The sequence below is a fragment of the Bufo gargarizans genome, chromosome 2, assembly GCF_014858855.1.
Source record: "Bufo gargarizans isolate SCDJY-AF-19 chromosome 2, ASM1485885v1, whole genome shotgun sequence".
NCBI classification, from domain to species: Eukaryota; Metazoa; Chordata; class Amphibia; order Anura; family Bufonidae; genus Bufo; species Bufo gargarizans.
This window is the reverse complement of record NC_058081.1, coordinates 463790386-464078743: the sequence shown is the minus strand read 5'-3', so window position 1 is coordinate 464078743 and position 288358 is coordinate 463790386. Positions and strand designations below refer to the sequence as shown.

The following is a 288358-nucleotide window of genomic DNA, read 5'->3' as shown; positions in this document are numbered from 1 at the left end:
AGAGACATCTCCATTTAAAAATCCTCCAGTGTATTATCCTAATTAGACTTAATATTGGGACGCGCATATTGCGTTCTGTACTGTGAGATGCCAGTGCGAGCATCTGCGGTTACAAGGCAGCACTGACGACACATTGACATTTTAGTCATGCCTCCTGCTCACGTGATGCGTTCCGGCTGCTCCCAAAAACACCTTGGGGGACTACCCGGAAGTAATAGGGATGGCACCACACATTTAAAGCAGCAGCGGCGGGTGGTTCAACGCTGCCATTGAACAAAATTATACCTACCTACCACACTGCCACATTGGAAAGCACTTGGAGACACTGGACTGTAACTATGGTGCTCACCATATTCTTTTTCATTTTTGCCCCTCGTCCCCTGATGATTCTAGGGGCACTTTTTTTTTAAGATGAAACACATTGAGACTTTTTTGTTTACTTTTTGTGACAATTTTTTGTTGATGTTTTCAACTTAGACCTGGAATAGGCAGAATAGCGACAGGGTTCCTTGCTATAACTTCTCTAATAGGGCTCTTCCAGGGATTGGTAATAGGGCAAGGTTCTTCATGGGGCCGCTCTTATCAGGGCGATGACTCTGTATTCGGAGTTTTTAGGGCAAAATAAATCTGACAGGGCAAAATAGGGCTAGGATATGCGCCTTGTATCATCCAAGCCTTACCTCCTACCATCACTCTCCAGTCAGTGGCATGTACCCCACCAGATCAATATCTACTGTCCATATGAATTATCAGCATACCGGTAAGACTGTTCCATTTATTCTATTTATGGTGCATTTTTGTCTCTTTTTATAGATGATATTTATTAAAGTTTTACTCTACTCAAAAATCCCCCTTTTTTCTTTGTTTTACCAACTATAATAATAACTGGAATAGATGGACTACAGTACCCATAAAGTTTAGGATTATTCACTTTAGAAAAAAGAGGAGATCTAATAACTCTGTATAAGTATATCAGGAATTAGTACAGAGATTTTTCCAATCATCTATCTATCCCCAGGACTGTGACTATGATGAGGGGACATCCTCTGCATCTGGAGCAAAGAAGGTTTGTACACAAACATACAGTTGCAAGAAAAATTATGTGAACCCTTTGGAATAATATGGATTTCTGCACAAATCGGGCATAAAATTTGATCTGATCTTCATCTAAGTCACAACAATAGACAATCACAGTCTGCTTAACCTAATAACACACAAAGAATTAAATGTTCACATGTTTTTTATTGAACACACAATGTAAACATTCACAGAGCAGGGGGAAAAAGTATGTGAACCCTTGAATTTAATAACTGGCTGAACCTCCTTTGGCAGCAATAACTTCAACCAAACATTTCCTGTAGTTGCAGATCAGACATGCACAACAGTCAGGAGTAATTCTTGACCATTCCTCTTTACAGAACTGTTTCAGTTCAGCAATAATCTTGGGATGTCTGATGTGAATCACTTTCTTGAGGTCATGCCACAGCATCTCAATAGGGTTGAGGTCAGGACTCTGATTGGGCCACTCCAGAAGGCATAGTTTCTTCTGTTTAAGCCATTCTGTTGTTCATTTACTTCTATGCTTTGGGTCGTTGTCCTGTTGCAACACCTATCTTCTGTTGAGCTTCAGCTGGTGGACAGATGGCCTTAAGTTCTCCTGCAAAATGTCTTGATAAACCTGGGAATTTATTTTTCCTTTGAGGATAGCAATCTGTCCAAGCCATGACACAGCAAAGCAGCCCCACACCATAAAGCCCCCTCCACCATACATCACGGTTGGGATGATGTTTTGATGTTGGTGTGCTGTGCCTCTTTTTCTCCACACATAGTGTTGTGTGTTTCTTCCAAACAACTCAACATTGGTTTCATCTGTCCACAGAATATTTTGCCAGTACTGCTGTTGAACATCCAGGTGCTCTTGTACAAACTGTAAACATGCAGCAATGGTTTTTTTGGACAGCAGTGGCTTCCTCTGTGGTATCCCCCATGAAATACATTCTTGTTTAGTGTTTTATGTATCGTAGATTCGCTAACAGGGATGTTAGCATATGCCATAGGATTCTTCTTCACCTCATTGAGCAGTGTGGCGAAACCAACCTCGCCACTGGGTTTTGGAGGGGCCTGTTTACCAGCCTCTTGCCCCAGGATTATGGGCCCTCTCATCAGCCAGGCCTCATTTGTTCACAAAGGACTTGGACTAACTTGAACCCCTGGTCTAATTCGTGCCATTGTGGGATGTTAAATGTCTATGTGTATTGAAAAGGGTGGGACATTGTATACGTTGAGTAGGGAGATCTGTTCCATTGTCTCTCTGTGTGTATTGGCGATGTCCTTTGTCTTGAGAGATAATTGAATTACTTTTTGGTTGTCTCCAGGACAGAGGATATTGTGTATTTGCCTGTCTGTGATGATTGCATCAACCCAGTGTGAGGTAATTCTATCACGGGCAGAGGGGAGGATTTTGTGTGGGAGTGTCTGAGTGTATTGTACGTGGTTATTGGCTGTTTTTACAAAACCCTGTGGGTGTTAACCTTGTTGGAAGATGTGTATGAAATGCTTGTGTGTTAAAATAGAGAGGCTGCTTTTATACATTCATGAAGTTTTGGCTCATGTTTGGGGAATGCAATAACTACACTCTTGGGGATTGCTATATCACAATACTCCCCTGAGTATAAGCTCTTGTAAGAGCTTGTTCCTGGTTCGTGTCTCTGCATTTAGGAGAGGTTCACCCACTGGAGCCTGGAGCCTGGTCGTAGGTCCAGGGTGGGTAGGAGACGGCGAGACCTCCACCAAGCTTCGGCGGTTTGTGGGGTCTGCAGTGCTGACTGTGTCAAAAGGAGTGCTTGGAGTCCTCTGGAAGCACTAGGAGCATCTATCGATGGAGGTACCCGGTCGGGGTGCCAGGCGTCCTGTTACAAGCAGTTTGCACTGTGTTCTTGCAGTCATCTTTACAGGACGCCACTCCTAGGGAAAGTAGCAGCAGTGCTGAACTTTATCCATTTATAGACAATTCTTCTTACCGTGGACTGATGAACAGCAAGGCTTTTGGAGAAACTTTTATAACCCTTTCAAGCTTTATGCTAGTCAACAATTCTTAATCGTAGGTCTTCTGAGAGCTCTTTTGTGTGGAGGCATCATTCACATCAGGCAATGCTTCTTGTGAAAAGCAAACCCAGAACTGGTGTGTGTTTTTTATAGGGCAGGGCAGCTGTAACCAACACCTCCAATCTCATCTCATTGATTGGACTCCAGTAGGCTGACACCTCACTCCAATTAGCTCTTGGAGATGTCATTAGTCTAGGGCAGGGATGGCCAACCTGAGGCTCTCCAGCTGTTACAAAACTACAATTTCCATCATGCCCGGACAGTCTACAGCTATCAGCCTACAGCAGGGCATGGTGGGAGTTGTAATTTTACAACAGCTGGAGAGCCTCAGGTTGGCCATGCCTGGTCTAGGGGTTCACATACTTTTTCCACCTGCACTGTGAATGTTTACATGGTGTGTTCAATAAAAACATGGTAATATTCAATTCTTTGTGTGTTATTAGTTTAAGCAGATTGTGATTGTCTATTGTTGTGACTTAGATGAAGATCAGATCACATTTTATGATCAATTTGTGCAGAAATGTATATAATTCTAAAGGGTTCAAATACTTTTTCTTGCAACTGTAGAAAAGGATTCTTTACGGTAAGAGCAGTGAAACGATGGAACTCTCTGCCTGAGGAGGTTGTGATGGTGAGTTCACTAAAAGAGTTCAAGAGGGGCCTGGATGTATTTCTGGAGTGTAATATTATAGGCTATAGCTACTAGAGATGGGTCGTTGATCCAAGGAGTTAGTCTGACTGCCTGATTGGAGTCGAGAAGCAATTTTTTTCCCCTTAAGTGAGGAAAATTTTCTTCCAGTTCATGTTTTCTTTTTTTTCCTTCCTCTGGATCATCTTGCAGGATAACAGGGTGAACTGGATGGACTGATTTCATTTTCAGACTTATCAAATATGCAAGTTGTAGATTTCATTGGAATCATTTTTGGGTATACAAAATTTTTCAATCACTTTTTCCTTATCTTTTAAGGATGTAGATTCAGGATGGCACTATTTTAGTTTATTCTTTTATGCTGTTCACCATACAGGATAAATATTGTAATAGTGGTATAGTTTGAATTGGTAGGCAATTATACCTATTATGTGCTTTTTTGTATTTTTTTAATTAAAAAGTATTTTGTATTTTGATTACACAGGCCATTCAAATTGAATGCAGGAGAAATGATCGCTACCGCAGTTGTCCCTCCCTCATTTTGTTTTATTCATTATTGGCGGCACATACCTGATTACACAGGGACATGTGCTGATGATAATTGGACATCTTTCATCCTGATGATAGATACCCTTTAGCCGATGAATGAGCGTTTGCTCATTCATTGGCTGATTGGCTGCTCAAACCAATTATATTGTTCCGGATATTTTACCGATAATTATGCGGTCTAATAGGCCCAATTCCAGCAAATGGAATTTATCATGTATACAAAGTTTAAATATTTACTTATGTATTGTGATTGTTAATTTTGCCTCCTTTGCTGGCTTGATTCATTTTGTGTAATCAATAAGAATGAAAGATGCCCAATCATCAACAAGACATTTTCCTGTGACACAACCCCTTTAAGTTACCTTAACATTGCTTAGAAAACCAATTTTATTTTAAATTCCTTAATAGTGGGAAGGAGGTATGTGGGTTTGCACACAAAGAAGTTGGGCATCTGCATATAATGCAGATATATAATAATAATTTAATTGTTTATAATCTCGCCGTGTCAAACTCTGAATATCCAGATTATTCCAAAGATCAGCTGCCAGATGTTTTACAATGAAAACAGAGCAGAGGGAAAATGAAAACCTGATGGGTTCCATTTTTGATCTGATGGGAGTGGACATCACCCAATTCATCCAAACTTTAGCCAATGGATCACTATATAAGGAGATCTTGGAATGTGATTACAGACATTGCATAGGTCCTCATAAAAGGACTTCAAAAACTCAGACAAAAAAAGGAATATTTAGCAAGTGACTGAGCAAATAGGGTTATCACCAAGGATTTCCCACATTTATCTGAATGTTTATAGAAATATGGAAATATATTTTCGGTTAATTATCATTTAATATGTGATGTTCGAAAATGTATTAAAACAACCACTTGTGATGGTGTTATCAGGATGCATAGACGTTTCAGCCAGAATAATTAGTATTTGCCCTCTTTAAAATTCTTCATGCTTGAAATTATAAGCTTGAAAATTTTATATAGTCATATCAACCTACATGTCTGTCTTCAGTCAGCATTGTCTTTTTCATTCACGTCCAAAAAGGCACATACAGAAGACTCTAAATCAGGTTTTGCTGTCATCTGAAATCTATATTATGTGGCCAGGCAAAGATACTGCTAATACTGAAAATGCCTAAAACAGGTTGAAATGGCTGATGTATAATTTATTAACCTATGACTGCAAAACTTGTTAAGTAAAATTACATTAAATGCTGCATAGTGGAATCTGATGCTAATATCATAGAAAGCTACCATTATTTTGTCTTAGCGAATTAACATAAGAAAAGCACATGGCAATAATACAAGAAATTGTACTTAAAGGGTTGTCTCACTGCACCAAATGGCATTTATCATGTACAGAAAGTTAATAAAAGCCACTTAATAATGTATTGTGATTGTCCATTTAGCCTCTTTTGTTGGCTTGATTCATTTTTCCCATCAGGTAATACACTTCTGGTATCCAGGGGTTATGACCACCCTGCAATCCAGCTGTGGTGGTCATGTAAAGACATTATAGGAAAAGGCACTGGCTTTTCTGGTGGCTGGGATCATGAAAGTGTGCATAGGCCAACATTTTTCCTATAGTGTGCAAGCATGGCCACTGATGCTGGATTTCAGGGTGCTATAACCCCTGGATATGAGAAGTGTATAGTGTAATGGAAAATTGAATCTAGCCAGTAAAGGAAGCAATATAGACAATCATAATACATTAGTGAGTGCCTTGTATTAACTTTGTCTACATGATTGCTGAAGTAAAACAACCCCTTTAAGTGACCATCCTGGTGTAGCAGATGTTAAAATATTGCTGGCAACATTTGTAGTTGTCAGTCTGGGATATAGCTACATTTTAAAGTAAGGAAAAACACAGGATAGTTAAAGCAGCATTTTTATTATATCCTCATACACGTCACCTGATCACTTTGGGTTCAAATCTTTATAAGAATACATTAACATAAACGTAGGTGAACATTTGGCAATTGAACTGCTTATGATGATATTACACACAGTGCACAGCACTGGGGACATTTGTCATACAGAGAAGAGAAGAACAAATGTCTTGAAATACGTTTCCGGGATGATTAGGTTGAATCAGTCACCAGATATGATTCCATATTAATAAATGCTATCTGAATAAAAAGTGCTCCACTTGCCCTGAAATGTCATGTATTATACTTTGACGTTCCAAGAAGTGTATCCAGCTCCTTTCAAGCTCTTTGACATGAAGACAGCATTAGTACCACTGGCAGCAACATATATGGTCCAAAGTTATCCCTTTTTGGTGCAGTTTCCAAAGAAGGTCTTCTAACCTATAAAATTGTGCCTGTCATTTTGAGCAAATTGAACAAATCACTAAATCTTGAATTTGGTAGAAACATCTTTTTTTGGAACTTGATAAAAAATATGTATTGCTTTTGAATTATTTCACTCATGTTTAATACAGAATTGTCTCTAATCTTTAATAATTGTAATAGGGAACCTTAGTAAACATGATTGATTGCTGCATTATCTTTTAGACAAACTGTAGATAAAATGTCTTCTTTAATTTGCAGACAATAAAAATGTGGATACATATAATACAAAAAAAACACACTTTACATATTTGAAATATTCATAACCGTAACAATGTAAACTATGATACTATAATCTATAACAATATTTTAAGTCAGAGAAAAAAGCGCACATGAAAGCAAAACTATGTTGAATTTTTTTGTTACATTGTTTCTCCAAAATAGAAGTAACACAGCTAGTGTTTACAGTGCAGGCATCTACATAGAATATGTAATATACAATCTTGGCCTTTTTGTGTATATAGCAATATAACAATTTTTATTTTATTTTTTTAGTATGCATCAATATATAAAATTTGTAATAATAAACATGATGTAAACTGTAGGGTATATTCACACTGGATTTCCTGGCAAATATAGTACCCCTGAGCAAAATCTGCAACTTTCTATAGCCATATACAGTTGCAAGAAAAAGTATGTGAACCCTTTGGAATGATATGGACTTCTGCACAAATTGGTCTGATCTTCTTCTCAGTCCCAACAATAGACAAACACAGTCTGCTTAAACTAATAACACACAAAGAATTAAATGTTACCATGTTTTTATTGAACACACCATGTAAACATTCACAGTGCTGGTGGAAAAAGTATGTGAACCCCTAGACTAATGACATCTCCAAAAGCTAATTGGAGTGAGGTGTCAGCAAACTGAAGTCCAATCAATGAGATGAGATTGGAGGTGTTGGTTACAGCTGCCCTGCCCTATAAAAAACACACACCAGTTCTGAGTTTGTTTTTCACAAGAAGCATTGCCTGATGTGAATGATGCCTCACACAAAAGAGCTCTCAGAAGACCTACGATTAATAATTGTTGACTTGCATAAAGCTGGAAAGGGTTATAAAAGTATCTCGAAAAGCCTTGCTGTTCATCAGTCCATGGTAAGACAATTTTTTTTATAAAGAGAGTTCAGCACTGCTGCTACTGTCCCTAGGAGTGGCCGTCCTGTAAAGATGGCTGCAAGAGCACAGCGCAGACTGCTCAATGAGGTGAAGAAGAATCCTAGAGTGTCAGCTAAAGACTTACAAAAGTCTCTGGCATATGCTAACATCCCTGTTAGCTAATCTACGATACGTAAAACACTAAACAAGAATGGATTTCATGGGAGGATACCACAAAGGATGCAACTCCTGTCCAAAAAATACATTGCTGCACGTTTACAGTTTGCACAAGTGCACCTGGATGTTCCACAGCAGTACTGGCAAAATATTCTGTGGACAGATGAAACCAAAGTTGAGTTGTTTGGAATAAAAACCTCATCTCAACTGTGAAGTATGGTTGTGGGGGCATAATGGCTTGGGGCTGCTTTGCTGCTTCATGACCTGGACGGATTGTTATCATTGAAGGAAAAATGAATTTCCAAGTTTATCAAGACATTTTGCAGGAGAACTTAAGGCCATCTGTCCACCAGCTGAAGCTCAACAGAAGATGGGTGTTGCAACAGGACAACGACCCAAAGCATAGAAGTAAATGAACAACAGAATGGCTTAAACAGAAGAAAATATGCCTTCTGGAGTAGTCCAGTCAGAGTCCTGACCTCAACCTGATTGAAATGCTGTGGCATGACCTCAAGAAAGCGATTCACACCAGATATCTCAAGAATATTGCTGAACTGAAACAGTTGTGTAAAGAGCAATGGTCAAGAATTACTCCTGACCGTTGTGCACGTCTGATCTGCAACTACAGGAAACGTTTGGTTGAAGTTATTGCTGCCAAAGGAGGTTCAACCAGTTATTAAATTCAAGGGTTCACATACTTTTTCCACCTGCACTGTGAATTTTTACATTGGGTTTTTATTAAAACATGTGAACATTTAATTATTTGTGTGTAATTAGTTTAAGCAGACTGTGATTGTCTATTGATGTGACTTAGATGAAGATCAGATCACATTTTATGACCAAATGGTGCAGAAATACATAGCATTCCAAAGGGTTCACATACTTTTTATTGCAACTGTAATTCTATATGTTGCCCATAGGCTCCCATGTAAAATAAAAGAAATGTGCTACTAATGTCTCATTTAAAATGTTGCCTATGCTACTCAAGACAGTTGAAACAAAAGTATACTGACCTGAAGCTATAAGGAAGAGAAGAGAAAGGTGGAAGGATGAGGATTTAATTATAGTCTGGGAGAGTGGAGGGAGAGCAACATTATGCAGACAACTGATGCACACAGCTCCACAGCTCTACGCCAAAAAGAGCACATCCATTCAACACAGTTATAGTGAGAAAATATGTATTTGCATAAATGGGGAGAACAAATATGTAGGTAAGTTGATTATGTATAATACAAATCTACAGCTGTCTAAACAGTTATTGAGATGAGACTCAATTTGGATTTTTGCCCTGTGTTTTAACTTAATTACACTTCAGTTTAAAAGACATTTCCCACAATAAACATTTTTCGCCTGTCCACAAAATAGATGCTAAACCTAGGATGAGTGGAGTTCACACTGCTCTGAGATCTACTGATCATTAGAATGGGCATTATAAGCTCCCCTTTTCTTCGCACAGCACCACTGCATACAAAAAAAAAAAATGCAAAGTACACAAATACAAAAAATCTGTCCTAGACACAATACACACTTAAAATATGTTACATCAATATGTTACTGTTTGATGCAGCATGAAGACTAATACAATTTTAGCCCAATCCCAAGGGCCTGATTAGGGGACCAAACTGGATACATGTCTTTGAGCTTTTTCACGTATATACAGTGCCTTGCAAAAGTATTCACCCCCTTGACTTTCCTCATATTTTGGTGCCTTACAACCTGGAATTAACATGTATTGTTTGAAGATTTGCATAATTTAATTTACAGAACATGCCCACAACTTTAAATTATTATTATTATTTTTTATTGTGATGCAAACAACAAATAGGACAAAATAACAAAACGTCAGTGTGCATAACTATTCACCCCCTTAAAGTCAATACTTTGTAGAGCCACCTTTTGCAGTAATCACAGCTTTAAGTCACTTTGGATAAGTCTCTATGAGCTTGCCACATCTTACCACTTGAATTTTGCCCAGTCCTCCATGCAAAACTGCTCCAGCTCCTACAAGTTGGATGGTTTGCGCTTGTGAACAGCAATCTTTAAGTCTGACCACAGATTTTCTATTGGATTGAGATCTGGGCATTGACTAGTCCATTCCAACACATTTATATGATTCCCCTTAAACCACTCAAGTGTTGCTTTAGCAGTGTGTTTGGGGTCATTGTCCTGCTGGAAGGTGAACCTCCTTCCTAGCCTCAAATCACGCACAGAGTGGTACAGGTTTTGCTCAAGAATATCCCTGTATTTAGCACCATCCATTTTTTCCCTGAACTCTGACCAGTTTCCCAGTCCCGGCTGCTAAAAAACATCCCCACAGCATGATGCTGCCACCACCATGTTTCACTGTGGGGATGGTGTTCTATGGGTGATGTTATATGTTGGGTTTACACCAGACATAGCGTTTTCTTTTATGGCCGAAGAGTTTAATTTTAGTCTCATCAGACCAGAACACCTTCCTCCATATATTTTTGGAGTCTCCCACATGCATTTTCGCAAATTCACAATGTGCCTTTTTGTTTTTGCCTGAAAGTAATGGCTTTATTCTGGCCACTCTGTCATAAAGCCCAACTCTATGGAGCATACAGCTTATTGTTGTTCTATGTACAGATACTCCAGTCTCTGCTCCACCAGGGTTACCTTAGGTCTCTGTGCTGCCTCTCTGATTAATGCCCTTCTTGCCCGGTCTGTGAGTTTTGGTGGGTGGTTTGCTATTGTGCCATGTTCTTTCCATTTGGTTATGATAGATTTGATGATGCCACTGTAGATTTGGATTTTTTTTTTAAACTTAATCCTTTCTCATACTCCTCAACAGCATTGTTCCTTACTTGTTTGGAGAGTTCCTTGGCCTTCATGGCAGTGTTTGGCTAGTGATGCCTCTTGCTTAGGTGTTGCAGCCTCTGGGGCCTTTCAAAAAAGGTGTGCATATGTAATGAGAGATCATGAGACACTTAGATTGCACAGAGGTGGACATCATTTCACTAATTATGTGACTTCTGAAGGTAATTGGTTACACCAGAGCTTTTTATGGGCTTCCTAACAAAGGGGTGAATACATATGCACATATCAATTTTCTGTTTTATATTTCTAAACAATAGTTTTATTTATATATTTTTCTCATTTCACCAACTTAGACTATTTTCTTCTGATACATCACAGATTAACAAAACATTGAACTTAAGGTTGTAATGTAACAAACAACGAAAAGCGCCAAGGGGGTGAATACTTTTGCAAGGCACTGTATATATCTACACAGAGTGTGCAAAGTGAATAAATAAATACAAAATAGAGATGAACAAATTTCATGAAAGTAATTTTGTGTCGTCCCCCCCCTCCCCCCATTTAAGTTCTTAATAAAGTCAGAATTACACTGACATATATCTATGGGTAAATGCAGCATCTTTAAAAACACACTGCATTATTGAATTTGCTATTCTTTTCCATATTAGAAACCTCTTTATTTGGTACAGATGGTTGTTAAAACACACACACACAGTGATATGAGAAAAAAAGTGTGGGTTGTTGGGACCAAGTGTCCAAATATATATCTCTGCCCCTGTTTATACAAACATATGTTAATATTATAAGAAACAGTGGCTTATTCTGCACAAACATCCAGAAATTATGCCTCAACGGGCCACAGATCCCTGCCCCTGTTTATACACACACATGTTAATGTCAAAATAAACAGTGGCTTGTTCTACACAAGCATCCAAATCTACGCATTAACGGGGGGCAGGGTGCCTTTCTGTATTTTTACACATGCAAGTATTAATTGTCAGAAGAAAGACTAGCTTGTTCTCAACAAGCCTGGGAAAATTATTCTGTTTATTTGGGAACAGCAGCTAAACTGTCTGGATATGGAAAGGGTAAGGTGTGTAGGGGGTAATAGTGAAATTCAACAACAGAAGTAGCATCACAACATGGAACAAGGCAGTAGAGGTGTGCGACTCTGTAGTAGTAGTAGTAGTAGTAGTAGTAGTATCAGCAGTACTGATTGTGACTGTGTAGTTGTAATGATAGTAGCAGTATTAGCATTAGCAGGGAGCATCAGCTGAAGTGGTGGTGACAGCAGATGCAGCCATACAATATGGAACATGATAGTAAGCAGGCAGACAGCAGCAATAGCATGATGTGGCCAGTCATCAATAGTCACTGTCAGCAATGACATATCTATTCATCAGCCTCAGCCAGTGGTGTGTGAAAATCTTTACAAAACCATGCCTGATTCAGTTTGACAAAAGTAATGTTTTATACACTGGCAGAAGACAATTTTGTCCGTTTGGGTGTGACAACACCACCTGCCATGCTTAAAACTTTCTCTGACATTATACTGGAGGCTGGACAAAATGATATAGTGAGGCCAAACTGAGCCATTTCTGGCCACTCTTCCAATCTGCCTACCCAGATGTCTATGAGGTCAGGAAACACAGTATCTGCTAGAGAAAGGGCAAAGTCCGGGTAGGACTGAAAGTGGTTGTTCAAACAGTATTGTAGGTCTCCATCCACTTGTGTTAGCCTAGCGTGGTACATGAATAAATTGTTCCATCATGTTCAGGAGACTGAACTGGCTGGTGTGGCTTCTGTCCCACTGAAACAATTGGTTATCATGGCCAGTATAATTATCATTATCATTAGCCTCGTCCTCCTGCACAAGTGACTCCTTTATCTCCTCCAGTGGAAGCTCCCCATCCTCCTCTTCCACTTCTTGCCTATAAAACACGTATGAAATTTAGAATCTTCAGATTTTCAAAAATAAAAAAAAGGTTTACTGGCTGTTGAAAAAAAATGAAGTTTCTGAAGGCACTGCAGGATTTTGGTTATTGCAGTGTGAAGCTTTCCACTTGCAGTTCCTGCCCTTTGTATAAAACTTAGACTTTTCTACCTATTGAGTCAATTTACCCATGTCCCTATACTGTCCCTATATCCCTATAACACTCTAATATTTCTGTCTGTAATTTTTGTCAGACACATTCAACACACACCCTCTCACATTGCAAGCTGCACTCAGAATGGCATCTCTGGCTTTAACATAGCACAGAGCTGAATGACCTGCCAAAAACCTGCCCCCTAATTGTCTCACGAGCTGTCTGCCGGCCTCTGAGCCAATCAAGAAAATTCCCAGGGTCATATGATCCTCCAACTGCATCCTCCCTGTTCTGTTTCCTTCTAATCGTCACAGTAAAATGCCACTGGCTACGTTTTGCACGATTTGTCTGAAACGGATAGCCAAAACCTCTGATTTGTTTGGCAATCACATTTTTTTTATTCATAATGAATCTGATTAGTTCAGAATCAATTCATTCATCTATAGTGCACATGCAATATAACTACAAAAATAAGCCTTTGCTCTGCAAAATCATGCTCCTGCTAATATAATGTTACTTCTTTAGATTCTAAGCATTTTTCATTAGTGCATTCTCTGCGAAAGCTAATAAAGATCACCATCTCTTTTTTGTAATATTGCAGTAGCTCAGAGCAATATTACACAGAAATTCATTATCCCTATTTTGACCTTAATTAAGAAAAAGCATTAGGATGAATTTAAAGTACATTAAAAAAGGAGCCATTCTGACAAATACCTGAGAAATAGAGATATTTACACTTCAGACAACTATTTCTTTCCTGAACGTTCATGAAAAGCATTTTTGCATCTAAAGAGTTTTATTTTCCTATTTAAAGAGGACCTGTCACCACAAAATGCAATGCAATCTAAAAGCACCATGTTATAGAGCAGGAGGAGCTGAGCAGACTGAGATATAGTTTTGTGGCAGAAGATTCAGTAAATCCTGTAATGTATACATTAATATCTTTGCTTTTTGTGAAAATCTATAGGAAGGAAGGAGGAGTTATCAGTGATTGATAGCATTATGTGTGTAAGAGTAAGCTATCAATCACTGATAACTTCTCTTTTCCCAGAAATCTATACATCTATCTGCTCAGCTTCTCTTGGTCTATAGCATGGTGCTTTCAGATTGCACTGCATTTTGCGGTGACAGGTCCTCTTTAAAGGGTTTCTACCACTTGCATATCACATATTTGGTGATCAGACACTAGCGATCCGCTAGTGTCTGATGTAGCTTACAAGCTAATTATTACCTTAATCCGTTCGGCCCATACCTCAAAAAAAGCACTTATATCTTTATGCAAATGAGCCTCTAGGTGCTATGCAGGCGTTTTTCCAGCACCTAGAGGCTCCGTCTACCTTGCAGTTTGCCGCCCATCGCCTCGCTCCAGCACGCCCATCTTCAACTCTATTCGATCCTCCCCCTGCTTCTGCCTTCCGAAATCTCGCGCCTGTGCCGTTCGTAGCGGCATTCGGCGCAGGCGCAGTCAATGTCTGACCGCTCCGTGCTCAGACATTTCCACTGCGCCTGCGCCGATGACATCGGCGCAGGCGCAGTGGAAATGTCTGAGCACGGAGCGGTCAGACATTGACTGCGCCTGCGCCGAATGCCTCCGAATGCCGCGACGAACGGCGCAGGCGCGGGATTTCTGAAGGCTGAAGCAGGGGGAGGATCGAATACGGTAAGAGATGGGCGTGCTGGAGCGAGGCGATGGGCGGCAAACTGCAAGGTAGACGGAGCCTCTAGGTGCTGGAAAAACGCCTGCATAGCACCTAGAGGCTCATTTGCATAAAGATATAAGTGCTTTTTTTGAGGTATGGGCCGAACGGATTAAGGTAATAATTAGCTTGTAAGCTACATCAGACACTAGCGGATCGCTAGTGTCTGATCACCAAATATGTGATATGCAAGTGGTAGAAACCCTTTAAAGGGATTCTGTCACCTCCCCTAACCCAAAATCAGATTTTAAAGCAGTCATGCAGCACAGCTTACCTTGAATAGGCTGTACTCTTCTATCTTGTAATCCGTCCAGTAGTTTGAGAAAATCGACTTTTATGGTTATGCAAATTAGCCCTGAAGGTGCCCAGAGGGGCGTTTTGTTCCCCTTAGTGAGCCCAGTAACGCCCCTCCTACAGTGCCCAGCCTGCCTCCCTCACGGCCGAACGAACTCTCGCACAGGCGCAGTACCCACTGAGGGCTGCGCCAGTGCGATCTACAGGAGACTGAGGGCAGGAGCTTCATCCTCGTCACTGGGCATGCGCCGAGCCCAGTGACGTCCGATGCTCGCTCTTCCCTGCTGACTGAGGGAAGAGTGAGCATTGGACGTCACTGGGCTCGGCGCATGCCCAGTGACGAGGATGAATCTCCTGCCCTCAGTCTCCTGCTGATCGCACAGGCGCAGCCCTCAGTGGGTACTGCGCCTGTGCGAGAGTTTGTTCGGCCGTGAGGGAGGGGGAGGAGAGGGATGAGAGGCTGTGGGAGGCTGGGGGCGGTTAGACAGTCGCAAGGAAGGTGGGCTGGGCACTGTAAGAGGGGCGGTACTGGGCTCACTAAGGGGAACAAAACGCCCCTCTGGGCACCTTCAGGGCTAATTTGCATAACCATAAAAGTCGATTTTCTCATAAACTACTGGACGGATTACAATATAGAAGAGCACAGCCTATTCAAGGTAAGCTGTGCTGCATGACTGCTTTAAAATCCGATTTTGGGTTAGGGGAGGTGACAGAATCCCTTTAATAAAATTAGATTAATACAAGCCGATAGTGTATTCAGATAACTATTTTTAATTCTCATACTGCCCAGCAGTCTCCTTCCGTGGTCCATCAAAAATGTATGAATTACACTTTCTGGAATGCTGAGATTATGAACTGAATGGAAAGGACCTTCTGAGCATGATTTTAGAAGAGTGAACTATGTAGCGGCTTTGAGAGCGCACAGTGGGAAAATGGAGGGCACTATAAAAATATAAATTGCAATCAAGACACCATGTCTGTAGTACTATTAGTAAACACATGGTTTTCGTTGGTATCAAACAGCCTGTGTAATAACACACTGCACTGTCACAATTGTTATGCTTGTCAAAATACAATGTGTATCCAAAGAATAGGCAGCACTCCAAATGTGATAAAAGGTGATGACTAGTGTTGATAACGAATATTCAAATTTCGCATTTTTATCGTGAATATAGGCACTTCGAAAATTTGGGAATATTTTGAATATAGTGATATATATTCGTAATTTCGAATATTCCATTTTTTTTTAAAATCAGTACACATGATCCCTCCCTGCTTCTAGCTTGTGGGCCAACGAGAAGGCTGCAGTATATTTGACTTTAGGAGTAGTGTTGTTTGCAAATTTTCGTAATTCAAATTTTTATTGCAAATTTTACATCTATTAGACAAAGAAGATTATAGCACTATATTAGCTAAATTGCTCTATATTCGTATACTTTTTTGAATATTCGCTATATTGCTACAACTTCGTTTTTTTTGAATATTCGTAATATTCTAAAACAAGAATATATAGCGAATATTCTAAAAAAAACAAATATAGAGCAATTTTGCTAATATAGTGCTATAATCTTTGCTATCATCTGGAGTTCAGATTGGGAAAAAATTACAACTATAAAAAAAAACATTATAGCACTATATTTGCTAAATTGCTCTATATTAGTTTTTTTTCCCGAATATTTGCTATATTGCTATATAGTCTTGTTTTAGAATATTACGAATATTCGAAAATAGGAGTTATAGCAATATAGCAAATATTTGAAAAAAACAAATATAGAGCAATTTAGCTAATATAGTGCTATAATGTTTTTTTTTATAGTTGTAATTTTTTTCCAATCTGTACTTCAGATGAGAAAAAAATTGCAACTATTAGACAAAGAAGATTAAATTGCTCTATTTGTTTTTTTTTTCGAATATTCGCTATATTGCAATATATTCTTGTTTTAGAATATTACGATTATTTGAAAAAACTAATATATAGCGATATAGCGAATATTCGAAAAAAACTAAAACAAATATAGAGCAATTTAGCTAATATAGGGCTATAATCTTCTTTGTCTAATAGTTGTAAGTTGAAAAATTTGCAATAAAAATTTGCATTACAAAAATTCGCATTACGAAAATTTGCATAATACACGATCATTACCTTGCCGATTTTTTTTGTAAAAAAATCGTAGGCTATAACGAATATTCGTGAAATATTGCAAATTCGAATATGACCCCTGTCGCTCATTACTAGTGATGACCCGTTTATTCCCAGGCAACGTTTCAGCCCACACACTGGGGCCTTTGTCAAGCTGGCCCAAAAAGGCTTGACAAAGGCCCCAGTGTGTGGGCTGAAACGTTGACTGGGAATAAACGGGTCATCACCTTTTATCACATTTGGAATGCTGCCTATTCTTTTGATACACTATACTGGAGGAAAGGTTGACCACCTTTTCAGAGGATTTCGCACCCTAACTACTTTTTGTACACAGTTTTTTGTCAAAATAAAATTCTCCTTTTTGGGGGAAGATGTCTGATGGTGTTTATACACACATGGCATTATAGGAAGAAGCAATAACATTTTGGGAACAAACGGTCCATAAACTCTCAGTTTTTGGAAGTAGCAGCAATACACTATAGGACCTGACAAACAAGGCAGTAGATGTGCCGCTGTGTAGAGGTAGTATTAGCAGTAGTAGCAGAGTGGATCCTGAAGGACAAGGCGGGAGATGCGCGTTTGTGTAAGGGCAGTAGCAATGGCAGTAGTTGCCACATCTGAAAAACAAGGCAGTAGATGTGCGGCTGTGTACAGGTGGTTAGCGTTGGCAGTAAGGGGAGTGGCAGCACAGCAATACAGGTTAGAACACGATGGATAGGCAGACAACAGCTGTAGTCAGCAATAAATAGCCACTCTTAGCCATGCTAGATTTATTTATTGGCATCAGCAGGAGGTGTGTGTAATTCTTAGGGATTCATGCCTGATTCTTTTTCACAAATGTATTCCTTTCTATACATACCATCTATGACAGTATACTGCAACTTGGTCAAGACAGTACACTTACAGAAAATCGGGCCAGTTCTAGCTACTGTTCCAATCAGCCTCCCAATAAGTTCCATGGAGTTAGGGTATTGGGTATGTGCAGAGAAACCTTTGTTGGCTCAGTTGGTGCATATCCATTTAATCATGTGTGTAAAAGGGACATGGCACTTGAAAGAAAAGCTGTCCTTCATGTTAATGAAGCTGCATTGGCTAGTGGTGCTGAGGATTCTGCTACTTGTTGTAGTGTTAGACTTGGCAGAGATGGCAGGAGTAGAGTGGCTCAGTAAAGGGTGGAGAGGGGTATCCTGGTTAGACATTCAGGCGGCAGGTATCTGGCCAGTAAAAGCAGTGGTAAGCTGGGTGCAGAGTGTATCCCAGTAATATGAATATTTTGCCTCCCTTTTGGTATAAGGAAAGCATTCCCTATTTTGCATTGAAAACAAGGGTTGTCACTTGAACATACTGACACGTGATAAAAGAGAGACAGGCTACTTTCACACTCACGTTTGGTGCGGATCCGTCATGGATCTGCACAGACGGATCTGTTCAGATAATGCAACCATCTGCATCCGTTCAGAACGGATCCACTTGTATTATCTTTAACATAGCCATGACGGATCCACCATGAACACCATTGAAAGTCAATGGAGGACAGATTTGTTTTCTATTGTGCCAGATTGTGTCATAGAAAACTGATCCATTACCATTGATTTACATTGTGTGTCAGAACGGCTCAGTTTGGCTCAGTTTTGTCAGACGGACACCAAAACGCTGCAAGCAGGCGGAACAGAGCGAAATTGAGGCAAACTGATGCATTCTGAGCGGATCCTTTTCCATTCAGAATGCATTAGGGCAAAACTGATCCATTTGAACGCCAGTGTGAAAGTAGCCTTAGTCTTGCAATATTTGCTAAGATTTCAAGAAGACCTCTGTGGAGGACATATATTTTATAGTAGGGTGTTGTCCATATTGTTACCAAAGTTTTTAAATGAATCGGGTTTGGATACAGCAACTGGAGTGAGGTGTCAGCCAATTGGAGTCCAATCAATGAGATGAGATTGGAGGTGTTGGTTACAGCTGCCCTGCCCTATAAAATAAACACACACCAGTTCTGGGTTTGCTTTTCACAAGAATTATTGCCTGATGTGAATAATGCCTCACACAAAAGAGCTCTCAGAAGACATGCGATTAAGAATTGTTGACTTGCATAAAGCTGGAAAGGGTTGTAAATGTATCTCCAAAAGCCTTGCTGTTCATCAGTCCATGGTAAGACAAATTGTCTATTCTGTGGACAGACAAAACCAAAGTTGAGTTGTTTGGAAGAAACACACAAAACTATGTGTGGAGAAAAAGAGGCACAACACACCAACATCAAAACCTCATCCCAACTGTAAAGTATGGTGGTGGGGGCATCATGATTTGGGCTGCTTTGCTGCGTTAGGGCCTTGACGGATTGCTATCAAGACATTTTGCAGGAGAACTTAAGGCCACCTGTCCACCAGCTGAAGCTCAACAGAAGATGGGTGTTGCAACAGGACAACGACCCAAAGCATAGAAGTAAATCAACAACAGAATGGCTTATGCAGAAGAAAATCCTGACCTCAACCCGATTGAGATGCTGTGGCATGACCTGAAGAAAGTGATTCACACCAAACATCCCAAGAATATTGCTGAACTGAGACAGTTCTGTAAAGAGGAATGCTCAAGGATTACTCCTGACCGTTGTGCACGTCTAATCTGCAACTATAGGAAATGTTTGGTTGAAGTTATTGCTGCCATCGTGTGTTTAATAAAAACATTTAATTCTTTGTGTGTTATTAGTTTAAGCAGACTGTGATTGTCTATTGTTGTGACTTAGATGAAGATCAGATCACATTTTATGACCAATTTGTGCAGAAATCCATATAATTCCAAAGGGTTCATATACTTTTTCTTGCAACTGTATACACCACTATCCAGTGGCCTGATACAAGTTTGGTGCAAAAACTTTTTTGCACGGATCTTGTATCAGGTTGCAGAATGGTGGTGTGTATGTTTGTTATCTTTGCTATACCTGGAGCGAGTATAGAAATATATTCCACCCTGATGTGTACTCCTGATCCCACTTACAGTCTATTGGCCTGTCATATACTAATACATTTATGATAGGGTGATCTAATGAGAATTCAAAGATAGTGGAAACGCAGGTGTTACTCTTTAGTTACTCTAAATCCAGCAATTAAATATAGGTTTTTAATAAATGGGTCAATGAAGAAGTACAAAATCCAGCTACAGAGTCAACCCTTCAAGAGAACAATCGCTTCAGTTATTACATATTCTTTATTATCTCAACACATATCGAGTGTCCACGGTTGGTCCACCACCTATCCGACTAAATGGGTTTAGCTGTGGGCAAGGATAATGTCCCTATTATGGACCCTGTGCTAAACCCTTTGCCCAGGGACGGCCCCTGATGGTGGGGACTCCCTGTCCTCCAGCCTAAGGCTAACAGATCCTAGGTAGCCCTCACTGTTGAGATGAGCCTATTTTGTGGGGGACCTCTATGGACAGCAAGACAAAAACAAACATAAATTTAGTGCGCCATGTATACATCCCTAGTGATATGAAAATATCAAAAGGTACGCGGCGCACCAGACTTACTCATTAAAAGACACTCCGTTATAGGGGTGTAAGCGGTCACACAGATATATGGACCGAATCAAAGCAATACACTAATACCCCAACGCATTTCCCCCACGGTGTGGGATCATCAGGGGGTGAATGAATCTTTCCGTTAAATTAAATAATGAGGTGTAGGAAATGCTGCGTCAGGTCAGCAGCATATAGCCTAAATATCACACTGATAGGATAAAGGCCCAGATAATGGGACCACTCTATTGGTGAATCTCTCTCACCATCCCTAGTGTGATAATGTCTGTTACTGCACAAATGGCAGTTCGGACTGGACCTATTGGTTTCGCACGATATTATTAGTATTAAAGAGAATTTAAGGGAGCATCCGACATAATCAACCATCGATGCATGGCTATCAAGTACCTAGATGCAGGACTTCAGAGTAGGATTCTGTGAAAGGAAACAGAAAAGAAGAAGAGACGTATATGTATAATTACAGGTCGTCATCAGCACTAAATCATCACCTGGTAATTGTGTGCCCACCACCATGCTAGTCACATAGTGTTAATGGGTAACTCACTCTGTCTAAGTATTTTGATGTCACTCCTTGTATAGTATGCCAGCAGGGCACAGGTCGTCATGTTATAGGACGAGCGTCCCTATATGATATAGATATATGGCTGAAAAAGAGAGGAATATATACATATACATACTTATTGTGTCTCCAGTCAATCCAGGAAACCACCACCAAATGACTCTTATATTAATAAATGATGCTACCTTGGATAAGTCCTAGATCACGCAAGTCTGGCCCCACAGATATATCAGGTGGATGAATGGAGCCTGGGCATTCAAGACATTAAATAATGAGAAAAGATGTATCCATATATCTTGAGCCGATTTATAGCAGTCTTAGGAGGTTACTCACATTTAAGTTGTCCTGCGGTCCAGTCCTCCCTTGCAATCCCTATGGCGGTCCAGAGCCATTGTCTGACTGTCCCTGCCCACTTTATAGCCCTCTTGATTACTCAGATGTGTCGGCTACAGGTGTAACTACGCTGCAGGCATGTGGTGTGAGCGTGCGTTCCACTGTGGAACGCACCCCGCCACCGCAGCCTCCGATATCCAGCGTATTGTGGGTGGAGTGCCGAGTCTGGGCGTGCGTTCCACAGTGGAACGCACGCGCACTTCCGCCCATTCGCATGACCATTTCCGGATTCTTGTCACTGTTGTTGCCTGTGGAGCGCACGGTACATCCGGTAATTGAACCGCATCGTGCACATTATCCCACTTCAGATATAAATAGTGAAGGGAACAAGTATTCTCAATAATATTGATGTTTGATATACCAGGGTCAGTTTATTAGTGATACAGCGGCCCTTACATTACAGATGGAGTGGATCTCAGTTTATTATTATTTGTGTCTATATACATAATTATCTAAGAACACCTGCTGCCCTCTATGTCATGTATACAGTGACTTTTTACGTGTATATATTGGTCATGGTCATACGGTCATCGGTCTTTTCAGAGGGACTATATGGTGGGGTTAGGACTTGCACTAATGTGTGAGATAGTGTCATTATAACTATTTTTCCCCGTAAAGGTGCATCAGGGGAAATCGAGTACACAATAAATCCATTGTCATTCATGTGTTTTTAATAATCATATTTCGGCGCTTTGCGCACCTGGTCCACTTTAAGATCACTAGAGCCTATATAGCTATAGGGGATATACACACACACACACATAGAGGAAAAAGGCAGGAAGGAGGGGGGGGGAGAAATGCGGAAGGGAAAAAAAGGGGGGGGGGGGAACACAGAAAGGGATGTCCCAGGAATACGCGGAACGGACAGTAATTAAGGTTCAGATGGACATTTTAATGGGGGTATATACATCCAAGCATCTCCTGTCAATACATTATTGACGCACCAAGAAACTGAGGGTCAGAGGAAACACGAAAAGGTCAGCCTTTCATTAAGGCCACGTGGGGACTGGGAACGGAATCTGTGGATCCATTGACTCTCCTTTTGCAGGATCATTCTGTCCCAGTCACCCCCACGTGGAGGTGGAGGGATCACCTCAAGTACCGAAAAACGTAGAGACCTCAAGTCACCCCCATGTATGGTGTTTACATGGGTGGCGACCGGTGTCGCCTCGTTATTTTTAATGTCGTTGACGTGTTCCAGGATCCCTTTTCTCAGTTCCCTGATTGTCTTGCCCACATAATCCATGGGGCAGGAACACTGACATATATAGACCACACCTTTTGATCTACAGTTAATAAAGTCCCGAATTTGAAATAGACGACCTGTCGTTGAACAGGTAATTGTTTTCGCCGTGGATAGGAACTCACAAGCTTTGCAACTCCCGCATTTGAAGATACCCACTGGTTTTCTGTCCAGCCAGGTACCGGTTTTAGTAGGAGGTACAAAGTGACTGGTAACCAGGCGGTCTCTCAAACTTCTGCCTCGTCTATATGAGACAGCGGGATGTTCAGTGGTTATCTCCAAAAGATCAGGATCCATTCTAAGGATCGGCCAATATTTTCTGAGTATTTGTTTTACGTCATCATTTGCTACATCATAGTTGGATATGATCCTTAACGGTTGTGAGTCAGTTGTTTTAACTTGGGGACTAGTAAATCACTTCGGTCTTTGGTGGCCGCATGTCGAAATGCGTCTCTCAGTACTGTTTGAGGATACCCTCTATCTTTAAATCTAGATTGTAAGGCTCTTGCCTCATTGTAGAACGCCTCATCATTTGAACAGTTTCTTCTTACCCTAAGATATTGTCCTCTAGGGATCCCTCGTTTGAGGGGGGTTGGATGATAGCTCCTCCAGTGTAATAGGGAGTTGGTCGCTGTGGTTTTTCTATATATATTGGTTGATAATCTATCCCCCACTTTGCTAACTTTAACATCCAAGAATGTAATGGTGGATGAGTCATATTCAGAGGTGAAGCGAAGGCCTATTTCGTTTTTGTTCAGATCCACTATAAATCTTTTAAAATCTGTTGGCTCACCCTTCCACACAATAAATATGTCATCAATAAATCGGGTCCAGAACTGTATGTTGCTGGACCACCAAACAGCGACATCCGGAAATACATGTGTATCCTCCCACCAGCCCAGGAAGAGGTTCGCGTAGGTTGGGGCACAGGGACTGCCCATCGCCGTCCCCATGAGCTGGTGGTAGAATCTTGAGTTGTACAAGAAGTAGTTATGCGTCAGAGTAAATTCCAACAACTTTAGTATAAACTCATTGTGTCTGTTATATTGTATCCCTCTTGTGCGGAGAAAGTATCCTATGGCCAGAAGGCCATGTTCGTGGGGAATCGAGCTATATAGCGATTCTACGTCTATGCTTCCCAGAATACAGTCTGGATCAAGGTTTAAGGCATCAATCTTATTGAGGAAGTCCATTGTGTCCCTCGTATATGCCGGGAGGGACACAACGAACTCCCTCAACACCTGGTCCAGATAAACTCCACAATTCTGAGTCAGGGAGTTTATTCCTGACACGATCGGGCGACCCTTTAGGGGAGTGGTCCCCTTGTGGATCTTGGGAAGCCCGTAGAAGGTGGCTGTAGTGGGTTTTGCTGGTAGTAGGAACTCAAATTCTGAGGTACTGATTACTTTATCTTGGAGACCATCAACCAGTATCTGTTTTAGGTCAAGCAAGAAAGGCTGGGTCGGATTAGTAGATAGAATCCTGTATCCATCCTTATCCTTCAGGAGATCCAGGCACATACGAACATAGGCATCGCAGTCTAGGATGACAAGATTGCCCCCTTTATCAGATGGTTTGATTGTAATATTGCGATCCTTTTCTAGGGACGTAAGTGCCTGCATCTCCGTCAGGGAGAGATTGAAGGACCTCGGTCCCCTCTGTTCCAGTTGTTCCATATCGCTGATAACCATCTGTAAAAAGATGTCAACATGTTCATAGTTAGCCAACGGTGGCATTCTCCTGCTCTTAGGTCTCAATGTTGTAAACGGTCCAGAGCCTGTGATCCGATTATGCTCGCTGTTAAGATCAGTAAGGGTTTGTAAATCATCAAAATCCCCTTCATTACTCTTTAGTTCGGGGCATCTAGAAATAGGGTTGGGCTTTGCATCATTGCAGTACTCAGCAAAGGATAGTTTTTATTTATGCTTATCATTAAAGGTTAAGTTTTAAGGGACATTTCTGTGATTTTTTTTATTTTATTTTTTATCATCAGCCAGTAGATTTCTTTTTTATAATTGAGCTGCTAGCTGGTTCTGCACGTAAAAATTGCTACTACAGCTTTAAAAATTGATGTGCAGTGCAGAAGAGTTTGTATGTACACTATGTGAACAGCTCCAGCCCTATAACACTCACAGTAATGCTAATCGTGTCATGTCCCTAATACTAAAATCTGTATATCAATTAATTAAATCTAGCTACAAAATATTTTCTCAATCCCCAACACTGACCCTGTAAGACCCTAAACCCTGTATTGTGTGTCTAAACTGCTATGTGTGTGTGACAGATGTCCTGTCACAGTCATGGAAAAGATGATAATGCACATGGTGTATCTGCTTGGGATTATATAGGGCTTATAATACATGCCCCCATATATCACCCCTCCAGATTAGCTGTGAGGCTGACTGCATGCCATTTTGGGCCAGCCTGCCAGCCAGGAACCCATCCGGGGTCACCTGATCCTCCATCTTGATTTTTCCTGTCCTGCTGTGATATCTAAAATGGTGGATAGTATATTGTTTAAATTGTCCAAATCGAATCTCAAAAACATTGGCTTTGTGTGGATTTTTTTTTTAAATTTGTTTAGAATCAATTTGCTTGCCTCTAGTTGTTACTTTGTCACTCAATATATAATTTGTGGAGGAGCCTGACAGCATCCCCTGCTCATATACTGTAATTCACGTCTGATATGTGCCATATCTCCAGAGCAAGGGTTTATTTTTGCTACAACTTTACTTATTAGATGACAATCCCTTTACATCTGGGGTGCACAACCTTTTTTGGTATTAGGGCCACATTGTCACATCGCTCTATTTCAAGGGGCCACAAATTAAAAAAATGTTGATCGGCGCTCATTTGCTTCGGCCTATTACACAGGCCAATGTAAAGTGATTAGGGAGGAGTGATCGCTATCACAGTCATTCCTCCTTCATTTAGTTATATTAATTATTGGTGACACATCCCTGATTACACAGAGAGATGTGTGACACATTATACCGGCCAGTTATCATGAATGAGCGCTCCGATGAACACTTGTTCCCAGTAATTGACCTGAAGATCTCACAGTGTATTAGGTGCTTAAAGGGATTTCCCAATAAAAATTAATTTCTAACACGTTCCTGCAGCATGGCCCCTGAAACCGAAGAGTTAAACTTACATGCTCCCTGCCGATTTGGTCCTCTGCACTGCCCCTGCTGCCTCCATCTTCTGGTCCCCATGCTGTTTTCACCTGGCAGTGCATGGGCATGGTCACATGCACCTCTCAAGCCAATGAACGGCTTCAGCGGTAATGTGGCCACAAGCAGCGTGTCACCACTGAAGCCAGTCATTGACTGGAGAGGTCTATGTGACCATGGTCATGCACTGCCAGGTGAAAACAGCGGGGGAACCGGAAGATGGAGGCAGAGGGGGCAGTGCAAAGGACCAGTGCGGCATGGAGCAGGTAAGTATACATTTTCTGATTCAGGGCAATGCTGCAGGAAAAATACAGAAAAGTGGTGACATTTCATTCCAGCCTGCCTCCTATTCATAATTCAGAGCTTTCTTTCACTGCAGAGGCTGGCGCTCATTGGTTACTACCACCTCCTGCCCCCCAGTTACAGGCACCATGTAATAACCAGTAAGCATTTTTTCTTACTAGTGGTGAAAGTGCTTATTGGTTAACACTTTAATAACCAGGCCTGAACAGAAACTTTTTTGACCGTGGTAGTTCAAACGTTTGGAACTTTTTTTATTTTATGTGTTGGAAATACCAAAATAAGTTTTGCAACAATTTTTTACTTGACACATAGGGCCTTATATTTTATTTTTTTGTTTTATTTGGGGGGAAAACAAACCATTTTTAAAAAGTATATTCTTTTCAAACTATAGCTCCTTATTCTTTCAATTTGCAAACTGACACCAAAATAAATTATAATTAGTTTCCTATTTTGTGTCAGTTGTTTTGTTATATAATATGTATGGTTTAACGTGAATGGGGATAAAGGTGACGGTTTTGGTTGGTGTGGGTATTTATTTTATGTATTTTATAAAAAAAAAAATTTAACTTAATTTTTAATATATTTTGTGCTACAAAATATATCCCCCAAGAGGTAATAAAAAGACCTTTGTGAGACAGATACTTTCTGTTAATTTTTCAGTTTTTCCTTTTTCTTTGAACTTATTTAATATTTTATTGTATTCTTTTTTTATAATTGGTTTATTACTTATTTTTTTAATATATTTTTGCCACATATTTCCCCCAAGAGGTCATAAAAATATGGTTTGGGGGGACAATGAACACTTATTTTGCACTTTTTTATTTGTATTTGTATTTTATTTGCATTTTCTATAATCTTTTTTTTTTTTATATATTTTTCCAACACAAAATGACCCCCAAGGGATCATAAAAAGTCTGTTGTGGGACAGTGAAACTGCTTGTATGTTGCAATTTATTTATTTTTTTATAATTTTCTATATTATTCTATATTTCTTTTCTTTTTCTTTTTTAAATAATTTTTAAACTTTTTTTTTATTTTATATATATTTGTTCCACATAATTTGTCCCCAAAAGCTGACCTTTGGGAAACAATAGGACATTTTTTTCTCACTATTTCCACTTTAACTGGGGCATACAAAGGAGCCCAAGTTACAGGGGAAATCAGCCTACTGTAAGGGCTGTGCGGGGTTTCCTGACCCTGCAGCTCTGCGCTCCTCTGGCCCCAAGCCGGGTCCACCCTGCATAGTACGCCACTCACCTATCTGAGATGACGGCAGAAGCGTTGATACACTGTTTTTGCCTTCTCCTCAGCTCCCCCCGTTGTCACTGACAGCCGGGAACGCACCTGCTCCTGCTACAGTGCGGGAGCAGGAGCTGCAATGCTATGTCGTGCGGCGCTAACACCAGAAACAGAGCTGGTCACACGATCATCTGTGTTTCTGTTCAGGAGGACGGGGGCCGCAAACCATTGCTCTAGGGGCCGCCTGGGGGCCACAAGTTCTGCACCCCTGCTTTACATTGTGACACAATGGTAGGTTTCACTACAAGAAATACTTTTCTAAGGTCCTGTCACAGAATCTATTTTGCATTCAAGTAAAAAATTTGACTTAGTTAATCCGGTATGTGCAAAATTGATAGTTTAACATTAAAACCATCACACTGACATGACATTTAATACGTGTTCTTAATGTGGAAGGTTGCATTTGCATTACACCAGACATCATGGGAGTTCTATATTTTTCACACAACGCTGGCCCCATAGAAGTGAATGGGGCTGCGTAAAAATCGCATTGCATCCGCAAAAAAGTGCAAATGCAATGCGATTTTCACGGATGGTTGCTAACATTCAGTTTCTTATCATGCGCGTGCAAAACGCAGTAAATCGCATTGCACCCGCGCGATAAAAACTGAACACGATCGCAAACAAAACTGAATGGCTTGGTTTGCGAAAACAAGCAGTTTTCACTGAACGCATTTGCAACGCATCCAGACATAATCCGGACACGCTCGTCTGCAAGGGGCCTAACACTTTCCACTCATTTGTCTAAAGAACATTCTCCAGAATCATGTGTGTGTAAGGTGAAGATTGATGATATGATTCAATGTCATTGGTCTCCAGTCTGCTACAAACAAAACAATAGCATTTTCCAGCCATTATTATTGGCAAGTCACATACCTTAGCTTTATATAGCGTTTAAAATATGCTATAATTCTTTAGATGTTCTAGGATATTTTTGTTGGTGTGTATAAATTTCAACTGCACCCTAACAAAAATTTTGAAGGACACAAATCTTGGTGGTGCACAAGTCACTGCTACAGCAGTCAGGTGACCAATGTTAAACCGAATGTTGAACCAAGGAGACCTCAGAACTGGTGCAGAGAAAGAGCCTAGCGGTTAGGATCGGGTAACTAAGATTCCCTACACACATTCAGCCACGTGGTAGGTCTGCCCAAAAGGCCCCCAGGCGTGTGCCCCCATAGTCACATGACACTGAGGAGGGAAAATGCCTAATTGGGCACAATTTGGCAATTTTCTATTAGGGGTGTATTCACTTTTGTAACCAGTGGTTTAGACATTAATGGCTGTGTGTTGAGTTATTTTGAGGGCACAACAAATTTACACTGTTATACAAGCTGTACTACTTCACATTGTATCAAAGTGTCATATCTTCAGTGTTGTCTCATGAAAATATATAATCAAATATTTACAAAAATGTGAGGGGTGTACTCACTTGTGTTTTCAAGTTCAGCGTACAAGGTTCGGAATCAGGTTATCTAAGAATTGCGTTATGGATTCCGCTACCACGGACCATAAGTTAAGAGAATATATTAGATAGAAAATAGTCTGCATAATCAGGTTTATGGATGAATTTTGAAAGTCAAAATCAGGAGTGAACTCTTAGAAGAGGAGAAGAAGCATATAATACTCCTTTTATGGTCCACACCTTGTTTTGACTTCCGAAACTGAATCTACAAATTTACATGTGGCTGTACTAGAGATGAGTGAACATTTTGAGATTTGGTTTGTTTCAGGTTCACACCCTCTATTCTTCTAGGATTCAGAATTTTTGGAAGAAGATTTTATCTGTTATTTTTTAATGAAATGTTGCTTTTTTTCTTCTTCTATTAAACGCTTATAGAAGTAGAGCCCCCAACAGAGTGGATAAGGTGTCAGCAGTAAGTTTGTGTTGACGTCACTTATTATTTTGCCCATTCTCTGATCCGTCAGAACAATAACCTGCAAAAACGGATTGTGTCTGGGGAGCATACGCCTTCACTCTGTCAGCATTTGGTCAGTAATCCATCAGTAATAAGCCCTTTTTTTCCCACTAATACACGACAAAAAGGGCTGCAATTTTCTCACTTCACCACACAACAGCATATACTTTTTTTGTGCAACTAATACATGCCAAAAAGAGCTTTAGAACACATAACTGCACCGCTGACCGGCAAATATATATATATATTTTTCCACTAATGCACGCCACAAAAGGCTTTAGAACATATAATTGCACAGCTGACCATCAAATATATTTTTTGTTTTTCCACTAATACACGCCACAAAAGGCTTTAGAACATATAACTGCACCACTGACCGGCAAATATATATATATTTTTTTTCCACTAATACACGCTACAAAAGGCTTTAAAACATATAACTGCACCGCTGACCGGCAAATATATATATTTTTTTCCACCAATACAGTCCACAAAAGGCTTTATAGCATATAACTGCACCGCTGACCGGCAAATATATATATATATATATATATATATATATATATATTGAACCCTGTTTAACATAAATTCTATGGAATCATTCCTCCCTATCCTTTCCCTACAACTTGAATATTTTTTCCATGCACTTGTAAATTGACTTTTTAGCACAATTAAGTTTTTTCTAACACTGTTCCTAGTGCCTACTGACGTTTGTCCCTGCACTGAGTACACAGGTGAATGGTACTCCAGCAGCACCGCGGCCTTCTCACTGTTTTCTGCTGGCCGAGTGACGTCACAGCTTGTATCAATTGGCCTGGGTGGGGCTAAGCTCCATTCAAGGGAACGGAGCTTATCCGCGCCCAGGCCAGTGATACTAGTTGTGACATCACTGGGCCTGCGGTAAACTGTGAGAAGGCCGTGGCGCTGCTAGTGCGCCGCTGCCTTCTCAGACAGCTGATCGGAGGGGGTCCCGGGTGTGGGACACCCACCGATCTGATGCTGATGAACTATCCAGAGGATAGATAATCAGTTTAAACAAAGTGCAGAACCCCTTTAAGATGTCTGACACCATTTATAGGGCTGTGACATCACAGGGCTAGCTGGCTGTTGATTGGCGGCATGCATGGCATAATCAATGATCCTGCCTTCCCAGAGTTCCTGCTCCATGTTCTCACACGTGTAGCAGCCATTTAAGAAATAATTATGATCTGTTACCATGAAGTGTGAGGAAATTCGGCTTTGGTGCGAATCAAATTTTTCCTGAAATTCGGATTGAATTCCACTTTGTCAGCTTTGATTCGCTCATCTCTATTTGAGAGCAGCATGAGTACAGTGTGGAAAGGGTAAGGTAATAATGGCATATGGCTGCAACAGTAGTGGTAGTAATAGCAGCATAGCATGGAATATACAAGGCAGTAGATCATCTATGTATGGCTAGTAGTAGTAGAAGTGGTGGATGTGTAACATTAAAAGTGGTGGCAGTAAGGGACTAACCGTGTGGAGTAGCAGCTTCAAAGGATGTGGCAGCATCATTCATATGGTACATATTGGCAGGCAGGTAAACAATAGCAGTGGCATGATGGTGGCAATGGCATGATAGCAGCAGCTGCTGTACAGAACATGATGGTAGGCAGTGTAGGAAGGAACAAGGGCTTGTCATTAATGGGCGGTATGTGTCACCGAGGTTCCTGGCCTCAGTGAGGTAAGAGCCGCTTTTTCCCCCTGAAATGTCATTATTGCAGTCTAACACTTTACATGGTTAGTATGGCTGTAAAGCTGATCTGGGATGGCTCTTTCTGGGAGTAGCCAAAGTGCTGTGTGGGTGACTACTCCCCACATTCCAGGCCAGGTTTTGGGAGGCTTATAAAAAGCAGTCAGAACTGTCAGGTGGTGTGGATTATCCTCCATCTCACAGTGAAGCTGTGGAGTCTCTTTGTTTGGGATCTGAAGATGTGTGCCGTGCTAAAGGGCTGAGAACTGCAGCTGGAAAACAGGCCCCTAAAGCCTGCTGGGGACCGCTGATGAAAAACTGCTAGCAAGGTGAATGTTTTGTTCTGTGGACTTTCCATGGTGTGAACGAACACAAGACTGCAAACTGTCATTTTGTTTTGCCTTCTGTGTGAATAAACAACGAACTGTTTAAGTTAAAGACTTTGTGATTGCCCCTATACTGCATCCGCTAACCTGCCTACCAGAGTGAATACCCACAGCAGGCAGATATCAACAGTGGCAAGATGCGGCACCATCAGAATAGGTAGATCAATTTATGGAGTGCAAAAAATATACCGGATCCATGTCTGCTTTATTTTGACAAAATGTATGTTTTGGACAAACTTGGTGGATGACAACTTGGTCTGTTTGGGTGTCATCATGCCCCCTGCTGTGCTGAAACCCATCTATGAGATGACACTGGAGGCTGGGCAAGAAAAAAGACAGAAAGCATACTGGGACAGTTCAGGCCACTGTTCTAGTCTGCCTGCCTAGAAGTCCATGGGGTCAGGGAACAGAGTATGTGCTGGAGTCCTGGCAGAGTCTAGGTAGGACTGAAGCAGAGTGGGAGTGACACTTTGCCCTGCTGCTGCTAGGAATAAAGGATGTCCATGATGGAGAAGTTGGAGAAGTTTGAAAACTGCCTGGTGTGGGAGTCAGGCTGAAACAATTGCGGAGGCATCAAAAGGACCGGGCCCTGTTGCTGGGGTACTGCCTGCCGTTGCCACAAAAAAAACATTAACCCAGTGTGCCGTGAAAGACATGTACTGTGCCTGCCTGCAGCAGCTGCTCCAGGTGTCCAACATGCAATGCAGCTTGTCATACAGTACAGACCAAAAGTTTGGACACACCTTCTTATTCAAAGAGTTTTCTTTATTTTCAGGACTATGAAAATTGTAGATTCACACTGAAGGCATCAAAACTATGAATTAGCACATGTGGAATTATATACATAACAAAAAATTGTGAAACAACTGAAAATATGTCATATTCTAGGTTCTTCAAAGTAGCCACCTTTTGCTTTGATTACTACTTTGCACACTCTTGGCATTCTCTTGATGAGCTTCAAGAGGTAGTCACCTGAAATGGTCTTCCAACAGTCTTGAAGGAGTTCCCAGAGATGCTTAGCACTTGTTGGCCCTTTTGCCTTCACTCTGCAGTCCAGCTCACCCCAAACCATCTTTATTGGGTTCAGGTCCGGTGACTGTGGAGGCCAGGTCATCTGGCGCAGCACTCCATCACTCTCCTTCATGGTCAAATAGCCTTTACACAGCCTGGAGGTGTGTTTGGGGTCATTGTCCTGTTGAAAAATAAATGATGGTCCAACTAAACGCAAACCGGATGGAATAGCATGCCGCTGCAAGATCCTGTGGTATCCATGCTGGTTCAGTATGCCTTCAATTTTGAATAAATCCCCAACAGTGTCACCAGCAAAGCACCCCCACACCATCACACCTCCTCCTCCATGCTTCACGGTGGGAACCAGGCATGTAGAGTCCATCCGTTCATCTTTTCTGCGTCGCAAAAAGACACGGTGGTTGGAACCAAAGATCTCAAATTAGGACTCATCAGACCAAAGCACAGATTTCCACTGGTCTAATGTCTATTCCTTGTGTTCTTTAGCCCAAACAAGTCTCTTCTGCTTGTTGCCTGTCCTTAGCAGTGGTTTCCTAGCAGATATTCTACCATGAAGGCCTGATTCACAGAGTCTCCTCTTAACAGTTGTTCTAGAGATGTGTCTGCTGCTAGAACTCTGTGTGGCATTGACCTGGTCTCTAATCTGAGCTGCTGTTAACCTGCGATTTCTGAGGCTGGTGACTCGGATCAACTTATCCTCCGCAGCAGAGGTGACTCTTGGTCTTCCTTTCCTGGGGCGGTCCGCATGTGAGCCAGTTTCTTTGTAGCGCTTGATGGTTTTTGTGACTGCACTTGGGGACACTTTCAACGTTTTCCCAATTTTTCAGACTGACTGACCTTCATTTCTTAAAGTAAGGATGGCTACTCGTTTTTCTTTACTTGGCTGCTTTTTTCTTGCCATAATACAAATTCTAACAGTCTATTCAGTAGGACTATCAGCTGTGTATCCACCTGACTTCTCCACAACGCAACTGATGGTCCCAGCCCCATTTATAAGGCAACAAATCCCACTTATTAAAGCTGACAGGGCACACCTGTGAAGTTAAAACCATTTCAGGTGACTACCTCTTGAAGCTCATCAAGAGAATGCCAAGAGTGTGCAAAGTAGTAATCAAAGCAAAAGGTGGCTACTTTAAAGAACCTGGAATATGACATATTTTCAGTTGTTTCACACTTTTTTGTTATGTATATAATTCCACATGTGTTAATTCATAGTTTTGATGCCTTCAGTGTGAATCTACAATTTTCATAGTCATGAAAATAAAGCAAACTCTTTGAATTAGAAGGTGTGTCCAAACTTTTGGTCTGTACTGTACGTGAGAATATAAGGCAAGGATGGCTTTTTGGGATAGAGTAAAAAAAATGCAGTGCATGTTGTTAGCTCCTTGAAGACAGCATACTCCACTAAATGATGCAGTAGTGACTGCATCAGCAGCTTAGCCAGGTGGAAATTAAGCTTGTGTGGGTCATGTCAAGTTAAATTAAGATTGCTGAGCATGTAAAGTTGTTTTCTAGCCACCCATTCCATTATTGAAGGCTGATTACAGAGTGGAGGAGTGATAAGGACACTATACGTCATGTGGCTGCGGCCTGGCTGCCGCAAAGGAAATCAGGGGAAGGAGGAAACTCATGTTGTGCTAGCTGGCGGACACCTGTTTTCCCACTGCTTTATGTGGTTCAATAGAGTTTTGGTGCCCATGTTTGAGTTTGCCTGCCCACTGCATATTTTGGCAGATCTTGCACAGGACAATGCTGTTAGCTTCTGGCAACGTGGAGAAAAACTGCTAGACGGGAGATACTTGCGCAGAGCTAGCAGCAGCCATGCTTGGCATAGCTCTGGCATGTTTTGGTCCTAATGCACCCACAGTATCAGCGGCATCACCAGTTCAAGAAGCAGTTCTGGTCCTGGGCAGTTCTTTGGGAGGTTGGCCGTACATTGCTGCTGCTGCCACCCTCCTTATCATCAGATGTTAGCTCCTCCTTAGCACCATAATCTGGCTCCTAGGTCCTGTCCAACACACAATCATCATTAGAGGCCTCACCAGTTTATCAGACTGTCATATATTTTGCCCCCCTCCCCATTCTCTGCTCTGTATTTTCCCTGACTGCCACTGTTGCTGCGTGCCCCGCCAGTACCGTGGCTACGGGTGCCAATATCACCACCACCAACACAGCAATGCCTGGGTTCCCTGTCTCCCCTGAACCTCCCCCTCAGGGCAGTCCAAATGCTACCTGCTCTCACACAAGTCATCAACAGGGAGATTCTCCTATCTTCCATAGGTTATGGTGGATTTATGTTGCTTCTTCGTAGTAAGCCTTCTTTTTTCTTAAGGAAGGGCAATGAAGACAGAGAAAACTCCAGTAAAAGGCTTATTTGGGGCAGCAAGGAGGTGCTGCAGAAGGAATGCTGTGATTCCTGGCTCCATGGATGATGTCTGGCTCAGAAGTGACCTCCATGGCATCCTGCCGTGATTAAAGAGGAGTGAGGCAACCAATCAGCAATCTCACTCTCTTTCTCCTCAATTAAAATGCTGTGCCTTTTCAAAGACAGGAATATCCGTGTCTTATTACTATTATCACTAGTACTACTATTACTGCTGTTGCTACTTCTTGCAAGATAGTTGGTGCTGCTATTACCCACATTCTGGCTCTGAGAGCATAAGGTCTCATGTTTTCATTTTATCTTTGAACCCTTTCATATTCCAGACATTTTAGTATGAGGCCTAATGAAAACTCATGATTTTACCAAATGAAAACTCATGGGTTTGGTACACAGTTACACAAGGTATGAAACGGTTATAGCAAAAATAACAAAAAAAAAAATCTGAAAATTAGAGACAAAATTAAATGTCCTTCCCCTTCTACAAACACAGTGAACAATGCTATTGACAATTTTATTTGGGAAAAATGCAGTATTGTCGCTAGTAAAATTTCTCCCTACTGTCATGCACATTATGTTTTTAAATTCCACTTTGTAGTGTGAAAAACATTGTAAACCTAGTATGAGATTATTCCCACCCACATCAGTAATATAAGGGTGATGGAAAGGCTGGTAAAATATTTCTGCCTTGTGTCTTATGTGTGATTTGTTTGCAGAAATAAAAAAGACCTTTCTAGTGTGAAAAATAAGTTGTAAACCTGGTTTGAGATTATTTCCACCCAAAACAGCAATATAAGGAAGAAGAAAAGGCTGATAAATGATGTCTGCCTAATGTCTTAAGTGTGTTTTGTAAGCAAGAAACAAAAAAGATCTTTCTAGTGTGAAAAACATGTAAAACTGGTATGAAATTATTCCCACTCTCACAAGCTATATAAGAATGAAGGAAAGATTTCTGCCTGCAAAAAAAAACTTTTCCGTGTAAAAAAAAAGAAAAAAACTGGTTGTAAACATCTAGTATTTAATTACTCCCACCCACAAAAGCTATATAATTAAGAAAAAAAGGGCAGGTAAAATATTTCTGCCTACTGTCAGATGTGCGTTTAAATGCGCAGAAACAAATAACACTTTTATAGTGTGAAAAACACATTATAAACCTTATATGAGGTTATTCCCTCCCACAACAGCAATATAAGAATAATGGAAAGGCAGGTGAAAGATTTCAGACAACTGTTTTCTGTGCGTTTGATTTCATTGGTCTAAATGTGGCATTATTACCATAAATAGTTTCTGCTATAATTCAACATGTTTAATAACACTCGACAGATATAATGCACTGAAAAAATGCACAATTACTCAATGTTTGCAACAAAATGCTATTGGGATGCTATGCTAACAACAAGCCTATATAGAAACTTGACGTCTAACCCCTTCCCGACACATGACGTACTATTACATCATGGAAGCCACTGTCTTCCAGCAATTGGACGAAATAGTATGTCATGGTGATTGGGCATGCACCGGAGTGGTGCACGTGCGATCACTGCAGGGGCCCGGCAGTCCCTGGTAGCTAGTCCCCTGCTGTGTCCGCGCTGACCGCAACATAGAAGGGGTTTGTGTTGAATGAGGGAGCACATCGAGTCCCCGCACTGCTGTGGCGGGGACTCGGTGTCAGAAGGCAGCCCAATGCAGTACAGAGGCTACCCAATGCCTTGCACGGCATCGGGACCTGCCTTCTACGGGTGCCGAGGAGATTCAGCCTCAGGATGTGTCTCCTAGGCAACCTTTTAGTGTACTACTCACTGTAGTACATGAACAGGCAATGCATTACAATACAGATGTATTGTAATGCATTGCAGAGGGGATCAGACTCCCAAAAGTGAACACCAGAAATAAAGTAAAGATAAAAAAAAGTAAAACTATGTTTTTAATAGGAAAAACTGAAGAAAAAAAGCAACACATATTAGGTATTGCCACGTCCGCAATTACTGGCGTTGTAAATATATTACATGATGCACCCTGTCCGATACACACCATAAAAAATAAATAAAAAAACTGTATAAAAAAAGGCATTTTTGTCACCTTACATCACAAACAGTGCAACACCAAGTGATCAAAAAGGTGTAAGTCCCATCAATTGGTATCATTAAAACTGTCACCTCATCCCGCAAAAAATGAGTCCCTACTTAAGACAATAGCCCAAAAAATAAAACTATAGCTTTCAGAACTTGTAGACACTAAAACATCATTCTTTTGCTTCAAAACTGCTATTATTGTGCTAAAGTGAAGTAAAAAAAAGTATACATATTAGGTATCGCCAGGTCCGTAACAACCAGCTCTATAAAAATATCACATGATCTAACCCCTCAGGTGAACACCATAAAAAAATGTGTAAAAAAAGCAATTTTTGTCACCTTACATCACAAAAATTGCAACACCAAGCAATCAAAAAGGCATATACCCCCCAAAATAGTACCAATCAAACCATTACCTCATCCCATAAAAAATTAGACCTTAACCATGGCAATCGGTAAAAAAATAAAAAAAAGCTATGGCTCTTACCCTAAGTTCACACCTGAGCGTTTTACAGCGCGTTCAAACACGCAGTAAAACGCTCAACACATGAAAACCAATGCTTCCCTATGGCCCTGGTTCACACTTGAGCGTTTTACAGCGCATTTAAACGCGCTGTAAAACGCCAGACGCATAAACAAGTTCTTGAGCTTTTTGGGGGGCGTTTGTCGCGCGTTTTGGCCCATAGACTCATTGGACAACACTGCAGTCAATCACACAACCGCGCGTCAAATGCGCGTTTACTATTGCAAAAAACGCGCATAAATACGCGCGACAAATATGCGCGTAAAACGCATGTCTCAGAAACGCTCAGGTGTGAACCCAGGGTTAGGCTATGGATACACTAAAATATCATTATTTTGGTTTCAAACATGCTATTATTATGTAAAACTTAAATAAATAAGACAAAGTAGACATATTAGGTATTGCCACATCCATAACAATCTGCTCTATAAAAAAGTCACACGACCTAAGCCCTCAGATAATTAAATTAAAATAAAAATTGTGCCAAAATAACCAATTTTTGGGTCACTTTGCCTCATAAAGTGTAATAATGAATGATCAAAAAATCATATATACCCAAAAATGATACCAATAAAAATGTCAACTCTTCCTGCAAAAAACGAGCCCATGCACAGGACAATCGGCAAAAAAAATAGGGCGTTCATAAAATGCAGATACAGAAACCCAATTTTTGTTTTCAAAAATGCTTTATTATGTAAAACTGAAACAAACATTATATAAATTAGACATATTTGATATCATTGCTTCAGTAACAGCCTGCTCTATAAAAATAGTGCAAAAAATTTAAATGGTTCCAAAACATCAATTTTTGGGTTAAATTGCCTCAGAAAAACGTAATATAGAACAATAAAAAATCATATGTACCCCAAAATAGTAACAATAAAACTGGCACCTTATCCCATAGTTTCCAAAATGTGGTCACTTTTTTTAAGTTTCTACTGTAGGGGTGCATCAGGGGGGCTTCAAATGGGACATAGCATCTAAACCATATGGCGTTCCTTTCTTACTGCACCCTGCCATGAGGATATACAGCAGTTTATGACCACATGCGGGGTGCTTCTGTAAACTGCAGAATCAGTGTAATAAATATTGAGTTTTGTTTGGCTGTTAACCCTTACCTTTGCTACTGGAAAAAATGGATTAAAATGTAAAATCTGCCAAAAAGGTGAAATTCTGAAATTTCATCTCCATTTTTCACTAATTTTTGTGGAACACCTAAAGGGTTAACAATGTTTATAAACTCAGTTTTAAATACCTTGAGGGTGTAGTTTCTAAAATGGGGTCATTTTTGGGTGGTTTCTATTATTTAAAGCCTTTTTTGCACACCCATTTTTTCTCTGCAATGTATTTTTCCTACAAGAATTTTAGGAAATCTTCAGGATTTTACTATAGACTTTAAAATTACATCTATCAACACCATAAAACATATAAAATGTTGTATGTGAATAAAGTCAAAGAAAATCTAATTTTATAAGATGACACTATAGCACACTATGCAAATTATATTAACATTGAGCAATTTATTTCACTTAAATGATTGTTGATAAGTACAGTATTTTTCAACCACCCCCCACTTTATTTTCAAGGTGAAAACTGTGTAATCAATCATTTTGTGATTATGCAAATTACAAGTAATCTAATTGCATATTTATGTGAACATGGAGAATCATGTATATTCAATGTACATGATAGCTTACATTTATTATTCATGCTGTTTTTTTTTTTCGTTTTTCGTTTTTAGTTTTTTTAAAGTCTTTGAACAAGTGATGAATTTATACCTGTGGTTTCAAACTCTTGTTTTATTGTTTGACAAAAAATTATATACAGTACTCAGCATAAATAGTTGTTAAAACAATAACTTTCAGGTTTTTTTTAATTTTTTTATGTATTTTATTTATGTTATATTTTTCTTACTTAGCTAGTCTCATTGATAATTACGTTGTCATTATAAGCAAACAAGGGATGTAGTTTAAATTACATTGCTTATACATCATACTAATGTACATATATTGTATTTATTTTTAGATTTTTGTAGTTATTCTAATTATCATTTTCATATTTTATGCTATTTTACGCTATTTTTACAAAATATTTATTATGCTAGAGGTTGCAGTTTGGTCCAATATGATGCAGATTATATTAATTAGCTTTACAATTTATTTTATTATTTTTTTAATGGGTTTCATTACCAAGTTATCATTGCAAGTTTCTGAGGGGTTTCTTGGTTTTGTGATAATTAGAAAATTATATTGCTTTGTTATAATAAGTATACTATGCTAGATACATTTATTTCATTTTATATTTTATTTCATTCATTTACTCTTTCCTATGTTTTAACTGATCTTAATGATTACCAAATACATGTATGCTATTAAGAAGTTGCAATGTTGTCTAATATGGTGCAAATATTGTAGGCTTGCTCTCCCTCTTCTCTTAACATAGACTCTGGTTAAGACTAGATTCAGCATGTATTCTTAAATAGCGCTACCAATCCGAGTTCACAATCCAGTGGGGAGAACAATCAAACTACATATGCTGGCAGTCAGCAACCCAAAGCTACTACCTATATTCAGTATAAGGCCTCATGCACACGACCGTTGTGTGCATCCGCTGCCATTGTTCAGTTTTCCGTTTTTTTCCGCGGACCCATTGACTTTCAATGGGTCCGTGGAAAAATCGGAAAATGCACCGTTTTGCATCCGCCTCTGTGATCCGTGTTTCCAGTCCGTAAAAAAAAAAATGACCTGTCCTATTTTTTTCACGGACAACGGTTCACGGACCCATTCAAGTCAATGGGTCCGTGAAAAATCACGGATGCACACAAGATTGTCATCTGCGTCCGTGATCCGTGTCCGTTTTTTCCTATAATTTTAAAGGCAAACTTGACTTAGAATTTTTTTTCATTTTTCATGTCCGTGGATCCTCCAAAAATCAAGGAAGACCCACAGAAGAAAAAACAGACACGGATCACGGAACAACGGAAACCGTTTTGCGGACCGCAAAAAAAATGTCCGTGTGCATGAGGCCTTAAAGTCTACCATTGGTGTTCAAATCTCATTGTATCTTTGAATTCCTCTTCACTGCTATCAATCTCATGCTGTATGCAGTTTCTAATACTTCATGTGCTGCTGCAAGTATGGTTCAAGTCTGTTGGAGCTACCCCGGCTGGCAGCAAGCTCTGAAACAAAAGTGAAACTAACCAGCTGACTGATGACATCACCACTATTTATGTAAGGCCATCCCCTCTTTTTGTACTCCACCAAATCAGTACAATTCCTCCCGAGTTTCAAAAACTTATGGAAACCCCAATATATCATTGGCACTCTAGAAATAACAACGGAAACATTTGTTATTAAATGCCAATAGGTTAACCATAGAACAAATAGAATTTATCAAGGAATGTATCCTTTACCTACTAACATAACTATTTTATATAGCTAAAACATTTTTTTGTCCTTATGTGGAGTACTGCCATGGGGACCAAGTTTGCATTGAGTTTTACCAATCTATGAATGGGAAAGTAAGAGGTGTCAACCATCTTCCCTGCTGGTGAGCTCCATACGAACCTGATCTGATGGAAGTGATTTATAGACAACATTCTGTTTATTTGGGAAGGTGATGTAGGTTCATTATTATTATTTTTAAGGAAATTAATACAAAAAATTTTTTATTTAAATTTTATACCCACATAAAAGAAGTAACATATTTCTTTTAGATTTAACTATGTCAATAAAGCAGAACAAGAGTTTAACTACTATCTAAACTAAACCCACTGATTATAGTAATCATATCCTCGTGTGTAGTTTCCATATTCCTATTTGGCTAGAGAATTTTCCCAAAAGCCAGTGTTTAAGATGAAGGAGAAAATTTACTGAATTGCAGGAGCACATAAAGGAGACAGTAGCCTTGCAGAAAAAAAAATCCTAGAAAAGGGTTATGAGCTTGAAAAATTTGAAACAGTCAGTAAGGAGGTAGGAGGAGAAACCATTGGAAAACAATAAGGAAGAGGAAAATATAACAATAAGAAAGGATGGGGATACAACTATTAGGGTACCAATCATTACCCAGTTTACCAATTATGGAGGTATTCTTAAAACATTGTCAGAAAATACTTGAATATTTTACACCAGAATGAGATTATTGAGAACAAATACCCCAGCAAGAAACAGGAGGGCTAGAAATCTAGCAACCATAATATCCCCAATGGTACAGAATAACTTATCTGTAACAAAACATGGGAATTTCCTCCAACTGCCCCTTTTAATCCTTGTGGGAATTGTAATAGCACATCCCCTGAAGACAGTACAGCAATGCCTGGGTAATTTTTAATATAATATTAGAGGCTACATCAATTGCAAGAGAAAGGGGGTAATTTATCATATCAAATCCCCATTTGATAAGATACGTGGGAGTTAGTGTTAATCGAGCACCAAAGTGCTCAGGTGCTCTGGCCGAACACATTGAGATGCTCGGGTGCTCTACCGAGCACCCGAGTATAATGGAAGTCAATGGGAGAACCCGAGCATTTAACCAGACACCCCCTGCTCTGAAGAGTGGAGGGTGCCTGGTTCATAGGAAAAGTTCAGAAATTTATGGAAACACCACCAAAATGGTTCGGGAACAGCATGAGAAGAATGTCTGGATGCATCTTGGACTCCCAGGTCGCTGCTGGGAACTATGTTGTCTGAGTAGTACGCCACTTTTACAGACTGACAATAATACGCACAAAACCAAAGATAAAATCAATTTTAGAGGAAAAATTGTTAGGAAACATTCTTTCCTGTATATTTACTTGTATATAAAGTGCACAAGCTGCCAAAAAGTACAAGGAAGAGTCACTCCGATACAACCTGTATATCACATAAAGGAGGGCCACATTCACATTGTGGTACAATTGTTCATGTAGTGGGACTCCTACACTCATAAAGCCTTTGCACTAAGGAAAGGGGCTGCCAAAAATTACAAGGAATCGGCACTCCAATGCACCCTTTGTTACAAATAAAGGAGTGCATCATACACAGTCTTGAAAAATTATGATTGATGGACTGCTGGTGACCCCCAAAAAACATTTGGAGCAAGGTCCTGCTGATCCTACCATATAAAACATTATGGGCGAGGGCCTGCTGCCCCATTGGTGACTCTAGATAACCTGGGGAGGATCGCATGTCCCTGTGACGGCAAAAATCTATTCGGATGTCTGCCCTATCAACTTTCGATGTTATTTTCAGCGCAAACCATGGTGACCATGGGTAACGGGGAATCAGTGTTCTATTTCGGGCCTTCAGGTGAGCTGACCCTGTAAAGATCGTAGGTGAAGGCCTGCTGGTGAGCTGACCCTGTAAGAAATTATATGCGAGAGCCTGCTGGTGAGCTGACCAAGTAAAACATTATATGCGAGGGCCTGCTGGTGAGCTGACCCTGTAAAACATATGTGAAGGCCTGCTGGTGAGCTGACCCTGTAAAAAAATGATATGCAAGGGTCTTCAGGTGAGCTGACCCTCTAAAAAATTATATACGAAGGCCTGCAGCTGAGCTGACCCTGTAAAACATTATATGCGAAGGGCATATATGCAAGGGCATTATATGCGACGGATAAGCATGTTTATATGATGGAAGAGGAAAAGGAGCATGAGAAAAGGAAGATTCAACCAAATACCTTTGTTTGTGGTGGAAGTGGTACATGGGAATAGAGTGTATTCAGTACATTATAAACAACATATTTAAAGTGCCTTTATGTTCATCAGCTTTCCTCTGGTGGAGTCGAAAAGTCATGGTCAATCCAGGCCTTGTTCATTATTATAAAAGTCAACCTGTCAGCATTTTACGTTGACAGGCGGATATGCTTATCTGTTATAATGCCACCAGCAGCAGTAAATACCCACTCAGACAAAACGCTGGCGGCAGGGCAGACCAGAGCCTTTAAGGCGTAGAGCGTGTTCAGCTTGGACACCTAGTAGTTGTAAGGCATTGACGGATCATTGAGGATGCTGACACGGTCTGCTATGTACTCCTTCACCATCTTCCAAAATGTTTCCCTCCTTGTGACACTAGGCCACGCATCTGGGTGAGGGTGCTGGCAGGGTGTCATGAAACTGTCCCAGGCTTTGGAGAGTGTTGCCCTGTCTCTGTTGGAACTGCTGTGTGTTCCCCTTGTCTCCCCTCCTCCGTTGGCCAAGGAACTACGGACTCTGCCGCCAGTGTTGTCAGATGGAAATTTTTTGAGTAATTTTTCAACAAGGATCTTCTGGTATTGCACCATTTTGCTTGTCTTCTCCACCAGAGGATTGAGAGATGAGAAGTTCTCTGTGTAGAGGGGGTCGAGAAGGGAGAATAACCAGTAATCTGTGTTGTCTAAAATGAGTATAACGCAAGGGTTGCGGGAAAGGCAGCCTAACATGAAGTCAGCCATGTGTGACAGAGTACCAACTGGCAAGACTTTGCTGTCATCAGGAGAATCACTCTCAATTTCCTCATCCACTTCTTCCTCTTCTGCCCACCCACGCTGAACAGATGGAATTAAACTTCCATGGGTACTACCCTCTGAAGCGGAGGCAACCATCTCCTGCTACTCCTCTTCTTCATCATCCAATTTTCGCTGAGATGACAAACTGAGGGTGGTCTGGCTACCACCCTGTGTAATGTCTTCCCCCATTTCCACCAATTCCACATCCAAAACGTAGTCCTTAAATGTGAACTGCGAGAGTTTGAGTAGACACAGAAGTGGGATGGTTATGCTGATAATAGCATTATCTCCACCCACCATCTTTGTTGATTCCTCAAAGTTTCTTTGGTGTGCCTCGTGTCTGCACATTTCCGCAAGTCATCGACAGCTTCAGCCGGTCTGTCAATGCTTCAGCAGCCCTTGAAATTGCCAGCTCACCGGCTGAAGCTGTCGATGACTTGCGGAAATGTGCACACATGAGGCGCACCTTCACCAGTAGCTCAGGAAAATTGGGGTAGGCTTTGAGAAACCGCTGAACCACTAAGTTTAAGACGTGGGCTAGGCATGGGATGTGTCTGAGCTTGCCGAGCTCCAAAGCTGCCAGCACGTTACGGCCATTATCAGACACAACCATACCTGGTTCACAGCTCTGGGGCGGTGTACTGTTTGTCCCCAAAGCATATCAGCTTCAGCATGGCCTATTGCAGCTTCCCCAGTGCTACACTGCTTCCAGCTGCCGACTGATGACTAACTGGTGCTGCGTGCGGATAATTCAGAGGTGGAAGTGGAGGCAGAGGAGGAGAAGTGGAGGTTAGAGCCAGTAATATAGCTGCTGGCAGAGACCCTTATGGACGTAGGGCCCTCAATCTTGGGAGTGGGTAGCACCTGTGCCATCCCAGTGTATGAATCGCTTTCGGCCTATACAACATTCACCCAGTGTGCCATCACGGGAAATGTAGTCACTGGCCGAATGCATTTGTCCGTGGTTAAGTGGACCTTCCCAGTAACTGCATTGGTCAAGGCACGTGTGATGTTATGGGACACATGTTGGTGTAAGGCGGGCATGGTACACCTTGAAAAATATTGGCGGCCAACATCAGGCTGTGGAAGGCCTCATTGTCCACAAACCTTAATTGCAACATTTCCAGGGCCAGTAATTTGAAAGCTGTGCATTTAGCGCTATGGCCTGTGGGTGGGTGGCTGGGTATTTGCGTTTGTGTTCAAATGCCTGGGATAAGGATATTTGTACGCTGCGCTGGGACATGAAAATGGATGTGGTCGCTGATGGTGCTTGCAAAGGTCCAGGTGCAGGGAGGGAGGCATCCGGGCCTGTGTCTTCTACAGGGGATTGGCAAGCACGTAACTCAGGGGAGGAGGAGGCAGTGGTGTGATCAGCAGACACAGATTGTGGACCCAGATGTTCGGCCCAATATTATAGTGCTTTAAATGCTATGTGGCAGATCATGCTGGTGGTGGTGAGGTTGCTAGTGTTCACGCCCCTGCTCATTTTTGTATGGCAAAGGTTGCTAATTACAATTCTTTTGCCTGCACTTTCCTCAAAAAAAGTGCCAGAGGGCGGGACACCTACCCCTTGGCAAGGGAGATTTCCACAAGGGTGTGATCCATGGAAAAGTTTCGGACCTGTTTGTTGTGGCCCGCCTTCTCCCTATTGCCAACCCACTGCCTCTTCCAGCTTGTTGCAGTGCTGCAGATCCCTCCTCCTGTGTACTGATTTCCTCGCTCGGTTTTCCACCTTCCCAGGTTGGGTCAGCGACTTCTTCGTCTACCACCTCCTCTTCCACTTCCTCACTCTGCTCATCATCCTGACTTCTTGACCTAACCACAACTTCAGTGATTGACAACTGTGTCTCATCCTCTTCCTCAACCTCTTGAGACAGTAATTGCTGTTTAGTTATTGGCAACTGTGTCTCATCATCATCCACTTCATTAAACAGTAATTGCCGTTCCCCACCGTCATCTTCTTGTGACTGTGGATGCTCAAGAGTTTGGGAATCAGGGAACAAAATCTGTCCCTCTTCAAGCATGCTTGTAGAGAGGGCCAAATCACGGAATGGCGAGGAAAAGTGGTCCTCGGTATATCAGAGTGTGGGATCACTTGTTTGGCCAGACTCTCTATGGTGGTAGAAAGGAATATCAAAACTGGACTTGGTGGAAGACTTAACCGACTGGAAGCATTATCTGCTGCAATTCAACCTACCACCTAGTCGCACTTGTCTGACTTCAAGAGTGGTGTCCTGCGCCACCCTGCAAACTGGGGCATGAAGCTAGGTATCATGGATGACTGTTTTTCATGTGCTCTGGCAGCAGGCACAGTTTCAACGTACCCATGGCTACGGCCTCTGCGTGCACCATCAGCATCACGGCCACTTCACCGTCCCTTACTGCTCGCCTTCTTCATTTTAAATGTGATTTATGCTTGAAAGTATGTTACACATACAGTAGTGTAGGATTTGGAAGTGTATGCGCAAAAAAATGTAAAACGTTATTTGGGATGTGGAAACGTCACACAGTAGATATCCCGCAGATAATGTCAATGCTGTCACCAGCGGCTAATAAAAAATTACAGGGAATGTCACGGGTATTTGGGATGAGGAAACATGTTACAGGAGAGGTACCACCGGTAATGTCACTGTCCAAAGCGTCTATGTAAAAAGTACACTGCATGTCACAGATATTTTTGGGATGCGCACACTTTACATAGGAGATGTGGCTCGGATAATTTTACTGTCTGCAGAGGACACCGTCTAAGAAAAAAGTACACTGGATGTCACTGATATTTTAGGGATGTGCACACTTTACACAGGAGATGTGGCGGGGATAATTTAACTATCTGCAGCAGACGCCGTCTACGGAAAAAGTACACTGGATATCACTGATGTTTTAGGGATGTGTCACGGATAATTTAACTGTTTGCAGCAGCCTAAACGTTCCGCAGGATGCAATAAAAATATATATTTCTGCTGTCACACACAATACTCCTTAAAAGGACTTTGGGTCTCTGATAAGTTTTTTTTAATAAAAATCTTCCTATTACACTCCCTACACTCTGTCCCTTCCTATGCACAGCTCTCCCTAAGACTGAGCAATTTGGCACAGGTTGCGCTACAAACATATATTGCTAATAAACACCAGTAGAAAATGACTCACAAAAAATGCGAGTGCACGTGCTAAGCCTGCACGTAGGGTGAGCCACCAAAAAATAAAACGAGGCTAGCACAAATGGTAATGAATGTAAACTTTATTACAGTCTCAACACGAGACAGAATGTATTAAAATACAAATAAAAAAAAATACAATGGTGGATAGAGAGCACTCAGAATAATGTGGTGCACCACCAAATGACTAGACGTATCAAGACTAAAGAGATTATATAAATTTAATAAAATGTATATATGGCCCAAACAAGATATCAAATATATAAAGCTAACCAAGGCTATCAGGACAGAATCAGGATCAAATACAATACACAACAAGGTATAAAGTGCATAGTGCAAATATAACAAAGTGCATGAGTATATTATGCTGAAATGCCCATTAAGGAACCATAAGGTAAATACCTGAGTGGTGAACCAACAGAGCCCCAATGCACGTTTTGCATAAGCTTCTTCAGGGGGAGAGTGTGTATCTAAAAATATGCACAAAAAATATTTATTGCTGTTGTCACACACAATACTCCTTAAAAGGACTTTGGGTCTCTGATAAGTTTTTTTTTTAAAATAAAAATCTTCCTATTACACTCCCTACACTCTGTCCCTTCCTATGCACAGCGCTCCCTAAGACTGAGCAATTTGGCACAGGTTGCGCTACAAACATATATTGCTGCTGTCACACACAATAGTGTCTCTGAAAAGTTTTTGTAATAATCTTCCAATAACACTCCCTACACTGTCTTTCCATCCTATGCTCATCTCTCCCTGACTAAGACTGAGCCGAACACATGTCATCGGGTGCTTTATAGCACCCAATGAAGCATTCCGGCCAGCCAATCACTGTAATGCCAGTAGCCAACATGGCTACGGCATTACAGTGCATGCCAGTACCTCTCTGCATGTTTATTGGCTGCATAGCAGCCAAGAAACGTGCGGGGAGGAGTCTCGAGCATTGCGCACGAGCACATGCGTTTCTCGTCAGAGTACCACCATGTGCCAAGCATCGAGATGCTCGAGCCAAACTAGTGTTCGGCCGAGCATGCTCGATCAACACTAGTGGGCATACTAAATAATGGATGAGCAGAAGGATTAATGAACATATTTACAATATTAGAGACAACTTTGAGTATGTGGAATGGAGAGAATAAAACCAGACTGGCGAGGGGGTGACTATATTGGCGAAAATATCCATAGAAGAGGCTCACTGGATAATTAACCCCTATTTTCATTTTTGCATTTTGGATTTTTCCTCCAAATGTTTCAATAACCTCTGCCTAGGTTTCTGGGGGTTTGGCATCACAGCAGTCACTGTGTGGCAAAAATAACCTGACATGCTTATTCTGTGGCTCGATATGAAAGTGGCAATGCAAAACTTGTATAGTTTTTTTTTTGTTGTTGTTGTTTTTGTTTTACTACTTTTAAAAGAAAGTGAATTTGCCTTTTAACTAGTAAATAGTGGATTTGCACTTGTTAATATATATAGTTTATGTGATGCCTCGTCTGGCTATGCCATTTTTATGTAAATATTCACTTGCGTTCCAATGCTGTGCTCTGAAAAAATCAGCAGGAGTCCTCTCAATGCATTTAACTGCTGGTTTGTAAGAGTACAGTGTCGGGATGCGAGTGAATATGAAGATAACAAATACATTTTGCCATCAGTTACACCATAGATTGTTGTTATCACTATTCACAGGATTCATGAGAATAGCCTTATGAGCATTGTGCTTCAGGAGGATAACCACCAGTGATAAGCGAAGTTATGAAAAATTAGATTCACCTGCTTCAAATTTCACAAAGAAATTTGATTCATGACAAATTACTTTGTCAAGAACTGCATTTCTTTGTATGTAGCAGGCACAATGACGGAGAACAGCGATCACGCCACCTTGGGTCATTGAACCCCTCAGATGCCTTTGTCATCACTAATCTATTTGGTTGCGAAAAGACGTCAGTACAATTTTGATTGAAGACACTGCACTGGCCGGATGCGGTGACATAATGAATGACATTTGGCATGGCATCTTCAATCAAGATGGTTGCAATGGCTTCTCCATGAGAAAATGGATGAGGTGCGTATTTGACGCCATGTCAGGAAGGAAAAATAGATTTGTTACCAAGAAGCAGGAGGAAATTAGTCTTCACCACAAATCATTTTTTTCTGAAATTCGTGTTGAAGACAATTCATTTGGCTTAAATTCGCTCAGTACTAATAATCACTCATTTTTTGCGGGATGAGGTGACGGTTAGATTAGTACTATTTTGGTGGGCATACACTTTTTTGATCGCTTGCTGTTGTACTTTTTGTGATGTAAAGTGACAAAAAAATGGTTTATTCAGCAGTTTTAATTGTTATTTTTTTTATGGTGTTCATCTGAGGGGTTAGGTCATGTGATATGATGTCGTTTTTATAGAGCCGGTCGGTACGGATGTGGCAATACCTAATATGTCAATATTTCTTTTTCCCTATTTTTTCCCTATTTTTTTTACTTTATTTGGGGGAAATGACTTTTTTTACTTTAAACTTTTTTGGAGGAAAACTTTATTTTTCAACTTTTTTTGTTCACTTTTTTTTTTGTCCCACTTTGGGACTTCAACTTTTGGGGTCTGATCCCCTTTAAAATGCATTCCAATACTTCTTTATTGGAATGCATTGGCTGTATAAGTAATACTGTGTGTATTACTCATACAGCTTCCTGCCTATGAGATCCAGGGGGCTGGATCTCACAGGCTCGTCACTGGAAGGCAGCGCCGATGCCTAAGGAAGGCATTGTGCTGCCTTCCATGCCATCGGATCCCCCTTACAGCTGCACGGGGAACCGATGGCATCTCCAATCACCGCCGTGACATCCCGTAAAAGCCAGCTGAATTGACCTGCGGTTTGCGGCGATCGCCGAAACTCATTGACCTAAGGTGCCTGTGCGGTGGTGATCGGAAATACACAGGATGTACCTATACGCCCTGTGTCCTTAAGAGGTTAAAGGGTATTTCCTGAGAAGTTTCAGAAAAATGAATAATAAACCTACATTCTTAAATCTATACATGTTATATTCTTTTTATCTTTAAAGACTTACATTTTACAGAGGGTTTATTAAATTAGAAAAGGGTTCCTTGTATGAGAAATAGGGTCTTTTCCTTCCAGAAATGTCAAAAAATTCTGTAAAATCTACTGAGCCAGATATTGCAGCTCAACCACATTCAACTGAATGAGGCTAAAATATATCAGACACAGTCTATATGCACAAGAGGCACTTTCTACACAAAAAAACCTCATACAATTTTTGTATAGCAAAGACAATACATACTTTATGACAGGTCTTTACTGTCTGATTCAGCTGATTATGCTAATGCTACAGATAAGATCATGCTCCAATGTATTGTTAAATGATATATGCCCCTTTCATACAAGCTAGGTTTCTGCGCAGGTGCCAATGCGTGACGTGAACGCATAGCACCCGCACTGAATCCTGACCCATTCATTTCAATGGTCTGAGTACATGGGAGTTTTTTTTTCACGCATCACTTCTGCATTGCGCGAAAAATGCAGCATGTTCTATAGGCCAAATGCACACGGCCGTGTTCCGCAGCCGAGAGCGGTCGGTGGTATGCCGGGCTGGATTCCTGTTCAGAGCAGGAGCGCACGGCGTCATTGGTTGCTATGACGCCGTGCGCTTCATGCCGCTGCTGCACTACAGTCATACACTCGTATAGTGTATTACTGTAGTGCGGCGGCAGCAGGAAGCGCACTCCGTCATAGCAACCAATGACGCCGTGTGCTCCTGCTCTGAACAGGAATCCAGCCCGGCATACCACCGACCGCTCTCGGCCGCGGAACACAGCCGTGTGCATTCGGCCATAATCTGCGTTTTTCATGCATCCCTGTCCCCACAGAAGTGAATGGGGCTTCAGTGAAAAACACATTGCATCCGGAAGCAAGTGCAGATGCAATGCGTTTTTCACTGTTGGTTGCTAGGAGATGTTGTTTGTAAACCTTCCGTTTTTTTATCACTTGCCTGAAAAACACATCAAAACACATTGCACCCGCGCAGAAAAAACACAATTGCAGACAAAACTGACTGAACTTGCTTGCAAAATGGTGTGAGTTTCCCTGAATGCATCCGGAGCCATTACGTAACGCTCGTGTGAAGGAGGCCATAGTTTTTGCTATGGGTTGGCTCTAGGGCTATTTCCTTATAGACTGAATACAATGTATATAATAAAGTGAAAATGTTACAGTATTTTACACCTGAGGATGTCCATCTATGTAACAAATATTCTCTCCAACTTGTACTTATTGAGATAATTAAGCTAAAGCCGTTCTAAGAACATGTAACCTGACCTTCTGCATGTATTACATAGAACTGTCCAGAAAGCATGAACATATGAGCCCACCATGCTCCTTATTTGGATCGGCAGTCGTTTCCTTTCCGTGTGATTCACAGTATTAGACCTCCTGCAGACGAACGTGTGCGCCCCGTGGCTCTGCTGCAGGCCGCAATGCACGAACACCGCAGTGGATCGCGGACCCATTCACTTTAATGGGTCTGCAATCTTCCATTCCGCAAAAAGATAGGACATGTTCTATCTTTTTGCGGAACGGAAGTACAGCACAAAACCCCACGGAAGCACACTATAGTGGTTCTGTCCCGTATTGCGGATCTGCATATGCGGTCCACAGCACTGGCACGTTCGTGTGCAATAGGCCTTAAGGATTGAGTGATACATTGATTAAAAAGCTGAGTAAGTCAGAGGTCCATCTTTAGCCATAATTGCTTTGGAATGACAATCTGGCTGAATAGAAGAGATTTTGTGGCTCTGAATCAGCATGAGTAAGGATAAGTAGATTACTGATGGCAGTATTGTATTCAGCTCAATGCTTAATAATATATATTTTTCAATGTCCTGTAATTTCAGCTGTGGACAAAGCTTAGAGGATGAGATTAAAGACAATACCACAGTGTTCACAAGGATCCTTGATCGTCTGCTAGATGGCTATGATAACCGCTTAAGACCAGGACTGGGAGGTGGGTAATTCGGATTCTTGTATTGAGTAAACAGATGCAATTTCAGGCATTTACCTGTTACTTATACTCAATTTATATTGAGATTTTATTTTCATCCTGACAAACTATTTATTTTCAGCTGCCTGCAAAAATCCTCTGTGCCTGCATGCCATTACAGTAGGTAACCTTCCACTGTAGTTCTGGCCTGCTCAGACATGTTAGGAAAAAATGAAGAATAATAAAGCAACACATATCATACTGTGTTTCAGTTTTTGCTACAATTTTTGTAAAATCACCACATACATTGCTATACGAACACCGGAGGTCAGTTACAAACAGCTATATGCTATGTTTTTGGGATATATCGGTTGTAGATTGCGGCACAAAGGATATTTGCTCCCCAATCTGCAACGTCTTCCAACTTAAACCAGATCTAAAAAAGGGGGTGGTTGGGGAAGGGGGTGGGCCGGCAGGGGCATCTCATTTATCATTTTCTACACCTGGTTTAGGCTACTTTCACACTTGCGTTTTTGCCTGATCCGGCAGGGTTCAGCAAAAACACTTTAGATACTGATAATACAACCGCCTGCATCTGTTATGAACGGATCCGGTTGTATTATCTTTAACATACCCAAGACGGATCCGTCATGAACTCCATTGAAAGTCAATGGGGGGCAGATCGGTTTTCTATTGTGTCTGAGAAAACGGATCCGTCCCCATTGATTTGCATTGTGGGTCATGCCAGTATAGGAACGCAAACAAACGGAACAGAATCCATTTTGGAGCATTTTCTTCTGTTCTGTTCAGTTTTGTCCCCATTGACAATGAATGAGGACAAAACGGAAGTGTTTTTTCTCTGGTATTGAAAGCCTCTGCTGTATATCTATACCGGAAAATGTAAACGCTAGTGTGAAAGTAGCCTTAGGCATAGAAAATGGTCTAAATCATACTGAGAAATGTGTTCCAGTTTTCCTGACATAGCTTGGTAACTGTGTTGTCAAAAACAAAATTTAGTCTCATTGTTCATAAATTATTGTGGCATATTATTCTCTCTTAAAGGGAACCTGTCACCGGGATTTTGGGTATAGAGCTGAGGACATGGGTTACTAGATGGCCACTAGCACATCCGCAATCCCCAGTCCCCATAGCTCTGTGTGCTTTTATTGTGTAAAAAACCTGATGTGATACATATGCAAATGAACATAAAAGAGTCATATCTTACTTGTGTGACCAGAGAAGAGTCATATTTTCAAGCTCTGACTCGTCTCAGGTTAATTTGCATATGTATCAAATCGTTTTTTATACACAATAAAAGCACACAGAGCTATGGGGACTGGGTATTGCGGATGTGCTAGCAGCCATCTAGCAGACCAAGTCCTCAGCTCTATACACAAAATCCAGATGACAGGTTCCCTTTAAAGGGGTTGTCCCGATTTTTTTGTATTGATAGAACTGTGTAGATCTGGACCCTGCTACCAGCACCAGAGTTACAGTAATACTGCTGATCATGTTGGACCCTCACCTATTAGATACTGATAGTCTATCCCAGGGGTAGGCAACCTCTGGCTCCCAGCTGTTGTGAAACTACAATTTCCAGCATGCCCCATTAATTTCTATGAGAGTTCTTAGAAGAGCAGAACAAGTATGCATACTGAGAGTTGTAGTTTCACAACAGCTGGGAGCCGGAGGTTGCCTACCCCTGGTCTATCCTAATGATAGGCCATCAATAATAAAATCCTGTACGACCCTTTTAAAGGAGTTTTACATCATAAAGAAAACTTGGATAAAGGAAAGGAATGTGATAGAATAACTAAAGAACCATTACTTACCTGGTAAATCCCCTTCTGCTCCATCAGATATCACCATGTACTACCTGAAAGCCTGGTGGACATAACCTCTGTCAGAAATTCAGGTAGAATTAAGAGAGTAAATTCACACAACTTATTATGCCAAATTTATTTGCAGACATTTCTAGGACTGCCCGTTTATCTGAATAGGATTTGCTGAAATCCATGAGTTTATCACCAAAACAGCATATTGAATATGAATTAATTATTTCACAGAAATTTATGTAACAAATCTGGCACAAATAAATATCCCATATTTTTTTAAGAATCCTTAGCACATACTTTTTTCTTCTATGATTTTAAAAATCACATTTTCAGTATTTAAAAAAAATAAAATAAAATTATATAAAAAATGCCACAAACAAATCTTAAAAAAGCAACTAATGAAAATGTGTGATAATTTTTTTTTTACCCCTTCTATCCCAGCCCAGTTTTTGCCCTCTTGCCCAGGCCATTTTTTGCAAATCTGACATGTGTCACTTTATGTGGTAATAACTAGAGATGAGCAAATCGAATCAGATAAAGTGTAATTCAATCCGAATTTTGAGAAAATTTTGATTTGCTACAAATGCAAATATCCTCGCGCTTCGTGGTAACGAATCACAAGTTTTCATAAAATGGTGGCTACACGTGGGAGGACATGGGGCAAGGAACTCTGGGAAGGCGGGCTGACCCATAGTCACGGTCACTCCCAGGCTAGGTATCAGAAGGTCGGAGAGGCTGTCTGCACGTGATGTCATCTGACAGCCTCTTTTACCGTATTTTTCGCCCATAAGACGCACTTTTCCCCCCCAAAAGTGGGGGGGGGGGGGGGGATGTCCCTGCGTCTTATGGGGCGAATGCTTCTATTTTACATCGCAGTGTGCGATGCTGCAGCATCGCAGACTGCGATGTATGAGCCAGGAGAGAGGAGGGGCTGGAGTTCGGAACTAGAGGCGGGGCCCGATGCAGTCACTGTACTCTTACACCGGGCCCAGCCGCTCACCGCAGTATTTATAAAAATGAATCCTTATCCTGTTATTCAGTTTAACTAACGCTGCGCTCTCCCATGTTCCCCTGTATCCCCAAAGCACTTACAAACAAGCTTCAATAGCAGGCAGAGCGGACGGCAGCAGTAACGTCACTCACTGACGTTGAGCGCCTGCTCTGTCCACTTTATGAATGAAGCAGGCGGAGCAGACGCACAACATCAGTGAGTGACGTTACGGCTGCCGTCCGCTCTGCCTGCTATTGAAGCTTGTTTGTAAGTGCTGTGGGGATACAGGGGAACATGGGAGAGCGCAGCGTTAGTTAAACTGAATAACAGGATAAGGATTCATGTTTATAAATACTTTGGTGAGCAGAGGGCCGGTGTATTGGGGGACACTGTTATGAGGGGGATCTGAGGATGACATATAGCAGTGTCATCCACAGATCCCTCCATAACAGATCCCCCACCCCATAACAATGCCATCCACAGATCTCCCACCCCATAGCAGTACCATCCACAGATCCCCCATAACAGTGCCATCCACAGATCCCCAATAACAGTGCCATCTACAGATCCCCAATAACAGTGCCATCCACAGATCCCCCATAACAGCGCCATCCACAGATCCCACATAACAGCGCCATCCACAGATCCCCCATAACAGCGCCATCCCCAGATCCCCCATAACAGCGCCATCCCCAGATCCCCCATAACAGCGCCATCCACGGATCCCCCATAACAGCGCCATCCACAGATCCCCCATAACAGCGCCATCCACAGATCCCCCATAACAGCGCCATCCACAGATACCCCACATGACAGTGCATCATCCACAGATCCCCCATAATAGTGTCATGCACAGACCACCATTAATTCAAAACCCACCAAAAGCACACTTTTTGGTAAAAAAAAATGTTTTTTTCTTATTTTCCTCCTCAAAAACCTAGGTGCGTCTTATAGGCCGGTGCGTCTTATAGGGCGAAAAATACGGTCATTTTACTTTGTTGTTGATGGTAATGACCACACCTCTAGTCAGGTGCAGCATAAAGGTCATTAATATATAAGTCTGGCTACTCCCTTCACTCCTTGCGGTATATAGTTTAATTTGCAAGTGGAAGAGCTGGTGTGTGTTGTCTCCTCTGGTGTTCCTGCTCTTTCTTCTACTTCAGGAGTTAAGTGTCTCGTTTCTTTGTATTTTTTTTGTGTTGTTTCCCCTGCCTTCTGGTATCTGGTCTGTGTCAAGACCCCTGTTCCTTTAGCTTAAGGAACGGGTCGTCTTTGGGTCCTATCACTAACTCAGGGCATTACAGAGTAGTCAAGCTTTAGGATCCAGTGAATGAGCGGTCCTACCATTGAGGTCAGTTCATTCAGTTAGAAGTCAGGGCTAGGGTTAGGATTCATTAGATGGTGACCCTTTTCCTCTCCCTAGCTTCTAGGCTAGATACCTCCCCCCCCTCTCTTGTGTTTTGTGTGGTGTTCCCTCCCACACCTCGTCAATCAGTAGCCAGCCAGCCCTGTGATGTCACAGCCCTATAAATACAGCGGCCATCTTAGAGTCAAGCATTTTGTGTGCAGAGACAGACGTGAGAAGGCACTAGGGACAGCAATTGGAAAAACCTGATTGTGAAAAAATAAATAAATGTATAAGTGCAGGGAAAGTATAGGGAGGTATCATATCACAGCATCTTAGTTCAGGGAGAGACGTCATAAAGCGCTAGGAACAGTGGTATCAAACCGAACTTAAGGATTTTTGGACCCAAACATTTCCGTAAAAGTTTGGGTTCAGGTTCGGTGTTTTCTTGCCGCTTTTTGAAAGGCTGCAGAGCATCCAATCAACAAGGGTTAACTGTCTGACCTTAGAAGCCATCACAGCCATGACTACCAATGGCATGGCTGTGATTGGCCAGAGCAGCATGTGACCCAGGCTCTATATAAGTGTAGGGAGAGGATGCTGCTGATTTCAGAGAGAGAATAGGAGAGAATTTAACTCAGCGATCTACAGAGAAATAGTTGTGTGGGTGCAGGGCACAATCATTTTGCCCTGCCCTGAGGCCATTGACCAAAAAAAACAAAAAAAAAAACACTTATAATTCTGTTAGTTAGGTGGGCGATCATTTTATGCAAGCTCAGTGCACCAGAACTGCATCTGAGCTTTTGGGACATTGCAAATCACCATTTGTTTTGGGCAAACTACAACATCTTGATTAGTCAGTGTGCAATTTAAGCTTGAAATACACCCATCATTTTCTGTGGTTTGAAAAACACACTTTTTTGTCAAAAAACAGTATTTTCCAGATCTGCAAGTGTTAAATTCAAGTTTAATATATACAGCTTTGATATTCTGTTACCAAAAAAAACACTTTTTTGGCAATCTACAACATCTTCATTAGTCAGTGTGCAATTTATGCTAGAAATACACCCATCATTTTCTGGGGTTTGAAAAACACACTTTTTTGCAAAAACCCCACACAGTTTTCAGGCCTTGCAGCATCAGAACGTGTGAAATTACAGGCTTATTTCCTGCTGTCAAATTCAGTTGTTAAACAAACACTCATTTGGGCACAAAAAATTTAGTTGGCAGCCTATGATGCAGATGTCATTGTGAGATACACCCTTAATACATTTGAGTTACATTCAGAGATTTTAAATACTGCCATTAGGTGCACCAATATTAAATTCAGGCCTACACTGGTTCAGGCCCTAAGAGATACCCCCTCTACATACAGGGGTTTGATTCAGGAATTTGAAATACATCCATTTGAAATACAGCCATTTTGGGCAAATAAATATTTAATTCAGGCCTACATTGGTTCAGACCGTGTGAGATACACCCTTTACATACTGTTGTTCGAAATTCGAAAAATATGAGGAGAGCGTCAAATAAGGGACGTGGCCCTGGTCGTGGTGCTGCTGGTGGAGCTCCTGTTGCAGGGAGAGGATGTGGTCGATCTGTGCCAGCTATTCTCACAAGTGAAACCCCTTCCTCAGGTGTGAGTAGGTGACAAAACCTGCAGCGGTATTTGGTCGGGCCTAATGCTGTTCTACGAATGGTGAGTCCTGAACAAGTACAGGCAATAGTAGAGTGGGTTGCTGACAGTGGATCCAGTACCTTCACATTGTCTCCCACCCAGTCTCCTGCTTAAAGACTACAGCTGGCACCTGCAGCCGATGTCCATCAGTCTTTCACCTCACCCCCTTGCAAATCAGCCAAGCAGTCTGAGGTCCAAGTCATGCAGCAGTCCCTTCTGCTTTTTGATGACTCAGGGTTTCCCAGGGCCATCCACCTATCCCTGCCCCAGAAGTGGAAGAGAATGAGTGTACCGATGCCCAACCACTTATCTTTCAAGATGAGTACATGGGAGGACCATCGCAGCATGTCTTGGGTGATGAAAACATAGGTGCCAACTGCTGGGGCTTTCAAAAGTGTGCAGACCGACAAGGAAGGCAGGGGTGAAGACTGGGTGGAAAATGATGTGAAGGACGATGAGGTCCTCGACCCCACATGGAATCAAGGTCATGCGAGTGACCTATCTAGTTCAGAGGAAGAGGTGGTGGTCGCACAGAGCCACCAGCACAGCAGAAGAGGGAGCAGGGTGCAAAAGCGGAGCGGCCGTCTTCTAGACAGTACGCCTCCTGCTGCCCACCGCAGCAAGTGACCGGGCACACCAAAGCCAGCTCCAAGGAGTTCCCTGGTGTGGCAGTTCTTCAGATAATGTGCTGACGACAAGACACGAGTCGTTTGCACGCTGTGCAATCAGAGCCTGAAGCGAGGCATAAACGTTCTCAACCTGAGCATAACCTGCATGACAATGCATTTAAGTGCAAATCACGAGGTGCAGTGGAGTAGACACCTCAAAAACCAAGAAATGTCTCTGGCATCTCCTGCTTCCTCTTCTGCTGTAGTCGCAGCCTCTTCATCCACCTCTGGAGTGACTGTGCCACCTGCCACCCCGCAAACAGAGGATCTGCCAGCAACACCAACACCTGGGTCACCAAGCAACTCCACAATGTCCCACGGAAGAGTTCAACTCTCCATATCCCAAAACGCTGGAGAGGAAGTACCCCCCTACCCACCTGCGATCCCTAGCCCTAAATGCCAGCATCTCTAAATTACTGGCCTTTGAAATGCTGTCATTCCGTCTGGTGGAGACAGATAGTTTTAAAGGCCTTATGCTGGTGGCTGTCCCACAGTACGTTGTGCCCCGCTGCTACTACTTTTCAAGGCGAGCCATCCCTTCCCTTCACAACAAGTAGGGGACAAAATCAAGTGTGCACTGCGCAACGCCATCTGTGGCAAGGTGCACCTGACTACGGATACGTGAACCAGTAAGCACGGTCAGTAAAACCAGTGGCGGCTGGGCCTGAGGCGGATAGCAGTTTGGCGCATGTCCTTCCACCACCGAGGATTGCAGGTCGCTTCAGTTTGCCTCCTATTGCTTCCTCCTCCTACTCTGCTTCCTCATCCTCTACCAGCTCCTCATCCGGTCAGCGTAACACCTTCACCACCAACTTCAGCACAGCCAGGGGTAAACAGCAGGCAATTTTAAAACTTATCTGTTTGGGGGACAAACCCCACACCGCGCAGGAGCTGTGGACGGGCCTTGAACAACAGACAGATGAGTGGTTTGTGCCAGTCAGCCTCAAGCCCGGCCCGGTGGTGTGCGATAATGGGCAAAATCTCATAGCAGCTCTGGGACTAGCCGGTTTGACGCACATCCCTTGCCTGGCGCATGGTCTTGCATGGAGGCCCAGTCATTGGTGGTGAAGTGGTGCTGTTCTGGGTGGCCACACTGCTGGATCCCCGTTTCAAGGACAATGTACAGTCCTTAATTCCGTCACTGGAGCGTGATCATAAGATGCGCGAGTACAAGCACACGCTGGTAGATGCGCTGCTGGTGGCATTCCCACCTGACATCGGAGGCACAGTGGAAGCATAAGGCGAAGGCAGAGGATGAGGAAAAGGTTGCTAACACAGCTGGGGCACCGCCAGCACCTCAGAAGGCAGGGATATGGAACTTCTTAGCAGGAGGCCGCATTTCACCAACATGGTGGAGCAGTATATGTGGACATCCCTACACATACTGAATGATGTGTCTGCCCCCTTCAACATCTGGGTCTCCAAATTGGGCACATGGCCTGAGGTTGCACTTTATGCCTTGGAGGTGCTGGCCTACCCTGCAGCCAGTGTATTATCTGAACGTGTGTTTAGCACGGCAGTGGGCGTCATCACTGACAAGCACAGCCGCCTGTCCACAGCCAATGTGGACAAGCTCATGTTCATTAACATGAACCAGGCATGGATCCCTCAGGACTTGTCTGTACCTTGTGCAGAATAGACATGTATACCGGCACTAACCAGCCATTGTTATACTGCATTGCAATTTCTCATGTTTGTATTTTGGATATTTCACACTCTTTCGAAGTATACCTTAATTTTACAAAATTAAATTAAAACCAAAAACCTGTGTTGGCTATCTCATCCTCCTCCACCGCCGCTTCCACCTACTCCACTACGTCCACCTCCTCCTCAAACTCCTACTCCATATGGAACTCCACCTCATAAATCAAATTTTTTTTTTGTACGTGTTTTATTTTATATCATTTCAATACTTTGTCATTTATATTTTCAGGTGAAATTCAGCAATTTTTGGGTGTATAGTACCACTGCTATACCTAGTAGGCCGGTTAAAAAATGCACCCCTGGAGTAGAAACTCCCTAAGGCCTCTTTCACACAAACGTTTTTTTTTTCGTTTTGCGGTCCATTTCTAGCGTTCCATATACGGTCCGTATACGGAACCATTCATTTCAATGGTTCCGCCAAAAAAACGGAATTTACTCCGCATGCATTCCGTTTCCGTTTTTAAATTTTTCCGTTCCGTTGAAAGATATAACATGTCCTATATTTAGTCGTAAATCACGTTCCACGGCTCCATTAAAGTCAATGGGTCCGTATAATACGGAATGCATACGGAAGACCATCCGTATGTGTTCCGTATTTTGCGGATCCGTATGCTATGCCCTGCCCACCTAGCCATGTGTTTTGTGTTTATCAACTTTATCAGAGCACATGTGCAGGTACTGAAACCTGCTCAAACCAGTTTTTCTTGTCAGGAAAGGCTGCCAAACATGGATGTGGCCAAGCTGCAGAGTTTAATTAAGGAGAGGCCCCAGCTATGGGACACCCGGACAGACAGCTACCACGACAAATTCCTAAAGGATCGTGGCTGGGAGGAGGTAACCCAGGAAATGTTTGCCAGACATTGGGAGAGGGCCAATCCCGCCAAACGGAAAAAATTAGGTAAGCCTACCCATGTGTATGTGTATTTCCTTGTGTATTTAATAAAAGTGTGTTATTCTCTATAATAACTTATTATTTAGATGCAGTGTATTTATCTGAATGTCTAGAAAGGAAGTATGAATTCTGTTGGTAATGAAAGTCCGCTATGATGACGTAGGAATATGAACGAGTTGCAATCTGTATTAAGAACGCCACCTTTTCAAATGCATTGTATATATTTTTTAACCCCATAGTGACTGTGCATAATGTTATTAATAATAACACATATACGTCTGTAGCACTACGTTTGGGCCCTGTGACGTTTCCCTAGTTTCGAACAACCCTGCTAGGCAGCAGTAGTGGCCATGTGTTGCGAGTATTTATAAAATAAACATGGCTGCCTATATTGTGTCTGGGAACACTTGAAGTATATTTTAATTGTGTGTGATTTATTATCGAGTACAATGCTAAAGTGTGGTCACAGCCGATGGATGTAGTGTTTGTATTGAACCATATAGTTTGATGTGTGTTTTTAAAAATTCCTTTTTTATATTAATTTTTTTGTATTTAATTTTGTTTTTATGCAGTACAACGTGTCAAAACCAGATGGCAGTCCTGCAGGGACCAGTTTTGCCGTGAAATGGTGCAGGCCACTTTACATAGTGGTGAGGGTGCGCTGCAGAAAAAGCCATATGTATACACCCTCAACTGAGCTTTCTGAAGCCTGTGCTGGATCTTCGGCCGTGAGTAAAATATAAATACTTTTATTTCCTGTATATGTTTTCATAAAATGTAATTATATGTCTGGTGTTTGAATACTCTAACAATTTTGATATTTGGTACTACAGGACCGTGGACAGCCTGGACCAACAGAGGGATCCTGGTTTCACCAGCAGTGATTCAGAGCCGCCAGTGGCTGGGCAGGATCCCCTCATCCAGAGGATCCCCAGTGTGGGATTGAGCAGCAGCAGCAGCAAAAGATGGAGGAATCGTCGCCTCAGGAGGGACCTTCTGCACCACAGGTCTCCAGCCCCGAGGGCAGAAGAAGACCGGTGAGGAGGAGAAGGCAGGCAACTACGAACTCCCGATGCGGCTGCAAATACCCAAACATTGGTTCAGACCCAGGTGTTGGAATATCTTACAAAAAAAAACATCAGGAAGGACACGAAGAAAGAATCTTGAGTGGCTTTGCTCATCTAATAAAACATTTGCCATTATATAAGCAAATTCTATTTGCTGATATAATGACCTCTGTGGCTACCATTTTACAAACCAATGTGGATCCACATGAGTTGGTCTGCTGCATAGATAATTTTAAAAATCGAGTCTTTACTTTCCAGCCCCAAACCCAAACTGGCCCCAGCATGCCACAGCCTCATCCTCGCCCCAGCTCTGCTTCGCAGCCACTATTTTCTCAGGAGCCACCAATAATTCCCTGGCAAAATGTTCATGGAAGCCCAACAACTTACCCACACCAAAGTAGAGGGTCTGACCCTCATACACAGGGACTGACTGGGTCCTTATACACGTGACCTATTCAACATATAATCTGTATTTTATGCTAACTTTTTGTTTTGGTTATGTTGGCTGAATATTAAGCCATTGTTTGTGTTTAACATTTTGTGATGTTGCATAAAAATTATTAGAAACAAGTTAAAAGTCTCACATGTCTTAATATATTTCACATATTTTCCATTATTGCATACATGTTTTGGGTTTATTGGCAGGCAAACATAGCAGATAGAAACTATGTGTTTTCGACATTCATACACATACCGACAAATAGGCCAGGGTGCATACGTTTCTACAGGGATGGCCAAGCTGTGCCTCTACAGCTGTCGGAAAAATCTCAACTACCACCATGGCCTGTTGTACGCTGATAGCTGGAGTTTGTGGGGCCACGGTGGTATTGCCATTTTGTCAACAGCTGGCGATCCACTGTAGCCCGATCCATGCTTTTATAGTCCAACTATGCTCAACTAACTGGCCACAAGATGTATGTAGTTTTAAAAAAAAAATGATCCATGCAAAATTTAATGGAAAACATTTTTGACAAAACAAGGATAAACATTTAGAGAAAAAAGCTTTGGTGCCGCCAGTTGATCCTGAAAAATACGTTTATAGTCCCCAAAAGGAACAATCCCGCGGCCATTCATAGGCAAGTGTTGTAAGTGCTGGTATCCACAGAAAATGCAGGACCTTGGACAGCGTCAAATAAGTTATCTGCAAGCGCCAAGAAAGAAAAAGAACTTAACAATGGTAACACACAATTATAGGCTACATATACTACATATTATAATAGGTAAGAAAAAAAGTATACACATGAGAGGTATTAGAGGGTTATTGTAGTGACCACAAAAAAAACATAATCATGAACATGGTTAAACATGGGACATCCTTCAGTACATGATTTGTGATTGTTTGTTGAGCCAACAATTTCACCCCAGCCCACAAGCCCACGTCAAGGGTCCTCTTTGTCTTGTGAGTCCCTACACTATCTACGTAGAACCACACCCCACACCAACTTAATATAACTAAACTAAAAAAATAAAATAAAATAAGATGAACATACGGATATGTTTCCTAGCACATACGAAACGGACACGGAAACAAAAAAACGGAACAACTGATCTGTGAAAAACGGACAGCAAATCACTAAAATGGCATACGTTTGTGTGAAAGAGGCCTAAAAGTGACCCCATCTAAGAAACTACACCCCTCAAGGTATTCAAAACTGATGTTACAAGCTATGTTAACCCTTTAGGTGCTCCACAAGAGTTATTGGCAAATGGAGATTACATTTCAGAATTTTATTTTTTTGCCAAATTTTCAATTTTAACCAATTTTTTCCACTAACAAAGCAAGGGTTAACCGCCAAACAAGACTATCTTTATTGCCCTGACTCTGCCGTGTACAGAAACACCCCATATTTGGTCGTACACTACTGTACGGCCACACAGCTTGGCGTAGAGGGAAAGGAGCGCTGTGTGGTTTTTGGAAGGCAGATTTTTATGGACCTGTTTATTTACACCGTGTCCTGTTTCAAGCCCCCCCTGATGCACCCCATGAATAGAAACTCTCTAAAAGTTACCCCATATTGGAAACTACAGGATAAGGTGGCGGTTTTGTTGGGACTATTTTTAGGGTACATATGATTTTTGGTTGCACTATATTACATTTTTGTGAGGTAAGGTTACCAAAAATTCTGAAATTTCATCTTCATTTGCCATTAACTGTTGAGGTACACCTAAAGGGTTAATAAAGTTTGTAAAATCTGTTTTGAGGGGTGTAGTTTCTTAGATGGTGTCACTTTTAGGCAGTTTCTACTCTAGGGGTGCATCAGTGGGGCTTCAAAAGGGACATGGTGTCAATAAAAAAGGCCATCAAAATCGGCCTTCCAGAAACCATGCCGGTCCTTTCCTTTTGCGCCCTGCCTTATAGTGATACAGCAGTTTGCAACCACAATTGTGGCGTTTCTGTAAATTGCAGTATATGGGTAATAAATATTAAGTTTTGTTTGGTTGTTAACCCTTGCTTTGTTACTGGAAAAAACATATTGATATGGAAAAGTGCCAAAAATACCTGCTTTGGCACTGTTTTTATATATTTTTTGGGACCGTGTTAATCCGGGCGGGGGGGGGGGGGGTTTGGGTCATGGGGTATTTTTTATAGAGGAGATTATTACCGACGTGGAGATACCTCATAAGTCAACTTTTTTTACATTATTTAGGTTTTAGACTATATTATCCTTCATGGTACAAAAAAATAATAATTTGGTATCTCTAAGGGTACTTTCACACTTGCGGCACGACGGATCCGGCAGGCTGTTCACCCTGTCGGATACGTCCTTCCGCTGTTTCGCCGTGCCGCCGCTCCGTCCCCATTGACTATAATGGGGATGGGGGCGGCGCTTCGGCGCAGTACGGCAGTTCGCGGTCAGAGGCTGCCGGACTTAAACGTCGGACATGCAGGACTTTTAGTCCGGCGGGCTTTCGCCGTGCACTGCCGTACTGCACCGGAGCGCCGCCCCGTCCCCATTATAGTCAATAGGGACGGAGCGGTGGTCCAGCGGCACGCCAAAACAGCTGAAGGACGGATCTAAATAATTTATTTTTGTAGTTTTTTAGCCGATTGTATTAGGTAGGGCTAATTTTTTGCGGGATGAGGGGACGGTATTAATGGCACTATTTTGGGGGCTATAAGACTTTTTGATCGCTTGCTAGTAAACTTAATTTTGTAAGGTGATAAAAAAAATTTTTGCACTTTTATTTTTTTTGACCATGTTAATCTGGGGGTGAGGTCATGGGGTATTTTTATAGAGGAGATTATTACCGATGTGGCGATACCTAATTTTTATACTTTTGTTTTAATTATTTTAGTTTTAAAAACTTTTTGAACAAATTTTTTTTTTTGGTGTCTCAAGTCTGAGAACCATAGTTTTTATTGATTGTCAGTGGCTAAATGGAAAAGGGGATTATAAATTTAGTACTCCATGGAAGTGTGGTACTCCCTGAAGCAACCTTCAATGCATGGATGATCGGGTCACGGGTCACACTGTGTGGTGGTGTCCTTCCGTATCCCCATCCTGTGACACACTCTGCACTTTTTTGGGGTCCATACCTTCTTTCCAGTATGGGGGAACCACACCTGGAAAGTGTTGGCCAGGGACGATCCGGGCGCCTCCAGTTCCCGAGGTACTCCAGCCTGCTCTTTCCCGGTCAGAAAAGATCAGGGCCTTGAGGACTGCCTCATAGAACTGCAGGAATTTTCCTGTGTTGCCAGCGCACTGGAACAGTACAAAAGAGTTGTACATGGCAACCTGCACCAAGTAGACCGCAACTTTTTTGCACCATGTCCGCGTTTTTTGGTGTTATATGGCTTGAGGACCTGATCAGAGAGATCATCTCCTCCCATATACCGATTGTAGTTGACGATGCAATCGGGCTTGAGGACCATTGCCGCGGTACCTCGCACAGGGACAGGGGTGATGCCGTTACCACGAATTGTGGACAGTGCAAGGACATCCCTCTTGTCCTTATATCTGACCAGCAGCAGGTTTCAACTGGTAAGGGCATAGGTCTCACCCCGGGAATGGGTACCTGGAGGGGGTGGGTAGGGAGGCCGCGTTGATTTTTCCATATGGTTCCACAAGCGGACGTGGATCTGGCGGTGAGGGACCTGACCAAGGGGATACTAGTATAAAAGTTATCCACGTAAAGGTGGTAACCCTTATCTAGCAGTGGGTGCATAAGGTCCCACACAAGTTTCCCGCTAACACCCAGAGTGGGGGGACATTCTGGGGGTTGAATACGGGAATCTCGCCCCTCGTACACACGAAACTTGTTGGTGTACCCTAAGGTACTCTCACAAAGTTTGTACAGCTTCACGCCATACCTCACCCGCTTTGAGGGAACATACTGGCGGAAAATGAGTCTCCCCTTGAAAGCAATGAAAGACTCATCAACCGCGACCTCCCTTCCAGGTACGTAGGACTCCAAAAATTTGGCCCCGAAGTGATCGATGACCGGCCTGATTTTGTACAGGCGGTCATAGGCAGGATCACCTCGGGGAGGACATGCTGCATTATCTGCATAATGCAGGCACTTCCAGGTGGCCTCACACCGGGAGCGTGTCATGGCCGTACTGTAGAGTGGGGTCTGGTAGAGGATGTCCCCACTCCAGTACAGCCTGGTACTAGGTTTTCTGACTAGGCCCATGTGCAGCACAAGGCCCCAAAATGTCCTCATCTCAGCTGCACTGACCGGAGTCCTGCCACCAGCCCTAACCAAAAAGGAGCCCTGGTTTTGATCGACAAACTGTTGGGCGTACAGTTTTCGTCTGCTCCACCATTAGATTTACCAGTTGGTCACTGAAAAAATGACTAAAAAAGTTGTATTCAGTAAAGCCCACTGTGTAAATCTGGATTACTGGTTGTCCAACAAAATCAGGAATCGCGGGCTGCAGGGGGCTCAGGTGAACTGACCTGGTGAGCTGGAAAACTAGTATGTGCCCCAGAGCTGCTCGTACTAGGGTGGGCCACAGGGTCCCTAGCATGGGGGTCCCCTCGATCCGGCTGGTGGCATCTCCGCTGGATGATGAGAGGGACGCGGATGACAAAAGGAACGTGGGGTCATCCTCGTCCTTACTAGGGCTCTCGGACTTGGAGGCAAGGAGGGCATATACCTCCTCAGCCGAGAACGTCCGGCGGGCCATAGGGGAGTGTGCGTCTGCGTGTGTGTGTCCATGCGTGTAAATCTTTATTAGATGTGCGTGTGTGTGGGGCGAACTTTTCCGAAAACCTAAAAAAAAAAAAAAAAGCCCTAAAAAATGTAAATAAATAAATATTCTAACTCGCTGAACAGCCATCCGAAGCTGATCAGCGGTGGGCTGGGTGATGCAATAACAGTGGCCGGATGCTAAAGAGTGCTGGCCACTGTCAGCGTACACAAAAAATTAAAATAAAGCTTGCGCCCCCAAAAAAGGGTGAGGGGTCAAGGGGGCAAGCTGCAGCACCCCTGGGTGGTCTAGGGTCACACAGCTGTGCTGTGGACCCCAGACACCCTAAGAGGATGATGCAACACAAAGAAACTCAACTTTGCATAAAGTCTCCCTGCCTGAACTAAACCTTTCCCTACCCTGTCCCTAACCTACCTTTTAGTGCCAGATGGAACTGTGGAGGATCAAAAACAGGGAGTGCAGGATCTGGAGATCGGGCAGCAGGCTGCTTTCTCTGCTCTCTCCAACGGCCGAATGGAGGAGGAGGAGAGGAGAGCATGGGGGAGTTACCCCCCGCCCACCTGTGCAGCCAATCAGAAGAGATCCTGTGAGGTGATCGGAACTACACAGGACGTACAGGTACGCCCTGTGTCCTTAAGTACCGGGACATCAGGGTGTACCTGTACGCCCTGTGTCCGTAAGAGGTTAAAGTATTTCGGTTGAAAAACAACATTTATTCAGCAGTCAGCGCTGCTGTTATATGCAGTAAAATCTCCATGATGTCTACATGATAAATCTGCAGCGTGGAGGCCCTGTGTGGCTTCTACACACTTTCAAAATAATTCTTCAGCTGGGCGAATAGATACCAGATGACCAGGATGCTCCGTGACCTTCCCAGGAGCTGCTGTCGGGAGCAACGGTTCATTTCTGAGATGTCCGTATAGTGCGGGGGGAATACGAAGACCCTCTCCATCTCTGTGCACCATATGTGCTAAAATCTTTATTGACATTTTTGGTCAAAGTTATATGTGGTAAAACCTTTTGGGATGTATTTTGGTCGAAAAACTTATTTTATTCAGTGTTCAGTACTGCATTTATATGCGGTAAAATCTTTATTGACGTATTTTGATCGAAAAACAAAATTTTTTCTGCGGTCAGCGCTGCCGTTATAGGCAGTAAACTTTAGTGACGTATCTTGATGAACTTTGTGACACTTCCGGGCTTAAATCTATCTTGACACTTTGTCTTCTCATTGCGTGTAGCTACTAGAGGCCTGTTCATGCCAGGCAGGTTCCCCCGAACCTGAGCAGCCGATACCGCAATTGCATCAATCTTGACAGCATTTGTCTCCAGTTGGAGAGAAATTGTTGTTTGGAATGCTTTTTCCCAACGTAACCAGGTTGTTGATAGTGTTGATCCCGAATATTCAAATTGCAAATTTCAATCGTGAATATAGGCACTGTGAGAATTTGCTAATATTTTGAATATAGTGATTATATTCGTGATTTAGAATATTCAAGATTTTTTTTTTTTTTATCAGTACACATGATCTCTCCCTGCTTCTAGCTTGTGGGCCAATGAGAAGGCTGCAGTATTTTTGACTTTAGGAGTAGTGTTGATCGCAAATTTTCGTAATGCAAATTTTTATTGCAAATTTTTCAATTGCCAAATTAAAACATGATTCCTCCCTGCTTCTTGATTGTGGGCCAGTTAGATTGCTCTACATTCGTTATTTTTTTTCCGAATATTCACTATATATTCTTGTTTTAGAATATTATGAATACATTTGTTTTGGAATATTACGAATATTCGAAAAAAACGTATATATTCAAAATATAGTGCTATATATTTGTTTTTAGAATATTCGTCATTTTTCCCATCTAAAGTCATGATTCCTCCCTACTTAAGTTGCTTGTGGGCCAATGACTCAAGGGCCTCTCACCCTGACACCCTCTCCACTCTATCGGTGGGGCTGTACTTGTATAAGCGTTTAATAGAACAGGTTCTGATAACATCTTTGTGGAATCAGCTGGCGACGGTGTAAAAGGAGTGCTCTTCTTGGCTCTGACATCGACCTGTAATGCTGAGTTCATACCTGAGTTATTTGGTGAGTTTTGGCCCTGTGACTGCCCAAATAAGTGAAGTGTGCAGTGATTCTAATGCCCCATTCACACAGGCATCGCTGGTGAAGGCCAAATGCGTTCAGGGTGCATTGCGGGATGCAACTGCAGTCAGTTTTGCGATTGTGGTGACATCAGCGCAGGTCCTGCTGAATGAAGATAGAAGGATCTTCCATCTTCATTAAGAAGGATCTGAGCTGAAGTCACCGCGCTCACCACGTGGTGAGAGTGATTATGTCATCAAAGGTACTTTTGCAGGTCCTGAAAGAAGAAGAACGAAGACAATGCTGCCTGCGCGATCAAGTGGATGAGGTGATTTTTTAAAATTTATTTTTTTAACCCCTCAAGGCACATTTTACTAAGCATTCTGTATTAAGAATGCTATTATTTTCCCTTATAACAATGCTATAAGGGAAGATAATACAGTGAATAGACTTAAATGGGCTCTAGGATTGCTCATCCCTATCATCTCCTAGCAACCTTGCCTGAAAAATCGCACTGCATCCACACTTGTATGCGGATGCTTGCGATTTTCACACAGCCATTTCTATAGGGCCTGCGTTGTGTGAAAAACACAGAACACAGAATATAGAACATGCTGCAATTTTCAAGCAACGCACAAGTGATCCGTGAAAATCACTGCTTAATTTTATTTTTTTTATGTTATCCATAATAAGTCCTTAATGATTTTCTTTCTAATGTGTTCTGTTTTCATACAATTTTCTCTCAGAATTCCTGGTTTCTACTGGAGTTTTTCAATGTAAATGCTGCGGACCTGCTTGTGGTTTAGCTCCACTGAATGAAGCTAAACCCTGCAGTTTCCAGTTGTGTCCGTTTTGACACCATATCAAGAAATGACATGTTGGGGCTAAAACTGTGGCTGCATAAACTGCAACACCACCTCTAATTTAAAACAATAGAGGCAGATTCCATGTGGTCACCAGTGACTAAATACTCTGAATGATCAAGGACTTACCTATATTATAAAAATCTTTGTCTTTTGGTCTGTCCTCAATAGGCATTCAAACGTTCGAACCGATGGACACCAAATTTGGCACATAGGTACATCGGGTGTCTGGGAAGGTTTTCATAACGGTCTCTAGGACGTACCATACCATTCTTAAAGGGATTGTCCAGGTTCAGAGCTGAACCCAGAATTTTACCCAGGCATTTCATGCTTCGATGCTCTCCTTTGCCCTGCGCTGAATCGCGCAGGGCAAAGGCATTTTGTTGAGTTACGGTGACGAAACGGACTCTCCTTAGGGCTGCCAGGCGGAGGCTTCTGCCCAGCAGTGAGCCCAGTGATGTCACTGGCACCAAAGGGTGGCTTTAGTGTTGCCTTAGCCTGTAAAATGGCTAGGGCAGAGCTAAAGCCGGCCCATCAGAGCCGGTGATGTCACCAAATACACTGCTAGGTGGAAGCTTCTGCCCAGCAGTGTATTATTGTAAATAAAAAAGTCCCTGCCCTGAACGATCCAGCGCAGGGCAAGGGAGCACATAATGAGCATAAAATGGGTGAAAATATGGGCATGGTTCACATCTGAACCAGGACAACCCCTTTAAAGAGGACCTTTCACCAATTATGACACTGTGAACTAAGAATACAGGCATGGAGAGCGGCGCCCGGCCACTAAGTTATAGTAGGCAGAGATTTCAGTCACTAAGTTATGGTAGGCGGAGTCTTCCCTTGTTCTGCTCTAGCGCTGGCCAATCGCAGCGCAGAGCCCACAGCCTGAGAGGTTATTTTCTCCTAGGCTGTGAGCTCTGCAATGCGATTGGCCAGCGCTACAGAAGAACAAGGAACAAGGGTACACTCCGCCTACCATAACTTTGTGACCAGAGATACCGGAGGGCATAGCAGGAGAACGGAGCGGCACTCAGGGATACTAGTAAGTGCAGTGAGATCCCCGGGCGCCGCTCTCCATGTCTGTATTCTTAGTTCACAGTGTCAATCGGTGAAAGGTCCTCTTTAAGATATTACCAAATAATGCAAATATGGCACCATCATATAACACATATTAGCCAATAGCAGCTCACAGCTCCTTCACTTATATCCTAACTGGGAGTTGTGGAGGTGGTGGGGCACTGTAGAGGTCACAGTTAAGAGGCAGAGTACTGTGGAGGTCAATGTTAAGTTGGTGGGGTGCTCTGGAGGTCACAGTTAAAACTAAAATAAACAGTGTGTAACTGCTAGGGTATATAGGGCTACTGGGGTATAGGGATTTTTAATAGGGATTTCCCCATTAAAAAACATAAAAATAGAAAATGAGTGCATGGAACAAATCCAATAAACACAGAAACAGACAGCCCAACACTTCATATTTAGCAGTGGATACTTTGCATATTACTATTCATAAAAACTGTTGCAAACAGATAACTCTAAGAGGTTTTATTGACTGTATTAATCAAACTACTAATACTGTCAAGCTGAAATACAAACACACAAAAAAGTATTCAGGGCCTTTTAAATTCTGGATTAATTCTCTGGAATGAAATATGAATATGAATGATGATTATACTAATGTTTCCCAACAGCTCCCTGGAACCTCAGGGTTTCTCAGAACCTGGTCAGGTATTTTCCAGAAGCCAGTGCCTAGAAAACCTTCCACTTTTTAGAGTGGTGTCACACAAGAGTTTTGAGTTTTTAGTGGAGTTCTTTGGCATTTGTGTGGCCAAAAAATGCCAGTTCCAGGTATTGCATGGAAGTCTATAGATATTCAACACAGATATTTTTGTAAAGGCATTTTTTTCACTCTTCATGTGTGATTTTTGGGTCAGTTGCAGCATGTTTTCAGTATGGTGTTTTTTCCCCTTCATTGCCTGATTGCCAGGCTTTTTTCCCCCATAGTGCAAAACCAAATACCACAGTGCAGTACAATATACTGCCCAAGCAAAACCAAATATCACAGTGCAGTACAATATACTGCCCAAGCAAAACCAAATATCACAGTGTAACACAATATACTGCCTCAGTAGAACAAAATAACTCCCTATAAGCTGTCCTTCTGATGGTCAGTGCCCATCAGGATTTTTTCCAGTAGGGTATATTTCAAATTCTCCACTGGGTAAAGGCTGATCTCATGGGATAGAACATCCAATTAGCCAGATAGAATGCACCCCCCCAACCCATGGTGAGATTTCTTCCAAATTTATGATTTTTAGATACTTAAATACACAGATTTTTCCCCATATTTTAGCATTTTCTATTCTGTGAAATATAATCAATTTGGGCTGGAACTGATATAAGTGGGATGGTGGCGTACATCTGCTGATTATGAGCTACATGCAATAGCTCAATGGGAAATTGAAAACTGATTTACATTGTGGGATGACAGTGGTAGAGACACTAGGTCTGCCCAGTACATTGATTAGCATATTGATGACTGTGCAATTAGCACGGCAGATGCTCTATTAGTTTCATGTTCTTCTCGGTTACTATCTAATTAGTGTATTCAAAAAAGCCATATTACCACTGTACCATAGAGGAAAAAAAAATCATAATATCATAGTAAGTCTGGTAAGTATGTATCAGTATTACATGATAATAGATTATCCCTGGAATAACACAAATAATACAATAAAAAGGTTTATTTTAGTGATAAAACCCATTTGTAAATAGTAGGAGATTCTATAAACATTTTCTGTATACCCTGGAAAAATCTCCAGACCTATATGTCAAATGTGCTTCGAGACCTGGTAAGTACTATAAAGAGGTCTTTTTTGTATAGGATTGCCTGGTTTATACCGTATATAAAATAAAAGTGGAAAAATAAAACATCAGCAAGGTTATGCAATTGTTTAGGTACCATATGGTACATACTGTATTCAACTGTGTTCATCAATCCCGTTATCTAACTGCTCCATTCAAACAACCGCTCATCATGTCCAAGCAGTAAGGGCTGTTTCACATGAGCGAATCTATTGCGGGAATCACGCTCTGTGTGTGAGTGTGATCCTCTGCTCTGGACTTGCCGGAGCGCACGGCATTATCAGGATTTATAATGCTATGTGTCTCTGCGTGGCCTTTTTCCACAGAATCAGTGTGACATAAAGCTGTCAGTATGATTCTGTAGAAATAGGGTCAAGCAGAGGCACATAGCATTATAAATCATGATAATGCCGTGCGCTCCTGCAAGTCCAGAGCAGAGGATCACACTCACACGCGGAGCGCGATTCCCGCAATGGACTCGCTCGTGTGAAACAGCCCTTAGGAGGAACAGGGAACTCACCACTTCCATTCTAGTGAGCGTTGGAGGTTCCAGCGATCACAGTTATATCATATCTTGTGGATTTGTGGATACAGTACATGATAATTGCTTTTCTGGCAAAACTTCTTCAAGAGTGGTTTCACATACAGGATTTATTTTTCAAAAACACCCATTTGCTATTTAATATCTAATTATTATTTTTTTACATTTTTTGCAAATCCGTCATAGCCATAAGTTACATGTTGGCCAATAGGAATTTTTTTTTTGTGTTAGCTGTTTAAAGGGGTTGTGCAGGGTAGAGATGAGCAAAGTTATGAAAAATTTGATTCAGTGCTTCACCAAATTTCACAAAGAAATTAGATTTGTGACTAAATACTTTGTCACAAAGCACATTCCTTTATGTGTAGTTGGCACAATGATGGGCAACGGCGATTCTCCCCATCAGTCATTGAACCCCTCAGATGCCATGTCCATCACTGATTGCGGTACCTAATGCTACAATTTTGGTTTTTCAGGGGTTAAATACTCATCTTATCCATTTGCTTGCGTAGATGCCGTTGTGGCCACCTTGATGAAAAATCTCGAGCGGTGAAGTGATGATGTCATCACGTCTGCAGGGCATGTTGACTTCATCACTGATGAGGTCACTGCTAGAGTTGAGCGAACACCTGGATGTTCGGGTTCGAGAAGTTCGGCCGAACATCCCGGAAATGTTCGGGTTCGGGATCCGAACCCGATCCGAACTTCGTCCCGAACCCGAACCCCATTGAAGTCAATGGGGACCCGAACTTTTCGGCACTAAAAAGGCTGTAAAACAGCCCAGGAAAGAGCTAGAGGGCTGCAAAAGGCAGCAACATGTAGGTAAATCCCCTGCAAACAAATGTGGATAGGGAAATGAATTAAAATAAAAATTAAATAAATAAAAATTAACCAAAATCAATTGGAGAGAGGTTCCATAGCAGAGAATCTGGCTTCCCGTCACCCACCACTGGAACAGTCCATTCTCAGATATTTAGGCCCCGGCACCCAGGCAGAGGAGAGAGGTCCCGTAACAGAGAATCTGGCTTCATGTCAGCAGAGAATTAGTCTGCATGTCATAGCAGAGAATGAGGCTTCACGTCAGCCACCACTGCAACAGTCCATTGGCATATATTTAGGCCCAGCACACACACAGGCAGAGGAGAGAGGTCCCGTAACAGACAATCTGGCTTCATGTCAGCAGAGAATCAGTCTGCATGTCATAGCAGAGAATGAGGCTTCACGTCAGCCACCACTGCAACAGTCCATTGGCATATATTTAGGCCTAGCACACAGGCAGAGCAGAGAGGTCCCGTAACAGACAATCTGGCTTCATGTCAGCAGAGAATCAGTCTGCATGTCATAGCAGAGAATCAGGCTTCACGTCAGCCACCACTGCAACAGTCCATTGTCATAAATTTAGGCCCAGCACCCAGGCAGAGGAGAGAGGTCCCGTAACAGACAATCTGGCTTCATGTCAGCAGAGAATTAGTCTGCATGTCATAGCAGAGAATCAGGCTTCATGTCAGCCACCACTGCAACAGTCCATTGGCATATATTTAGGCCCAGCACCCAGGCAGAGGAGGGAGGTCCCGTAACAGAGAATCTGTCTTCATGTCAGCAGAGAATCAGTCTGCATGTCATAGCAGAGAATGAGGCTTCACGTCACCCACCACTGCAACAGTCCATTGGCATATATTTAGGCCTAGCACACAGGCAGAGCAGAGAGGTCCCGTAACAGACAATCTGGCTTCATGTCAGCAGAGAATCAGTCTGCATGTCATAGCAGAGAATGAGGCTTCACGTCAGCCACCACTGCAACAGTCCATTGGCATATATTTAGGCCTAGCACACAGGCAGAGCAGAGAGGTCCCGTAACAGACAATCTGGCTTCATGTCAGCAGAGAATCAGTCTGCATGTCATAGCAGAGAATCAGGCTTCACGTCAGCCACCACTGCAACAGTCCATTGTCATAAATTTAGGCCCAGCACCCAGGCAGAGGAGAGAGGTCCCGTAACAGAGAATCTGTCTTCATGTCAGCAGAGAATCAGTCTGCATGTCATAGCAGAGAATGAGGCTTCACGTCAGCCACCACTGCAACAGTCCATTGGCATATATTTAGGCCTAGCACACAGGCAGAGGAGAGGTTCATTCAACTTTGGGTAGCCTCGCAATATAATGGTAAAATGAAAATAAAAATAGGATTGAATGAGGAAGTGCCCTGGAGTCCAATAATATATGGTTATGGGGAGGTAGTTAATGTCTAATCTGGACAAGGGACGGACAGGTCCTGTGGGATCCATGCCTGGTTCATTTTTATGAATGTCAGCTTGTCCACATTGGCTGTAGACAGGCGGCTGCGTTTGTCTGTAATGACGCCCCCTGCCGTGCTGAATACACGTTCAGACAAAACGCTGGCTGCCGGGCAGGCCAGCACCTCCAAGGCATAAAAGGCTAGCTCTGGCCACGTGGACAATTTAGAGACCCAGAAGTTGAATGGGGCCGAACCATCAGTCAGTACGTGGAGGGGTGTGCACACGTACTGTTCCACCATGTTAGTGAAATGTTGCCTCCTGCTAACACGTTGCGTATCAGGTGGTGGTGCAGTTAGCTGTGGCGTGTTGACAAAAGTTTTCCACATCTCTGCCATGCTAACCCTGCCCTCAGAGGAGCTGGCCGTGACACAGCTGCCTTGGCGACCTCTTGCTCCTCCTCTGCCTTGGCCTTGGGCTTCCACTTGTTCCCCTGTGACATTTGGGAATGCTCTCAGTAGCGCGTCTACCAACGTGCGCTTGTACTCGCGCATCTTCCTATCACGCTCCAGTGCAGGAAGTAAGGTGGGCACATTGTCTTTGTAGCGTGGATCCAGCAGGGTGGCAACCCAGTAGTCCGCACAGGTTAAAATGTGGGCAACTCTGCTGTCGTTGCGCAGGCACTGCAGCATGTAGTCGCTCATGTGTGCCAGGCTGCCCAGGGGTAAGGACAAGCTGTCCTCTGTGGGAGGCGTATCGTCATCGTCCTGCCTTTCCCCCCAGCCACGCACCAGTGATGGACCCGAGCTGCGTTGGGTGCCACCCCGCTGTGACCATGCTTCATCCTCATCCTCCTCCACCTCCTCCTCATCCTCGTCCTCCTCGTCCTCCAGTAGTGGGCCCTGGCTGGCCACATTTGTACCTGGCCTCTGCTGTTGCCAAAAACCTCCCTCTGAGTCACTTCGAAGAGACTGGCCTGAAAGTGCTAAAAATGACCCCTCTTCCTCCTCCTCCTCCTCCTCCTCCTGGGCCACCTCCTCTTCCATCATCGCCCTAAGTGTTTTCTCAAGGAGACATAGAAGTGGTATTGTAACGCTGATAACGGTGTCATCGCCACTGGCCATGTTGGTGGAGTACTCGAAACAGCGCAACAGGGCACACAGGTCTCGCATGGAGGCCCAGTCATTGGTGGTGAAGTGGTGCTGTTCTGTAGTGCGACTGACCCGTGCGTGCTGCAGCTGAAACTCCACTATGGCCTGCTGCTGCTCGCACAGTCTGTCCAGCATGTGCAAGGTGGAGTTCCACCTGGTGGGCACGTCGCATATGAGGCGGTGAGCGGGAAGGCCGAAGTTACGCTGTAGCGCAGACAGGCGAGCAGCAGCAGGATGTGAACGCCAGAAGCGCGAACAGACGGCCCGCACTTTATGCAGCAGCTCTGACATGTCGGGGTAGTTGTGAATGAACTTCTGCACCACCAAATTCAGCACATGCGCCAAGCAAGGGATGTGCGTCAAATTGGCTAGTCCCAGAGCTGCAACGAGATTTCGCCCATTATCACACACCACCAGGCCGGGCTTGAGGCTCACCGGCAGCAACCACTCGTCGGTCTGTTGTTCTATACCCCGCCACAACTCCTGTGCGGTGTGGGGCCTGTCCCCCAAACATATGAGTTTCAGAATGGCCTGCTGACGTTTACCCCGGGCTGTGCTGAAGTTGGTGGTGAAGGTGTGTGGCTGACTGGATGAGCAGGTGGAAGAAGAGGAGGAGGAAGCCGAGAAGGAGGAGGTGGCAACAGGAGGCAAAGAATGTTGCCCTGCGATCCTTGGCGGCGGAAGGACGTGCGCCAAACAGCTCTCCGCCTGGGGCCCAGCTGCCACTACATTTACCCAGTGTGCAGTTAGGGAGATATAGCGTCCCTGGCCGTGCTTACTGGTCCACGTATCTGTGGTTAGGTGGACCTTGCCACAGATGGCGTTGCGCAGTGCACACTTGATTTTATCGGATACTTGGTTGTGCAGGGAAGGCACGGCTCTCTTGGAGAAGTAGTGCCGGCTGGGAACAACATACTGTGGGACAGCAAGCGACATGAGCTGTTTGAAGCTGTCTGTGTCCACCAGCCTAAATGACAGCATTTCATAGGCCAGTAGTTTAGAAATGCTGGCATTCAGGGCCAGGGATCGAGGGTGGCTAGGTGGGAATTTACGCTTTCTATCAAATGTTTGTGAGATGGAGAGCTGAACGCTGGCGTGTGACATGGTTGAGACGCTTGGTGACGGAGGTGGTGGTGGTGGTGTTGGTGGTACATCCCCTGTTTGCTGGGCGGCAGGTGCCAACGTTCCTCCAGAGGCGGAGGAAGAGGCCGAGGCGGCAGCAGCAGAATAGGCCGAGGCGGCAGCAGCAGAAGAGGTAGCAGGGGGAGCCTGAGTGACTTCCTTGGTTTTAAGGTGTTTACTCCACTGCAGTTCATGCTTTGCATGCAGGTGCCTGGTCATGCAGGTTGTGCTCAGGTTCAGAACGTTAATGCCTCGCTTCAGGCTCTGATGGCACAGCGTGCAAACCACTCGGGTCTTGTCGTCAGCACATTGTTTGAAGAAGTGCCATGCCAGGGAACTCCTTGAAGCTGCCTTTGGGGTGCTCGGTCCCAGATGGCGGCGGTCAGTAGCAGGCGGAGTCTCTTGGCGGCGGGTGTTCTGCTTTTGCCCACTGCTCCCTCTTTTGCTACGCTGTTGGCTCGGTCTCACCACTGCCTCTTCCTCCGAACTGTGAAAGTCAGTGGCACGACCTTCATTCCATGTGGGGTCTAGGACCTCATCGTCCCCTGCATCGTCTTCCACCCAGTCTTGATCCCTGACCTCCTGTTCAGTCTGCACACTGCAGAAAGACGCAGCAGTTGGCACCTGTGTTTCGTCATCATCAGAGACATGCTGAGGTGGTATTCCCATGTCCTCATCATCAGGAAACATAAGTGGTTGTGCGTCAGTGCATTCTATGTCTTTCACCGCTGGGGAAGGGCTAGGTGGATGCCCTTGGGAAACCCTGCCAGCGGAGTCTTCAAACAGCATAAGAGACTGCTGCATAACTTGAGGCTGAGACAGTTTCCCTGGTATGCATGGGGGTGATGTGACAGACTGATGGGGTTGGTTTTCAGGCGCCATCTGTGCGCTTTCTGCAGAAGACTGGGTGGGAGATAATGTGAACGTGCTGGATCCACTGTCGGCCACCCAATTGACTAATGCCTGTACCTGCTCAGGCCTTACCATCCTTAGAACGGCATTGGGCCCCACCATATATCGCTGTAAATTCTGGCGGCTACTGGGACCTGAGGTAGTTGGTACACTAGGACGTGTGGATGTGGCAGAACGGCCACGTCCTCTCCCAGCACCAGAGGGTCCACTAACACCACCACGACCATGTCCACGTCCGCGTCCCTTACTAGATGTTTTTCTCATTGTTATGGTTCACCACAACAACAAATATATTATTTGGCCCAATGTATTGTATTCAAATTCAGCGGGATATAAATTTGAGGCCTAGTATTTAGGCGCTGGGTGACCGGTATGGATTTAGTGACAGAATTAGACTTGGAAATGCACAGAAGCGTGTGTGTGAAGTTATTCTGAATGACCCTATGTGCACCTTGAATATTATATACCCTTTTAGGGATAGATTTCAAATAGCTCTGATATAGCAGAAACCACTAAATTATGAAATTGCTAAATTGGGAATTGTATTTCAACCCAGAACAAGAAATGTGCTTGAACGGACACTAAATAACTCGCCCAGCTACAGCACTAGGGACAGATTTAGCGGGATATAAATTTGAGGCCTAGTATTTAGGCGCTGGGTGACCGGTATGGATTTAGTGACAGAATTAGACTGGGATATGGCCAAAAAATAAACAGACTATTGCTGGTTAAATGCACTTGGTGTGACAGCTTCACCCTGATGTAGGCTTTAGCCAAAAAACAACCACACCATTGAGGGTTAAATGCACTTGGTGACAGGCGCAGCTTGCCCCTGATTTAGTATATGGCCAAAAAATGAACAGACTATTGCTGGTTAAATGCACTTGGTGTGACAGCTTCACCCTGATGTAGGCTTTAGCCAAAAAACAACCACACCATTGAGGGTTAAATGCACTTGGTGACAGGCGCAGCTTGCCCCTGATTTTGTATATGGCCAAAAAATGAACAGACTATTGCTGGTTAAATGCACTTGGTGTGACAGCTTCACCCTGATGTAGGCTTTAGCCAAAAAACAACCACACCATTGAGGGTTAAATGCACTTGGTCGCAGCTTGTGCTGGCGCACCACAAGACACAAAATGGCCGCCGATCACCCCAGAAAAATGTGACTGACAAACGGTCTGGGCAGCCTAAAAACAGTGAGCAATTGAGGATCAGCAGCTCAATGATCCACAGCTGCAGATCGATCAGTTAATCAAGTCCTTTGGAGGAGTTAATCTGCCTAATCTCGCCCTACTGTCGCAGCCGCAACCTCTCCCTACGCTAATCAGAGCAGAGTGACGGGCGGCGCTATGTGACTCCAGCTTAAATAGAGGCTGGGTCACATGGTGCTCTGGCCAATCACAGCCATGCCAATAGTAGGCATGGCTGTGATGGCCTCTTGGGGCAAGTAGTATGACGCTTGTTGATTGGCTGCTTTGCAGCCTTTCAAAAAGCGCCAAGAAAGCGTCACAAAAGCGCCAAGAAAGCGACGAACACCGAACCCGAACCCGGACTTTTACGAAAATGTCCGGGTTCGGGTCCGTGTCACGGACACCCCAAAATTCGGTACGAACCCGAACTATACAGTTCGAGTTCGCTCATCCCTAGTCACTGCGCCTGGCCAGCACGCCAGCATGGTGACGTCATGTCGCTGTTTTTTTGCAATCAGGATGGCTACAATGGCCTCTTCACGTGCAAATGGATGAGATGAGTATGTATTTTTTAACAGTTTTTTATTTATTTTTATCGCCATGTCAGGAAAAATAGATTCTTTACCACAAAGCCTCAGTAAATTTGGCTTCGCTGCTTCCTCTTCATTGCTCTACACATTGTTTCCTTTGCTATCGGTACTCGCTCCATTCACTTATAATTACTTCTAATTACACTGCACTTCTGAGCCAGTGTAATGAAAAGGAAGTAGCGCTCGTGTGGAGCGCTGTCTCCTATTCAGACAGCTGATCAGCGAGGGTGACAGGAGTTGAACTCCACTGATCAAATACTGTTCATCTATCCTGAGGATAGGTCATCAATATAAAACCCCTGCACAACCCCTTTAAGTTTCTTCTTGACATTTGTTTTTTTGTTCCCTGGTGTTTTTACAAATCATAGCATGTTCTTGGTGTGCCTTTTTATCATTTTCCCGCAGAAGGAAATAACACAAGTAAAACATTGTAAAAAAAAAAGTTGCATATAAGCTTGTTAAAAGTGCATAAACTTCATAAAGAAGAAATGTAGTGGCACCAATACTAGAGCCACTGGACTGCTAGTGATCAGTAGCACCAAGAGTAGAGGTAAACACTAGTTGCAAAGTAGTGTAACTCTGTAAGATTGGCTAGTTTGGTACTTAAAGGGGTTGTACTATAAACTACTTTTCATTCTAAAGTGTTTTTTTTTTTTTCTGGGCATGATCACCATAGATGTAGATGAGTTCATTGGGCTCCACAGTCTTTCGAACATAAATCTGAGTAGTTGGGGCTAATATGGTTTAACTTCACAACTGTTAGATGCCATCTCAAAAGTATTTCTCGTGAGGGCAGTGATGCATTCCTTTAGAAATTTGATTAGTCCAATTAATCGCAGATTGTCAATCTTCAAAAGAGTAGGTTGTTCCTAGGTCTTATTCCCATTTTTGTATATATTTATTCTTTAGGTTATTTTCGTTGTTATTAATGTCAGCATAGAAACTATAAATACCTTAAATTTTTCAAACATAGATGTAGATTTAAAAAATATTGGATCATTAACAGAGATTGGGGAAAATGAATGTCTAATTCTCAGATATTTATAGAAGTCTGTTTTAGGTAAATGGTATTGGGAAACTAAATGTGTAAATGAGTGTAGTTTGTGTTAGGCTACATTCACACTGGCGTTTTGGCTTTCCGTTTGTCAGATCCGTCATGGGCTCTCAGAAGCGGTCCAAAACAGATAAGTTTTGCCCTAATGCATTCTGAATGGAAAATGATCCTCTCATAATGCATCAGTTTGTCTCCATTCAGTCTCAATTCCTCTCTGGAGGCAAACACCAAAACGCTGCCTACAGCCTTTTGCTGTCCGCTTGACGAAACTGAGCCAAATGGATCCATCCTGGCACACAATGTAAGTCAATGGGACGGATCAGTTTTCTGGCTCAATCTGGCACAGTTGAAAACGGATCCGTCTCCCTTTGACTTTCAATGGAGTTCATGACGGATCCGTCTTGGCTATGTTACAGATAATTGTTATTATTGTAACGGATCCGTTTTTGCAGATCCATGATGGATTTGCCCAAAACACTCGTGTGAAAGTAGCCTTAGGCCTCTTTCACACTTGCGTTGTTAGCCCCGACGACGGAACTCTATGCCAGAAAAGAAATACGCAAGTGTGAAAGTTATTTGGGTCGATTAGATGTTTGTTTTTTTTGTTTTCCAGTAGGATAAATTAATATCTGGACAAATAGTTTTAATATATGTAATTGGTAATTAGTGTAGATTGATTTTGTTGGATATACCATACGATATTTATTGATATAGTTTTCCCACATGGGTAGTGTGGCTTTAATACTTGATATGGATTTGTGATGTTCCTTTTATTGTGGTATAATTGGTTTGAATATAGTAATGGAGTCTGATTTCAGATTATTTTCTTCTATTTGGACCCTTTGCCTTTTGTTTGTATTGTTGACATCCGAGGTCGATTCACATAAAACTTTGTTCTAATACTGTATGGAGCAGTAGCTCTGTACAGTATTAGAATGTATTGGCTTCGATGAGCCGAAGTTATTGCTTTGCGAAGTCTTGCAAGACTTCGCGCAATAACTTCATAAATTAATTTGCATTGTAAAAAACCATTTCCTGAACTCAGGTCCGGTTCCAAGGTACAACTTGGAACCAAACCTGAGTTCGGGAAATGTTTTTTTTTATAGTACAAATTAATTTATGAAGTTATTGCACGAAGTCTCGCGAGACTTCAAAACATTAACTTCGGCTCATCAAAGCCAATACATAATACTGTATGGAGCTCCTGCTCTGTATAGTATTAGAACAAAGTTTTATGCGAATCATCTTCGGATGTTTCATCCGAAGTAGATTCGCTCATCCCTACTAGTAATGTTGCATTGTAGTTGTTTTTTTTATGTTTGGTAGTCCCATGCTTCCCAATTTCCAATGTTGTGTCATGATATTTGAGTGTATTCTGTTTTTTTTTGTTTGTTCATATAAATTTGAAGATTTCATTTTGAAGTTGTGAGAAAAAAAAAATGGAATGGCAATTGTGCGAAATATATATAATATAGAACGAAGGATGAACATTTTGATTAAGGCTATTTTGCCCGCCCAGGATAATTGTATTTTTGTATATGAAAGTAATTTTTGGGGTATTGAAGTCTGTAAGGGTTTATAATTTTCTTTTAAAAAAAAAGTCTTGACTGTTGGATGTGATATGTATTCCTAAATACTTTTTTTTGTTGATGTTCCACTCGAATGCAAATGACGTTGTTAATTCAGTTATTTGTGTTTTACTAGGAAGTCCTAAGTTTAGAATTTGCGATTTATTTTCATTTATTTTGTAATATGAAATCATACTGAATTTACGTAAGGTAATTTGTAGAGCATTTAGTGATGTTTTGGGGTTTGTCAATGTTAGTATTATATTGTCAGCATATAATGTGATTTTATGTTCTACTGAACCTACTTTAACACCTAGAATTTGTGAATTTGTACGAATTGTTCCTGCTAGGGGTTCCAATGCGAGAATTAAAGGGGAAAGGGGGCATCTTAACACAATTAGGCTACCCTGGAAGAAATACAGAATTTTCCTTCCAACTTAGGCCTGCTTTATGAAGAAGATTATATGACCATTATTTTCTTATACTATATGTTAGTTACACTCACCTCCTTTTTGTCACAAAAACTAACACCCCCAAACACACACCAACCTCCCCCCATTCCCCCTTCCCTGTTATATTTTTTTGTATAATTCCCCCCCTCAAAAAAATTGGTGTGAAGTCCAGGTGTAGAGTTAATAAATTGTTACATGCAATTAATATACCACAACTTTATGATATAAATACAGTATTACTCACTCTGGGATATGATGTGACATTCAGGAAACCTGTATACTTGTACCACTCATGATATATGTACTGATCAAAGTCTCTCCTTTCTGAAAGTACCAATGTTCTCCTTCATAATTTCAATGTTTAATCAAAAGAGATTGAAAACTAAAGAAAAACCCTTATCATATATATACATCAATCTATGAAAATTCACTTTTTACATTTTCTATTTAAATGTTTTCCATTTGGAAAACCCCTATCCTATGCACTATGAGTACAAAGGGGTGTCTTCTCCTTAGGACTCCTCTGTATGAGCCACTGCAAATGACTCTTGCAAACAGCAGCTTTCCTGTATGTGAACTTTAATGAAATATTGTGTGTGGTTTCATGTTTTTTTTAAACCTGAAAATGATATATACAGTATTTATGCATGCATGAGTGTGTCCTTGAGAGGTTAAGATTAGAATAACACCCGGAAAGCACTTTTTTCTATATAAATATCACATTCATTTCTTGCTCCCGGTTAGGAGGTAAAGATAGAATAACTATTTTAGATGTAATGAAGATTGTTAGTAGACATTGAACATCCTCATTTCCTACTTCAACAGAGCGTGTAACTGAAGTGAACACCGACATCTTCGTTACTAGCTTTGGACCAGTTTCTGATCATGATATGGTAAGATGCATGCATATTCTTATGCTACATTCTATATTCATGGAGTTTGACTTTAAAGTCTGTGAACAAAGGGAATAAAAATATGAATTTTTATTAATATATGGTAATGAATATATAAAGACCAATTTTCCTACCAGGGCTTATTTTATTTTAATTTTGAATATTATAATGGGCCATGGATAACCTATATTGGGTCATTGCTATACATTTTATATTATTTCCACTACTAAAAATATATGTTATATAAACATGATCAAATAATTAGATTTACATTGCATAATAGATTGATGTGTCTCATTCAAGTTTCACCATTCAATGATTCGGCTGATGATTCTGCCCACCAGGATGCACTAGATAAATCAGTCTGCCCAATTTAAGTTAAGCTTGAGTTAAATGTAAGAGAATAATAGGCAAGTCCATAAAATTCTATGGCCTGGCGAATCCGGTAAGACAACACATTAATCTTTATTCCCTTTTTGCATTCAGTGTGTATGTGGATAAAAAAATAAAAATCAAACCTATTGAATTGTTTTACATTATGCAAGGAACAGATGTTTGATAGTTTTGTGTAAGCCATAAATTCAGGCGGGAGCATGAATACTGTATACTTACAGACTGAAGTCATGCAGCATGGTTCAAGAACAATGACATCAGTGTCATTTGGCCACATGTGTTTGTTGGTCATTCATCTTAATATTGATATTACATTTTCCTCTGGGCCATTTTTATTTTTTGCATACATTATAGAGACATGATTTTCTCATTTATTGAATGGTAAGTTACATAGAGAATGAGCTACCGTACATTGTAAATAGCAATAAAAGCATTGCAAGGCATTGGACTGAGAAGGATTCATTGTATATGTAATATCTGTTCTCTCTTTGCCCATTTATAGGAATATACAATAGATGTATTTTTCCGACAAGGTTGGAGGGATGAAAGACTAAAATTCAAAGGACCTATGACTGTTCTCCGTCTAAATAATTTAATGGCTAGTAAAATATGGACTCCAGATACATTTTTCCACAATGGAAAGAAATCAGTGGCTCACAACATGACCATGCCAAACAAACTGTTGCGAATAACAGAAGATGGGACACTACTTTATACAATGAGGTATTTTTATATTAAGCTATGTGTATTCTATTTTGTCAGCTTTTCCTTCTCTGGTGAGAGAAGGAAAAAACCTGAGACTTCTTCAAGTAATGAAGAGATCAGAAGGACCAGGCAGCTATGTGTTATGATGGCAGCCCATGCGCGATGCTGTCCCGCTCCTCAGGGAGGGCATGGGCACCACATGACTCACCATGCCAGTCCCTCTGTTACCTATCTGTCTGGACCCACTTGTTCCCGCCTGGATGCCGACATTCCATGTGCTCTCCTGCTGTAGGCAATCCCTCTGGGTTTGACTCTGGGCACTACTCCAAGAGGTAGCAACCTGGTGGCTCCCTTGCAGTTTAGTTCAAATTCCTGTATATGGGTTAAAGGGTAAAAACCAGGGGAATAGCTGGTTGATGCAGTGGTTCTAAACCTATTGCCCATAACACTATATACTGTATTCATCATAATATCCTTTATACATACATAACTGTTGTTTATACCAGATCATACTGTTCAACAAATTCTTGGTGAACATCAAGACTCTTACTATGGCACCAAATATGCACTTTGAAACTTTAAGAGATTTAGTATCTGTTAATATACAAATAACAGGACAAAATACAACTGTTCTTAGTTAATAAAATACTCAGCAAGACTTATCAAACTCTACAAAGAAGATGAACCTGGACAGCCTACCCCTGAAAACATTTTGGAAGTTTATCTGAAGATCCTTTCTAGCATTTAAATGTACAAATTTGGTGGGTGATATGATATGCAAATAATGTGACACTGAACATTCTCAGGAAGCATTATATGAAGAGCTACAGGAGTATTACCAACAAAAGGTGCAATATTGTCAGCATGCAAAGAAAGTTTACTGTCCCCAACACTATATCTCAATCGCTTAATAGGACTGTAATTCCTAATCACCATTGCCAGGGTAAATAGCAGAGGGGACACTCTGGCATATTCTACTTAACAATTTAAACAGACTTGAAATCTCCCCATTAACCACAATCCTAGCCAGAGGATTAGAGTAAAACAACTTTACCGATGCCAAAATATTATCCTCACAACCAAATATCTTCAGGATCTCCCACAAAAACTCCCACACAATGGAGTCAAAAGGTTTTGAGGCATCTAAAGAAATAACCAAGTGCTGTCTAGTATTGGAGATATCTAGTTGGAGATTCAAAACAAAAACTCTTAAAAAAAAATACTGATACAGTATGCGAACAGTTTAAAAGATTAAAATCAGTGAGTACATGTGGTGTCTGAATAAAAAGAGGACAGCAAGCATCAGTGAAAAACGGAAATGTGAATAAGGCCTAAGGCTATAAAAAAAGATAAAAAAATAATATTTTTTTTAAATTAAAGAACACAAAAAAGCATTCCTCCCCTTTATAAAATGTCTAATTATGTAAAAAGGTATTTAAAAAAGAATGAAAGATAATTAATATAAATTATTACTAGGCGTTTCTTGTTATGCAAGTTCAGCGGCTGAGCCAGCAATATTACAAAGGATCCAACAATCCAATGACAATAATATATTTTAAAAAATGCAGTTTCAGCAGCAATATTTTACAACCTCAAACCATTACCGTATTTTTCGCCCTATAGGACGCACCGGCCCATAAGACGCACCTAGGTTTTTATGGAGGAAAATAAGAAAAAAAATATTTTTAACCAAAAGGTGTGCTTTTGGTGGGTTTGGAACTAATGGTGGTCTGTGGGTGGCACTATTACTGGGGATCTGTGAAGGACACTGTTATGGGGGGATCTGTGGATGACGGACACTGTTATGGGGGGGATCTGTGGATGACGGACACTGTTATGGGGGGATCTGTGGATGACGGACACTGTTATGGGGGGATCTGTGGATGACGGACACTGTTATGGGGGGATCTGTGGATGACGGACACTGTTATGGGGGGATCTGTGGATGACGGACACTGTTATGGGGGGGATCTGTGGATGACTGACACACTGTTACAGGGGGGGATCTGTGGATGGCACTGTTACAGGGGGGGGGATCTGTGGATAGCACTGTTACAGGGGGGATCTGTGGATGGCACTGTTACAGGGGGGATCTGTGGGTGGCACTGTTACATATGTGCCATCCACAGACCCCCCACCCCATAACAGTGCCATCCACAGCCCCCCAGCCCATAACAGTGCCATCCACAGCCCCCCAGCCCATAACAGTGGCATCCACAGACCCCCCCCCCCTTAACTGTGCCATCCACGGATCAGCTCGATCATCCAATAGCCCCCCACCGCCGCCTGTATACTAATATTAAATGTCTTATTCAATTAAATTGTATTAGATATGCCCCCTCACTCCTATATTGCTAATCGAACCTTAAATCCTTTTCCTAGGTGCTGTAATGCAGGCCGGGCGGCCGGCGCGTCACTCGCTGACGTCACTTGCCTGCGCCGCCTGCTTCATTCATAAAGTAGGCGGCGCAGGCACGTGACATCAAGGAGTTACGCTGCCGCCCACCCAGCCTGCATTACAGCACCTAGGAATAGGATTTAAGGTACGATTAGCAATATAGGAGTGAGGGGGCATATATAATACATTTTAATCGAATAAGACATTTAATATTAGTATACCGGAGCGGCGGGGCTATAGTACATTGATTGCACCGCCCCGCCGCTATTCCCGGCCCCCAGCTCCTCCTCCCAGTCCCTCCCCCGGCCCCAGCTCACGCTACATCGCATCCAGCGATGTTAAATTGTCAGCATTCGCCCCATAAGACGCAGGGGCATTTCCCCCTGATTTTTTTGGGGGGAAAAGTGCGTCTTATGGGGCGAAAAATACGGTAAGTGGTTTTAGTAGTAATGTTATACAGGTTCAACCTGTTCTTTACCAATTGCAGCAATGTTTCACAAGCTCAAACCTCTCAATGGCAGTAGCAGTCTTATTATCCAGGTTTAAACAGTTCAATGGCAGATACAGCAATATGTAAAAAATATGTAAAAAGCGAGTGTCCGCCTCTCAGTGCGCCTGTGCCGACTGAAAACCGTTACGGCGCAGGGGCGAGATCTTGATAGCAGACAGGGCTAGCCAGAGGACGATCCCGTTTGCTGGCCCTGTCAATCAACATGCTGGGGGGAGTCTTTAGGATAGGAGGATGCGGCTGCTACCAGCAAGTAGCCGCCCTACTTACTGGTAGCAAGGTAATTTGCATATTTTAAAAGTACGTTTTGAACAGAATCTACTGAACCGAAATGAGTAATTAGATTATGTATGCATAAATCGCAGTATAGGGAAAGTAAGTAAACAAAACAAAAAAAAACTGTGGGGTGACAGAAGCCCTTTAAAGAAAAATAACAGCAATGATCCACGGGTCCAAAGGTTAAGGGCTCATTCACACGACTGTGGCTTGGTTCCGCATCCGAGCCCCATTTTTTGTGGCTCGGGTGCAAACCTATTCACTTCAATGGGTCTGTAAAAGATGCGGATAGCGCTCCGTGTGCTGTCCGCATCTGTTGCTGTGTTCCGTGGCCTCGCAAAAAGTATGAGTCATGTCCTATTCTTGTCCGTTTTGCAGACAAGAATAGGCATTTCTATAAAGGGCCGTCCATTCCGCAAATTATGGAAGGCACACGGGCGGCATCTGTGTTTTGTGGATCCGCAATTTGCAGACCACAAAACACGGCACGGTCGTGTGAACAAGCCCTAACTAGTTCAGTGGCCAAGAGCAAGGCTTAGGTAATAGAACTGTAGAATTCCTTCACTGCATACCAGTTCACCTCACTACCATTAGAGTAAGACTCACGGATATAGGAGAAATATGTGATCTGCTTCTCATAGCTCCGGAAGCATATTCTTCTGCATTTTCTATGTTCTCCAACTCAGCAGAAGCACATAGGACACAGCTATGAGCCTTTCCTTCTGCCTCACATGCTTTTGCCTCCCTCACATTGCTCCCATTCACTTTAACTGGAGCAGCGGTATAGATACCAACACCATCCACTTGCTAAAGCTACTCAGCTAATGGGGGGGGGGGGGTAATTGAATCCCTGTCAATCAGGTATTGGTGGTCTATTTAAGCACTTATTTTAAACCTTGAACTTTTTTTTTTATTACTGAAGTCAGTGAGTGATATCTATTTTTTATACATACTGTAGCCATACCAAGGCTTGTTTTTTTTCTGGGCCGAGAAGTAATTTAATTTTTAATGACACACAACAAGGGGTCTATATAATGTGTTAAAAAAAGTTGATTAGTTCTCTTTTTCTATTTTATTATTATTAAATTGTTACGTTTTTAGTGGTCACCATGCTGTATAAATGACATGCTTAGGGTACGACGTTTTAGTCCGGCGGCCTCTGACCACGAACTGCCGTACTGCGCCAGAGCACCACCCCGTCCCCATTATAGACAATGGGGACGGAGCGGCGGCACGGAGAAACAGCGGAAGGACGTATCCGACAGGGTGAACAGCCTGTCGGATCCATCCTGCCGCAAGTGTGAAAGTAGCCTTACTTTATACTTCAGATTGAAATAATACCAATTAGTAACCCCTTAGGGACGCATGACGTACCTGTACGGCATGTTTTCCGAGTCCTTAAGGACCCATGACGTACCGGTACGTCATGGCTTTAATTTGCGATTCCGGCGCCGCGGGGGTTAATCGCATCCCGTAACAACGTCGGGGGGGGGGGGTCATTTGACCCACCCGTATCGGCGATCGCAGAAAACCGCGGTTTTCTGCATTTCCGGTCCATTCGGGTCTCCGGTGACCCGATGAACCGGAAAAAGACTGATCGGTGGCGTGATTACACACCACCAATCACAGTCTGTGCATTTGGAGAGGCGGTGCTGGCCCTGGTGCTGAACGCCGCTGTCCAGGGTGCTGATTGGTGCAGGGGAGAGAGGTGCGAGATTCAAACTTCCTGCGCTCCTCTATCCCCTCTTCTTCCTGTTCTGCATGAGCACCCGGTAGCACCGTCCAGCACCAGCTCCTGAGTCCCCCCTAATTGCCATCCATCACCCTCCTGCACCCATCGCCATCCAGGTAGGTTAGGGTCAGTGAGGGAGAGGCACCATTAGGCAGGGAAAGAAGGGAAAAGTTAGTTGAAAAAAAAAAAAAAAACTTTTACCCTAAACTTTCTTTGTTCCATCTTTCAGACCCCAGACCCGCCCCTCCTGCCGCTTGCACCCCACCACCACCAGCCCCCCCACGTCCTATACCAGACCCCACTGTACAGTATGGTCATGATACATCCCTGGTTTGAAGCTATCCGGAAATGTCTGCATTATTCCGATAATGCAGCATGTCCTCCCCCCCCCACGAGGTGATCCTGCCTATGACCGTCTGTATAAGATACGGCTGGTCATCGATCACTTTGGGGCCAAATTCATGGAGGCCTACGTACCTGGAAGGGAGGTCGCGGTTGATGAGTCTCTCGTTGCGTTCAGGGGGAGACTCAGTTTCCACCAATATATTCCCACAAAGCGGGCGAGATATGGCGTGAAGCTATACAAAATTTGTGAGAGTACCTCACAAATTTTGTGTGCACGAGGGGCGAGATTCCCGTATTCAACCCCCAGAATGTCCCCCCACTCTGGGTGTTAGCGGGAAACTCGTGTGGGACCTTATGTACCCACTGCTGGATAACGGTTACCACTTGTACGTGGATAACTTTTTTACCAGCATTCCCATGTTCAGGTCCCTTGTCGCCAGATCCACGTTCGCTTATGGGACCGTGCTGAAAAATCAATGTGGCCTCCCTGCCCACCCCCTCCAGGTGCCTATCCCCAGGGGATGTCCTTATGCTGTCCACAATCCACGGTAACAGCACCACCCCCGTCTCTGTGCGAGGTACCGCGGCAACGGTCCTCCAGCCCGATTGTATCGTCGACTACAATCGGTATATGGGAGGGGTTGATCTCTCTGATCAAGTCCTCAAGCCATATAATGCCATGCACAAAACCCGGGCATGGTACAAAAAAGTTGCGGTCTACTTGGTACAGGTTGCCATGTACAACTCTTTTGTACTATCCCGAAGCGCTGGCAGCACAGGGACATTCCTCCAGTTCTATGAGACAGTCCTCAAGGCCCTGATCTTTTCGGACCGTGAAAGAGCAGGCCAGAGTACCTCAAGAACTGGAGGCGCCCGGATCGTCCCTGGCCAACGCTTTCCCGGTGTGGTCCCCCATACTGGAAAGAAGGGACAAACCCAAAAAAGATGCAGAGTGTGTCACAAGAGGGGTATACGGAAGGACACCACCACTCAGTGTGACACTTGCCCCTATCATCCGGGCCTCTGCGTTATTGATTGCTTCTGGGAGTATCACACTTCCATGGAGTACAACATTTTTATAATCCTCAACAGTCCACTAGAGAACATAAAAAGCTATGGCTCTCAGACTTGAGACACTGAAACATTTTTTTCCCCCCAAAAAATATTAGTTTTAGAGCAGGCATCCTCAAACTGCGGCCCTCCAGATGTTGTAAAACTATAACTCCCAGCATGCCCAGACAACTTACAGCCATCAGCAGGGCATGGTGGGAAGTGTAGTTTTACAACATCTGGAGGGCCTCAGTTTTTAGGATGCCTGCTTAGTGTCTCCAAAGTCTGAGAACCATACATATAGGGCATCGTCGCATGCGTAAAAGTCGTCGCTATAAGAATAACAATTGACCAAACCCCTCGGATGAACAGCGTTAAAAATATAAAATAAAAACGGTGCCAAAACACCCATTTTTGGGCACAATTTCCATTTGAATCCATTTTTCTGGAAATAAAGCAAGGGTTAACAGCTAAACAAAACTAAATATTTATTGCCCTGATTCTGTAGTTTGCAGAAACACCCCATATGTGGTCGTAAATGGCTATATAGCCACACGGCAGGGCATAGAACAAAGGGAACTCCATATGGTTTCTGAAAGGCAGATCTTGATGGACTTTTTTTTTTTGACACCATGTCCCATTAGAATCCCCCCCTGATGTAGCCTAGACTAGAAACTCCAAAAAGTGACCCCATCTAAGAAACTACACCCCTCAAGGTATTCAAAAGTTACTTTAAAAACTATGTTAACCCTTTAGGTGTTCCACAAAACTAAATTGTGAATGTAGAAACAATTTTTGAATTTACATTTTTTGTTACCTTGCCTCAAAAAGTGTAATATAGAGCAACCAAAAATCATATTTAGCCCTAAAATAGTCCCAAAACAACAACCACCTTATCCTGTAGTTTCCTAGATGGGGTCACTTTTATGGAGTTTCTACTCTAGGGGTGCATCAGGGGGCTTGAAAGGGTACATGGTGTAAATAAACCAGTCCAGCAAAGTCTGCCTTCCAAAAACCATATGGCGTTCCCCTTCTTCTATGTCCTTCGGTTTAGCCAAATAGTAGTTTATGACCACATATGGGGTGTTTCTGCAAACTACAGAATCAGGGCAACCCATTTTGAGTTATGTTTGGCTGTTTACCCATTTTTTTCCAGTAATAAAGTAAGGGTTAAAATGGAATATTTTCCAAAAAATATAAATTTTGAAATTGTTTCTCCATCTGCCATTAACTCTTGTGGTACACCAAAAGAGTTAACAAAGTTTGTAAACCCAGTTTTGAATACCTTGAGGGGTGTACTTTCTTAGATGGAGTCACTTTTTTGAAATTTGTATTCTAGGGGTGCAACAGGGGGCTTCAAATGGGACATGGTATAAACAAAACCAGTTCTGCAAAATCTGCCTTGCAAAACCCATATGGTGTTCCCCTCCTTCTATGTCCTGCCGTTCGGCCAAAGAGTAGTTTACAACCACATATGGGGTGTTTCTGCAAACTACAGAATCAGGGCAACCCATATTGAGTTTTGTTTGGCAGTTAACCCTTGTTTTATTCCTGTAAAAAATGGATTATATTGGAAAATTTTCAACAAAATAGAAATTTCGAAATTGTTTCTCCATCTGCCATTAACTCTTGTGGAATACCTAAAGGGTTAATAAAGTTTGAAAAAACTGTTTTGAATACCTTGAGGGGTGTAGTTTCTAGAATGGGGTAATTTTTGGGAGGTTTCTATTAACTAAGCCTCACAATATGACTTCAAACCTGAACTGGTCCATAAAAAGTGGGATTTTGAAGATTTCTGAAAATTTCAAAATTTGCATCTAAACTTGTAAGCCTTGTAACATCCCCCAAAAATTAAATATAATTCCCAAAATGCTACAAACATGAAGTAGACATATGGGGAATGTAAAGTCATCACAATTTTGGGGGGTATTACAGAAGTAGAGAAACTGAAACTTAAAAATTTGCAAATTTTTCTAAATTTTTGGTAAATATGGTATTTTTTATGAAAACAAAAATTACTTTTTTGACCCAATTTTAGCAGTGACATGAAGTACAATATGTGACAAAAGAAAAACTATCTCAGAAAGGCCTGGGTAAGTCAAAGCGTTTTAAAGTTATCAGCACTTAAAGTGACACTGGTCAGATTTGCAAAAAATGGCCAAGTCCTTAAGGTGAAATAGGGCTGAGTCCTTAAGGGGTTAAAATACGTGTACATTTTTGTGTAATAAAGCCTTTTATAAAGGGATGCAATGTTTGTGCTTCTTTAATTTTTAAAATATTTTGAATAGTTTTTTAATCTTTTTTACAGCCTTAGACCTCAATCACATTTCAGTTTTTCACTGATGTCTGCTCCGCATTTTCTTCGGATACCACACGTACTCAATGATTTGAATCTGTCTGTTCACATATCAGTAGTTGTTTACTGATCCTGGGTCAGTGAAAAAATCATGGTGATATGCACCTATTTGGCCTGTAATATGGCCCAAACACGCCCATTAAAGTCTGTGAAAAATCACTTACACAACACAGGTGGCATCTGTATTTGGTCCATTTTTAACTGATCACTGATAGGAGGTGCTTTGGAAAATCATTTTCAGCTGAGCAGTGTCTGTGGAATGGGGCAAAAAACAGAAACAGATTTTTTTTTTTTTTTTTTTTTTTTTTCATGGACGCCAGACAGGAAAATGTGAATTAGGGCTGAGGCCCCAGATGCCATAGAAATATATTAACTGTGAAGATGGGGTGACATAGGAAATACCCCACCTTGTTTAATTGCTTAGATGTCATGGCTGTTATTATCTGTAGTATCTAAGGAATGAAATTATCTGGATTGGAGTTGTTTCTGATCTCAGTCATTACAGCTTCTGTGTCCTCACCATTGCATGTACACCACATTAGGCAATAAACCATAATAAAGAAGCAATCACATTTATGCACTACACCTTATGATTACTAATGACAACTACTTCTATAGGTTCACAGTACTTTCTCAGAATAAAAACCTTATCTTAGAAATATTGCAACTCAGGTCTTAGTATTAATACAGACGATCAGTCAGGGCTCACCTTCGCCAAAGATCTCCAAGGATTCTACAGCTTTGCGAATTTATCGTGTGTCCTATCAATCCAGCTGGACATTTCTTCAAATCTACAGATTTGAGTCACCTTGGCTATCATTTCTTGTGTGGATGAGGGGGGTTAACATCAAGCCAATGTAGGGGGATCAATGCTTTTGCTGCCGCTATAATATGTGAGGCCAGATTCTTTTTAGAAGGGGAGTATTGAGGTGTTGGAAGTGCGAGTGCTACTATTTCCAGGGTGAGTTTAAAACTAGGGGATGTAAGTTTCCTAATTAGTGTTTCTGTTTCTCTCCAAAAAGTCTTGATTTTCGGACAGTTCCACCAGATCTGCGAAAGGGAGCCTACTCCATCTCCACACTTCCAGCATTCTCTGGTAGATGCCAGGCCCCTTGTGTATAGAAAGTCAGGTGTTTTATACCACCTTGATAGAATCTTAAAATGATTCTCCTGTAGTCGGGAGCAGCGGGAGAAACCATGAGAGCTTCTTAATATCTGTTTTACCTCAGTATCGGTTAGCACCTTATCCAGCTCTTTTTCCAATTCCTTGATGTATTGAGGCCTCAACGGTTCACCCTCACCTCCCACCACCGGGTAAAGCTTCGACACCTTCTTTGCAGCAGAAAGTGGTGACAATACTAGTTTTTCAAACTCAGTCAAGGATCTTTGGAGAGGATACTTCACTGTCAACTCCCCACACACAGCTTTGATATGAGATTTCGCTAGGAAAAAACCTGGGGATTCAGTAATCGAGCGCAGGAGAGCTTTTAAAATGGAGGTTTCCATGTTTGGGGTGACCACCTAATTTTACCGATGTTAGAGAATTCCACAATTGTAGCTTGTCTAAGTTGTCATGATTTAGGAGGTCTGGTAATAGGCTCACCGGGAGCAGAGGAGATGGGTCAGGAGCCAGTTTCTCTTTCAATTCTTTCCAGGTGTTACCGAGACTACGCATCAATGGATCTATTGTTTTGTCATTATGTATGTTTCCATCTGGGAGCCATAAAGGTTTCTGGAAACACTTTCCTACACTATGACTACAGATGGCTTGGACATCTGGTTGTCTTTTGGGATCTACAATTTCAAGCCATCTATTAAGCTGTATGGCTTTGTAATATCTAGATATATCTGGCAGACCAAGTCCTTCTTTCTCTTTATGTCTAGTTAGGATTCCGTGTGATATCCTAGGCCTTCTACCGTTCCACAAGAACCTAGAAAACATACTCCTCACACTCTGTAAGAAAGACTTAGGAAGCCAGATCGGTACCAATTGCATGGTATATAAGACTTTCGGCATAACATACACCTTCAGGACGTTTTTCCTTCCCATCCAAGAGAGATAGGGAAGGTTGTAAGTTTGTAGCAAGCGCTGTAAGTCCCTTAAAAGAGAGGTGTAGTTGTGTTGGTATAGATCATTGGTATTACTGGGGATTAAGATCCCTAAATATTTAATTGGCCCTTTAGTCCATTGAAATGGAAGTCGGGCCCTCAGGGGGGCAATTTTGGAATTGGGTAGAGAAATTATCTCCGATTTGGAGTGATTAACTTTAAAGTCTGATAAAGAGCTGTATTCATCTATTCTTTCTACTAGTGGGGTTAATCCCTTCTCTGGGTCCCTTATCAAAAACAATAAGTCGTCTGCGAATGCAGTACATTTTAGTTCCCTCCCACCATATTTAACTCCTGAGATTTCTGGGGATTGCCTAACCAGTTGTAAAAGCGACTCTGCTACTAAGATAAACAGTGAGGGGCACAGAGGACATCCCTGCCTAGTTCCTTTGGTTATGTCAAAGGATGGTGAAAGCGTGCCATTTACCTTCAGTCTGGCGTATGGGTTTTGGTATAGTGTGAATATCGCTCTTGTGAAAACTTCTGGAAAGGCGAAGCGCTGCAGCGTCAGTTTCATGTATAGCCAGTTAACTCTGTCAAACGCTTTTTTAGCGTCTATACTTAATAAAGCTAAGGGTAGTTTATTTTTATGTGCCATGTGTATAGCATGGAAAATCCTGTGGGAATTGTCTTTCCCTTCTCGGCCCTGGACAAAGCCAGACTGTTCGTGTCCTATCAAGCCTGGCAGAAACTTGCCTAGCCTGCAGGCTAGAATCTTGGCCCATAATTTTAAATCCAGAGGTCCTTACCCTCTTTAGGTATCAGAGTGACGGAAGATTTGAGCATCTGCTTAGGCAGGGAGTATCCCTGCATGAGTGCATTACACACATCTGTAAACCTAAGAATGAGGATATCTTGGAACTTTTTATAATATAGTAGGGGTAAGCCATCAGGTCCTGGGCTTTTCCCCGGGGGAGAAGTTTTAAGAGTACTACTTATTTCCTCGGCCGATATTGGGCTAACTAGGTAACTTGAGTCTTCTGGCGTTATAGTCGGGAGATGGAGGGATTCCCAAAAAGTTTTTATGCGTTTCTCTTTTTAAATTTCCTCCTCAGGGGCACCTGCCTGGTGTAGGTTGAATAGTTTTGAATAGAACTCTTTAAAGGCACTGGCTATTTCTGGGGTGTCATTAGTCAGGTTACCATTTGGCTGTTTGAGGAGATGTGAGTGACATTCCTGGCTTTCTTAAGCAAGGATGACATCAGTTTTCCTCCTTTCTCTCCATGGGTGTAGACGTTGTGCTGAAAGTTCATCATTTGTTTTGCTAGTCTATGTCCGAGAAGGTCTCGCAGTTTAAGCCTGAGTTCTGTCAGTGTTTTTTGGCGTTTGATACACAATGAAGCTTTATGCTTCTTTTCACTTGTCGCTATTCCAGCTAAGAGTGTGTCGACACCTTTTTGCTGTTCCTTTTTGACTCTAGCGCCTAAGGAAATAAAGCATCCTCTGATAAAAGCCTTATGGGCCTCCCATACGATAGGTTGTGAGCTGTGTGTGGAGGAGTTAAGTGCAAAGTACTCTATCAGTTGGGTCCTGACCTGGTCCGTGTGGAGTTGGTTATACAGCAGAGATTCATTCAGCTTCCAGCTCCAGTCCCTTTTTGGTAGAGAGGTCAGGGTGAAGGTCGCACAACATGGAGAGTGGTCAGATAAGGTGATATTAGCCATGTCTGCCTTCCTGAAAAAGGGAAGTAAAGATGCAGAGGTTAAAACGTGATCTACACGCTGATATGTCCTATGGGGAATTGAGTAGAAAGAGAAGTCTTTACTTGTGGGGTGAAGGCTTCTCCATACGTCTATCAAACGTAAGTCATGAAGCTTCTTATGGAGTTTACTAAGGAGCCTTTGCGTCACCTGGGATTTAGCTGAAGATGAGTCGATGGCGGGATTTAATACTAGGTTTAAGTCAGCTCCTAAAATTATCTGCCCTTCAGCGAAGATTTTAAGCGATGTCTAAGGCTTGTAAAAGCCAGTGTACGGGATACTTATTTGAGACATAAAGATTAGCTAAAGTAAATTTACGGTCTGCAATTAAGCCTTTGACAAGGAGAAGGCGTCCCTCTGCATCTGTGTGTTGCTGCAATACAGTAAACGGGATGGATTGGTGGATTGCTATAGCTACTCCTTTGGAGGCCGAAACAGGTTGAACACTATGAAACCAATGGGCAAACGGACGCTTTGGCATCTTTGGCATTTTCTTCTGGTGTAGGCGAGTTTCCTGAAGGAACACTATCTGTGAACCCATTTTCCTGAGAGCTAACATGACTTGACCTCGTTTCTGTGGTGAGTTTATACCTTTGACATTGAATGTTGTGACCTTTATATCCGTCATCTTAGTGGGCAAGATATTTGCTTCTGAAGCAGGGTTGCAATCTGCGGGATCCCCTTAAGAGACTCTTGTGGGTCTGAGGGAGATATCTAAAAGAAGGGAGAGGTAGGGGAAGGGTTAAAAAAGAGGATAAGGGGAGGGGAGATGGAGGAAAGAGAAAGCAAGAAGAAAGGAAAGAAGAAGAAGAGACGACAATCAGTAATTCTAACAGATACCGGAATTAAGACCGGTGAGTTGGCTATTACAACAGGAGCAAATAGTTATGTGTGTAGATAGCAGATCGGGAGAACACAAATATATACCTAGCCTGTACGTGTTACCTAGACATCACAGCCACAGGCCATAGTACAATATTTGGTGACCTTAATCTTTTACTTAGCATCTAGATCTTATGAACAAAGATAGTGAAGGGAAAGAGGAAAAAGGGGGGGGGGGGTATTGTCACAGCTTATATTAGTTAGGAGAGATATACTGATTACACTGGGTAAGGGCCATGATCCAGGAGGTTGTGTATCCGGTTTATTTAATGATAGACAAAACCTAATGTATTTTGTAGGTAAATGGAAATTAGGGCCAAGGACCTGCACTGGAGGAGAGAGAGGGGGGAGGGGGGGGGGGTTAAAGAAAAACTCATTTTCCTTAAGAATAAGTATGTTGGGCATGTTACATCAGAGTAGATTGATTTTGGGCATAACCTATTGTTTGGTTAATGCTTTGTAAGGGGGGTAAGCATAAGCTTATGATTCCTGAGGGCCGGTACTCAAGTCACATTAAAATAGGGACTGACCACTGGTGATCTTTATCTATTCCGCTTCTTAAGCAGGGTAAATACAATAGCATCGACAATAAGTACCTTCCTGTTTTACCTTCAATCATGCGAGCAGTCAGTCTACCTGTGTTGGTGTCACCTATAATACCTAGTACAATCAATGAGCTGAGTGTAATAAGGACTCTAGACTTGTTAGGTGAATCGGGGACATGGGGCTCTGATAAGATGCAGAGCTTGTGCAGCTCCCTGTTCACGATCTTACGATAATCACATGCTAAGTTTTGGCAGGAATACATTCTTAAATACGGTTTGAGAGATCCGCTCACCTCTGTAGCCCTCAGGGTAGGTGCACCAAACAAAATTTGAGATCACCCCTCAAAAAAGTAGTTAAATTGTAAATTAAGTATGGATGGGCACTCATATAAGGAGGTATAGGACACACTTTAATATTAAAATAATTGATAATAAAAAATACAATTCATACATAAAAATATTCTGTTGAATACTCCACAGTCCTGGCTTTAAACTGAAGCTAGCAGTCCAAACAGCCAAATTGTGTAACTAATGGCTACTCCTGGTTGTAGGAAAAACCAAAGGCTGTTCGGACGGCAGGTTCCTGCCAAGTCAGGCAAAATGATTATATAAAATACATATAAAAGATGCTTAACATATTTAGCTAAACAAAATAAAAGTTCATTCAGTATGGTCCTATATGGGGGGAAGCAAAAATAAATGCTTAATTGACACTGAGTAACTTCTCAATAGGTTTTCAACCTGCGTCCTGAGATGTTATTTGACGTATGTAGCAATCTCTATAGGAAAGATGGGCTTCCTTCTTTAACTGTTGCTATATTTGTATCAAAGTTCTGTCTTTAAATGTAGATGGTGTTTTTCCTCTTATCGCTTGAATATGGTAGTTTAACAAGCTTGACCCACTGTGTGGGCTTACCTTCACCTGCGTGCCTCTGTTCGTTTGGTGGGTTTGCGGTCCACAGTATATGCCGGCGTCCCGGCTCTGAAGTTCACCGTGTCCCACGTGTCTCTCAGCTGGCTTGCAGGGTTTGAGTCAGTAGGAGGATCACCCGACGCAGGTTAGTGACGTCTCAGGGTTTCTGTCCTTACGGAATAAGACCGTTCTTTTTTCTTTGTTCTTTGTAGTGCACTCTTTATTCGTAGGTCATCTGTAATTCAGGGTATTCCGCCAGACGCGTTTCGAGGAGACGCTGTCCTCTTCCTCAGTGGCATACCCCAAATCTTACAACGGTCTCTATTTATAATGACTTTCGGTCTATTTCAAAACCCGATCTGGATTCTAATTGTGTCCCAAAGGAAACCCCGGTCTGGATCTATTATCTTGTTCCATATCTTATTTGCGTTTTTATTGCGGTTCTTTTCATCAAGTTGCTTTCTTAGTCTTTCTTATATATTTAAATAGTAGGCTATTAAGCATCATCTCAGCATAATTTCTCATACATTTTTTCATAAATTTTTTTTTTTCCTTCCTATTTACCCATATACAGGTTTTTCTTTTCTTCACATAAAATTGTCAGCATTTGCTAAAAATCATTATTTAAACAAATAAAAATAAATAAATATATGCGAATTTTACAGCCTTGATATTTCCTCTTTGTTAGCAAATACAGATACATTTATAAGAAAAAACGCATATGCGATTTTATTGCGTTTTTTTGCGTTTTTTTGCGTTTTTTTGCGGTTTTTTTGGGAGACTGCCCATATTTCAGTGCCTATGTTAATCTTGGGATTCCCAGATTGTTCAAATTCATAAGGAGCCAATTCAAATATTTCATACCTTAATTTTCTTAGATGTCTTTCATTCTCTCTCTTAAATATAGATATAGAGGGGGAAGGGTGGCCTATGTGGGGTGGAGGGGGAGTTCCAGTGCTGGAAAACAGCCAAACTTGCAACTCTCCATCAACACCCACACAGAACACCCATATCTATAGAAAGCCGAATATTTCTAATTCGGCATTTAAGCCTCTTGGTAACATGCTACCGAATTCATAAATTTTTCTCGATTCTGCCCGTGATAGTCTTTCAATTTGGTTGCCTCCCCGCCAATGTTTCTCAACCTTCTCCAGTGCCGTAAAGGAGAGACCCCTAGGGTCTTGGTTGTGTGCATCCTTGAAGTGTCTGGACAGCGAATGTTTGTCATAGCCTTTACTGATATTATTCAGGTGTTCTGCTATCCTGACCTTCAAGGTGCGTTTGGTTCTCCCTATGTATTGTTTTTGACAAGGGCACTGGACTAGGTATATAACATTACTAGAATTACAGGTGAGAAAATGTTTAATTGTCATTGAGTGGGAGTTCTGTGTGGAGACAACTGATGTAGTTTTTCTCGGGAATTTAGTTTTTTTACATCCCAGGCACTTTCCACATCGGAAAAAGCCTTTAAGTTGCAACCAGTTGGTAACCATACTTTTTTTACGTCTATCTTTCACTGAAGGGGCTACTTGAATCCCTAAATTTGGGGCCCTTGAGTAAATTATTTTCGGTGTTAAAGGCAAAAGCATCCCTATTGTTTTGTCATTATATAAATGGTGCCAATGTGCCTTTATGATATGTTCAACCTGTCTTGCCTGAATATTGTATGGCAGAATAATCCGAAAGCTTAAATCTTCCTCCTGTTTTGTTTTTTGGGTTGGCTGAAAAAAGGTGTTCCTATCCAAATTTTTTACTCTCTCAAGGGCATCATTTATAATGGATTCTGGGTATTCCTTTTCTTTGAATTGGTCCCTCATGACACTTGCTTCCTCTACAAACGTATCATCTTCCGTACAATTCCGTTTCAGCCTTCGGAATTGGCCGAAAGGGACATTTGTAAGCCATCTTGGTAGGTGGCAACTTGTAAAGGGAATATACCCATTTTTTGCTGTAGGCTTGTGGAATGTATTGCATCTATATTTATTTTCTTTACATGTGATCGCAATATCCAAAAACTCTATTTTTTCACTTCCAAAATTGGAGGTGAATTTTAGATTATTATCGTTAACATTAATCTTTTTGATAAAGTTTTCAAGGTCTTCTCTTGTTCCACCCCAAATAAAAATAATATCATCTATATACCTCCGCCATAGGACCAGGTCTGCCCCCAGTTTGGGATCAATATTCTTGGTCTCCCAATGCGACAAAAATAAATTGGCATAACTGGGGGCAAACCTGGTACCCATGGCGGTGCCTCTCTTCTGCAGGTAAAATTGGTCAGAAAATAAAAAATAATTGTGATGTAGGATATAATCCACTCCTTCCAGTACATAATCAATCTGTTTCTCATTCCACAATTTATTTTTGGATAGTTGTTCCCTTAGGGCTAATATGCCCTGATCATGATTTATTATGGTATAGAGGGACTGGATGTCCAGGGTACCCATAATCCAATGGTCCAGGACATGCAGTTCCTCCAAAATACCAATAATTTCGGTTGTATCCCGTATGTAGGATCTAATTTTTCTTACTTCAGGTTGAAGCAGAGTATCTATGTATTTTGACAGATTTACAGTTAAGGATCCAATTCCCGAAATAATAGGGCGACCTGGTGGGTCCACAATATTTTTGTGGACTTTTGGCAAACAATAGAATATGGGCAGTCTTCCTTGTGTATTCATGATGAAATCAAATTCTTGTTGTGTTAATATATTTTCTTCTAATCCTTTTTTGCAATAAAGGGAAAGGGACCATCTAAAATCCTCCATTGGATCTCCTTTTAATGGCATGTAGGTGGTTAAATCCGCTAGTTGTCTGAGGCATTCTACGTTGTATTGTTCCTCTCCCCAGATCACTATGGCTCCTCCTTTATCTGCCGGACGGATGACTACTTTTTCATTCTTTTGTAGTTCTCTTATAGCCTTTGTTTCCCCATTTGTCAAATTATTTCTATACCCTTTTTTTATTTTTATTTCTCTAGATCCACTTCTACACTTTTTTGAAATGTGGCCATCTCTGGGCCAATTTCAGTTCTTGGGAATTTTTTTGATTTATTCTTTAGTTGTGTATGGATATAGGGATCTTTTAATGGTATTCCTAAAATTGGTGGGTTTTTGATAAAATATTTTTTTAAACAAATTTTTCGAATAAACTTTTGAATACCTATATAGGTATCGAATTTATTCAAGGTAGCCGACGGCGCAAATTTTAGGCCTTTGTTTAAAAGTGTAATCTGGGCACTAGTAAGATTAACTGTGCTCAGATTTATAATATTATCATTTAGTTTTAATGGTGATTTCTGTGATCTCTTTCTCTGGGATCTTCGGGTCTTCCTCTTCTTTGGTGATTTTCCCTGTATTGATAGTTCTCCCGTGTGTTCCCTAGGTCGTGATTCTCTTGTATATCTCGTGTCCACCTCTCGTGTGTTGGGTGTCCTTGATTTCTTTGGCCTTGTGGTACCCTGTGTCTCAGATTGTAGGGTATTCTGTATGTGTGAGGTGTTGTCTTCTTGTGATCTACTTGTTGTGGGGGTCTTTGTTTTAATCGTGGTGAATGGTGGGGGGGGGTGTGGTCTAAAAAAGAATTGTCGGCTAAAGTTTCGTATCTATTTTGTGTCGGTATATTATATCTTTTTGATTCCTTTTGTTCATGAATTGTTGTACGGGGATTCTCTTCTATATGTTCTTCTCTGCTATGTTCTTTCTCATCTTTTTTAGTATTATTTCTATATTTCTTTGTTTTTTTTAATATAATTTCTTGTTCGGTTTTATCCAGGCTTTTATGTAATCTTTCTTGCCACATTTCATATGTCTGATCTTTTGGGAGTTTATCAATTTTTGTTTTTAATCTCATTATTTTTTCGGATGCGTTATCCAAAAGGATAGTCCTCCTTTTAATAATTAATTCTATAAGAGCTCGAGATTGTATGTGTAATAAATCTTCCCATTCTCTATTGAAATCCTCACCCATTAGATCTTGTGCTGGGGTTTTTGACAATTGCAACCCTTTTGGTATTTTATCATGATCCAAATATAATTTTAGGGAACGAATTTCCCAAATTTGTCTCAATTTTTTATGTAATAGGTCCTCCAATTCTCGGAAGGATTCAGCTGTAGATATTCCTTCCTGATCATTATCTTTACCCTCTATATTTTCAAAGCTGTAATTTTCTGCCTTAAGTTGTTTCGTTTCCATATAACTCCATATATCCATGATGGGTGCAGAGGGAGCTTGATCTCCGTGGGTGATTAAATAGACAAATTAAATACGGTTTGAGAGATCCGCTCACCTCTGTAGCCCTCAGGGTAGGTGCACCAAACAAAATTTGAGATCACCCCTCAAAAAAGTAGTTAAATTGTAAATTAAGTATGGATGGGCACTCATATAAGGAGGTATAGGACACACTTTAATATTAAAATAATTGATAATAAAAAATACAATTCATACATAAAAATATTCTGTTGAATACTCCACAGTCCTGGCTTTAAACTGAAGCTAGCAGTCCAAACAGCCAAATTGTGTAACTAATGGCTACTCCTGGTTGTAGGAAAAACCAAAGGCTGTTCGGACGGCAGGTTCCTGCCAAGTCAGGCAAAATGATTATATAAAATACATATAAAAGATGCTTAACATATTTAGCTAAACAAAATAAAAGTTCATTCAGTATGGTCCTATATGGGGGGAAGCAAAAATAAATGCTTAATTGACACTGAGTAACTTCTCAATAGGTTTTCAACCTGCGTCCTGAGATGTTATTTGACGTATGTAGCAATCTCTATAGGAAAGATGGGCTTCCTTCTTTAACTGTTGCTATATTTGTATCAAAGTTCTGTCTTTAAATGTAGATGGTGTTTTTCCTCTTATCGCTTGAATATGGTAGTTTAACAAGCTTGACCCACTGTGTGGGCTTACCTTCACCTGCGTGCCTCTGTTCGTTTGGTGGGTTTGCGGTCCACAGTATATGCCGGCGTCCCGGCTCTGAAGTTCACCGTGTCCCACGTGTCTCTCAGCTGGCTTGCAGGGTTTGAGTCAGTAGGAGGATCACCCGACGCAGGTTAGTGACGTCTCAGGGTTTCTGTCCTTACGGAATAAGACCGTTCTTTTTTCTTTGTTCTTTGTAGTGCACTCTTTATTCGTAGGTCATCTGTAATTCAGGGTATTCCGCCAGACGCGTTTCGAGGAGACGCTGTCCTCTTCCTCAGTGGCATACCCCAAATCTTACAACGGTCTCTATTTATAATGACTTTCGGTCTATTTCAAAACCCGATCTGGATTCTAATTGTGTCCCAAAGGAAACCCCGGTCTGGATCTATTATCTTGTTCCATATCTTATTTGCGTTTTTATTGCGGTTCTTTTCATCAAGTTGCTTTCTTAGTCTTTCTTATATATTTAAATAGTAGGCTATTAAGCATCATCTCAGCATAATTTCTCATACATTTTTTCATAAATTTTTTTTTCCTTCCTATTTACCCATATACAGGTTTTTCTTTTCTTCACATAAAATTGTCAGCATTTGCTAAAAATCATTATTTAAACAAATAAAAATAAATAAATATATGCGAATTTTACAGCCTTGATATTTCCTCTTTGTTAGCAAATACAGATACATTTATAAGAAAAAACGCATATGCGATTTTATTGCGTTTTTTTGCGTTTTTTTGCGTTTTTTTGCGGTTTTTTTGGGAGACTGCCCATATTTCAGTGCCTATGTTAATCTTGGGATTCCCAGATTGTTCAAATTCATAAGGAGCCAATTCAAATATTTCATACCTTAATTTTCTTAGATGTCTTTCATTCTCTCTCTTAAATATAGATATAGAGGGGGAAGGGTAGTTACACAATTTGGCTGTTTGGACTGCTAGCTTCAGTTTAAAGCCAGGACTGTGGAGTATTCAACAGAATATTTTTATGTATGAATTGTATTTTTTATTATCAATTATTTTAATATTAAAGTGTGTCCTATACCTCCTTATATGAGTGCCCATCCATACTTAATTTACAATTTAACTACTTTTTTGAGGGGTGATCTCAAATTTTGTTTGGTGCACCTACCCTGAGGGCTACAGAGGTGAGCGGATCTCTCAAACCGTATTTAATTTGTCTATTTAATCACCCACGGAGATCAAGCTCCCTCTGCACCCATCATGGATATATGGAGTTATATGGAAACGAAACAACTTAAGGCAGAAAATTACAGCTTTGAAAATATAGAGGGTAAAGATAATGATCAGGAAGGAATATCTACAGCTGAATCCTTCCGAGAATTGGAGGACCTATTACATAAAAAATTGAGACAAATTTGGGAAATTCGTTCCCTAAAATTATATTTGGATCATGATAAAATACCAAAAGGGTTGCAATTGTCAAAAACCCCAGCACAAGATCTAATGGGTGAGGATTTCAATAGAGAATGGGAAGATTTATTACACATACAATCTCGAGCTCTTATAGAATTAATTATTAAAAGGAGGACTATCCTTTTGGATAACGCATCCGAAAAAATAATGAGATTAAAAACAAAAATTGATAAACTCCCAAAAGATCAGACATATGAAATGTGGCAAGAAAGATTACATAAAAGCCTGGATAAAACCGAACAAGAAATTATATTAAAAAAAACAAAGAAATATAGAAATAATACTAAAAAAGATGAGAAAGAACATAGCAGAGAAGAACATATAGAAGAGAATCCCCGTACAACAATTCATGAACAAAAGGAATCAAAAAGATATAATATACCGACACAAAATAGATACGAAACTTTAGCCGACAATTCTTTTTTAGACCACACCCCCCCCCACCATTCACCACGATTAAAACAAAGACCCCCACAACAAGTAGATCACAAGAAGACAACACCTCACACATACAGAATACCCTACAATCTGAGACACAGGGTACCACAAGGCCAAAGAAATCAAGGACACCCAACACACGAGAGGTGGACACGAGATATACAAGAGAATCACGACCTAGGGAACACACGGGAGAACTATCAATACAGGGAAAATCACCAAAGAAGAGGAAGACCCGAAGATCCCAGAGAAAGAGATCACAGAAATCACCATTAAAACTAAATGATAATATTATAAATCTGAGCACAGTTAATCTTACTAGTGCCCAGATTACACTTTTAAACAAAGGCCTAAAATTTGCGCCGTCGGCTACCTTGAATAAATTCGATACCTATATAGGTATTCAAAAGTTTATTCGAAAAATTTGTTTAAAAAAATATTTTATCAAAAACCCACCAATTTTAGGAATACCATTAAAAGATCCCTATATCCATACACAACTAAAGAATAAATCAAAAAAATTCCCAAGAACTGAAATTGGCCCAGAGATGGCCACATTTCAAAAAAGTGTAGAAGTGGATCTAGAGAAATTAAAAATAAAAAAAGGGTATAGAAATAATTTGACAAATGGGGAAACAAAGGCTATAAGAGAACTACAAAAGAATGAAAAAGTAGTCATCCGTCCGGCAGATAAAGGAGGAGCCATAGTGATCTGGGGAGAGGAACAATACAACGTAGAATGCCTCAGACAACTAGCGGATTTAACCACCTACATGCCATTAAAAGGAGATCCAATGGAGGATTTTAGATGGTCCCTTTCCCTTTATTGCAAAAAAGGATTAGAAGAAAATATATTAACACAACAAGAATTTGATTTCATCATGAATACACAAGGAAGACTGCCCATATTCTATTGTTTGCCAAAAGTCCACAAAAATATTGTGGACCCACCAGGTCGCCCTATTATTTCGGGAATTGGATCCTTAACTGTAAATCTGTCAAAATACATAGATACTCTGCTTCAACCTGAAGTAAGAAAAATTAGATCCTACATACGGGATACAACCGAAATTATTGGTATTTTGGAGGAACTGCATGTCCTGGACCATTGGATTATGGGTACCCTGGACATCCAGTCCCTCTATACCATAATAAATCATGATCAGGGCATATTAGCCCTAAGGGAACAACTATCCAAAAATAAATTGTGGAATGAGAAACAGATTGATTATGTACTGGAAGGAGTGGATTATATCCTACATCACAATTATTTTTTATTTTCTGACCAATTTTACCTGCAGAAGAGAGGCACCGCCATGGGTACCAGGTTTGCCCCCAGTTATGCCAATTTATTTTTGTCGCATTGGGAGACCAAGAATATTGATCCCAAACTGGGGGCAGACCTGGTCCTATGGCGGAGGTATATAGATGATATTATTTTTATTTGGGGTGGAACAAGAGAAGACCTTGAAAACTTTATCAAAAAGATTAATGTTAACGATAATAATCTAAAATTCACCTCCAATTTTGGAAGTGAAAAAATAGAGTTTTTGGATATTGCGATCACATGTAAAGAAAATAAATATAGATGCAATACATTCCACAAGCCTACAGCAAAAAATGGGTATATTCCCTTTACAAGTTGCCACCTACCAAGATGGCTTACAAATGTCCCTTTCGGCCAATTCCGAAGGCTGAAACGGAATTGTACGGAAGATGATACGTTTGTAGAGGAAGCAAGTGTCATGAGGGACCAATTCAAAGAAAAGGAATACCCAGAATCCATTATAAATGATGCCCTTGAGAGAGTAAAAAATTTGGATAGGAACACCTTTTTTCAGCCAACCCAAAAAACAAAACAGGAGGAAGATTTAAGCTTTCGGATTATTCTGCCATACAATATTCAGGCAAGACAGGTTGAACATATCATAAAGGCACATTGGCACCATTTATATAATGACAAAACAATAGGGATGCTTTTGCCTTTAACACCGAAAATAATTTACTCAAGGGCCCCAAATTTAGGGATTCAAGTAGCCCCTTCAGTGAAAGATAGACGTAAAAAAAGTATGGTTACCAACTGGTTGCAACTTAAAGGCTTTTTCCGATGTGGAAAGTGCCTGGGATGTAAAAAAACTAAATTCCCGAGAAAAACTACATCAGTTGTCTCCACACAGAACTCTCACTCAATGACAATTAAACATTTTCTCACCTGTAATTCTAGTAATGTTATATACCTAGTCCAGTGCCCTTGTCAAAAACAATACATAGGGAGAACCAAACGCACCTTGAAGGTCAGGATAGCAGAACACCTGAATAATATCAGTAAAGGCTATGACAAACATTCGCTGTCCAGACACTTCAAGGATGCACACAACCAAGACCCTAGGGGTCTCTCCTTTACGGCACTGGAGAAGGTTGAGAAACATTGGCGGGGAGGCAACCAAATTGAAAGACTATCACGGGCAGAATCGAGAAAAATTTATGAATTCGGTAGCATGTTACCAAGAGGCTTAAATGCCGAATTAGAAATATTCGGCTTTCTATAGATATGGGTGTTTTGTGTGGGTGTTGATGGAGAGTTGCAAGTTTGGCTGTTTTCCAGCACTGGAACTCCCCCTCCACCCCACATAGGCCACCCTTCCCCCTCTATATCTATATTTAAGAGAGAGAATGAAAGACATCTAAGAAAATTAAGGTATGAAATATTTGAATTGGCTCCTTATGAATTTGAACAATCTGGGAATCCCAAGATTAACATAGGCACTGAAATATGGGCAGTCTCCCAAAAAAACCGCAAAAAAACGCAAAAAAAACGCAAAAAAAACGCAATAAAATCGCATATGCGTTTTTTCTTATAAATGTATCTGTATTTGCTAACAAAGAGGAAATATCAAGGCTGTAAAATTCGCATATATTTATTTATTTTTATTTGTTTAAATAATGATTTTTAGCAAATGCTGACAATTTTATGTGAAGAAAAGAAAAACCTGTATATGGGTAAATAGGAAGGAAAAAAAAAAATTTATGAAAAAATGTATGAGAAATTATGCTGAGATGATGCTTAATAGCCTACTATTTAAATATATAAGAAAGACTAAGAAAGCAACTTGATGAAAAGAACCGCAATAAAAACGCAAATAAGATATGGAACAAGATAATAGATCCAGACCGGGGTTTCCTTTGGGACACAATTAGAATCCAGATCGGGTTTTGAAATAGACCGAAAGTCATTATAAATAGAGACCGTTGTAAGATTTGGGGTATGCCACTGAGGAAGAGGACAGCGTCTCCTCGAAACGCGTCTGGCGGAATACCCTGAATTACAGATGACCTACGAATAAAGAGTGCACTACAAAGAACAAAGAAAAAAGAACGGTCTTATTCCGTAAGGACAGAAACCCTGAGACGTCACTAACCTGCGTCGGGTGATCCTCCTACTGACTCAAACCCTGCAAGCCAGCTGAGAGACACGTGGGACACGGTGAACTTCAGAGCCGGGACGCCGGCATATACTGTGGACCGCAAACCCACCAAACGAACAGAGGCACGCAGGTGAAGGTAAGCCCACACAGTGGGTCAAGCTTGTTAAACTACCATATTCAAGCGATAAGAGGAAAAACACCATCTACATTTAAAGACAGAACTTTGATACAAATATAGCAACAGTTAAAGAAGGAAGCCCATCTTTCCTATAGAGATTGCTACATACGTCAAATAACATCTCAGGACGCAGGTTGAAAACCTATTGAGAAGTTACTCAGTGTCAATTAAGCATTTATTTTTGCTTCCCCCCATATAGGACCATACTGAATGAACTTTTATTTTGTTTAGCTAAATATGTTAAGCATCTTTTATATGTATTTTATATAATCATTTTGCCTGACTTGGCAGGAACCTGCCGTCCGAACAGCCTTTGGTTTTTCCTACAACCAGGAGTAGCCATTAGTTACACAATTTGGCTGTTTGGACTGCTAGCTTCAGTTTAAAGCCAGGACTGTGGAGTATTCAACAGAATATTTTTATGTATGAATTGTATTTTTTATTATCAATTATTTTAATATTAAAGTGTGTCCTATACCTCCTTATATGAGTGCCCATCCATACTTAATTTACAGGAATACATTCTTCTCCTAACTTCATGCGCGAGGAATTGCATGTTAACAGGTAATATAAACATTTGCTAAGTAACTTAGAACTATAGCACAAACAGGGTCTAGAACATTCAACCGAGACCATAGCTATCTGAGGTCCCAAGAAGTAGACAAGAGATTATTCGCATGGCTTATTCTATGCGATTAAGGGATATAATATTCCCTTTTGTACAATAAACGCAACAGTGTGCAATAAGTACATCAAAGTGTAAAAATTAACAACATGGTAGGACTACTACTACCGCCCCTCCATGTCCCATTAATACTAGACCCGGAATTGACGAGTGAGTCTCAGGGTGGAAGATCCATGGACCCCGTCAGATGTTTAGATGATTTCCCGGACTTGATGCGATTAACTCTTTTCCAGGGCTCCAAGTGCGGTAGGTTCGGGAGCGCCGTCGGGTAGTTCACTGGTAGCCAGGTGGGTATGTCGATGGGCTGGATACCGATGTGCTCCCATGCTTTATCCAAGTCGTCTGGAGTGTGAATGATGATACGTTTCCCATTCTTGTTTCTAGAGAGTCCGAACAGATACATCCAGGTATATGGGATTTTCTTTCCACGGAGTGAATCTAGCAGGGGCTTCACTATGCTCCTTTTCGCTAGTGTCGATGGAGTAATGTCCTGATATAGGGCAATTTCCGCATCTCCATACGCGATCCGACTCTTAGCATGAGCCGCCTCCATGATCCGTGCTGTGTCCACAAAGGACAGTAGGCTGCAAACCACATCTCTTGGTCTCTCATTCGGTTTCGGCTGGGGTCTTAGCACTCTGTGTATGCGCTCAATAACAATCGATGCAGCCGAGTCAGGTTCTAAAATGTCCGCGAATATCTCCATAGCTACTTTACGTAGCGATTCAGCTGCCCAGGTCTCAGGAAGACCTTTTATGCGTATGTTGCGCCGTCTGATACAGTTTTCCTGGTCTTCCAGCAGCGAGAAGGCTCTATTAAGTTCCTCAGCATGTCCGTTAAGGCACTCAGCCACTCCATTGGCATGCGATCTCAAGTCTTGCGTCGCTTGCTCCAGGGCCTCTACTCTGTGTCCCACTTGGGATATCTCCGTTTTAATGTCTGCTAGCTCAGTCAGGACTGGTCTGAGAGCTTTATCTAGTGCTTGGCTAAGCACTTTAGTGAGGAAGGATTTAAACACCGGCACCGGGTCCTGCTCTTCAGTCACGCCGCCATGTTCGCTGTCTTCCCCTGAGTCTTCGGCTTCAGTCTCCTTCATGCGCACCGCCGCCATTTTGGTGCCAGCTCCCGGCGAGTGAGAGCTTCTATTTTTCAAGTATTTCTGCATGTCTAGCTGGCCTTTGTGGGATCAAGGGGTATCTGGGGGGTCTAGTCCCCTATCTCTGCCATATTTGACCGTTTCTGGTCTGGTCACCGTTGTTAACAGGGCTGTAGATGCTAGTACATGGAGGAGCAGGTCTTTCACACAGCCATCCACGCCAACAGCCAGGCTCCGCCCCCTATCTGTTCTTTTTTAAGACTGGTTACAAGTCTTTCTCTACACCTCTCTTGCATCTGTCACCTCTGTCACACCTGGTTGTATGAGGAAAGGGATGCAAATGAGCTCTTAACAAGCTGATTAAGGCACTCTATCCCTAAGGAGAGATAGTACCCCCCTGGTTGTGTGACATGGAGCATTGTGTGACATGGAGCATTGTCCTGCTCATTGAGATGGGAGACATTGTCAGAACAAAAGGAAGCAATGTTTCTTCCAGAATAACTTTGTACGTGGCTTGATTTGTGTGTCCTTCACAAAGACAAATCTGCACGATTCTAACTTTGCTGACCCCCCCGCCTCCACATCATTTATTTATCTTAGTTATACAGTATTACATGACCAGGTGCTGGGCAAAAATTTAAATTGGAGACAGAGAAGAGGAACTCCAGTCTTCTATGGTGTGATCCTTATGGTCTTTTGCAAACTTCAGCCCGGAACTTCTTTTCTTCTCATTGATGAAGAGCATTTTTCTAGCTTTGTCCGACTTCAGCCCTGCATCTAGAAGGCTGTTTTGAATCATCCTCGCCATGCATTTTACCCCAGCTCCTGCTTGGCATTCTTCTTATAGGTCACTTGATGTCATCTTATGGTTAAGTGAGGTTCGAATGAGGTGGCGGTCATCCCAGTCAGTAGAAAGCAATTTCAGCCATCTGCCAGTCTGTAGCTTTGTTGTGTCTAATGTTTGCTGCTTGACCTTGTTCTTATAAACTGCTGTCTTTGAAATTTTAAGAATGGAAGCAACCTTACGCTCACTCTATCTCTCTGCCAGTAAAGCAAGAATTAAACCATTCTCCTCATTCATAACTTTTCTTTCAACTTTTTTGGCATTGTCTGTAGTCATTTTTTGATTGCACATACTTTTCGGGTACTACTAACACTGGTTTTGCCATCCACCTGCCTCTACAACAAGACAACAAGAGAATTGGGACTAGAGATTTGCAAAGTTCTTTAAAATTAGATTTGGCTGCTTCGTAAAAAAAAAAAAAAAAAAAAAAAAAAAAAAAATTGTAATAGCTTCATGAGGAATTACTTTGTCACAAAGCGCATTTCTTTGTAAGTAGTGGACGTCATTGAATCCCTCAGATGCCGCTTTCATCACTGATCGCGACATCTGATCTTAATATTAAGGCCTTTTAAGGGTTATTAATTTAAAAATGATAATAAATTGTACTTACCTTATCCATTTGAGCGCAAAGAGGCTGCTGCTGCCATCTTGATTATAGATTGTCACACTTCAAGCAAGATGCGCTCAAATGGATGAGGTAAGCATGTTTTTTTTTTGTTTTTTTTTACTGCCTGTTTATGGAAAATGTATTAAATACCGCAAAGCACAAGGAAATTCGGCTTTGCGGGGAATCAAATTTTCCCTGAAATTTAGATCAAGTCAATACTTGGATTTGATCAATAGTAGTAATAACCACAGGAGTAGTTTTTATACTTTTGCCCATTAAATAAGATTTGTTTTAGATGATCACCTAATCAGCACCTCAAAGTAGATATTTGAATGATATTTATTTTCAGTGAAACAATTCCAATGACAAGTTTTGCAAGAGAATAATTGGCAACAATTAAATATTAAGATGACCAGAGACCAGGAAATATATAGAAAATACCAACTGTTGCATTATCAGTTTTATGTTATACTGTACATACATCATCTTGAAATATCCTTGGAAACAGACCTGATAAATAGGGTCTTCTATTTTTCTAGACTGCATTTTAATGGATATTTAAAAGAGATACCAGTTCATAATGTGATACATTATTATTCAGCAGCAATTAACCTATTGGCCAACATCAATTAATCAGGGTTTTCTACAATTCCCTCTTTTGCCAAAGGACATGACAATGCGGTGTACAGGAACATAGCTATTATAACTCACAATTTTGAAGGCAAATGTTCAAATTGTTGCCATTAATAAATCATATAAAAACTGTATTGGAATTTGTCATGGGATCTGAGGTTCAGGAAAAAATGACTTAACACAATGTACGGTAAGTGCAAAAAGAGAGTTTACCAAACTGTGATAAAAGATATATACAAAGATAAAGTAAGGAACTGACACTAAGATTCATGCAAACCAATGAGCCGGCTCCAATTGACCAGCGCCCAAAATGGCACTCAATCGTCACCCATACTGTATAATACAAAGAGAGGTGATGTTAAACCAAGAAAAAGATTTTGTAGCCTTAATCTTCCCATAAAATAACACTATTAGTTAATATTACAACATCAATGGATACGATATTGGGTCAGCCAAAATTTCCTACAGTCGGATATCACAAGCAAGATGCAGTAAATCAAGAAAATATACCTGTAACTGTGGTAATAAGGTATATCTTATAATTACCCCCGCAATTCTCCTATAGTACTTTAAAACTAGACTTTCCCTGCTAAAAAAACACAGCCACTCCAAAAAAAAAAAAATTATTAATAACAGTGATTCAGGGTGCCTACCGTAAATCTGCACTCTTGCTGGATAGCCAAATCCCTCTACGCCATTTTGCATTTGCTTTGTCAGGAGATGACGTAGGACCGGACCGATCTTGCTCCAATCAGCTGCCATGTGACTAATATGTGCTTCCCCTATTGGTAGAGTGTAGCATCAGGACTCTCCCCAATCCTCTACCACACTGATTGCTCTTCAGCTATGCCCTTTTATACAAGAGCTTCTCCCACAATCTTAGGGCTCATGCATATGAACGCATTTTCTTTCCGTGTCTGTTCTGTTGTTGTTCTTTTTTGTGGACCGTATGTGGAATCATTAATTTCAATGGGTCCGCAAACAAAAAACATAAGTTACTCCCTATGCATTCCGTTTCCGTGTGTCCAAACAAAACTTGTCCTATTATTGTCTACATTACGGACTAGAACCATTAGGGGACAGCTGTTCCATTCCGCCAAATACAGAATGCACACAGATGTCATCTTTTTACAGATCTGGGTTTTTATTTAACACCACAAAATACATACAGTCTGGTGCATAAGAGCTTATGCATGTTTTCTCTATAAAAGTCCAGAGTTTCTGCTGGCCTTCCTCTTATAAAGTCAGAGCAGACACACCCTGCTGCAGCTAGTGCAGGTAAGGCTAAGTTCACATTACCGTTTAGCTTTCTGTTCTTCTGATCCGTCAGAAGAAGAGAGAAAACAAAAAAGGATCCTGTAAAAAAATAAAAAAACGGATTCTGTCATATTATTGCATGGGATACATTTTTTACAGAATCCTGTAAAAAAATCAACACATCCTGTTGCATCAGCTGTTATCCGTTTGAGCCATTTCCACCTGAGATCAGTTTTTTTTTCAAATCTGAAAAAATGGATCTCAGTTGGAAATGTCTAAAACGGATGACAACTGATACAACAGGATCCTCTTTCCTCTCTCTCCCTGATGAATCAGAAGAACAGAAAGCTAAACGGTGATGTGATGTGAACTAAGCTTAATTAACACACATTTGAAACATATTTTAACACGCATGGTTTTCACATAGTTTCCTTGGTTGTGATACACAGGTCCAGATGGCAGGACCATACAGAGTGGAAAAATAGAGCATTAGCTGCCCAACCGAATGAGAAAAGAAAGCAATAAGAAACATACACAGACATTCACTCAGGGATCTGGTCAAAGTAGAGAATTCATATATAACAACCAAGGTTACAAACATAATACTTGTGTCAAACACACTGCGGCCACAATTGAAGAAATCATACTCAAAATTATATTTATGAAAGAAAAATAGCGCACTGCCTTAATGCTATACATTCACCATCAAATAGGAAAATGACACACTTGTCTAGTTATATTTTAACTGAACTGCATCAACTTTCCATACTATGATTCATTGCATGCTTGTAAAAGTAACCCACTGTGCCACTGAATGGCTATACTCTGCAGGGACGTGTCTAAGCAACTACCTGGTTTTCACTAGAGCCTCTGATGGTGAGGATAGACTTGAGTCATTAGGGTAGTTGTCAGGGGCTAATCCACAGCAATCGCTGAGTCAGTGGCAGCTTGTCTGGGCAGACCAGGAGGTACTTAAGTAGTTACCTGAAGTATAAGCGTAGTCAGGCGAGCAGAGACGTTACCAGGAGCTATGGAGCAGGACCGAAGGATGCGGCAGAGACATGGTCAGACAGGCAATAGGTTAGGGCAGGCGGCACAGGTACAGGTCAGGCAATCTGGTTCATCAACAGGAGAGTCAAACTAGCAGGCAGGGATCAGACGATAAGCAGAATCCAGGAGCACATGTGCGTATCAGAAACTAATAAATGTAAGGACCTTGACACCGAGGCATCTGGGAAGAGGGCTTAGCCACTTTAGTACCTGCAGGAGAGCCAGGGTTGGTCAGTGAGGTCACATGACCACACAGCCCAGGAAGTAATTTGCTCCACCCTTAGAGCAGTGTAACATGAAGCCAGCCAAACTCAGGCCTATGACCAGGGCTGAGTGGAAGCTGTGGAGCGAAATCCTCAGAAGCAATAGCAGAAACAGAGCCCAGGACTGCAGAGGTGAAATGGGAAGCACCGTCCACAGGTTACCGCTGGGCGCAGCGCCCGGAGCCGCGGCAATAGGCAGGCGGGGGAACTGCGGTGTACAGCAGCCGCTGTTACATAACTGTTACGCTCACTTACTGTGGCTAACAAATTAAATATAATAAAAAAATTTGCAACATAAAAATCTGATAGAAAAGCATGAGTAATACTTAAGTGAAGAGTGGGAGTCATTTCTGGTGGAAATATGACATGAACAGCTCTATTTGTCATATTTTTTATAATTGCCTGACACTGGGATTTTTACATTATATTGAAAGCTGTGATATGATATTTTAGAAATGGCAATGGCAAAATCACTTTTATTTCAGCAGTTAATAACTGGCATCCTTGAAGGACTTATCAGAGTTATGTGTGAATTCCTTTAGGATTTTTTTTTACATGTCAGTGATTCGCAGACACCATATGTACTCACTATCTTTAAAAGGGTTTTCCAGGATTTTACTACTGATGACCTATCCTTTCACACATTAGTGGTTTTTGATGGCCCATGTGTCCATGGTGACACAACAGAAGCATGCCCTATTGGTGTCCGTGATTATGTATCCATCAGACGCAGTGTAGTTTATGGTTCCATGAAAACAACAGACACAATACAGATGCCATCCCTGTTTAGTCCTTGGTTTTCATAGATCATTGGTAGAAGATGCTTTGGAAACTAATTTTCAGCCAAGCAGTTTCTGTGAAATATGGACGGGCAGTGTTGAACTGAGGTGCCCAAGGCCCACCAGTGAAGTTCATTCTGGGATCCCAATTTACAACTAGATTCAAATACTACCTGCTCACGTTGTGCTAGTCAGCATCAAGGCACTCAAGATGGTTGATTATTGGGTCCCTGCAGCAACCTTGAGAAGGCAAGTCCCTGAGGAAAGAGGATACTGGCTGGATTCCATTGTGCCTAGCAGTCGTCTTGGTCAAGAAGAGCCAGTGTTTTAGGATGTATAGGCTGGTGGAGATGATAAAAGCTGCTTATTTGTATTTAGTGCAGTCAATCTACTATGTACCACTTGTGAACGGGGTGGGGACAGGAGACCCACCTTCTCACAGGGTCCAACTGGGGGATTCACCCTTTCCCCTGTGGGTCAGTCTAGACCTGCACATGGAGGGCAAAAAATTTATCTACTGTACGGACCAAACATTCATTCTTCGTGGACATTTTTACATATGAATCACTGACCTTGTCATGGATGTCAGCATCGACACAAATGTTTGAAAGAGGCCTTAGGCTACTTTCACACTTGTGGCAGAGTGATCGGGCAAGCAGTTCCATCGCCCAGAACTGACTGCCAGATCAGGCAATCTGCATACAAACGGACAGCATTTGTAGACAGATCCAGATGTGGATCTGTCTCACAAATGCATTGCCAGAACGGATCTGTCTCTCCGTATGTCATATGGACAAACGGATCCATTTCTATTTTTGTCCACATTTTTACCGGTCTGCGCATGTGCAGACTGGAAGGACGGATCAGGCATTGCGGTATTTATAATGCTGGATCCAGCATTAATACATGTTTATGTAAATTAATGCCGGATCCTGCATTCCAGCAACTGATCTGGAATTTTGGACGGAGATAATACCGCAGCATACTGCGGTATTTCCTCCATCCAAAACGCTGTTCAGTGACTGAACTGATGACATCCTGATGCATCCTGAACGGATTTCTCTACATTCAGAATGCATAGGGATAAAACTAATCAGTTATTTTCTGGTATTGAGCCCCTAGGATGGAACTCAGTGCCGGAAAAGAAAAACGCTAGTGTGAAAATACCCTTAGTCTGTACATGAAATTGGCTGTATTTAAAGTCATTTTGATTGCTAAAATAATTTAGAAATTGGAGGGAAGAATTTATTAAAATGGGTACAAAGGAAAACTGTTCTCCTTAGCAAACAATTAGATTGCTCCTTTCGTTTTCTAAAAGAGCTCTAAAAAATGAAAGGTGGAATCTGATTGGTTGCTTGTCATGCTCTTACCTGTCTGCCTTCCTGCAGCGAGTCCGGCCCCAATATAATGATGGTGCTCTGTTCCTATGGCAACTAGCCCCACTGGCAGTGAGGCTACTCGACCTATCAGAAGGCCAGGATGCTAGTAGACCAATCAGGTTCTGTGCCAATGTCACATTCTTCCTGGCTTTTTCAAACAGGCAGCTACTGACCGCAGGTGCCTGTGATTGATTTAATGAGCATTACAAGCTATTTGTGTGTTTGCTACTCTGGCACTGACCTGGTTTTCACCTCTTTCTATCTTGATTTTTATTTTTTTTTTACCATTTTGGTTTAGGCCCCTGCGCTAAGTTAAGAAAGGACTGTCATCCAGTTGTGGGCGGTCACTTAGGACAGATCATGAAAGTAGGTAGGGACAGTGGTGTAGGTGGAGCACAGGACTGCACTTTTCCCTACCTTACATGACATTGCTATGAGCAACAAAGCCAGTTTCCCTTTACACCAGTCTTGATAAATCCACATGTGTGTCTTTCTGGTGGAATGTACTTTATGTCAATGTTTCTGACTTTTGAAAAAGTGTCAATTCAGTTGACATTTCATTTTACTACTCATTTTAAGGTATGCATTACATAATTATATTTCTATAACATATCTCTTAGGTGGCACAGCGTTAGGGCTTGTTCACATCAACATTATGTATTCCTTTATGGTTTTCCGTTATAACAAGTTCTGTCAACAGACCTTTGTTTTCCGTCCAGCATAACGCAAACCAGACGGATCCTTATGCTTGTCCATATACTTCTATTATGACGGATCAAAACGGAATGCCTCCAAAGGTTTCCGTTTTGATTTCTGTCTTATGGATTCTGTTATTTTCCGTTATAACCATAATGGAATGCATAATGGTGATGTTAAATAATTGTGTTCTTTTGTTAAAAGTTATATTTATTGCATTTTTATTACAAAATAAATATAGAGATTCTGGCATAGTTCAGCAGAAATGCATATGAATAAAAATACTTTAAGAGAGATATTATGTTTTTCTCTTTGAAGGTTGACTGTGCGAGCTGAATGTCCTATGCATTTAGAGGATTTCCCAATGGATGCTCATGCCTGCCCATTGAAGTTTGGAAGTTGTGAGTATTCCAAAAAGTACTACAATAATATGATATATATATATATTTTTTTTTCAAGTGAAAGAATTTGAGGATTACAGTAAATGCTCAAGGTTATTTTACATTTATTTTCCATTTTATGCAAATAATATTTTTTCCTGCTTTTTTTTCCCTGCTTGTCTTCCTGTTTTACAATTTGTTCCTACATTTGTGTCAAATCCTGACTATATACATCAGCAACCCAGAAGGAACTGTTGAGTTTTAAAAAATAATCATTTGTTGTTTTCAGAAACATCACTACACTTGTCCACGGGTTGTGTGTATTAACATAAAAGTCACACAGTTCTATAGAATCCAATTTATTATAGACTTTTATAATTAGATCACTTGAGTCCCTAGGACATGTTTAAATATCATATCCACTGGCTATAATTACAAGGAAATAATAAATGAAATTTTCAGGCTCGTATGAAAGCATTGTGGGTTGCTCAGATAAAATTAAGGAAGTAGATGGATCATAATTTTTTGCTTGAAAGTATGCCTTGTCTAGTTGATTAACTGAAGTTCCACCTGTAGTAATGAATAAGCCTAATGAATCATACACTTAGGTTCTGAGAAATCAGAATATCATCCATATGTGGGAGACGGTTCTAAGTAAATAGGGTAGAAAATATGCATTTTTAAATAAATATAAAGAATATATCATTTTTTTAAAGTATACGGCGCTGCCTGAGTATGAAGTCTTGTTCTGTTTGTGTGTTTATTTGATTTGTTACAAGGGTGCCAAGGAGGTCAATTAATGCCCTTGTTTTTTACAGGGAAATTGCAAGTAGCCCTATCTATCGCGACAGTTACAAATTGTTGATTTTATTTACTGTCCCCCCATAACAGTAACCTCCACAGCGCCCCACCCCTTTAACTATAATATTGACAGTGACCCACCCTCCTTAACAGTACACTCCACCCCACCTCTTTAACCCCTTAAGGACTCAGCCCTATTTCACCTTAAGGACTTGGCCATTTTTTGCATATCTGACCAGTGTCACTTTAAGTGCTGATAACTTTAAAACACTTTGACTAATCCAGGCCAATCTGAAACTGTTTTTTTCGTCACATATTGTACTTCATGACACTGGTAAAATGAAGTAAAAAAAATATTTTTATTTATAAAAAATATCAAATTTACCAAAAATTTGTAAAAAAAATAGCAAATTTCCAAGTTTCAATGAATCTACTTCTATAACACATAGTAATACCTCCAAAAATAGTTATTACTTTACATTTCCCATATGTCTACTTCATGTTTGGATCATTTTGGGAATTATATTTTATTTTTTGGGCATGTTACAAGGGTTAGAAGTTTAGAAGCAAATCTTGAATTTTTTCAGAAATTTTCAAAAACCCAATTTTTAGGGACCAGTTCAGGTCTGAAGTCACTTTGCGAGGCTTACATAATAGAAACCACCCAAAAATGACCCCATTCTATAAACTACACCTCTCAAGGTGGGCAGGTTTTGCTGGACTTTTTTTTTGACACCATGTCCCATTTGAAGCCCCCCTGACGCACCCCTAGAGTAGAAACTCCATAAAAGTGACCCCATTCTATAAACTACACCCCTCAACAAACATCATTTACCCTTTAGGTGTTCCACAAGAATTAATGGAAAATAGAGATACAATTTAAAAATTTCACTTTTTTGGCAGATTTTCCATTTTAATATTTTTTTTTCCAGTTACAAAGCAAGGGTTAACAACCAAACTCAATATTTGTGGCCCTGATTCTGTAGTTTACAGAAACACCCTATATGTGGTCGTAAACCGCTGTACGGGCACACGGCAGGGCGCAGAAGGAAAGGAATGCCATACTGTTTTTGGAAGGCAGGTTTTGCTGGACTGTTTTTTTTGACACCATGTCCCATTTGAAGCCCCCTGATGCACCCCTAGAGTAGAAAGTCCATAAAAGTGACCTGATCTAAGAAACTACATCCCTCGAGGTATTTAAAACTGATTTTACAAACGTCGTTAACCCTTTAGGTGTTCCACAAGAATTAATGGAAAATAGAGATACAATTTCAAAATTTCACTTTTTTGGCAGATTTTCCATTTTAATAATTTTTTTCCAGTTACAAAGCAAGGGTTAACAGACAATCTCAATATTTATGGTCCTGATTCTGTAGTTTACAGAAACACCCCATATGTAGTCGTAAACCACTGTACGGGCACACAGCAGGGCGCAGAAGGAAAGGAATGCCATATGGTTTTTGGAAGGCAGGTTTTGATGGACTGTTTTTTTTTACACCATGTCCCATTTGAAGCCCCCCTGATGCACCCCTAGAGTAGAAACTCCCCAAAAATGACCCCATTTTAGAAACTACGGGATAGGGTGGCGGTATGGTTGGTACTAGTTTAGGGTACATATGATTTTTGGTTGTTTTATATTGCACTTTTTGTGAGGCAAGGTAACAATAAATTGCTGTTTTGGCATCATTTATATTTTTTGTTATTTACAACATTCGTCTGACAGGTTAGATCATGTGATATTTTTATAGACAAGGTTGTCACAGACGCTGCAATACCTAATATGTATACTTTTTTATTTATGTAAGTTTTACACAATTATTTCATTTTTGAAGCAAAAAAAAACATGTTTTAGTGTTTCCATAGTCTGAGAGCCATAGTTTTTTTTTCAGTTTTTGGGCGGTTACCTGGGGTAGGGTATGATTTTTGCGGGATGAGATAATGGTTTTAACGGCACTATTTTGGGGTGTGTGTGACTTTTTGATCACTTGCTATTGCACTTTTTGTTATGTAAGGTGACAAAAAATGGTTTATTTAGCACAGTTTTTATTTTTTATTTTTTACGGTGTTCATCTGAGGGGTTAGGTCATGTGATATTTTTATAGAGCCAGTTGATACCGACGCGGAGATACCTAATATGTATACTTTTTTTTTATTTATGTAAGTTTTACACAATAATATCATTTTTGAAGCAAAAAAAAATCATGTTTTAGTGTCTCCATATTCTGAGAGCCATAGTTTGTACAGTTTTTGGGAGATTATCTTAGGTAGGGTCTCTTTTTTTGCGAAATGAGATGACGGTTCAATTGGCACTATTTTGGGGTGCGTCTGAGTTTTTGATCACTTGCTATTACACTTTTTGTTATGTAAGGTGACAAAAAATGGTTTATTTAGCACAGTTTTTATTTTTTATTTTTTACGGTGTTCATCTGAGGGGTTAGGTCCTGTGTTATTTTTATAGAGCTAGTTGATACTGACGCGGCGATACCTAATATGCATACTTTTTATTTATTTATCTAAGTTTTACACAATAACAGCTCTTTTAAAACAAAAAAATATAAATTTGTTTTAGTGTCTCCATATTCTGAGCCCTAGTTTTTTTTTTTTTTTTTGGGCGATTGTCTCAGGTAGGGGCTCATTTTTTGCGGGATGGGGCGATGGTTAGATTGGTACTAATTTGGTGGGCAATCGCCTTTTTGATCGCTCGCTGTTGTACTTTTTGTGATGTACGGTGAGAAAAAAATTGTTTATTTAGCACAGTTTTTATTTTCTATTTTTTATGGTGTTCATCTGAGGGGTTAGGTCATGTGACATGTTTATAGAGCCGGTCGATACAGACACGGCGATACCTAATATATATACTTTTTTCCCCCCTATTTTTTACCAATTTTTTTTTTTACTTTATTTGGGGAAAATTACGTTTTTGTTTATTTTTACTTGAGACTTTACATTTTTGGGGGGGGAAACTTTTTTTCACTTTATTTTTTGTCCCACTTTGGGACTTGAACTTTTGGGGGTCTAATCTCCTTTAACCACCTCCCGACCGCTGTACGCGTATATGCGTCCGGGAGGTGGTTGCTTTACTCCTCCTGGACGCATATACGCGTCTTCTCGCGAGACGCGAGATTTCCTGTGAACGCGCGCACACAGGCGCGCGCGCTCACAGGAACGGAAGGTAAGCGAGTGGATCTCCAGCCTGCCAGCGGCGATCGCTCGCTGGCAGGCTGGAGATCCGAATTTTTTAACCCCTAACAGGTATATTAGACGCTGTTTTCATAACAGCGTCTAATATACCTCCTACCTGGTCCTCTGGTGGTCCCTTTTGTTAGGATCGACCACCAGAGGACTCAGGTAGTTCAGTACAGTCCCACCAAACACCACACTACACTACACCCCCCCCCCCCGTCACTTATTAACCCCTTATAAACCCCTGATCACCCATGATCACCCCATATAAACTCCCTGATCACCCCCCTGTCATTGATCACCGCCCTGTCATTGATCACCCCCCTGTCAGGCTCCGTTCAGACGTCCGTATGATTTTTACGGATCCACGGATACATGGATCGGATCCGCAAAAAGCATACGGACGTCTGAATGGAGCCTTACAGGGGGGTGATCAATGACAGGCGGGTGATCACCCATATACACTCCCTGATCACCCCCTGTCATTGATCACCCCCCTGTCATTGATCACCCCCCTGTAAGGCTCCATTTAGACGTCCGCATGATTTTTACGGATCCGATCCATGTATCCATGGATCCGTAAAAATCATGCGGACGTCTGAATGGAGCCTTACAGGGGGGGTGATCAGTGACAGGGGGGTGATCACCCTGATTACCCTGATCACCCCCTGTCATTGATAACCCCCCTGTAAGGCTCCATTCAGACGTCCGCATGCGTTCTGTGGATCCGATCCATGTATCCATGGATCCGTAAAAAATCATGCGGATGTCTGAATGGAGCCTTACAGGGGGGGTGATCAGTGACAGGGGGGTGATCACCCTGATTACCCTGATCACCCCCTGTCATTGATAACCCCCCTGTAAGGCTCCATTCAGACGTCCGCATGCGTTCTGTGGATCCGATCCATGTATCCATGGATCCGTAAAAAATCATGCGGATGTCTGAATGGAGCCTTACAGGGGGGGTGATCAGTGACAGGGGGGTGATCACCCTGATCACCCCCTGTCATTGATAACCCCCCTGTAAGGCTCCATTCAGACGTCCGCATGCGTTCTGTGGATCCGATCCATGTATCCATGGATCCGTAAAAATCATGCGGACGTCTGAATGGAGCCTTACAGGGGGGGTGATCAGTGACAGGGGGGTGATCACCCTGATTACCCTGATCACCCCCTGTCATTGATAACCCCCCTGTAAGGCTCCATTCAGACGTCCGCATGCGTTCTGTGGATCCGATCCATGTATCCATGGATCCGTAAAAAATCATGCGGATGTCTGAATGGAGCCTTACAGGGGGGGTGATCAGTGACAGGGGGGTGATCACCCTGATTACCCTGATCACCCCCTGTCATTGATAACCCCCCTGTAAGGCTCCATTCAGACGTCCGCATGCGTTTTGTGGATCCGATCCATGTATCCATGGATCCGTAAAAAATCATGCGAACGTCTGAATGGAGCCTTACAGGGGGGGTGATCAGTGACAGGGGGGTGATCACCCTGATTACCCTGATCACCCCCTGTCATTGATAACCCCCCTGTAAGGCTCCATTCAGACGTCCGCATGCGTTCTGTGGATCCGATCCATGTATCCATGGATCCGTAAAAAATCATGCGGATGTCTGAATGGAGCCTTACAGGGGGGGTGATCAATGACAGGGGGGTGATCAGGGAGTCTATATGGGTGATCACCCCCCTGTCATTGATCACCCCCCTGTCATTGATCACCCCCCCCCTGGTAAGGCTCCATTCAGACATTTTTTTTGGCACAAGTTAGCGGAAATTTTTTGTTTTTGTTTTTTCTTACAAAGTCTCATATTCCACTAACTTGTTTCAAAAAATAAAATCTCACATGGACGCACCATACCCCTCACGGAATCCAAATGCGTAAACATTTTTAGACATTTATATTCCAGACTTCTTCTCACGCTTTAGGGCCCTTAAAAAGCCAGGGCAGTATAAATACCCCACATGTGACCCCATTTCGGAAAGAAGACACCCCAAGGTATTCCGTGAGGGGCATATTGAGTCCATGAAAGATTGAAATTTTTGTCCTAAGTTAGCGGAAAGTGAGACTTTGTGAGAAAAAAACAAAAAAAAATCAATATCCGCTAACTTATGCAAAAAAAAAAATTTCTAGGAACTCGCCAGGCCCCTCATTGAATACCTTGGGGTGTCTTCTTTCCAAAGTGGGGTCACATGTGGGGTATTTATACTGCCCTGGCTTTTTAGGGGCCCGAAAGTGTGAGAAGAAGTCTGGAATCCAAATGTCTAAAAATGCCCTCCTAAAAGGAATTTGGGCCCCTTTGCGCATCTAGGCTGCAAAAAAGTGTCACACATCTGGTATCGCCGTACTCAGGAGAAGTTGGGCAATGTGTTTTGGGGTGTCATTTTACATATACCCATGCTGGGTGAGAAAAATATCTTGGTCAAATGCCAACTTTGTAAAAAAAAAAGGGGAAAAGTTGTCTTTTGCCAAGATATTTCTCTCACCCAGCATGGGTATATGTAGAATGACCCCCCAAAACACATTGCCCAACTTCTCCTGAGTACGGCGATACCACATGTGTGACACTTTTTTGCAGCCAAGGTGGGCAAAGGGGCACCTTTCGGATTTCGCAGGCCATTTTTTACACATTTTGATTGCAAGGTACTTCTTACACATTTGGGCCCCTAAATTGCCAGGGCAGTATAACTACGCCACAAGTGACCCCATTTTGGAAAGAAGACACCCCAAGGTATTCCGTGGGGGGCACGGCGAGTTCCTAGAATTTTTTATTTTTTGTCACAATTTAGCGGAAAATGATGATTTTTCTTTTTTTTTTCTTTTTTCCTTACAAAGTCTCATATTCCACTAACTTGCGACAAAAAATAAAAAATTCTAGGAACTCGCCATGCCCCTCACGGAATACCTTGGGGTGTCTTCTTTCCAAAATGGGGTCACTTGTGGGGTAGTTATACTGCCCTGGCAATTTAGGGGCCCAAATGTGTGAGAAGAACTTTGCAATCAAAATGTGTAAAAAATGCCCTGCAAAATCCGAAAGGTGCACTTTGGAATATGTGCCCCTTTGCCCACCTTGGCAGCAAAAAAGTGTCACACATCTGGTATCGCCGTACTCAGGAGGAGTTGGGGAATGTGTTTTGGGGTGTCATTTTACATATACCCATGCTGGGTGAGAAAAATATCTTGGTCAAATGCCAACTTTGTATAAAAAAAATGGGAAAAGTTGTCTTTTGCCAAGATATTTCTCTCACCCAGCATGGGTATATGTAGAATGACCCCCCAAAACACATTGCCCAACTTCTCCTGAGTACGGCGATACCACATGTGTGACACTTTTTTGCTGCCAAGGTGGGCAAAGGGGCACCTTTCGGATTTCGCAGGCCATTTTTTACACATTTTGATTGCAAGGTACTTCTTACACATTTGGGCCCCTAAATTGCCAGGGCAGTATAACTACGCCACAAGTGACCCCATTTTGGAAAGAAGACACCCCAAGGTATTCCGTGGGGGGCACGGCGAGTTCCTAGAATTTTTTATTTTTTGTCACAATTTAGCGGAAAATGATGATTTTTCTTTTTTTTTCTTTTTTCCTTACAAAGTCTCATATTCCACTAACTTGCGACAAAAAATAAAAAATTCTAGGAACTCGCCATGCCCCTCACGGAATACCTTGGGGTGTCTTATTTCCAAAATGGGGTCACTTGTGGGGTAGTTATACTGCCCTGGCAATTTAGGGGCCCAAATGTGTGAGAAGAACTTTGCAATCAAAATGTGTAAAAAATGCCCTGCAAAATCCGAAAGGTGCACTTTGGAATATGTGCCCCTTTGCCCACCTTGGCAGCAAAAAAGTGTCACACATCTGGTATCGCCGTACTCAGGAGGAGTTGGGGAATGTGTTTTGGGGTGTCATTTTACATATACCCATGCTGGGTGAGAAAAATATCTTGGTCAAATGCCAACTTTGTATAAAAAAAATGGGAAAAGTTGTCTTTTGCCAAGATATTTCTCTCACCCAGCATGGGTATATGTAAAATGACACCCCAAATCACATTCCCCAACTTCTCCTGAGTACGGCGATACCAGATGTGTGACACTTTTTTGATGCCAAGGTGGGCAAAGGGGCACACATTCCAAAGTGCACCTTTCGGATTTCACCGGTCATTTTTTACAGATTTTGATTGCAAAGTACTTCTCACACATATGGGCCCCTAAATTGCCAGGGCAGTATAACTACGCCACAAGTGACCCCATTTTGGAAAGAAGACACCCCAAGGTATTCCGTGAGGGGCATGGCAAGTTCCTAGAATTTTTTATTTTTTGTCGCAAGTTAGTGGAATATGAGACTTTGTAAGGAAAAAAGAGAAAAAAAAAAAATCATCATTTTCCGCTAACTTGTGACAAAAAATAAAAAATTCTAGGAACTCGCCATGCCCCTCACGGAATACCTTGGGGTGTCTTCTTTCCAAAATGGGGTCACTTGTGGCGTAGTTATACTGCCCTGGCAATTTAGGGGCCCAAATGTGTGAGAAGTACCTTGCAATCAAAATGTGTAAAAAATGGCCTGCAAAATCCGAAAGGTGCACTTTGGAATGTGTGCCCCTTTGCCCACCTTGGCTGCAAAAAAGTGTGACACATCTGGTATCGCCGTACTCAGGAGAAGTTGGGGAATGTGTTTTGGGGTGTCATTTTACATATACCCATGCTGGATGAGAGAAATATCTTGGCAAAAGACAACTTTTCCCATTTTTTTATACAAAGTTGGCATTTGACCAAGATATTTTTCTCACCCAGCATGGGTATATGTAAAATGACACCCCAAAACACATTCCCCAACTTCTCCTGAGTACGGCGATACCAGATGTGTCACACTTTTTTGCTGCCAAGGTGGGCAAAGGAGCGCATATTCCAAAGTGCACCTTTTGGATTTCACCGGTCATTTTTTACACATTTTGATTGCAAAGTTCTTCTCACACATTTGGGCCCCTAAATTGCCAGGGCATTATAACTACCCCACAAGTGACCCCATTTTGGAAAGAAGACACCCCAAGGTATTCTGTGAGGGGCATGGTGAGTTCCTAGAATTTTTTTTTTTTTTGTCGCAAGTTAGTGGAATATGAGACTTTGTAAGAAAAAATAAAAAAAATAAAATCATCATCATTTTCCGCTAACTTGTGACAAAAAATAAAAAGTTCTATGAACTCACTATGCCCATCAGCGAATACCTTAGAGTGTCTACTTTCCGAAATGGGGTCATTTGTGGGGTTTTCCTACTGTTTGGGCATTGTAGAACCTCAGGAAACATGGCAGGTGCTCAGAAAGTCAGAGCTGTTTCAAAAAGCGGAAATTCACATTTTTGTACCATAGTTTGTAAATGCTATAACTTTTACCCAAACCATTTTTTTTTTGCCCAAACATTTTTTTTTTTATCAAAGACATGTAGAACAATAAATTTGGCGAAAAATTTATATATGGATGTCGTTTTTTTTGCAAAATTTTACAAAAAATCGTTACATTTTGATTAATAACAAAAAAAGTAAAAATGCCAGCAGCAATGAAATACCACCAAATGAAAGCTCCATTAGTGAGAAGAAAAGGAGGTAAAATTCATTTGGGTGGTAAGTTGCATGACCGAGCGATAAACGGTGAAAGTAGTGTAGTGCCGAAGTGTAAAAAGTGCTCTGGTCATGAAGGGGGTTTCACCAAGCGGGGCTGAAGTGGTTAAAATGCATTCCAATACTCCAATTCATTCCAATAGAGTGTGTGTTACTCATACAGCTTCCTGCCTGTGAGATCCAGGGGCTGGATCTCACAGGCTCGTCACCGGAAGGTATCGCGATGCCTCAGGAAGGCATTACACTGCCTTCCATGCCATCGGGTCCCCCCTACAGCTGCATGGGGACCCAATGGCACCGCTGCCCGCCGGATAAGGTAAAACCGCAAACCACAGGTCTGAATTGACCAGCGGTTTGCGGTGATCGCCGATGCAGCGGAGGTCACATGAATGATTTCAGCGGACATCCTGTTCCAATTAACCCGCACCGCAATGTTGTTTTGAAGTTAGGACATACCGGTACATCCTAGGTCCTTAAGGAGCTGTAGTTAACTCCACAGCTCCACACCCCTCTAAATAGTTAAATCCACAGCACTCCATTCCCTTAACAGTTACCTCCCCTTAACAGTGACCTCCACAGCACCCCGCCCCCCGTGACCTATGAACTGTACAACTCAATTGAAAATCAAACGGAATTCTTTTAGATAAGGGGAAAAAAATATAAAAATAAAATAATATGGTTGCATAAGTATGCACACCCATAAACTAATACTTTGTTGAAGCACCTTTTGATTTTATTACAGCACTCAGTCTTTTTGAGTATGAGTCTATCAGCATGGCACATTTTGATTTGGCAAGATTTGCCCACTCTTCTTTGCAAAAACACTCCAAATCTGTTAGATTGCGAGGGCATCTCCTGTGCACAGCCCTCTTCAGATCACCCCACAGATTCAGTTCTGGGCTCTGGCTGGACCATTCCAAAACTTTAATCTTCTTCTGGTGAAGCCATTCTTTTGTTGATTTGGATGTATGCTTTGGGTTGTTGTCATGCTAAAAGATTAAATTCCTCTTCATGTTCTGCTTTCTAGCAGAAATGATAGCATGCTTCACTGTGGGTATGGTGTTCTTTTGGTGATATGTTGTTATCAGTCAGGAAAAGGGTACAAAAGAATTTCCATGGCATTAGATATACCATGAAATACAGTGAAGACAGTCATCATCAAGTGGAGAAAATATGGCACAACAGTGACATTACCAAAAACTGGACGCCCTCCAAAATTGATGAAAAGATGAGAAGAAAACTGGTGTGGGGGGCTACCAAGAGGCCTACAGCAACATTAAAGGAGCTTCAGGAATATCTGGCAAGCACTGGCTGTGTGGTACATGTGACAACAATCTCCCGTATTCTTCATATGTCTGGGCTATGGGGTAGAGTTGCAAGACAAAAGCCTTTTCTTACAAAGAAATAAAGTCTCCCAAAAGCATGTGGGAAAAGGTGTTATAGGCTGATGAAACCAAGGTTGAACTTTTTGGCTATAATTCCAAAAGATATGTTTGGCTCAGAAACAACACTGCACATCACCAAAAGAACACCATACCCACATTGAAGCATGGTGTTGGCAGCATCATGCTTTGGGGCTGTTTTTCTTCAGCTGGAACTGGGGCCTTGGTTAAGCTAGAGGGAATTATGAACTGTTCCAAATATCAGTCAATATTGGCACAAAACCTTCAGGCTTCTACTAGAAAGCTGAACATGAAGAGGAACTTCATCTTTCAGCATGACAACGACTAGGGATGAGCGAACTCGAACTGTATAGTTCGGGTTCGTACCGAATTTTGGGGTGTCCGTGACACGGACCCGAACCCGGACATTTTCGTAAAAGTCCGGGTTCGGGTTCGGTGTTCGTCGCTTTCTTCGCGCTTTTGTGACGCTTTCTTGGCGCTTTTTGAAAGGCTGCAAAGCAGCCAATCAACAAGCGTCATACTACTTGCCCCAAGAGGCCATCACAGCCATGCCTACTATTGGCATGGCTGTGATTGGCCAGAGCACCATGTGACCCAGCCTCTATTTAAGCTGGAGTCACATAGCGCCGCCCGTCACTCTGCTCTGATTAGCGTAGGGAGAGGTTGCGGCTGCGACAGTAGGGCGAGATTAGGCAGATTAACTCCTCCAAAGGACTTGATTAACTGATCGATCTGCAGCTGTGGATCATTGAGCTGCTGATCCTCAATTGCTCACTGTTTTTAGGCTGCACAGACCGTTTGTCAGTCTCATTTTTCTGGGGTGATCGGCGGCCATTTTGTGTCTTGTGGTGCGCCAGCACAAGCTGCGACCAAGTGCATTTAACCCTCAATGGTGTGGTTGTTTTTTGGCTAAAGCCTACATCAGGGTGAAGCTGTCACACCAAGTGCATTTATCCAGCAATAGTCTGTTCATTTTTTGGCCATATACAAAATCAGGGGCAAGCTGCGCCTGTCACCAAGTGCATTTAACCCTCAATGGTGTGGTTGTTTTTTGGCTAAAGCCTACATCAGGGTGAAGCTGTGACACCAAGTGCATTTAACCAGCAATAGTCTGTTCATTTTTTGGCCATATACAAAATCAGGGGCAAGCTGCGCCTGTCACCAAGTGCATTTAACCCTCAATGGTGTGGTTGTTTTTTGGCTAAAGCCTACATCAGGGTGAAGCTGTCACACCAAGTGCATTTAACCAGCAATAGTCTGTTCATTTTTTGGCCATATACAAAATCAGGGGCAAGCTGCGCCTGTCACCAAGTGCATTTAACCCTCAATGGTGTGGTTGTTTTTTGGCTAAAGCCTACATCAGGGTGAAGCTGTCACACCAAGTGCATTTAACCAGCAATAGTCTGTTTATTTTTTGGCCATATCCCAGTCTAATTCTGTCACTAAATCCATACCGGTCACCCAGCGCCTAAATACTAGGCCTCAAATTTATATCCAGCTAAATCTGTCCCTAGTGCTGTAGCTGGGCGAGTTATTTAGTGTCCGTTCAAGCACATTTCTTGTTCTGGGTTGAAATACAATTCCCAATTTAGCAATTTCATAATTTAGTGGTTCCTGCTATATCAGAGCTATTTGAAATCTATCCCAAAAAGGGTATATAATATTGAAGGTGCACATTGGGTCATTCAGAATAACTTCACACACACCCGCTACTGTGTATTTCCAAGTCTAATTCTGTCACTAAACCCATACCTGTCACCCAGCGCCTAAATACTAGGCCTCAAATTTAAATCCCTCTAAATCTCTCGTTACCCACCGCTGTACTGTTGTTGCTGGGCAAGATATTTAGTGTCCGTCAAAGCACATTTTTTGTTCTGGGTTGAAGTACAATTCCCAATTTAGCAATTTCATAATTTAGTGGTTTCTGCTATATCAGAGCTATTTGAAATCTATCCCTAAAAGGGTATATAATATTGAAGGTGCACATAGGGTCATTCAGAATAACTTCACACACACGCTTCTGTGCATTTCCAAGTCTAATTCTGTCACTAAATCCATACCGGTGACCCAGCGCCTAAATACTAGGCCTCAAATTTAAATCCCTCTAAATCTCTCGTTACCCACCGCTGTACTGTTGTTGCTGGGCAAGATATTTAGTGTCCGTCAAAGCACATTTTTTGTTCTGGGTTGAAGTACAATTCCCAATTTAGCAATTTCATAATTTAGTGGTTTCTGCTATATCAGAGCTATTTGAAATCTATCCCTAAAAGGGTATATAATATTGAAGGTGCACATAGGGTCATTCAGAATAACTTCACACACACGCTTCTGTGCATTTCCAAGTCTAATTCTGTCACTAAATCCATACCGGTGACCCAGCGCCTAAATACTAGGCCTCAAATTTAAATCCCTCTAAATCTCTCGTTACCCACCGCTGTACTGTTGTTGCTGGGCAAGATATTTAGTGTCCGTCAAAGCACATTTTTTGTTCTGGGTTGAAGTACAATTCCCAATTTAGCAATTTCATAATTTAGTGGTTTCTGCTATATCAGAGCTATTTGAAATCTATCCCTAAAAGGGTATATAATATTGAAGGTGCACATAGGGTCATTCAGAATAACTTCACACACACGCTTCTGTGCATTTCCAAGTCTAATTCTGTCACTAAATCCATACCGGTGACCCAGCGCCTAAATACTAGGCCTCAAATTTAAATCCCTCTAAATCTCTCGTTACCCACCGCTGTACTGTTGTTGCTGGGCAAGATATTTAGTGTCCGTCAAAGCACATTTTTTGTTCTGGGTTGAAGTACAATTCCCAATTTAGCAATTTCATAATTTAGTGGTTTCTGCTATATCAGAGCTATTTGAAATCTATCCCTAAAAGGGTATATAATATTGAAGGTGCACATAGGGTCATTCAGAATAACTTCACACACACGCTTCTGTGCATTTCCAAGTCTAATTCTGTCACTAAATCCATACCGGTGACCCAGCGCCTAAATACTAGGCCTCAAATTTAAATCCCTCTAAATCTCTCGTTACCCACCGCTGTACTGTTGTTGCTGGGCAAGATATTTAGTGTCCGTCAAAGCACATTTTTTGTTCTGGGTTGAAGTACAATTCCCAATTTAGCAATTTCATAATTTAGTGGTTTCTGCTATATCAGAGCTATTTGAAATCTATCCCTAAAAGGGTATATAATATTGAAGGTGCACATAGGGTCATTCAGAATAACTTCACACACACGCTTCTGTGCATTTCCAAGTCTAATTCTGTCACTAAATCCATACCGGTGACCCAGCGCCTAAATACTAGGCCTCAAATTTAAATCCCTCTAAATCTCTCGTTACCCACCGCTGTACTGTTGTTGCTGGGCAAGATATTTAGTGTCCGTCAAAGCACATTTTTTGTTCTGGGTTGAAGTACAATTCCCAATTTAGCAATTTCATAATTTAGTGGTTTCTGCTATATCAGAGCTATTTGAAATCTATCCCTAAAAGGGTATATAATATTGAAGGTGCACATAGGGTCATTCAGAATAACTTCACACACACGCTTCTGTGCATTTCCAAGTCTAATTCTGTCACTAAATCCATACCGGTGACCCAGCGCCTAAATACTAGGCCTCAAATTTAAATCCCTCTAAATCTCTCGTTACCCACCGCTGTACTGTTGTTGCTGGGCAAGATATTTAGTGTCCGTCAAAGCACATTTTTTGTTCTGGGTTGAAGTACAATTCCCAATTTAGCAATTTCATAATTTAGTGGTTTCTGCTATATCAGAGCTATTTGAAATCTATCCCTAAAAGGGTATATAATATTGAAGGTGCACATTGGGTCATTCAGAATAACTTCACACACACCCGCTACTGTGTATTTCCAAGTCTAATTCTGTCACTAAACCCATACCTGTCACCCAGCGCCTAAATACTAGGCCTCAAATTTAAATCCCTCTAAATCTCTCGTTACCCACCGCTGTACTGTTGTTGCTGGGCAAGATATTTAGTGTCCGTCAAAGCACATTTTTTGTTCTGGGTTGAAGTACAATTCCCAATTTAGCAATTTCATAATTTAGTGGTTTCTGCTATATCAGAGCTATTTGAAATCTATCCCTAAAAGGGTATATAATATTGAAGGTGCACATTGGGTCATTCAGAATAACTTCACACACACCCGCTACTGTGTATTTCCAAGTCTAATTCTGTCACTAAACCCATACCTGTCACCCAGCGCCTAAATACTAGGCCTCAAATTTAAATCCCTCTAAATCTCTCGTTACCCACCGCTGTACTGTTGTTGCTGGGCAAGATATTTAGTGTCCGTCAAAGCACATTTTTTGTTCTGGGTTGAAGTACAATTCCCAATTTAGCAATTTCATAATTTAGTGGTTTCTGCTATATCAGAGCTATTTGAAATCTATCCCTAAAAGGGTATATAATATTGAAGGTGCACATTGGGTCATTCAGAATAACTTCACACACACCCGCTACTGTGTATTTCCAAGTCTAATTCTGTCACTAAACCCATACCTGTCACCCAGCGCCTAAATACTAGGCCTCAAATTTAAATCCCTCTAAATCTCTCGTTACCCACCGCTGTACTGTTGTTGCTGGGCAAGATATTTAGTGTCCGTCAAAGCACATTTTTTGTTCTGGGTTGAAGTACAATTCCCAATTTAGCAATTTCATAATTTAGTGGTTTCTGCTATATCAGAGCTATTTGAAATCTATCCCTAAAAGGGTATATAATATTGAAGGTGCACATAGGGTCATTCAGAATAACTTCACACACACGCTTCTGTGCATTTCCAAGTCTAATTCTGTCACTAAATCCATACCGGTCACCCAGCGCCTAAATACTAGGCCTCAAATTTATATCCCGCTGAATTTGAATACAATACATTGGGCCAAATAATATATTTGTTGTTGTGGTGAACCATAACAATGAGAAAAACATCTAGTAAGGGACGCGGACGTGGACATGGTCGTGGTGGTGTTAGTGGACCCTCTGGTGCTGGGAGAGGACGTGGCCGTTCTGCCACATCCACACGTCCTAGTGTACCAACTACCTCAGGTCCCAGTAGCCGCCAGAATTTACAGCGATATATGGTGGGGCCCAATGCCGTTCTAAGGATGGTAAGGCCTGAGCAGGTACAGGCATTAGTCAATTGGGTGGCCGACAGTGGATCCAGCACGTTCACATTATCTCCCACCCAGTCTTCTGCAGAAAGCGCACAGATGGCGCCTGAAAACCAACCCCATCAGTCTGTCACATCACCCCCATGCATACCAGGGAAACTGTCTCAGCCTCAAGTTATGCAGCAGTCTCTTATGCTGTTTGAAGACTCCGCTGGCAGGGTTTCCCAAGGGCATCCACCTAGCCCTTCCCCAGCGGTGAAAGACATAGAATGCACTGACGCACAACCACTTATGTTTCCTGATGATGAGGACATGGGAATACCACCTCAGCATGTCTCTGATGATGACGAAACACAGGTGCCAACTGCTGCGTCTTTCTGCAGTGTGCAGACTGAACAGGAGGTCAGGGATCAAGACTGGGTGGAAGACGATGCAGGGGACGATGAGGTCCTAGACCCCACATGGAATGAAGGTCGTGCCACTGACTTTCACAGTTCGGAGGAAGAGGCAGTGGTGAGACCGAGCCAACAGCGTAGCAAAAGAGGGAGCAGTGGGCAAAAGCAGAACACCCGCCGCCAAGAGACTCCGCCTGCTACTGACCGCCGCCATCTGGGACCGAGCACCCCAAAGGCAGCTTCAAGGAGTTCCCTGGCATGGCACTTCTTCAAACAATGTGCTGACGACAAGACCCGAGTGGTTTGCACGCTGTGCCATCAGAGCCTGAAGCGAGGCATTAACGTTCTGAACCTGAGCACAACCTGCATGACCAGGCACCTGCATGCAAAGCATGAACTGCAGTGGAGTAAACACCTTAAAACCAAGGAAGTCACTCAGGCTCCCCCTGCTACCTCTTCTGCTGCTGCCGCCTCGGCCTATTCTGCTGCTGCCGCCTCGGCCTCTTCCTCCGCCTCTGGAGGAACGTTGGCACCTGCCGCCCAGCAAACAGGGGATGTACCACCAACACCACCACCACCACCTCCGTCACCAAGCGTCTCAACCATGTCACACGCCAGCGTTCAGCTCTCCATCTCACAAACATTTGATAGAAAGCGTAAATTCCCACCTAGCCACCCTCGATCCCTGGCCCTGAATGCCAGCATTTCTAAACTACTGGCCTATGAAATGCTGTCATTTAGGCTGGTGGACACAGACAGCTTCAAACAGCTCATGTCGCTTGCTGTCCCACAGTATGTTGTTCCCAGCCGGCACTACTTCTCCAAGAGAGCCGTGCCTTCCCTGCACAACCAAGTATCCGATAAAATCAAGTGTGCACTGCGCAACGCCATCTGTGGCAAGGTCCACCTAACCACAGATACGTGGACCAGTAAGCACGGCCAGGGACGCTATATCTCCCTAACTGCACACTGGGTAAATGTAGTGGCAGCTGGGCCCCAGGCGGAGAGCTGTTTGGCGCACGTCCTTCCGCCGCCAAGGATCGCAGGGCAACATTCTTTGCCTCCTGTTGCCACCTCCTCCTTCTCGGCTTCCTCCTCCTCTTCTTCCACCTGCTCATCCAGTCAGCCACACACCTTCACCACCAACTTCAGCACAGCCCGGGGTAAACGTCAGCAGGCCATTCTGAAACTCATATGTTTGGGGGACAGGCCCCACACCGCACAGGAGTTGTGGCGGGGTATAGAACAACAGACCGACGAGTGGTTGCTGCCGGTGAGCCTCAAGCCCGGCCTGGTGGTGTGTGATAATGGGCGAAATCTCGTTGCAGCTCTGGGACTAGCCAATTTGACGCACATCCCTTGCTTGGCGCATGTGCTGAATTTGGTGGTGCAGAAGTTCATTCACAACTACCCCGACATGTCAGAGCTGCTGCATAAAGTGCGGGCCGTCTGTTCGCGCTTCCGGCGTTCACATCCTGCCGCTGCTCGCCTGTCTGCGCTACAGCGTAACTTCGGCCTTCCCGCTCACCGCCTCATATGCGACGTGCCCACCAGGTGGAACTCCACCTTGCACATGCTGGACAGACTGTGCGAGCAGCAGCAGGCCATAGTGGAGTTTCAGCTGCAGCACGCACGGGTCAGTCGCACTACAGAACAGCACCACTTCACCACCAATGACTGGGCCTCCATGCGAGACCTGTGTGCCCTGTTGCGCTGTTTCGAGTACTCCACCAACATGGCCAGTGGCGATGACACCGTTATCAGCGTTACAATACCACTTCTATGTCTCCTTGAGAAAACACTTAGGGCGATGATGGAACAGGAGGTGGCCCAGGAGGAGGAGGAGGAGGATGAGGAAGAGGGGTCATTTTTAGCACTTTCAGGCCAGTCTCTTCGAAGTGACTCAGAGGGAGGTTTTTTGCAACAGCAGAGGCCAGGTACAAATGTGGCCAGCCAGGGCCCACTACTGGAGGACGAGGAGGACGAGGATGAGGAGGAGGTGGAGGAGGATGAGGATGAAGCATGGTCACAGCGGGGTGGCACCCAACGCAGCTCGGGTCCATCACTGGTGCGTGGCTGGGGGGAAAGGCAGGACGATGACGATACGCCTCCCACAGAGGACAGCTTGTCCTTACCCCTGGGCAGCCTGGCACACATGAGCGACTACATGCTGCAGTGCCTGCGCAACGACAGCAGAGTTGCCCACATTTTAACCTGTGCGGACTACTGGGTTGCCACCCTGCTGGATCCACGCTACAAAGACAATGTGCCCACCTTACTTCCTGCACTGGAGCGTGATAGGAAGATGCGCGAGTACAAGCGCACGTTGGTAGACGCGCTACTGAGAGCATTCCCAAATGTCACAGGGGAACAAGTGGAAGCCCAAGGCCAAGGCAGAGGAGGAGCAAGAGGTCGCCAAGGCAGCTGTGTCACGGCCAGCTCCTCTGAGGGCAGGGTTAGCATGGCAGAGATGTGGAAAACTTTTGTCAACACGCCACAGCTAACTGCACCACCACCTGATACGCAACGTGTTAGCAGGAGGCAACATTTCACTAACATGGTGGAACAGTACGTGTGCACACCCCTCCACGTACTGACTGATGGTTCGGCCCCATTCAACTTCTGGGTCTCTAAATTGTCCACGTGGCCAGAGCTAGCCTTTTATGCCTTGGAGGTGCTGGCCTGCCCGGCAGCCAGCGTTTTGTCTGAACGTGTATTCAGCACGGCAGGGGGCGTCATTACAGACAAACGCAGCCGCCTGTCTACAGCCAATGTGGACAAGCTGACGTTCATAAAAATGAACCAGGCATGGATCCCACAGGACCTGTCCGTCCCTTGTCCAGATTAGACATTAACTACCTCCCCATAACCATATATTATTGGACTCCAGGGCACTTCCTCATTCAATCCTATTTTTATTTTCATTTTACCATTATATTGCGATGCTACCCAAAGTTGAATGAACCTCTCCTCTGCCTGTGTGCTAGGCCTAAATATATGCCAATGGACTGTTGCAGTGGTGGCTGACATGAAGCCTGATTCTCTGCTATGACATGCAGACTAATTCTCTGCTGACATGAAGCCAGATTGTCTGTTACGGGACCTCTCTCCTCTGCCTGGGTGCTGGGCCTAAATTTATGACAATGGACTGTTGCAGTGGTGGCTGACGTGAAGCCTGATTCTCTGCTATGACATGCAGACTGATTCTCTGCTGACATGAAGCCAGATCCTCTGTTACGGGACCTCTCTCCTCTGCCTGGGTGCTGGGCCTAAATTTATGACAATGGACTGTTGCAGTGGTGGCTGACGTGAAGCCTGATTCTCTGCTATGACATGCAGACTGATTCTCTGCTGACATGAAGCCAGATCCTCTGTTACGGGACCTCTCTCCTCTGCCTGGGTGCTGGGCCTGAATATATGCCAATGGACTGTTGCAGTGGTGGGTGACGTGAAGCCTCATTCTCTGCTATGACATGCAGACTAATTCTCTGCTGACATGAAGCCAGATTGTCTGTTACGGGACCTTTCTCCTCTGCCTGGGTTCTGGGCCTAAATTTATGAAAATTGACTCTTACAGTGGTGGGTGACGTGAAGCCTGATTCTCTGCTATGATATGAAGACTGATTCTCTGCTGACATGAAGCCAGATTGTCTGTTACGGGACCTTTCTCCTCTGCCTGGGTTCTGGGCCTAAATTTATGAAAATTGACTCTTACAGTGGTGGGTGACGTGAAGCCTGATTCTCTGCTATGATATGAAGACTGATTCTCTGCTGACATGAAGCCAGATTGTCTGTTACGGGACCTTTCTCCTCTGCCTGGGTTCTGGGCCTAAATTTATGAAAATTGACTCTTACAGTGGTGGGTGACGTGAAGCCTGATTCTCTGCTATGATATGAAGACTGATTCTCTGCTGACATGAAGCCAGATTGTCTGTTACGGGACCTTTCTCCTCTGCCTGGGTTCTGGGCCTAAATTTATGAAAATTGACTCTTACAGTGGTGGGTGACGTGAAGCCTGATTCTCTGCTATGATATGAAGACTGATTCTCTGCTGACATGAAGCCAGATTGTCTGTTACGGGACCTTTCTCCTCTGCCTGGGTTCTGGGCCTAAATTTATGAAAATTGACTCTTACAGTGGTGGGTGACGTGAAGCCTGATTCTCTGCTATGATATGAAGACTGATTCTCTGCTGACATGAAGCCAGATTGTCTGTTACGGGACCTTTCTCCTCTGCCTGGGTTCTGGGCCTAAATTTATGAAAATTGACTCTTACAGTGGTGGGTGACGTGAAGCCTGATTCTCTGCTATGATATGAAGACTGATTCTCTGCTGACATGAAGCCAGATTGTCTGTTACGGGACCTTTCTCCTCTGCCTGGGTTCTGGGCCTAAATTTATGAAAATTGACTCTTACAGTGGTGGGTGACGTGAAGCCTGATTCTCTGCTATGATATGAAGACTGATTCTCTGCTGACATGAAGCCAGATTGTCTGTTACGGGACCTTTCTCCTCTGCCTGGGTTCTGGGCCTAAATTTATGAAAATTGACTCTTACAGTGGTGGGTGACGTGAAGCCTGATTCTCTGCTATGATATGAAGACTGATTCTCTGCTGACATGAAGACAGATTCTCTGTTACGGGACCTCTCTCCTCTGCCTGTGTGTGTGCTGGGCCTAAATATATGCCAATGGACTGTTGCAGTGGTGGCTGACGTGAAGCCTCATTCTCTGCTATGACATGCAGACTAATTCTCTGCTGACATGAAGACAGATTCTCTGTTACGGGACCTCTCTCCTCTGCCTGTGTGTGTGCTGGGCCTAAATATATGCCAATGGACTGTTGCAGTGGTGGCTGACGTGAAGCCTCATTCTCTGCTATGACATGCAGACTAATTCTCTGCTGACATGAAGCCAGATTGTCTGTTACGGGACCTCTCTCCTCTGCCTGTGTGTGTGCTGGGCCTAAATATATGCCAATGGACTGTTGCAGTGGTGGCTGACGTGAAGCCTCATTCTCTGCTATGACATGCAGACTAATTCTCTGCTGACATGAAGACAGATTCTCTGTTACGGGACCTCCCTCCTCTGCCTGGGTGCTGGGCCTAAATATATGCCAATGGACTGTTGCAGTGGTGGCTGACGTGAAGCCTCATTCTCTGCTATGACATGCAGACTAATTCTCTGCTGACATGAAGACAGATTCTCTGTTACGGGACCTCTCTCCTCTGCCTGGGTGCCGGGGCCTAAATATCTGAGAATGGACTGTTCCAGTGGTGGGTGACGGGAAGCCAGATTCTCTGCTATGGAACCTCTCTCCAATTGATTTTGGTTAATTTTTATTTATTTAATTTTTATTTTAATTCATTTCCCTATCCACATTTGTTTGCAGGGGATTTACCTACATGTTGCTGCCTTTTGCAGCCCTCTAGCTCTTTCCTGGGCTGTTTTACAGCCTTTTTAGTGCCGAAAAGTTCGGGTCCCCATTGACTTCAATGGGGTTCGGGTTCGGGACGAAGTTTTGACTTCCGGGATGTTCGGCCGAACTTCTCGAACCCGAACATCCAGGTGTTCGCTCAACTCTAACAACGACCCAAAGGATACATCCAAATCAACAAAGGAATGGCTTCACCAGAAGAAGATTAAAGTTTTGGAATGGTCCAGCCAGAGCCCAGACCTGAATCCCATTGATAATCTGTGGGGTGATCTGAAGAGGGCTGTGCACAGGAGATGCCCTCATAATCAGACAGATTTGGAGTGTTGCAAAGAAGTCAAAATGTGCCATGCTGGTAGACTCATACCCAAAAAAACTGAGTGTTGTAATAAAATCAAAAGCTGCTTCAACAAAGTATTAGTTTAAGGGTCTGCACATTTATGCAACCATATTATTTTATTTTTATATTTTTCTTCCCTCTACCTAAAAGATTTCTGTTTGTTTTTCAATTGAGTACAGTTTATAGGTCACATAAAGATGTGAAGACTTTTTATATCCGCTGTATGTCCTTGCTGGAAAATATTGTGTGCAACACATATAGCTGGAGCACGGCCTTTATGTCTTCACAGTAACCCCATGATTGTATACAAAGCTTTAGTTCAAGTAGACATTATTATTACCTGAAACTCAGCAGCCATAGTGGAATTGTTCTTGCTGTTACAAGCTATTGACTTTTTTTTTTCATACATTTGAAGGTCATCGCCATAGTAGAGGACATCCTTGTATGATTTCCTGAACCCTTCATATTTGCCTGTCAAAATAATGTCTGAAACTTCCATTCCAATCTGTCTACACCTTATTGCATGTGCAAATATGTCACCTTCTTTCTTCTACTAATTGATGAGAATTCTTGATTCTTCACTGCTTGATTGTCATGGAGCAAAAATGTTTTCACTATAATCTTTAAGATTTAAAAATGCGGAATGTATTCTACATTTGTGGAGAAATGCCCATTGAAGAATATGAATGCATGGTTATAAAATAAAATACTTCAAAAAGTATGAAAAAAACTACAAACAACAATTACACTACAAGCGTAACATTTTTTAGGTTTGGATAGACAAATATATAGATAAGGATAGATAAATATAAAATTGTAAATCCAAAGTTGAGGACCAAAACATTTGACATGTATAACGGATGTAACAATGTTCCATGTAACATCATTGCAGTAATTTTTTCTGTGTGATGCCGCCTTCTGCTGCACATTATGTTCTCTTCTCTGCATCTGTAGATCAGATGATGGCACTTCCTGTCTCAGTAACCACTGCCTCTAGTCACTAGTGTGATAAAAGACTACCTGTCGTGGTTCCAGGCAAAGAAAACACTTAGGCCTCTTTCACACGGGCGTAGCGTGTAAAGGGCCAAACAAGATGCGGGTGCGTTGCGTGAGAATGCACGATTTTTCCGCGTGAGTGCAAAGTGTTTTAATGCGCTTTGCACGCGTGTGAGAAAAATCGGCATGTTTGGTACCCAGACCCGAACCCCGGACTTCTTCACAGAAGTTTGGGTTTGGGATCGGTGTTGTGTAGATTTTATTATTTTCCCTTATAACATGGTTATAAGGGAAAATAATAGCATTCTTAATACAGAATGCTTAGTAAAATGTCCATTGAGGGGTTAAAAATAATAAACATTTTTCTCTCCCCATCCACTTGATCGCTTAGCAGATATTCTCATCTTTCTACTTTCTTCAGAACCTGGTGATGGACCATGTGATGAGCGCAGTGATATCATCAAAGGTCCATTAGCCAGGTCCTGAAGAAAGTAGAAAGAAGAGGTGATCCACTACGCGGTCAAGTGGATGAGGTGAATTAAATTTGTTTATTATTTTTAACCCCTCAATGGACATTTTACTATGCATTCTGTATTAAGAATGCTATTATTTTCCCTTATAACCATGTTATCAGGGAAAATAATAAAGATCGGGTCCCCATCCCGATTGTCTCCTAGCAAGCAAGTGTGGATGCAATGTGATTTTCACGGAGCCCCATTTACTTCTATGGTACCTGCGTTGCATAAAAAACGCACAATGTAGAGCTTGCTGCGATTTTCACGCAACGCACAAGTGAAAATCACCGCTCATGTACACAGCCCCATTGAAGTGAATGGGTCTGGATTCATTGCGGGTGCAATGCGTTCACCTCACACGGAATTCTCGCCTTCTTGGGCCTTAGTTGGGTCTTGTGCTTGTACATGAACCAGATATATAGGAAAAAATATTGTAATCTGCATAGACTGGGGGTTCTGTTGAATTGATAAAGGAGAGTTTCTGATGGGGGATTTCCCTTAAAAAACAAAACTAAATAAAAATTGCACCTTTCTCAAACTTCTCTGGAAAATAAAAGCTATGCTGAGGTTACTTTCTTTGGGCAACTGGGCAAAGTTTTTGCCGCTGATATTTGCATTAGTTTGAATCTGCATCTACAGTATAAAAATCGCAAATTAGGCAAGCTACTAGAAAGACATTTCTTCAACTGACTTCATATTATTATTATTTTTATGTCTTTTTAATACAGACGCTTATACAAGAGCTGAAGTTGTATACTCCTGGACACGAGAGCCTTCACAGTCTGTTGTAGTTGCTGAAGATGGCTCCAGGTTAAATCAATATGATCTGCTAGGTCAAACGGTGGCGTCTGGAATTGTTCAATCTAGTACAGGTTTGTGAATATTTCTACTTTGCTTTCACATATTGTATGCTTTACATCCTATTGACTTCTCTTGTCTAAAGCAATAGAGTCTCACTCTGGCTGCAGATGAGTTGCTACAGCAACCAGAGAAAATCTAATGATCAATTATTGTCCAATACTATCATTTTCAGGCTTAGTTAATCCTGGTAATGATGCCCTTTTCAACATCTGAAGCTTGACAAAAAGGGCAGATTATAAATAGTAAGTGGAGAAGTAGATTTTGGGGCTGTTTACATTGCAGGAAATAATTGTAATTTAAGCTAAATTGCCATTGTTTTGAAAAATGTACATGCTGTTCTGTTTTTGGCATTGCAATTTTCATTGGGAAGTTAAATTAGCATGTAACTGCTACTCATCATTATAATAAGAAAAGTGTATTTCAAGGAGGCACAATTTAATGTACCATATAAACCAAAACAAACTAGAAGCCTAGTGTATATCACCGTGACATCGTCTGATGACCTTGAAGACATGGGAAATTGTGTGTCGGTTCTATGGGGCAGAGTGATTTTCTGAAGAAAAATAAGAGATAATGGACATAACAATGCAAACTAAGCTACTGTCATTAGCAATGTGTAAATACAGTATGTGGTTCTTGTATATCTGATTATTATAGGTGAATTGTTGGGGGAATTATAAAGCCCAGTATGGCAGTTTACTGGCCGGAAAAAAACATTGCAAAAATTTACTCATACTCTGATTCAGTTAAATTGATCGAATATATACCGTCTTGGCTCAAATTTATGCAGAAATATAATATAATTCTGAAAGTTCACAAACTTTCAAGCACCATTGTATGTTGAAAGTGTTATATAATTATTCATTCACAATACCCAACAAAGTGAGGAAGAAATCTGCAAGTAATTACCTTATCATCAAACAGTTCAGCTAAGGCTTCTTTCACATTTCCATTAAAGGTCATCTGTTTTTGTAGCTATGACACTGGCTGACCTGTTGCCTTTGTGCTTGGCAGCTGAAGGCATCTGTGTTGGTCCCATGTTCATATGGGCCGCATTGCTGAGAAAAATGATGCATTCATGTATGCAAATGAGTCTCTATGATCAATGGGGGCATTTTCCTTAGGGCTCATGCACACCATTTTTTTTTTTTCTGTGTCTCGTATGTGGAATCATTTTTCTTTGTGGCCCTTATACGGAACCATTCACTTCAATGGGGCTGTGAAATGAAAATAAAAAGTGAAAAGGACTATGTGCATTCCGCATCCGTATCTCTGCATGGCTGTTTCCGAAAAAAAATACAACAGGTCCTATTATTGTCTGCGTTACGGACAAGTTCTATTAGGGGCTCGCCATTCTGTTACGCAAAATGCAGAATGCACACTACTGTTGCCTCTTTCCTGTACTCCATCTGTGCCAGATACTGAAGGGCATGGCACCGCTTGAGACTTTAGGAGAGATCAGGGTCAGATGAAATCACGTTTACACTGCCTGTCAAAGTGAAGCACCGCTTGCTGGTGTTTTAGAATGGCAGACTGAGAGTCCTCTAGAGCAGGCATCCTCAAACTGTGGCCACAATGCCCTGCTGTAGGATGATACCTGTAAGCTGTAAGCTGTTCGGGCATGCTGGGAGTTGTAGTTTTTCAACAGCTGGAGGGCTGCAGTTTGAGGATGCCTGCTCTAGAGCCTCCACCCTCTGCCATATGTGTTTGATGTCCAATTTGATGGCCGACAGGTCAGAGCTTATGGGTTCAAGGGCTGCTGATAGTGAGGATGTCAAGGTATCTTTAAAGTAAGCCCTGGATAGCGGGAGTGCGTTTGGCTCCTCATCTCCTTCTGGAGCGGCTTTGGGCTGTTCTTTCTGTGTGCGGCTGTTTGAGCGCGGGGAGACCGGCGCCATCTTGCCCTCACGCGCTACATAGACGGACGCAGCCTTTTTAATAAATTTGTCCATTTCTCCTTTGCTCACCGAGGGCTTTTGTTGGTCGGGTCCTTCACTGGACTTAGGTCCCACGATCTTCACCATAATGACTTCTCTAGGCTGAAATTACAGGCTAGTAGGGCGATTTCACACACAGAGCTGGACACTCACACAGCCATCTGCTGCAGGTGCTAGCTCCACCTCGGTTTTCATTAATTTTAACACACTTTTGCTTTTTCTCTCCCACGTACCCCTCTCTAATCTCTTAAACATAATGACAGAAAAAGTAAGACATGTCAGAGTGACACTGACATACATACAGGTGAAACTCAAAAAAATAGAATATCGTGCAAAGGTCCATTTATTTCAGTAATGAAAATTAAAAGGAATTGCATTAATGCAGCTTAAAATAAAAATAAAAATTTGAAAAGGTTCAATATTCTAGGTTCAAAGTGTCACACTCAGTCAGCTAATTAATCCATACCCCCTGAGCAAAGGGTACCTCAAAATTGTGACTTTGGGGTTTCATAAGGTATAAGCCATAATCATTCAAATTATAACAAATAAAGGCTTGAAATATCTCGCTTTGCATGTAATGTCTATCTATTACCAAAATAAATAAACTTTGCACAATATTCTAATTTTTCAAGTTTAACCTGTAACTATGGATAAATGCATGTTTGACAGTGTTAATGAACAGTGTATTTAAAAACACACCGCACCTTTGTATGCGTTATGCTTTTTCATATTTCAAAGCTTCCAAAAATTGTCCCTTAACCAGGTCAGATGTGTTTAAACACACAGTATTATGGAATAAAAAAATAAAATAAACTGTCTTGTTGGAGGACCAATTCTCCCTTTTAATTGGGATTAGCAGCAGTATAGAGTGTTTGTGGAAAGGGTAAGGTAATAAGAGGCATGTGGCCGAAAAAAGAGCGACAACAGAAGCAACATACAGTAGCATGGCACATACAAGGTAATAGATTGACTGTCTATGAGAATTAGTAATTGTAGAAGTGGTAGAAGAAGTAATGGTGTCAGTAGAGTATTAGCAGCAATAACTAGAAGATGGGGCAGTAGCAGCCACATAGTGCATGTTGGCAGCCAGTTAGCCAGCAGTAGTGGCATGATGACGGCACTAGTATGATGGCCGCAGCAGCATCAGCCATAAGGAACATGATGTTAGCCAGGCAACATGATGGTAAGCAGGGAGGCAAGCTGACAGCAACAGTGGCAAGAGTAGGCACCTTCAGCAAGGTCAAAATTATTCATCAGCCTCAGCCGGAGTAGTGTGAAAATCCTCTCAAATCCAGGCTTGGGCCATTTTGATAAAAGTGATATTTTGGAAATGGAGGACAACTTGCTCCATTTGGGTGTCACAAAGCCCCTTGAGGCCCGAAAACACTCTCTGAGATGACACTGGAGGCTGAGCAAATAAAAAGACAGCAGACTGTTTCAGTTCAGGCCACTGTTCTAATCTGCATCCCCAGAAGAGGATATGCGATGAAAATAGGCCAGAGTGTAGGTAGGCCTGAATCTGGGCATTGAGGCAGGAGATCTTGGCTTGCTAATTTGTTTCAGCCTGGTGCGGCATGGGAAAAAAACTGCTCCAACATGTTGAGGAGTCTGAAATGGATGCTTGACAAAAGCTGCTCCCACTTGCATACACATTGTTTCCTAGTAATAACGTAATTTGGCCTCAGTTTCTGGGAGATGAAAATATTGCCCCATTATCCTTTGATAGCGATGGTCTAACAACATGGCTAGTAATTAGTGATGGACGAACATCGGCCGGGATGGTTCACAAATGCAATTGCGTGAACGCATTTAAATGTTCGCAAACCGCAAGTTTGCGGTGGGCCCCATTCATTTTAATGGCAGGCGAATCTGAAAAACGTTCAGCTCATATTTGCAGCCACCAAATTCTTAGTAGAAGTGCACAAATATTCCCACAACATGGACAGTGACATACTAGAGGGGGATCAATGACAAGGGAAATTCTCTGAAATGTGCCCTCTCGCTAGTACAAATACAGGTCAAATATATATGTTTAAATATAGGTGTTGAATTCCTCCGAGGCGCAAAACATTAGGCATTCACCGAACAGAAAAGGCCTTTCATGCAGCTGTATTTACATAAAACAGGGATCATTATTTGTTCTGGGTGGTGGCTGATATTTGTGGGCTGTCATGAGGAAATTCAGTTAAACGTGGTCGACTAGTCACATATGTTGAATTCCTCTGAGATCTTTGTCCCATTCATTTTTAGAAATGTGACGTAGTCCACACTGTCGTGAGCTAGGCGAGTGTGCTTATCGGCACGATCCCCCCTGCTGCGCTGAACATCCTTTCGGACAGAACACTGGAGGAGGGGCAAGCCAAGAGTTCCATGGCAAATTCTGCCAGCCCTGGCAACAGGTCAAGCCTGCACACCCAGTAGTCCAGGGGTTCCTCGCTTCTCAGAGCGTCCACATCGGCTGTTAACCCCATGTAGTCGGACACCAGTCGGTCTAGGCATTCCCTGAAGCTGGATCTGCAGTGCGGTTGTCGATGGGTTGATTGCAAGAATGATCTAATATCCAAAGTGACTAACACATCTTCAAACCACCCTCTTCATGTATGCGCTGTTGGATTGGTATTTGCAACAGTTTCTCTGTGAGTGGAAATTCCTCTGCCAGTGCCCGCAAAAGCAGAATGCAGCATCTCTCGCAGCAAGTCCTTGAAATGCTGCATTCTGACAGTCTTCTGTGATGCTGATAACATGGTCCACCATTTTGTGTTCGTACCGGGGGTCTAAGTATGTTGCCACCCAGTACTGTTCCTTGCCCTTTATTATTTTTATACAGGGGTCCCTCTTCAAACGCTGGAGCATGAAGGCCCCCATTTGCACTAAACTGGAAGTGGTGGAGTTGCCTGGCTCCTGCTATTCGTCCAGGATAATGTTGTCCTCAGTCTCCTCCCCCTAGCCGCGGACAACACCATGGATCCCAGAAAAGCTTAACGCATGCTCTTCTTGCTCCACCTCTGCCCGGCACCATCCTCCTCTGACTCCTCTTCAGACTCCTGTTGACTATTTTCAGATGGAGTAGCCCCCCCCCCTAGGAATTCATCCAGCATTGCGACCTCCTCATCTTCCTGCTCCTGCTCCTCGATGGCTTGATGAATGACATGACACAATGCACTCTCCAGAAAGAAGGCGTAAGGTACGATGTCACTGATGGCGCCTTGGCTACAACTGATCAGTTTGGTAATCTCATCAAATGCTCCAGAAGTCTGTGTTGCACATGAGCAGCCACTGGCGTGGTAAAAAAAAACAAGCTCCCCAGAACCTGACCTGCCACAGAGTTCGTATAGGTAGTCGTTAACTGCATATTTCTGCTGGAGCAGCCTATCAAGCATATACAAGATGGAGTTCCATTGCGTCGGGCAGTCACAAATCAGACTTCTGAAGGGCAGGTGGTGTCACCGCTGAATGTCAGGAAGGCGAGCCATGGCGATTAAGATCTTCTAAAATGGCAGATATTTTCATGGCCTGCCGCAGGACATTCTGGACCCCGGTGTATTTGGCAACAAATTGCTGCACGACTAAATTCAGAATGTGTGCTATGCAAGGCACGTGTGTCATTTTGTCCTTTTTCAGCTTGCTCAGCATATTGTCACCGTTGTCGCACACCACTTTACCAACTGTCAAATTGAGCTGGGTTAGCCACAGATCGGCCTGTGACTGCAAAGCTGAAAGGAGTGCAAGATCGGTGTGGTTCTTGGCTTACAGGCACAACAGCCGCAGCACAGCATGACAACGTCTCACCTGGCATGTTGAATAGGTTCTGGGAGCTTGGAGGTGCAGCGGAAGAGGGGTAGCAGTGAAAAAGGAGGAGTCAGCCGAGGAGGAGATGGAGGATGGAGTAGGAGGAGGAAAAAAAGAGGCAGGCCTGCATGCAATCCGTGGCGGTAACTCCAACTCCACGCGGATTGCATGCTTTATGGCAATCAGAAGGTTCACCCAAACGTTATGTACCTTCCTACCCGTGTTTGCTAGACAACATGTTTGTGGTCAGATTTATCTTGACACCGATACTGTGTGCCAGAGATACATTCACTTGCCATTGAACGTGGCCATATAGCTCCGGGATGCCCTTCTTGGAGAAATATTTCCTTCTGGGGACCTTCCATTGCGGTGTGCCAATGGCCCAAAGGCCTCCGAGTCCACTAGTTTATATGGCATTAGTTGGTGGGCTAGCAATTCCGACAAGCCAACACGGTGGAAGGTGGAGTGGAGGACAAATGGGAGGAGAGAGGAGAAGGAGAACAGGCAGGACGTGGAGCACCGGGAGTGTGGCTTTGTGGGTTCTGACGGTTTTGCTCCCACTGGGCTCAGTGATGGGAGGCCAGGTGCCTTCTTAAGGCGGTCGTCACTTGGTGAGTGTTGGGCTTACCGCGACTTATGTATTGACAGCACAGGCTGCAGATGGCAACACTATTGTCAGCAGCGAACATGTTAAAAATAGCCAACACACCCTCTGAACTCTTCTCCTCTTACTCTCTTGTGGGCACCCACATGACATCCATCAACACGTCATCATCGTCACCTTCACCACCACTGACATTAGAGCTCTCGGAGTAGGCAGCAACAGCGGACACCACCCTCCTTGGGCTAATCTGGGTACTGTCGTCAGACTGCTGGGTGGTGACCATTGATTCCTCTTCTTCCTGATCCGATGCCACGAATTGCTGCCCATCGGTAAGGTCTTGGAATGGATGGGAAAATAATTCCTCTGACTCGAGCGGAGGGGATATTGTGGTGGTGGTATCTTTGGGGGTGCACACAGCAGAGAGTGAAGAGGGTGCTGATAGAGGGCATGAGGAGGGTGCTGAAGCAGAAGGCTGAGTGAGCCACTTAACCAAGTCTAATCTCTACCAGTAATCATTAGACTGCTTGATCTCAATGATACACCTGTCAGTGAGTAAGCAGGCCAGCGTACATGAGAAGACATTACTTGCAGACTCTACTAAATGGTACGGCAGTGACTGTACTGCAAGCAACTTGGTCAGGTGGTAGTTCAGCTTGTAGACCACCTAATTGCTGGTTGATAAGATTTTTAATCGCTACACATTTCACTCTGGATGCTCCATTATGGAGTGGAGGACAAGGAAGAGGAGAAGAAGAAGCTGACGATGATGATGAAGGACTCTGTATTACTTGGGGATGCAGGATGGCTCTACAAAGACCAAGAGAAGGAGGAAAGACTCGTTCTGATTGGGAATGCTGGCCAGTTGCATTTTTCCAAAGGATCCAGCGATGCCACTTCATGTGCTCCAATGGAGCTCTGGTACCCATGTCTGTCTTTGAATACCCACAGCGTATTTTAATCCTGCAGATCCTGGGGGAAAAAACACACTAGTTGCTCACACTAGAGAAAGCCGAGCTTGGTGTAGGTCTGGCACATTTTATACCTGTGCCCACAGTATTAGCAGCATCACCAGTTCCCAAGCTGACCACATTATATGCAGATCTGACCGTGCCAGTTCTTTTAGAGGTTTTGGCCGCACATTGCCTTCACTTTATATTGCCACTACCCTTTTCCTCCACCTCTTTGGCACCCTTATCTGGCTCCCAGGTCCTGTCCAACACACAATAATCATCTGAGTCCTTTCCCTCCCTGCTACTTTTATCAGACTGTGATATATCATGGCGGGCTCCTTGGTCCTCTTCCCTATTCCCTGTTCTGTATTTGCGTCAATGGCCACTGTCTCTGCTCAATATGGAAATACCATGGCTATAGGTACCACTATTACCAATACAGCTATGCAAGGGATCCCCCAACATCTCCTGAACTCCTCCTCAGGGTAGTCCAATTGGTGACTGCTTTCACATAAGTCATCAACACAGACACTCTCTTGACTATCTGCTATAAAGTGTGGTGGGTTTTGTTGCTTCTTTTTAGAGGGAGGCAGGCAGGCATTCTACTAGGCAGTGAAGACAGAGGACGCCACTAAAAGGCTTCTCTGGGGCTACAAGGATAAAGCGCAGGAGGAATGCTATGAACCCTGGCTCCTAGGCATGATGGCAGACTCAGAAGTCACCTCCAGGTCATGCTGCTGTAACTGAGAGAATGAGTGAGCCATCAGATTCACAATCTCATCTTCTTTCTCTTCAAAGATTACTGCAGCCTACTACTACTATTACTACTACTACTACTTCTGGTTGCATAGCTGGTACTGCTGTTACCAACATTTGGCTCTGGGAGGACAAGGAACCCTTCTGTATTCCTAGGATGTTGTGGTCTAATCTACACAGTCACACAAAGTATGGAATGATTTAAAAGACAGAAAGATGTAATAAAAAGTCCTTATTTTTTTGAAAACTCACTGAAGACACAGCTACTGACAATATAATTTAGAAATAATGCAGTATCTGCGCCACTAACAGATTTGGGCCTAATGTCTTATGTGTATTCAAATTCTGAAAAAGCTTTCTCACGTGTAAAACACAAGTTGTCAACCTACTATGACATTATTATATTCATGGTTTTCAAGTTTAATAATTAAATACCCAAGTTAGTCACCAAAGTCTTGTGATAACTTACTTCGCCTTGCCAGAGCTCATACATTTTAATGCTGCACAAAGCTGGAACGCCATACAGCATTAAAACGAAGTTTTGATCGAAGAGACTTTGAATCTAGGGTCCAAAGCTCGCTTCACTCATCTCTAGGTATGAAACACAACCAGAACAACCTTCCTATGCTTTCCCTGATAAAACACTGATCTACCTAAAGTATATCCCGATACTATTCTAATGCTTTCCCTAACACACCTAGATTACTAGATTGTGTCTGCTATTGCTTTTTGGCAGACAAAGCTAAAACACATGCACTCCAATCACAAGCTGGGCCTTTATGGCATTCTGAGTAAAATAACCTGCCAGAATCATGTCCCTTCATTGGCTGCCAGGCTGCCTTTGAGCTTCTGAGCCAAGCTCTATTCCCTTCCTTCCTAGTGTCATGTGATCCTTCATCTTCACCCTCCCTCCCGTTTTCCCTGCCAATTTTCACAGTAAAATGGCACTGGCACATATTTGCTTCCCATGGAATAAGTCTTCATACTATGTAGTACTTCCAGTAATTCTCCATACAGCACTGGTCTCTTTCTAAGCTCTTTCCAAGGCAAGTGTGGAGGAAACTATACTATGTGTCTGAAGATTGTGGGAAAGCTATTATCACCAGCACCTGAAAGAAGCCACAGCCTATTCAATCAGTGGGGATGCATGGGAGTTGTACCTCCACTGATCAGATACTAGTGAAGTATCCTTAGACAATTGTCCTGGTCATGTGAAGGACACACAGGTACACATCAGCTTCGAAAGTTGTACTGTAACTGTAAAGAGCTATGGAAAATTGCAAAGCTTTTCATAGCTACGCCTTTCAGCTCTGATATTCCTTTAAGCCATAGTGAATCTGCTATAGAGTTATATGCAGCTCTCATATCCTGATGCTAACAAATCAATAAGATTTAAACATGAATGTTAGAAAACAAATGTACAATAAAATTAGATTGAAAGTTTTGATCTGTTATATTTTGCATGACTTCCACCTTTGATGTTGATCCTGCTGTACCATAACTTTTATGTAGGATGAACATTAACCACCAGTTGAATGCTATGAAAAACATGTTCCCTGCTGCTATTTAAAATTCCTCTGACAGTACATATGCTCAGTGGACCATGCAATATTTTCCAATGTGAGCAGTATTCACATGAAAGTGACTAAGTCAGTGGCAGCCACATTCATATCTTACAGATTTCAGATCCTTGGCTTTAACCTGTAATTAACACACTGGATGAGAATATGAAAGTGTGTCATCAACAGCAGAAGTAGCTTTTGATTGTTTGTAGGGGTATATACATACAAAGTATAACATTTATTAGAAACCATTACTGCCCTTTTATTGCAATTAATATATTGCAATTATTTTTTTTTATGAACTAAAGCAAATATCACAATAGTAGAACAAACAGTATTCACATTATATGTAATAAGACACTTGATTTCCTAATGTTAGAAAATGAGCCTTTTGTTCACTGGCCACTTCAAAATGCCACTAGGGCCTGTAGGAAGGTGCAAGGGTCCATCATTGATGGAAGGTATGTGTCATCGAGATTCCTGGCCTCAGTGAGGTAAGAGTGGGTAATTTTAAGTGTCAGCGACAGCTAGTGCTGGCTGACGCTATTGGTTATTTAGTGTGGCTGTAAAGCCGGTCCGGGCCGACTCTTATTGGGAGCAGCCAAAGTGCAGGGTAGGTGGCTTCTTCCCATGTTCCAGGCCGAGTTTTGGTTAGGGATATAAAAACCCAGTCTCAGCTGTGTGGATTATCCTCCATTTCACAGTGAAGCTGTGGAGACTCTGTGGTTTTGGGGTCTGCATGAGGTGTGCCATGCTAAAGGGCTGAGAGCTGCATTGTTGGCCCCCTAAAGCCTGTTGATGGCTGATGAAAAACTGCTAACAAGGTGAACGTTTGTGTTCTATAGACTTTCCATGGTGTGAACATACACCAACACTGCAAACTGTCATTTTGTTTTGCCTATATTATTAATTTTGCCAATTCTTAACTCCTGCACTAATTCCTCATACTAAGGGTTTCCCTGATATAACACAAGAGGCATAATTATTGTCAGAATATCAAGCCTTGTTACATGTTCTCTCTATAAAGTATCCTCAAATCATGACATGTGGGTGCTTGAGGACTGCCATTATGAATCTCTGGTCTAGAGTACTGTGTAATAGTACAGTTGCAAGAAAAATTATGTGAACCCTTTGGAATGATATGGATTTCTGCACAAATTGGTCATAAAATGTGATCTGATCTTCATCTAAGTCACAACAATAGACAATCACAGTCTGCTTAAACTAATAACACACAAATAGTTACATTTTACCATGTTTTTATTGAACACACCATGTAAACATTCACAGTGCAGGTGGAAAAAGTATGTGAATCCCTAGACTAATGACATCTCCAAAGAGCTAATTGGAATGAGGTGTCAGCCAACTGGAGTCCAATCAATGAGATGAGATTGGAGGTGTTGGTTACAGCTGCCCTGCCCTATAAAAAACACACACCAGTTCTGGGTTTGCTTTTCACAAGAAGCATTGCCTGATGTGAATGATGCCTCACACAAAGAGCTTTCAGAAGACCTACGATTAAGAATTGTTGACTTGCATAAAGCTGGAAAGGGTTGTAAACGTATGTCCAAAAGCCTTGCTGTTAATCAGTCCATGGTAAGACAAATTGTCTATAAATGGAGAAAGTCCAGCACTGCTGCTACTCTCCCTGGGAGTGGCCACCCTGTAAAGATCACTGCAAGAGCACAGCACAAACTGCTCAATGAGGTGAAGAAGAATCCTAGAGTGCCAGCTAAAGACTTACAAAAGTCTCTGGCATATGCTAACATCCCTGTTAGCGAATCTACGTTACGTAAAACATTACACAAGACTGGATTTCATGAGGGGATACCACAGAGGAAGCCACTGCTGTCCAAAAAAAAAAAAACATTGCTGCACGTTTACAGTTTGCACAAGAGCACCTAGATGTTATACAGCAGTACTGGCAAAATATTCTGTATACAGATGAAACCAAAGTTGAGTTGTTTGGAAGAAACACACATCACTATGTGTGGAGAAAAAGAGGCACAGCACACCAACATCAAAACCTCATCCCAACTGTAAAGTATGGTGGTGGGCGCATCATGGTTTGGGTTGCTTTGCTGCATTAGCTTCTGGACGGATTGCTGTCATCGAAGGAAAAATGAATTCCTAAGTTTATCAAGACATTTTGCAGGAGAACCTAAGGCCATCTGTCCACCAGCTGAAGCTCAACAGAAGATGGGTGTTGCACCAGGACAACGACTCAAAGCATAGAAGTAAATTAACAACAGAATGGCATAAGCAGAAGAAAATACACCTTCTGGAGTGGCCCAGTCAGAGTCCTGACCTCAACCCGATTGAGATGCTGTGGCATGACCTCAAGAAAGTGATTCACATCAGACATCCCAAGATTATTGCTGAACTGAAACAGTTCTGTAAAGAAGAATGGTCAAGGATTACTCCTGACTGTTGTGCACGTCTAATCTGCAACTACAAGAAACGTTTGGTTGAATTTATCGCTGCCAAAGGAGGTTCAACCAGTTATTAAATCCAAGGGTTCACATACTTTTTCCACCTGCACTGTGACTGTTTACATGGTGTGTTCAATAAAAACATGGTAACATTTAATTCTTTGTGTGTTATTAGTTTAAGCAGACTGTGATTATCTATTGTTGTGACTTAGATAAAGATCAGATAACATTTTATGACCAATTTGTGCAGAAATCCATATCATTCCAAAGGGTTCATATACTTTTTCTTGCAACTGTATGAGCAGTTGCATAGGAACTGGTACTTGTACTGTCAGTAGAATATGCATACCATACATTAGGATATTCTAGGTACACTTTACAATAAACAGGTCTCAATAAAATCATAAAGATAGTAAAAGTAGTGTGCAATAGCTCTGGAGTTGCCAGGCCTGAGGAATCTATACTCTTACCCAACTGTTTATCAAAGTTAGAAAGAGTTCCTCTTTTAAAATAAATATTACAGTCCAACAGTAAAATTGAGATCAAGCAAGAGCAATCTTTACAGTTAGCACCCTACTCTATTTTACTCTTAGAGGGTCATTTATCATCCAGAAAAATGCTTATATTAGGCTAATTTCTGGTTCAGATTGTGTCGCAATGGTTAGTTGTGTTGCAATCTGCTTACGGCAGGTCTAAAAAAGTGGTTGTGGTCGGGCATGAGGACGGGCCAGAAGGCCTGTCTTATTCACCATTTTCTATGCCTGTTTTATAACTTCATAACTTCAGCGGATCTAGCACCAGATATAGAGGTTATTAAGACCAGTGTCTAAAATGCCGGTCTTAATAAATTACCCCCTTAGTGTTGACTGAATTTTTTTAAAATTTCCATCAGAAAAAAAATTACACAAATAGAAAGTGCCCAAATTGCAGTGAAAGGTATTATATTCAAAAGTGCTTTGTATTTACCAAAATTAAAATCTTCTTGAGAAATTTGTGTTGAATTTGAATTGTGTAGAATAGATTAACTCATCTCTAAAGTATTGTGACATTTTTAAAAATGGTGCTTGCAGAATATATTTAAGCAAGGTTTCACCATAGCTTAATTGGGGATTATGAAGTCCTAAGTCCAGTTTGTAACTATGTTAATTCAAGAGCCAAATACAGCCATTTATTATATAGGTACTAATACACCATTGTCAGCTATTAAATACAAAATAGATAAATAGGGATAATATATATTTTTTTCAATTTGTCACTTACATTTGACATTGCTTTGTCATGTACATTACATTGACTAACTGCAGAATTATTGCAGAGATTAACCGCTCAGATACATATTGTGACCACAGTTGAAAAATATGTAAGAACTGAGGTAGTTCATTATAGAAGCTAATACCTTGCAATTAAATAGTCATTTATCTTCTTTAAAAAAAAGGCAATTTTGACATAATTTGGGCCCTAGGGTCACTAAGTACTTATTGTAATTTGCAGTTTATTGGGCAATTTAAGCGTTAAATTAAAGGTTTGTGCATACCAAGTAAAATACCTATAGTAGTCTATGTGACCCTTCTGATGAAGGAGATTGTGGAGTCCGCACATCTATAAGTAGTGGGTGCTCGCGGAGGACTTCAGTCACGTAATAGGTAGATAATCCACGGCACACCAATATCTTTTGCTTGCAAATTTATTTATAATAATATATACATATATAATAATAAATTTGCAAGCAAAAGATATTGGTGTGCCGTGGATTATCTACCTATTATGTGACCCTTCTGGCATGCTTTAGCTGATGCCATATTACAAACATTTTCTCCCTAGAGCATTACATTACAATACAGTATTATATGGAGGCACCTATATTATGAAAAAGATTTTGGTGGTTATTTTGCAAGTGCTATTCTCTAGTACAAAGCTGAAGGAACTATGTCCACTCTGTTCAGGCTTCATAAGTCCTTATAAAGTATTTCAGTGATATGTGAGATGAAGAAACAGTCACTATTGTCTTAATATTGTGTATATGAATATTGATTCATTAGCACTGTCATTCTGCGTTTTGGCCACTAGATGCCACTGTTTCTTAACACAGCTACTTGTGCAAGTATTTGAATATTCAATTGTAGGTGGAGACTCTCTGTCTAGAGAAGAAGCAGGAAGCAGAGGTGCATACATCTTACGAGAGAGGCAGAGGGGCTGGAGAACAGAATCCGGTCGCATCCAGGCATCAGGGAGTCCTGGAGTGGCCGGAGTAGCAGCTGAAGGAGGGTTATCGCAGTTCAAGTTCCAGAGTCCATCCGGAGAAAGAGGGTCTGTCTGCATCCAGGTCTGGAGCGTTCTCCAGCGATGGGAGCTGCAATTGAGTGACCTTACCGTTTGTTCCAGAACCAGATTCTGTTCCGAGGAAAGAGTATCGATTTCAGGAAGCTGATGAGATTGCAGGAGCAAAGTTATAATGCCTGCAGGATCACATGTTGCGGCAGGGACTTGTTATTTGCTCCAGAGCTGCCTGAGGATACAGTACAGACCCGGGTCAGTAAATTTGTGCACACACCTATAGAGGTTTTAGCGCCTATAGACTGAGTTACGGCCTATAGTTAGCTAGTTAGGGTTTCTACCTTGTACCAGGCCGAAAGTGTTGTTATCATTCATCCCATGAACTCCAGCCAGTTTAACATGTTTGCCCTGGAGTGATTCCATGGCATGTGCTACGTTATAAGTTAAGGGAAAGGGGGGAATTCTGTGTAATGTTGCAAGATTGTAAGCTCAGTTATTTACATTTCATTTAGGGTAATAATAGGAATGGCGGGGCAGAGTTAGCTCTGCTTGCAGTAGGTAAATTTGTCAAGTGTTTTCTGGCTATGATCGGAGGGCGATGTGCTGTGCAACACAGGGGTTTCAGCCTACGGGCTGAGTGTATGTAATCTAAATTTATATTCACTGCATTTGGGTCGTGTTTGATAACCTGTTACAGTAAAAAGTCTGTTTTACAAAAGGTGGTGTCAGAGTTGCTTTTCTCATTTGTGACTTCGCTGTATCCTGAGGAGCCCACCCCAGTACACGGCCTACAACTTAGCGCAGTGGGCAGGATACAACAACTGTTATGGACTGGAACCTGGCAGGAAATGGCACCGGCGCCCTCTGGCGCCGAAGGCATCGGACCGGAACCCAGCTCAGGGTGCGCCAGTGGAAAGCTTGCCCCCAACGTCCTGTCCGCCCCAGTAGAATAATCCCCGTGGGGGCGCTGTTGTGTCATCTGCCAAAAGTTGATGGTAAAAACATGACGTTGCAGTACTGGACTGAGAGGGTGCGAAGTGCGGTAAAAATTGTGTAACCTGACCCCCGAGCTGCAGGCAGAGGTTGCATTGGGGACTCTAGAGGGTGACGTCAGATGGACAGTGATGGTGATGCCAGAATCCAAAAGAGACACTCTAGAGAAAATATTCTCCCTGCTGGAGAGATCGCAGGGGCGGTATGCCAAAGTAGTGCAGTAGCAGGCTCACTTCTTCAACCAACCACAGTGTAAGGGCGAGACCCTGATGCAGTACTCCAATTCCCTACAGGAGACATTAAATGAAATACAGCGGCGGGACCCAGAGGCCATGGGAGCCTTCTGGGAGGTGGACTGGCTGCTAAGAGACCAGTTCATAGTGGAGCTCTCCAAAAAGCCCCTACAGGACAAGCTGCAAGAGATGACCCGGACGCCAGCCAACATTACATTTTCCAGTGTCTACCAAGCTGCCGTTGAGAGAGAGGAAGAGCATGTACCTGTGGCTGTGAGAGTAGTGAGTAGCACCCATGCTACAGTGGACCGGTCGGGGTCAAAAGAAACCAAGTCTTTAAAGGATCTGGTCCAGTTCCTGCTGACAGAATTGAGAGAACTTCGATTGGAAGTGTCCCAGGTGAAGCCAGGATCACCCCGGTCTTCTGAAATGACTCCAGCACTCTACATCACTCTACCCAGGATGACCCAGAAGAGGGGGCCCGTCGTAAGAGGGCCTTGCTGTTTGGATTTTTCGGCAGTACGGTCATGTGCCCAGAAAGTGCCTAGAGCAGGCGGAGTTCGAGCTGACGTTAAACTTGATGGTCAGAGGTTGTAGTCTGCAAAAGAGCAACATGTCAGGTTGGCCCATTGGAGACGTGAAGGTGCCATGAAGGACCCCGGTGAAGATTCCACCCAGACAAGAACAAAGAAGAGCCAATGAGGAGCTAGAAGACACTGAAACTCCTGATCTTGGTCGATTACCCCTGTTCCAGGACGTGGCACATTCAGGTGGGGTGGCGCCTGGGATGTCTGTGGTGATGGGAAGGATGCTGGATGATTGAGAGAGAGTCCAGAATGGCTGCCTGGACCTGTGGAAAGTGAAACAATGAGTCCATATCAAGATCTGGCCTCGGACAGAAGAGCAGGCCCGTTTGACTACAGAGGGCAAAAAGTTGCTGAGGCAGTGGGATAAGCTGACCATTACCCAGGGCTTCCTGTGCCGGACCATATACTTATAGTCAGAGCTGCAGTACCAGCAACAGATTGTCATCCCCATGTCATTGGGACCAGAGGATGCCCGGGAAGCCCATGAGAGGGGTGCCGATTTCAGGAGCGACAAGGCATTCAAATGGCTCCAACGGCTGGTTTACTGTCCAGGTCTGGCAGGATGGTTGCTGAGACATGTCTTAAGTGTCAACCTGTGGGCTGAGTAAGAGTTCTGATGTCACGGCTTGGTGGTAGTTTGCCGTGACACTTTCGCCGCGCATGATGGTTGCCGATGGCAATGTTTTGTTTGTTTTGCATGCGTGTGAACTTCCCCTGTTTACCTTTCCATTTCTGGTGTGTATGGAGTTAAAGTGTGTGCAAGGTGGAGCTGGTAGTGGCCTCTTGGCTCTTATTGTTCTGAGTTGTGAGCCTGAGGTCAGATTGTCTTCAGTGTCTTGAGGAGCTGGTGCTATTCCATCTGCCTTGAGGGCCACCTTATGGGACATCAATCTCACCTGATGTCTTATGATGTCACCCCTTTGTGTCTGTTGCTGTTACCCTACCTCACTTGTTGCATGTTTGGTGTAGGTTTATGTTTGGGGTTTGTTGTTATGTCTGGTTTGGTGTTTCATGTCTGGCCTGTTTGTTGTTTCAGGTCAGCATGGATGCCAGACATATCCTTTGTATGTCCTATACCTCCGGGTATAGGAGGGGGTCCCTGGAGTTCCCTGGAGGGGGAACTACAAGCAGCACAGTCTGGTGCCACCATGGGTCATACAGCATGGTGGTCCAGGTTGTTTCTACTAGATTCTGTGTTTGGTGTTCGTGCTGGGTCCTTCCTGGTGTGTGTTTGGGCCTATGAACATTACCAGGATCCTGTGGTAGCGGTGTGGATCGCTTGAGTTCCTGTTGCAGGTGTGTCAGGTAGGTGTCCATGTTGGTCCCGTTGGCAGTGGTGTTTTCTGCCACTGGACACTTACCTATTGTGTCGTCCACTGCTGGATGCTTTCTTCCCCTTTGTTGCTAGGTCTGTCAGAGACTCCGGTTCGTCTGTGTCTTGGAGAAATCGGTTGTCTCCACCTTCTGATGCCATATTGCAGGGACCATTAGGGTGAGTAGGGCCCAGATTCAAGAGTATGAGCCCCCCCTACCATCGAGGGCAGCTCATACAGTCAGGAGGTAAGGGATAGGATTTAGGGATGCTTAGTTGGTTTCCAGCTCCTTTTTCCCTGTTTCCAGGCTTAGTTACTACCTTATTTTCCCCACATTGTATGGTGGAGGTTTTCCCCACTTCCCATTGTGACAACTGAACAGCGGGCTCCTGTCCAGCCCATCTGGACTTCAGTTCCACTAGAGCCGATGTGGGCCTACAACAACATGGTACACAGTATCACCGGACGAGAGGTTGAATACCTACACATGCCCGATCTGATGGGACCACCACCCAGAAATGCCACCACCATGGGTGCAGGAGCACTTCTGCCGGCTGAGAGCTATCCACAAGGTTGTGGGAGAGCACCTGGGACAAGTGGTACACCCTAACCCAAAACCAGTAGAGCGAGATGGGTATGCCCCGGGTGATAGAGTGATGGTCAAAGCCAAACGGCCGTCGGGGAGATTGGAGGGGCGGTGGGAGGTTGTCCTATACATTGTAAATAGGGGGGTTGCTTCTGCCCTAATACCCACCGAGGCCCAAGCCATGGCAAGTTTGCCACCCAGAGAGAGTGCTGAGCAGTTAGCAAATCCTTCCCTGTCAGATATGCCTGATGTCCTCAGTGCTACTGAGCCTCTGACTTTGCAAAGGTCAACCAGGGTCAACGCTGGTGTGTCCCCACCGCACTATGCGCAGAATGAGTTTGTATGGTGAGGGTTGCTGAGGATGACAACTTCTAGTGTGTTGGCATGTGAGATGGAGAAACAGTCACCATTGTCTGAATATTGTGTATACAAATATTGATTCATTAGCACTGTCATTCTGTGTTTTGGCCACTAGATGCTGCTCTTTCTTAACATAGCTAACATTTTGCAAGTATTTGAATATTCAGTTGTAGGTGAAGACTCTCTCGGTCTGGAGAAGAAGCAGGAAGCAGAGGATCATGCATAGAGGATCATGCATATTAGGAGAGAGGCAAAGGGGCTGGAGAACAGAATCCGGTCGCATCCAGGCGTGAGGGAGTCCTGGAGTGGCCGGAGTTGCAGCTGAAGGAGGCTGATTGCATTCCAAGTCGCAGCGTCTGTCTGGAGAAAGAGGATCTGTCTGTATCCAGGTCTGGAGCGTTCTTCAGTGATCGAAGCTGCAGTTGAATGACCTCACCATTTGTTCTAGAACCAGATTCGGTTCCGTGGAAAGAGTATCAATTTCAGAAAGCTGATAAAAACGGAGGAGCAAAGTTACAAACCCTGCAGGATCCCATGTTGTGGCAGGGACTTATTGTTCGGTCTGGAGCCAACAAAGGATACAGTACAGACCCGGGTCAGTAAATTAATGCATGCACCTCATAGTTGTTTTTGCACCTAGAGACTGAGTTATGGCCTATACAGTGCCTTGAAAAAGTTTTCCCCCACTTGACTTTTTTCGTATTTTGTTACATTACAGCCTTAAGTTCAAGGTTTTGTTAATCTGAATTTTATGTGATGGATCAGAACACAATAGTCTTGGTGAACTGAAATAAAAAAATATATAAATAAAACTATTGTTTTGAAATAGAAAACAGAAAATTGGCATGTGCATATGTATTCACCTCCTTTTTTTTACCTTAAAAAGCTCTTGTGCAACCAATTACCTTCAGAATATTAGTGAAATGATGTCCACCTATGTGCAATCTAAGTGTCACATGATCTGTCATTACATATACACACCTTTTTTGAAAGGCCACAAAGGCTGAAACACCTAAGCATCACTAACAAAACACTGCAATGAAGACCAAGGAACTCTCCAAACAAGTAAGGGACAATGTTGTTGAGAAGTATTAGTATAAGTAGAAGTCAGGGTTAGGTTATAAAAAAATATCCAAAATATTTGGTGATGCCCAGGAGCACCATCAAATCTATCATAACCAAATGGAAAGAACATAGCACAGCAACAAACATGCCAAGAGACGGCTGCCCACCAAAACTCATGGACCGGGCAAGGAGGGCATTATTCAGAGAGGCAGCACAGAGACCTAAGTTAACCCTAGAGGAGCTGCAGAATTCCACAGCAGAGACTGAAGTATCTGTACATAGGACGACAATAAGCTGTACGCTCCACAGAGTTAGGCTTTATGGCAAAGTGGCCAGAAGAAAGCCATTACTTTCAGCTAAAAACAAAAAGGCATATAGTGAGTTTGAGAAAAGGCATGTGGGAGACTCCCAAAATATATGGAGGAAGGTGCTCTGGTCTGAAGAGACTAAAATTGAACTTTTCAGCCATCATAAAAAACGCTATGTCTGGAGCAAACCCAACACATCACATCAACCAAAGAACACCAACCCCACAGTGAAACATGGTGGTGTCAGCATCATGCTGTGGGGATGGTTTTGAGCAGCCGGGACTGGGAAACTGGTCAGAGTTGAGGAAAAGATGGATGGTGCTAAATACAGGGATATTCTTGAGCAAAACCTGTACCACTCTGTGCGTGATTTGAGGCTAGGACGGAGGTTCACCTTCCAGCAGGACAATGAACTCAAACACACTGCTAAAGCAACACTTGAGTGGTTTAACTCCTTAAGGGCCAGGCTCATTTTCACCTTCAGGACCAGGTAATTTTCTGCAAATCTGACCAGTGTCACTTTATGTGGTGATAACTTTAAAACGCTTTGACTTATTCAGGCCATTGTGAGACAGTTTTTTCGTCACATATTGTACTTCATGACACTGGTAAAATGGAGTCAAAAAATTCATTTTTATTTATAAAAAAAATCCATAATTTTCACCAAATTTGAAAAATTAGCAAATTTCCAAGTTTCAATTTCTCTATTTCTATAATACATAGTAATACCTAGAAAATAGTTATTAATTTACATTCCCCATTTGTCTACTTCATGTTTGCATTATTTTGGGAAGATATTTTATTTTTGGAGGATGTTACAAGGCTTAGAAGTTTAGAAGCAAATCTTGATATTTTTCAGACATTTTCAAAAACCCACTTTTCAAGGATCAGTTCAGATCTGAAGTCACTTTGTGAGGCTCACATAATAGAAACCACCCAAAAATGACCCCATTCTAAAAACTACACCCCTCAAGGTATTCAAAATTGATTTTACAAGCATTGTTAACCCTTTAGGTGTTCCACAAGAATTAATGGAAAATAGAGATACATTTTCCAAATTTTACTTTTTGGGAAGATTTTCCATTTGAATAATTTTTTTCCAGTTACAAAGCAAGGGTTAACAGCCAAATCAAACTCAAAATTTATGGCTCTGATTCTGTAGTTTACAGAAACACCCCATATGTGGTCATAAATAGAGTTGAGCGGACACCTGGATGTTCGGGTTCGAGAAGTTCGGCCGAACTTCCCGGAAATGTTTGGGTTCGGGATCCGAACCCGATCCGAACTTCGTCCCGAACCCGAACCCCATTGAAGTCACTTTTCGGCACTAAAAAGGCTGTAAAACAGCCCAGGAAAGGGCTAGAGGGCTGCAAAAGGCAGCAACATGTAGGTAAATCCCCTGCAAACAAATGTGGATAGGGAAATGAATTAAAACAAAAATAAAATAAATAAAAATTAACCAATATCAATTGGAGAGAGGTCCCATAGCAGAGAATCTGGCTTCATGTCAGCCACCACTGCAACAGTCCATTGTCAGATATTCAGGCCCTGGCACCCAGGCAGAGGAGAGAGGTCCCGTAACAGAAAATCTGTCTTCATGTCAGCAGAGAATTACTCTGCATGTCATAGCAGAGAATCAGGCTTCACGTCAGCCACCACTGCAACAGTCCATTGTAAGATATTTAGGCCCAGCACCCAGGCAGAGGAGAGAGGTCCCGTAATAGAGAATCTGGCTTCATGTCAGCAGAGAATCAGTCTGCATGTCATAGCAGAGAATCAGGCTTCACGTCAGCCACCAGGGCAACAGTCCATTGTCATATATTTAGGCCCACCACCCAGGCAGAGGAGAGAGGTCCCGTAACAGAGGATCTGGCTTCATGTCAGCAGAGAATCAGTCTGCATGTCATAGCAGAGAATCAGGCTTCACGTCAGCCACCAGTGCAACAGTCCATTGTCATATATTTAGGCCCAGCACCCAGGCAGAGGAGAGAGGTCCCGTAACAGAGGATCTATCTTCATGTCAGCAGAGAATCAGTCTGCATGTCATAGCAGAGAATCAGGCTTCACGTCAGCCACCACTGCAACAGTCCATTGGCATATATTTAGGCCCAACACACAGGCAGAGGAGAGAGGTCCCGTAACAGAGAATCTGTCTTCATGTCAGCAGAGAATTAGTCTGCATGTCATAGCAGAGAATCAGGCTTCACGTCAGCCACCAGTGCAACAGTCCATTGTCAGATATTTAGGCCTAGCACCCAGGCAGAGGAGAGAGGTCCCGTAACAGAGGATCTGGCTTCATGTCAGCAGAGAATCAGTCTGCATGTCATAGCAGAGAATCAGGCTTCACGTCAGCCACCACTGCAACAGTCCATTGGCATATATTTAGGCCCAGCACACAGGCAGAGGAGAGAGGTCCCGTAACAGAGAATCTGTCTTCATGTCAGCAGAGAATCAGTCTGCATGTCATAGCAGAGAATCAGGCTTCACGTCAGCCACCAGTGCAACAGTCCATTGTCATATATTTAGGCCCAGCACCCAGGCAGAGGAGAGAGGTCCCGTAACAGAGGATCTGGCTTCATGTCAGCAGAGAATCAGTCTCCATGTCATAGCAGAGAATCAGGCTTCACGTCAGCCACCAGTGCAACAGTCCATTGTCATATATTTAGGCCCAGCACCCAGGCAGAGGAGAGAGGTCCCTTAACAGAGGATCTGGCTTCATGTCAGCAGAGAATCAGTCTGCATGTCATAGCAGAGAATCAGGCTTCACGTCAGCCACCAGTGCAACAATCCATTGTCATATATTTAGGCCCAGCACCCAGGCAGAGGAGAGAGGTCCCGTAACAGAGGATCTGGCTTCATGTCAGCAGAGAATCAGTCTGCATGTCATAGCAGAGAATCAGGCTTCACGTCACCCAACATTGGAACAGTCCATTGGCATATATTTTGGCCCCGGCACCCAGACAGAGGAGAGGTTCATTCAACTTTGGGTAGCCTCGCAATATAATGGTAAAATGAAAATAAAAATAGGATTAAATGAGGAAGTGCCCTGTAGTATAATAATATATGGTAAAGGGGAGGTAGTTAATGTCTAATCTGGACAAGGGACGGACAGGTCCTGTGGGATCCATGCCTGGTTCATTTTTATGAACGTCAGCTTGTCCACATTGGCTGTAGACAGGCGGCTGCGTTTGTCTGTAATGACGCCCCCTGCCGTGCTGAATACACGTTCAGACAAAACGCTGGCTGCCGGGCAGGCCAGCACCTCCAAGGCATAAAAGGCTAGCTCTGGCCACGTGGACAATTTAGAGACCCAGAAGTTGAATGGGGCCGAACCATCAGTCAGTACGTGGAGGAGTGTGCACACGTACTGTTCCACCATGTTAGTGAAATGTTGCCTCCTGCTAACACGTTGCGTATCAGGTGGTGGTGCAGTTGGCTGTGGCGTGTTGACAAAACTTTTCCACATCTCTGCCATGCTAACCCTGCCCTCAGAGGAGCTGGCCGTGACACAGCTGCCTTGGCGACCTCTTGCTCCTCCTCTGCCTTGGCCTTGGGCTTCCACTTGTTCCCCTGTGACATTTGGGAATGCTCTCAGTAGCGCGTCTGCCAACGTGCGCTTGTACTCGCGCATCTTCCTATCACGCTCCAGTGCAGGAAGTAAGGTGGGCACATTGTCTTTGTACCGTGGATCCAGCAGGGTGGCAACCCAGTATTCCGCACACGTTAAAATGTGGGCAACTCTGCTGTCATTGCGCAGGCACTGCAGCATGTAGTCGCTCATGTGTGCCAGGCTGCCCAGGGGTAAGGACAAGCTGTCCTCTGTGGGAGGCGTATCGTCATCGTCCTGCCTTTCCCCCCAGCCACGCACCAGTGATGGGCCCGAGCTGCGTTGGGTGCCACCCCACTGTGACCATGCTTCATCCTCATCCTCCTCCACCTCCTCCTCATCCTCGTCCTCCTCGTCCTCCAGTAGTAGGCCCTGGCTGGCCACATTTGTACCTGGCCTCTGCTGTTGCAAAAAAACCTCCCTCTGAGTCACTTCGAAGAGACTGGCCTGAAAGTGCTAAAAATGAACCCTCTTCCTCCTCCTCTTCCTCCTCCTCCTGGGCCACCTCCTCTTCCATCATCGCCCTAAGTGTTTTCTCAAGGAGACATAGAAGTGGTATTGTAACGCTGATAACGGCGTCATCGCCACTGGCCATGTTGGTGGAGTACTCGAAACAGCGCAACAGGGCACACAGGTCTCGCATGGAGGCCCAGTCATTGGTGGTAAAGTGGTGCTGTTCCGCAGTGCGACTGACCCGTGCGTGCTGCAGCTGAAACTCCACTATGGCCTACTGCTGCTCGCACAGTGTGTCCAGCATGTGCAAGGTGGAGTTCCAACTGGTGGGCACGTCGCATATGAGGCGGTGAGCGGGAAGGCCGAAGTTACGCTGTAGCGCAGACAGGCGAGCAGCGGCAGGATGTGAACGCCAGAAGCGCGAACAGACGGCCCGCACTTTATGCAGCAGCTCTGACATGTCGGGGTAGTTGTGAATGAACTTCTGCACCACCAAATTCAGCACATGCGCCAGGCAAGGGATGTGCGTCAAACCGGCTAGTCCCAAAGCTTCAACGAGATTTCGCCCATTATCGCACACCACCAGGCCGGGCTTGAGGCTCACCGGCAGCAACCACTCGTCGGTCTGTTGTTCTATACCACGCCACAACTCCTGTGCGGTGTGGGGCCTGTCCCCCAAACATATGAGTTTCAGAATGGCCTGCTGACATTTACCCCAGGCTGTGCTGAAGTTGGTAGTGAAGGTGTGTGGCTGACTGGATGAGCAGGTGGAAGAAGAGGAGGAGGAAGCCGAGAAGGAGGAGGTGGCAACAGGAGGCAAAGAATGCTGCCCTGCGATCCTTGGCGGCGGAAGGACGTGCGCCAAACAGCTCTCCGCCTGGGGCCCAGCTGCCACTACATTTACCCAGTGTGAAGGTAGGGAGATATAGCGTCCCTGGCCGTGCTTACTGGTCCACATATCTGTGGTTAGGTGGACCTTGCTACAGATGGCGTTGCGCAGTGCACACTTGATTTTATCGGATACTTGGTTGTGCAGGGAAGGCACGGCTCTCTTGGAGAAGTAGTGTCGGCTGGGAACAATATACTGTGGGACAGCAAGCGAAATGAGCTGTTTGAAGCTGTCTGTGTCCACCAGCCTAAATGACAGCATTTCATAGGCCAGTAGTTTAGAAATGCTGGCATTCAGGGCCAGGGATCAAGGGTGGCTAGGTGTGAATTTACGCTTTCTCTCAAATGTTTGTGAGATGGAGAGCTGAACGCTGCCGTGTGACATGGTTGAGATGCATGGTGACGGAGGTGGTGGTGGTGTTGGTGGTACATCCCCTGTTTGCTGGGCGGTTCCTCCAGAGGCGGAGGAAGAGGCCGAGGCGGCAGCAGCAGAAGAGGCAGAGGCGGCAGCAGCAGAGGTGGCCGAGGCGGCAGCAGCAGAAGAGGTAGCAGGGGAAGCCTGAGTGACTTCCTTGTTTTTAAGGTGTTTACTCCACTGCAGTTCATGCTTTGCATGCAGGTGCCTGGTCATGCAGGTTGTGCTAAGGTTCCGAACGTTAATGCCTCGCTTCAGGCTCTGATGGCACAGCGTGCAAACCACTCGGGTCTTGTCGTCAGCACATTGTTTGAAGAAGTGCCATGCCAGGGAACTCCTTGAAGCTGCCTTTGGGGTGCTCGGTCCCAGATGGCGGCGGTCAGTAGCAGGCGGAGTCTCTTGGCTGCGGGTGTTCTGCTTTTGCCCACTGCTCCCTCTTTTGCTACGCTGTTGGCTCGGTCTCACCACTGCCTCTTCCTCCGAACTGTGAAAGTCAGTGGCACGACCTTCATTCCATGTGGGGTCTAGGACCTCATCGTCCCCTGCATCGTCTTCCACTCAGTCTTCCTCCCTGACCTCCTGTTCAGTCTGCACAGTGCAGAAAGACGCAGCAGTTGGCACCTGTGTTTCGTCATCATCAGAGACTTGCTGAGGTGGTATTCCCATGTCCTCATCATCAGGAAACATAAGTGGTTGTGCGTCAGTGCATTCTATGTCTTCCACCGCTGGGGAAGGGCTAGGTGTATGCCCTTGGGAAACCCTGCCAGCAGAGTCTTCAAACAGCATAAGAGACTGCTGCATAACTTGAGGCTCAGACAGTTTCCCTGATATGCATGGGGGTGATGTGACAGACTGATGGGGTTGGTTTTCAGGCGCCATCTGTGCGCTTTCTGCAGAAGACTGGGTGGGAGATAATGTGAACGTGCTGGATCCACTGTCGGCCACCCAATTGACTAATGCCTGTACCAGCTCAGGCCTTACCATCCTTAGAACGGCATTGGGCCCACCATATATCGCTGTAAATTCTGGCGGCTACTGGGACCTGAGGTAGTTGGTACACTAGGACGTGTGGATGTGGCAGAACGGCCACGTCCTCTCCCAGCACCAGAGGGTCCACTAACACCACCATGACTATGTCCACGTCCGCGTCCCTTACTAGATGTTTTCCTCATTGTTATCGTTCACCACAACAACAAAAATATTATTTGGCCCAATGTATTGAATTCAAATTCAGCTGAATATAAATTTGAGGCCTAGTATTTAGGCGCTGGGTGACAGGTATAGGTTTACTGACAGAATTAGACTTGGAAATGCACAGTAGCGGGTGTGTGAAGTTATTCAGAATGACCCTATGTGCACCTTGAATATGATATACCCTTTTAGGGATAGATTTCAAATAGCTCTGATACAGCAGAAACTACTAAATTATGAAATTGCTAAATTGGGAATTGTATTTCAACCCAGAACAAAAACTGTGCTTGGACGGACACTAAATAACTTGCCCAGCCACAACAGTACAGCAGTAACAACAGATTTAGCAGGATATAAATTTGAGGCCTAGTATGTAGGCGCTGGGTGACAAGTATACGTTTACTGACAGAATTAGACTTGGAAATGCACTGTAGCGTGTGTATGAAGTTATTCAGAATGACCCTATGTGCACCTTGAATATTATATACCCTTTTAGGGATAGATTTCAAATAGCTCTGATACAGCAGAAACCACTAAATTATGAAATTGCTAAATTGGGAATTGTATTTCAACCCAGAACAAAAACTGTGCTTTGACGGACACTAAATAACTTGCCCAGCCACAACAGTACAGCAGTAACGACAGATTTAGCAGGATATAAATTTGAGGCCTAGTATTTAGGCGCTGGGTGACAGGTATAGGTTTACTGACAGAATTAGACTGGGATATGCACAGTAGCGTGTGTGTGAAGTTATTCAGAATGACCCTATCAGCACCTTGATTCTGATATACCCTTTTAGGGATGTTTTTTAAAGTAGGCCTGATACAGCAGAAACCACTAAATTAGGAAATTGCTAAATTGGGAATTGTATTTCAACCCAGAACAAAAACTGTGCTTTGACGGACACTAAATAACTTGCCCAGCTACAGCAGTAACAACAGATTTAGCTGGATATAAATTTGAGGCCTAGTATTTAGGCGCTGGGTGACAGGTATAGGTTTACTGACAGAATTAGACTTGGAAATGCCCAGTAGCGGGTGTGTGAAGTTATTCTGAATGGCCCTATGTGCACCTTGAATATGATATACCCTTTTAGGGATAGATTTCAAATAGCTCTGATACAGCAGAAACCACTAAATTATGAAATTGCTAAATTGGGAATTGTATATCAACCCAGAACAAAAAATGTGCTTTGACGGACACTAAATAACTTTACCAGCCACACCAGTAACGACAGATTTAGCTGGATATAAACTTGAGGCCTAGTATTTAGGCGCTGGGTGACAGGTATACGTTTACTGACAGAATTAGACTGGGATATGGCCAAAAAATAACCACACTATTGATGGTTAAATGCACTTGGTGTGACAGCTTGACCAACCACACTACTGAGGGTTAAATGCACTTGGTGACAGGCGCAGCTTGCCCCTGATGTAGTATATGGCCAAAAAATAAACAGACTATTGCTGGTTAAATGCACTTGGTGTGACAGCTTGACCAACCACACTACTGAGGGTTAAATGCTCTTGGTGACAGGCGCAGCTTGCCCCTGATGTAGTATATGGCCAAACAATAAACAGACTATAGCTGGTTAAATGCACTTGGTGTGACAGCTTCACCCGGATGTAGGATTTAGCCAAAAAACAACCACACCATTGAGGGTTAAATGCACTTGGTGACAGGCGCAGCTTGCCCCTGATGTAGTATATGGCCAAAAAATAAACAGACTATTGCTGGTTAAATGCACTTGGTGTGACAGCTTCATCCTGATGTAGGCTTTAGCCAAAAAACAACCACACCATTGAGGGTTAAATGCACTTGGTGACAGGCTCAGCTTGCCCCTGATGTAGTATATGGCCAAAAAATAAACAGACTATTGCTGGTTAAATGCACTTGGTGTGACAGCTTCACCTTGATGTAGACTTTAGCCAAAAAACAACCACACCATTGAGGGTTAAATGCACTTGGCGACAGGCGCAGCTTGCCCCTGATGTAGTATGTGGCCAAAAAATAAACAGACTATTGCTGGTTAAATGCACTTGGTGTGACAGCTTCACCTTGATGTAGGCTTTAGCCAAAAAACAACCACACCATTGAGGGTTAAATGCACTTGGCGACAGGCGCAGCTTGCCCCTGATGTAGTATATGGCCAAAAAATAACCAGACTATTGCTGGTTAAATGCACTTGGTGTGACAGCTTCACCCTGATGTAGGCTTTAGCCAAAAAACAACCACACCATTGAGGGTTAAATGCACTTGGTGGCAGCTTGTGCTGGCGCACCACAAGACACAAAATGGCCGCTGAACACCCCAGAAAAAAGTGACTAACAAACGGTCTGGGCAGCCTAAAAACAGTGAGCAATTGAGTATCAGCAGCTCAATGATCCACAGCTGCAGATCGATCAATTAATCAAGTCCTTTGGAGGAGTTAATCTGCCTAATCTCGCCCTACTGTCGCAGCCGCAACCTCTCCCTATGCTGATCAGAGCAGAGTGACGGGCGGTGCTATGTGACTCCAGCTTAAATAGAGGCTGGGTCACATGGTGCTCTGGCCAATCACAGCCATGCCAATAGTAGGCATGGCTGTGATGGCCTCTTGGGGCAAGTAGTATGACGCATGTTGATTGGCTGCTTTGCAGCCTTTCAAAAAGCGCCAAGAAAGCGACGAACACCGAACCCGGACTTTTACGAAAATGTCCGGGTTCGGGTCCGTGTCACGGACACCCCAAAATTCGGTACGAACCCGAACTATACAGTTCGGGTTCGCTCATCCCTAGTCATAAACCACTGTACGGGCATACGGCAGGGCGCCGAAGGAAAGGAATGCCATACGTTTTTTGGAAGGCATATTTTGCTGGACTGTTTTTTTGACACCATATCCCATTTGAAGTTTTTGGGCGATTATCTTAGGTAGGGTCTGATTTTTTGCAGGATGAGATGATGGTTTGATTGGCACTATTTTGGGGTGCATATGTCTTTTTTATCACTTGCTATTACACTTTTTGTGATTAAGGTGACAAAAAATGGTTTATTTAGCAGTTTTTATTTATTTATTTTTTCTCCGGTGTTCATCTGAGTGGTTAGGTCATGTGATATTTTTATAGAAACAGTCGATATGGACGCGGCAATAACTAATATGTATACTTTTTTATTTATGTACATTTTACACAATAATATCATTTTTGAAACAAAAAAAAATCATGTTTTAGTCTCTCCATATTCTGAGAGACGTAGTTTTTTCAGTTTTTGTGCGATTATCTTAGGTAGAGTCTGATTTTTTGCGGGATGAGATGACGGTTTGATTGGCACTATTTTGGCGGTGCATATGACTTTTTGATTGCTTGCTATTACACTTTTTGTGATGAAAGGTGACAAAAATTGTTTATTTAGCACAGTTTTTATTTTGTATTTTTTACGGTATTCATCTGAGGGGTTAGGTCATGCTATTTTTTTATAGAGCCAGTTGATACGGACGTGGCGATACCTAATATGTATACTTTTTTAAATTTATGTAAGTTTTACACAATAACAACTTTTTAAAAACAAAAAAATGATGTTTTAGTGTCTCCATAATCTGAGCCATAGTAATTTTTATTTTTTGGGAGATTGTCTCAAGTAGGGGCTCATTTTTTGCGGGATGAGTTGACTGTTAGATTGGTACTATTTTTGTGGGCAAACAGCTTTTTGATCGCTTTCTGTTGTACTTTTTGTGCTGTAAGATTAAAAAAAATGGTTTATTTAGCACAGTTTTTATTTGTAATTTTTTTACGGTGTTCATCTAAGGGGTTAGGTCATGTGATATGTTTATAGAGCTGGTTGATATAGACGCGGCAATACCTAATATGTAAACTTTTTTCCCCCCCTATTTGTTACCATTTATTTTTAAACTTTATTTGGGGAAAATGATGTTTTTTTAATTTTTATTTGAAACTTTTACTTTTTTGGGGGGGACTTTATTTTTTAAACTTTTTTTTCACTTTATTTTTTGTCCCACTTGGGGACTTCAGCTTTTGGGGGTCTAATCCTTTACAATGCATTTCAATACTATATTGGAATGCATTGGCTGTATGATTAAGGCCTCATGCACACGACAGTATTTTGCGTTCAGTATACTGGACGTTTTTTTAGCTCAGTATACGGAACATATACTGAACCATTCATTTCAATGGTTCAGCAAAAAATACTGAAGTGTCTCAGTGTGCATTCCGTTTCAGTATTTCAGTATTTCCGTGCCGTGAAAAGATAGAACATGTCCTATACTTGTCCGCAAATCACGGTGCTTGGCTCCATTCAAGTCAATGGGTCCGCAAAAAAAACGGAACACATACGGAAATGCATCCGTATGTCTTCCGTTTCCGTTCCGTTTTTTCCTGAACCATCTATTGAAAATGTTATGCCCAGCCCAATTTTTTCTATGTAATTACTGTATACTGTATATGGCATACGGAAAAACGGAACGGAAAAACGGAAAGGAAACGGAAACACAACGGAAACAAAAAACGGAACAACGGATCCGTAAAAAACGGACCGCAAAACACTGAAAAAGCAATACTGTCGTGTGCATGAGGCCTAATACAGTGAGTATTACTCATACAGCTTCCGGTCTGTGAGATCCAGGGGGCTGGATCTCACAGGCTCGTCACAGGAAGGCAGCGCAAATGCCTCAGGGAGGCATTGCGCTGCCTTCCATGCCATCGATTTCCCCTTACAGCCGCATGGGGCCCCGATGGCACCGCCGACGCCGCACCAGGTAAAAGCCGCAAACCGCAGGTCTGAATTGACCACAGGACCCCCCACCCGCGCATTTTAGCAGGCACCTTGTTCCAATCACCGCCCGCCGGACGGCGTATGCCCTGTGTCCTTAAGAGGTTAAGGGGAAACATGTAAATGTGTTGGAATGTTCTAGTCAAAGCCCATATCTCAATCCAATAGAAAATCTGTGGTCAGACTTAAAGATAGCTGTTCACAATCTCAACCCATCCATCTTGAAGGAGCTGGAGCAGTTTTGCAAGGAAGAATGGGCAAAAATCCCAGTGGTAAGATGTGGCAAGCTCATAGAGATTTATCCAAAGCGACTTGGAGCTGGATTGCCACAAAAGGTGGCTCTACAAAGTATTGACTTTAGGGGGGTGAATAGTTATGCACATTGACTTTTTCTGATATTTTTTTCCTATTTGTTGTTTGCTTCACAATAAAAAAAATATATATATATACAGTATATAAAAATCTTCAAAGTTGTGGGCATGTTCTGTAAATTAAATGATGCAAATCCTCAAACAATCCATGTTAATTGCAGGTTGTGAGGCACCAAAATCCGAAAAAAATCAAGGGGGGTGAATTATTTTGCAAAGCACTGTAGTTAGCTAGTTAGGGCTTCTATCTTGTGCCAGGCCGAAAGTGTTGTTATCATTCATCCCAGGAACTCCAGCCAGTTTAACGTGTTTGCCCAGAAGTGATTCTTAGACACTTGCTACATTATCAATTAAGGGAAAGGCGGGATTTCTGTGTAATGTTGCAAGATTTTAAGCTCTTGTGTTGCACCACAGGCTAACCCGTTCTACGCATCCAAACAGTTATTTGCATTTTCTTTAGGGTAATAACAGGAATGGCGGGGGTAGAGTTATCTCTGCTTGCAGTTGGTAAATTGCTTATGTGTTTTCTTGCTACCATCGGAGGGCACCGTGCTGTGTGACACAGGGGTCTCAGCCTCCAGGCTGAGTGTATGTAATCTAACCTTATGTTCACTGCATTTGGGGTTGTGTTTGGTAACCCGTGACCGTAAAAAGTCTGTTTTGCAAAAGCTAGTGTCAGAGTTGCTTTTCTCATTCATGACTTCGCTGTATCCTGGGGAGCCCTCCCCGGTACACGGCATACATATATTTAATTGTTTCTAGGGTTAAGCGAATTTTATATTTTAAAGTTTGTGTGCGGGTTCTAGTGGTATTTACTGAATTGTGTTATGGAATCCGTTACCAGGCATTCTGTTATTCATTCCATCATAATAGAATTCTATGGCCCGCATAACGGATGTGGAACCTACCCTCCCTGAATTGTATGGTAGCCGTCATGGCAAATAACAAGTATAATTTATTGTTAGGAACACGTCGTACAGAGATCGCCTTGACGTGCGGCAGACGGGCTCAAATAATTTTGCACAAAATGATTTGCCAAGCCTCTCTCTCTCAGTTGTGAGCTGAAACGTTGCTACTGATACACATGGGTGAATAAAGATATCACGTTTTTTTCAAGTCTTGGGGTGCTGTCCCATTTCATAAGTATACTAAGGGTGAGAAGCTTATTCCCTTGGACGTTGCACCTGAGCCAGCTTACTGGTGCCACCAAATCCTTCTTCTTATATATATATATATTTATATATATTTATATATATATATATATATATATATATATATATATTTAATAGCGCTAGCAATTATTATGCATTTTTGTAGTTTATTTGGTTTGCAGAGAGCTGTTGCATTGCATGTTTTGTTTTACACTGCATAACGGATAAGTCCGGTTTCCGTTATGCTGGAGTCCTCTCCTGCATAGCGTAAATTGGACGGATCCGTTATGCAGGCCATAGACTTATATTATGACAGAATGAATAACAGAATGCCTCTAAAGGCATTTCATTATGCATTTTGTCATGGGATTACGTTATGATCTGTGGTAACGGAATCCATAATGCAATTCAGTAAATACCACAACACAAACCCACACACAAACTTCAAAATATGAAATTTATTCATCTCTAATTGTTTTAAGTTAACCCTTATTCAGTTCACTTAGAAAGAGTTAAGCTGCAATGCCCCCCCAAAAAGCCTATGCACTATTATGAGACTGTTTTTGGTATACATGCCCTCCTAATTTCCTAAATCCTACATTTCATTAGCTCATAATCTATCCTAGGATTATCACCTCCATGATCAGATGCCCATTTTTACGTCTCCCCATATCTTGTGAAGCTATTTCCGCAGCTGCTAGGAACCGTACTTTTTGTGCCCCATTTAGAAAAAAAACTGCAAAAAGTATTCAAAGAACAGCTGATCTATCTACAAAGCCTGAGAGATAGTAATTTCTATAAACGTTTTTCTTTTGTATCTAATCTATATCTCTTTCTTTGAGCAGCCAGATAGGAGCAATCCTGGTATACAAATAAAAAAGCTAAGAAACTCAGTCATACAAATAAAAAAAATTATCCTTTATAGTATAATACATATGAAAATTTCAGGAGATCATTTCTATATTTTACAAAGAAGCAGTACGATCAATGCCTTCTCCGTGTTATAAGATAGTAGTTTAGTTTTACAAGGGAATGATGTGACTACTTTAATTAAATATGAAAGAGCTGCAGACATTGTGAAAAGAGATGGAAAGAATCATGTGTTACTTCCACCATTCTGTAAATATATAGCTAGTTCACCTATTTAATATTATTGGAAAGCTAAAAAAGCAGCAATTTGCATTTGTATTTAAAAATGAGAAATTAAATCATAAAGTTGGAAAGTAATTAGATGTATTTAGATGTTGTGGCTTTATGAAGCTTAAAACATGTAGCCTCACAACACACTGAGTGTAGACATTAGTGCAGGAACTCATTGACTAATATGAAAGCTAATGGTTACTGAAAAAACTATTTTGTGTTCCAGTGTAAATAACATTGCATTCTGAAACTCTTCATACCCTTTCCCTTTATTTCACATTTTCTTATGTTGCGGCCATTCTGCACTCAATACCCCATAATGATAAGGTGAAAACAGAATTTTAGAAATCTTTGTCAATTTATTGAAAAGGAATTTCAGACCTTGTAAATAGTTGAAACTACTTTGGCTGCAATTACAGCTTTTTCATGGTTATCCTTTCAATATTTGTCAGGTTAGATGGGGATTAGAGATGGACTTGCGGTTCGTCTGGTAGTCGTTTTAAAGCAAACTTTGCTCGTTTGCGGTTCGCCAAACAGGCGAACATATAGCGATGTACGCTGGCGCCATATTCTTTTGGACATTCATCAGGTGGGACAGGATAGCCAATTGAGACGTTTCAGCACATGGACACACCCCTACCCTATAAATAAACCCAATCTGGCCGCCATTTTACATTCAGTCTTTTGACAGTGTAGGGATAGGTTGCTGTGTGGAGCAGGGACAAACTGTAAGAGACACCAAACGCTAGCTAAAAGTGCCACAAAAGTCCTTTTAAGGACAGGTATAGGTGTGCTATCGATAGGTGTGACATACCGAGGGGTGTGATATACTTTTAATATACTTTCTAACATAGAAACATAGAAAGGATATTATAGTGCATTTGTATTGTGCAGCAGTTGTGTGCAGTTCTGCTGAGATACCGCAGCTATACAGAGGGACCAACGCTATTGGAAGAGCTAATTGAAACTGTTGTGATATACCAGTTGCCCACCAAGAAAACTGGTTGAGGCAGGGGTGTGATATACCTATAATATAATTTATATACAGTGCATGTGCAGCATTTGTGTGCTGTTCTGCTGAGATACCACAGCTATACAGAGGCACAAACGCTACTGGAACAAAACATTTCAACTTGTGTGATATACCTATAATATAATTTCTATATAGTGATTTTGTATTGTTTAACATTTGTGTGCGGTTCTGCTGAGATACTGCAGCTATACAGAGGGACAAAAGAATAACTAATTGCAACTGTTGTGATATACCAGTTGTCCCCCAAAAAAACTGATTGAGGCAGGGGTGTGATATACCTTTAATATAATTTATATATAGTGCATTTGTGCTGTCAACGCATACGTCGCGGTAATCCCAACACTCACCTAGGGACGACTGCCTTAAAAAAGGCACCTGGCCTCCCATCACCGAGCCCAGTGTGAGCAACGCCGTTAGAACCCACAAAGCCACACTCCTGGTGCTCCACGTCTTTCCTCTTCTCCTTCTCCTCCTCTCTCCTCCCATTTATCCTCCACTCCACCTTCCACCTTGCCGTCGCCGCGTTCATCTGGCACAAGGCAGGCTTTTGTGGCCCAAATGTTCAAGCATGACGTTGGATAATCCTCTTACCCAATGGCTGACCGCTGGCTTGTCGTAAATGCTAGCCAGCCAACTGCTGATATATAAATTGGTGGACACGGAGGCCTTTATAAAATTTGTGGCCATTGGCACCCTGCAATGGAAGGTCCCCGGAAGGAAATATTTCTCTCAGAATGGCATGCCAGAGCTATATGGCCAAGTGAATGTATCTCTGACACACAGTGCCGGTGCCAAGATACATCTGACCACAGACATGTGGTCTAGAAAACACAAGCAGGGAAGGTACATAACTTTTACTGCCCACTGGTTGAACCTTCTGATGGCTGTCAAGCATGCAACCCATGGGACCCTGTGTGGATTTGGTGTTACCGCCACGGATTGCATGCAGGCCTGCCTCTTTTTCTCCTTCTCCTACTCCATCCTCCTTCTCCCCCTTGGCTGACTGCTCCTTTTCCACTGCTACCGCCTCTTCCCCTGCATCCCTCCAGCTCCCCAGAACCTATTTGACGTGCCAGGTGAGACATTGCCATACTGTGCTGAGGCTGTTGTACCTGGAAGCCAAGAGCCACACCGGTCCTGCAATCCTTTCAGCTCTGCGGTCACAGGCCCATCAGTGGCTAACTCTGCTCAATTTGACCGTTGGTAAAGTGGTGTGTGACAACGGTGCCAATCTTCTGAGCGTGCTGAAACAATGCAAAATGACACACTTGCCGTGCATGGCACACACCCTGAGCTTAGTCGTGAAGCAATTCGTCCAATGGGGTCCAGGATGTCTTGCGGCAGGCCAGGAAAATCTCTGGCCATTTTAAAAGATCTGTCATGGTCATGGCTTGCCTTGCTGACTTTCAGCGGCGACACCATTTGCCCATCAGACGTCTGATTTGTGACTGTACGACGCCCTGGAACTTCACCTTGAATATGCTTGAAAGGCTGCTACAGCAAAAATGTACCATTAACGACTACCTATACCAGGGGTAGGCAACCTCCCAGCTGTTGTGAAACTACAATTCCCAGCATGCTCCATTCATTTCTATGAGAGTTCATAGAAGAGCAGAGCAAGTATGCATACTGGGAGTTGTAGTTTCACAACAGCTGGGAGCCAGAGGTTGCCTATACGAACTCTGCGGCAGGACAGGTTCTGGGGAGCTAGTTTTTTTTCACCGTGCCAGTGGCTGTGCGACACATGCAGACTCCTGCGGCCATTTGATGAGATCACCAAACTGGTCAGTCGCAGCCAGGGCGCCATCAGTGACATCATATCTTACACCTTCTTTATGGAGCATGCATTGCTTTGGGTCATTGATCAAGCCGTCAAGGAGCATGAGCAGGAAGATGAGGAAGTTGCAATGCTGAATGAATTCACAGGGGGGCTACTCCATCTGAGACAAGTCAGCAGGAGTCTGAAGAGGAGTCAGAGAATGATGGTGCCTGGGCGGACAAGGAGCAAGAAGAGCATGCTTTAAAATTTTCTGGTATTCCTGGTGTTGTCCGTGGATGGGGGAGGAGACCGAGGATGATATACTCCTGGGCGATGAGAAGGAGCCAGGCCGCTCCACTGCTTCCAATTTAGTGCAAATGGGGGCCTTCATGCTCCAGTGTTTGAATAGAGACCCCTGTATAAAAAGCATAAAGGGTAGTACTGGGTGGAAACGTACTTAGACCCTCGGTACAAACACAAAATGGCGGACATGTTACCAGCATCACATAGGGCTGTCAGAATGCAGCATTTCCAGGCCTTGCTTCGAGCGATGCTTCATTCTGCTGTTGCGGGCACTGGCAGAGGAATTTCCACCCACGGAGAAACCATTGCCAGTACTAATCCTACAGTGCATGCAAGAAGAGGTTGGATTGAAGAAATGTTGGTCACTTCGGATATGACGTCATTCTTGCAGCCAACTCATCGACAGCTGCCCTCCGCATCTAGCCTCACGGATAGCCTAGACCGACAGGTGTCTGACTACATCGGGTTAATGCCCAATGTGGATGTTCTGAGAAGTAAGGAACCCCTTGACTACTGGCTGTGCAGGCTTAACCTGTGGCCAGAGCTGGCACAATTTGCCATGGAACTCTTTGTTTGCCCCTCGTCAAGTGTCCTGTCCGAAAGGACTTTCAGTGCAGCAGGGAGGGATCGTGACCGATAAGCACACTCGCCTAGCTCATGACAGTGTGAACTACCACATTTCTAAAAAAAAAATGAGGCATGGATCTCGGAGGAATTCAAAACCTGTGACAACCACATTTAATTGAATTTCCTCATGCCAGCCCACACATATTCGACACCACACAGAACAAATAATGGTCCCTGTCTTATGTAAATACAGCGGCATAAAATGCCTTTTCTGTCCGGTGAATGCCTAATGTTTGGGACCTCTGAGAAATTCAACACATATAACGACCACATGTTATCGAATTTCAACTATTATCATTTGGGTTTTTTCAAGAGGGGGGATTTCGTTAGCCATGTTTTTAATCCAATTTTATATTTTTTGTTTATTTAAACATATGTATTTGACATCTATTTGTTTTGGCCTGCAGTAAAATTTATATCCAATGACCGTCTAACATACTTCCAGCCACATAATCACTTGATGGTTTCTGCTTGGTGAATTAATAATTTTTGCACTGAGTTTCTTCATAGGGGCTCAATACTGGAAAATAACTGATCAGTTTTATCCCCATGCATTCTGAGAGAAATCTGTTCAAGATGCATCAGGATTTCATCAGTTCAGTCACTGAACAGCGTTTAGGATGCATGCTGCGTTATCATCTCCATCCAAAATTACGGATCAGTTGCCGGAATTCCGGATAACATTGAAATGTATTAGTGCCGCAATGCCGGATCCGCCAGATGTGAAAAAAGAAAAATATAACGGATCAGTTTCTCCAGATGACATCCAGAGAGACTGATCCGTTCTTGCAATGCATTTGTAAGACGGATCTGCATCCGTATGCATCTACAAATGCAGTCCGTTTGCATGCAGATTGCCTGATCCAGCAGGCAGTTCCAGCAACGGAAACTGCTTGCCGGATGACTCTGTAGCAAGTGTGAAAGTAGCCTTAGGGGCAGGGACAATACATGTCTTTCACGGGCCACTATGTCCTCTTCCATGGAAATCCGCCCATCTCCAACAGAAGTAGGGCAAAACTTCACTCCCTCTCCCTTTTATCATATGTGTAAAGTGAAGCATTGCCATGCTGTGCTAGAGCTGATATACCTAGGTGAGAGTAGCCACATAGTCAATCAGTTGCTAAAGTGCATCAAAAAGTGAACATATCGCTGACTGTCTCAGTGCCAACTCTAAATGGGCAATGTAGTCAGTGACAATCTCTGGAACATTATTGTCACGCTGTATTTGGTGAAAATAACACATGCCATGTGCAATAAATTTAGTGGTGCAAAGCTTTTGGAAAAAGTACACCAATTTGCACAGGGTGCTGGCCATGATCAGGAGACTGTCCTCGCATTTTAGCCATTTTTTGCAGTGACAGAACGGTCTGCCTTTTCACCACCTAATCCATGACCTTCCAACTTGCTGGAAATCCACATTACATATGCTAGAGCTTCTGTATGAGCAGCTTAAAGTGGCAAATGATTTTGTCATGCATTAGGCCATACTAGCTGGGAACATGTGTTATTTTGAGATCAGGAAGTAGAAGCTCCTGAGAAAAGCATGCGCTTTGAAGAAGCCACAAAATTTGTCAATAGGGACAACTGTTGCATCAACAATGTCATCCCTCTGATATTTATCTTAGAGCAGATGCTCACATTGATGCAACAAGGGATGTCGAAAAAAAAAAAAAATCAGCCGTAGCTGTTGGGGAAGCAAACTGAGAAAGGCCCATGGAGTAGTAAGTGGAAGATGGAGAGCCACCACTGGAGGAGGTGCAGGAGGACGAGGCTGATGATGACAATAACACCGGCCATGATGAAAGTCATCTTAATGGTGTGTGGAGCAAGAAATAACTGGGTCCTTGTGCATCCTGCTGAGAATGGCAAGCTATATGCTTACTTGCTTACTTAATGGGGTATACCCACCTCAGACAATGAGGGCATTTCTCTAGGATATGCCCCCATTGTATGATAGATGCGGGTTTCACCTCTGGGACCCTCACTTACCCTGAGAATGTTGCTGGGAAGCTAGTGGCCAGAGGACCGCCAAGTGCTCTTCCCATAAAAGTTAATGGGAGTGCACCGCGCTTGCATAGCCACCGCTCCTATTCATTTCTATGAGGCCAATGAAAATACATGTAGCCAAGCCAACGTTTGGCTATTTTCAGCAAGTCCATAGAAATTAATGGAGGGTGGCTGCGGTTGCATCCTCCACAACTTTCAGGGACCCATTCTCGATGTAGGTGCGGGTTCCAGATGTGGGACCCTCACCTATCAGACAATGGGGGCATATCCTAGCGATATACCCCATTGTCTGAGATGGGAATACCCCTTTAACCCCTTAAGTACCTCTGCCCTACATGTATGGTGGAGGTCCGGTCCCCAAACATGGTGCCCGCTCGTACATGCAGCGGGCGCCTTAGCCACAGGGTTTTCTGCTATTTTAAATAGCAGAGACCCGCAGCACATGTACCCTTCCCCTTCAGATTTCATGGTGACCACAGCATCTGATCAGCCAGGAACCTGAAGTCGCACGCTTCCGGTACGGTAACAGCTTTCCCCGGCTGATATTGGGGAACCTGTTACATTGCGCTAACTGACCAAATCCTCAAGCAGTCAATTAGATGAATGTACCAATACAGGCCACTAGGGGGCAGCCTTGTATTGGTATAGTTCAGGCATGCTCAACCTGCGGCCCTCCAGCTGTTACAAAGCTACAACTCGCAGCATGCCCGAACAGCCTACAGCTATAAGCCTACTGCAGGGCATTGTGGGAGTTGTAGTTTTACAATAGCTGGAGGGCCGCAGGTTGAGCATGCCTGGTATAGTTCAAATGAAGTCTTAAATGATGGCTATTTAGGCATCAATGAACACTATGGGCAATCGAATGATTGCCGGTTATTGTCACCCAAGGTAACTTAAAAAAGTAAAAAAAAAAAAAAAAAGTTTACAATTATAAAAAAACTTAACCAATAAAAAAATAAACATAATGGGCATTGTTGCATGTGAAAATGCCCATACTATTAAAATATAAGAATATTAATGGCATGTGGCAAATGGGGTAACGAGAAAAAATAAAAATAAACATCCAATTTGCTATTTTTTTGTCACGTCAACTACCCAATATATATATATATATATATATATATATATATATATATTTTTTTTTTCAGTATTAAAACGCAAGAAAAATTATACAAGTGTGGTATAGTTGTAACCGTACTGGCCTGGAGAATGAAATAACAGGTCAATGCTACCGCATAGTATACAGTGTAAAAAATAAAAACCTTTTTCAGAATTGCGTTTTTCCCCCAATTCTACAACCTTTGGAAAAAAAAATCTGCTTCCTACTACATGGTATGCAACTGTAAATGGTGCCATTAGAAAGTACAACTTTTCCCGCAAAAAATAAGCCCTCATAAGGCTATGTGAATGGAAAAAATAAAAAAGTTAGGACTATTGGAAGGCAGGGAGTGAAAAACAAAAACACAAAAAAGGAAAATCCCAGGGTCCTGAAGCGGTTAATGACAGGCAAGTCTCTACCATCAAGCAACCTGATGATTACTGGATAGCCATGCTATTTGACCCTTGCTATAAAAACTAAATGTTTTCTTGTTGCCAAAAGGGAGGCCAAATTTCTTTTGTACCAGGATATACATTGTAATCATCCGCTTGTCTGACCATCTCCACTACCACAAGTAGCAGCCTGTTCAGTATCATTAACATGATGGGGAAATTTACCAGGCTGACACAAATGTATTATTTATTTTTATAACCTATATAGTGTTGACATATTTTTCAGAACTATACACAAATTATCATCAATTACTGTCCCCAGTGGAGTCCAGAATTTAAGTTCCCTATCAGTAATTTTTTAGTTTATTTTTTCAAGTGTGGGAGGGAAGCAGAGTACCCAAAGGAAACAGAAAAAAATATGTGGTAGGACAGCACCACTTACTTGGAAAAACTCAAAAGATTTTGCGGCGGTGCTCGTGGCGTCAGGTCCCGGCCTCAGAGACCCCCAAGGTTACCATGTAGAAATGAAGAAGGTCACGGCACTCCAAAAGCTTCCTTATTCAGTGTTCTTTATTGCACCAAAAATACAGCAGCAACGTTTCGACAATGAAGTCTTTATCAAGCTACGACTTCATTGTCGAATCGTTGCTGCTGTATTTTTGGTGCAATAAAGAACACTGAATAAGGAAGCTTTTGGAGTGCCATGACCTTCTTCATTTCTACATGAGTACCCAAAGGAAAGCCACACAAACACAGTGAGAACATAACAACTCCAACTCAACTGCAGCCAGTACACAAGAGCACATGCAGCCTGCCTACATGGCAGAAGTGTCACTGTGAACTGCACTGTGACACACACTATTTGTTTACAAGTCCTAGGAAACCGCCGAGCTTGTCTTAAACGAAGGCCCCCATCCCAAAGTCTCTATGCTGGCTAAGTAGAGATTCCAATCACCCATGGTTAAAACTGGAGGGACCTATATACACCAGACCAGAAGGCAGGAACCTAGTATACAAAATCAGACATAAACCATCACCAATCACAAGCAAACTAGTTCAAAGACACAGGTCAGGATCAATGCATAAATTGTAACTTATCGGAATTTTCTCTAGAAGATTGTTGTTCATGGGAAGTACAGGACAAAACAGAAGAAGACGAATAAGACATTGACGAATAAGACATCAGGCTGACTACACAAGTCAGGGCCAATGTACTACACACACTGATGAAGATCGGAACAGAATAGCAGGGTGCCATACACACAAGATTGGAGGTCAGAAAACAGCAGAACAAACAAATCCCACTCATAACAGAAAGAGCAAGATCACTCAACATGCTGAAGGACACAAGCTGGAACCTGCTCATACCACCCTGCACATAGCTTTCCTGGAGACAGAAGAGATCTCTTAGGCCTCGTGCACGCGACCATTCAGTTTTTTGTGGTCCGCAAACCTGATCCGCAAAAAACTGAAGCTGCCCGTGTGTCTTCCACAATTTGCAAAACTGAACAAGCGGCCCATTGTAGAAATGCCTATTCTTGTCCGCAAAATGGACAAGAATAGGACATATTCTATTTTTTTGCGAGGCCAAAGACTGGAGCAGCAGATGCGGACAGCACACGGAGTGCTGTCCACATATTTTGCGGCCCCATTGAAGTGAATGGGTCCACAAATTTTGACTTAAAGTTACTTTTATTCAACAAGTCATTTTTTGACGGGAAATGACATAGGTGTCTCCCAAAAGATAATACGACAATGTACAAGAGGCATTATTGTGGAAAAAAACAACAACATTTCTCCGCTTTTATTTACATTTGAGCAAAAAGTGTCCAGTCCAAAATTATTCATACCCTTCTCAATAATCAATAGAAAAGCCTTTATTGGCTATTACAGCAAGCAATTAAACACTTCCTATAATTGAAGACCAGCTTTTTGCATGTCTCCACAGGTATTTTTGCCAATTCATCTTTAGCAATGAGCTCCAAAACGTTCAGCTTGGAGGGTCTCCTTGCCATCACCCTGATCTTTAACTCCCTCCACAGATTCTCAATTAGATTAAAGTCTGGACTCTGGCTGGGCCACTCCAAAACGTTAATGTTGTTGTCTGCTAACCATTTCTTCACCACTTTTGCTGTGTGTTTTGGGTCATTGTCATACTGAAATGTCCACTGGTGCCCAAGGCCAAGTTTCTCTGCAGACTGCCTGATGTTGTCATTGAGAATCCCCATGTATTGCTCTATTTTCATGGTGTCGTTTACTGTGATTAGGTTCCCTGGTCCATTGGCTGAAAAACACCCCCAAAGCATTAGGTTCCCACCACCATGTTTGACAGTGGGGATGGTGTTCTTTGGGTTGAAGGTTTCTCCTTTTTTATGCCAAATGAAGGAAACATCATTGTGACCAAAGAATTCAATTTGTGTTTCATCTGACCATAACACAGAAGTTAGACCAAAAGTCTACTTATTTGTCCAGATGAGCTTTTGCAAAGGCCAAGCGAGCTTTTGTGTGCCTTATCTGGAGAAGTGGCATCCTCCTTGGTCTGCATTGTGCAGTGTCCGTTGGATTGTCTGCCTTGAGATTTTACCACCAGCACAGCCCAGATTCACCAGGATGGCCTTGGTGGTGATCCTTGGATTCTTTTCAACCTCTCTAACTATCCTCCTGGCCAGCACAGGTGTCACTTTTGGCTTCCGACCACGTCCTCTGAGATTTTCCACAGTGTGGAACATCTTGTATTTTTTGCTCAAATGTAAATAAAAGCTGAAAAATCTTTTCTTTCCACAATAATGCCTCTTGTACATTGTCTTATTATCTTTTGGGAGACACCTATGTCATTTCCCATCAAAAAATTAATTGCTGGTTGAATAAAAATAACTTTTAGTCAAAATTTGCCAGGGGTATGAATAATTATGGGTAGCACTGTACATGGCAATGTGGCATCACAGTGAACCAAACTGTCACAGTACAAATTTTACTGGAGCATATTTGATTCATGTACAGTCATGTGAAAAAATTAGGACACCCTTTGAAAGCATGTGGTTTTTTGTAACATTTTTAATAAAAGGTTATTTCATCTCCGTTTCAACAATACAGAGAGATTAAAGTAATCCAACTAAACAAAGAAAACTGAAGAAAAGTCTTTTCAAGATCTTCTGTAAATGTCATTCTACAAAAATGCCTATTCTAACTGAGGAAAAAGATAGGACACCCTCACATGTATTCCCTCTTAAATTGGCTCAGATCTCACACAGGTATATCACACCAGGTGCACATAATTAGTAGATCGTTACTCTGCATGTTGAATGAGGCTTGCCCTATTTAAACCTCAGACATTTAGTTTGGTGTGCTCCTGACTGTTGAAGTGAGAGTGAGCACCATGGTGAGAGCAAAAGAGCTGTCAGAGGACTTCAGAAAAAAGATTGTAGCAGCCTATGAGTCTGGGAAGGGATTTAAAAAGATCTCAAAAGATTTTGAAATCAGCCATTCCACTGTCCGGAAGATAGTCTACAAGTGGAGGGCTTTCAAAACAACTGCCAACATGCCCAGGACTGGTCGCCCCAGCAAGTTCACCCCAAGAGCAGACCGCAAGATGCTAAAAGAGGTCTCCAAAAACCCTAAAGTGTCATCTCGAGAACTACAGCAGGCTCTGGCTACTGTTGATGTAGAAGTACATGCCTCTACAATCAGAAAGAGACTGTACAAGTTTAACTTGCATGGGAGGTGTGCAAGGAGGAAACCTTTGCTTTCCAAGAGAAACATCGAGGCCAGACTGACATTTGCCAAAGATAAAGTTGACAAAGACCAGGACTTCTGGAATAATGTTCTTTGGACAGATGAGTCCAAAATTGAATTATTTGGACACAACAGCAGAGGACATGTTTGGCGTAAACCAAACACAGCATTCCAAGAAAAGAACCTCATACCAACTGTGAAGCATGGAGGTGGAAGTGTCATGGTTTGGGGCTGCTTTGCTGCAGCAGGACCTGGTCAGCTCACCATCATAGAATCCACGATGAATTCTACTGTGTATCAGAAGGTGCTTGAAGAACATGTGAGACCATCAGTTAGAAAATTAAAGCTGAAGCGGAACTGGACCATGCAACATGACAATGACCCAAAACATACTAGTAAATCAACCAAAGATTGGCTGAAAAAGAAGAAATGGAGAGTCCTGGAATGGCCAAGTCAAAGTCCAGATTTGAATCCCATTGAGATGCTGTGGGGTGACTTGAAAAGGGCTGTACGTGCAAGAAACCCCTCAAACATCTCACAGCTGAAAAAGTTCTGCATTGAGGAGTGGGGTAAAATTTCCTCAGACCGATGTCGAAGACTGGTAGATGGCTACAAGAACCGTCTCACTGCAGTTATTTCAGCCAAAGGAGGTAACACTCGCTATTAGGGGCAAGGGTGTCCTATCTTTTTCCTCAGTTAGAATAGGCATTTTTGTAGAATGACATTTACAGAAGATCTTGAAAAGACTTTTCTTCAGTTTTCTTTGTTTAGTCGGATTACTTTAATCTCTCTGTATTGTTGAAACGGAGATGAAATAACCTTTTATTAAAAATGTTACAAAAAACCACATGCTTTCAAAGGGTGTCCTAATTTTTTCACATGACTGTAGTATACATTTGGACATGATTACATTTTTATTTTTTTATTTGCCAAATTGGACACAAAATTTGACAAATTAAAAGGGTAAGCTGTTGCTTGTCTATCTATGCTCATTGTTATTTGTCTGGTCCATTAGCTGACTGTCATTATCATCACCTGTTTGTCTCATCATCCATTACTATCACCTTATGTTTTGTTTCAACTATTGGTGATTTCCAATTATCTTGCATTTGTGTTACCTGCTAGTGTTGATATGTGCTTCATAATATTTGTAATATCCATCCAGTTGCCGGACTTGCAGTAGCGCTGAATTGTGCAATTTGGTGCTACTGTAAGTCTTAGGGGTATTTGAGTACCGGTAAAACATCTTTGGTACCTAGGAAAGGTTACTGCCAGGGGTCAAATCCATTTCAGAAATCTTATAGATAATCAGGGTTGGTTTTTGCAAGGCAGGATTTTACAGAAGGTGCTGAGATTGGGAATATATAATTGATAACCTTTGATTTGGTATACAGGAAACACTTTCTAGCTGCATATAAATAGCTTTCCATAATGAAAATACTATATGGAATAATATAAAATGATTTTAAAAGTGGGAGTTGAAATAACAGAACACAGTAATTTTGAAAACATCTGAAAACTCTCATTGTTGCCCCATGAGGCTGTCAGATTACAAGCTGGTGCTACCATTAGCATCTGAACTATAAAGAAAAAGAAACATGTGATGGCAGCTGTCAAACATGGCAAAATTGCTTTCCTCAAGACATCTTTGCTCCATTATTTTACTGCTCCTGCTGACAAAGGAAACAATTCTAAATATTGAAGTACAATAGAGTTAAAAGGGTTTTCCGCTATTTAAATACTGATGACCTATAGTACAGCGGCTGTGTTTGGCATCACAGCTCAGCCCCATTCATTTTTATGGGGCTGAGCTGCACCAAGTCCATGTGACCAATGAACATGCCGTTACTTGGCATAGGGAAAGCTGAGAGAAGGCCGTAGAGCTACTGCAAGTGCAGATGATGCCTTCTCAAATAGCTTATCAGCGGGGACCCATCTGTCAGACCCATGATCACATACTGATTGCCTATCCAGAGGATAGGTCATCAGTATTTAAGTCTTGGAAAACCAAATATTTGTTCCCGAAATTGGCCCATATAATTGAGCAGCCGATCAGGATGAAAGATACTGATTATCGGCAGCAGATCTCCTTGTGTAATCAGGGATATGCTGTTGATAAGGAATAGAACAGAATGAGGGAGTAATTATTTTCCCACATTCAATGTTTGCATCTGCTTATGTTATCAAGCTGGAGCAAGTGAGTGCCGATGGATGTGTTTATCTATCTGCACTCACACTGCCAGAACATCGGGCAGTGTAATAGACCCTTTACAGTACATGCAATTGCCTAATAAACAAATGTGGGTTTAACAGCAGTGAACTTATTCTTTACATTTTTGTTGATTCTTACATGTTGCATAGAGATGAACCAACTATTTTCATACTGTTGAGATTTTCAGTGAAATTTGTTATAACTAATAGCTTTTTAGTTTTGCTGGTGACAAATACAACTAACCTCAGCAAACCAGAATGCTTCTTTCAGCGTATCTGACATATGATGCAGTCTATAAGCCAACAACAGGACTGCACCTAAATAACAAGGTTTTGCTCATCTCTAAAGCTGTATATTTAAAAGGATGAGCGAACCATTTCGGACCAAATCAAGTTCAGTCCGAACTTTGCTATTATTTGGATTGCAGACAAACCCGAATCTTTCTGTGGGTTTAGTGATAACGAATTTAGAGCCAAATCTGTTTCCCTATTTAACTTGTTTTTAAGCAATTTTTTTAAGGGGAGGGGGTTGTTGATTATATTTAAAGATGAGAGGATTTTTAAAAAAATCTATTTGCCGATTCGACAGTTTTTTGCGGTGAATTATGTTAAAAAACAGCTATTTCCTGGCTTCCGAGAGCCTTTATGGTGGTGTAGAACACTGTGCCTTGCAGTAACACGCAAAGGCAGTCTGCTTTAATAGTGAAATAATACTGTCAGTCCATATGATATGCAGATGACAGGCGTCGCTCTTAGAATCACTGCACACTTCACGGGGCCAAAACTGACCAAATAACTCAAGTATGAACTCAGTCTTATAGGTCGATGTTAGCACCAAGAATAAGCACAATCCTTTTACACCCTAATCAGCTGATTCCACATAGATGTCTACAGAACCTGTTCTATTAAACGCTTATACAAGTAGAGCCCCCCTGACAGAGTGGAGAAGGTGTCAGCAGTAAGTTTGTGTTGACATTACTGATTAATTTGCCCTTCCTCTGATCCGTCAAAACAATAACCCACAAAAAATGGATCCTGTGGAGCATATGCCATCACTCGGTCAGCGTTTGCTCAATAATACATCAGTATTGCAAATGCAAAAAAAAAAAAACAGGATCTAAAACAGAGATGACATGTTAATGGGATATTTGCATGTCTTCTGTGTTTTCTACCCACTCCTGCTTTTGGCTACCAAATCATAGGCCAATTCTGATGAGACCATACAGGCATTACAATCTGCTACACAGACAGGATTTGTAGTCCATCAAATTTTTTCTTACTTCTGACAGATAAGAAGAAAGGTTAAGTAAATGATGATGTCTGCCAGGCCGAAAGCCAAAATAGTGGACCAGTCATGAAGTGGGGAGGGTAGGAACAGCATGAGACCTATGACATAGTGGTGAGGTGCAAGCAGCATAACGACACCACAGAGTGGCCCAATGACAGGGTCTGAAGTTGGAAGTAGTATGAGGAGGCCACCAAGTGGCACAATGACAGAATCAGGAGTTGGCAGAATCAGATCAGGAGAAGGCCACCAAGTGGCACAAGGACAGAGTCTGGAGTTGGCAGCAGTATAAGGAGGCCACCGAGTGGCACAATGGCAGAGTCTGGAGTTGGCAGCATCAGAAGAAGGCCACCGAGTGGCACAATGACACAGTCTGCAGTTGGCAGCAGTATGAGGAGGCCACCGAGTGGCACAGTAACAGAGTCTGGAGGTGGCAACAGCAGCAGCAGCATCAGGAGAAGGCCACAGAGTGGCACAAAGACAGAGTATGGAGGTGGCAGCAGCATTAGGAGGCCACAGAGTGGCACAACGACAAGAGTTAGTGGAGGTGGCATCAGCATGAGGAGGCCACAGAGTAGCACAACAACAAGAGATTGTGGAGGTGGCAGCAGCATGATGAGGCCACTTCAGCTCTGCACTATTTAATAATACACAATCTCCTACACAAAAGGCATGGCAAATTGATTGTCGAAGATTGGGATAATATATTGGCAAATTAAAGTTTGGTTTCATATAATTATAATGAAGTTTTGGTTCCATTAAATATGAAATATGTAATAAATTTTAATAATTTATTTTAGTGTTGCCTAAATTAGGAGAGAATTGTCCAGTCTTCTGGTTATTCGATGACGTGGTTGCGATGGAGAAAGCATTCCAAAAAACAATATCTCCACCTGGAGACGAATCCTGTCATGAATGATGCAAGTGCGGTATCGGCTGCTTATCGAGCCAGATACTTCTGGGGGATCCTGCCTGGCATGAACAGAAAGTTTATCAAGATTCAAACCATAACTACTTCTCTTCATCAGTGACAACATCACGAGTTCCCAGTCATCATGGAAAAAGCTTAGAATCAACATTAAAAAATTATATGGCATCAGAGGTGTGTCAGGACGTCATCACAATAGGAAGGGTACACCATCCAGGGCAGATTGTATATGTGACCGACATACAGAATATAACCAGGAAACAGATTGAAGAATGGGGACAATTCGATCTGATAATTGGCGGCAGTGGTTGTAGTGAATTATCTGTGGTTAACCCGCACTGGAAAGGCCTTTATGGGGGCAGTGAACAACAGTTTTTTGACTTTCCACGATTACTCAATAAAGTGTTGCCTAAGACATGAGAGAATCGGCCTGTCTTCTGATTATTCGAGAACGTGGTTGTGATGGAGAAAGCATTCCAAAAAACAATTTCTCTCCACCTGGAGACGAATCCTGTCAAGATTGATACAAGTGCGGTAACGGCTGCTCATCGAGCCAGAAGCTTCTGTGTGAACCTGCCTGGCATGAACAGGCCTCTAGTAGCTACAGACAATGAAAAGTCAAAGCTTCAAGATATCTTGGAGCACGGAAGAGTAGAAAAGTTCATCAAGATTCAAACCATAACTACCAGCCCCTGGTCTCTTCATCAGGGAAAACATCACGAGTTCTCAGTCATCATGGATGGGAAGGAGGATATCCTGTGGTGTACGGAGATGAAGAGGGTCTTTGGATTTCCCCCGCACTATATGGACTTAGAAATGAACCGCTGCTCCCAACAGAAGCTCCTGGGTAGGTCATGGAGCATCGCGGTCATCCGGCATCTATTCGCCCCGGTGAAAGATTTGGCATGGCTTCGCCCTATCGTGCCACACGGGGCCCCGACGTTGCTTATTTATTCAGGAGACACCAGATTTAATAATATTACATTTTTATATAAAGAAAAAAATAAATGAAGCCCCTTCGTCACCCAGCTCCCTAGTTCGATCAGCTAAATCATCATCATTGAGTACTGTCTGCACGTTACTGATGTCCTCCTCAACCGTCTCTGGGTCAGGAGCCTGACCGCTCGCAAAACCAGCTCCCACGCCACTCTCCTCATCACTACTTGCCACCTAGTGGAGGAAAGAACAGCAGAAGGTTTAGGAGAGGTGAGCGAACAGGGTCTGCTCACAGGCAATGCAAATTAAGGGTTGTGTCTGATGAACCCACAAACTGTTGGCTGGGGGTGTCTGATGTAACTTGGGATGAAGTGGATGACCGAGGTAAAAGAAAAGAACCACTGGGTTGCTGGTCAAGACACGTTAGATGACACCAGGATCTCAGGCCTCTCGCAGCGACTCCTGCTGCCACGCCAACTTACTCTGCTGCGACCTCTGCCTGCACCAGAAGCATTTATGCCTTTGACACTCGTTCTGTGCATGGCCTGACACTTCTCTGTCTGACATACTTTTAGCTGAACTAAATAAATTAAAAGCAAATTAAAAAGGACACTAAATGCTTTCACCACAAATAACAGTGAAGTGTGCAAATATTTTTTCTTTTTATACTGAAATAGGCCACTACAAGCATTCACCACAAATAACAGGAACAGTGAAGTGAGTATATATTTTTCTTTTTGTACTGAAATAGGCCACTAAACGCTTTCACTACAAATAACTGCAACAGTGAAGTGCATATATATTTTTCATTCTGTACTGAAATAAGCCACTAAATGCGTTCAACACATATAACAGCAAAAGTGAACTAAGAATATATTTATATTTTTGTACTAAAAAAGAAAACTAAACTCTTTCAACACATACTGTATAACTGCAGAAGTGAACTGAGAATATATATATTTTTTGTACTGAAGTAGGCCACTAAACGCTTTGACCAGAAATAACTGCAACAGTAAAGTGCATATATATTTTTCTTTTTGTACTAAAATAGGCCACTAAACAATTTTGCTGCAAATAACTGCAACAGTGAAGTGCGTATATATTTTTCTTTCTGTACTGAAATATGCCACTAAACGCTTTCAACACATATAACTGCAGAAATGAACAGAGAATATTTTTTTTCTATTTGGACTGAAATAGACCACTAAACGCTTTCACCACAAATAACTGCAACAGTGAAGTGCTTATATACTTTTATTTTTGTACTGAAATAGACCACTTAACGCATTCACCACAAATAACAGCAACAGTAAATTGCATATGTATATTTTTTGTCCAGAAATAGGCCACTAAAAGATTTTGCCACAAATAACTGGAACAGTGAAGTGTGTATATATTTTTCTTTCTGTACTGAAATAGGCCACTAAATGCTTTCATCACAAATAACTGCAACAGTGAAGTTTGTATATATTTTTCTTTTTGTACTGAAATAGGCCACTAAACGATTTTACCACAAATAACTGCAACAGTGAAGTGCTTATATATTTTTCTATCTGTACTTAAATTGGCCACTAAATGCTTTCATCATAAATAACTGCAGAAGTGAAATGCTTATATATTTTTTCTTTCTGTACTAAAATAGGCCACTAAATGCTTTCAACACAAATAACTGCAACAGCGAAGTGCATATATATTTTTCATTCTGTACTGAAATAGGCCACTAAACTCTTTCAACACATATAACTGCAGAAGTGAACTGAATATATATATTATTTGTACTGAAATAGGCCACTAAACACTATGACCATAAATAACAAAACAGTGAAGTACTGTACGTATATATTTTTTCTTTCTGTACTGAAATAAGCCACTAAACGCTTTTAACACATATAACAGCAGAAGTGAACTGAGAATATATTTATATTTTTGTACTGAAAAAGGCCACCAATCGTTTTGACTACAAATAACTGCAACAGTGAAGTGCATATATATTTTTATTTTTGTAATGAAATAGGCCACTAAATGATTTTGCCACAAATACCTGTAACAATGTAGTGCGTATATATTTTTCTTTCTGTACTGAAATATGCCACTAAAGGCTTTCAAAACATAAAACTGCAGAAGTGAAGTGCGTATATATTTTTATTTCTGTACTGAAATAGGCCACTATACACTTTCACCACTAATAACAGCAACAGTGAAGTGCGTATATATATATTTTTTGTACTGAAATAGGCCACTAAACGCATTCACCACAAATAACAGAAACAGTTAATTGTGTATATATTTTTCTTTATGTACTGAAATAGGCCACTAAACGCTTTCACCACAAATAACTGCAACAGTGAAATGTGTATATATTTTTCTTTTTGGTCTGAAATAGGGCACTAAATGCTTTCAACACACATAACAGCATAAGTGAACTGAGAATATATTTATATTGTTGTACTGAAATAGGCCACTAAATGCTTTCAACACATATAACTGCAGAAGTGAACTGAGAATATATTTTTATTTTTGTACTTAAATAGGCCATTAATTGCTTTGACCGCAAATAACTGCAACAGTGAAGTTTGTATATATTTTAATTTTTGTACTGAAATAGGCCACTAAACGATTTAGCCACAAATAACTGCAACATTAAAGTGCGTATGTATTTTTCTATCTATACTTAAATAGGCCACTAAACACTTTCACCACAAATAACTGCAGAAGTGAAATGCTTATATATTTTTTATTTTTGTACTGAAATATGCACTAAACACTTTCATTACAAATAACTGTAACAGTTAAGTGCGTATATATTTTTCTTTTTGTACTAAAATAGGCTACTAAAGGCTTTTCAACATAGCACTTGCACCCCAATAACAAGAACAAAATGCTGGAATGACAGCGCTGTATAATGGCTATTTTGATCCCCAAATAATCCTTCCCTGCACTTATAAATCACTGTCCCTAGCGCCTTCTTACATCTCTCCCTGCACTAAGATGCTGTGAAATGATTCCTCCCTATCCTTTCCCTGCACTTGTAAATCGCTATTGTGGCACTGTCTGTAGTGGCCTTCTGATGTCTCTCCCTGCACTGAGATGCTGTGAACTGATTCCTCCCTATCCTTTCCCTGCACTCATAAATCGATAAAAAAAATAAAAAATTAAAATCACAATGAGGTTTTTCCGATTGCTGTCCCTAGCACCTTCTCATGTCTGTCCCTGCACTAGAACACTGAAAAATGTCTGAATCTAAGATGGCCGCCGTATTTATATGGCTGTGACATCATAGGGCTGGCTGCTGATTTGCTCGGTGCATGGCATTATGGGTCATCCCGCCTTCCCACAGTTCCGTGCCCCATGTCCTCACACGTGTAGCCGCCATTTTAGGAAAAATTGGGATTTGTTACCATGAAGCGTGGTGAAATTTGCGTTTGTTGCAAATCAAATTACACTTTGTCTGCTTTGATTCGCTCATCTCTAATTATATTCAAACTAGCAGCATATATATGTGGTTACTACACCAACATACAGGGCAGTGCACAACATTATCAGAGAGGCTCAAAAATGTCCAGGCTACGGAAGGATTCCAAAAGAAAGACCCAGACCCAAATTTTGGGTAACAACAGTGCCATCTATCTGGCCAGAAGTAGTATTAGTAAGCCGCAGTTGTCCCTGCTGGCTTCAGAGAGGTGCACTATTATATTTGAGGAAAAAGAGGATGAGATTGTCTATTACAGGGATGGCCAACCTGTGGCCCTCCAGCTGTTGTAAAACTACAATTCCCACCATGTCCTGCTGTAGGCTGATAGCTGTAGGCAGCCTGGGCATGCTTGGAGTTGTAGTTTTGCAACAGCTGGAGAGATGCAGGTTGGCCATCCCTGGTATATTAGATGGCTCATTCCTTCTCTCAGTCACAGCAAGATGACATTGTACATCGTGACTTTAGAGTCCGACGTGTACGATGGAGCCAGAGGTCACAGCTAGAGATGGGCGAATTGAAGCATCCAAAGAGGAATTTGATCCGATGTTTAGGAAAAACTCCAGTTGCAACAAATCTGAATTTCCTTGCGCTTTGTGGTAACAAATCTTTTTTTTCCCTAAAATAGAGATTTCATGCGTTACAAAGTAAAAGTAAAAAGCCCAGGAACGCGATATGACACTGCTATTGCTGCTGCCGCCACTATTCCCACTTTGTCATGGGACCATTATTGTCACTGTTACTGCCACTGCTGCTGCCGCCATCGTCCCTGCCATGTCATGGGGCCACTACTGCTGCTGCTGCCACCACCCCCGCTCTATCATAGGGCCACAACTGCTGCTGCTACCACCGTTCCCATTCTGTCATGGGTCCATTGCTGCCACTGCTGCTGCCACTGCCCCCACATTGTCATAGGGTCACTACTGCTGATACTGCCACTGTCCCCACTTCGTCATGGGTTCAGTACTTGAAGTTAATGGTGCTAAATTAGACCTGATGCTTTTATTGACCTGTAATACTGATGCACAGTAATCCCAAAGCTAACAGAAGGGATTATCTATTAATCTTGGTGCCCTGCACAGTGATGTATACGGTGATAAATTACAACTGTCTGCAATACTAATGGCACTGTACCTACAGAAAGGATTTACTATGAATGTTGGTTTACTAGAACATAGACAGAGTTGATAGTAGCTCCATCCCCCTGAAGACGCCGCATCGCGGTGAAACATGTTGGGGGAGCTGTGTCTCTAACGTTTTAATGATTATGGCAGGGCTAAGAAAGGACTAGGGATAGATGACCTGCAGGCGCCAAGAACACTGAGGGTTAGTCAGGATAGGAGAGCACAAGTAGTGCAGAGACTGAGAGATTATCAGTTAGGGATACATGTATATAACAGAGGGAAGCCCGTTAGGAGAGTGTGTAGCCAAATAAAGGTGCCGCTTAGATAAATAACGCCTGGTGTCGGCTGACACTAAGGATAATAAAAGTGTAACAACACAGGGTAGATACAAGTGTATCAACACAGATAGATATAATAGTCTGCACTTGGCCTTTAGTGATACATAGTTCCCTGTATCTAGAAATTTGAGGAACTGCCTTCAAAAGTCCAGCCCTCCATATGTATTTTTAATAATACTTTTTATGGTTTTGTGGTATATTGTCTATTAAAAATAAAAATAAAGGTTATATTTTAAATACAATACCAGAAACAGGAATTATAGTCGGAAGACTATTGAAATATTCAATTCTAGAACATATTGCACGCAGCGATACGCTTTCCCTGCACTGTCTGTGCAGTTTAAGTTCCAATACTCACTAAGATTGGGCCACCAAGTGGGATGCATATGATTAGGCAGAGTGGCCTGGGCATACCAAATTTATCTATATTTGTGACAAATAGTGATGGATGAACATCTGCCAGGACGGTTCGCAAACGTGATCAAATGTTTGCGAACCGCAAGTTCACTGCGAGTTTATTTTAATGGCAGGCGAACCTGAAAAACCTTCAGCTCATATTTGCAGCCAAGAAATAATCACTAGAAGTGAACAAATAGTCACACAACATGGACAGTGACATACCAGATGCATTATTCGAATTTGCAATCTCCATTCATAATTGTTTTCAATGCAAAATATCGGCAGTATAATTTTCGCGTACACGCATGCACAAATGCACTATACAGTACCCAAATGCACTATAAAGAAAGTATATTGGTATATAACACCCCTGCTGCAATCAATTCTTTTGGGGGTCGACTGATATATCACACCAGTAGAAATTATTTGTTCCAATAACGCTTATCCCTCTATATCTGCAGTATCGCAGCAGAACTACCGCACAATACAAATGCACTATAATATACTTTCTAACATAGAAAGTATATTATAACATTGTACAAGGAAGGAAATCCACTAGAATATACATAAAGATAAAACGTAAGCTTTAATAATTTATTAATATGAGGGTCTATTCACACGGCGGATCCGCAAAACACGGACATCGGCAATTATATATATATTATTAGAAAATTCCTAATCTTGTCTGTAAATGCAGCCAAGAATAGGACATGTTCTATTTTTTTGAGGAAACGTAAGCACAGATGCGAAAGTGCGGATCCGCAAATGCGGATGTGGATCCGCAATTGCGGATGCGGACAGCACATTCTGGACCCATTGAAAATGAATGGGTCTGCACCTGTTCCACAAATTTGCGGAACAGATGCGGACATGTGAATGGAAAAGATATCCCTCAAAATGAAAATAAATAAAATTATTAAAGTTAAGCAAAAAGCATAGATGTGGTAGGCAATAACAAGTGATCGGCGGCACTAAATCAGGTGCTCGGCAGCACCAAATCAGAAACCATATATCCTACCACAATCCGGAGGGTTCCAGTACACATCTATGAATCCCAGAGGGAAAGCAAACACCATATATCCCTGGGCTAGATGATGACGTGGTATTGAAGGACGGGATGGGCAAAGAACTGTCCCTGATATTGCCCTACAGGGGGGTGCTATTCTAGCACTGATAGCCTAACCACAGACCACCCGCCCTGATAAGAGCGACCCGTCCGGAACCTTACCCTATATAACATTGGCCCTAGTAAGCCCCTACCCCCTAGGCCCCTGACTTCCAGGTGATCACTATATAGATATGTGTGTTTTTGACTCATTATAAAAGTATATTATAAGTATTTTGCACCCCTATGTGTATCACACAAATCGATAGCACACCTATAGTAGTCCTTAAAATGACTTTTGTGGCCCTATTAGCTAGCGTTTGGTGTCCCTAACAGTTTGTCCCTGCTCCACACAGTAACCTCTCCTTACACTGTCAAAACAGTGAATGTAAAATGGCGGCCAGATCAGGTTTATTTATAAGGTAGGGGGTATGTCCATGTTCTGAAATGTCTCAATTGGCTGTCCTGTACCACCTGGTGAATGTGTCATTGGTCAAAGTTCTTCACAATTTAAAAGAATATGGCGGGCGCAAATTTCTCCATATGTTTGCATGTCGGCGAATCGCGAACATGCAAATTTTGCCGCGAACTGACCACCAGGCGAACCGCAAGGCCATCTCTAGTGACAAATTAATTCGGAACAAATCAAAATTTCTTGAGAAACTCTGGTGAATCATCCAAATTAAAACTTTGCTCATCTTTAGTCACAGCATTCCTCATGTTCCTCCTTGCAGCCCAAAAGAAGGCTTCCTAAGAAGTGGCTAGAAAACCCCACCATGCCTTATGACGGTCTCCCTATTGACGTGTGAGTGACGTCAGCATTTGTACTGCCCTGAGGAGGAGGTGGACGCTGCAGACCCAAGGAATAGCTGTGTTGGTTTTGGTAGTAGTAGTGGCCCCAGTAGCCATTACGCTATTGGCGTTGGAGGCAACGACAGCAGCAGTCAGGGAAGAGCAGGGAAGGAGGGCCAAAGAACCCATCAAAATATCCCACAGTCTGATAGAAGCAAAAAGGAGGGTGAGGAAACAATGACAATTGTATGCTGGACAGGACCTTGGGGCTGGATCAGGGTGCTGAGGAGGAGGAAACATTAGAGTAGGAGAGTGATAGCGGCAGCAATAAAGAGCAGAGGCCACGTACCTCCCAAAGAAACACCACGTCTGTTTTGGTATTGGGTGATACCGCTGATGCAGTGGGTGGGTTATAAAAAATAAATAAAAAATAAATAAATAAATAAACTCACTGAAAAAAGTGGCCTAAATGGGTAAAATGCTCCAAACCCAGACACTGTTGTGTGTCTATAACCGGGGGAGCAATTCTTCCGCATGCGGTCCGCAGACAACGGCAATCCCCAGCAAAATATGCGTACAATGGAGGATGCCGGTGCGGACCGCATGCACCACAAGAACAATTTTACACAAAATGATACATTGTGCAGATGAACAAATATACATACACAATTCACTGAAGAAAATGCACCAAAATGATATGCAAGTGACAATACTAGCCAATTCCGAAGGTCAATGTTAAAAGCTGAGAACTTTGCTAATATCTTCCAGTCAGGAACATATCGGAGCCCCTCATGCACCACGTTACGGTGTCTCAGCACGCATGGGGTCCAACCTCTAAACTGCACGTGGTGTGTGAACAGGGTCTGAACAGTGCAATTAACTCACAGCCAGACTCTCACATGCCTTCACAGTGGTATCATAAATGCATTGTGAGCTAGAATAAAGCTGTGAGCCGTACCCACAACAGACCTTTTGGCACAGAAGCTACCAGGTGCAAAAGAATGTTACCAACAATATAAAGTGGCACATTCCATAGACATAAGGACAAAAACTCACTAAAAAAAGTTGCCTAAACGGGTCAAAATGCTCCAAACCCTGACACTGTGGTGTGTCTATAACTGGGGGAGAAATTCCTCCACATGTGGTCCGCAGACAACCGCAATCCCCAGCAAAATATGCGTACAATGGAGGATGCCGGTGCGGACCGCATGCACCACAAGAACATCTTACACAAAATGATACATTGTGCAGATGAAAAAATATAAATACACAATTCACTGAAAAAAATGCACCAAAATGATACGCAAGTGACTTTACTAGCCAATTCATCAGGCCGATGTTAAAAGCTGAGAACTATGCCAATATCTTCCAGTCAGGAACATATCGGAGCCCCTCATGCACCATGTCACGGTGTCTCAGCACGCATGGGGTCCTACCACTCAACTGCCCATGGTGTGTGAACAGGGTCTGAACAGTGCTAGAAACCAACTCACAGCCAGGCTCTCACATGCCTCCATAGTGGTATGGAGGTAGAATAAAGCTGTGAGCTGCACCCACAACAGACCATGTGACACAGAAGCTACCAGGTGCAAAAGAATGTTACCAACAATATAAAGTGGCACATTCCATACACATAAGGACAAAAACTCACTGAAAAAAGTGGCCTAAACGGGTGAGGCAACATTAAACGAGGCAACATTAGAGTAGGAGAGTGACAGCTGCAGCAATAAAGAGCAGAGGCCACATACCTCCCAAAGAAACGGCAGGGCCACGTCTGCTTTGGCATTGGGTGATACCGCTGATGCAGTGGGTGGGTTAGGCCCAAAACGTGCCAGAGCTAAGCCAAGCTCGGCTGCCACTAACCATGCATCAGTATCCCATCTGGCAGGTTTTGTCCATGCTGCTGGAAGACAAAAGCATTGCCTTGTGCAAACTGTGCAAGAGCAAAATAAAACGTGGGCAAACACAAAAATAGGCACCACAGCTCTATTAAACCACATGAAGTGGCATCACCCCTGTGGGCTAACAGAAGTGGCAGCCAGCCTCCGTGCAAGGAGTTCCCTCCTTCTATTGGTCCACTTTGCGACAGCTAGGCCGCATCCACAAGCAGTACAGTGTCTTTCACATTGTCATCATCCCTTTCTGCTTCTCCCACTCAGACTTTTCCTCCTCTGCTCCATTGTCAGCTATCACTAACAGAATGCCTGGCCAGGAAAGAACTCTACGTGTCCAGCAATCCAATGGTGCAAAAGCTTAATTCGCACCTGGCCATGTTGCTGGCTGTGCAGTTGCTGCTGTACCATTTAGTCAAGTCTGCTGCCTTTAGGGAGCTAATAATATGTGTTCAGCCTTGCTGGTTGATTCTTAGCCGGCATTATTTCTCCCAAAAAGCCACCCCTGCCATGTACTCTCACATGGCTGACAATCTGGAATACTCACTGCAATTCTCACTGTGTGACAAGTTTCACACCACGGCGGACACCTGGGGCAGCTCTTAGAGGCAGGTACAGTACATGTCTTTCATGGCCAACTGGGTCAATGTTTTTTCCAGCAGCGACGAGGCAACACCCGACAATAAGGCCAGGTCTTTTTGACTCCCCCACGATTGTGTTGACCTGGCTCCCACACAAGGCACTTATCCACCTCCTCCTCCCTGAACATGTTCCTGTCCCCAACAGCAGCAGGGTACAGGATGACTTGCGTTACCCCTCCTAACTATCGAGTGTCAGGTCAAGCATTGCCACACAATGCTGGAGCAGATCAGCCTGGGAGAGAGTAACCACACTGTGAATAGTTGCTCAAGTACATTAAGCAGCAAACATACCAGTGGCTGTCAACCTGTGGACATCAACTGGGTAAGGTGGTCAGCAACAATGAGCACAACATTGTGGCCGTCATGACATCGTGTTTTGCACAGATTTTGTGCAGTATATTCAATTAAGATTGCCACAATGGCCTCGTCACACGCAAATGGTGAGCATGTATTTGTTTTTATGGCCATTTCAAGGAAAATGTATTCTTTACCACAAAGCGGGAGCAAATTGAACTTTGCGGTGAATCACATTTTTCCTGAGTCAATTTGTTTGACTTTGATTTGCTCCACACTATCTGAAGCAACAGAATAGCCTGCCACTACACCAATTAATCTACGACGTGCCAACTCTCTGGAATTCGACATTGCACATACTCAAGCGTCTGTACAAGCAGTTTGTGAACAATTTTGTCATACAGCCACAGCAACAGGGAGCATATGTTGCTTTGAAGTCAGGAATTGGCAGCTCATCTGAGACTCCAATTGGGTGCTGAAGCCCTTCGAAGAGACCACAAAGTTTGTCTGCAAGGACAACTGCAGCATAACCAATGTCATCCCTTTCATATTTATCTTAGAACAGATGCTGAAGCTCATACAGCAGGGGACCACTGCGGAAGTAGAGCAGCTGACTCATCTTGCTGTCTGCCCTGTAGCTGTTGAGGACACACAAAGGCAATCTGCCATGGAGAAGTATGATGAAGATGAAGAAGAGTTTCCACTGCAAGAGGAAGAGGAGTCAGAGGTGGAGGAGCAAGAGAACGATAATGAGGATGGGACCAGCAAACACACCCAATTGTCTCATGGGGGGGGGGAGCTGGAAACAAGTGGCTCCTTGGGCACGTTGGCTAGAATGGCCACTTGCATGCTGGCTTATTTACGCAGTGACAGGTATAGCAGTCTGATTATTACTGGGTAGCCATGCTTTTAGACCCTCGCTACCAAGGAAAAACTGGGGGAATTTTTTTCCTTTGGGAGAAAGGGAGGCAGAAAGGGAGGACAAATTACGTTACTACCAGGAAACACTGTGTATGCAGCTTTCGGCGAGCAGACACCTGCCACCAGCATGTCTGAAAGGGAGGCCCCATTCGGCCTCCCACCACCACGAGCAGTAGAAGCCGCAGCAGCAGCCATTTCAGTCTCCTCAACACGATGGAGATGTTTTTCCACATTCCGTGCCAGGCTGAGGCCAATCAGCAAGCTGACAGCTTCCACCTCAACACCCAGGTTCAGGCCTAACTATGGTCACCTCAACACCCAGGTTCAGGCCTAACTATGGTCACCTCAACATCCAGGTTCAGGCCTAACTCTGGCCAGTCTCTGTCACCAAGATCCCTGACCCCATGGATCTCTCACCAGGCAAACTGGAACAGTGGCCCGAACTGACACAGGACGCTCTCCATCTTCTTCTTTCCTGACAGTCCTCCAGTGCCATCTCAGAGAGAGTTTTCAGCTCTCCGCGCACGGTGGGGAGGGGGGGGTTCTGGGCGATAAAGAATCAGACGAAGGTGTCCTCGTCCAGTGTCCAAAACACCACTTTTGCTAAAATGAACCAAGCCTGGATTCAAGGGGATTTTCACTAGAGATGATCGAATCAAAGCTGACAAAGTGAATTTCCTTGCGCTTTGTGGTAACACGTGGAGGGAACGATTATTCTGGCAACCAAATAGTCATTAGACAGCTCCGTCATTCAATCTTTTTGCTATTGGGCTGGAAGTCTTATGTTGAAAAGCCTTTAGAGGCTTAGTCTTAGTATCTTATTCAGTACTACAAGAAAAATATATATGCATTTCACTTCTGCCGTTATTTCTGTTGAAAGCTTATAGGGGTGTATTACAGTTAAAAAATTTAAATGCACTACACTGTTGCTGGTATTTCTGTTGAAAGAGTAAAGGGGCGTATTACAGTAAAAAAAAAAAAGAGAAATCTATGTGCACTACACTCTTGAAGTTATTTCTGTTGAAAGCGTATAGGGGCGCCTTTCAGTTAAAAAAAAGGCAAATATATAAGCACTGCACTGTTGCAGTTTATTTCTGGGAAAAGCATATAGGGGTATATTTCATTAAAAAAAGAAAAATATATAAACATTGCGCTGTTGCAGTTATTTTTGTTAAAAGCGTATAGGGGTGTATTACAGTAAAAAATAAAAATATATACGCACTACACTGTTGCAGTTATTTCTGTTAAAAGCATATAGTGGGTATTACAGTAAAAAAAGAAAAATATATATGCAATACACTGCTGCTTTTATTTCTGTTGAAAGCGTATAGGGGTGAATTTCATTATAAAAAGAAAAATATATATATGCATTGCACTGTTGCAGTTATTTCTGTTAAAAGCGAATATGGGCGTATTACAGTAAAAAAATTAAAATATATACGCACTACACTGTTGCTGTTATTTCTGTTGAAAGCATATAGGGTTATATTACAGTACAAAAAGAAAAAAATATTCTCAGTGCATTTCTGCTGTTAATTCTGGTGAAAGCGTATATAGGGTTGATCACGAATATTCAAATTGCTAATTTTTATCGCGAATATAGGTACTATAGTCAGGGGCATTGCTAGGGTCTCAAAAGATCCGGGGCCCAAGCCCCAATAAATATGGCCCAGTTCTCTAAGTCGCCAACCCCCCTCCCCCCCCAAACATCGCATTTTGCTGTACTTGCTATACAGCAGCACATACCTGTCACATCCAGTGCCACCCAGGTGACGTCTTCTCCAATGTGGATCTTCTCTGTCATCATCTTCTCTATTTGGTCTGGACAACTTCTTTCAGTCGCGCCTCATCTCTGCAGAGTGTGACACACAGACATCTTAGCTTCAGAACTTTTCTATCATCATCCCCCAACCTGGAGCCCCCACAGTGTTATCCTGTTGCTCACTGTGCTCCCCAATACCCCTAAATACTATCCTGAAGAAATATGAGTGCCCACCATAGTAATAGTGCTCCTCCAAGTCCCACAAATAGTTATTCCTTTCCAGAATGCCCCCATTAGTAATACTGCCCCCAACAGTGATAATGCTCCCCAAGAGTGCCCCTATTAGTAAAATAGCCCTCCGGTATTAATAATGCCCTTACAGAGCCCCCAGTAGAAATAAGCCCCCCTATTGTTCCCCAGTGGTAAAGCTCTCTACAGACCCCTCAGTAGTAATAAGCCCCCCATAGTGCTCTTAGTAAAAATAAGGAGGATCTATAAGTCCCTCGTATAGAGCCCCAAGTAGTAATAAGAACACCTATAATGTCCCCTAGATTCGCATTACCTCCTGTAGTTATATTCCTGCCTCCACCATACAGTCCCATGTAAATAACATCACACCATCTCTCCTGCCCTCTCCAAAATACAGTCTTATATAAAGAACATCACTCCCCTCACTTCAGCCCCTCCAACATACAGTCCCATGTAAGTAACACTATTTCCCTCCCTCCACCATAGAGTCCCATGTAAATAACATCAAACCATCTCCCCAGCCCCCTCCAATTTACAGTCCCATGTAAAAAACATTCCTCTCTATCTACAGCCCCCTCCAAAATACAGCCCCATGTAAATAACATAACCTCCTTCCCAGCCGCCTTCAACATACAGTCCCAAGTAAATAATATCACCCCTCCCGAGCCACCTCCAACATGCAATCCCATGTAAACATCACCCCCTCAACATACAGTCCCATGTAAATAACATTGCCTCCTCAACATTCAGTCCCATGTAAATAACATCACCCCTGTAACATTCAGTCCCATGTAAATAACATAATTCCCTCCCACAGCCCCAATCAACATACAGTCCCATGTAAATAACATCACTCCCTCCTCCAGCCCCCTCCGTCATACAGTCCCATGTAAATAACATCCCACCCTCCCCCAGACCCCTGCAACATACAGTCACATGTAAATAACATCACTTCCTCCTACAGCCACCATCAACATACAGTCCCATGTAAATAACATGACCCCTCCCCAGCCACCTCCAACACACAGTCACATGTAAATAACATCCCTCCCTTCAGCTCTAACATACAGTCCAAGTTAAATAACCACAACTCCCAACATTGCTCTGCCTCTCCCTTCACTAACCTCTCCTTCTGTAGCAGACATTACCACAGCTTCTTCCCCCAAGACTTCTCCTCTTCACTGCCGTCCTCCCCTGCACTGGTCACATGATGGTGACATCATGGCAGGTCCTTCTCAACTACTGCCTGTTTTTACTGGTCACATGACCTGTGATGTCACCACAGGTCTTTTAGATCTTCCACTGCATTAGATTCAATTGTATTGCCATCCTGAGGACGGCAATACAGTTGGATCTATCTGGCAGGCAGGACATTCGGGGCCTGGGACAAAACATCAGGGGCCCAGGCCCCGAATATTTTGACCTAGCAACGCCCCTGACTATAGTGATATATATTCGTAATTTCGAATATTCGAGATTTTGGAAATCCAGCTCTGCTATAGTGGACTCTGGGGCTAGTGGGAATTTCATGGACCTTCCTTTTGCTCAAAGGCTTGGGGTTAAATTTCTGAAAAAACTCTCACCCGTGGTAATGGAGACCATCACTGTGAAGTCCTATTGTTTCTATTGATCTCTTCTCCACATTTCCCTGTTATTCTAGGCCTACCGTGGTTGCAAGCACAGCACTCTGTGCTGTGGAAACCAAAGAAATAGGCTTCCCAGCGGAGGATGTTCTCTCGACAGCTCAATCTGAACAAGGTTCAGAAAATCCAGCTCAAGATAATAAGATAATAGAGTTACCCTCTGCATACAAGGAATTTGTAGACATTTGCAATAAACAAAATGTGGACAAGCTCCCCCCGCACTGACCCTACAATTCTCTTATATAATTGCTTCCTGGTGCATATATACCTTTTGGAAACGTCTACCCTTTGGCGGGCCCTGAACTAAAAGCCCTCAAGGACTGCATATAAGGAAATCGGGCTAAGGCCTCTTTCACACTTGCGTTGTCCGGATCCGGCGTGTACTCCACTTGCCGGAATTACACGTCGGATCCGGAAAAACGCAAGTGTACTGAAAGCATTTGAAGACGGATCCGTCTTCAAAATGCTTTCAGTGTTACTATGGCACCCAGGACGCTATTAAAGTCCTGGTTGCCATAGTAGTAGTGGGGAGCGGGGGAGCAGCATACTTACCATCCGTGCGGCTCCCGGGGCGCTCCAGAATGACGTCAGAGCGCCCCATGCGCATGGATGACGTGTCCATGCGATCACGTGATCCATGCGCTTGGGGCGCCCTGACGTCACTCTGGAGCGCCCCGGGAGCCGCACAGATGGTAAGTATGCTGCTCCCCCGCTCCCCACTGCACTTTACCATGGCTGCCAGGACTTTAGCGTCCCGGCAGCCATGGTAACCATTGAGAAAAAGCTAAACGCCGCATCCGGCAATGCGCCGAAACGACGTTTAGCTTAAGGCCGGATCCGGATCAATGCCTTTCAATGGGCATTCATTCCGGATCCGGCCTTGCGGCAAGTGTTCTGGATTTTTGGCCGGAGCAAAAAGCGCAGCATGCTGCGCTATTTGCTGCGGCCAAAAAATGTTCCGTTCCGGAACGGAAGACATCCTGATGCATCCTGAAGGACAGACTGTCCATTCAGAATGCATTAGGAAAATCCTGATCAGTATTCTTCCGGCATAGAGCCCCGACGACGGAACTCTATGCCGGAAGACTATAACGCAGATGTGAAAGAGCCCTTAGGAGTTTATCCACCTATCTTCCTCATCAGTAGGGGCTCCCATATTTTTTATTAAGAAAAAGGACGGTTCTCTAAGACCTTGCATAACCGAGAACTTGACAAAATTACAATTAAAAACCGGTATCCTCTACCATTGATCGTGTGACATGCAAAAATTTTTACCAAGTAAGACCTGCGAGGCGCGTATAACTTGGTCCATATCAGATCTGGAGATGAATTAAAAACAGCTTTTAGGTCATGTTATGGACATTTCAAATATCTTGTTATGCCTTTTGGTCTTTGCAATGCCCGGCCACTTTTCAACATCTCGTCAATGATATCTTTAGAGATCTTCTTGACCAGTTCATAGTCATCTATTTGGACGATATCTTGATCTTATCTAACTCTATGGAAGAACATCAGAGACATGTGAGACTCATTTTGGAACATTTAAGAAAGAATCAACTTTACATTAAGATTAAATAATTTGAATTTCACCAGACTGAGATTCAATTCCTTGACTATATAATTTCACCTCATGGTCTACACATGGACTCTAGCAAGATTAAAGCAATAGTAGACTGGCCTACCCCCAGGAGCATAAAAGATGTTCAACGTTTCATAGGTTTTGCCAATTTTTATAGATGCTTCATTAAGAATTTCTCAGAAATAATTACACAGTTGACTGAGAAAAGAAAAGTCCTTTTGTCTGGTCTCCCCAAGCACAGGAATCCTTTTGTCTCCTAAAGTCCGAGTTCACTACAACCTCTGTATTCGTTTATCCCGACCCAGAACTCACCTTCATTGTGGAAATAGATTCTTCAGACTGTGCTATAGGGGCTATTCTGTCTCAGAGAATGGGAGACAAGGGTGTATTGCATCTGTGCACTTTTTTCTCCTAACATTTATCCCCTGCTGAGAATAATTATAATGTAGGGAATAAAGAACTGTTAGCTATCATTTCAGCTTTTTAGAAATGGAGAAATCATCTTCAAGGAACTTCACAGCAAATAATAGTTCTGACTGATCACCGTAATTTGGAATTTGTTAGATCTGCCAAATGCCTATACCCTCCTCCTCCTTGCAGTTTACCCTCCTGTTGGCGACCCGGATTGCCTGACTACGTTCCTGTGCCGCCTGCCCTGACCCATTGCTCGTCTGACCTCGGCTCTGCTTCATCCTTCAATACTGCATTGTTGCTACTGTTAATGGATCCGTCTGCCTGGTCCTGCTTAATCATTTACCCTGCTACCTACAGCTCAAGACTCCGGTGCTTCCTGTTTTCAGGCAGTATCGTTACAGTAGTTCAGTAAAATATCTGTTGAAAGCATATAGGGGCGTATTTCAGTAAAATAAGACAAATATATATGCACTGCACTGTTGCAGTTATTTCTGGTGAAAGTGTATAGGGGCGTATTTCAGTAAAATAAGAAAAATATATTCTCAGTGCATTTCTGCAGTTAATTCTGGTGAAAGTGTGTATGGCCGTATTTCAGTAAAATTATACAAATATATTTTGTATTCAACGTTAAGCGTTGCACTTATATGCAGTAAAATCTTTTGTGACATTTTGGAAGGAAAAAAAACGTATTCAGGATTAAGCGCTGCACTTAGATGCGCTAAAATATTGTGTGAATTATTTTGGGGGAAAAACTAATTTCATGCAGTGTTCAGAGTTGCAGTTATATGTGGTAAAATCTTTTGTGACTTAGTTCGGTGCAAAAAAAAAAAATGTATTCAGAGTTAAGCGCTGCACTTATATGTGGTAAAATCTTTTGTGAATTATTTTGTTGGAAAAACAAATTTCCACCTCCTCCATTAACTTCCTCCTCTTTTAATTCTCATCCTCAACACACACACTGACTTGACACCCTCCCAGCTATATATATAAGTGGTGGCAGCACCACCCAGGGGTGAAAAAAGGTAAAGGACACTGCCTGAAGGTCAGTTTCCATGTAATCACTTTACACATGGTTGAAATCTTTACATTTTGTTGGGGGGGGGGGGGTAAATTAGTTAAAGGTGCAGCACAAATGTATGTGACCACTGTATAAATACTAGCAGTTTTTTAATGTCCAGGCAAAGCTTGTCCTGCATCATGCCACTAATGCCTTAATCACCACTTTCAGTGTACTCACTTTCCATGCAATTGCAATTTTAAAATTTTCTTGTGGGGGTAAATTTGTTTAAGGTGCAGCATAAATGCATGTGATTACTGCATTACTACAGAAATTTGCTCACAGTCCAGTCAGGCTGAATGAGATCAATAGACCTCTCCTTGCTGATGGTGCCCCATCTTGCCCCTTTTGTTGTCTGATTACCACGTTGTGTATGGCTGCTGCATGCTGCGACTTGCATCATACCACTTTTGCCACTTGCCAACCATCTAGATCCCTCAAGCCACTTTTATCTTGTAACACCATGTGTGTTTAAACATCATTTTCCCCTGATTTTTGGAAGCTTTGGAATATGAAAAACCATGAGACTTGTACCAGCATAGTGTCTTTTTAAACACACTGTATGTTAATGCCGTAAAATGTGCATTCACACATAGCTTTGTATGTTATCAGACATCATTTACTATTCCTGTCATTGCATGTCAAAGCTTGGGAGGGGAAAAAAATCATAGCAAATAAATGAAAACAGATGACAAGTTTTCCTAAAAATTATGAGTCCTAGGAGGCTATACCAACTTTTATGGCAATTGGAACAACTTTAGTTCGGTCCAAACCAAACTTTTTTTTTTTTTATTCAGTAAACTGGACACGAAACAAATCACAACTGGTTTGCTCATTACACACATATATATATATATATATATATATATATATATAGAGAGAGAGAGAGAGAGAGAGAGAGAGAGAGAGGCTGCTGCATTGAGCAACTTTTTTTTCTTTCAGAAGCAACTAAAAACTAACAATGCAGCAGCACTCTGCAAACACAAGTAATAAAGTAAATACAATTGTGCCATACTCGCTATAAAAGATGTACTAATGCTAATGCTACGTTATAAAGAGCAAGATTCTTGGCAAATACATTTTGTACAACTTTTATTGTGCCTGTCTGCCAGCGTCAAGGCAATCTCCTTTTTCATATTTGCTGTTTTCTGATTTCATACATGACTGATGCTATTTTGAGATATTCACCTGAATTGATTCACCAAAAATTCTAATTTGTATTTGACCCAAACCCCTGTAAAATTTAGGTCGAATTAGATGCATTTAGAATCAATTTGCTCATCTCAAAGATATTTGTCTGGAAAAAACTTTTTTAGAGAGTAGCTTTGTGAAGGTAAAAAGAAAAGTGATATAACATTGTAAAAGCCAAATTTTTTGCCAGTAATGGATTCATTATTTCTACCAGAAGATCTTTTGTAAGAGGATGTTCACATCTTCTGTACTAATGGAATGCAGCTTGTACAATATTGACACCAAATGACAAGAGATGAAAAGAAAGTAAAGAGAGGCTACAGTGTGTTTGTCTTTGAAGTTCTTCTTTTATGAGGCAATTCTATGGAATGAAAGATTATGCTACTTTATGGTCCATAATACATTGCTTGCATTATATTTGGTTTTCTAGTGTGTAACACTACAGCATGCATGTTACGGTAGTACATTTCATATAATAGACATCAGTTAAAGAAAATCTTATGTTAGAGGTGCATGATTATACTTAGAGATGAGAGAAGTTTTGAAAAATGCAATGCAAAGTTTGCCAACAAACTTGATTTGTTCAAAATTAATGTGTCACAAATCGCTATAAATCAGGTATACCCAGGCCACTTTGCCCTAGGGTAAAGTCACATGGAGCGACTGTGCTGTGAGCAGGTTGCGGCCATGCTGCAGTGAAGAACCGCACAGCCAATTAGGCGACAGCTGCATTTCATTTAATAATGAAACCCACACTGTCAGTCAGTCTTCATTATTAAAGGCTGCACTGCACCTTTAATGCACCTTTAAACAGGGGCAGTTGCTGGTATGGGGTTTGGCAGTTTTTTGTTTTTTTTGTTTTTTTTAATTAAGTTTATTTATTCAATTTTATCCTTTACAACACCAAGTTGATATCAAATAGAATATTAGATCCAAATGCAACCATCCATACATATTCTGCTGACATAGCAGATATAATAAGTTATATATCACTTTGAACAGAAAGAGAAAGACAATTCCAATACATACTCCATAGTCTGTGCTATTATAAAAAGCTGAACTCACTCCCTGTTCATTTCCATATTGCATTGGACTCGATCTCCTACTGTCTGTCCGGACTTATCAACCGTACCACTCCCCCCACATAAGGTCATCTTGGTGGACATCGCCAATGATCGCCCCAATGGCTACACTGCATTATGAGTAGAAATGAGTGAAGTTCTTGAAACTTCAATTTGGCTGCTTCACCAAATTTTACAAAAAAAAGTTGCTTTGGGAAGAATTACTTTATCACAAAGCACATTTCTTTGTAATTAGTAGGTGCAATGACAGAAAATGGCAATTGCACAGCTCTCCGGCATTGTACCCCTTTAGATGCTGCATTTAATGCTTATGGCTGCATTGGACATTCGTATTAAGGGCTATAATAAATAAAATAAAATTATACTTAACTTATCCATTTGATTGTGAAGAGCCTGCCACTGGCATCTTGATTGAAGATCCAGTGCAAAATCTTGCACTGCGCATGACGACATCACGCGGGGTCTTCAATCAAGATGGAGGGGGTAAGCTCCTCCTGTTTAAACAGAAGAGGTGAGTAAGATTTTATTTTTTTACCCCATTTCAGGGAAAATCTATTTGTTGCCACAGAGCATGAGGAAATTTAGCTTTGCGGCAAATCAAATTTTCCATGAAATTCAGATCTAAATCCACTTTCATGGGCTTGTCTCCTCTACACTTAATTTTGCTTTGTAACACGTGAAGCTGCTGTTTTAGCATAAAAGCTGATTCATTACCACAAAGCACGAGGAAATTTGGATTTGTTGTGAATCAAAGTTTTCCTAAATTTTAGACTGAATTACGCTTTGAATACTTTGCTTCACTCAATGCTAATTATACTGAAAGGAGTAGCACTGCATAGGCACTACTTATCTTCTCATGCTGAAGCAGTTACAGATTGCATTTTAGAAAAGTCAATTTCTTATGCCAACCACTTTTTGATTTAAAACTGAGGTTCCTCAGCAGCTGCAGGTCCAACTATACAGTATCGTGTCCATTCTTCTGCAAAATCTCTGGCTACTGCAGTCCTTTTTCAAAATGTCAATTTATATTACCATAGTTAACGAATTGTGAACAGGAAGCTCTCTCTATAAAATAGGTTCTGGAGCAGATTCTGTAGATATTATGTAGCACCCTACTACAGTATAAATGATTAAGAATAAGTCAGTGACTTGTGCATCTATATTTTAAATCTAAAACAGATTGAAAAATGTCTGTTCAGTAAGCAGGATTCAGTACAGATACTGAATTAAACATTGATTCTGTAGTGTAGAGTAGGATATAGCGTTAAGACACACACCAAAAGTCAATCAGAAGCCAATGATTAGAGTTGGCCTTGCAGTTCGCCCGGCGGTCGTTTTGCGGCAAACTTTGCTTGTTCGTGATTCGCCAAACATGTGAACATATGGTGATATTCGCATGTGCCATATTTTTTTTTGCATAGCATCAAACTTTTACCCATGACACATCCATCAGGTGGGACAGGAAAGCCGATTGAGACAGATCAGCACATGGACACACCCCCTACCCTTTAAATAAACCCGATCTGGGTGCCATTTTACATTCAGTCTTTTGCCAGTGTAGGGAGAGGTTTCTGTGTGGACCAGGGACAGACTGTTAGACAGTATAGAGACACCAAACGCTAGATTATAAGGCATTTAAATTGTCCAGCAGTTGTGTGCAGTTCTGCTGCGATACCACAGCTATACAGAGGGACAAATGCTACTGGAACAAATAGTTTCAAGTGGTGTGATAGACCAGTTGCCCCCCCAAAAAACTGATTGAAGCAGGGGTGTGATATACCTGCAATATAATTAGCATATCATGCATTTGTAATTTTGCAGGAGTTGTGTGTGGTTCTGCTGAGATACCGCAGCTATACAGAGGGACAAGCACTATTTGAACAAATAATTTCAACTGGTGTGATATAACAATTTCCCCCCAAAAAAACTGATTGAGGCAGGGGTGTGATATACCTAGAATATACTTTCCGTATAGTGCATTTGTAATTTGCAGGAGTTGTGTGCGGTTCTGCTGAGATACCGCAGCTATACAGAGGGACAAACACCATTGAAACAACTAATTGCAACTGGTGTGATATACCAGTTACCCCCAAAAAAACTGATTGAGGCAGTGGTGTGATATACTTATAATATAATTTCCATATAGTGCATTTGTAATATGGAGGAGTTGCATGCGGTTCTGCTAAGTTACTCCAGCTATACAAAGAGACAAACGCTATTTGAACAAATAATTTCAACTGGTGTGATATACCAGTTGCCCCCCCCCCCCCCCCCAAGAAAACAATTAAGTGGTTAGATATACTGACTTTCAGCAAATGATTATTAACCGGTTCTACATACCTGCTTCCACAAATACTGCTCTTCTATAGGAACTTTGTCACAGGGTCATTTTGAAAATAAAAGGCAGAGGAAGAGGCCAGCCATTTTGCAGGGGAGGTAGCGGTCGTGCAGGTGCACCAGGCCAGAGCTTAAGTGGGAAGTTTGAGAAGGTGCGTGCGATTACGTCAAATGATGCACCATAGTTGGTTGAGTGGCTCACTCAGCCTTCCGCTTCTGCATCCTCTTCATCTTCTGTATCTGCACCCTCCTCACTCTCTGCTGTGTGCACCCCCAAAAACACCACCACCACCATAGCCCCTCCAGTTGAGTCAGAGAAATTATTTTCCCATTTAAATCCCAGACCTTACCAATGCACAGCTATTCGTGACATCGTATGAGGAAGAGGAGGTAGCAACGGCTGCCACCCAGCGGTCTGACGACAGTACCCAGATCATCCCAAGGAGGGTGGTCCCCCTGTTGCTGCCTACTGCGAGATCTCTAATGTCAGTGGTGGTGAAGGTGACGATGATAATGTGTCGATGGATGTCACGTGGGGGCCCACAAGAGAGAAAGAGGAGGGGAGTTCATAGGGAGAGACAGAGCAGCAGATAGGGAGGAAAAGTAGGAGAAGCAGGCAGAACTCGCAGTGCACAGGAGGGAAAAAGCAGACTGCAAATGTATCTGGAGTGAGCAATCCACCATGCACGGGCACATGGCTCCGCAGTGTGGGCTTTTTTTTTATGTGTCAGCTGCTGATAACAGTGTTGCCATCTGCAGCCTGTGCTTTCAACACATAAGTTGCAGTAAACCTAACACTCACCTAAGGACGACCGCCTTAAATAGGTGCCTGGCCTCCCAGCACCAAGTCCAATGGGAGCAATGCCATCAGAAACCCTCAAAGCCACACTCACTGGCTTGTCGGAACTGCTAGCCTGCCAACTACTGCCATATAAATTGGTGGACTCTGAGGTCTTTAAAAGATTTGTGGCCATTGGCACACAGCAATGAAAGGTGCCAAGATACAGGTGCAGTTATATGTCGGTGGCATATGTCCTGAACTTAGTCGTGCAGCGATTCGCTGCCAAATACCCAGGGGTCCAGGACGTGTTGCGTCAGGCCAGGAAAATCTGTGTCTATTTTAGAAGATCTTACACGGCCATGGCTCACCTTGCTGACGTTCAGCGGCGACACCACTTGCCCGTCAGACATCTCATTTGTGACTGCCCAACGCGCTAGAACTCCACCTTGTATATGCTTGATAGTGCAAATGGGGGCTTTATGCTTCAGTGTTTGAAGAGGGACCCCGTATAAAAAGCATAAATGGAATTGGACCAGTACTGGGTGGCAATGTACTTAGACACCCGGTACAAACACAAAATGGCGGTCATGTTAACAGCATCACAGAGGGCTGTCAGAATGCAGCATTTCTAGGCCTTGCTATGAGAGGCGCTGCATTCTGCTGTTGAGGGCACTGGCAGCGGAATTTCCACCCACAGAGAAACAGTTGTGAGTACCTATTCTACAGCGCATGCAAGAAGAGGGCAGTTTGAAGATGTGTTGGTCACTTAAGATATTAGATCATTCTTGCAGCCAACCCATCGACAGCCGCTCTCTGGATCCAGCCTCCGGGAACGCCTAGACTGACAGGTGTCCGACAACATCAGGCTAACGGCCGATGTGGATGCTCTGAGAGGAGAGGAACCCCTGGACTACTGGGTGTGCAGGCTTGACCTGTGGCCAGAGCTGGAATAATTTTCCATGGAATTCTTGGCTTACCCCTCGTCAAGTGTCCTGTCCTAAAGGATGTTCAGCGCAGCAGGGGGGATCGTGAACAATAAGTGCACTCGCCTAGCTCATGACTACCTCACATTTCTAAAAATAAATGAGGAATGGATCTTGGAGGAATTCAATACCTGTGACGACCACATTAAATTAAATTTCCTCATGCCAGCCCACACATATCCGCCATCACCCATAACAAATAATGGTCCCTGTCTTATGTAAATACAGCAGTATGAAAGGCCTTTTCTGTCTAATGAACTGGGACCTCGGAGGAATTCAACACCTGTGACAACCGCTTGTTATCCAATTTCAACAATTATCATTTGGGTTTTTTACAAGAAGTGGGATTTTGTTAGCCATGTTTTAAATTCAAATATATATCTATATATATATATATATATATATATATATATAATTTTTTAAACATATGTATTTGACATCTATTTGTACTGGCATGCATTAAAATTGATATCTAATGACCTTCTAAAATACCTCCAACCACATAATTACTTGTTCTTTTCTGTCCGGTGAATGCCTAATATTTGGGGCCTATACTACACTGGCCTGCAGTAAAATTGATATCCATTGACCGTCTAATATACCTCCAGCCACATAATCACTTGATCATTTATGTACGTTGAATGCATAATTTTTGGGGCCTGTAATCTAACTGGCCAACAGCAAAATTGTAATACAGTGACCATCTAATTTTCTTCCAGTCACATTATCAAATGTGCTTTTCTGTACGGTCAATAAATAATTTTTTGGGCCTATAATACACATTCCTGCTGTAAAATTGATATGCATTGACCATCTAATATACCTTTAGCCACTTAATCACTGGATCATTTATGTACATTGAAAGCATAATTTTGGGGTCCTGTAATGTAACTGGCCAACAGTAAAATTGTTATACTGGACCTCCTAAAGTACCTCCAGCCACATTATGAATTGTTCTTTTCTGTACGGTGAATGCCTAATGTTTGGGGCATATACTACACTGGCCAACAGTAAAATTGTTATACGGTGACTGCCTAATGTACCTCCAGCCACATAATAAATTTTTCTTTTCTGTCTGGTGAATGCCTAATGTTTGGTGTCTGTACTACACTGGCCTACAGTAAAATTGATATTGAATGAGATTGTAATATGCCTCCAGCCACATAAGTACTTGTTTTTTTCTGTCCGGTAAATGTCTAATGTTTTGGACCTCGGAGGATTTCAACACCTATCAGCGACGACCACGTGTTATCGAATTTCAACTATTATTATTCTATTTATTTATTTTTTTTTAAAGAGAGTGGATTTTGTTAGCCATGTTTATAATCCAATTTTATATTGTTTGTTCTTTTAAACATATGTATTTGACATCTATTTGTACTGGCCTACAGTAAAATTGATATCCAATGACCGTCTAATATACCTCCAGCCACATAATCACTTGATCATTTATGTACGTTGAATGCATAATTTTTGGGTCCTGTAATCTAACTTGCCAACAGTAAAATTGTTATACGGTGACCTCCTAATGTACTTCCAGCCACATTATGAATTATTATTTTCTGTCCGGTGAATGCCTAATGTACGGGGCCTGTACCACACTGGCCTGCAGTAAAATTGATATTGAATGACCTTCTAATATATCTCCAGCCACATAATTGCTTGTTCTTTTCTATCCTGTGACGACTGTGTGTTATCCAATATCATTTGTTTTTTTTACAAGAAGTGGGATTTTGTTAGCCATGTTTTTAATCAAATTAAAAAAATGTTGTTCTTTTAAACATATGTATTTGACACCTATTTGTACTGGCCTGCAGTAAAATTGATATCTTATGACCATCTAATATACCTTAAGCCACATAATTACTTTATTTAAGAATAAATAAATAATTTTCTGTCTGTTGAATGCCTAATGTTTCAGGCCTGTATTGCACTGGGCTGCAGTAAAATTGATATCCTTTGACCGTCTAATATACCTCCAGCCGCAAATTCACTTGATCATTTATGTACGGTGCATGCATAATTTTGGGGGCCTGTCATCTAACTGGCCAACAGTAAAATTGTTATACAGTGACTGCCTAATGTACCTCCAGCCACATTATCAATTGTTCTTTTCTGTACAGTGAATACAATTTTTGGGGGGCCTGTAGTCCACTGGCCTGCAGTAAAATTGATATCCATTGACCGTCTTATATGCCTCCAGCCACATAACCACTTGATCATTTATGTACGTTGAATGCATAATTTTTGGGGACTGTAATCTAACTGGCGAATAGTAAAATACGTTGACCACCTAATGTACCTCCAGCCATATTATCCATTGTTATTTTCTGTCTGGTGAATGCCTAATGTTTGGTGGTTTGTACTACACTGGCCTGCAGTAAAATTGATATTGAATAATATTCTAATATACCTCCCACCACATAATTAATTGTTCTTTTTTGTCTGGTAAATGCCTAATGTTTGGGACCTCTGAGGAATTCAACAACTGTTGGCGACGATCATGTGTTATCGAACTTCAACTATTATCATACTGGCCTGCAGTAAAATTGATATCCAATGACCGTATAAAATACCTCCAGCCACATAATCACTTGATGTTTTCTGTCAGGTGAATGCTTAATTTTTGGGGCATATACTACCGTGACCTAAAATAAAACTTTTCTAGGCTCCAGCAGGCCACATTTTTGACAGTTCCCCTTAAGACACATAAAAATGGCCCTTGATTAAAATACATATTTTTTGTGGGAATTTTTGCCATTGATCCCGCTCTGGTATGTCATTGTCCATGTTGTGGGACGATTTGTGCACTTGTAAGTATTTGGTGCCTGCAATAATGACCTTAAGGTTTTTCAGGTTCGCTTGCTATTAAAGTGAATGGGGCCCACTGCGAACTTGTGGTTCACGAACATTTGAATGCATTTGCGCAATCGCGTTTGCGAATCGTCCCAGCTGATATTCGTCCATCACTACCAATGATTACAGCATATACTACCATGTGCAGACAATTATAAAACAATATTGAGCAGTCAATCTGCTGGATGAGGGAATGTGACTAATTAAGGAGGTCCTGTTACCTCCCATGATATGTCTGTTTTAGTCATATTGATGCCTATTTTTCACCATTTGTGCATCCATTTTCTGGCCACCTGTCTGGTTTTATTGGCCGTTTTGTATCCGTTTTAATGGCCGTTAAAAATTACAGTTATAAATTGATGATTTTTTTTTTTTTAATCCTAACACCTGCAGTATACATAATGTCCCCTCTACTGGCCCTCCACAGTAGTAATGTCCCCTATAGTGGCCCCCAGCAGTAATAATGTCCCCTATACTGGCCCCAATAGTAATAATGCCCCCCATAATGGCCCCCAGCAGTAATGTCCCCTATAGTGGGCATCAATATCAGACTTAGTGGCCCTCAATGTCTCCCATAGGGGTTGTCAGCTGTAATGTTTGTTTTTAGCAGAAAAATAAAATACATCAGCCACTTGCACGTGCAGAGGCAGTTGCCCCTCTCTTGATTCTGAAGGACCTGCTAAAAGACCTGTGCTCAAGCATGTTGACTGCACCTCCCAGCATGATCGGGTGGTGAAAAATGGCTGTGTGATAGCTCTAAAAAAAATAAAGCGGCCATCACACAGCCATTTTTCACTGTCATGTGAATGTAGCCTAATACTTCCTTCCTTACTTCAGTGATGGTCTGTCCTAAGAATATTTAGTATTACTTTCTAAGATTTTTTTTTTTTATAATCAGGTTACTCAACCCTTAAAGGACAGGCCAATTTTTGTTTTTGCATCTTTTTTCCTTATTACCTTTCAAAAGCCACAAAGTTTTTGCATTTTTTATTATGGTATTTCACCGCACAGGAAATTATTTTGATATTTTAAATCGGTTTGACATTTTTGGACGCAACAATATTTGATTTTTTTTTAAATTATTAATTATTTTTTAAGGCAAATTAGGAAGGGAGTGATTGGAAGTTTTGAAATGTTTGTGTTTTTTTCCATTAAAAATATTTTATTGTGACTTTAAGCCCCCAGTCTTCATAACTGCTTGTTCTAGATTGTGACAGGTTGCCTGCTAAGCTGTGCCTCAGACACAGCTTATAGGCAGCTAGCCCTGATAGGCCTGGGAACCTTCACAGATTGTCAAAGCCTTAGGGCCTCCAAACACAAGGCAGATGGAAGCTCTCCCTCTGTCTAACCTCACAGATGCTGCGGTCGCTATTGACAGAGGCATCTGAGGGGTTAAATGACTGGTAGCCACATAATCACTGAACCATGACACTGCCAGTGGGTACCTTCTGCATTATATAGTTGGCACTATGCTGCATGTATTGAGCAGCTTCTGAGCTTGCACTATACATTTCAACTATGCTTATGCTGTACATCTACGGAATTATGCATTAAGAGATTAAAGGGCTTGGCCACTTTCTAGCTATTGATGAAACAATGTGCATATAAGATGATTATATGGTACTCACAAATTTTAGCCTTGTTGATATTATGCACCGGTTTAATATTTCATAAGCCATCTCCTCTTGGTGTGGAACTCTTCTGTGCTACCCGCATAGAGATCCTGCCCATAAGATGATTACTGATTGAGGGTCATGTCACTCAGCTTTCTTCAGTCAAATACACTGTGCTTGAGCTAAAATCCCAACAGTGTAAGTACAAATATCAGAAACATTGTATTTGTATACAGGAGACTGAGAGATTTGTCTGATCACATGACCTTCCATCACCAGCCATCTTAAAGACATTTCCTCCATGCAGATAGCACAAAAGAATTGCTCAACAAAGGGTATACCATATAAAATATTTTAAAAAGTGCATAATATCATTGGAGTCTATGCTAGTAAGTACTATACTATCATCTTATAAATACATTCATCAACAGTAGCCAGAAAGTGGCCAACCTCTTTAACCCCTTAAAGACATATTTCACCTTAAGGACCAGGCCATTTTTTGCAAATCTGACACAGTGTCACTTTATGTGTGAATAACTTAAAACACTTTTACTTATCCAGGCCATTCTGAGATTGTTTTTTTTTTTGTCACATATTGTACTTCATGAAATCATTTTTATTTATAAAAAATACAAAATTTACTAAAAATTTTGAAAAATTTGCACATTTCCAGATTTAAATTTCTCTACTTTTAAAATAGATAGTAATACCCCCAAAAATAGTTATTATTTTACATTCCCCATATGTCTACTTCATGTTTGGATCATTTTGGGAATGATATTTTATTTTTTGGAGACATTACAAGGCTTAGAAGCAAATCTTGAAATTTTTTAGAAAATTCCTAAAACCACTTTTCAGGACCAATTCAGGTCTGAAGTCACTTTATGAGGCTTAGATAATAGAAACCACCCAAAAATGACCCCATTTCACAAACTACACCCCTCAAGGTATTCAAAACTGATTTTACAAACTGGTGTTCCACAAGAGTTAATGGAAAATAGAGATAACATTTCAAAATTGCACTTTTTTGGGGCAGATTGAATCAATTTTTTCCAGTTACAAAGCAATGGTTAACAGCCCCCCCAAAAACTCAAGATTTATGGCCCTGGTACTGTAGTTTACAAAAACACCCGATATGTGGTCGTAAACTTCTGTACGGGCACACAGCAGGGCGCAGAAGGAAAGGAATGCCATACAGTTTTTGGAAGGCAGATTTTGCTGGACTGTTTTTTTGACACCATGTCCCATTTAAAGCCCTCCTGATGCACCCCTAGAGTAGAAACTCCCCAAAAGTGACCCCATTTTGGAAACTACAGGATAGGGTGGCAGTTTTGTTGGTACTATTTTAGGGTATATATTAATTTGGGTTGCTCTATTTTACCCTTTTTGTCAGGCAAGGTAACAATAAATAGCTGTTTTGGCACCGTTTTTATTTTTTGCTATTTACAACATTCATCTGACAGGTTAGATCATGTGGTATTTTTATAGAGCAGGTTGTCACGCCCGCAACGACAATGCCAAATATTACAACCTTTTTTGGTTATTTGTTTAAGTTTTACATAACGAAGCATAAAAAAAAAATGTATTTAGTGTTGCCACATTCTCAAAGCTCATTTTTTTTTTGGGATTAGATGATGGCTTGATTGTCACTATTTTGGGGTGCGTAAGACTTTTTTATTGCTTGCTATTACACTTTTTGTGATGTAAGGTGACTTTTTTATTTATGTAAGTTTTACACAATTATTTCATTTTTTTTTTTTTTTTTTTAAATCGTGTTTTAGTGTCTCCATATTCTGAGCCATAGTTTTTTTTGTTTTTTTGGGGGTGATTGGCTTAGGTAGGGGCTAATTTTTTGTGGGATGAGGTGACAGATTGGTACTATTTTGGGGGGCATAGGGCCTTTTTGATCACTTGGTGTTGCACTTTTTGTGATGTAAGATGACAAAAATTGCTTTTTTTTTACACTGTTTAATTTTATTTCTTTTTTTATGGTATTTATCGGACAGGGTGGATCATGTGATATATTTTTAGAGCCGGTCATTATGGATGCAGCGATACCTAATATATGTGTTTTTCTGTTTTTTATTATAAGGGGCATTTTTTTTTCTTTTTTTACTTTAATAATTTTATTACTTTATTAGTTTTATTAACATTTTTTATAACTTTTTTTTTCTTTACTTTATTTCTGATGTTCACTTTTGGGAGTCTGATGCCCTCTGAAATGCATTACAATACATTTGTATAGTAATGCATTGCCTGTCTGTGTACTACAGTGAGTAGTATACAAACAGGTTGCCTAGGAGACCCAGCGTGAGTCTGGATCTTCTCGGCTCCCGTAGAATGCAGGTCCTGATGCCATGCAAGGCACTGGGCAGCCTTTGCACAGCATTAGGCTGCCTTCTGAGACATTGAGTACCCGCTACAGCAGCGTGGGGACTGGATATGCTCCCTCAAACACAAACCCCTCTATGCTGCGGTAGCGGCTTAGAAGGAGTTAATCTGCTGCGATAGCCAATACAGGGGGGGCCACAGAACCCCCCTTGGCATTGACCCAAGGTGCCTGCTCAATGATTTGAGCAGGCACCTTGTTCCGATCACCGCCCGCAGCGCTGTGGTGATCGGAAATACACAGGGCAGACAGGTACGCCCGGTGTCCTTAAGTACCAGGACATCAGGGTGTACCTGTACGCCCTGTGTCCTTAAGAGGTTAGTCCATTCCGAATATGCTCCATACATGTATAGCACAGCAGTAAGGGATTTGATGATGAATGTAGTTCGATTACAGAGAACTGAGTGGGAAAAGACAAGAGCTGTACTTGCCTGATCAAGGAAAAGGGCCTGGCTGACAGTATTCCCTCTGAGCTATGCCTCTATAGGTCACACAGTAATGTAAGTGTACCCTGTAGTTGCTACATGAGAATGCACCTTTAATAACAGATTGCCCACTTTTCACAATGTATTGCCCAGCTGCTGAACTGCTCTGCTTAACAACTGCAAAGGCTTAGAGGGAACATTGCTAGCTGTTACTCCTAGTCAGGCCCCTGCTGTAACCACTGACATGAGTAAAAACTCTGATATTGGCGGATTAACCTCTTAGATGCTGTAATTAATTCTGACTGCTATATCTAAGGGGTATACAAAGGGATGGTGTTCCTTCTCTTAACTCAATGGCTCCCCTCAATGTGATCACAGGGTGCTGATGGTTTCAATGTCAGTCATACGCTTTACACATGCCTCCAGCCCTTCTAGCTATGGAAGCATGCCACAGGCTGGATCTCATACTGTAGGTGAACTGTCGGTGTGAAATAGACCGTTTCAATACAGTACAAAATGAGCCCTCACACAAGACTTCAGGTGAGGACACTATGTAGTTATTCCAGCCCATAATAAATATCTTGATATGGTGTATCTTGCAAAATGGGATCACTTCTCAGAGGTTCCATTTATTATTTCTCCCCAAAGCCTCTACAGTTTACAGAACAATGTACATGGTGCTATCACTTCTAAGCTCTGCTGTATGTCCAGGCAAAATATTGTGTCATATATAGGATATTTGTAAAACCAAGAAACACAGAATAATAATAATAATAATAATAATAATAATAATGTTTACTTTTCACACTCGCACACACTGGGCACAAAATATATATATATATATATATATATATATATATATATATATATATTTTTTTTTTTAACTCCTTTTTGCTTTAATTTCTGTGGAATACAAAAGGGTTAACAAAGTTTCTAAATGTAGTTTTAAATCATTTGAGAGATGTAGTTTCTAAAATGTGGTCATTTACGTATAGTTTCTATTATGTAAGCCCTCAAAGTCATTTCAGAAATGAAATGGTTCTTAAAAATGTTTGTTTTGGATTTTTTTTTTATTGCTTGTTAAATTCTAAGCCTTCTAGCATCATATAACATTTACAAAGTAATTCTAAAATAAAATAGACATACTGTATTGTGAATGCTAATAACTATTTTGTGAGGCATCACTATCGGTCTTAATTTTTCCACATTTTAAAAAAAATTTAGAAATAAAGCTATATCTAGCCAAATTCTCAGAATTGATTAGATAAGTAAAAGATAAGTATTACCACATAAATTTACATATGCCAGACTTGCACAATTAAGCTTGGTTAGGATGGTGAAAAATGGTCGTGAAAGGTTATATACCAGTCTCCTTGGTACTGTATATGATATAAATGTTAGAACATTTTGTACACATTTTTCCTACCATTATTCCAAACTATATATTTTTTTTAAATGAGTGACTATATTATTTTGATAGATCATTTTGTGGGAAAATATGTATTATTTGTAATTTATTCATTTAAGTGCCTGCTCATTTTAAGTTTTGAAGTCAAGGAGATGGTTCTATGAGTGACAGACAAGAATCTGTATGCACAGTCATAGAATCATTGATAGCGCTGTCTCCTTGACTTCAAAGCCCAGAATGAACAGGAATTTAAATGTACTTTATAGAATACAGATTTCACTGAATATTTTCCCACAAATCTACAGTGCAACCATTTGACCACCCCTGGTCAAAATTACTGTTACAGTGAACAGCTAAGCAAGTTGAAGATGAAAGGCTCTCCAAAAGACATACATTTAAAGATATAACACACTTTCCAACATTTTAAGCAATATCAGTGTATTATTTAGTTTTATTTTTTTTAACTATTTTTGAGTGAAAAAAGGACTAGCATGCAAAAGTTTGGGAATCCAATGAGATTTGAGCACTGAGATAACTTTGACCAAGGTCTTAGACAGTAAATAGCCTGTTAGCGTTAAGGCTTGCTCACAATCATTAACTCAGACTCCTGTAACCTTCTAAAAAAAAAAACAGCCATGGGTTCTTATAAGCAGCTGCTTTAAATGGTTGATGCCGACAAAGCAGAAGGCTGCAAGAAGATAGCAAAGTGTTTTCAGGTGGCCATTTCCTCAGTTCGAAATGTAATTAAAAATTGATAGTTAACAGGAACAGCAGAGGTAAAAAAAAAAAGCTTCTCGTACGATTGCTAGAAAGGCAAATCAGAATTCCCACTTTACTGCAATAGACCTTCAGGGATATTTAGCAGACTCTGGATACAGTGTTCTACTAGTCAGCGAAAGCTGCACAAGTATGGTCGTCATGGAAGAGTCATCAGAAGAAAACCCCTCCTGCATCTTTACAAGAGTCTCAGAAGTTTGCAAAAAAACTAATAAACAAGCCTGATACATTTTGGAAATAAGTCCATAGAACTATTTGGCCACAATGAGCAAAGCTATGTTTGGAGAAATAAGGGCACACAATTTCATGAAAGAACGCCTCTCCAGGCATTAAGCATGCTATGTTGCAGCCAATGGCACATTGAACATATCATGGGTAGAGGGAAGAATGGATTCAATAAAATTCCATCTAATTCTAAAGCAAAGATAAGACCAACTGTGAAAACAACTGAAGTTGAAAAGAGGATGGCTTCTACAAATGGATAATGATCTTAAACACACCACAAATTCCACAATAGACTACATCAAAAGGTACAAGCTGAAGGTTTTACCTTGGCCCTCACAGTCCCCTGATCCGAAAATCATTGGAAATCTGTGGATAGACCTCAAAAGAGCAGTCCATGCAAAACAACCCAGGAATCTCACAGAACTAGAAGACTTTTACTAGGCAGAATGGATGAAAATCCCTCAAACAACAATTGAAAGACTCTTGGCTGGCTACAAAAAGGGTTTACAAGCTATGATATTTGCCAAAGAGGTTGCTACTAAGTACTAACCATGAAAGGTGCCCAAAGTATTGCTTTGGGTCCTTTTCCTTTTTTGTTATTTTGAAAACATAAAAAATGAAAATAAATAGTTTTCGTTTAAAATATAAAGGGAATGGAATATCTTTAACTTTATTCCTTTTGCATGCCACTGTGTGTATCAATCTGCTCAGCCCCTTTTGCTCTATAATATAATGCCAGCAGATTACATAGCATTTTCATGGTGACAGGTTTCCCTGTCCTTAAGGGTCCATTCACACGTCCGTATGTGTTTTGCGGATCTGCAAAACACGGACACCGGCAATGTGCGTTCCGCATTTTTGGGACCGCACATTGCCGGCACTTTCATAGAAAATGCCCTTCTTTTCCGCAATTGTGGACAAGAATAGGACATGTTCTATTTTTTTGCGGAACAGAAGTGTGGATCCGCAAATGCGGACAGCACATTACGTCCCCATTGAAAATGAATGGGTCCACACCTGTTCGAACGGATGCAGACCCATTTTGCGGATGTGTGCATGGACCCTTAGGCCTCATGCACACGACAGTTTTTTTTCACGGTCCGCAAAAACGGGGTCCGTGGGTCCGTGATCCGTGACCGTTTTTTCGTCCGTGGGTCTTCCTTGATTTTTGGAGGATCCACGGACATGAAAAAAAAGTCGTTTTGGTGTCCGCCTGGCCGTGCGGAGCCAAACGGATCCGTCCTGAATTACAATGCAAGTCAATGGGGACGGATCCGTTTGATGTTGACACAATATGGTGCCATTTCAAACGGATCCGTCCCCATTGACTTTCAATGTAAAGTCTGGAGTTCTTTTATACCATCGGATTGGAGTTTTCTCCAATCCGATGGTATATTTTAACTTGAAGCGTCCCTATCACCATGGGAACGCCTCTATGTTAGAATATACTGTTGGATATGAGCTACTTCGTGAACCTCAGATCCGACAGTATATTCTAACACAGAGGCGTTCCCATGGTGATGGGGACGCTTCAGGTTAGAATACACTACAAACTTTGTACAAGACTGCCCCCTGCTGCCTGGCAGCACCCGATCTCTTACTGGGGGATATGATAGCACAATTAACCCCTTTAGGTGTGGCACCTAAAGGGGTTAATTGTACTATCATATTCCCCTGTAAGAGATCAGGGCTGCCAGGCAGCAGGGGGCAGCCCCCCCCCCCTCCCCAGTTTGAATATCGTTGGTGGCACAGTGTGCCCCCACCATCGCCCCCCCCTCCCTCCCTCTATTGTATTAAATTGTTGGTGGCACAGTGTGCCAACCACCATCGGCCCCCCTCCCTCCCTCTATTGTATTAAATCGTTGTTGGCACAGTGTGCCAACCACCATCGGCCCCCCCTCCCTCCCTCTATTGTATTAAATCGTTGGTGGCACAGTGTGCCAACCACCATCGGCCCCCCTCCCTCCCTTCCTCTATTGTATTAAATCGTTGGTGGCACAGTGTGCCAACCACCATCGCCCCCCCCTCCCTCTATAGCAGTAACATTGGTGGCAGTGTGCGGTCTCAACAGTAGAAGATTCATACTTACCTGCTTGCTGCTGCGATGTCTGTGTCCGGCCGGGAGCTCCTCCTACTGGTAAGTGAAAGGTCTGTGCGGCGCATTGCTAAAGAACTGTCACTTACCAGTAGGAGGAGCTCCCGGCCGTTCACAGACATCGCAGCAGCAAGCAGGTAAGTATGAATCTTCTACTGTTGAGACCGCACACTGCCACCAATGTTACTGCTATAGAGGGAGGGGGGGCGATGGTGGTTGGCACACTGTGCCACCAACGATTTAATACAATAGAGGGAGGGGGGCCGATGGTGGTTGGCACACTGTGCCACCAACGATTTAATACAATAGAGGGAGGGAGGGGGGCCAAAGGTGGTTGGCACACTGTGCCACCAACGATTTAATACAATAGAGGGAGGGAGGGGGGCGATGGTGGGGGCACACTGTGCCACCAACGATATTCAAACTGGGGAGGGGGGGGGTCTGCCCCCTGCTGCCTGGCAGCCCTGATCTCTTACAGGGGAATATGATAGTACAATTAACCCCTTTAGGTGCCGCACCTGAAGGGGTTAATTGTGCTATCATATCCCCCTGTAAGAGATCGGGTGCTGCCAGGCAGCAGGGGGCAGTCTTGTACAAAGTTTGCAGTGTATTCTAACTAGAAGCGTCCCCATCACCATGGGAACGCTTCTGTGTTAGAATATACTGTCGGAAATGAGTTTTCACGAAGTGAAAACTTAGATCAGAAAAAGCTTTTATGCAGACAGAACTTCGGATCCGTCTGGATGAAAGCAACCTACGGCCACGGATCACGGACACGGATGCCAATCTTGTGTGCATCCGTGTTCTTTCACGGACCCATTGACTTGAATGGGTCCGTGAACCGTTGTCCGTCAAAAAAATAGGACAGGTCATATTTTTTTGACGGACAGGATACACGGATCACGGCCTCGGCTGCAAAACGGTGCATTTTCCGATTTTTCCACGGACCCATTGAAAGTCAATGGGTCCGCGAAAAAAAACGGAAAACGGCACAACGGCCACGGATGCACACAACGGTCGTGTGCATGAGGCCTTAGCAGGAAACATAAGGTCACATTGTCTGTGCAGTGGTCTTGACAGGGTACTACAAGTAAGCTGACATTCAAATGAAAGGGAGGTGAGCAGCAGTACGCTAGCACTGAAAAGTATATTGTGTACGGAGCCTTACATCCACTGTATAGATTCTGGTGCTGCCGGCGGCTGTGTGAAACAGGTGATTGTGGGAGTCTGACACCCAGTAGCCTCACCAATCTGATATTGAAGATCTGTTCTAATGATAGATCATCAGTATCTAGCAGGGGCGTAGCTATAGGGGGTGCAGAGGTAGCAGTCGCTACCGGGCCCAGGAGCCTGAGGGGCCCCAAAGACCCTTGTACCACATGAGAAGACACCTGTTTTATAGAAGGTAAATGCTGGTTAAGTTATACCTCTGGATGGAAGAAACGTGTTAGGTCAAGAACTTTGGCATGGTGAGGGGTGCAGTTTCAATTTTTGCCTCAGGCAGCAGGAAGGCAATGTGCTTCCCTGCCCCTGGCCACGAAGCAATGAGGGAGGGGGGCCCAAGCTAAACTCTTGCATCAGGGCCCATGAGCCTTTATCTACGCCCCTGTATCTAAGTAATATAAAACAGCTTTAATTCTGCATTAGAATTGCAGAAAACACATGCAGTTTTGCATGGGTTTTAATATGTTTGAATCTTTTATAGGTGAAAAATAATTATTTAGCACATTTTACCTAAAAAAAAACCACAACTGCAGCAAAAATTGATCAGTTTTTTCCTCATGCAGTTTTAACAGTACCTCAACATCTACTTGGGAGCGTAACCTAAATAAAAAATAAAAATAATAATAATAATAACAATAATAATAACTAACAAACTCTGGCCATCATTCTACATTCTGATTCACTAATTTTTAGAAATCAAATATTTTTTCAATTTGTGTGGTGCTTTCATCCAACCCATGACTCAGCACAGCAAGACAATTTCTAAAAGCCATTTAACAATATAGTTCTCTTCTCCATGTAATTAAAATGTGGGACTCATTTCTAGAATATTTGCAGGTGCATTAGGAGTTTTGTCACATATATCTTTTTAGCTTGCCATTCGAGCATAAATGTCATTATCGTTCTAGGCTGGAAGTAAAATAATGTATTTGAAATGCTCTGTGCATAATCTACCAGCAATGTCTAGACATGCTTTTTTAGGCAAATTCATATTCTCTTAAGAGAGAATTGAGTACTCTTTTATCTGTCATCTTAGTTCAAAAACGTATTTTCATAATTTATTTTTTCTAGAGCAAAAATATTCTTTTATGTACAAAATTCCAGATGACAAATACAGAATTTTAAATATTGGATTTCAGTTTTTTGTTTTTTTTTACAAACAGCACTGGAGAATTTACATCATGATCCTTTTTACTCGAAATGTATTTTTTTTTAGGTGGTTTTCAGTTACCCATAAATTGAGAAATAATGTCTCCTGCATTTCAACAAAGGCTTTTCACTCAGTTAAGTCAGTTTTCTATCCTCTGCATTGATGAGGGACAATCACTCTGAAACAGCTGTCTGCTGATGAGGTACTAGATTACCTTTGATCCAAAGTTATGTCATAAAGCCTGTTTGAAAGATCAAACATTGACTTATATCATCCAATTGGTGACACTAGAGGCACCACTTTCTTTTATTTTTTAGAAAGAGAGTTAATTTGCATACCTTTATCCCAAGTAAGCACTGGAAAAAATAGTAACCCCTGGATCACTGGGTAACTAGTACCCCCTAAATCCTGACAAAAGCCTTTCACTCAGTTAAGCTACTTCTCTCTCCTCTGCACTGACCCCAAAATTACCACAAAACAGCCATCTGCAGAGGTACTGAATTAGCTATAAACCTAATGTCTAAAGGGCATACCCTTTCCCCAGGGGAGTTTTACATGGCCTATTACTTCTTACACCTACTGGATGCTCTCCCCAAAGAGAAATAGTAACTCTCACGGCTATATCTCCCACAACACCGTTTTTGTGTTGGTGTCAATTGGAACTGTGTAGTGAGCAATGCAATGTAGGGTAGACAATTATTATATACCACATGCTTCAGTTCCAATCTTTGAGTCAAACATTCTAATTGTATTTTCTTTTCCAGGTGAATATGTTGTGATGACGACTCATTTCCACTTAAAAAGAAAAATTGGCTACTTTGTAATTCAAACTTATTTACCCTGCATTATGACAGTCATACTGTCTCAAGTATCATTTTGGCTCAACAGAGAGTCTGTTCCTGCAAGAACTGTATTTGGTAAGTGTTTTATTGTAAGAATTTTAATCCAAGCCGTATAGAAAAAATTTCTGAACTCATTACAAAAGATTTTTTGCCACCTAATGGTTCTATTACAACAGATTTTAATCATGGGGACTTGCTTCTCCCAATCTGCAGTATCAGTGGCTGAGTATACACAATCACTCTGTATGGAAAAGAGTATGGAATACTCTATAGAATATGTACGTGCACTCTATTAGATGTATAATGGGGTCTATGTGCACTAAGTTGTATATACATGTGTTGGGCTTTATGCACAGTTACCCCCATTTGAAACTTCTTTCTAGGGACACTCCAGCGTGGTCTATCACAGTGTGGTGCATCATTATGTGCTGTGTTATGTTGGGGAGTTGCTTTCCATAGGTGATGTTTTCCAAAATATAGATTTGTTTTTCCTCGAATGTTCTTTGACTATTGTTTATAATTTCCAGACCTTGCAGTAAAACCCTGTAGTGTAAACTAGGACTCAGAATATGATGCATAATATTTGTAAGAACTTGTACAAGGAAAGTGAAAGCATTGCATATAGCAACCTTTCAATTAGAAGCCCTCATTTCTAGCACATTTCAGAAAATGACAGCAGCAGCCTGATTTGTTGTTATTCTTAACCTATCCATGTTTGGAACTATCTCTCATGCACAATGCTTCAGGGCGTTATTTTTACAAGTTACCATTATACTAGTATCCCAGCAGCATTTAAATGAATAGATAACTTCACAATGCTGGATGACTGACAAGCCAAATATATTAGGTTGCTATGGATAATACATGTGGACCCACTGTGCCAACCAACCAAAGTGGTTGGCTGCTGATATGCAAGCTCAAAGACGCTGGAATGAAGCAGCAGGAGATCAGGCAATACTCATAGTCAGGAAACAGGTAGAGTTCAGAAGAGGGAGAGTTAGTAAATCAGTGCGGAGGTCAGAGCAGGCAGCTGAGAGTCAGTTCGAGGAACAGGCATGGGTCAGGTCAAATAGCAAGTGTTAGAATCCAGGAATAAGGCAGAAGTGTGTGCATGGGCAAACAGGTTATAGCTCATTCACAGAATCTAGCAAGCTAGAAGGACCTACTGTTCAGACAAGGTTATACAAAGGGACCAGCATATAGAAGAGCTGATTAGCTCATTAGCCAAGCAGCTATCTGTGTGTAAACATATACAGAAAATGCTATCAATCACTGATAACCCCGGCCCGTGTACTGAGAGCTGTTTATGGGGGTGGTCTTAAGTTACAAAAAGCAGAGACATAAATGTATACATTACACATTTTACTAAATCTTTTTCCACAAAACAATATGTTGACTGATCTTCTTTAAATGTAGAAGCTGTACAAGCAGTTTTGCTATTCAGCAGAATATACTGTATACTTATTATAATGGTATTTGTGCATTTGACATTTCCCTAGGGAATAAATAACAGGTTTCTAAAAATCCTATTAAATGCCAAAACACATTGCTTGTTAAGTGATACTTGTGGTCATCAGTATGTTCATGCAATTTTTATAAAGAACGGTGTCATGAAAACACTGCAGTAGATGTAATATATTAATATCTACAGTTGTCAAGGTAACCATGAGATATGTGAAGTGTAGAACATGTTCCAAAATAGGTGGATGTTCTGCTTTAAAGTCTGTGGTACAGCATTTACACAATCCATGTTCATTAAAAGGTAAAACCTTAAGCAATTAAATGATACAGTACATATAATAATTTAATCCCCCCAAAGTGACAAATGACAATCGTCACTGCAATCCAAGGTTGCTTAGTAATCTGAATGCTCACAGATCAGTATTCTATATGGTGCCAGTCGCATGGTTATATGTAGATCTTCACATTACCTATACTGGTCACATCCCTAATTACACCACAGAAATTATAAATACTGTATTGTCCCCCAATATCACAAAACCAGGCTACATCTTTCAATAGCTACAAACATGACATATTAGTATCTTAATGTCCTCATTGTCCTCTGAGTCCCTACTGTAAAATCAATTGGAAGGAATTCAAATTTAGAACACTTAACTGAAAGAGAGCCATATTTACCGATCCCCACAGTGAACTAGCTTAGTAACCCATAGCAACCAATCAGATTCCATCTTTCATTTTCCAAAGGAGCTTTGAAAATTAAAAGGTGGAATCTGATTGGTTGCTATGGGCAACTAAGCCAATTCTACTTCACCGTGTGCGGTCCGCATCAGTATGTACGTTCTGTAGCCCCACAAAAAAAATAGAACATGCCCTATTCTTGTCCGTTTTGTTACAATGGACCTGCCCAAAAAAATGAATGGCATACGGATGTTTTTTTTTTTTTTTTTTTTGCAGATCCGCAATTTCATTGTTCAGAGATAATGCCAGCAGTTGAACTCCTAAAATGCTGTGGTGATTAGTGACTGTGGCATCTGAGAAGTTAGACACTGGGATAAAGTTCTTGGCATGGCAGCCATAATTGGTGTTGCCACATCTACCACAACCCAATCTATTTAAATATTCAATTTTTTTAAAGGGAACCTATCACATTCAACATGGTATTTTTGATGCAGGTAGCATGTTATAGAGCTGGAGAAGCTGAGAAGATGGAAATATAGTTTTATGAGAAAAGATTCTGTAAAACTTATAATTTATTCATGTAAATTCTTGCTTAGTTTGGTCTTTGAAGTCAAGGAGGCGGTCATATCAGTGATTGACAGCTATATCTGTGTACATAGTCATAGAGGGAAAGCTGTCAATCACTGATAGGACCACTTCCTGGACTTCAAAGCCGTGAGGGTGCAGAAATTTAAAGGAAATCTGTCACCTGGTTTTATAATTTTAAGCTGTCACAATTGCCATGTTCAATAAACTACCTAATTTCCTGCAGTGGTCTTCTTTCTTCATTTTGTGTTGTCATTTTGATAAAAAAAAAAAAAGCTCTTTTTCTGTTATGTAAATTAAGCTCCAAGGGCGTTTATTTTCATCTCTGGAGCCCAGTAACACCCCCCTGCAATGCCCAGCCTGCCTTAATTTGAAGCCCAAGCACTACTGATCCATAAATATCCTCCCACAGCCGAGGCAAACGGTGCAGCCCCTTCTGCTACGTCATCTTTAGCCTTCCAGATACGCCCGTTATTGTCTGCCACTGGAAATCTGGCGCAGGCGCAGTGCTGCCGACTGCCTGCACCTGCGCGATCATAAAGCTCCTGGGGGCAACAGCCTCAAAAGTGTCACTGGGCATGCGCCGAGCCCAGTAACGTAATCGCGAACGAACAGGCAGTCGGCGGCACTGAGCCTTCGCCAGATTTCCGGCGGCAGACATGAAGAATAACGGGGAGTATCTGGAAGGTTAAAGATGACGTAGCGGAGGTGACGGCGCCATTTTGCCTCGGCTGTGGGAGGATATTTCTGGATGAGAAGGTGTTACTGGGCTCCAGAGATGAAAAAAAATGCCCCTCTGGGCACCTTGGATGTTGATTTGCATAACAGAAAAATAGCTTTTTTTAAATCAAAATTACAGCACAAAATGAAGAAAGAAGATCACTGCAGGAAATAAGGTAGTTTATTGAACATGGCAATGGTCACAGCTTAAAATGATAAAACCAGGTGACAGATTCCCTTTAAACATATAAATTAATAAAGTTATTTTGAATCTTTTACCATATATATATATATATATATATATATATATATATATATACACTGCTCAAAAAAATAAAGGGAACACTTAAACAACACAATGTAACTCCAAGTCAATCACACTTCTGTGAAATCAAACTGTCCACTTAGGAAGCAACACTGAGTGACAATCAATTTCACATGCTGTTGTGCAAATGGGATAGACAGCAGGTGGAAATTATAGGCAATTAGCAAGACACCCCCAATAAAGCAGTGGTTCTGCAGGTGGTGACCACAGACCACTTCTCAGTTCCTATGCTTCCTGGCTGATGTTTTGAATGCTGGTGGTGCTTTCACTCAAGTAGTAGCATGAGACGGATTCTAGAACCCACACAAGTGGATCAGGTAGTGCAGCTTATCCAGGATGGCACATCAATGCGAGCTGTGGCAAGAAGGTTTGCTGTGTCTGTCAGCGTAGTGTCCAGAGCATGGAGGCGCTACCAGGAGACAGGCCAGTACATCAGGAGACATGGAGGAGGCCGTAGGAGGGCAACAACCCAGCATAAGGACCGCTACCTCCGCCTTTGTGCAAGGAGGAAAAGGAGGAGCACTGCCAGAGCCCTGCAAAATGACCTCCATCAGGCCACAAATGTGCATGTGTCTGCTCAAACGGTCAGAAACAGACTCCATGAGGATGATATGAGGGCCCAACGTCCACAGACGCGGGTTGTGCTTACAGCCCAACACCGTGCAGGACGTTTGGCCTTGGCCAGAGAACACCAAGATTGGCAAATTCGCCACTGGCGCCCTGTGCTCTTCACAGATGAAAGCAGGTTCACACTGAGCACAGGACAGACGTGACAGAGTTTGGAGACGCCGTGGAGAACGTTCTGCTGCCTGCAACATCCTCCAGCATGACCGGTTTGGCATTGGGTCAGTAATTGTGTGGGGTGGCATTTCTTTGGAGGGTGGCACAGCCCTCCATGTGCTCGCCATAGGTAGCCTGACTGCCATTAGGTACCGAGATGAGATCCTCAGACCCCTTGTGAGACCATATGCTGGTGCGGTTGGTCCTGGGTTCCTCCTAATGCAAGACAATGCTAGACCTCATGTGGCTGGAGTGTGTCAGCAGTTCCTGCAAGACGAAGGCATTGATGCTATGGACTGGCCCGCCCGTTCGCCAGACCTGAATCCAATTGAGCACATCTGGGACATCATGTCTCGCTCTATCCACCAACGTCACGTTGCACCACAGACTGTCCAGGAGTTGGCAGATGCTTTAGTCCAGGTCTGGGAAGAGATCCCTCAGGAGACCGTCCGCCACCTCATCAGGAGCATGCACAGGCATTGTAGGGAGGTCATACAGGCACGTGGAGGCCACACACACTACTGAGCTTCATTTTGAATTGTTTTAAGGACATTACATCAAAGTTGGATCAGCCTGTAGTGTGTTTTTCCACTTTGATTTTGAGTGTGACTCCAAATCCAGACCTCCATGGGTTGAAAAATTAAATTTCAAATTTTTTATTTTTGTGTGATTTTGTTGTCAGCACATTCAACTATGTAAAGAACAACGTATTTCAGAAGAATATTTCATTAATTCAGATCTAGGATGTGTTATTTTTGTGTTCCCTTAATTTTTTTGAGCAGTGTATACATATATATATATTGTAAGGGATTAGGTAGCGGGGCTGTCATCTCCTGGGTAGACAGGCACAGTTTAGCAGGCACACCGAAGAAGTTACAGTCCACACGGCAGGAACTTCGTTTAACTGACCTCAGCCAGTTTTATTGTCAGGTTGAGGTACAGAACATAAAACATAGCAAACAAAAATCCTAAGCCTGTCCGGCTCTAACTATACAGCACGAACCCTCCCTGACCAAGTGCCGGCCTAATACCAAGCACCTACTCAAAATAGCAAAGTCCGTACCTCTTGAAGTGCTCTCACAGGCTCCATGCAGGTAACCTGTTCCCAGGCTGAGAGAGCTGTGTCTGCATTCTCAGCCTTATATCAGGCCAGCACACCTGAGGAGTAATTACCTGACAGCCCAAAAGCCGGACTGTCCGGATGGAGTGGGGCCCACCCTTCTCTCCCCACTCCAGCAACACAGGCCCTAAGAACAGGTTTTATGCAAACCCGAATTGCACAGACCTCTCCTGAACATTTCCCTGGTTGCTTTTAAATGACAGAAGTGAGAAATCTTGGGCACACATAGACCCCATCCACTACTTCTCCAGACACTCTGTCACAATATATATATATATATATATATATATACAGTACAGACCGAAAGTTTGGACACCCCTTCTGATTCAAAGAGTTTTCTTTATTTTCATGACTATGAAAATTGTAGATTCACACTGAAGGCATCAAAACTATGAATTAACACATGTGGAATTATATACATAACAAAAAAGTATTGAAACAACTGAAAATATGTCATATTCTAGGTTCTTCAAAGTAGCCACCTTTTGCTTTGATTACTGCTTTGCACACTCTTAGCATTCTCTTGATGAGCTTCAAGAGGTAGTCACCTGAAATTGTTTTCACTTCACAGGTGTGCCCTGTCAGGTTTAATACGTGGGATTTATTGCCTTATAAATGGGGTTGGGACCATCATTTGCATTGTGGAGAAGGCAGGTGGATACACAGCTGATAGTCCTACTGACTAGACTGTTAGAATTTGCATTATGGCAAGAAAAAAGCAGCTAAGTAAAGAAAAACGAGTGGCCATCATTACTTCTAGCAGCAGACACATCTCTAGAACAACTGTTAAGAGGAGACTGTGTGAATCAGGCCTTCATGGTAGAATATCTGCTAGGAAACCACTGCTAAGGACAGGCAACAAGTAGACAAGACTTGCTTGGGCTAAAGAACACAAGGAATGAACATTAGACCAGTGGAAATCTGTGCTTTGGTCTGATGAGTCCAAATTTGAGATCTTTGGTTCCAACCACTGTGTCTTTGTGCGATGCAGAAAAGGTGAACGGATGGACTCTACATGCCTAGTTCCACCGTGAAGCATAAAGGAGGTGGTGTGATGGTGTGGGGGTGCTTTTTTGGTGACACTGTTGGGGATTTATTCAAAATTGAAGGCATACTGAACCAGCATGGGTACCACAGCATCTTGCAGCAGCATGCTATTCCATCCGGTTTGCGTTTAGTTGGACCATCATTTATTTTTCAACAGGACAATGACCCCAAACACACCTCCAGGCTGTGTAAGGGCTATTTGACCATGAAGGAGAGTGATGGGGTGCGGCGCCAGATGACCTGGCCTCCACAGTCACCAGATCTGAACCCAATCGAGATGGTTTGGGGTGAGCTGGACCGCAGAGGGAAGGCAAAAGGGCCAACAAGTGCTAAGCATCTTTGGGAACTCCTTCAAGACTGTTGCAAGACCATTTCAGGTGACTACCTTTTGAAGCTCATCAAGAGAATGCCAAGAGTGTGCAAAGCAGTAATCAAAGCAAAAGGTGGCTACTTTGAAGAACCTAGAATATGACATATTTTCAGTTGTTTCACACTTTTTTGTTATGTATATAATTCCACATGTGTTAATTCATAGTTTTGATGCCTTCAGTGTGAATCTACAATTTTCATAGTCATGAAAATAAAGAAAACTCTTTGAATGAGGTGTGTCCAAACTTTTGGTCTGTACTGTATATATATATATATATATATATATATATATATATAACAAAATTCTATGGCACTCCAACAAGTAAAAGGAATTCTGTGTTTGTTCACCAAACAGCAACATTTTGGTCCTCTTTCTGGAACCTTTCTTAAGCAGTGATACATAACTAAAGTGCATGGTGCATATAAATAAGGTAGCCAATTTACAACAATGATCCATACAATGAAGTGCAAATCAATCCCAAACAACATGATTATAAAGTGCATACATAAAAAATCATCATGTTTCATTTTGTTAAAAAACTAAATTTATTAAGCACTTGTATGAATTTAATAATCAGATGACCATAGTGTGTATAATGGTGTGATTAAAATCATGATAAAAAAGTGCTCACACAGATTTTTTGGACTGGCTGGGATCCCATTGCGCCATGAGGTTCTCGGCGTGGCATATACTTTACTGCGCACACGCAATGCGCGTCCTCACTTCCGTTCCAAAAGGAACACATGTGAGATGCACACATGACCTCTCACTTTCTTCTTTGAATGAAGCGCAAGAGGAGCGCACACATGATCCCCAGGTCCCGGTCACATGATGTGATCCACAAACTGTGCACATATAGAGGAGTGTTCAAACATATAATAAATTATGACTTTTAGTTAATTCTTATATAAATTTATCTTAAATGTATTTTAAATGCATTCTGGGAAATTTTCTCTCCTTGAAGGGGTCAAACATTTACTTGTTCAAAAAAAGTTTTATTTGTTTCCACTACAGGGATTATTTAATGATCTGACAGCAATCACCCATTGTGCTATATATATATTGAAAAAATATATGGGAGAATATGGAGCCTTACACATCTCACCACAATATCTCATGCAATCGGGGTGTGTCCAGAGGCAGCACAAAATGACTCCATATCTGGACCCAGACACGGAATCAAGTTATGTGTGCCATACTTAAAAAAAAAAAAACATTAAAATAAAGGAGCATTCCTATGTATAGAGAAATGGAAATAATGGAAAAGTCCAAAATCAAAGAAAATGGATTAAATCCAAACATCCATTGTTTAAAAGAGACATTCCAATAAAAATGGAAATAATGGAAAAGTCCCAAATCAAAGAAAATTGACTAAATCCAAACATCCATTATTTAAATGAGACATCCCAGTATGTGAGGGGTCACATCAAAGTGTATCCTAATTTTTCACCAAGTAATATTTGCTGATATAGCTCATATAAAAATCCCTCATAGATGTCAATATAGGGCCTCTTTCACACTGGCGTGTGTGCCCCGTTGCCGTATTGTGCACCGCATTTTCGGATCCGCAATACACGGGTGGCGTTCTGTGGACATTCCACATCACAGATGCGGACCCATTGACTTGATTGGGTCCGCAAATACAGAGATGATGGTGCGGAACGGAACCACGAAACGGAACCCTACGGAAGCACTACGGAGTGTATCTGTGGTGTTTTGTCCCGTACTTTCATTCCACAAAAAGATAGAACATGTCCTATCTTTTGGCGGAACAGCCGGATAGTGGACCGAATGGGTCTGCGATCCGCTGCGGCTGCCCCAAGGACTGTGCTCGTGCATTGCGGCCCGCTAGTGTGAAAGAGGCCTAAGACTATGATATACTAAAGTGTTTGAAAATGTTCAAAAATAATAAAAAAATAAAAAATAATCCCAATATCCTATATGTGTCAAATGTATTAATAAAGGGGTCCATGCCGGTTCAACTCTCCTTGGTGTTCACATTACCTTTTGTGAACACGAATATACGATGAATTGTTTTGATTGCTGATAATACTGCATTATATATATTAATTAATTTTTATGTATACACTTTATAATCATGTTGTTTGGGATTGATTTGCAAATAACTGTATGGATCATTGTTGTAAATTGGCTACCCTATTTATATGCACCATGCACTTGGTAGTTGGGAGGAGAATATAAAGACCTTCAACCCTTCCCACAATTGCAGGCTGAGTATTCAGCCTTCCCTATTTGTGGTCAAGGCTGCAGGGGACGAGGAACCCGACTAGATTCAGTTTGCCTATCTCACTTACCGATACTGAACCTATCTAAGATGGCTGGTGGTGTGCCCTTAGCCATTGCGAGGGTATGCCTATAAGGGGGCAAAAACCTAACCATTTAGTATGTAGCAATTTATTTGAAATAGCAACTTACAATGCCAGGCTAAAGAAAGCTTTGGATATCTCTGCCTGTGGGTTCGGAACATAACGAGCAAAACAGGATGACTGCCAGCGGCCCATTTTCTGGATAATGTGGGCAGGAACCCCATGTCTAGAAGCCGAAGTTGCAGCTCCAATGCGGAAGGAATGTCCAGAGATGAATTTGGAGTTGAAACCTAAACCTGAGGCCAGTGTGTGAATGTGGGAGATGAACTGCGTTGAAGTGAGAGGACGTTTTTTGAAAGGTAATAGCGGGCTATCTAGTGCGGAGTTGCCCAGAACGGACATTAACTTTGTAAGGACCCTGACGGGGGAACAACTCGTTGAATATCTGAAAATAATAGATTTTTATCGGGAGCCCTGCTTGGGAAGTTTTTGTGGAATGTAGGTATAAAGTGAAATGATTACTGTGTCATACCACTTGACCTATGGACAAGCCTTTGACCCTGGGAGAAGTGTGAGTTAACTCCCCGGGTCTCAAAAAGCCGTAAAAGCTGAGATACTGGTATGTACTGGTATAGGGCCCAAAAGGATTGCTGTCTAGGGAGGTGGACAGTTTCCTAAATAGTTCTCCTGAGACTGGTTGTCTACCTGGACCTGGATTCTTGGAACTCTTCAGTATGCACCTTAAGGTTGCTTTGATTGCCTGTGAAGCAAACAATGACCTGCTGTCTGGGTATCTTACCATGTACTGGTGCTGCACTCCGGCCAAATATAACCTGATTGTGTTATGGGAAAGTCCTAGTTCTTTATGACAGTAGGCTAGAAAAGCCATAATGTATGTGGTTCTGTTGACGTTATTCCTGGGATGACGGTTTGTGAATTGGATAAAGGTATAACAGCCAGTTTTGTAATTCCTAGCAGTGTTGAATGATAGGGATTTGTGGATGAGTGACTTGGCTGCTGAGATATGACTCATTAATCCATTATCAGTGCTGTGAACGCTGGCGGGATAGTCCTGTCTGTTCCGCCTCCGGCATTGCCTGAAAGAAAGTGGGGAAATTGAAACGTGATAACGCATCCGCCGCCAGATTTAGTGCCCCCTGGATGTGCTTACATCAGAAATGGAAATTGTGATGCAAGGAGAGCCACACTAATTTACGAACGAAGGGCATGATTTGTGGAGACTTTAACCTGCCTTTGGTGAGAATGTAAACTACTGATTGGTTGTCTGTTATGAAGGCGACTGGGAAGTTTGTCCAAAGCCTACCCCCGACCTGAGCTGCCGCCACTATTGGGTATATTTCTAGTAACAGGGAGGACTTTAAAGATTCTTTGACTAATAAAACTTCTGGTGGCCACGAACCTGCAAACCATTGATTACCATATATTGCTGCGAACACTCCGGAAGCAGCTGCGTCAGTGAAGAGAGTGGGTAAAGTGGGGCTCCATGTTGGGACAAACAGGGAAACGTCCTTCCAACTGGACAAGACTAAATTTCACATGAATAGATCTGCTAAGGCCTCATTGTTAAGTTAATGAGAGAATCCTCTGCAGGGGCTGTGGGGAGCAGCTGGAGTAGTCTAGCTATGAAAGCCTTGCCTTGTGGCATGACCTTGGATGCGAAATTTAACATCCCCAATTATGATTGCAGCTTCAACTTGGTGATTTCACCACCAGACATCTAAGAAGCTCTGACAGATGCCTTTCAGAACCTCCTCCTTGAGCTTCATTTGTTTTGCTTTCAGTTCCTCATCTCGTTAGCCTCTCTCAGCTGTCATGTAGTTGTACTGATTGCATCCCTTTAAATTCCTCCCCATAGTGCATCAGTTTGCGGTTTATATTACTTCCTGGAGTGTGTGTGCATGCTGATCCTACTGCCCAGTCTTCTACAAGATAAGTGTTGTCCATTCATTTGTGTTTTTCTGTTTGCTGGATCCCAGGTGACCCTGACTCCCTCCGTATCTAGTGTAGGGAGACGGTGGTCGTGTCCCCTCACTATTATAGGGTGTTCAGGTGTTATACAGTTGAGGTACGAGGATATTCGATCATCTACCATTGGGATTTTTGCATAGGCTGAGCAGTCAGGGAGAGTGCCAGGTCTGATGCAGGGGTCTCCCTTTTTGTTCCTTAGTTTTGGATCCAGTGACTCGTATATCCATTTTGTGTTGTCTTGTTTCCTGTACACCTTCCGTGACAGGTGAGTGCTCTGGAAGTCACTGATTTGGCTATGGTTTCTTTGATTTTAACTAATTTGCCTTCTGGAAGCCTGGCCTGCATTGCATCAGTGTCTAAGACAATACCCAGAAAGGTTACCAAATTGTAGGGACCCTCAACCTTTAAGGGTGCTACGGGAATGTTTAGCTCAGAGAAAATTGTTAAGAGGTTGTTGAGTTTGTCGGGACTATGGTCTGGATGTTCTATTAGTAAGAAATCGTCCAGATAATGGATAACCATGGAGCAGCTGGCATGATTAACCAAAATCCAGTGGAGGGCCTGGGCGAGCTGATCAAAGAGTCACGGGCTGCTTTTGGACCCAAATGTTAAACGATTTGCAAAGTAATAGCAACCCATCCATTTGATTCCGTAAAATTTCCATAGCTGGGGGTGAATGGGTAGCAACTTGAAGGTGTCGGCAATATCAGCTTTGAACAACCAGGTTCCCCTGCCCAACTTGATAAGCTGAATGGTCTCGTCTATAGAAGAGTATTGCATTGAGAATTCTTCAGAAGGGATAAGGGAGTTGAGTCTGGGTGTACCAGAAGCATGAGGCGCTGACAGATCGTATATTAAGCGTTTTTTATTTGTGAATTTTTTGCTTACGAGCCTGATGGGACTAACCCTTCAGGAATCAAAAGGGGGCGTGGAAAAAGGACCTATAAGGAAGCCCTTTTGTAATTCGGATTGGATTAAGGTGTTGACCGAATCTGAGTCTCTGAGTGCTGAAAGGAGGTTGGGGCCCTCCCAGGTGGATTGAGGCAGAGCTACTAACCCTGTATGAAAACCCTTCCTGAGGCTGGACACTAGGAACTGTAATAAATTGGGATTGTGATGGTCCTGTAAGAGGACTGTCAACAGGTCCACGTTGACCCCGCCTAGTCACGTATTCCTAGATGACCTTTGAGGACAGGTGGAATGAGGATGGGCCCTGAAACAGACCGAGCAGAGATGGAGGGCCCTACACTTGTTGTAGTTGCAGATTGATAAATTGTAGTTGTTGCATACCTGGGTTTTGCCAAGAAAGACTATGGGTCTGCCTAATTTGTCGACTGTTGGGATGGGTTTAGGCAGTCCGGGGGACCATAAAAATACCTATCTTGATGGGGGACTCAGGTTGGGACACCATTCTGATGAATGAAGCATGGACTGACCCGAGGCGCAGGCTGGTGCCTTGAGCCCTGCGAAATGCCTGCAAAACAGCTCCATATCCATGGTGGCCCAATTGGTGACATGCTGAAACCGGGCCAATGCGGCGGCAGCTTTTGCGGAGAAGGAACTATGGTAATCGTAAAAAGCATGGCCACCGTATTTGTGCCCCTGATCTGTGACCCTGTTCCTCCCATCTACCTGGCTGCGCTGAACATATGATGTCTCTGAAGAGATTAAATGCCAGTACAAAGTCTGGAATGGTGACTTTCTTATTAAGACGGACATTAAGGACAATGTAAACGTCTCCGCAGGCGATGGTCCTGCTGTCTAGCGAGTCTTGGGTGGTGATAAGGATGGATGCAAGGTTTACATCCTTGCCCGCCAGGATGTCCCTTTTAATATTGTCGGGAACAAAATGTGACGGGGCCATGTCGGGGGCCCCAGAGATCCTACCTGGGGAGAGTGAGCGGGAAGCGGAGGGACCTGGGATGGGTGAGGCTGGACAGCTGGAAGCGGGGGCCCTAGCTTCCACTGCAGTCTGTTCTGTATGTCGGTGACCGAGCTGGAGATTTTGTTAATGGCAGAATGCAACTGCACCAGAGAAAGGTGAATTGTGGACATGGGAACCTGCTCAACCACTAGAACAGTTGAGTCTGTAACCAGAAGTCTGTACAACTCTGCCTTCCAGGCGGATGCTGGGTGACGGATCCCTCTTCTGTTCAATTCGGCAATCAGTTTGTGGATCGTCCAGCACCTTAAAGACATGTTGCTTGTGGGTTGTGAAACTGCTGTTTCTGGGACTGATAGTGTGTCTTCAATGTCAGACAGTTGTGACATGATTACACTGCGGAACGAAGCCAAGCGATTATTGTCAAAAGAATCCGAAATGTCAAAGCACCGAAATGTGAAGAGAAGAATGGAAAACATGATTTTTGACAGTGTAAGACAGCGAACCGGCAGCGTGGAAAGGTGGTGAATTTGGTATGACGTGCCAGCGAGCAGGCACAGTGTATGAAGAGGTATTAGCCTTTATTTTAATTTTTTACCTGGGTATGGATTGCCTAAACCTGAAAGCACGGATGCCGTAAGGGAAATGACCATAAGCCTGAACGACTACGAATGTGGTCTTGATGTGCCAGATGATAGGTAAATGATGATGAAGCCTGAGAAAATAACAGGAGAAAAATATAACGTCATGAACCAGAGAAAATTCATAAAAAGAAAAAAAAAATGGCGACCTGCCTTACTGGGGTGATAGGGTTCAGGAAGCCAAAACCTGAGTGACACCACCGGCTGTGATTTTTCTTGAATGAGAAGGGATGTGGAACAAAAACCAGCTGACATGCATAACCCTGGTGAATGATATACCTAAGGCAGGGCACTAGGTGGATGGAACGTGATAGTGAAGTTAATTGACGGAAGGCTATGACATGACAAACATGGCTGCATGAAGAAAACGGGCCGAAGGAGGTGGTATGTTTGAGCGACATGGGCCTGGAATGTGACTGGCTAGACATTGACATGACAAACGTTGGTACTGGAAAAACGTGAGCGACCAGACATTGATTTTGACAAAAAAAGTGAGATTGGAAACGTAACCGGCTGTAACATTGATTTTACAAACGTAAGCCTTGAACGTATCCGGCTGCAACATGATTTAACAAGCATAAGCCTGGAACGTAACCGGCTGCAAGATTAAATTAACAAACATAAGCCTGGAAATGTACCCGGCTGCAACATCAATTTAACAAACGTAAGCCTGGAACGTACTCGGCTGCAACATTAATTTAACAAACGTAAGCCTGGAGAAATACCTGGCTGCAACATTAATTTAATAACTTAAGCCTAAAACGTACCCGACATCAACATTAATTCAACAAACGTAAGCCTGGAACGTATCTGGCTGCAACATTGATTTACCAAATGTAAGCCTAGAACCGAGACCGGCTAGGCATGAGTTTTATATATTTTTGCAACGTGGGCCTAGAAGCGGGACTGGCTAGGCATTGACATTAGAACAAATGGGAGACTGGTGACGTGATCTGTAGGACATTTTTAACTTGAGCAAGGTGAGCCTGTAATGTGACTGTAACAAGATTTATTTAAATGTTTTTTTTTTTGTTTGTTTTTGTGGATGCAGCTGTGAGTGGCAGTACCGGGCTCTGGGAATGTGGGGACGCGGGCAGCGGCACATGCAGAGACACAGCGGAGGAAGGGGCGCCTGGCACTACAGGGGGAGAGGGCCAGGTGGCAGCCTGAAAAACCTGCCCCCCACTTCTTGTGGACAGCTGCAGCCAGCGCATGAAAACAGGCAGCTGCCGCTACTGTGTTGTGGATCAGGGCAGTCTTGGGGCGGGTCAGACATGCTGTGCCGTACTCTGGGAAGTTTCCCTGCGGATAGGGAACGGGCCGGCATCCTGAAACAGGGGGCAGACTGTGGTGCATGGCCGCGCTGTTTGGACCGCACCACATGTAAGGAGCTGGTGGCGTGTTGTAGCCATACTTACCGGAGTGCTGTATGCAGGCCGGCCATGTTTCGAAGAGGTACTTACCCAAGCGAGCTCCTGGAGGTTTGAGGCAGCGCGCAGGTTCAGCTCAATGCACCGGAACTGCACATGTACAGGTGAATAGGTGGGAGGAGAATATAAAGACCTTCCGCCACTCCCACAATTGCAGGCTGAGTATTCATATATACTGTATATATATATGCTCAGCTCCTCCTTCTCTATTACATGTTGCCTGCAGCTCAAATGCCATCTTTAACGTGACAGGTTCCCTTTAATCTGTACATTAAACACTGTAAAAAAAATCCCCATTGCCAGAATAGTTTATTAAATATTACCGTATAATCAGTAAACACCAAGTACTGCCACCTGTGCACCAAATAATATATACCTACTGTAAAAAGTTGAGCATAGACTAGCTTTAAGAGCTTTAGTGACCAAATATGTTATAGGTTTCTAGGTCAGTAATGTTTTCTACTATAAGAGAATAGTACTGTAAATTACTGAATTAGTTAATTACTACTCTATATAAAACTCCTATTTTATACAGTTTCATATATCAAACATATAAGTCTCACACTATAGTAAATTTGCTAAGGTTGCTAATTAGTCTTTTGATAACATATTGGTTTTCAAGAGTGCTTTAATATGCTTTGGAATATTTTAAGTACTATCAAATACTTATGCAAAATACAAGATAATAACTTGACCACTGTAACTGTTTTGTTTGCAGGTGTAACAACAGTACTTACCATGACTACACTGAGCATCAGTGCCAGGAATTCTCTTCCAAAAGTTGCATATGCCACAGCCATGGACTGGTTTATAGCAGTGTGTTATGCATTTGTATTTTCTGCTTTGATTGAATTTGCAACAGTAAACTATTTTACAAAGCGAGGTTATGCATGGGATGGAAAAAGTGTAGTTCCAGAAAAGGTAATTATATTTTTATATAAATCTATTATATTCTGCTGTATATAGCATGTTCATAATGTATCATATATAGTGTTGAGTGAACCCGAACTGTTGCTTGTGGGTTGTCCGTGCCAAACTTTACGATTTTTAGTACCCGGACCTGAACCCAAACTTTGCCAGAATAGTTTGGGTTCAAGTTCAGTGTTAAGTCATTTAATAAAGCTTGTTGAAAGGCTGCAGGGCAGCCAATCAACAAGCTTTTAAAGGGAACCTGTCACCAGTTTTATGGTGTCCTAACTAAGGGCAACATAAATAAGTGACTGATTTGCTTAGCAAAATGCTGGGTCACTTTCTTTAATTGACCCAGTCAATCTGCCAACATCTTGTATTGAAAAGCTCCAGCTGATAATGATGAGTCCTGAATATTCATGAGCTCCTGACTCTCCCCGCCCACCTGCTGCTGAGTGACAGTTTGTTGCCATAGGAATCAGCAGCAGGTGGGCAGGGGAGTGGCTATAGCTCTGAATTAAATATACACTGGACTCAATGACATCACGCCGGACTCGAAACAGCTCATTAGCATGTGGCATGCGGCATCTTTGTGTGTATATTATGAGGTAACCATCTGTCACACCAGTAAGTGAATACATCTAAGGTACTTTTTAGTAGTTAATGATTGTATATAATTAGTTAGATTATAATCAAATATCCACATGACAGGTTCCCTTTAAGCTGTGTGCCCTTAGAAGCCATCACAGCCATGCCTACAAAATGTAATTTAAAAATAATAAAAATGATTATTTTAGCTATTATAGCTTTCAGATACCTAATTAAATATACACAATTCAAGAACCCACAGCACTCCCAACTCTAATTAATTTGAGTGATTTTATTCACCCATGTTAAAGAGGCACTCCCTGTATTTAAATGTGCTGGTATACATAATTGCTTGTTTAGCACACTTACATATTTGCATTTTCAGCCTCTGTTACTTTTGCCAGTTTGATCATGTACTATCCGATGAGACTTGTTGAATCCCAGCTCATCTGACGTGCAAACAGAAAGTCAAGTTCTTTTTATGGGAGCTTTAATGTCAGTCTCATAGGGATGACTAGAGAAACAGATCTAACTGTCAAAAGTAAAGCAATAAATTGATATGTAAGTTTGTTAACCCTTTAAAAGGATGTTGTTGTTTTTTATTATTTTTGTCCTATCCTCAGCAGAATTTTATTTATTTTATTTTATTTTTTCATTTTTATTGTGGCTGTTTAGCTTGAAGTAAAAATAATGTATTTACTGTACTTTAAAGGGGCTGTGTCACTTCAGCAACTCACATTTATCATGTACAGAAAATTACTACAAGACACTTACTAATGTACTGTGATTGTCTATATTGCTTCCTTTGCTGGCTTGATTCATTTTTCCATCACATTAGACATTGCTTGTTTCTATGGTGACGACTAGTGATGAGCAAATTTTTGTAAAATTCAACTTGGCTGCTTCACCAAATTTTACAAAATGATGAATTACTTAGATTGCGCCGTTCCCCATCATTATACCCCTCAATGCCACATTCATCACTTACCATGGCATCTGAGTTTAATATTAAAGTGTATAATTAAAAAAAAAATACATTAAATCATACTTAATTTATTTGATTGTAAAGATCCTGCTGTCATTATCTTGATTGAAGATCCAGTGCAAAATCTTGTGTTGCCTATGGTGATGTCACCATGTCTGCTGGCAAGGTGACATCATACGCATGGGATTTTACAAAAATTTGCTCATCACTAGTCTTAACCATAGAAATAAGCAGTGTCTAATGCGATGGAAAGTATGTTATTTTTTTTATTTTTATTTATAACCCATTTCAGTTAAAATCGATTTGGTACCACCAAGCATGAGGAAATTCAGCTTTGAGGTGAATTGAATTTTCCCTGAAATTAAGATCAAAGTCAATGCTCAACACTAGTTACGACCACTCTGCAATCCAGCAACAGTGGTCGTGCTTGCACACTATAGGAAAAAGCGCCAGTCTATGCACACTCCATGATCCTTGTCTACCAGAGAGCCGAAGCTTTTTCCTCTAGTGTGCAAGCACAGCCACTGCTAGTGTTCATTTTAGTTAATGCCTCAAAAACAAATAAAAATAATAATAATTAAAAACAATTCCTGTAATAAATAGAGAAAAAGCTCAATTCTGTGATTGTATTTTAATATGGCATGGCTGATGAATCAAACTATGCAGTAAAATATATTTCAAACACAGAATGAATTAACTATAGATAACATTCCAATGACAAATAATAAAGCCTAAACTACATGGGCAATTTTGTGATAGTGTGACCATACTAATAAAATTAGACATGTTATTTGAATATTTTTTAAATTTATTAAAGTGCATGCTGGACCAATGATTTTGCTCTTGTAGAAAAAAGTCGCTGATTTTGTGCAGTTGGTTCTAGCTATAGCATTTAATATATGATAATATCATTTAATTTTGAGAAAATTGGAAATGGACGCTCAATAAGTGGATTGGTTTCTCTATATTGCATAGGTATTTTGGGAATGAACAATCTAAACCCTGGCTCCTTTCTACATGATGTTTTTAAGCTATTTGATCTTCCTAGTCTAATTATATTTTTACTTGAAATATCTTGTAGGATGAAACTGTTTTTGTCATTTCTGCAGTTGCCCCTTCATGGCCTATAGTTTTTTTTCTATGAGGCACACATCACAAACTGTTACGCAATACATATAAACCTATAAATGTATGAGGGAACATGTGCAGTTTCATATATACATTGTTTCATATAATGTATCAGCAATTGCACAAAAATTCAACAACGTTGCAGGCACATAAAAGGACATATGCGATAGAGGAGAGAGCCCTGGTGAATACAAATCATATATTAGAGAACTTAATTTAGAGCATTTACACAATATCACTCAGCTTGCTACCTACTGTAGTATGCAGCTTGCTACCTACTGTAGTATGCAACATGTAAGAATGCTTTCTATTATCGAGCAAGGATGTTTTAACTTATGTAATGAAAGAAATTTATCATAACGATAATGATGATAATAATGATTATAAGCAGTGACAATTTTGGAATGCATTGCCATTCTGCCTGCTCTGTAGAGGTGAAGCACAGCATTTTCGATCAACATTAATGGAACATTGCCACCTAGTGGTTTTCTCAGAAAATAAATGTGCAGTACAACACACCACCGTTTACTTAATTTAAAACATTTGTTTTAAGTACATTATGATTAGCAGGAAGTAACTATAGAGAATTCTAAAAATCATAGTCAGGGGAAGTGTAAAACCCATTTAATAAATGAGTGATTGTGTAAGAGATGTATTAATAGAATACTAGTCAATCCAGTCTATGTATTCCTTTAGACATACTATTTGACAAAGCATTAATATTCAATTAATTATTTTTATAGATCATTTATATTTGAAGTATACAAATTTTAAAGATTGTGTTTCTGTCCACACTAGTGTCTTGTTTTTTTTTACAGTTAATAGATCAGTTTTTCAAACATAAATCCTGATGGACCTTATAGACAGAGTGGGGCCCATCAGGTTTATGTTCCTACAAACTTACATACACTACTAAATATATATAGTTTATTGACTAAAAGTCACTTTCTGAGATTTGGAGTAGAGGATAAGTTTTATGTGTGTGCAAAATATAAATTTTAAATAATTCTGACTGAATTGGAATCAGATTACATGGTAGGTTCAAACTCAATACTTTTCTGAAGAAGGAGTAATCATAAACTAAACATTAAACTAGTGTTGGATAATTGTATTGGACTGGCACTCATATATGGAATATAAACATGGTTTATTAGATAGAATTAAATTAGAAATAATGTCACCTGTCACAAATAAATTTTTCTATAAAATACAATATAAAATACAATAAAAAATCTTGAAACATCAAAATTGTTATAGTGCAGTGACCGATGGCACCAGACGTCCTTGGACCTGTGTGGTCGTGTTCACTAAATTCAATAGACAATAGTACTGTCGGTCTCTGCAATCCTAAATGGTATTTCTTTCAAGCAGCAATTTCCATATATTAGTCCCATATATTATAAAATATCTCAGATATGCAGAGTTCACTGATATTTAATAAATCGGGCAATACTCAACCAAACAGTGTTCACAATGTTTGTACGCTGTTGGGTAACCATCGTTAGCAGTCCGTACTTAGAATATGCTTGTAATTCCTCCACGGCACCTTTTCAAGCAGAAACAGTGTAACAATTTCCACAGCTGATACTGTTGCAGGCTACTTGTCCACTATTTAATTCTCTAGTGGCGAGCTATTGGTTAATCCACTGTAATTATGTTATATAAGCAACTTGGTAGCTCTATTTATTCATATAGTCACAGCGGTAATTACCGCAATCAGTATTATTTTAGTTGGAGGAATGTTTTACCTCCTGTATATTTCCCACAAGTGTGGGCTTACCTCCGCCTGCGCTTTACTCGATGGGACCAACAGATAAACCTTTTGTACCGCTCAGTGTGCCGGCGTCCTGGCTGCGGTGTTGGCGTCCCTCGTGTTTCTTCACTGCTGCCTCTCACGTGGTATTCCTGCGTGAAGTATACGGCAGCTGATTTCCCAGCGCTGGCGGGATGACGTATTCACTCTTAACCAAGAGGTATCCAGGAAGTCCTTTTCCTTATGAAAAAAAGTGCACTTTTTGCTCCAAATGAGATTCGGGGTCTTTTAGTCCAGGATATTGCCCAGATACTCGCCAAACGCGTTTCGGGGAGACGCTGTCCCCTTCCTCAGTCAGGCAATATCCTGGACTAAAAGACCCCGAATCTCATTTGGAGCAAAAAGTGCACTTTTTTTCATAAGGAAAAGGACTTCCTGGATACCTCTTGGTTAAGAGTGAATACATCATCCCGCCAGCGCTGGGAAATCAGCTGCCGTATACTTCACGCAGGAATATCACGTGAGAGGCAGCAGTGAAGAAACACGAGGGACGCCAACACCGCAGCCAGGACGCTGGCACACTGAGCGGTACAAAAGGTTTATCTGTTGGTCCCATCGAGTAAAGCGCAGGCGGAGGTAAGCCCACACTTGTGGGAAATATACAGGAGGTAAAACATTCCTCCAACTAAAATAATACTGATTGCGGTACCGCTGTGACTATATGAATAAATAGAGCTACCAAGTTGCTGTATATAACATAATTACAATGGATTAACCAATAGCTTGCCACTAGAGAATTAAATAGTGGACAAGTAGCCTGCAACAGTATCAGCTGTGGAAATTGTTACACTGTTTCTGCTTGAAAAGGTGCCATGGAGGAATTACAGGCATATTCTAAGTACGGACTGCTAACGATGGTTACCCAACAGCGTACAAACATTGTGAACACTGTTTGGTTGAGTATTGCCCAATTTATTAAATATCAGTGAACTCTGCATATCTGAGATATTTTATAATATATGGGACTAATATATGGAAATTGCTGCTTGAAAGAAATACCATTTAGGATTGCAGAGACCGACAGTACTATTGTCTATTGAATTTAGTGAACACGACCACACAGGTCCAAGGACGTCTGGTGCCATCGGTCACTGCACTATAACAATTTTGATGTTTCAAGATTTTTTATTGTATTTTATATTGTATTTTATTGAAAAATTTATTTGTGACAGGTGACATTATTTCTAATTTAATTCTATCTAATAAACCATGTTTATATTCCATATAGGAGTGCCAGTCCAATACAATTATCCATTTAGAATTTTCTTTGAGGGGTGTCTCAATTTCTGGACTAGAGCACCTGCCCTGAGGGGACAGAGGTGAGCAGGTCCCTTCTTTAGATTTTTTTCTGACCCAATAAACTAGTGTTGATCGCAAATATTCTAATCTCAAATTTTCATATCGCAAATATTCTAGATTTTTTTTTTCCATCAGTAACCTCCCTTCTTGCTTGTGGGCCAATGAGAAGGCTGCAATATCTTTGTCAGAGCTTAGCAACATCCCTAGCAACCAATAGGAAAGTTTCCTACCCCTTTACTATATAGTTCTGTGTGAGAGAGAGCAGTGACATTGCTGTGTTCTGTGCTTTCATCTGGATCCTATTCCTTATTAAATTACATTAGATAGTTAGTTAGCTCATATATATAATACAGATAGTTGGTGGTAGATAGTCAGTGAAGGTTAGATAGTGATATAGTGTAGCTGATAGGTTCCAGTGCAGGATGTTAGGTAGTGTGATAGGAATTACTGTTTCTCTGCTGTCCATACATACATGCTACAGACATAGTGCTGTGATGTCACAACAATACTTAGTGCACCAATCAGTAATATCTACTCAGACCTGATAAAATGTGAAGTTGCATGTATTGCTAAAAAAATATGTGTATCATTAGTACCGATTAGCGCAATTGCGCAAATAATGTTTGGAAATCACAAATTCTAGCATTTGCTAATTTATTGCGAATATTATGTGAAAATTTGTAAAATATTGTAAAAATGAATATTGCCTGTGCTGCTCATCACTACTAGAAACCCATAGAGCAAGATTCATCATTTAGTTTGCTTCAGAAAAGTGACATTAGAAAGTCACAAAAATTGTGTGTTTGTGACGTTTTAGATGCATTTTTTTTCAATTGTCGCAAAAGTAATTTTTACACTGCCATCGCCATTTTTTCAAAAGGAGGCATGGTAAGGGCAGGGGATGTGACCAGCCGCCGCAACAAATTTATCTTCATTCATGGCAGTTTTGTACAGCAGTTTGGAGTTGCCGTAGATTTCTGTCTAGACACACAGACTATCAGAGGATGTGCCTGATATATTACCAGTGTCCGCATCATCATCATTAGGTTCCTCCTTCAGCAGCACAGGGGTATCAAAGCCAGTGCAGAAAATGAAGATCTTATTAAATCTCCCCCCATAGTTCTGAGAAATAAAAAAAAAAACATTTTCTCTATATCTTGAAATCTTTTTGGCAGACATATACACATAAAATTTTGTAACTGAAGTTCCATTCACCCAAATTGGGGGGTTTTGGTGGTAACTCCCATTCAGAAGAATGAGACTGTTATAGAAATGTATGTAACAAATCTGTGAAATAGAACGTGACCTTTTTAAGGTTTCATTAAGCTATCACACAGTAAATATAAGACTCCAGGTGCAAATCCTTCTTCTTCCACTTTATTTTCATATTACTAGCAGATTTAAATGGATAGTTTCAACTGAACTATTCCTGTCTAAGTGTCCTGCCAAGGCTTCAATATATAGATGAGCAAATTGCTCAAAATTTGATTCTGGTTCAATTTTGCTAAATCAGTTGACCGATTTGATTTGGGCCAGAATCGATTCTACCAGATTTGAAAGTGCTCTAATTGGCCTAGCAAGTAGTGGATGACACTCTCAATCCTCTTAGTCATATGTTTTTTCTTTAATCTTTTACTTTTTCAATTTATTCTCACTCTCTCTCTCCCAAAATGCCCAAATCAAATCACCACAAATTTGTATTCAGATGCAACTCAAATTTTTACAAAACTCAGGTCAAACTCAATTAGTTTTGAATCAATTCATTATATTTGATACAAGGCAGAAATCTCTGATAAAAATATATATATTGAGTTACAGTCATAGCACATTTTTACTTAGTTACATAATGATAATTTAATGTTATAGTTTGCATTTATGTTCAGTAAAAACAATTGTTCCGCCCAAGAAAGTCTACAAAAAATCAAAGATGCAAAGATTTTATTGCTGAATTTTTTTTTTTTTTTTTATTGAAAGCAAATATTTGAATGCATTGTAATTTTTACATATCCTACATATATATTGCATTGAAAATGCATTTGCAGCTAGTTATAGAGCAGAAGGAGCAGAGTAGATTGATATATAGTTTTGTTGGAAAAGATTAAATATATTATTATATTAATGGTCTAAATCTTTTCTCTGTCTTTGCTTAGGAGTCCAGTGGTTGGTTAGACTCAGTGATTCACAACCTGCCCTGTGTGAGTATGCATACAGAGGTACCTGTCAGTACAGTAGCCAGGTTTGGGGTGGCCCCAATACTACATTGGGTCCCCCGGACACCGTCAAGGTGTGACCCCAGAAGGGTTGCTAATGGTAAGTCGTGGTGCAACCCAATGGGAAATAAGTACAACCCAATGCAGTAATCCAGTGTGCTTCTTTATTGGAGGAATTCATTTTAATGCAAAACATTATAGGCGAGGCAAAGGGCTGGCTTCTCCAGTCTCCTCCCTGGCAGAAGAAAGGTTTGATGCTGAGGAAAGGCCTGAGCTATGTGTCCCTCTCTCTCTCAGAAGGATGGTACCCTGGTCAAAGGCTAGAGAATCATGGTCTATACTTTAGTAGTCCAGGTGGCTCCTTGGTTACAGGGCTGGTGACCCTTGGTCGGTGGCTCAGCATCCTCATCTCAGCATCTTTTCCTAGTCACTCATGCAAACTGGCAGAGTCTTCCCCTCCAAGCTCTGGCCCCTAACTGTAGAACACTAGGGGCTCGGAATGCTCTTCTTATATACCATTTGCAGCTAGACTAAAACCATATAGTGGGAGAGGTGGAGTGGAGAAACTTAGCATAAACAATTACAAAGCTACCACTCTTGTCTATCATAGACTTTCATTAGAGCTTCAATGATACTCAATAGCAATGAAACAGCAGTTTTTCACAAACAAAAACAAGTTTCCAGGTATAACAACATAGCTAAAACCAGACATTCAAAAGGTCAGTCTGTCTAATTTTGGTGGTAAACAAGTCAGGATTTTTCCCTCCAAAGCATGTTCTTTAAACTCTATGGCAGCTATGGAAAATTTCCAGCTTCTTATCCAAAGTCCCAAAAGTCTCTTAGTATTTATTAACCCTTTCCACAGAGCCTCAGAATACAGTGCAAATTAAGAGGATATATATCACAACATATACAATGCAGTTACACAGTATTAAACCATATAAGTCAATTCAAGTTAACACTTTCAATTAAAATGAAAAAGTTTACATTTTTGCATAAGGGAAATAAGCAAATGTCCACAAATGTCCAGACTTCAAAGTACCTCTGCTCCAGGGCACTATATCAGTCACTGAGTAGGACCCTCCACTGGACACCTAATCAAATCAATCATGAATTATGCTTATTCTTTTCTACCAAAACTATACACAAAACCTCTGCTATATAATATGATAATATGATGACCGCAGATTTGAATGCTTGTACATGACAGGTTCAATTTAACAGATGAAAAAGAATCTCTAATTGATCAATATGAGTAGGTTTGTTTCCCTTTCAATCAGTATAATAATATTTAGTCTTGAAATGATTTTGCTAATTATAACAGAAGGTAATGCTCTCTATGCCATGGCTAGAAGCACATGGTGTAAAAAATAAATGTGAAATGTTTACTGATGACGCATCTTCTGTTTATTTAGCCTAAAAAAGTGAAGGATCCTCTAATAAAGAAAAACAACACATATGCTTCTGCAACAGCAAACTACCCACCTATTGCTCGAGACCCTGGTCTGGCAACCATTGCTAAAAGTGCAACCATAGAACCAAAAGAAATTGAACCAAAGCCAAAGCCTGCAGAACCCAAGAAAACATTCAACAGTGTGAGCAAAATTGACCGACTATCAAGAATAGCATTTCCACTACTTTTTGGGATCTTTAACTTGGTCTACTGGGCAACATATCTCAATCGGGAGCCAGCAATCAAACCATCAGCACCACCTCAATAACCCATCAACTCATATATCCATGTTCTGTCTTTTGCACTGGGAATTGCTTCCAGTATCTAACATGGGATAATTCCTATTTGCCATATTGCCTCTGTCTTAAGGAAATTGAAGGTTTGCTTATGAAACATAGCTAAAATAAGAAAACTAGAGGAGGCCTATGCTTGATGCCACGGTTCCAATGTTTTGGTTGTACAGTATAAGAGGTATCTACTAATCTTGTTTCTGAAACTGAAAATATGAAACTTGACCTCAAGTTTGTCAGATTGCTTGGTGGTAAAATATATAGCAGTTTACAGATGTATCCTGTTCTTCATATATGCCACTTATAGTTTGCAGAGATATGCATTAATTAGATGGTTAATTACATTGCGATACTGTAAATAATGGTATATCATGTGATAACCATTACTGTATGACCACAAATAGATTTAGACACAAAGAAAATTTTACTATAGACTAATTAAGGGGTTAGCGAGGTTTCTGAATTGCATTGTAAGTGATGTTCACCTAAAATTTTTAAAAACTATAGAAATAGGATGACTGTGAATTTGCAATACAACAGTGTGGAATTTGCTCAACCCTTGCTATAGATATTAAACATTTTTTTTTTATGCTTTGAAATGCTTCTCAGACGATAACCATACAGAAAATTATGAAATACACAGACATATTAAAACTAAAATATTTCTTAAAAAATGGTGTCCAAATAGAAGCATTCCCTTTGCAAAATAAATCACCCAAAATCTAATTATTTTAGGACTGGTAATATAAATATTTTTAACATGTTGGATTATTAGATCTAAGTAGTCTAAGTTCTTAAAACTTGCACCCTTAAATGTTAGGTTTCTGTTGTATGTGAATAGTACTTTATGTAGGAAGCTATTTCACCATAAATGATTCATATTTGCGCAGAGCATTACCAATGAAGAGTTCTTCTAGAGTCTCTTTTGTAGATTTTTATTTGCCTTGATTACCTTTGAATTTAAACCTCAAAAGTTATATGTGTGGTGCCATGAAATGTTACATAAAATACATATTCTGGACAGGGGCTTGCTAAGAAATCCCCAAAAAAGAAACTTTCTTAAAAGTTACATTTTTTGTATTGATAAACAAAACATAGTAATAAAAAACATATATTATAAATAGAATATGTTGGATGCTTGTAGTCACTATGAGAGGAAGCTAACATATGAATTTATATAGCTAGTATCGAACATGAATGAAGATATAAAATGTATATGGAATGAATTACCCTTGTTTGTGACTATTGGTTGAAAGTACAGTAGTTCAGCCTCCTTTTACCATGGGCCCCATAATAGTTGCATGGTCTGCCTCTATGATGGTACTGATAAATCCATGACTATAAATACAAATATTATCAAACTTGACATTTTAGCTAAATGTAGGAAGTTAATACTGTACATCTCCCACACATTTTCTCAAATGAGAAAGCACCAATAATGCTTAGTGGGTGTTAGTGTTAACCTTTCCATTTTTTAACTTTTGCAATATTTAAAAAAGTGAATGCATTTATATATTGGACTTAATTATATCTCACAGCTATGTCATTTTATCAGTTGAAAAATGATTAACATTAGGATAGAAATGTGCAAATGATTAAGTCCATAGGTGGTGGAAAAATATTTGTAAATATGATTGCTTGTTCATCATAATAATCATTTTTTTATTTCCTATGCGTACATATTCCAAAAAGAAAACATCTAAATGCTTCTGTATAATTTGAGGCATTTGAAGAAAAAATATCTCTATGCCAACCCTATTACAGCTCTGTACAACAGGTGCCATAACATTGTTATGTCATTCAATCCTGTATAGTGACATTCCTGTTAATTTTTCTGTATTGGGCTACTTTCACACCAGAGTTTTTTTCTGGATCCATCATGGATCAGCATAAACGCTTCTGTTCTGATAACACAACCATCTGCATCTATTATGAACGGATTTGGTTGTATTATCTTTAAAATAGCCATGACGGATCGGTCATAAATACCACTGAAAGTCAATGGGGGAACAATCCATTTTCTATTGTGTCAGAGAAAACGTATCCGTCCCTATTGACTTACATTGTGTCTCAGGACGGATCTATCTTGCTCCGCAGCACATCATGGACAGAAAAACATTGCTTGCAGTGTTATTCTGTCCGCGATGGGGACGCTACCAAACAGAACGGAATACATTCTGGTGCATTCCATTTCTTTCAGTTCAGTTTTGTCCCCTTGACAATGAATGGGGACAAAGCAGAAATGTCCCCCCCCCCCCCCACACACTATTGAGATCCTATGACGGATCTCAATAGTGGAAAGGGAAAGCGAAAGTGTGAAAGTAGCCTTAAAAAGTTTTCCTGGGGTACTATATTGATAACCTTTTCTGAGGAGAGATTATCAATATCTGATTGTGGGAGCCTGACACCCGACACCAATACTGTTCAGCTCTGCGCACTGTGGCCTCCTCATAGCATACCATAGTGCTTTATGATGTGAGATCACTGGCTTAGGAAGAGGGTGCAGCATGCTTATCCTGATCTCTTCAAACAGCTGATTGGAAGTGACCACAGAAGTTAGACCCCCAGAGATCAGATATTGATGCCCTGAGGATAGGTCATCAATATTGTACGGTACTTCTGGAAAAACACATTTAAGGAAAAATTTTAATGTGTAGCTCAATTTAATCAATATAAGATATATTTGTGACTATGAGTACACGGGGGAAAGAAGGCTCATAGGAAAAAAAATAAAAAAATGGCCCCTGTTCTCCTGCACTCCAACCCACCTAGACTGGGTAACTTAAGGCTTTTATCCCTTTCTTCTCTATCATTGAGTTGATTTCTCAAACATGTGCATGCTTTTATTTTAAGGTCTGTGGAGGGGATATCCCTACACAGGTTAATACTAGAGATGAGCTAATTTTTCAAAAATTTGATTCACCGGTTCGCCAATTAAAAAAATATATATATTTGATTCGATCCAAATACAATTGCGGCAATTTTTTTTATTTTTATTTTTAAAGGCTATTTCCTGGCTGCAGAGACATTTTAAGTGGTGTAGAACTCTGTGCCTTGCAGTAACATGCAGAGTCTGATTTAGTAGTGAAAAAATATTGTGCGTCCATATGACATGCAGATGACAGGCATCACACTTAGAATCACTGCACACTTCACTTATTTGGGCAGTCACATGGCCAAAACTGACCAAATAACTCTAGTATGAACTCAGCCTTACAGGTCGATGTTAGCACAAAGAAAAAGTGCATTCCTTTTACAACGTCGTCAACTGATTCCACATAGATGTCTACAGAACCTGTTCTATTAAATGCTTATACAAGTAGAGTCTTCCGACAGAGTGGAGAGGGTGTCAGCAGTAAGTTTGTGTTAACGTCAATGATTATTTTGCCCTTCCTCTGATCTGTCAGTACAATAACCCCCAAAATACGGATCCTGTTTGTGGAGCATCCGCCTTCACTCGGTCAGCATTTGGTCAGTAATCCATCAGTATTGCTAATACCAAAAAAAAACTGGAGTGGATCCAAAACAGAGATGACACGTGAAAGGAATATTTGCATGTCTTCTGTGTTTTGTACCAACTCCTGCTTTTGGCTACCCAATCATAAGCCAATTCATTTATTTATTTTTTAACCAAATTTTTATTAATGTATTTAGATCGGTATTCAACTGTTGCATGTACAAGATACATATATCCAATTTTCACAATGTCTTACATACATAGATAGAAATCACAATCCGGCATTTGTGCTCGTCAAAAGACATACTTATATCCTGCACACTTTTCATGCTAAGTAAACATAAATGTGTAAACACCCTTTCCCACCCTAACTCGAAGAAGCCCAAAAAAGTATTCTAAGTCAGTGCTCTCCTTATCCCCTAATCCAACCCAGACATTGATTTATCTCTATCTTCATTCCTTCGGACCCTATTGTTCCAATCCACCCAGAGTGCCCTTCAGCTATTCTAGTAAATACCAGGATGTCTGTTTCAAAGGATTCATAATTGTTTTGATCTCCACCGGGTCCAGAACACTGCTAATAAATCCTCTCCACCTAATCATTAGCTTGTGTAATGCTTTTTCTGTGCCTTGTTCTGCCGTGTAGATCTCCCTGTATAAGTACCATTTTACTTGGATGATGACCTCTCCAATTGAGGGAACTGCTTGGGATAGCCAATTCTTCAATATGTACCTTTTTGCCGCAATGATGCAGACATGGGTAATTTGTGTTATCTTTGTGCCCTCGGGATAAAAATGGAAAAGCAGTAGACCCGGTGCTAGTGAAATCGTGATATGCATTACATCTTTTAACCACTTTATAAAAGATGTCCAGAAAACCACTATCTTCGGGAAATTCCAAAATCCGTGGAATAAGTTGGAGTTCTCTACCGCGCATTTTGGGCAATGTGTGATCCTATTCGCCTGAACCGCTGATCTTGTATTGTAAAACCCATAGATCGCCCTATGTGCTATTTTGAATTGAGTCTCCCGCCATATCTCATTGGGAGTCGTGTTCCTCAAACATAGCCACCCCTTCAGAATATTCTCGTGGACTCCTTGTCTATCAAGCTCCTTATCCCACGCTTTGAATGGCTAGGTAGGGAAGGTCACATGCCTAGATTCCTGTAATCTAGCTTGCAGATCTGACAGGGATAATGAGGAAGTTGTCGTACCTCGTAGGAGATCAAACCTATTTGTGGGGAATTCTTTAGTAAGGTCAATTACCCTACATTTCAAAAAGCTATACACCTGACGATATGCCAAATAATGACTGGAATTCAAGTCATATTTGGTGCGCATTGTGCCACACATCACTTACCAAGCGTATTCCCTTGGCTCTCCAGTCACAAAATTGTTTGGTTAGTCTCCCTTCCATAAACTCGGGGTGTCCCCAAATAGACATATTTTTAGAAAGTGAAAAAGGCAACCCATATTCCTTCCTCACTGCCTTCCACGTGGCCACAGTGTCTTTTATGATTAAACTGCCTTTCAGAACCTGGGGTAAATTGGCATATTTAGTGTGAAGCAGTGCGGAAAGGACCAAGGATATGCCAAGTGCGACTCCAGTTTGTAATTTGAGTAGCTACTTCTCCCCGTCAGCCAATCCAGGGCATGTCTAAGATTGCTGGCAAGGTTATACCTCCTGATATCTGGGAAATTCACTCCTCCCTTTTCTTTAGGAAGTTGTAATTTCCCTAGTGATATTCTTGGACGTTGCCTTTCCACAAAAAGTAGCGAAACGCAGATTCTAAAGATTGTACATCTACATGTCTAACTAACAACGGGATTGTCTGCATAGGGTACAATAAGCGTGCAAAGCTGATCATTTTTAACAAATGGCATCTGCCCAGTAGGGAAAGGGGAAGATTTAACCACCTGTCTATATCTCCCAGAATTTTCTGTATCAAGGGAGGATAGTTCATCAAATATATTGATTCCAGGGTTTTCCCTATATTGATTCCCAGGTATCGGATAGCATTCCTTGCCATTTTCACCGGAAGAGCTGGGTAGTCAAAATCCCTAATCCGACGTGCCTGTGGGAGCAGCAAAAGTTCACTTTTGTCAGCGTTAACCCTAAAGCCGGATGCACTTCCAAAATTTTAAAGCCTATCTATCAGGTGAGGGAGATCTCGCTGGGGTTCTGCCAAAAACACCAGTAGATCATCCGCATACAGAGCATGTTTTATTTCTTTGGAGCCTACTTTTATTCCTTCTATTTCTTTGGTCTCACTTAGGTAACAGGACAGCGGTTCTAGGGCTATGTTGAAGAGTAACGGTGAGAGAGGACAACCCTGTCTCGTTCCCTTGTTTATTGGGAATGCAGTGGAGAGAAAACCTGGTGTATGGATTCTGGCTGTGGGATTGGCATATAGTACCCGCAGGACAGTTCTAAAATTCCCCGTCAGTCCCACCCTATCTAAGACTCTATCCATTCAAATCAGCCTTCCTCTCAATACAGCTTTCCCTGCATCCCAAGTTAACTGGGCGTTGTCGGGTTGATCATTAATGCTGATATATTCATCCCACCATCCCATCAGTAAATTATGGAAATCTGTATTTTCATATAAATCCGAAGGGAAGCGCCATATGTAATCCGTTCCTCTAGGTGCGTGATCCCGTATCCCAATAGTAATCGGGGCATGATCTGATATCAAAATATCCTCTATAGTAGTATACTCACATCTCCCGAATAAAGTTCTTGAGACTAATAAGTAATCTATACGAGACCATGACTTGTGTACTAAAGAGAAATGTGTATATTCGCGTCTCTCCGGATTTAGTGACCTCCAAACGTCTACCAGTCCTAAAGCTGACATGAATTCTGATAAAACATGCGTTTCGCGTCTTTTAGCAGGGGCAACATTCCTGTCTGTTCTTCTGTCCTCTCCCCAATCTGCCAGCACATTTAGATCCCCCCCGACTATCTTGTCAGCTGTCTGATCTCCTAGCAGCCTCTCTGAGACAGCTCTGTAAAATTTGTCGCTATGATCATTAGGGCCATATATATTGTAAACTATCACATTTTTCCCCATGGATTGCACGGTGAGCTGAATTATTCTTCCTTCCTTGTCACAAGAATGTGAAGACACCTGCCAGCCTTGGTTTTTCCGGATCAATATCAGTACCCCAGCTTAACGTTTACATGCTTTAGAACCGTAGACCTCCCCAACCCATAGCTTTCACATCATGTGAAAGTCTTCCTTACCTAAATGAGTTTCCTGTAATAGAGCAATGTCAGCCCCTAGCCTATTTAGATGTCTTAATATCATTAGATGTTTCTGAGGGGATCTCAGCCCCTTTACATTCCAGGATATAACCTTAACCATTTACTTGCAGTTTGATGTCTAACTTGTCAGATTTCATAGGGGAATATTCGAGTCTGGCTCTCCATCAGACCTTCTTGAAAAGAGCTGTAGTGATAACAATAACAACCCCCCCCCTCTTCCAACCTAAAACAATGCACCCGCCCCTATGGGACATCATTAGGTACCCAACCTCTTCTGACCCTCTCAGAATCACAGACTTCACTTATTCCCGACCTAGTAGGGTTAGCATGCAACGTATGAAAATAAATACATAACATAATGCACATCTCCTTCTTGTGTCCCACGCTTCTATAAAACAATGACAGTCATAGCAGAGTGAGTGTCAACTTACGATGATAAATCGCACTACTGGTAATCTGACATGGAAAACTCAGATCTCAAATGCGCATATTTCTAGTGACGAGTAACAGATAACTAGTTAACATATAACTGACATCCCTCTTACTTTCTCCTGACTTATAATGAAAGATACAGTAGAATAAACTCCACGTCAGGTCTCACGTCCCGATTGCAGTCTCTGCCGCTGGTCTTTCGGGTGTGATGCGTTTCCTCTGTCTACCGGGGGAGAGTGCCACGGTGATGGTAGCCTCCTGCGCACGATGTTATCCCCTTGATTCTGCTTGCCGCGGCTCAAAGTTTCTTCGTGCAAGTCCTTGGCCTCCTCAGGACTGTTATAAATGTCCACCTGACCATCCGCACGAAAGACCTTCAGAATTGCCGGATACATCAATGCAAACTTCCTCTTCTGTTGGTATAGTGCCGAGCAAATCTCTGGGAAGGCTCTGCGGCGTCTCGTGATCTCAGCTGAGAAGTCTCCAAAAATCAGAATGCGGTGGCCCCTTAACTCCAGGTCTCTTGACCGGCTCTTGTACAAGCGCAATATCTAGGCCTTTTCATAATAGTCCAGGTACCTCACTATGACCTGTCTTGGTCTCTGGGATCTGTTGTCTTCTGTCCTCCGATTATCTGGCGGGCCTCTCGCTGGTCCCACTCTGTGCACTCTTTCGGCTTTACAGTTCATCTGAAGGCCTAATGATTCCGGCAGGTCTCGCTCGCATATTTGATGCAGTTCTTTCCCAGATATGGATTCAGGGAGACCTATTATGCAGAGATTATTCCTCCTAGACCGGTTTTCTAGGTCATCAATTTTTTCCCATAGCTTTTTATTGTCCCCGGTGGCTGCTTGAAATTGCTGTTGGAGTGCTGAAACCTCCATCTGTAGTGACTGTGCCTCATTTTCGACCGTCTCAAGCTGCTCTGCATTTTGCGCCACTTCGTTCTGTAAAGCAGCAAAAGATGCCGCCACCGTAGTGGACAGGGACTCCTGCAGATCGGGTAATATACGATTAGCAACCTCCAAGGCCAGCCTTTTGTAGTCCACTTGGGGTGTCTGGTCATCTTTACCCTCTGCACCAGTGTCTTGGCTATCAGCGAATTGAGGAGTTTCCTCCTCATCAGGTAGGAATACAGCCGGTTCCGCCATCTTTGGAACATCAGCCTCTGGCTTGGCGCCTTTCGATTGCGTTTTTCCTCTGGATTTGCTCCCCATTACTTTCAGGTATCGATCCATACAAAGCCTCCGCTACCGGTGTAGTTTCTGGCCGATCAGCTTCATAGTATCATGGGGATATATTAGGTTTTAAGCGTACGGGACTGTAGCAGCACTTACTTGCCACCTACCATGTCGGCGCCGGAACCAGAAGTTCTGATGGGGCCATACAGGCCTTACAGCTGCTACACAGACAGGATCCATTCTGTGTCTCATTTTTCTTTCCTTCTGACAGATCAGAAGAAGAGTAAAAAATGATGAAGTCAGCCAGACAAAAAGGCAAAATAGTGGCCCAGTCATACAGTGGGGAGAGTGGGAACAGCATGAGAAGTCCACAGAGTAGCAGGGTGACATAGTGTGGAGGTGGAAGCAGCATCAGGAGGCCACAGAGTGGCAAGGTGACATAGTGTGGAGGTGGCAGCAACATGAGGAGACCACAGAGTTGCAAGGTGACATAGTGTAGAGGTGGCAGCAGCATGAGGAGACCACAAAATGGCAAGGTGACATAGAGTGGAGGTGGCAGTAGCATGAGGAAGCCACAGAGTGGCAAGTTGACTTAGTGTGGAGGTGGCAGCATCAGAATAGTAGCTGAGACAGGTATTCAAAATAAACCAGTCTCTTTTGTCAAAGTGTTGGTGTGGCACCATGAATGATCTAGTCTGATGCAGGAGGTACTGGTGGGTGGAAATCTTGGCTGATCCATGCCTGATTCATCTTGACAATGGTCAGTCTCTCCACATTTTGGGTCGACAGATGAGATTGTCTTGGGGTAACTATAGCCCCCGCTGCACTTAACACCTGCTTTGATGCCGCACTACTGGCCGGGCAGGACAGCTCTTCAAGGGCAAACTTGGCCAGTTGCGGCCACAAATCCAGTTGAGCTGCCCAGTAGCCAAGTGGATCTCTAATGTGGGTTAGCAGGGTGCTGTCCAAGTATGCCACCACCTGCTGGTTCAGGTCCTGCTCCAGGTCTAGCTGCTGCTGGTGAGTAGTTTCTTCACTATGCAGGTGAATAAAGTTACTCATCAGCGACTCTAGACTCAGGCTGCTGCTGATGGAGCTGGTACTTCTCCTGCCACCCCACCCCTCCCCAGCCATGGCAGTGGAGTGTGAGCACAGAGGACCCCCCGTCAGACCTGTGAGAGGATGGATGATGGGGCTGATATGCAGCTGCCAACTGACTACATAGGATGTCTCTGTAGTAGTTTAGTTTGGTGGGTGTACAAAAGGTGTACAAAAGGCACCATTCTGGACCAGTAGTGAGGGTCCAACAAGGTGGAGACCCAGAAGTCATCCCTCTGCCGAATGGTGACAATTTGGCTGTCACTTAGCAAGCAAGTGAGCATTCAGCAGGCCACTTGTGCAAATGACTCGGAGGGACTCCCTGTCTCCATCTCCACTGCATACTGCCACGGTGTGTGCGGGTCTTCTGTCTCATTTTCCGCATCGCCCTGTAGCTCTTCTGGTTGTGTTTCACTACACATTGCCTGTGCTCCAAAGTCCTCCTCCCCCTACTCCTCCTCTTTCATTTCACCCCCACTAGGCTCATGTGGCCGTGAGATCTAGGCACCACGTCTCATCAAGGAATCGTTCATTTGTCTTGCACTGCTGAACATATGTATTTGAACACCTGAGAAACAGCAAGAATTCTGTCTCTCAAAGACCTGTTAGTTGTGCCTTTAAAATGTCCACCTCTACGCCATTTATTAATCTAACTTAGTAGCACCTGCGTGAGCTCTTTAAAAACACCTGTCCACCCCACAGTCAGTCAGAGCCTAACTTCTACCATGAGCAAGACCAAAATCTGTCAAAAGACACCAGAGACAAAATTGTGGACCTCCGCAAAGCTTGGAAGGGCTACGGGGCAATTGCCAAGCAGCTTGGTGAAAATTGATCAACTGTTAAAGCAATTATTTGAAAATGGAAGAGGCTAAAGACGACTTTCAGTCTCCCTCGTACTGGGGCTCCATGCAAGATCTCACCTCGAGATGTATCACTGATGATAAGAAAGGTGAGGAGTCAGCGCAGAACTGCAAGGGAGGTCAATGACATGAAGAGAGCTGGGACCACAGATTTAAAGGTCACTGTCAGTAGAATACTATGCCGTCATGGTTTCAAATCATGCATTGCACGGAAGGTTCCCCTGCTCAAGTCATAACATGTCCAGGCCCGTCTAAAGTTGCGATCCATGACCATCTGGATGATCCAGAGGAGGCAAGGGAGAAAGTTATGTGATCAGATGAGACTAAAGTAGAACTTTTTGGTCTAAACTTCACTCATCATGTTTGGAGGAAAAAGAAGGATAAGTTGCATCCCAAGAACACCATCCCTACTGTGAAGGATGGGGGTGGTAACATCATGCTTTGGGGGTGCTTTTCTTCATAGGGGACAGAACGACTGCACTGTATTAAGGAGAGGATGAATGGGGAAATTTATTGTGAGATTTTGAGCAACAACCTCATTCCCTCAGTCAGAGCATTGAAGATGGGTCATGGCTGAGTATTCCAACATGACAACAACCCAAAACACACAGCCAGGATAACAAAGGAGTTGTTCCGTAAGAAGCATATCAAGGTTCTGGAGTGGCCTAGCCAGTCTTCAGACCTAAATCCAATAGAACATCTTTAAAGGGATCTGAAACTCCATATTGCTCAGTGACAGCCCTGAAACCTGACAGATCTAGAGGAGATCTGTGTGGAGGAGTGGGCCAAAATAACTGTTGCAGTGTGTGCAAACCTGGTCAAGAACTACAGGAAACGTTTGACCTCTGTAATTGCAAACAAATGCTTCTGCACCAAATATTAACACTGAGTTTCTCAGGTGTTCAAATCCTTATGTTATACAATGTGATTTCCTTATTTTTATTTTAATTTTTTATTGTCTCTCACAGTGGGAATACACCTACAAAGTGAATTTAAGACCCCCTCCATGATTTCTAAGTGGGAGAACTTGCAAAATCGCAGGTTGTTTAAATACTTCTGTTTCTCACCGTAACTGTAAATATTTTTTTGTTTTTCCAATAATACACTCTACAAAAGGCTTTAAAACATATAACTGCACCGCTGACCAGCAAATATATTTTTTGTTTTTCCACTTTAGAACAGATAACTGTACTGCTGGCAGGCAAATATTATTATTATTATTTTTTTTACTAATACATGCCACAAAAGGCTTTAAAACCTATAACTGCACCGCTGATAGGCAAACATATATATATATATATATATATATATATTTTTTTTGCACTAATACACACCACAAAAGGCTATAAAACAGATAAATGTACTGCTGACCGGAAGATATATATTTTTCTTTTTCCACTAATACACGCCACAAAAGGCTTTAGAACAGATAACTGCACCGCTGATCGGCAAATATATTTTATTTTTTCTGCTCATACACACCAAAAAGGGCTGTAATTTTAGCACTTCACCACACAACAGCTGATAAGCCCTTTTATTCCCACTAATACTAGCCAAAAAATGCTTTAGAATATATAACTGCACAGCACAAGGGCAAATAAGACATATAAATATTTCCTTGTAATAAACACTGTTAATGCCTGAATCAAACAGCACTTGCACCCTAATAAGAACAATGGTTTGCTGGAATTATAGAGCCATATAATTGCATTTTGGATCCCCAGTCAGTGCAGCAAGGTGTAATCAGATTTTTTTCTATTACCCAGGCTGTAACCTCCCCTACTGAACCCTATACAACATAAATGTTGCAAAATGATTCCTCCCCATCCTTTCCCTACACCTGGAATAATATTTCCTTGCACTTGTAAATAATTTTTTTAGGACAATGGTGTTTTTTCTAACACTGTCCCTAGCACCTGCTGACATCTCTCCCTGCATTAAGAACACTGTTAAATGGCAGAATCTAAGATGTCTGCAACTATTTATATGGATGTGACATCACAGGGCTGGCTGGCTGCTGATTGGCTGCCTGCAAAGCATTATTGGTTCTTCCTGCCTTCCCAGAGTTCCTTTCTCCATGTCCTCACACGTTCAGCAGCCATTTTAGGAATAAATGTGATTTGTTACCATGAAGCAAGAAGAAATTCAGCTTTGTCGTGAATCAAATTTTTCCAGAAATTTGGATCGAATTCCACTTTGTCAGCTTTGATTCGCTCATCTCTAGTTAATACCAGCATTCATACAGTATAATCGATGTAGCCAACCTTACTGGGACTTTCCAGAGTCCCCATAACAGGTGCATGGCTGCATGTATGGGAACATACATTTTTTTATTTGTTTTTTGTATTCTACTTATCCTATATAATCTCAATCCATTTGCTTTTACAATCCCACAGTGTTTTCACATGTTAAGATTTATTAATATTCATGTATAGCAACTAAACAAAAGATACCCTTTAATGACTGCTCAATTGTAATGCTATATTACATAATATTCAGTCTTAGAAAAAAATCTGTACAAAGCTAGAAATGAATGCTAATAATATTATGTACTGTGTCTATTTTACATTTATGTTAAAATCATAACATTCAGAAATAGCTAAATAACATTTTATAATACAGTTCCACAAGAAATGCATCAAAATGGAAGCAAAAATGCCTGACATTTTTATCCCACCACAAATGAGGTGTCTTTGAGCACACAAATCATCATTAGTACAGCCACTCCGAAACCTGGAATAATCTCTGAAGAAAGAAGGAATTCTTGAAAGGGCTTTTTCAGTACAGACAATGAATGCATTTCAAGAGGTCACTTCTGCAATTACTATAAAGAAGCATTGTGACATTTAAATTCCTGCCACCTCAACAGTTCACGAAGTGGACTTAAATCCGAATTTCAGGAAAAATTTGATTTGCCACAAAGCCAAATCCATTTTCATTAAAATGAGGCAAAAAAAGAAATAAAACTATTATGCTTACCTCATCCATTTTAGAAGATTGAGCATGCCACCGCCATCTTGATTGAAGATCTTGCACAAAATCCCATGCGAGGTTGTATGGGATTTCACGGTGGATCTTCAATCAAGATGGCAGTGGTGGGCTCTTCGTGATCAAATGGATGAGGTAAGTATGATTTTTTTTTAATTATAGGCCTAAATATTAAAGTCAGATGCTGCGGTCAGCGATGAACGCGGCATCTAAGGGGTACTATGACGGGAAACAACGCTATTGTCATTACCTGTCATTGCACCCACTTTTTACAAAGAAATGTTCCTCATGACAAAGAAATTTATCACAGCGATTTTTTTGTAAAATTTGGTGAAGTGGCCAAATAGAATTTTCCATAACTTCGCTCAACGCTAATTATGGCCAACTGTTGTCCATGAGGACTCAACATGAAACCAACATCATACCATCAAGAGGACATAACATGGAACCAACATGAAGGATACACAGTGCTGCAACTGCATTCTAGCAGTTAGTGAAGTTCTTAATTGTCAGGCCTCCATCAATTGAACCAATTGAGCCTTTAAATGCCATGCTTATTAGAGGGCAAAAAAAATTATAATAATTCTACACAGTGTGGACAAGGACTGAGTACAAAAAATGCACATGCTGTCCATCTACTATGAACTGTATAGACCGATGTGTGTTTTGTTTATATGCTTAGGTCTCATGCACATGACCATATTTTTTTATCTATATGCTATCCTGCATTTTTTTTAATAGCACAGTGACACAGAAATTTCTAAGGGACCATCTACACATCCATATTTTTGGTGGATCCATGTGATCTTGTCCATATTGCAGACAAGAATAATCCTTTCTATTGATAGGAGCCTATTTGGTGGACCAGTTGTTGGCAGAATAAAATACTGACATGAACATGTGCATAAAGCCTTACATGAATGTTAACAGAAGAACATTGTATAATATACAGTAAAGTATGAATCATGATATACATTGAATACACTTTGCTTAATTCCAAAATAATAGTTGTTACTCATTACTCCTGGAATGTATTTTTATTTTATTTTTAATAGTAGAATTGCTATTGGAATTCTTATACCAAAAGTAGTGCATAAAAAGCAGCCCTTGATGATGTAACATGTTATATGACAGTACTAAGAGACCCTGTTATGGTTTAGTAAAATATAAAAAAAAACATGAAGAGTATGTTACTTCTGTGGATTCGCAAAGAAGAACCAGATCCTAACTATATGACCAAAACATGAAGTAATCTAATCCTCATTAGTTTCAACTAGTGATGAATGAATTTCATGAAATTTGATTTGAATATGATTTATCCAAATAGGTTGGGTGATTCTGTTTGGGTCCAACTCTGAATAAATTAATAAACAAACTGAATAACAGGACAAATACATATATAGCTATGGGTAAATGTAACAGTTTGTCTAAAAATAAAACATATTGCAAGATTTATTATTTAAAAGTGATATGAAAAATGTTTGCCTTTTTCATGATCTTTCATGTTCATCCTTCTTCTCATGTGAAAAATAGTTGATGCCATTTTGAGAAATTTGCCCAAATCAAATCAACAAAATTTCAGGTTCAGAAGTGACCTGAATTTTTGGAAGTTCAAGTGGAATTCAATTTGATTAGAAACGATTCACTCTAAATGTGACTCTCTAATGTGAACCTATCCTTAAAATATTTTTAAATCTTCATGTAGGTTAAGTTCTTAAATTATGGTAATCAATGGTAAATATTTTATAGGTTTTACTTTAGAAGTAAACATTATTTGCCATAGATCTATTATCTTAAAATAAATAATGCATTTGCAACTTTTATCTATAATTAATGCATTTAAAAAAAAAAATCAGTGTTATATTTGTATATAGTCACATTAAAATATTAAAGTTAATTTGTTATTTTGTTAAAATTTGTTGTTATTTTTTTTTATAAGTTATAAAAAAAAGAGGCGTGCCAAGGATACAGAAAAAACTGTATCAAATGATATGTATACAAAAAGATATAGTGTACCAATAGTATTGGTAGGTACGTATTAAATTTGCTTTTTAAGCATATATTTTAGCTAGAAAGTAATGTATCTGCTATTCAATGCATAGACAACATACCAACAATTCTTGTTAACTCTCTAGTTATATCCATAAGAAATGGAAGATAAATACTCTTCCAACAATGTTAAAGTTAATTTAATCATTAGACTTATGCTAGTTGAATCTATTCGGCCTTGTTGACATTTAGGGTTTTTCCGTTCTGTCAGGAATTCTGGTATGTTTTATGGCCAATTATAACCCATTCAGCAGCTATTCAAAATAGCAGACAGCTGATAGACCTTGTGGATGAAAACAGATTCAAGTATAGCTGTCATGGCACTGTCAAACATTAAGCCAATTACTTTTGTGGGAATGCTATAGACTCCATTGCACAAGTGAAAGATAACATGAACATAACCAAAAAACAACACATGACCATTTTTTTATTAGCTTAATGTTTAGGTTGGGTATTATTTTTCTTTTTTGATTGATATTTGCAATGCTTTTATTTTTTAAGTACAAATTTGAGAATCTATTAGTGGTAAAGCTCGTCTTTCTGTTCTGACTGCATGTTGATCATTATGTTTTATTTATGATATACTGATTCAGAAGGCATGTGTTTTTTTTTTTAATTATATTATAGAATTCATAGTGGTATCATTTTTCCTGTTTTTACTGTTGGCTTACTTGCATGCAAAGTTACAAACTATAGGCATATTAAACCATAAATAATCACTGAAATGTTTGTTTTAGACCTACTGCACACAACCATATTCCCTCCGAGATATACGGTCCGTGAGTGGCCATATGTCCCGAAGCGGCATTGATCGTGTGCACGGGAACACACAGAATCATAGATTGCAAAGATGCTGTGGACATCAGGCCACCCTTGGGACTATTGTCCCGCACTCATATGATATTATGAGTGTGGGACAACAGCCCAGCAGGCGACCCGAAATCCATAGCCTCATTGTAATATGCAATGCTGTGTGCTCCCATGCGCACAATCAGTGCTGCTTTGGGACATATGGCCAGCTCATGGACTGTAAATCTAGGAGGGCATGCAATCGTATGCAAGAGTCCTTACTTAGATTTTTTTTTACTGAAAATGTATCAATACAAATATTTTCACTTTATTTTGTTTATATTTCACCTTGTAACACCAGATTTTTTTTCTGTATATAAATATACAATATTTATTCTATCAGCTTATGTGGTTAGCATTGCAATGTTTTTGTTTCCCATGTAAGTAAAACTGTTTTTACATTTATAATATTTTTTTTTATAATGTTCTGATACTATAAACATAGTTTCCTGCAATTTTAGGGTGATGTACTAAAATGGAACAAAATCTTAGACTGATATTTGTACAGATTTGGATAAAACTGCAATTATATGTCAAATGTTTTTGATATGGGAATATTGTATATTATTTATTACAGTTACAATCAAAAAACTGCAGTCTTCACAATATGGCTCATGCATTAAAATTCAAGAACATCAAGCTAGACATGACATCATACTATGATATTGGTTGACAATAATATATTAAAATACATAAATCCAAATTTAAATATTTTGCTTTAAATTCTTCTTGACCTCTGCCATACATGTACAGGAGAGGTCTGATCTTTAAACATAGCCCAGTTCCTGAACAAAGCAATATTGCCATATTCAGATGTTTAACCCTCCAGATGCCATGACCATGGAGGCTTTCCTTGGAAGAGCTGTGGTCCTGGGGAAATAAACATTAAAAAATTTATTATTTGCACCATCATATCTCCAAACACTTGAACTATTAAAACATAAGCATATTTATCCCATACAGTAAATGCTGTTATAGAAAAAAAAAAATCAGATTAGCTTTTTTGTTACTTCATCACCTAAAAAATAAAATAAAAAGTGGTCAAAAAGTCATACATAATGTATAATACTATAACTCTCCGAGAGCTCCACAGACATAACTATAAACAAGTTATGGGGAGGCAGAATATGGTAATGCAAAACAAAAAAAGTTTGTTTTTATATAAGATAACAACTATACAAATGTGGTATCAATGTAATCATACTGAACTGGAAAATGAAGAGAACAGGTCAGTTTTACCGCATAGAGAACAATAAAAAAAAAAATCTATAAAATTATAGCAGAATTGCACTTTTTTCAATTTCACTCCATAGAATTTTTTCCAGCTTCCCACTACATTGTATGCAATATTAAATAGTGCCATTAGAAAATAAACTTGGCTTACAAAAACAAGCCCTTATATGTCTATATGTATGGAAAATTAAAATGTTAGGCAGAGACTAAAAAACAAAAACACAAAAATTGAAAATGTTGGGTTAATATTTTATTCAGTTTGATCATTGTAGTACATAAAACTATTAACAATCCTTGTCCATTATTAAAATTGTGAATAGATTTGCTTGCCTTAAGGATTAAGACTTTTTTGTTTAATTGTAAATGGTTTGTAGACATTATAGATAAATTACTGTACCACTACTATTTCTGCATTGTGTTTTTGATCCATACTTGATTAATCTAGCAAACCTGATACACCTTAAGACAGAAGAAGTTCATTATCATTATTTAAACAATTTTATTGCAATTTCAGTAATGTAAAAATGTAGCATTAAATGCAGAATTCTCATAAACAAAAGAATGTACAGAATATAATAGATTTTATTAAGTAATGTTTTTACAGTAGCAATATATTTGTAGGAACACTATGTAAGGGCTTCTAATACTGGATGTCTTTTGGATAGGTTGGACATTCCCTTTAAGATATTAAAGACGGTTTGGATGCCTCTTGATCTACCTGCACAAATGATAATTCGAAGTCAGTATATGCTAGATGACAGTTAACTATAGTTAAGTATTATTGTTAAAACATAGCAAACTAATTGCAAAGTATTGGTAGTAAAAGTTATTACTATGGCCTAAACTACAGCCTCTTCCATCAATTATACAGTATATTACCTAACCTTATATTAATGAATTTAACTTTGACTCATTATATGTTCTTGTCATGGAGATCATTGTCTGTTATAATTTGTCAGTTACTTGATAAACAACAGGTTATCACCAGTGTACAGTTGTGCACACTGACATCATAGGACCTTCTAGCAAAGCTCTTCCAAAAGAACTACAAAAAAATGCAAGCTATCGTGGGTTAAAAATAATAAACAAGCTATAATCACCCTCATCAATTCCACATGTCTACCTTTCCATCACTGCTCTGGTCCTTGTTATTTTCCACTTCCTAACTGACAGACTGAAAATGCCATGAAATTGGCAGGGGATTGGTCAGCACTATGGTAAATTATTGGTATTTTTGGTGTGTTTGCTGGATCCAGGAAGTGCAGAGCAATGGGGACATAAGAAACTTTGAAACAGCAGTGGTAGGAGATTGATAAGGGTCAGTATGACTTATTTTTCATTTTAACCCCCCATAATCCATATATATGAAAAAGTTAACCACTAATCAAACCCTTTAGGTCAAACATTTTTTGCTGAATAATTGCATGATATATCTGTTTAGATACAGTGGCTTGATCCATTTTTGTTCTGTATGCAGCGACCTCTGGGGGGATAGATTTGTACATAATTCATAAGATCAATAGAGTCTGTCTGTCTTTATCGAATGAGCTCACCATACTAGCAGCTGTAAGTAACATATCATTGCAAGCAGTTCTTAGTCCCATAGGAGTAGTGTCCTGTCTCAATGGTAGGTATGTCATTAATTTGTAAATTCCAATGATTCAAATGAATACAGAAAATGAAATTGAGAAAATATAAACACCACTGTAGCATTCAGGTTCTTTTTCAGTTTAGTATAGCACACTGGGCTGGAAAAAAAAAGTTATTTTCATAAGCTACTTTATGTGATTTAGTACAGATTTATCATTCAACAGGGTAAGATTCTGTTTATAGCTAAAGTAGAAAGTAGAGATAAGTGAATTACTGCAAATTTAATCTGAATGAAAAGTACTTCAATTGCTCTGAAAAGGCTGTAGATTTTGGTCTTTCTCTAATTCAAAGTATATTCATTCTATATGGTTACTTTTAAAAGTATGATACATTCAGTAGGTTAATATCACTCTGAAAGTTCTATAGACTATAAACAACTTAATGATCTAAGGCAGAGATCCCCAGTATCTACAATCAACCTCAGCCATAAGGTCCCATAAAAAGCGTGTTTAACAAGTAACTCATCCCATTTGTATTTCATCTTGTTCAAATACAGTAATTTGCAATACTGTATGTCCTCTATATGTAAATATCTATGTAGACTGTATGCACATTTATTTTTGTTTTGTATATAATGTCATGGGATATTGAAGAATGATAGGTCCCTCTAGCTAAAATGTTTTAAATACTGTCCTATCACTGTTTGATCAAGTATTGATTGCTTTTAATTGAACTCTACTTACTTTTTTTATATATATAAATTACCTTTACAATTATAAGGTTCAATGTTGTGCATTACAATAGTCCCATTGCGCATTAAAGACTACAATAAAATGAATTATATGTAACTAGAGAATAAACACAACAAATGTAAACCCCTTATAAAAAAAATATCTCCATGGGAATGCATTGCCATCATATTTAGAATCTGTATAATATGTTCTTGTTCGTGAGCTCCATGTCAAATATTTGTGTTGAACTTCTTTCACACTTCCATTGCAGCGTATTTTGTCTGGACGAATCTCAGAATATTTGCTGGGTAATGAACAGATCTCCTCTAGACCTCATTATAATTATTGGGGCCAGCAGGCATTTCAATAACATTTAGCAATGCCTTATCCAAAGACTTCTGGCAGATTGTTCTTTGCCGGAACAATTTGCAGAAGCTATGAATGGAAGTGTGAAACTGGTGTCATAGGTTTAAATGTACTTATTTCACAATACTATTCCATACCATGAGGATACTATATTCTGAACAACATGAGGAACATAGAACTAGACATAATGATGAGACCTACACAAAACAATTTTATTCTCCAGTTTCATGAGTGCATACAATGCCTTGCAAAAGTATTTACCCCCTTGACTTTTTCCGTGTTTTGTTGCATTACAGCCTTAAGTTCAGTGTTTTGTTAATCTGAATTTTATGTGATGGATCAGAACACAATAGTCTAAGTTGGTGAAGTGAATTGAGAAAAATATATAAATAAAACTTTAGAAATAGAAAACAGAAAATTGTGTAGGTATTCACCCCCTTTGTTAGGAAGCCCATAAAAAGCTCTGGTGCAACTAATTACCTTCAGAAGTCACATAATTAGGCCTCATGCACACAACCGTTGTTTTGGCCCGCATCCGAGCCGCCGTTTTTGTGGTTTGGATGCTGACCCATTCACTTCAATGGGGCCGCAAAAGTTGCGGACAACACTCCGTGTGCTGTCCGCATCCGTTGATCCGTTCCGTAGCCCCGCAAAAAAAATATAAAATGTCTTATTCTTGTCCGGTTTGAGGACAAGAATAGGCATTTCTACAATGGGCCGTCCATTCCATTCCGCAAGTTGCGGAAGGCACATGGGCAGCTTCAGTTGCGGATCCGCGGTTTGCAGACCGCAAAAAACGGAACGGTCGTGTGCATGAGGCCTTAGTGAAATGTGACAATCTAAGTGTCACATGATCTGTCATTACATATACACACCTTTTTTTAAAGGCCCCAGAGGATGCAACACCTAAGCAAGAGGCATCACTAACCAAACACTGCCATGAAGACCAAGGGACAATGTTGTTAAGAAGTACAAGTCAGGTTTAGGTTATAAAAAAAATTCAAAATATTTGATGATCCCCAGTAGCACCATCAAATCTATCATAATCAAATGGAAAGAACATGGCACAACAGCAAATCTGCAAGAGACGGCCGCTCACCAAAACTCACAGACTGAGCAAGGAGGGCATTAATCAGAGAGGCAGCACAAAGACCTAAGGTAACCCTATAGGAGCTGCTGAGTTCCACAGCAGAGACTGGAGTATCTGTACATAGGACGACAATAAGCTGTACGCTCCATAGAGTTGGGCTTTATGGCAGAGTGGCCAGAAGAAAGCCATTACTTTAAGTTAAAAACACGCATGTTGTGAGTTTGCAAAAAGGCATGTGGGAGACTCCCAAAATGCATGGAAGAAAGTTGTCTGGTCTGATGAGAAATTTTACTTTTTGTCTATCAAAGAAAACACTATGCCTGACGCAAACCTAACCTATTACATCACCCAAAGAACACCATTCGGGACTGGGGAACTGGTCAGAGTTGAGGGAAACATGGATGGTTCTAAATGCAGGGATATTCTTCAGCAAAACCTGTACCACTCTGTGTATGATTTGAGGCTAGGAGGGAGGTTCACATTCCAGCAGGTCAAATGATCTTCAAAGTTGGGGCATGTTCTGTAAATTAAATATTGCAAATCCTCAAACAATCCATGTTAATTCTAGGTTGTAAGGCACCAAAACACAAAAAAAGTCAAGGGGGGAATACTTTTGCAAGGCACTGTATGTCAGTGAATATCTTGTAGATCATCATCAAACCCTACCAGTGTTTCCATTACAGTATACATATAATACACAGTTGTGTTTTGGCCATGAAAAATAGGCAATAGGAGGGGAGGTAGTTACAAAAGGGCAAGCTCTGAATAGAAAACATGGGGTTGAAAAATGTAATTTAAGTGCAAACAATTTAAAATGATCCTGGAAAAAAAACAAGTTCATAATATTTGATGTGACCCTATATAAAAATGTTTAATGATATAACAACTACAGTAACATGGGTTAAAGCTATCACAAGAATGAATTTAGGGAATGATCATGAGTTTTATAGGATGAATCCAGGTTACCAATTTAAGTCTTTTGTGTAAAATGTTCCTTGTATGATGTTGTAGAAATACCAACTTCTTGAATGTACAGATATAGCTAAGCTAAACTTGACGGTTAACGTGTTAGGTAAACAATGGCAAGAAAATGTTAATTTACTTTTTCAATGGCTTTCAATGGCTTTTGTCACAAGATAACACTGTGATGGGTTATCATAACCAGTTGTAGCTTGGCTATATCTCTATAGCTGTATAAAAAAATTACAGACACTGAAGTGTAGGTAGATAATGTTGCCCCAAGGATTGTTCAGATTGTCAAGGGTTAAAAAAGTGTGCTAACTTTATTATGATCATGCCATAAATTCCACCAAAAATTGTAACAATTCAATAGCTTATAACTGTTATTTTTGGCCATGTTTGTCTCAGTTTCCCATTAAAAAAAGAACAAAATACCACTGCATGCACCATTATACCCCATGCCAGAAAACCGATGGACTCTATCATAATCAATGGGATCTGGCAAATATCCTGCATTTGTCATATGTCAGAATTTCACCACAGATGTCAACCTAGCTTTAGAGTTATTCAAAAACTGGAGTGATTATAAAATATAAAATGCAAACCAAAATATTTTCAGGTGGGAATACAGAAATTATCCAAGGATACAAAAAGCTCACTTGAGTCATGATTATTTGTTAAGTTCTCAGATTTTGATTTGTTTGTTTTTTAGTGTGTCTCGCATACAACCAGCTAAACAACACGTAAGACATCTCTGCATACAACTAAATGTATTAATATTAATAAAAGCTTTATTATCGTTGTTTGCTGCCTCCAATGTTGCTCAGGATCTAAGATCCCTATTGGTATGCCTTTCCACCATGAACATGCATGCATGTTTCAACTGAGCGTGCATGTTTATTTCAATAGTGAGAGGGGAATAAACCAATACTAGATGTCTCTGACATGATGTACCTTGCACAGAAATAAAAGAAATACAACATGTACAATCTTTCTTTGCACCAACATCAGCTGTAGGTGTTCATTCACATTAGATTATTGGCCAATCCTGAGAAAATCTGACAGATTAGCTGATTTCTATCTGTTTGCCTATCTTTAACACTCCCAACTCTCAGACTACCCTCATGCTTTAGATATTTGGATTGTGCCATACCCAAGGTTTTTTCCTGTCTATGAAATTCAGCCTATAAAGTCCCTAGAACCTTACAAAATGGATTGAATTTTGCATACTCAAGAAATACAACTTTAATGTTACATGTTTATTTTCACTGTTTCTACTGTCTTTACTTATGAATAAAGTATAACCTGAGAAAGTTGACAGAAAAGATAAATTCCAAAAATCCACACAAGACAAGTTCTCTAGGATAATATAGTATAATTAAAAGGAATCGGTCACCAGGAAATTCATTATTAAACAATGCACAGTACCTTGTAGGGCTAGCTCAGTTGAACCTAATGATCTAGTCCATTTAGTGATTTGTACTGTTAATCCATTGGACAATGAGCAGTTAAATGCACTAAGGGTTGGTCTGACCACTCTTGTGCACCCTTGCTCCTATTGGCTTCCTCTGTCAGACCCTCCCTCACCTTCTTAATTGATAGGGCCTGAAAGATGACTATGTAGCAAGCTGGCCTGTCAAGAATAAAGATGAGGGGATGTCAGAGGAAGCAAGCAGCACAAAGATGCACAGAGTAGTTAGGGATTGCTAAGTGAAAGGTATCATTGCATTTAGCTAAGCTAGCACTATAAGTCATTGCACCTAATTTAACAGTAATTTCTCACCATAATGAAGCAATGGATCACTAAGTGACAGATTTCATTACATTCAGTTGATCTAGCCATATAGGCTTTGGTTTAACAATGGATTTTTATCATGACAGGTTCCCTTTAATATATACTTTGAAACTGCTTCTGGGTGACTTTTTGCTATACAACTATATATTCAAAATATTTGCAAGGCCCTATACTGAATAAATGAAGTAGACACATATTATGCACTCAATAAACAATAGGAATATGTCACACAGAGAAATTAATATACCCATGTTGTCATGTTAAGTTTTATGTGTGATCTGTCCTTTCTCTGAAGAACAATGTTTCGTTTTGTATTCTGCTATATTTGGATTTTTTGGATATTACTGAAATATAGTAGTGCATTTCCTTAACGTTTTGAAAACTTATCAGTAATGCTTGCATTGAGTAATACAGTTTAAGAACATACATTTATACAATAATAATGTTTGTTTAGAAGAAAATACAGAATGTAGTCATTTTTACTTCATAAAAGGCCTAAAGCACATGCCAATAACACAAAAAGGTGATAAAGTACTAAAAATAAATTATATACACTAGAAGCTGTCCCTAAAGGATGGCCATAACTACCTCGGACAATAAGTCTATATTGCTTCTTAGATCAAAATCAGCAATGTAATAGGCTACTCTAGTTCTAGTAAGCCCCTTATTATAGGGTTTGAGTATAATGAGAATGTGAGATAATATTTAGAATGTATTCCCAATTGAAACAAAAAAAAAAATGTATTATTTAAACTAGGATCTGAATATTTAGGTAAATAACTGAAGCTAGTAGCATTCAAGGAAACATAATAAAAAAAAAATGTGATAAGATTAAGGCAGAGAATTAAGGAAAGAATGTAGGAAAAAAAAAAAAAAACATAACAGAGGACACAAACTGTACTGTAAACCAGCTAAGTAACACTAAGTTGGACTCTTAAGGGGGTGTTCTACTTTTTAGTACTTTGTGTAGATATTTGTATAGAATAAAAACTATAAACTACAGTTCTATAAATTTAGTGACTATTTATATTGTTACTTTGAGCGTTTAGCTAATGTTCACTTTTTGATCTTTATTTTCTAGTTAAAACTCATAGCTACCTTTCTGGGCTTGCATTTTGCACACTAGCTGTGTATATTATTTAATCAGTCTGCTTTTGCTATGCAATGACAGCATTTCATTTTATCTTAGTTTATTAGTATGTGTGACTAGTACAATACTGTATAAATCTAAATGCATAGTTTATCAAAGGAATGGTATTCTATGTAGCTTTTATACAGTGCTTTGCTAAATCATGTAACAATAGTAAGTCTTCCTTGGGAATAATGATCTACTCTTATAGAGGACAGTTTCTGTTTGCTCTTGGGTAATTTTAAAGATGACATTGAATGTTTATTGCACCTCAGTGCAGTGATGTGGCAATAAGTCCTAACAAATCTAATAGAGGTTGTTTATGGCAGGTGCATGTATTGCTTTATGGAGTTTAGCTAAAGCTCTTTATTTTATGTCAGATTGTAATTCTCTTAAAATAATAAAGTTCAAAAAATTCAATTATGTACCGATATATGTTCAAGTGTTTTATTTAATGTTTATTTTTTTTATGTTAATGCTTATTTCGTTTACCAAATATTCAAGGCAATTTTTATTTTTAAATGAATATATGGTTATGTAAGTCAACCTATAGGTAATGCTTACATGTTTACCTACTTTAGTGTATGTTATGTGTTTTTTTTTTTTAGCTTTACAATGATTAGTAACTCAAGTTTATCTGCTTTAAAGGTTTCTAACCCTTAACAATCAATTTCCATTAGCTCAAAATACAAAAAATAAAATAAAAAAGATAATAAATCGCACTGCAATATTAACAGGAAGTATAAGCCTACAAACAATAAATATATGTTAGTTGTGCAAACTAATTAGAAACACAACTCCTAAAAACAAATGACATATAACACCACAAAATCCTAAAACAAAGTATTTGTTAAATATCAAAAATATATGAAAACATTTCACAAGAAAGAGAAAGTGGTCAGAAGTTACATTTCTATAACATCCAGTGTATAGTCTTCAAGTGCATGGTACAAGGCCCCATCTAGATGAGCAACAATCAGCCACAGAATATATACAGCACTCAATATCAAAACATACTTACAAAAAGTTTATCAAGTCCTAAAGAAAACCTGTCACTACAGAGAGCCTGTCATAGATCAGAAGGGGTGAGCAGATTAATATATAGTTTTGTGGAAAAAGATACAGTAAAACTTGTCATTTATACATTTATAGCTCTGCTTTTTGCTGAAGCTAAGACCACCCATGTGAAGATCTATCTGTGACTGAAAGCTATTTCTGTATACTCAGTTACACAAGGAATGTTATCAATCACTGATAATACCTACCTCATGAACCTACTATATATATGAACCTACTCATCTCCTGTAAAATGTGCATGGAGTGTGTCCTGTATTTTCTGCTGACAGGTTATCTTTAATATTAAAAACACAAAAACACAAAAAAGACAGCTGCACTCTGATGTATGTTTAGTCATTTGTTTCTTTAACGGGAAGTGGCAGAAAACCTTGGTGACTGGCAGCATGGGAATGGTGCTGAATTTTAAACTTAAAGGGCTTTTCTAACATTTTTCTATTGATGACCTATCCTCTGGATAAGTCATCAGTATATGATTGGTGGGGTCAGACAGCCGGGACCCCTGCCGATCAACTGTTTAAGAAGGCAATGGTGTAAAACTTTGGCTTGTCCACATCAGAATACACAATGCATCAATGTTGCGCTGGGCTCCATGATCACCAGATCTAACACCCTGAAACTTCTTTCTGTAGGGCTACATAAAAATTCTGAGTATCTGCCCCCAAAGCCACAGGATCTGAATGGCATTGCATCACTGGAAAAGTCCATATCCAAGGATATGCTGTCAAGCATGCAGACTGAACTGGACTACAATCCAGACATCTGCCATGTCAGCATGAGTAGTTTACATTGCACCTTTGTAGTGTATAGATGAAAATAGTGTGTCTTTTTATGTTAATAAATTTATGTTTTCACCGTTTTGAGTACAGAGACTATAATTTTGTACCATTCTTTTTGAATCACCCTGCATATACACAGATGATTCACATTAAGCCTCCTTCACATGTCAGTATTTGGTCAGTGATTTCAGCGATTGTGAGCCAAAACCAGGTAAAGATTCGCACCTGTTCTGTGTTTAAAACCACACCTGGTTTGGGCTCAAAATCACTGATGGAAATCACTGAGCAAACACTGACATGTGAATGAGGCATTATTGTGACCATTTCCGACTTTCCATGTCAGCAGTGTGTAGCTCTTGAAAGAAGTCATGTGTTACAAGGTGTGCTGTAGCCTGTCTGCACACATATTGCTTGTTGATGTCATGAGTAAAAGTGTTGATTTATCACAGTTGCAAAAATGAATTATTATTGGCTTTTGGGAGAAGGGTGGCAGTATTTCTGAAACTGCCTAGTTTTGTGAACTTTGTCAGAACTGGACCTCCGCTGATTAGCAAAGGGTTGCCTTCTCCAGTGAGTCATGATTTCTGCTTCATCGAGCAGATGGACATTGGAGAGAAACAACAGAGAACAAACACCAAGACACTATGGATGGAAGAACACAAGCAGGTGGTGGCAGTGTTATGGTCTGGGGAATGTTTTCAAGGCATTATCTGGGCCCACTCATCCATGTGG

The 288358-nt window shown here is 41.7% G+C and overlaps 1 protein-coding gene across 1 annotated transcript; it reads left to right on the top strand.

Moving 5' to 3' along the window:
- Positions 1 to 50179: 50179 nt before the first annotated feature.
- On the top strand, positions 50180 to 260675 carry GABRA1 (gamma-aminobutyric acid type A receptor subunit alpha1). The gene is given in 9 exon segments (XM_044277434.1): positions 50180 to 50247; positions 51979 to 52088; positions 84845 to 84912; positions 85808 to 86028; positions 120830 to 120912; positions 145436 to 145579; positions 234587 to 234739; positions 250741 to 250943; positions 260370 to 260675. Coding segments are annotated over 9 exon segments (1356 nt in total).
- Positions 260676 to 288358: the final 27683 nt, after the last annotated feature.